The sequence below is a fragment of the Podarcis pityusensis genome, assembly GCF_964106645.2.
Source record: "Podarcis pityusensis genome assembly, chromosome: 11".
In the NCBI taxonomy this organism is placed as follows: domain Eukaryota; kingdom Metazoa; phylum Chordata; class Lepidosauria; order Squamata; family Lacertidae; genus Podarcis; species Podarcis pityusensis.
The window spans coordinates 33,594,446-33,838,238 of NC_138036.1; the positions used below are offsets into that span (position 1 = coordinate 33,594,446).

General features: G+C 42.0%; 1 protein-coding gene and 2 long non-coding RNA genes across 7 annotated transcripts; all 3 read right to left on the reverse strand.

Annotated features, from left to right (window-relative positions):
* Positions 1-13,992: 13,992 nt before the first annotated feature.
* On the reverse strand, positions 13,993-47,241 carry TMEM161B (transmembrane protein 161B). The gene is made up of 12 exons (XM_080972844.1): positions 46,418-47,241; positions 39,329-39,432; positions 37,511-37,594; positions 36,970-37,067; positions 35,353-35,509; positions 32,162-32,313; positions 30,980-31,040; positions 28,164-28,304; positions 25,563-25,676; positions 23,712-23,886; positions 22,778-22,874; positions 13,993-20,985 (listed from the first exon to the last, which is right to left on the reverse strand). The coding sequence occupies exons 1-12, from the start codon at positions 46,418-46,420 to the stop codon at positions 20,708-20,710; spliced, it is 1,464 nt and encodes a 487-aa protein (XP_080828970.1). The 5' UTR covers positions 46,421-47,241; the 3' UTR covers positions 13,993-20,707.
* Positions 47,242-104,423: 57,182 nt separating this feature from the next.
* On the reverse strand, positions 104,424-115,551 carry LOC308458434. Its single transcript, XR_013977404.1, has 2 exons — positions 115,377-115,551; positions 104,424-104,588 (listed from the first exon to the last, which is right to left on the reverse strand). It is a non-coding gene; the product is annotated as an uncharacterized lncRNA (long non-coding RNA).
* Positions 115,552-121,178: 5,627 nt separating this feature from the next.
* On the reverse strand, positions 121,179-242,439 carry LOC308458359. Of its 5 annotated transcripts, none has more exons than XR_013977273.1 (3): positions 241,937-242,439; positions 216,570-216,618; positions 121,179-121,278 (listed from the first exon to the last, which is right to left on the reverse strand). It is a non-coding gene; the product is annotated as an uncharacterized lncRNA (long non-coding RNA). The 5 variants fall into 5 exon arrangements; XR_013977274.1 differs by lacking the exon at positions 241,937-242,439 and adding an exon at positions 230,947-231,168; XR_013977275.1 differs by lacking the exon at positions 241,937-242,439 and adding an exon at positions 225,148-225,278.
* Between the last annotated feature and the right edge of the window lie 1,354 nt (positions 242,440-243,793).

Genomic DNA, 243,793 nt, shown 5'->3' on the forward strand with positions numbered 1-243,793 from the left:
AAACGAGATCAGGTTAGTCTGACATGACTTATTTTTCAGAAATCCATGCTGACTATTGGTGATCACAGCATTCCTTTCTAGGTGCTCACAGACTGTTTGCTTAATGATCTGCTCCAGAATCTTCCCTGGTATTGATGTCAGACTGACTGGGCGGTAATTATTTGGGTCCTCTCTTTTCCCCTTTTTGAAAATAGGGACAACATTTGCCCTCCTCCAGTCTGCCGGGAAGATGTTGCTTCTTCAAGGAATGGAGTCAGAAAGAGAGATGGCTGCCTCCCCTGAGGTATTTTGTTACCTGCATAGGTGAGATCACGCCCACCTCTGGTCACATGCAGAGGAAGTCTGTCCCAGCCCAGGAGGAAACAGGAAGTTCCAACTGCCTGGTCCAGACATCCCTTTTTATGTCCACTCTAGGAATGTTGTATTTGACTGCTATGTGTTTCACATCCCACATAACTAAGGCATTAATTCCAGTTTCTCTAGAGAAGGCCATCCTGGCATATCAACCAAAGCTGATAAAGCACACTCCTTGCCATTGCCACTGTCTCTTAGTATGCAGAATTACTTAGGGCATCAAAGGCATTCTTGAATTGCAAACCTGATCTTTTAAGAGGACTGCAACTCCATCCAGAATATCTGCACCCAAATTTCTGGCACCCAGAAACAACAGCCCCCTCCTCCTCCTCCTCCTCCTCCTCCTCCTCCTCCTCCTCCTTCTTCTTCTTCTTCTTCTTTTTCATCTCTATCCATTTCAGCAGTGATACCAAACACCACCACAACTAGTGATGGGTGTGATCTAGTCTTACGTGAATTTACACATGGGTGACTCTTCTGATGAAATCTGTGCAATGTAGAGTCTGATCATATTCATGACTATTCAGAAGTAGAGTCCACTCATTTCAGAGGAGCTAAGTAAGAGACAATAGAACTGAAGTCCAATATGTGCCTAACTTTGACTAGATTGCATTATTATGATTGCCCTTATTGAGCAACTTTGAATAATTCTGTTAAGGTTTGTGGGAATGTTAAAGGAAGATAGGAGAGGATATATTGTTTTGATATTATCTCTCCTCACTCATGCTAGTGAGTAAACAGCAGAGCATATTCCCTTTGCAACTTATTGGAAGCAAGTTGATGATTCGTTAGAATTCTTTAATTAAGCAATCCAGCCTGGCTTGTTCCTGGTAAGTTTCCCTTTTTATTTCCCTCTTAAAATAATAACAACACAACACAGTCTTCTTTAAAAGTAAGAATAACGTTTGACTCATATTCAGTTCACAGCAGTAATCTGAAGGCAGGCTTTATCTTGTGGTTCCAGTGAGAAGAAGTCTGAGCTACATCTCAGATTTTCTGCTTGTGCGCTCCATCCTATGTGAAGGTTGAGCTGTGGGCTGCTAAGAGCCAGGGGAGCGAGAGTCCAAGAGTAAGAGTCCAAGAGTCCATGAGAGAGATGGTTGCATGGCCAGCCATTTGATCTGGTCAGCTAGGGTCACACCCATCTACCCTGGTCACACACAGGGGGAGGAAGCTCCAGAGCAGGTATGGCAGGAAGTCCTCCCTATCTGGAGCCGCATTCCCCTGTGTGTCCATTCTAGGCAACAGGAAAATGTTGTACTTGACTGCTCTGGTAATAATACATTCCACAATGTTAGCAATAAATAAAAAAATGTGACCAATTATTAATCTAATACTTGTTTCTGGATTGTCAAAGTGCTCATTATAAAATAAAAGCTTGTACAAGGTTCGGGGGAGAAATCGACTGTGTGGGTGTATGAATTGCATACATATTTTGAACTTTGTCCCCATTTTTTATACTTGGTTCACTTTCAAGGGTGATGTTAAACCACGAAACTTGTTGGATGGATTTGGTCGCTGTAGTTCTATCCATGTGCTACATGAATGTAGAGCAATCACAGATTCAATCGGAAGCAGGGCCTCATTGCTGTGCCTGCCCTTGATATTTCATGCCCCCTTACTATGTCACCCCATATTTCTGGGTTTATTTTTCTTTTTTATCTGATGCAGATATGAAGGGTTGCTGTTATTCTTCTTTCTGGACTCGCCGTCAGAGGTGATGTCTGATGGAAATGTAGGTTTATTCTACTGAAGTCAATGGCACAACTGCCATTGATGGGTTATAGACTGCACATGGAGTGAACATATATGAACGCAGGCACCGCTGAAATCAACAGGACAACTGCAAGCAAATGGGCGTAGAAGTAGAAACTGGTTCAAATCCAGTTGCTTTTGAGTAACCCTGGAACAATTTTCACAGCACAAAGCCATTTTCAAAGCACAATTTTCACAGCACAATGTCAGAAGGTATGGATTTGAAATTCAGCCGGTCATTTAAAAAAAGGTCCAGTCACTTAGCTATGGCAAGAGACACCGATCATGTAAGAGTCTTTTCAATTTCTTTGCTTTTAATAAATACCATATCTCATTTTTTTGATATTGAATGAATTAGGATCCCAGTAGATGTGTACTTTCACCCACAGGACACTAATGAAAACTATTTCGCTTCCCTGTGTTGGCAGTCCTTACTTTCTTAAGGAAAAGAATTAGCAGGCTATTATGGGAGACAGGCTTTTCATAGCTACCCATTCTAACAGGTATGGCAACTCTAGCTTGCAGAGATGAAGCAGGTCAGAGGAGGCTACTTTGTAGGTCTACAGGCGCTGTGTGAACCGAAGGAGAGAGGAGCCGCCTTCTTCAGGCTATTGGGAAACTTTTTGTTTGGGTAAATGCAAAGGCTTGTGGAAGTTCATGGGAAAGGTCTTCAGTGCGAGAATCCTGTGCTTTTGGAAAGGGCTGGGAAGAGTTCAGTCAAAGAATACGTTGCTCTGGTATATGGAGCCCAAGTCTGAGGTAACTGTGAGAAACTCTTGGCGAGAGACACAGTTCAGAATAGCTTTCTGGGGACCCTTCGTCTCTTTCAGTGGCCATTTGCAGACTGGAGATGAACCTCAGTTAAGTGGCATTCAGTTAAGTTTTACTCCGAGAAGAGTCATTGAAATTAGTAGACCTAACTCAGTCATGTTCGTTAATTTCAGTGGGTCTGCTCTGAGTAATGCTTAATTGGAGAGCACCCTAATATTAATCTTATCATGTATTTATTTTATCACATGCAAAGAAACGTAGTTTATGAGCACAATTTATCAGACAAAATATGACCATGTCTATTACAATATGGGAGGTGTTCACTTAACAGCACTCTCCTGTGGCCCCTCGCAGGGTCAGGACACTCGATGAGAGCTTGCATGGTGTAGACTAGGATGCGAAAGACAGACACTCTGCCATGAAGCTCAGTGGGTGGTCTTGGGGTAGCCTAGCTAATAATAATAATAAATAATAATAATAACAACAACAACAACAATAATTGTACCCCACCCATCTGACTGGGTTGCCTCTGCCACTCCGGGTGGCTTCCAACATACAGTGGTACCTCAGGTTAAATACGCTTCAGGTTACAGACTCCGCTAACCCAGAAATAGTGCTTCAGGTTAAGAACTTTGCTTCAGGATAAGAACAGAAATTGTGCTCCCGTGGCGCAGCAGCAGGAGGAGGCCCCATTAGCTAAAGTGGTGCTTCAGGTTAAGAACAGTTTCAGGTTAAGTACGGACCTCCAGAACGAATTTAGTACTTAACCCGAGGTTCCACTGTATATAAAAATATAATATGCTTTCCAGGGTTGTTGTGAGAATAAATACAGACAAGGGGAGAAGCCAAGTATGCTGCCCTGAGCTATCTATCTATCTATCTATCTATCTATCTATCTATCTATCTATCATCTATCTATCTATCTATCTATCTGTCATCTGTCTATCTATCTATCTATCTATCTATCTATCTATCATCAGCCATGTAAACTGCCCTTCATCCACAAGGTGGATGAGGGTACAACATGCAGGATACAATACACAGAATCGAATCAGAAACTAAGAACAGGGTACAAGTGAATGTACCCAAGACCTGTTTTGTGCCATCATCATTATTTTATGTCATCTATCTATTGATCTAATTTTATAAATAAAGTATGCATCAATAATTCATTATGAATAAAATATTCTAAAATGTATATTACCTTATTAAAATAAAATGCTGATATTAAATTTTATAACAATTCTATTGTTATTAGAATGATTTGCAAGGAGCTTTTCACTTAGCATGACTAAACAGTTTCCAGAATAATTTAGCAACGTCATAAAAATAAAGGAAAACAAGCCATAACACAGAAAGCAAACAAACTATTCACACACACACACACAGTCATTGATCACAATCCAAGCTAATGGTCAGTAAATGTTTGGTTGAACAAGGCATAAGTATTACATTTATATCCTACCTTTAGGAGCTCAAGGCAGTGTGCCTGCTCTCCACTGTCCATTTTAGACTTTGCTTGGTTACCTTGGGCAGTCGATCTTCATAGCCGAGCAAGTGTTATGAATCTGGATTTAGGATGGCACTTGGACCAGAGAATACACTGAAACTAATTCATGAGAATTCCTGTGTTAAGATTTATCAAACAGCCTGAAAGACTGGGTGAGTTACTCAGCTTTAGTTCAGCTGAAGCTTTCTAATGGATGGTTTTTATTCTTGGGCTTCATAAAAAAATATGAAAAATCTGTAAATAATGTGCTTTTGGACTTAGAAAGCACTAGGCTGCATAAATGGCAGGTGTTTTTTGTAAAAAGCTTTCCATCTCCCTTTGGTAGACAAGTTATACAGATGGAACGCTAGCAGAGTGGTAAAAGCACTGCTAGGAAAGTGCACTAAATATAACCTGGTTACTTAGTGCTACCTTCTCCCTTGGCTACGCTGATGAATACTGTTCCTACAGACACAGGGGCTGCTGTGCATGCCTACAAGTTTCTGTGTACAAGCATATAAGGGAAACTTTTCAGCACCTTGCCCTGTCAGTGAAGGCCACACTTCCCAAGGCACGGAGAATAAGTTTGGTCACCCCATTTTGCCACAAGTATTAGACCCAGCTCTTATTGTATCTGGGTAACATTTCTGCCATTTCCCTGTTGCTGCTATAGTAACATTTGAAATGAGGAAATCGTGTGGGAAGAAGGGCAAAACTTGCAAACACTTTTGGTGCAACTGTTTTGGGGTGTTCCATTCTGGTTGCCTCAGCTCAAAAAGGATATTGTAGCTTCAGAAAAGGGCAAGCCAACTGTTTAAGGGGATGGAGCAAGATTCCCTATGAGGAAAGATTGCAGCGTTTGGGACTTTTTAGCTTAGAGAAAAGGCAGGTAGAAGCAACACAAGAGAAGTTTATAAAATAAGGCATGGCATGCAAAAAGTGGATAGAGGGGGAGTATTTAAGCTAGGCATCTATCCATACACAGCCTCTATAGTAGTAACAAAATGCAAAAACTGGAAAGCACCTATAAGCCTCCAATGATCTTCTCTCAAAGTGAACCAAACCTAGGTAAGTACCGGTAAGTGCTACACCCTTTGAAGATCTCAGTGCTTAGAGAAGCAGGATGAGTGTAACAGTATGTTACTCGAGCAAAGTGAGATGCACACAACTTGGGTTTTAGACCATAGTGAGAACAAGAATCCAGGATGTCATCATGATAGATGTCGCATTTAGCTATTCATCAACCCTTAAAAGGTAAAGGGACCCCTGACCATTAGGTCCAGTCGTGACCGACTCTGGGGTTGCGGTGTTCATCTCGCTTTATTGGCCGAGGGAGCCGGCGTACAGCTTCCGGGTTATGTGGCCAGCATGACTAAGCTGCTTCTGGTGAACCAGAGCAGCACATGGAAACACCGTTTACCTTCCTGCCAGAGCAGTACCTATTTATCTACTTGCACTTTGACATGCTTTTGAACTGCTAGGTTGGCAGGAGCAGGGACCGAGCAACGGGAGCTCACCCCGTTGTGGGGATTCAAACCACCGACCTTCTGATCGGCAAGTCCTAGGCTCTGTGGTTTAACCCACAGTGCCACCTGCTTTTGCCTGAATTCTGTTTTTCTTCGAGGGGTGGTGGAGGATAGCAGACACCTCTCCTTTGCATTTTTTAAAAGCATTCCTATTATATACTGTATAAATGAATGTGGAGAAAATTGGATAGGTGAAGCTAGCAATAAATATTGATTGGCTGATAGATATTCAGCCATGCTGCTCATAGTGCCATCCAGGCAATTTGTTTATCTTGTTGGACAAAAGAGCTTGTAGGGTAAGAAGAGGAGCAGGGGAACCAGTGTGTCTTAACCACTGATAGGGCAGACTTTGACACAAAATGCAAATTAGAACATGGAAGGTTGTTGTTTTTAATGCCCTTAACCATGTGCACTAGAAGCCTGAGCTGATATCTTGCAGATGGTTGGAAGAACAAGCAGTAGAGAGAACAATGACAAAAATGCATAAACATTAGAAAGCTTTAATCACAATGTGTTAATATTCTGGGAGAGGGTAGCTCACTACAGAAAGTAATTGTCCCTTCTTAAGTGCTCCTATTACTCCTCATGCTTTGCCAATTCATCACCAGTTGGGATCAAGGCCCCTGAGAATTGGCTTCCATGCCCTGAGGTGCAAATGGAGACTGTAGATTTGGGAGGATGCCAGTGTAACCGGGTGTGAGGTGACAGGAAAAGAGTGTCTTGAGCAAGGTGTGCTGGGAAGAAGATGGAAGAACAAAGAGAGAGGTCCCTCTTAGGCAGGCTTGCTGGAGGCAGGCTGGGAGAGATGCCTTGGACTCCATGGCCGCACTGCTGTAGGAAACAAGCACTTTTTGAGACAACCATGGTGTAAGATATGGACTCCCTCCATGCAGACTGAAGGTATAAATAGGTGAATAAATCATATTTCTTAAAACTATGGCAGTGTCTACCACATCTTGATTCTCAAAGGAACACAGATACTGGGAGAGTGCTTGGATTGCCCTGGAATTTTGCTATCGCTCAGCAGAGCATGGGAGTGGTGTCCAACTTTTGTAGCAATGCTTTTACGTCCTAACTCCTTGGTTAATTTGCCAAGAACCACTTGGAGTGTTGGAAGCTTAGGTTTGGAGAAACAGAACTTTTCGAACATTATTCAACAGAACTTCCAAGCACTTTTCTTGCCTTCCATGCCTTGAACTGGAAGGTGTTTGCTGGAAAGCAGAGCTGGCCTGCCTATGAAGCTGGGTAATGCAGCCACCTCAGGTAGCACCTCCCCAAGGAGTGCCTGCCCCATTTCACCACCCGGCTTTGCAGCTGGGCTCACTGGGCTCAAGGGGCAGAGAGGGACTGGTGGCAAAGCTCTGCCAAGGGAAGGAGTTCTCTTTCCCATCCGGCAGTGTGACAGGGATTTGCACTGGCTTCTCCTGAAGGAAGGAGCCAATGCTCAGTCCCACTGTAAGGAGACTCCTTATGGAGTTTGCTCCACCATTTTGGAAGCAGTAGAGGACCATTTTGACTCCGGCACAGGAACGCCTCTGGCTCCTCCTCCTTGGAAGATGTAAAAACAATACTCATGTTTATCAAGAAAAGTTATGTTGTTGAAAAATTAGGAGGTGAGCTATGTACTAAACTAAGATGCAGTGTGGGTTGGGTTTTTTAAATAATTACTTGGCATCTGAGTGATAGAAAGAGAAGACCACATTTTCTAAAGAGCACAGAAAATAGGCAGTCTCTTTACACTTGCAAAGATCTTGAATACAAGATAAGGTGGCAAGTGTTATTATATACTTGCTGCACAGCAGGCTGCAAAGACAAAGAATGATAACTGGAGAAAAACACATACATTCAAATGTCCCCGTTTACTTTAAAAGCATAAGCTGTGTCAGTAGTCATCTCCAAAAATCTCTTTGGAAAGATTTAAAGTAAAAGCAATGCACTTTGAATTCAAAATTTCAAAATCTCTTCCTCCTACATAGCAAATGACCAAGTATCTCTGTCTTCCTTAAAACTGCAGCAATTTTCAACATTCAGATCCAAAAAGCTTTAAAATGTGGCCCATTCAACAAGCACAAAAGATTAGTCTGTATAATGGCAACCAGCAAACATAACTAGTGGATAGTGAGATCAGCCTGGTTGAGGATATGCCCTGCAAACTTCTGGTCATGAGAGCCAAAGTCAGCCTATAATGGCTAACCTTTTTGGTTGCATTTGCCAATTCTCCAGCAGCTGCATGCCAGGGGGTGTGAGGCCAAAAGAATGGTGGTTCTTGCATGCACTCACTAGGAGACACACATACACAGAGGCGCTCAACCACCAGCAGCCAGCTGATTTGTGCAGATCAGCCATGGAAGGGGTACAGTTATCACCCCTTGCCGAATTATTCATCTGAAGACTGGGGAGGCGTGATTTGCTTCCCTATTCCACCAGGCCTTTGGTCAGGGCGCAGCCTGACTCCCTCCTTTGGCAATCTTTACAATACTTTAGTTTATGGTTGCCATCAATTTTGATTTTAATTAATTCTTTGATGTTTTTATAATGTTGCACTATTTTAGTGTTGTTAGCCGCCCTGAGCCCGGCTTCGGCTGGGGAGGGCGGGATATAAATAAAATTTATTATTATTATTATTATTATTGAGGTGCTGGGATGGGGAGAGAGATTTAAACCTCTCTGCCTACTCCAGCACTGTGTATACATTCAAAACGATATTTTTGCCACCCCCACCAAAATTGGTGGGTTTGTGGGGAGAGTGTGGGATGTAACATAAGCAGTCAAGTACAACACTTCCTGTTTGCCTAGAGTGGACACAGGCAGGGGGATGCTGATCTAGCTAGCTGAACGTCCTGTTCCACCTGGTCTGGAGCACCTTCCCCCTGCATCTGACCAGGTAGGTGGGCAGACCCCACAAAAGGTCCAATCACACAGCCACCTTCCTCTTTTGATTCCATTTACTTCTCTTGGACTGCACTGCTGGCTCTCAAACAGCAGCATGTGGGATGAGTTCCCATATGGAATGAACTCAAACTCTTTTCTATATCTCTAAGCTAAAGCCTGACTTCAGGGATCATACTGTGAACTGAATGTGAATAAATCTGATGCTGCGCTGGCACCAACAACATGTCTATCTCCATGGACACAAAGATGCCAGCGTGAACAAACCTTGCAAATCCAACCCACCTGAAGGAGTGCCTGTTTGCTTGCCCAGAGTCCCAGGACACTGTTTGCTTGCCATGCTAAGAGTTGTGCCTCCCAAAAGGAAGGTGCAGGGGGCATGTCACTTGTTGGAGCTTAGCTTGTGCTTAGCCATGTATCTATATACCTCTTGTGTCCCTACTACACCTTGAAACCTGTACCTTGCCTATGCACCCATCTGATTCATGCATTAAAGCCTTTGGCAGAAACTTGAGATGGGAGTTGGAGTTCTTCATGTGGCAGTGAGTTTTTCTGTGCACACAACTGCCAGTTCACTGGTTTCCATGCTACTTGAGTCAGCAGCAAAATGGAGCACTTTGTAAAATGTGTAGTTGTTCAACAATTTCAAAGCACTCTAAAGTACGCCGTGCTCCAAGCCAGTGTCTTTCCATACCACCACCAATGTATATAAAAAGGCACAGCATCAAAATGACAGTAATCAGCTTCCTCCATTTCAGGAATGAAATTGTTCTGTATTGCCTCAGGCACGCACATGTACACCTTGCTGTTGTTCTTGTTCACCAAGCACACAAAAAAATGGTCAAAATAAGATAGTCGCGCATGTGCATCCCACACACCATCTCCATGTTTATATCCAGAAGTCATCAGAATGCAGCAAGTTTTCAAGAGATAATGGCTTGGATTCCAACTTGGTGTCTGCAAATGGAAAGCCTCCCACCATTCACAGGCAGCAAGGGATCATACCAGCAGATTGGGGTGGGGGAGCAGGAGAAGGCAATGCCAGTATGTCCCTGAATGCCAGTTGCTGTGAATCACCAATAGAGAGAGCACTGTTGCCCTCAGCTCCTGCTTGTGGACTTTCTTGACTTCCTCTGAATTCTTGACTTGAAGGGCCATTGGCCTGGTTCTGCAGGGCTCTTCTTATGCTTTCCTCTCATCCTCCCAAGTCACCTCTCATTCAGCTCAGGTCCCACAACCCCCCAGAGCAGAGTTTCATAGAGAGCAAGGGGTAGGAAAGGGAAAGGGGAGTTGCTGAGTCCCCTCTCCCCAGTACCATCACAACCATTCCAGTGGTGGGAGTATCCCATGCGTGGAGTAGTGCTTGGGATGCTCCTGCCAGCAGAAGCCTAGTTAGGACCCAAGCTCTTGAACACCAAATTTATTCTTATTTTCTGCGACTGGCTAAGGGATTGTAAGCATCTGTCCAATAGGCAAAATACTATATGATGTTTAAGTCAGGTCCGTGAGGTGTTTTCATGGACCTATTACAACACAACACACAACACAATATGGAAGGAGGTATCTTAACAAATTCCTGTAATACAAGGGGCCATAACTCAGTGGCAGAACATCTCTTCTACATGCAAAATGGACCAGGTTCAATATCCAGCATATCTAGGTAGGGGTGGGAGAGACACCCTGTCTGAATCCTGTTGCCACTCAGTGTAGACAACACTGGGCTTGATGGACCAGTGGGTTTGACTCAGTATAAAGCAGCTTCTCAAGTTCCTAACTTCTCCTGAATGTGAAGTCGTAGATGCTGTTCAAGGTTATGTGGTTATGGCTGACATCTACCCCCAGGTCATGCTCACATCTAGGGTTGGGCAGTATCTGGTTTTTCAACATCATGATATATCACCAGCTAAACATCGCAATTTACAAATACATCACGATGCCTGAAATAAGGATGGAGCTATGTAGAGGCACTGGCTGGCTTCATGGTTTTTCCTGCATTGTGATTTTTCTCAGTGCCTGCCCTTGGGATTCACTGCTCCTTGCGTTTGGCAGGGGAGAGCTGAGCCAGCAGTTAACAGGGGCTGCAGGAATCAAGAGAAGCATTGGCTTGCTTCACAGTTTTCCCACATTCTGATTTTTGCACAGCACACACCCACACCATGATTCACAATATATTGCCGGGCCAAAAATTATGAAACCAATATCACTATATGGACATCAAACTGGTTTTGGACGTTACTGTATCTTGATATATAGCTCAGCCCTACTCACCACCACCACCCCTTCTTCTGCTTCTTTAGTTCAGCAGTGTGCAGAAATAATGCACAATACTGTCTTACAGCCCAATACCAAGTTGTACAGCCAGCAGCAATACCAGAATCTCCCAATATGCTATGCGAGCAGGCAAGTAGAAGCTGCATGTGTCATACAATGTGTATGTTGTGCATGAGTCCCTCATGTTTGCTTATATTCAAACCAAAACACATCTCATCTGTTGAATGGTTTTAAGAGCCTCTTTCATTCGACTTTTGCAAAATGTGTAAACAGGACAGACTTTCCTTCCCTGTGTTGGAAAACTCAGCCCAGTTCACCACACAGATCAGCTTCTGCCCCAAAGATGGTCCATCACAATACCGAGGAAACTGCTGAGCTGGAGGCCAGAGGGGTCCTAGGGACAAGGTCTCCCTCCTCCCACAATGCTCTCTGCCATAGCCAATGCTAGTAATCAGATAAACTAGGTCAGCACAAACCAACAAGGTGAGGCAGCTGCAGACTAAATGGGCAAAGGCAGCAACGAGCCAGATAGCTCGGAGGGCATATGCACAAGAGTTCAAATCTCTGGAGAACAGCTTCGTGCAGCACTAATCAATTTTTAAATGTGCTTACTTCCTCTCCCACCCCCCCACCCCCCGTTTTTGTGTGTGACTGAGTTGAGACGAAGTATTTCGCACTAATTTTGTAACCGTTTTTAGCATCAAAAGGCACGCTCAACCTGTCAGTTGAATTGCAAGCACTTCAATTAAAATTTCCCTTTCCTGATTATTAAAGCTAATCAAAAAAAATTCCTCTCTACCTCCCTAACCTCCCCCCCACCCACTCAAATAGTTCCACCTAGGCACCCAAGCTTGCATTGTGCTTGCCAGTTTAAGGAAGCCTGTGGGGATCCCATGGGCTTGTCAGGAAAGGAAATCCTTCATAGCTGAATAGCTGGAATGAAATATACAGAAGGTTCATTGCTGAACTGCAGAGGCAGCCCTAGGCATCAGTGGAAGATGCAATAAGCTCAGCAGTGCTTTCTGGATGGCCCTTAACAGTTCGAGGGCAGAGGAGGATTATGTAGGAAGATCATCTCTCTCATCCCCCACTGCTACCGTGGCCCATATTCCCAGCCTGCCTGCTAGGGTGAGTCAAACTTCACAGTGGGTGAGAAAAGTGCCTCCACTGCCTGCTGTGAGGTGGGTGGCGAGCAGAGAGGGGCCTTCTCAGTGGTGGTGCCCCATTTTTTGAGAGCTCTCGTCAGAGAGGCCCACCTGACAACTATATTGCTGCCTGGCCAAGATCTCTTTATTTTCCCCAGGCTTTTAGCCTGGGACAGAAATAGTTTTTAATGCTTGCTTTTCTTCTGCTTAACTTACGGTTGCTGCTGTTGTTTATTCTTTACCCTCTGGAGGGTAGGACTCGAACCAGTGGCTTCAAGTTACAAGAAGGGAAATTCCAACTAAACATCAGGAAAGACTTTTCTGACAGTAAGAGCTGTTTGACAGTGGAATGGTTTCCCTCGGGAGGCTGTGGACTCTTCTTCCTTGGAGGTTTTAAAGCACAGGTTGGATGGCCATCTGTCATGCGTCTTTGTTTATTTCAGCTGCTCAATAGATGCTAGTGGGGAGTTGTCACTTATGGGGCAGCCACTCAACTATTTCCCTGGCTTTCCTGCCCCCAAACTGGGCTCTGGAGACAATTATAGTACAGTGGTACCTTGGTACTAGAACAAATCAACTCCTGAACACCGCAAACCTGGAAGTGAGTGTTCCGGTTTGCGAATGTTTTTCAGAAGCTGAATGTCCAACATGGCTTCCAATTGAGTGCAGGAAGCTCCTGCAGCCAATCGGAAGCCGCGCCTTGGTTTTTGAAAGGTTTCGGGAGTCGAATGGATTCCCGGAACGGATTAAGTTCAAGAACCAAGGTACCACTGTACTAGAGAGATTGGGCTGGATAAGACATGAGAGAGAGTGTGGTACGGAAAAAAAAATTACCTCAGGCAATTGATCTCAGTTCTCTACACCTGCTAGCCCTGTGGGACAGTAAGGTACAGGTTTCTCTCATAAGGACAATACTGGAAAACAAAAGTGGTTGGATGAACTGAACCCCGAGTACAGTTTCTCTACTTCAAAATAAATTTCAGCTGAGGTAGAGCAGAGCATACAGATTCTTCGATGGAGGGGATGTGCAGTTATGGAGGCTGTGACTCTTTGGGGTGCTTCAGTGATCAGCACCTCATAAAACTCATGCATTTGTCCAGTTGTAACATTTATAGAACTTATATTTTCCAACCTATAACTTAAATTAGGTTCTTATATTTTGCTTTCTATATTTTTACATTAGATTTATATATACACACACCTCATCCATGAGACAAATCCTGCCCCCCCCCCCCGAGTCCATAAAAATGGCAAAGCTACTCTCATACACTGGAATAGCTTGATACTGTCTTTAAAGAAAACAAAAAAACAACTGAATATCTCAAAGGTATAGGCAGACTACTTTACCAACACCCCCCCCCCAACGACCCTCAAAGGAATATGGTTCCTTTCAAATTCCACAAAGTGTAGTACCATGAAGTTGGAAAAATAAGGAAGTGGGAAAAGCATGGGAACATATTGATAACACACAACTCTAACAAGGTTTCCTATACCTCCTCTGTGGACTCCGTTGCACTTTTGGGTCCTTTTCCTAAGTTCCCAACTCCCTCTTTAAGCATTATTTTGCCAGTCTCCAAAGAAATAAAAAGCACAACAACGACAATTGATCTCAGGATGCCAAGCAAATGATTATGTTGAGAAAATTTCTGTGAAACAGCAATGCCTTTAGTTAAGGATTTGGTCCGTAAATATTCATTGTGCATAAAATATATTTAGAAGGGCTTTGAAACAGGACAAATCAAATAATGGTACTATCCAAGCAGGTGTATCCATTCTACATGTACAAAAGAAGTCAACACCACAACATATTTATTGATCTTTGGTTTGAATAAATTGCCTTTTTCTGATCTGGGCAATTCAGTAGGAACAGATACAGTAACAGTCCACGTGTATGGTATGAACAAACGAACAGGTTAAATGGTCAAGTTACAGTGAACATTAACATTACAGTACTAAGAACATTCTATTGCCTAGTAAATTCAGCGTAATTGATATTGCTTCCCACCAGCTGAAGTGATAGCTTGCAGAGGCAAACTTATTGATGCAATTACTGCTATCCACAGTAGGCATTAACATTCATATAAATCCAGTATGGCTGGTGCTTAGCCAGCAACCCATTTCAGAGAAGACTGTAGAATCCAGCTCCTCCTAGAATATTTTGACGAATTATACAAAAAGCAAATCTTGAGCCACAGTGTTTACTACATTGGTATCAACACACACTGAATGGGATATAATTTCTATAGCACTTGCAGAGCACAGAGCAGTTTACAAGCCTTATTACAACTACCTCTTATCCTTTCCCACCATTATTAGTAAAGTGCTGCCTGACATGCAAAAATATAAAGCAGATTAATATATTGCTTTTATTTGCAGGCATAAAATATAGCAATAAGCAATACGATTTCTTTACACATGGTGTAAAAATTTGTAGGTTATAGAAGAGGTCTCCTGGCCCCCACCTTTTGCATATACCTTCTTACTTGCTGCTGGTTTTGAAGTATAGCCTACCCTATGGATACTGGAATATTACACAAACTGCATTGGGCAATGAGAGATGGACAAAGTATAGAAGAGACTTTTTTTCCCTTGAAGGGGGGGGGGGCTTCCTTCAGTACAATCTTAATTTTATGGAGTTCCAGTTACAAACACTGCACTTTGATTTGTAGACTGATCCACTAAAAATGTTTTTTATATAAATGAATAAATAAATAAATTGGGAAGCTCATTTCTCATCTGAATTCTCCAGCTGTGTGTGGGTTTTGAGAAAATAACAGTTAGCCAAGAAGATAGAGATGTCTGTTGGTTATAAGAAGCTGAAGACTTAAACATGATTACTTTCAAGTAACACTGAGAGACTTTCTTCCAGTTACTGTATTTAGGACTTAAAGCTGGACTTAAAATTAGTGATTATCCAGTCTATTGGTTTATGTGTGCAATTTGTATTCTCTTACCTGTGAACAAAAAGTTAATTCTCATATTACTTTTTGGTTTTATCACACAACAGCCCAGAAAGGCTTCTAAGAAAGTTTTCTGCCATTCAGATGTGTTTGCATTGGATCAAGATTAAGTTGAAACCATACAGTATTAAGTTGATATCACACTATGATGAACATTTCATCTGCACATTGCAGCTTGCAGCTTGCACATTGCAACTTGCCAAATTGCAGCTTGCCAAATTAAAGGATCATCCTTCTCTTCCCCTTGTCCGCTGTTCTGGGGGTGTGAGGAAGGAGGGGGGAAACTCCATTCTGCAAACAGAAGTCCTTGTTCAGGGCTTCCACTGACAAAGTTAGGTGACTCCTGCCTTAAATGTCTATCTTATCATTGCTACAATGTTCCAATTTACCACCCACTTCTAAAGAGATCACACAGCAAGGATGTCAAAGATGACATTATCCGACACACAGATGGATCAAATCTGTTTTCTAGTGCTCGAGAGGGTAGAATTCAAACCAATGGGTTCAAGTTGCAAGAAAAAAGGTTTAGGTGAAACATCACGAGAAACTTAACAGTGTTCAAAAGCAGAACACATTGCCTCGTAAGGCAATAGATTCTTCTTCCTTAGAGCATTTTAAACAAGCTGGATGGTCAGGGATGCTTAAGTAATGGGTTTCTTGTAAGGACTAGATAGTTCTTGCTCTACGGTACTGAAAAATTTAAAGTATCTTTTCTATAGGTTCTGCATTTTACTAAAAAAGAAAGTTTTTTTAAAAAGACACTGGTTTCTAATGATCTCAGGTGTATAATTTTATGCTACCCCCAACATTTTTAGAAAATGAAGTTAATCTGCCTTGCAAGCTTAGTCACAGGCAAAAGTATAGTAGTATCATGAAGCAATGAAAGATTAATTCTGTATTTCACTGTTGCCAACATCCACCTCTCCCCCAGCAAGCTCTTATGTTTAAACAAATTATATGACAAGGAGAAATTCAGCTGGTGAAGTTTCTGCAAACATGGTGGTACAGTGATGAAGAAATAGATGCACCTGTTAAAAGCCAGAAAAGTTGCCAGTTCTAATTCTACTTGAAATTGTTGTGAAGTATCATAGCTTAACAAGCATTTAAAGACAACCTAAAGGCATCAACTGCACGGAAAGGGTTATTTATATAGTGTGTCACACCAGAGATTCAAGCAAATGAAAGATCTATACCTTTAAACATAGATTATTTTTGAACCTGCATTTTTTAAAAGTATAAATCCAATTTTTATGTATTTTTATCAAGACAGACCTGGGTTTCAGCCACTGTTGATAACCCCAATTATTACAATGCTTTTCTCCATACTGTTTCCTTCCTTCGCAATCTTTTTTCCATGCTTCATGTTCTCCAGCTCACATATACATATCGGAAGTGCAATAGCACAAATGGGCACGAGATCGCTCAGTATGCTCCAATCAGCATGTGGAAATCCTATGCAAGCAAGGTGTCCCATTCACTTTGATCAAGGCACTGGTGCACATTCCTTCACATACACAGAGCTACCCCCTCTCTATGAAACCTGAGTGCGAAAGCTCTGATATGCAGGCAAGTTGCATGGTGAAATCACTTGATGAGTACATTTATGTGCAGAAAAACAACATTCTCTGGGTGAACCATATCAGCACCACTGTAACCTAGATATTTTATTTATTTAGTCACAGCTGTTTTTCAGAAGGATGGTCAATGCTGTAGAAGCCATCACAGGACACCAATATTTTTCAGGCCAAGTTTGATATAATGATTTGGATCCAAAAGTGCAGCTGTGCAAGCCAAAGTGATATCCCTCCATTTCTATTGCTGCAGTCTCCTGTACCATGATATTTGAGGATCTTGTGCCTCAAAAGTGGCTTTTCAGGCACAAGTGGTTGCAGTGGGGGTGAGAGATAAGAAAGCTCCATTGTGTGATTGTAGCTTTTCACTTGCTTGTGTTAGGATCCAAGCCATTATTTTTAAAAAATTGCTTCCTTCAGAATTCCATAAAGCCCTACTATCATTTAAACTAACTAAACTGCGTTAATTTTTTTGTTTTAAGCCCTCAGGCTGGATACCACACTTCAGAACAGAACAACTGTTTGGATTCTGATTTTTTCCTTCTCCTTAAACAAATAAACATTGCCTTTGCAATGTTCAGATGTGAGTTGTGCAAAGCTTACGTACACGTGCACTTTTCATACAAAGAGTCAAAGGGAAGTATTCTAGTAACACGGTATTCTAGTAACACAGAGTCTACACAGCATCACTGACAAAGTGTTAGCCTGCCAGGGCACTTCATAAAAAGGTTTCAAGTCTTAGTGAGAACAAGCAAATGTGTGGGATCCTGGAGAGAAGGATGCACCCATTTTGCTCCTCTTCCAGTCCTGCGGCTGTGAGCTAAGCCATAGTTAGGGTTTAGCATTACATATGAACCTGGGCTAGTGGTTTATCTCCTCCAGACAAATAATGAATGTTATACCACAGAATAAAACTCGGCTACATCTTGTGTTAAACCACAAGCCTGGATTTGGATGTGACGCTAAGCCAAACTATGTTTTAGTTCACAGCAAAATGGAAGCACCAGGACCGGAGGAGAAAAGCAGTCAGAATCTTGTCTCCAGGAACCCGCACATTTCCACTAAGTCATTGTTTGTCAAAGCATTACATGCAAGCCAGGTCTATGAATGAAACACTTGAGTACTTTACACAAATACCTTGCCTACCTATAAAAAGCTGGTCAGGTTTATAATTACTAGCAGAATGAGATGTACAAGAGATTTTTAAATCAGTTTTACTACCATTCACCGTTGTTCTGTACAGTTCTTTCTGTGGTTCTTAATCTTAAGCTTTGGTGTTTTCAGACCTGCAATCCTTTAAATGCACCCTGCTAATGGGAATGAATTCCAATTTTTGATGGTAGACATTCATCTTTCTCTTCTCTCTCTCTCTCTCTTTTAAGTACAAGTGATGAAACTACTGGTATGGCTCCCTTTAGGTCAGGGTGTGACTCTGTTATGGTCAATAAGCCACCAGTTGGACTCATTCTTTTAACTACTCTACACCAGCATAATCACCTTTGAGATACAGTATTTATAATCCTAACAGCATTCTCTGTCTGAATAAAGTGCATAAACACCAGCAGTGAAGGTGACAATGTACCGTTTTAGGCCTTAACTAAGTACTCTTCTCAAATGGTGTAATGTTACAAGTCCCTGACATTCCAGGCCAAGTTACAACAGGCTGGAGCTGAAGTAGAAAAGCAAAAGTGTGTAGAAGCTAAGGCAGAGAAATGAAACCTCCATATTATGTGATCAACCAACAAGGGACAGGTGTCTCCATCATGCCTTAATTGTGAACCTCTTGGGGGCATGTGGATGACAAGTTTGATGCCACAAGGCAATTCTCAGGTTTCTATGTGCTGTGTCTATGCGCACACGCACAGAGAGAACCAAGGCTTGTATAATGAATTAAGTTTAAGGTCCAATAAAAGCGGTACAGTGAAGAGACAATCAGTTTAGAAGGTGAGCCTGGCATTTGGGAAATACTGCCTTTTTGGTTAGGCAGAAGCATCTAAGGCAAATTGTCTAGAAGTTCCCATTTTCAAGTTTACACTAGTAGAGGGAACTGTTAAGATTATTGTGAATTGCTGTTTCTCATGCTACAGTAAGAAATCCTTCCACCTTATCTATATGAATGCCCAGTTCAGTTCCTGAAACAAAAACAAGCAAAATGCTAGAAAAATCAGTTTTACAAACAACTGCTGTTTCTATCTTTCCAACTGAACATTGTCAACCGACATAGAATATACAGACAAGTAAATGAAAAGCTTTAGCTGGAGTTTCTTCACCTGGGTTAGCAAAGTTTCTTAACATAGTCCCAACAGCTACTGCGACAGTTGAACACTTAGGACGGGGCATAGCAATTACTGCACGAGTGTGATACAGTGATCAATGGTGCTGTCATGAGCTAACTCTGCATATTGCACTTGGTACCATATTCTAGGGTGCTAATAGTCTGGTGACAGCAGCTACTGCTATACAGTATTATATGTGCCATAGCAAAAAGGTGGCCACAACAGTGCAACGTACGCTGGAACCATCTAGAATCTGCGTCCATTATAACAAGATTGTAACAGCCAGGCAGGGCAGGTGGCTCACTGAAAATTACAAAATCTGATACAATTCTAGAGCAGAGGGTAACCAACTCGGTATCCTCAATATGTTGTTGGGACTCCTAACTCCCATAGTCCCTGATCACTGGCCATGCTGCTAGGGCTGACGGGAGATGGAGTCTAATAATATCTGGAGAGCATCTCACTGGCTACTCCTGAACTACAGTGCTTTCATTGACATTGCAGCTATGATTACTTATAATTAAAGGCATTGACGAATCTTTTCACAGCATAACCCTTATTAATTCTCCCAAGCTTGTCTGTCCTGCAGTACACACTCATAGGGAAATTTCAATATTTTCACCTATTGTGATCTATTAACTATACACACATAGTAAAATAAGTTTAGGAGACTTTGATTAGTGTCAACCTTTCTTGTGAATCCAATGAAATCTGTCTTAATTTCAGAACAGTAAAACCCAAATGGATCTAAGTGGATAAATATTAGCACCAATACGTCTAAGGAGTCATATGGCCATTTATTATTTTTTAAAAGACTATTAAGACTGAAACAATATATTTACTTTTACAATATGAAAATTCTTTAGGACTTCCTGACACATTACATTATAGGATACAGTGCCTCACATATGCTGTGGAAGCCTCAGCATATTATACCACTTTGCATAGTTCTAATACATGAATGTGCAGGAGTGAGGTACACGTAGTCTCGCAGTCTTATGACTTACTGCTCTTCCATTATAACCACTAAAAGATGCGTTTCAAGTATGTGAGTGCTCAAAGAGTGAAATGCTTTTAAAGTCTGACAACTGCACACTCCTGAACATTCATACATTAAGTAACCAAGTGACACAATATTGCAATACAATACCCTTACTGTAATATGTAAACAAGTCCTTTAGCACAAATGCTTGCTGAGTCCATGCATTTTATTTACAATAAACTCTTTTGAAACAGCTTCCTTTACTGTAATATACAGTATTTCTTTGTCCTGTTGGATGACGTTGCTCTTCAGTAGAAAAGTCACCCATGTTTTTGCCAACAGGATAACTTCTCCAACCCCCTTATATGGCTCAGTTGAACGTTCCATTTTCTATGCAGTGACTATTAACCCTAGTACCTTAACACCACTAAGATCAGCCAATCAATGACTGAATAACACAGTGTTTTCAGGGCAGCACGAAGTTCACCAAAACAGAAGGTACTTCCGACATATTTCAAAGCAGTCCAAAAACAATTCAGCAGTTACCTACAACTTTAGGTAACAAAGTTACAAACTCGTTTGCGATTTCCAACATTACCCAACAATTGCCCGGAACATGGAGAAAGCATTTATGAAAAAGACTTTGTCGTGTTATTTCTTCCATTTTTTCTTCAGTCTCCTTTGGGCACATGGGCTTCCTAGCTTTGAACTTGTTAGGTCATGCCACTGTTAGGTATTGATGATAGAACAGCCCAAAAAGGCTTGTGGAAAAGAGACAAGCAGCAATCCACCAAGTGAGAAAGGACAGAAGTCCTCTGAATAAAAGTGGAGTGAAAATGTTCTTCAGGCTAGCCAGTGCCATTGTTAGCTGTATTACAGTTACCTTCACCTTTCCATCATCAGATGAAGATTCAGAGTTTACTGAATTGCTCAGTGGACTGCTCTCCACTGGTAAATCTGAAGTAGCTTCTGGATAAATGCCCCAGGAATAGTTACCTACAGGAGGAAAGTAAGACAGATGTTAAGGGTTATAGTCTCTCTGATCATTTTTAATTATATGTCCATAAGCAAGGATATGACTAGTGCTCACGGTGTAAAGAGCTGAAGCAGTTTCTAGAAGGTAATAAAATGGAAGCCACCTGAATCCCAAGATGCACAAAGCAGCTTTGCTCAATACAAACTTAATTTCCTTTTTTCGTGCTCTCAGCAACAGATGAAACAGGAATTTGCACATCTCCCCTGAAGTCAAATGTGCAAGCTCCAAAATCACAAGTTATACTTTCTTCTTGTTTTTAGTGTGCAAAGCCTGAGCTTGGAAATATAAAATTAAGTTTAGGACAGCATTCACCGATTCAGAAATTAAGAATACATGACTTGGGAAGGGGAAAACCTCTGCACTAGCTACCCATCTAATATGAAGCCACGTTCAAGGTCCTTGTATTAATTTATAAAACCCTGAACAACTTAGGTCCAAGGTACCTCAAGAGAACTGCCTAAACCCCTATATCCCAGCTCAATCACTGAGATCGTCCGCAGAAATGTTGTTGGTTGTTCCTTGAGCTGGAAAGGCTCATTTGACAAGAAACCAAGCCTTTAGTGTCATCAACTCATTATTGTGCGACACTCTACCAATAGAGGCGCCTTCTGTTTCAACTTTTAAATGCCTGCTGAAAACCTTTCTATTCAGGAAATTAAGAATTCCACAATAGTTAACTGATTTCTGATTTTAACTTTTTAGTACAGTTTTTACTGTGTGGTTTTATATACTATTATTATAAACCACTCTGATTTTTTTTATGAATAGTGACGTAAAAGTTTTTTTTAAAAAAATAAATAAATAACAGAGAGAAGACTAATAAAGAAATGCTGCTTCTCTGTCCTACAGTTTTACAAGTAATGACCAAAACATCTGCTCACCTTATTCCCAACTCTAGTTCCCAATGAAAATTATTTTGTATTGAACAAACTTTGTGTCTCTAAGAACTGATTTATACCTTCTAGCAAGAACAGCACTTATTGGTGGGAGGCAGTGGAAGTGTAATATGTTATGCCCAACAAACGCATTTTGAATCTCATGGACAGAAAGCACAAATACATGTGTGCCCTTCACAAAAATATAACTATTCTACAGTTTTATGCATATGGGACGTGGGTGGCGCTGTGGGTAAAAGCCTCAGTGCCTAGGACTTGCCGATCGCATGCTCGGCGGTTTGAATCCCCGCGGCGGGGTGCGCTCCCGTCGTTCAGTCCCAGCGCCTGCCAACCTAGCAGTTCGAAAGCACCTCCGGGTGCAAGTAGATAAATAGGGACCGCTTACCAGCGGGGAAGGTAAACGGCGTTCCGTGTGCTGCACTGGCTCGCCAGATGCAGCTTGCCACGCTGGCCACGTGACCCAGAAGTGTCTGCGGACAGTGCTGGCTCCCGGCCTATAGAGTGAGATGAGCGCACAACCCTAGAGTCTGTCAAGACTGGCCCATACGGGTAGGGGTACCTTTACCTTTACCTTACAGTTTTATGCAAAATCACTGATACATTCAGTTCTTCAGCTGTTGTTGAGGAAGAACTGCCCTAATTGCAAGCTGTCTTATATATGCACATCCTGCCAGTTATTCCTGGATTTGCAACAGAGATAAGAGCTACGTACACAGAAGCATGCAGGAATGCTTGTCAAGCAGTTGTGCCTCAACATCTTGGTTTGCCATTTCTTCCCAGAATACTTAACAAAATAATACCATTTTAGAAAACAGCATTACTTAGCAGATTCTTTTCTCTATTGGATACATCTTACCTAAAGTTTTCAGCAGCAGAGTCATGTGAAGCAGCATAACCAGAGGCGCCACATACTGAAGTGCAATTATACAAAGGTAATAAAACACTCTGGCCACCTAAGTTAACAAAAATATTGAGTAACTCAGTGCACAAGCCAATGCAGTATGACTATCACATAGCAAGCAATTAAGCACAGTTGTTGGTATTATCAAATAGTCTAGAAGCAGTTTATTTTGTACAATTTATCTATCACTTAACAGAAAAACCTTCTGAACAGTTTACAAGAAAGAATGCAGTAACAAAATCACAAGCTGAAATCTAACGCATACATAGTATCAAAATAGAGTAAAAGACTAAATCACAACACTGAACAGAACAATCTGAAAACCCATGCAATTTTAATAGTGATCCCTTTGAAATCTGTTTGCTATTTCTGTCCTAAACACTCCCTAAAAGCAAGTATATAGTTTACATTAGGATTAGATTTACCATTCAGGTACTCGTCTGGTTAAAGTAGTATTACCCCTTGATAATCAAAGGGACTCCCACTACCATAGCACTAAACTATTTCTCCAAGGCAAAAAACATAGATCTGCTGATTGCAACTTTCATTGTCTTTTAGCCTTCAATCAAAACAGCCGTTTTCATTGATAACCACTGTTTCCCTCCTACAATGTCATGAATTGCTCTATCAACTAACCATTAGAATTGCAGTAATAACCTTCAGAACTAATGAAAAGCAAGAAGTAATTATTGCCAGAAAATATTAGGTTTAAATGTCCCTAAAGTCACAGTACCATGATTCCAGATAACATTTCAGGTTGACTATAAATACAAGATGGGACAGTACTGTACTCATGAATTTAAATATATATAATATATCATGAGTCTAAATATATCATTAGTTACTTCATTTGTTTTATACACACTATTATTCTTTCAGGCAGGCTTACCATTTTCTGTAGTTCAACTGTACTTATTCTGCCAACTTCCTTTTTCATTTGATCCACACATTTCTGTGCTAAATTAAGATAGGCTTGGAGATGACTACGCATCATGGCTAACCTCAAAGCACACAGGAGAATTATAATCCACAACCTGAGAGTATCAAATGTTGCTTCTGACATTCTGTAGATTAGAGAAAAAGGAATGCAGTGATTTTCCAAAGGACATCCTACACTGTACCAAGCACATATTTTCCATTTTGTACAAGGCTGCTGGAGTGCTGAAAGAAACAATTCCACTACAGAGTGAAAACATTCAAATGTCAATGGAATATACAGAGATGTTGATGGTCACAAGCCTTTAGGAGAGGGAGTGTAGAAAATCTCTTATTATTACTACTTTATAGTTAGCATTCCTATCTCAGAGATTTTTAGATACTGGGTGCATTATGTACTCAAGTAAATAAATGAGTCTTGACACATTTGTCTTTCTTTTCCCTTGTCAAAGAGAAGGACAAAAATATGTTCAGTGTATTTTTACAGGGAGGGATGCAACAGAAGATAATTAATACTGACTTTTTAATTTATGCAGTTTACTGGACAGGATATTTGGTCTTTTTACTGCTTTGGGCTTTGTATTGCAGTCTCATTCTCATTCTATCTCATGCCACAGTTCTATTAAATGTCAAGCAATTACAAGAAATCTTCCAAATTGTTCTGTATGCTGTTCATGCTAAAAAAAATCCTATCCAAGCCCAGAACTCGTTTCATTGTTACAGAGAGCTAGACAAGCTATAAAATGGTGCCATTTATGCTCACAAGCAAGTTCTTAAGTTATTATTAAACACTTCCTCCCCACCTCTCAGTGACAGTTATGAAATTAAATATAAACATTTTTATGAAGTGGCAAAGCAAGATTTGCTTGAAGGAGCCAGGAGGACAGGCACCAAATATAGATCCTTGCCATCTGTATTTACCAAAGAATTCATAGCAGATGTGTAAGAACATTGCATATTAAAATATAACAATTTTTGTGCACGCAGTGGTTATAGCTAACTTTCAGAAGTTTCTCCCCAATGCCTAAAGATCAATAGATCCTTTGCATTACAGTTTCTTGGTGATTTACATAAGCAGCTGCCTCCTTTGCAGTTATATAGGGAATATAGTGGTATTAATAGTTGAGATCTCTGTAGACCAAGGAGTAGGTTCTGTTTGATAACATTAACCAATGCCTTTTCTTGATTCCAGTGGCCGCCTTTCTCTATGTTACTACCATCAAAGTTAAACCATTAGAAGAGAATGAATAACAAGCTACCATAATATATGTTATATTCCTTGGTACTAAAAAAGAACAAAATTCCAAGTATTAAAGCTGGGGCAATTGTTAAGTTGTCCTCTTTCCACTCAATAGAGCTATAATGGTTTAGAAAGTAAAAAAGATAAAAGTAAAGGAGCCCTGGACGGTTAAGTGTACTATGGAGTGCAGCACTTATCTCTGCTTTCAGGCTGAGGCAGATGGCATTTGTCTGCAGACAGCTTTTCCGGGTCATGTGCCCAGCATTACTAAATGGCTTCTGGACACCGTGACAAGTGCCAGAGCACATGGAAATGCTGTTTACCTTCATGCCGCAGTGGCACCTATTTACCTACTTGTGCTGGTATGCTTTTGAACTGCTAGGTTGACAGGAGCTGTAACAAAGCAATGGGAGCTCACCTTGTCACAGAGATTTGAACTGCCGACCTTACAATCAGCAAGCCCAAGAGGCTCAGTGATTTAGACCACAGCATCACCCATGTCCCTCTACAAAGTGGTACATGTACGGTAACATTTTACAAGGTAGATTTTCAAGAACAACTTACAAAGGCACATTCTCTTTTCCCAATGGGGGATTCATTATATAGTCCTTAGTAATGGGTTTTACCCACAATAAGACCATCAGGAGGGGTGCCAGGAAGTTTATATGCAGCAGAGTTCTGAAAGTTAAATAGAGAAACAAAATTAATGCACCATAATAACTGCATTTTCAAATTGCTGTGTTGAAAATAAAGTAAAATACATACAAACTAGCTCATAACCCTTCTGATACATTTGTTTTATCTGCTAGGATGGTGGTTTTCAAAATGTCACTGAAAATGCTGGAGCTCCTGTATTTAATCCTGGGTGAGGTTGTTAGTTTGCTTTTGTTCTTGTATTTAATATGAATTTTGTATATGGGGGGGATCTTGTATTTTTATGTTGTGAACCGCCCTGAGATCTACAGATGAAGGGCAGTATATAAATTTAATAAATCATCATCATTTCTTCAGGAGGAAGACCCACAATGGCTCTAGCTTGCTTGCCACTACCAAATTTTCAATTTAGATTATATTGTAAGATTCACTATCCAGTTGCACAGTGCAACAGTGAAACTCAAAAAGTCTCGATAGCACTGAATATGAGTTAGCTATGTGCTCAGGAATGCCCCCCACTCTCTGGCAGGCTCATTGGGCTTTGGGGTTCCCAAACAGATATTTCAGTCTATTACATTGACAGTCAAGCTATGTGTAGGGAATTCCAATGAATGCACAGCTTCACCCCTAATCCACACACCAAACCTGGTTCCCAAATTTATTAATGAACCAAAATATAATTCAGTTACTGTTATTCTAAAGTAGCACATTTGTTGATTAGACAGTAGAGAAGGAAACTTTGAAACAGATAAACTGTTTAGTTAGCAAACAACATCTCTGCAATTTGAAAGCACTAAGGCAATGCAAGTAGAAAGAGGTAGCTGGGATGAAACTTATGTTTTCCCTTGGGTTTTTCTGCTTGTGAATGGGGCCCAACAGAAGGCAGCAGATCAAGTATAATTTATGGGCATCATCTTTTCCCGTGACTTTTCTATGAGCATATCCAATGATCAAGTCGTCTGAGGATTCTTCACAGTGGCATAATGTCCCTAAACTACTTCCCAGGCTGACCCGCCACTGCAACCTATCTCTGGGTTAGCCACAGGACTAAATGTCTGTTAATCCTCTTATAGGGGTTTCCAACAGTGCTTCTCCATCATTCGCAGCTTGTTCAGAATGCAGCAGCAAGGTTGCTTACAGGCACAGGCAACCATGATGTTATTATTCCTGTCCAGCATTCTTGAACATTCCTGGGGTCTCAGATATCACACACAATTTGGAGCTGCCACCGCTGTGCCTTAAGACAGCACGGGCCACTATGCCAGGTTCCTCACTGAATAAATGTGCTCTATTCAGATATTCAACTGTTCCGGGTATTCACCTTTAAGACTTCTGAACACAAGTCTCGTTTTCCTCCTCTCCTCACCCCTGCCTTTTCTTCTTTTAAAATGTTTAATAGGTGGTTTAGCCATATTCTCATTAGGAAAATAGGAAGTTGCCTTATACAGAGTCAGATTATTGGTCCATTAGATCCATACTGTCAGAGCTGCTTCCAGATCCTAGCTCACAGAGGATCACGCTAGCCAGCGATCATTAAACAAAAGTCTTTATTGAGTTACAGTTTCCATTCTCAAGCTGCTGCGTGCAACTCTACGTCTCATGGTTAGATCGGCGAAGCTCCATCTGAGTCTCCGCCCCCTGTACACCAGTTTAAGATTCTAGCCTTACTCCACCTCTTCCGTCTCTCCTTTCTCCTCTGGGTCCTGCTACCCCCCGGGGTCCCTTCCTTCCTGGATTCTTCTGACGCTGACGTTGACCCCTCTGACTCCTCCCCGTCTTTTCGGCGGGCTTTGGGACCTGGCTCCCTATCCGGGCTGCCAACTGCACCGCCCTCCTGTACATTTGAACTTGGCGCGCGCGCCCAGCCTTCAACCTTCCTCTCGACCGTTTCCTCGCTCCCCGATGGAGGCGTGGCCAATCCTGACTCATGTCCTCCCACTGGCAGTGCGCCGCCTGATCCCGATGCCTGGGACTCCTCCCCCCTACTGCACTCTGGTGTGGACGCTGGTCCTGATTTCCAACTGCTGCTCTCTGAGTCCCCTCTGGCCCCTTCTTCCTGGGGTGTCCCCCTCGGCACCCCCCTTGCTCTGACCATGGGAGCCCCTTTCTGTGAATCTTCCGATTCGCTGGAAAGACTCAGAGACCTCGGACCGCTGTCATCGCTAACATTTCCTTCGGACTCCTCCCCCTCGCTCTCTATTTCCTCCCTTTCCTGTGCCTCTGCTCCTGAACCCCTGACACATACTTTCTACACCAAATTTAGCGGCTCTTCCGAGTTTCAAAAAGGAATCTTTTCAAGCTCTGCATGGAGATGCATGGGACTAAATCTGAAACCTTCTGCATGCAGAACAATTGCTACAACTTTCATTGACTTTTCCAGCCCTTCCTTGACTTTTATTGTACACTGAAAACTGGTTATGAATTGGTATTTTAGCTGAGGAAAAAAGAAAAAGTGCTGCCCAAATATTACTACTGGCAGATTTAAGCAAAGCTCTACATGACGTGGCTTACTGGGTGATTTTTTCAGTTGATAAACTCAAAGCATCCAGATGCATCTGAGCCAATCTCAATCCAGGGAATGTCAAAAAAGCACCAATAAACGAACAAAGGATAGCCAAGAAGAATTTGAAGGTTAGTTTAGAAACAGGACCCCTAAGAAAAAAGGGAAAAGGGGAAACAATTGTCAACTTTTCCAACATTTTAAGGACATGGTATATATTTTGCTCTTACATAACATGACAAAGGAAAACAAAAAAGCAAACAAAAGCCATTATTTCCCTTCCAACTGTTAAGAAATAAACTTATTACTGAAAATCAGAAATATTAAACCAATCTACTCTTGCAGGATGCATACAGTGATGCCTCTGGTTGTGAACGGGATCCGTTCCAGAGGCCCGTTCGCAACATTAGCAGAACGCAACCCGTGTCTGCGCATCCCACGATTCACCGCTTCTGCACATGCGTGAGCAGCAAAACCAGCAAGTAACCCTTTCTGGTACTTCCGGGTCGCCGCAGGACGCAACCTGAAAACACTCAACCTGAAGTAAACGTAACAAGAGGTATGACTGTAATAGTAAAAAAGTGTCTTCTGAGATATCAAGTCATTTATGCCAAAGTTCCTATGGTACTTGCTGCCCAATAATGGGTTGTTCATTGTTTTTTACAGGAGATGAATAGCAGGTACATGTGTGCATCTCTGTGTGTCAACATCAATGTATCAGTAGTAAGGAACCTCTGCCAGATATTCCAATTTGTCCTGTCAGGCCTTTTTGACCAAACCATACCTACACATAACCTCATATGAGATACAGGGAAAGATGCAACTGGGCTAAAAGTAGGTTTGCATTGTGTTTTGCTGTATATAGTGTTTTGCAAGCCACACTGTAGATAAAATAGGTCACCTGACATTCGATGATTGATGGGTGTTTGGGGTGGGGTGGCACTAGCCTGTCCATCAGATCCAGTTGCCCACTCTTGCTATATACTAATTGAAAACTCTTTCTCCATTTGTGGATACTTATATAGGCAACATGATGAATCACACCCAGAAGAGAGAGGTAACAGAAGAAAGTTTGGGGAAAACCCCAGGTTTACAAAAGTACCCCAAAAATCTGTGTGCACTTGGGCAGGGGAAGAACACAAAAAACATGATTGCTGAGGGCTTAGCATGGGAACAGAGTGGAATGGAAGAGGGAGTGGTACGGAATACCCTGTAGGAGGGCAAGGCTTGTATTCCGAATAGGAACTCTCTCCAATGCAATATTTTTGTTGAAGGTTCCGCTTGTGTGTTTCATACATAAGAGAGAGAGAGCTCAGTTGGTAGAGCATGAGACTCTTAATCTCAGGGTCATGGGCAAAAGTTCCCTGCATAGCAGGGGGTTGGACTAATTGGAATTGTGGTCCCTTCCAACTCATCATTTCTAGGATTATTTTAAGTGTATAATCTCACACACCCTTCAAATCATGATACTGATGCTGTAGCGTACCAAAGGATGGAGAACAATACCGTTTTGCCCCCTGTCACCCTTTACTGCTAGCAACTTTTAAAGAATCTGTTACATCTGTGGATGAACAAATTGGAGGTTTCACCTGATGATTATCAGAATTGAATTTCTGGCCACTACAGTGGTCAGAATTAGTTAGATATTGCTTTGTTTAGGGAAGCTTTTAATGTTTGACAGACTGCTGTATTTTAATACAGTCATACCTCAGGTTGAAGTAGCTTCGGGTTGAGGGTTTTCGGGTTGCGCTCCGCGGCGACCCGGAAGTAATGGAACGCGTTACTTCCAGGTTTTGCCGCTCACGCATGCGCAGACGCTCGAAATAACATCACGCACATGAGAACAGGGCTCTCTGTCTTTTTCTTGAGTCTTGTTGGCCTGGCCATTGAGCCAATAATAATAATAATAATAATAATAATTTTTTATTTATACCCTGCCCATCTGGCTGGGTTTCCCCAGCCACTCTGGGCGGCTTCCAACAAAATACAGTGGTACCTCTGGATGCGAACGGGGTCCGTTCCAGAGCGCTGTTTGCATCCTGAAGCCAGGCCACCAAGACTCAAGAAAAAGAGTTCCAATACAATAAGAAATTTCAGCGATTGCAGCTAGTTATGCAACTAAACTCAATAATTAAAAAGAGGACAGGAGCTCTGTTCTCACTTGCATTTCATCACCTTTCCTCTAAAAGTGTGGAGTTGCAAATTATGAACTCCCATTTCGAAAACATTTGATTCATAGGCTTTTGCAGTTTCTACTCTAAAAGTGTGGAGTTGCAAATTATGAACTCCCATTTCGAAAACATTTGATTCATAGGCTTTTGAAGTTTCTACAAACTCAAAAGGAATAACTGAAAAATAGAAAGCGTGGTCTGGTACATCAGGAATGTGGTATTCAGGAATGTGAGGTCCTACTGCAACAGGACCCATATCATGAAAGTCCACTGGAACCTTTACTTTCTGTCAAGAGCAGCTCTCACGTGCCACATCAGAAGCTGTACCCAACAGTTTCAGAAGCAGTTTGAGGTATACAAAGAATTACTGTCATGAACAGAATGTGAAAGGCTTTGCTGGGTTTGAAACCCTTGTCCTGTCTGCTCCTGTGAATTAAAGAACCTTAATACAAACAAAATTCAACTAAAAGGAGAGCATGGATAACATTTCAATGGGTTGTATTCAATTAGCCTTTACTCAGAGTAGACCCATTGAAATGAATGCCCTAAATTAATCATAGCCATTAATTTCAGGGGGTCCTTTCTGAGTAAAATTTAGTTGAATAGAACCTAGTAATAACAATACGCATCTCTACATAGTTGTTTGTTATACTTACTGGGATTCCAAGCCTTGCTTTTCAAAAAACTGCACAGCACTTTCTGAAAAATTTGAGAAGCCTGCATGTGGAAAATTTTGCACAAAGTGAAACGCAGAATCTCAAAACACTAGCAACACAAAACATTTTAGAGGTAATTTTCAAATGTTAGCCAGGTTTTTCTGCATTCGCCAGTCAGAATGCTCTAATTCAATTATGAACAGGCAAGGCCTTGGAAAATATCTCTCAGCTATCTGTATGTTCTCTTAAGGGTGAACAGACTGTGTCTTCTTTTTAAGAGTGCAATCTATATCCACCTGAAGTCAACAGTGTTGATCTTAATGGGCCTAAATTACAACCTAAGAGCATAACCAATTTCTAGAAGAGGTACTTCAGGCAACTGCAGTAATGGGGAAAGAGTTGAAGAAATGAAAACAAGCTAAGGTTAGAAGTAGGCAAAAGAGTAGTAAATATTTTGAGAAAGAATCTGTTTGTAAAACACACACTGGGCTGAACCTTGGCTCCTCAAACGTTGGTATATGGTGTGCTGTGATGTGGTGGTGCAGAGCAGAAAAAAGTTAGTGCTGGAAATTTTGTAGAACCACTTTCTATGAGAGATCTTGTACACAGAAGGTAGAGGTAATGGTAAAGGTACCGCGGACCATTAGGTCCATTCGTAGACGACTCTGGGGTTGTGGCGCTCATCTCACTCTATAGGCTGAGGGAGCAGGTGTTTGTCCGCAGACAGCTTCCGGGTCATGTGGCCAGCATGACTAAGCTGCTTCTGGCGAACCAAAGCAGCACAAGTACTTCCACCTGATTTTACATTATCCCGCCTTCCTCCTGTTCCATATCCTACCCCGTTTGGCAGGGCCCAAGGGTTGGGGGGTGGGGCTTGGGGATTGCCATATCAAAAAGTCACCTTCCACTGGTCTCCTTGACAAAGACCTTTCAATTCCAGCATGCATTTATAAAAGAAGTTGTATTATGCCCACCTAATAATTTCCCTGTGTTTATTATTGTTTTATACACCAAATTATTAAATCGGTGATTTGTTTTATGGACTCCTCTGTAAATCGTTTTGTGACCCGTGGTGAATAGCAGTCTATAAATTTTGGAAATAGATGAATATTGTATAAACATTTCTCTGGATCCAACTAAATGATATTAATGTTGCCCAAACATAACCTTTTAAGGTCTTACCTGATTCGAGTCCAAATTCTAGATAATTTTCTGTTACTATCAGAATGGTCATGGCTTTGACAAAGAAAAAGAAGCCAAAGGTTACGCAGACGGATCGCTCACCTCCCTCTTCTACTTTGAAGTAGTGTGCAGTTAATGAAAACAATATTTTGCTACATAAGAATAGTTAAGGAAAAGAACAGTTTTGTACAATCCGTAGATTAGCCAAAAATTAGCTTACGATGAAAATTATATAGAGAAAGCATAGCTGAATGGATTTGTTTAAACACAGTGCTGCCAACACATACTAAACTTATTACAAAAAAATCAGACAACTAGTTCCATATGCCCAAAGGGAATTTGGCTTATGTTTCATCATCAGCACGTAGCTCCAATATGCCACATGGTCCCCTCCTCTTCAAACAGAGGTAAGTTCAACCAAAAGAAATTAATGATATGGAATGGGGGAGGGTTGCTGATCAAAGTAAAAATAAATAAAATTCTACTACGTACATAGTGCATCTAGCTGCTCAGATCCTGGTTTGTATCTAATTGTATATTTCTCTCTGCTGATGGAAGGCTGCTTAATTCAGCAGAAGTTTCCACTGGTGGAAGGGTTTGTGAGGGGAGGGGCACCCCCTGCGTGACTCCCGGTTTTCCTAAGGGTCTCCAAACTCCCTGGAGTAGATTGGGTGGTGCAGAACGTATAAACTAAAACCAACTCCCCCCCCCCTACCACTAATGGAAGCCACTTTCGAAACAACGAGCCTCCCATCACCAGAGAAACACAATTAGATACAACTTCCAGTTTACCTATTAAAGAGATGTATTTAAAGAGAGCTAGCACCAAGGATTTATTCAGAAATGAAGTATAAAAGGAGTTGATCTTAACAAAGCTTGATTTCTCTCAAGTTACATCCAAAACCAACAATTCTGTAGAAACCAAACAAGCTTTTTGTACAGTTGAATATTAATTAAGTTTTAAGTTTTAAGTTGAATATTAATTAAGTTTTAAGTTTTCATTAAAAAAAGAAAATCAAGAACACAATACAGTACTGACTGTTAAGTCAACTAATGCAGACATATCGCTATTGAAGCAACACTTTTAAGAGCACAAACAAGCACTTATTAACTGTATCAATCCATACTGATTCTTAATATAATGTACATCAGAATTTGAACGTACATACACTCTATGGCCTGGGGATTCATTAGTCAACAATGCCCAAAGCACATTTCAGTATGCATACTTAAGAATGTCACCTCCTACTGGGCATTTATTTGATTCATAGCGTAGAGGTAAATATTATTTTAGTCATGAACTACACTGATTAAACCGCTATCCACATACAAGGAACACTGCGAATATTTTGTTTCATTTGACTTTATCAGCTCAAGAGACACCAACATCTTGCACTGAACTCTGCCTCCTCTGCTTCAATCAGTTTAGACTCATTATGAAGCTTCTCTTCAGAAAGCTGTTTGACCAGCACTTGTTATAGAAGCAGCAATGGTCTGTTTTCTTAATTATGTGACAATGTACAGAAGCTGTAGGAGTTTTCCAGATTGGAGTACAAAGAAGGCTGCCACATACAACTGGTGCCACCACCTTTTGAGCGCTGTCAGATTCTTCATATTTTTTTGCCCATATATCCATCTGGGTTTTTTGAGTGGGTAAGTTATGGTTGAGAAGACAGATTTCAGCAACAAGAGATGCAAACTAGTGCACAAAACTCTTCAATGGAGATCTCATTCCATACAATATGAGAGGTTGTGAGTGTGGGTGGGTGTAACCAGCATAGAATCATAGAGTTGGAAAGGACTCTGAGGATCATCTAATCCACCCCCCTGCAATGCAGGAATATGCAGATCTCCCTTATGGGGATCGAACCTGCAACCTTGGCATTATCAGCACCACACTCTAACCGACTGAGCTATCCAGTAGATAATGCAGTGCTATCCTTTTTCAAAGTTAGCAAATGTCTTAAGTTAAAGCATGTCTAAAGCTTCAAGAGAATGCAAAATAATAGTTTTTAGGACAATCTATGCAACTAAGAGATAGCAATCAGCAATTTGACTTTTTTTCATTCCCTACCCTAAATGCTGCAGTATTTTTGCAGGGTCTCCTCTTTGACAGCAAGCCTGCAGATAAGCAGAGGCTGGCACATGCTGAGATCTTTTTACAAAGGAGAGAAAAAGAGCTATATATAGATTGCTGCTGGTGGTACTCTTCTACAATAGCAGTCTGAACACAAGTGCTCCTTTTAGTATATGTTATTCATAACTATGACTTTTGCTGCATGCTGTGCAATATAGGCAGCTGTAGGCAGAAGCCCTAATTTTGTTGCAGCCCAATTATTTAGTACAAGTTTGTATTTAGAGTCTAACAAAATGTTACAATGTTGGATCTCTCCCTATGCAAATAATTACAAAACAAGATCTAGGCTAAGATTTTACAGCCATGAAAGAGTTCATAAGTAGGACAGTTTTATAGTGCATTGTTTAGTTAACATATCTTACAATAAAGACATTAAAACCAGCATCTTGCAGAAAATCTGAAACCTAAAACTAGAAATATGATTTATTCTACTTATGTCAGCAAACAAATCATAAAAGACTATTTATCAATACCTGAGCAGCAATGTCAATCACTAGCACTAGACAGGGGGGAAAAACATTAGAAAGCAAGGGTATTTACTCAGCAGTCTTACAAATCTTATCACTTTGAACAGAAGCCAGCCTGACAAAGAATTCTGTGTAGACCTAAAACATACAAAGTCATTTTTAAAGCCAAAAATATCCAGAACAAGACGGAGCGGAGAGGCTTGGCATGAGGCTCAACAACTTATTTGCAACTTACTCTGTCTCTGCAAAATATAGGCAGGCCATGCAAGACTGTTTCAGCATTCTTTAAACACCTCTTTGGTACTATCCAGTCACCATTGCCAGGACCAGCAAGCAGAAGCTTAGCATTGCTGCACAGTACTGTGCATGTCTTGTAGATGTTGGCTATGCTTCTGGACAAAGAAAAATTCTTTCATACAGAATAATGCACTATGTAATAATGAATTATGCATGCTTTAGATGAACACTACCGTAAGACTTCCTATGATTCAATTAAAAGCAACAAATTATCTCCTGCGTGTTTCACAGAACATTAGATCTTCTTTTAAGCAGTCATACAGAACAGTTGTGACACTGTAAAAGGATACATTGCAAAAGCCAGAACAAGCAGACACCAGACTATACTGATATTCATTTCTTGTGAGGGCTTCACCCAGCTGTAGTAGGCTTCAGTAACCAAATATACCACTGTAGCCGCAACTGTGAAGTCCACCAGCCACTGATATTCAGGAAAATAATGCAAGGCTGAAATATAAATGGTTACTTAGTAACTGAAATACAAGCAGAAAACATTTTTAGCATCTGTGGTTCCTAGAGTTTCAAATACACCCAGGATGTCCATACATGAACAGCAGTTATCAACCTTTCATTGTTGTTTTCTTAAAAATAAAAAATAAAAATAAAAAACCAACAACAACTTTCAACTATAATTAGATTACTAGAAGACCGATCACAAAATGCGGAAAATAGCTAGAATATCCAGATACACCAAACAGAAGGCACAAGCTTTCTGGCAAGGAGGACACTGCTCCTTGAATCCAGTTCAAATGGATTCACTACTTTATTATACCTAGCTACACTACTGCTCCATCCAGTCTCATACAGTCCACTCTGATTAGCAATGGCTTGCCAGGATCACAAACAGGGATGTTCCCCAGCTCTGCAACCACAGGCGTTTTATCTGACAATGCCATGGACTGATCAGGATTGCATCCATGCGAAGTGTGTGTTCTACCTGCCATCAAATACATAACTATGAGAACTACCATGACCAGTTTGATATCAGTATCATCTTGGAACAGCTTAAAAACTTTAAGTTTAGCCTACAATGTATAGTGGGTCTTCTCTCTCTAAAATGATGCTGATTGGAGCCCTTTCTGTATGCCATCAGAAAGTCCTCCTCCAACATGCACTGGTGCTCAAAGTGAAGTAAATCTTTCCAGTGTAAAACTTAAAATAGCTTCCTCCCTTCATGATTTATTTGAAATTGGCTGTAAAACAAATAATGGTTGTTACATGGAATTCATTTCTCAACTTACACAATTTACTATGCAAAGTTAAAGGTAAAGGTACCCCTGCCCGTACGGGCCAGTCGTGTCCGACTCTAGGGTTGTGCGCCCATCTCACTTAAGAGGCCGGGGGCCAGCGCTGTCCGGAGACCCTTCCAGGTCACGTGGCCAGCGTGATGAAGCTGCTCTGGCGAGCCAGCACCAGCACAGCACACGGAAACCCCATTTACCTTCCCGCTATAAAGCGGTACCTATTTATCTACTTGCACTTCGTGCTTTCGAACTGCTAGGTGGGCAGGAACTGGGACCGAAAGACGGGAGCTCACCCCGCCGTGGGGATTTGAACCGCCGACCATGCGATCGGCAAGCCCTAGGCACTGAGGTTTTACCCACAGCGCCACCCGCGTCCCTATGCAAAGTTAGGGACAGCTATAATGAGCTTACCTTTTACCTCCCAAGTTCTCCAGTAATATTGCAAGTCATTGTTTAGAAACTAGATGCTTTTAAAACAGGGGCCAGATTAGAAATTCAAAAAAGGCTAATTTGCACCTTTGAAAATGTTTGTTCTACAAGAAAGTACCTGAACAAACCTGGAATTAAGAATTATGTAGCTCTCTTTGGACAACAGCATACATTTCGGATTAAAGAATACACAATTGTGACACCATGCAGTTTATAATGGTCTCAGACCCTTACCTAATGCATCTATTTCAGTAATAGACTTTGTTTCCAAATGAAGATCAATGTCTTTAGGAATGGTTAGCGGTTTGTTTTCAATATGACCATTATATTTCCTGTAAAGAGAGACACATCATAAAAACCATTCCATATGCTGAGTGCCATCAAAGTTACCAGGTCTCCCTCTCTTTCTTTCTCTATGTGTGTGATTTATTTAGCATCAGGGTGCAGCCAAAGTTGGTGGAGTTGGAGGGAGTGGGAAAAATGGTTTGGATCAGGGCCGCAAATAAAGAGTTAGCCACTCCTACAGTAAACAAACAAAATTTATAAGCCATACTCAATATGGGGGTAATGGTGGAGAGAAGGCAGATACCTTAGAGATTCTATTATATTCTATGTGTATTGGGGGGCAGATGTGCACATCCATCCAGTTTTCCATATGTAGAACAGTATTTTTCTTCATTTTCAAAGACTAATTGGAATAGCAAACAGTCATCCCCATTTTCTAGCTAGGAGACAGAGGTTGAAAAACAATGACGGGCTCATATTGCTTACTTACCTATCTTTCTTGCTTTTTCCTTTTTGTTGTTTCCCGGCAAGAATACGTAATTCTTCTTCTGTGGGATGCAGATACCATCGCAAGCTACCAGATTTTTGAAGAAGCAGGTACCAAGAGAAATACAGGTGTTTGTCAGACTAAATATAAAAGAATTTGCTTTCTTGTTCATTCACAAAATTCCTGATTTCAAGCTGATGTTATCATATGTCACATACTGCCTTACATAAATGTTGCCCTGTAGTAGATAGCCCGTTATCAGAATGAGCTTCCAAACTGGTGTCACTTTTGTACATTGAGGTTTCAAAAGAGTAGCTTACTATGTTACAGAAACGCACATAAGGAGCTTCAAAGATATCAGTTTAAAAGTGCTGTGACTCAACTAATGAGGTTCAAAAATAGTTTTAAAAGCACACAGTGACTACCAAAAGCCTCTGGTGACTGGAGGTGGGGGGCAGAGCAATCACACTCTTCATTTCTGCCCAAACCCCACCTTTTTGCCATTTGCCTACATTTTCAACATTTTCATCCTTTCAAACAGCTTCTGAAACCAAAATCCCACATTCTGAATAACTTGGTTATTAAGAGTTCAGAACAAAACAGAAAAGGGTTGTGTTGCTATGCAAAAATAACCACTGGCAACGTGCAATATTTTCACTACTGCAGCTAAATTAATATCAGGACTTCCAATATTCTATGACAGTCCCCATGAATACCCAGGAGCAGCTGTAAAAATCTCTATAGGAGTCCGTGATGGACCAACAAAATGCTGTTGTTTTAACACCAAGCAAGGGTCAATGCAACTATATCATCCCCTCTGCCTAATTTGTGCTTCTACCTATCCTCTCTAGTGAGATGTTTAGGCAATTCTCTAGAACAAGCAGCTCCCACAATCCTTCCTTGCATTTCCCATCCAGCCACCTGGCTCATACAATCCTTACTTGAATAATCAATTCAATTTAAGGTGAATGGGAAAATCATTAGTTATTACTTGTAAAACCAATCAACTGAACACCTCGGCATCACACATTTTAAAGTGATTTTGTTTGAACTAGGTGTGGAATTATTTAATCAACATCTTTAACTGATTTCTTACTATGGGAATTTTTTTTTAAAAAAAGATTAATTCTTGCTATCTGGAATTTCAGAACATTTATATCAGAATAGTCTGCAAGCTAGGGGATTATGTTGCTAATACTTCACCATTTTTTCAGAACTATCTGTTGACAAGACAACCCACAAGGAAAAGAACACATCCAAATGGAAATTTATGACTAATCTTGAACTATTGTGATCCAGATCACTAAGAAGTGAATCACAAATAGTATACTTGCCCCTAACAACAGCTTGTTTTGTGAATAAACTATCCCGCTTCTTTCATTCATTTTCAACTTCGTATTTCAACTATAGGAGAAACTGTATTTTATTACAGGCACTTAAGGAAGAAATATGTTGCCACAGGATTAAGAGGAACTTCGATGGAACAGAATAGTCTGCAACAAGAACCCTGCCAAGAGTTATGTTCATTAAGATACACAGTAGTATAACTAAGCATACCACGTATTACTCAATTTCATCTGAAGTTACAGTACAGTGATAAATCTCCAAATGACTTTAAAAGATTGAAAGTGACTATTCTACTGAAAGACAAACTTTCAAGATCTGCACATCACTATGATTTGTTTCTAGGTAAACGCAAATGCATTACAGAATTGGGCAATTACAACAACACCTTACAGTCTTATCAGTGGTATTATGGTATAAGCTTTCATGGGATAGAACCCACTTTGTCAGACGTTCAATTTGTTGCCCTTATCTTACCTGCCACTACAGAGAAGCCACCGCGCCAGAGAGTAGTGAGGTATGATCTTCTGTATAATACTAGCCATCACCATGGTAACCACCAGCTGCACACCTATCACACCCTGTGGAGGAATAAGCCAATGTATGTTAACATGCCGGAACATTTTTTTATATTTCAAAGCCTACAGTTCTAAAATGAACCTTTATATACTGCAGGGTTGTTTTTGTAACTGTGAACTTACGACTGTTTGTCCTAATCCCTCCATAAAGGCATCGATAAAGGATTCAGAAATATGGCTTTCTAGGAAAGAAAGCACACATCTAGCTGTTTTTCCATTGTAGCACACTATTTCTGAAGAGCAAATAAATTACATAACCACCAACATTACTTTTAAAAATGTGTTTTAAAGGGGGACAGTGAACGCTCAGTTCAAATTCTTACCCTGCCTGGGCCAAGCTTGCAATTAGTCACTTGTCAGAAACAAGTCACAACTTCCAGACTTGGGTCCAATCTCTCTTTTATCTTTAAAAACTGGTTATTTAGAGCTGATTCATAATACATGCAGAAGCCCAGATACACCTGTGTCTACTATAGGAAACTCAAGAGAGTGACTGACCATTGCTCTTGGGCACATGACAAGTCTGTTCCCCACATATTTATTGCATTTATTACCATTTTTGAATCACTTCCTATAAAATATTTCAAAGCAACTGAACTATAAAAATGACAATTTCATAAATAAAACAATTTTGTAAATAAAGCTATTTTAAAAAATAAAAATAAGAAATGTTACATGCTACCATGCTGTACACCTGCATATCCAGCCTGCAGCCTAAAATAAAGAGGTTGTGAGTATAATACTTTCCAATGTGGTCTGTGAAACACTGTAGTGATGAATTTGCATAATTAGAATACATGTGGTAATTTCCATCATTATACCTATACCCCAGTCTTATACCTATAAGCCTTTAGAAATCTATGTTGGGTGAATAAGAAGTAAAGATATGGACTAAGAAATAAAAACAAAGAAAAAAACAGAGACTAAATATCTGGTGGGAAAACTCTTTTGGTTCAAGGGCTGAATTCAAAGATGGCCATCTTCCAGGGGCCACACAGTGGGTGGAGCCAGAAAGGCTCTCCAGCAAACAAAGGAAAGCGCGCACACTCAAAATGTTCCCCAAGAACCATCCCATATCACACATCAGGTTCACATTCCAGTTCTCCATTTACCAGTGCAAGACAGAGAATGCACATCCCACCCCATCCACATAAAAGTTGCATCTCAATTCTAAAGACAGCAAAACAAAAACTTCCTGCACTTAGGCAGGAAGAACCAGATGCACACATATAGGATGGGAGACACCTGTCTTACTAGAAGTACATGTGAAAATGACCCGAATATAAGCCGGGGCACCTAATTTTAGCACAAAAAACTGGGAAAACTTATTGACTCGAGTATAAGCCGGTTCACCACACCACAACCCTGGTGGTGGCAGCAGCAGCAGCGGAAGAACAAGCAGCCTGAAAGGGCTCTTTTGGGCTGCTCATTCCTCCTCCACCACCGCCGACAGCGGCAAAGGTGGAGGAGGAGGAAGGAGCAGCCCAAAAGGACTCCTTTCGGGCTGCTCATCCCTCCGCCGCTGCCTCTGCCGCTTGCAAGAGCAGGCATAGGAGCCGCAGTTGGGAGAGGCACAGCGCAGCGCAACGCTGCTTGTGAGAGGCGGGCGGCAGTGGGACAAGCAGTGAGAAAAGGCTCCTTTCGGGCTGCTTGTCCCTCTGCCACCGCCACCCGCCTCACTCGAGTATAAGCCGAGGGGGGCTTTTTCAGCATTAAAAATGTGCTGAAAAAGTCAGCTTATACTCGAGTATATATGGTATTTGGCAACCAACACCAGTCAAAATTTATTAGTTTAATGTGGCATTTGGAACCCATATTCATGTTTCTGCATATTGGAATTAAAAAAAAATGCTAGGCATGCATAGTGCACTATCTGAGAGGCAGCAGACTAACATTTTACTTCACAGTGAGAGAAGACTGCCCAAGATGTTTTTAGCATCTTATATACCCAAGTCGGCAATCCATGTTTCCCGAAAATATTGGTAAAAGCAAGGCTCACCAACTGCTAAACATCACTTTATTACTAACCGAACACATTACTATTGTGTAAATCTATAGTATACACTTTTCATCCCAGTGCTGTGATAAATCATAGTCTGAGATTTCATGGAAAAATAGTGACCATAATACAGTCAGACTATAAAAGGCCCCCAGGAAATAACTTATTCAAGGGCAAGAAAATTGTTTGCACACAATTATGCCTAATATTTACTTTTGCTGCAGCACTTTGTTTTGAATAGAATTTAGCAGCTGCATTGTAACAATATCTAGAGGTCAGACAGTTTGGAACCACATTCTGATAAGGCATTGTGATAAGTGGTAAGCATAGAGCAATTGACAAAACAGGTTAAATATGAAAGACATGATCTAGGGGGAAAACAAGGTTAACAGAGAGAAAAATGTATAAGGTGAAATGCAGAGAGGTTAACAGAGAGAAAAATGTATAAGGTGAAATGCAGAGCACAACAGCACTATTTCTCAGATTTTTATATTGCTCTTTAGATATAACATGACTACAGGGCTGATTTGGGACGCTGCTTTTGAAACTCAGTTTCAAAACTGTTTGCAATGGAGCATTAGTAGTTTCTCTAACAAAAACAACAACAGCTTCACTATAAGCACCAACCCTTTAGGAATATTAAGTACTCTTGAGTTTAACATTTCAGGGTTGATTCATACAGCTTCTCCTCATCAAGGGTAGACAACATGGTGCCCTTTACATGTTCTTGGACTACCATTTTCATCAGCTCCAGCCAGCATGGACAATGGTCATGGGAAGATGGGAATACAGAGGACGAAAGTCAACATTAGCCATACTCAGAATATACCCACTGAAATCAATTAAATTAAATCAGGCTATTGATTTCAATGAATCTACTCTGATTATGACTTACCGTATTTTTCGCTCCATAAGGCACACTTTATTCCTCCTAAAAAGCAAGGGGAAATGTTTGTGCGTCATATGGTGCAAATGTGTGGTCGATCGCTGGCTCCCTTTCCGGTCCCGCCCCCTTGCCCAGGCCTCCATTGTTGAATGTTCCGCAGGCGGAGGCTGTTTGTTTCCCCAGCGACATGTGACTGGTTGATTAGATTATCTGTCTGGAAACTGTAGAAATGGCTCCCTTTCCTTTCCTAAAGAATCTGCAGAACTGTGAGTTGAAAACCCCATAAAAACAGGATTTTTTCCCTTTGCAAAGTAAGCTCAACAACTTTGAGCTGATCCTCAAAAAAGGGGCTTTTCCCTTTTGCAAAAGAAGCTGCACAACTGTGAGCTGATCCCCCAAAAAACAGGGCTTTCCCCCTTTCCTCCTCTAAAAACTAGGTGCGTCTTATAGTCAGGTGCGTCTTATGGAGCAATAAATACGGTAGTTAGATCTCATATAAGCATTAGAGAGAGATACATTTGCAGGCAATATTTGTGTGTCAAGGTGCGTGAACAGGAGTATTTCAGTGTTAAACTTTAGGAATGTTCTGCTTCTCTTCCTAATGATGAAGCGTGACAAGTCTACCACACTCCCACTGCCCCCAAAAGGTAGAAAATGAAAATCTATTATATAAATTATATACAAATTTAACTCATAGTATGGGTAGCAACCAATGGCACTGTAGAGCTGGAAATCTGGGAGCTGCATCCTTGCTCTGCTGAAATGCAACAGATCGTCAAGTCCAGGCTGAAAACAGAAACTAAACAGGTCCTAGCAGGATTCACTAGGTTTCAGTTGTACAAGGCTGCTTCCCACAGTCTAAATCAATGGAAGATAATAAGTAGTTCAGAAGACTGCTGCTTAGTGACCTAGTTTCTCAAACACCACTGGCTAAGAGGTTCTTAAAGTACGATATAGCTCATGCAACATTTATCATGCCTACATTAAGAAGTTTTGCCCCTAAAGATAATATGTAGTATGAATTCTAAAGCTCTTTCAACAGTCTCAACAGCATGGGATTCTCTGTAGCCTGGCTCTTTCTTGCATCTCTTCTGTGGTTTCAGAAGTTTTGGGCCATGTGAAAGGGAGTTGAAAATATTGCTCCTTTCCATGCCAGGATCACCCCAGTTCCCCAACAGGGCAACACTAGCATGGAATGAGCCATGTTGAAATACAGGACCTGGTCTAAACAGCAAACTAGAAAAGAGATGTGCAGCAGTGATTTTCAAACCATAAGGTTAACATAAGACGAGAACCCCTTCCCTTTCAGATCTACATCGGTGGACATCCACTCAGTTGGTCACAATACCGTGTTTCAGGAAACATTCACCAGTGCTGGCCTAATATTAGGAGAATCCAGTTTATTGCAGGGTTTTACTCCAAAAGTACCAAAAAATACTTTTCAGTGGATAACTAAGGTCTCAGTTCTCACTTTCAAGTTGACAACTGAAGGACAATACACCTGAAATTACAATGAAGAACTCTAGAGCATACTACATGTTTTTATTTGTTTTTCATCCTGCTGCTTTGTTGATTTTTTGTTTCGGATTTTTTTTGCAATTTATTTAATTTTATTGCTTTTAACGCTATAGAACAATTTTAAGCATACTATAAAAATAATAAATAAATAAATGACTTTCATCACTAGATTGGAAGCAATACCGCATTCTTTTTCCAACAGCAAATAAACGGGTGCTTTTGGAAGGTCACAAGCAATGTGCTTAAGTGGTTGATAGCTGTCCTCTCCCAACAGTTGAGGCATCCAGTTTCAGTGGTATGGCAATTCCACTTAACTATATGACTAATGGTATTTAATGGGGTAAACTATCCCATATACACTTGGGTTCATTTTCCACTAATATTTTTAGGTGTACATGTAAAGCTTACATGGTGCGAATGTGGCAAATACGTTTGCAAAACACATATATGACACATCACACAAATACAGTTGGGAAAGAGCAGAGGTTTCATAGGACACCATGACTCAGTGTATGCTTGGTGGCAAATCTAGGTAATGGAGTGTAAGAAGTGATATTCAGGATGATTTGAAACACATATACGAAGTTGATTTTTTTTCCTTTGAAGTTTTACAGAAGGGCTTGCAGGTCACTGAAACAACATAGGCTGACCACTCATTCAGCAGTGGTTGGGTCACTGAAATCTGGAATGCATACTACCACAGGTGCCATCTGCAGGCAACCCCCCCCCCCCAAATTGTAATTGTACCAATACCACTAGTGCTCATTCTCATACTTATGTATATTTCCAAGTGAAATTATCAAGTATGGTACAAGGAGACAACTACCTTTCATCACAGAAGCAGGTGAGGTGGAATTGCTATTTCAGCACATTTATATGCCCTTTTTATCCAGCCTAACAGCTTGTGCTTATATTTAAGAACAGCAATATTAAATGGATTAGACTCAGCCAAATCAGTTCTCAACTAGCAAATATCCAACTATATTTTTTCATAGGGTATATATTAGAATAGGTGGAAATCTGGATAAATTTGTAGTTTCAGGTTGACTATATCCATTGACTTGGTGATTTCTTTGTTTTCAGTGCACACACACATTATGCATTCCATTGAGCTTGATCAATTGACTGTCCCTGAATCACAAATGAAGAGCAGGAACACCTCAACAGGAACAATGTCTTATCAGCAGGCCTGGGCCCTGTGGCTGGTCAGATGAAACTAGGCCTCACCCGCCCCACCTAGAAAGTCCACCCACACTGGAAAAAGGAGAACACATGTGGCCACGCTTCCCTAAAATAACCTAAGAAGAGCCTACTAGATTAGCACAGTTAATTTGGCCCATTTGGCCCAGCATCTTGTTCACAGTGGCCAAGCAGCTGCCTGTGGGAAGCCCACACACAGGACCTTCCCCTCTATGTTTGCCAGCAACTGGCATCCAGAAGCATTCGCTGCCTCTCCCTGTGGAGGCAAGGGCATAGCCATCAGTAAGGTAAAGGGACCCCTGACCATTAGGTCCAGTCGTGACCGACTCTGGGGTTGCGCAGCTCATCTCGCTTTATTGGCCGAGGGAGCCGGCGTACAGCTTCCGAGTCATGTGGCCAGCATGACTAAGCCGCTTCTGGCGAACCAGGGCAGCGCATGAAAACACCGTTTACCTTCCCGCCGGAACGGTACCGATTTATCTACAGTGGTACCTCGCAAGACGAATGCTTCGCCAGACGAAAAACTCGCAAGACGAAAGAGTTTTTCGGTTTCTGAGTTGCTTCGCAAGACGAATTTCCCTATGGGCTTGCTTCGCAAGACGAAAAACAGAAAAAACAAAAATGTCTTGCAAGTTTGTTTCCTTTTTCTTAAAACCATTAATACCCAGGGTGACTTCGAGGAGCAACTCATTGCACGCGGTGTGGTAGCCTTTTTTGAGGTTTTTGAAGATTTTGGTGATTTTGAAGACTTTGGGAAACCGTGCTTCGCAAGACGAAAAAACTCGCAGGACGAAAAAACTCGCAGAACGAATTAATTTCGTCTTGCGAGGCACCACTGTACTTGCACTTTGATGTGCTTTCAAACTGCTAGGTTGGCAGGAGATAGCCACGAATTTGCTTGGTCCTCTTTTAAATTCATCCCAGTTGGTGGCCACCACTGCCCTTCTGTGAGGTTGCACACGGATATCTGAAAACAGGCAACCTCACATCCCCAAGTAGGCAGTTGGGGAGAAGATGGGCTGACGTCCATAGGGTAGGGATTGTGGGAGTCCGCAGCATCCAAAGGCCTGGCCTTCGTTTCGGAACAGGGATGGGGAACCTGTGGCCCTGCAGATGTTGCTGGGCTACAGCTCCCATCACCCCTAGTCACTGGCCATCCTGGTTGGCGCGGACAGAAGGTGGTGTTCAGCAACATCCAAAGGCCCACAGCTTCCCCACCCCCGACTTCTCCCCACACACAAACACCCCTATTCCGGCTGCAGCCCTCGCCCTCAAAAACAAGATGTGTCCCGAAAGCCCTAAAAGGGTCAACCGGCTCTAGGGAGAACTTCCAACTCTCTCTGCCTCTCTTCTCCCGTCCGAGTTCTCACCCTCCAGAGACTCACCATGCTGCCCCAGGAGCCTCCGCCGCCGCCGCCTCGCGGGCTCTCCCCACACCCAGCTCATAAATCCTCCCCGCGCGAGCCGAGAAGCGCAGAATGCTCGCGGGGAGGCTCCGGTGCCGCTCGGAACCCCGCTCGCCAGCTAACGCCGGTTTCTAATGCCCGGCTCACGCCTCCCAAAGCCTGCAGAGGTCACGCAGGGACCCAGGTGAACAAGGACCCCGAGCAGGGCTGCCCTGAAGATCCGCCTGAAAAAGAAAGAGCCTCTCGGTTCGCGGCGCACCGCTTCGCCGCGTTCGTGTCGCGGTGGAGAGGCAATTGCTTCACGCCGAGACACTAAGCGGAAAGGCGATGCATTTCGCCCATAAAATGCTGTTCTTGAATTATTTGTTTTATCAGGCGCAAGGGAGGGCATCCCGATGCCGGGCAGCAAGGGCAGGAGCCCTGTCACGTGACATGGGAGGTCACCAGAGTCGCCCTTTCTGCAGTCCGAGAAAAATAGTCTGAGGTGAAGCGGGGACGCCTCTCGCTTGGGATTCTTATTTGTGTGTATTGCAGGTCGCTGTCCGTCCAACCCCACAACCCCCCTTAAGACGGCTACTCTTAGGTTGCTAAGTACAAGGATCGTTGGCAAAGGCTAGGCTTTTTAAAACGGTGCGAAGAGATGGACAAATAACGAGAGCAAGATAAGAGACCTAGTCAATGAGGGGAGAGGGAGGGAAGACTTGACTAGCGGAGTGGCGCATTCAATTAGCGCATGCGCCGCCCTGAGAAGCGCTAAGGGCGGCTGAGTGCGCACGCATCATTATAACCAACCGCCGCCTGGTATGAAAGTGCGTACACCCGGAAGTCTTGGCTGGCATGTCTCGTGCCGGGGAAGGAGGGGGAGCGGAGGGAGGCACGTCAGGAGTCTCGCGCGAGCTGCTGAGGCGAAAGGCGGTTGGGGGCGGCTCGCGCATGCCGCCTGCTACGTTTGCCGTTATTCTAAGGCCGCGGAGGAGGAGGAGGAGGAGGCTCTTTCCCGCCCGAGGAGCCTCAGCGCGCGTTGCTTCCACCCGTGCAGAACCGCGAGCCTCCCAGCTCCTTAACGCGGACACACCAAAATTATTGCACGAGCTCATCTCTGGTTGCCGAGTCGCGAATATATATATATATATATATATATATATATATATATATATTCAGTCTAAAGGAGTGTGTGTGTTTGTGTGTCAATGTGTGTCAATTCTAGCTGCTGTGACGCGAGAGAAATGTGGAAGCCCCGCATCCACTCCTCAGTAGAATTGCCTGCACCACATAAAGATAATAAAGCATTATATTCCACCTTCCTAGAAAAAATATACAAGGTGGCTTACAATCGAAATGAAAATAATGAGCAAGGATAATACTGTTGCGTTCACCCCAATCTCCGAGAGGCTCCAGCACTTACCCAGGTTTGGTTTCCTGGGAATAGAAATCAGTAGAGACTGGTGTCTTTAGGATATATGGATCCACAGGTGTGCATCCTGACTAGCATAGGGTGGAAGGAGTTACAGCATGGATGTTCCAACAGCTCTTGTTTTAATGGGAGCCCAGCCACCCACCAAACCACAGCTTTGTGGGATTTAGCCTGCAGAGAAACTCAAGCCTCCCGTTTCTTTCAGCTCGCAGCTGAAAATTCATGCATGCACAGCCCCCACTTGGCCTGTTCTCCATCCCAGGATGACATTCCTGTTTGCATAGGCATTTGGTGGCGGAAGGATGCTATGGGAGGGATTCAGTGTAGTACTTAGGAGATGGTTTCATCAGGCAAGCAGAAGTGCTTGAGCTGATGGAGCAACCTCCCCTCTTTTCCTCCCTTGAGGTGTTCTGGGGCTTCTCCCAACACCACCAGCCCCCCCAGCCAGTTTGGATGGGCGCAGGGAGAGGGGGAGAGAAAACTGGACTAAGGCAATGTGTTTTCTATGGGGCTACCTCTGAAGGCAACTCCAATGGTAGCCAGAAGGCTTAAAGATGTGGCACCACTTATTTGCACCAGTTGTGTTGGCTTTCTAGGCCTAAATCAAAGTCTGTGCACTCTGTCACGGTGTTCTGTTGTGCCAGAAGCGGTTTAGTCATGCTGGCCACATGACCTGGAAAGCTGTCTGGACAAATGCCAGCTCCTTCGGCCTGAACGCGAAATGAGCACCGCAACCCCATAGTTGCCTTTGACTGGACTTAATCATCCAGGCGTCTTTTACCTTTTTACCTTACCTTGCTGCAATTAACCATGGTCATAATCTAAGATCCAGGTCTGAGGTCTGGTTTGTGTTCTTGCTGGTGAAGTTGGTTACGTTGCCAAGTACAGAGCCTTTTTGGTGGTGGCTCTGCAATTGGGAACCTTTCTTATTTCCTCTGGGCAATCTAGCTTTTGATAATCCTGTGGTGGCAGTTGGGTAACAAAAAGTCATCTCAGCTGGAACCCTGGGAGCTAGATTTCTCCAGGCTGTTCTGTGTTCTCACTCCTCTCTCTATTTAATTTAAGTATATTGTCCACTGATACCAAAGGCCTGATCCAAAACATCTCCCTCACACGCTTGCACATATGAGTTCCCCATCCATTTCCCCCTACTCATTCCAAATTAACACTGAATGTCAAAGGCCAGCCCAGTAAAGAAGTGCCCATAAGTGTTCTGAAATATTCTCCATCTTGCACTTTGGTGGGCCAGGAGTGAAAAAAACCCTCATACTGTAATTGGAAGCTACCAAATTCCACAAACCGAAACACTTTTTTAACAATGGCAGAGGTGTAAATGTCACATTTGCAACCAAATAATTTCTGATATGGATACATTTTAAGAACCACCAACTGTCTTTAAAACAAAACAAAACCTGTTAACCAGTAAATGATGGAAATGAGGAAATACTGTACAGTGGTACCTCGCAAGACAAATGCCTCGCAAGACGGAAAACTCGCAAAACGAAAGGGTTTTTGGTTTTTTGAGTTGCTTCACAAGACGATTTTCCCTATGGGCTTGCTTCGCAAGACGGAAAGGTCTTGCAAGTTTGTTTCCTTTTTCTTAAAACCGTTAATACAGTTGCGACTTGACTTCGAGGAGCAACTCATAGCGCGCGGTGTGGTAGCCTTTTTTGAGGTTTTTGAGGACTTTGGTGATTTTTGAAGCTTTTCCAAAGCTTTTCCGACACCGTGCTTCGCAAGACGAAAAAAACCGCAAGACGAAAAAACTCGCGGAATGAATTAATTTCGTCTTGCGAGGCACCACTGTATGCTGGCTTGGAAAAAAGCAGAGTGCATACCAGGAGGGCATGTGTTAAGTCACCTGGACCAGCATTTTTAATTATATCAGTGGCAGTTCTCCAAAGCCAACACACACAATCAGCCAAAATATTCAATTAGCTGCCCTATAATAGATTTAAATTTAATAGGCTAGCTTTCTGCCATATCTCTGTTAAAATGGTTTAGCATACATCTCAGCCAATGTTACAGTTATGTGTAGCATCACTGGGATACCATAACGGTTTCTGAGATTAAAGATATGGTCATTACTTTTTTTCTTGTCTGGCAATGTACAGGTTTTCTAACCCTTGCTTTAAAGAACTAGCAGGTTTCTATCTCCAAAGCACACTGCACATAATTTCAGTACTCAGAGCTGTTTTTATCCCACAGTAGCTGTTCATGCTCCACAACATACTGCCTTTATGGGATTTATGAGTTATATTTCTCTAATACTGCACATCCCAGGAGGTTAGTTGCAGAAATATCATTAATGACAAAAATATTAAATGAAAACAATTATGAAATCTGTATTAGTATAAGAATGTGATCAGAACAATTAGAATGTGTTGGTCCTACCCATCTGTACAAACTAATGGATTCTTTTGTATAAGGATCATTTTTATTTGAGAAACAATCAGAGTTCTAGAGTTGTAGTGCATCCTGTGTAAAGATTTTGTATTCTCTTAGTGTTCAGACATAATAGCAAATGATTAAAAGTAACTTGCTCCTGCTGGACAGGTAGGGAACAGTGATTATTCAAGTCTACAGGAACTTGACCACTGCAAGGTCACACAGGTCAGAAACAGAATTTGAAAATCAATCCGTTCTTTCATGGGGAACTACTGTAATGAACAAAATAACTACAGTATGTTCTGAGGCTTGGGAGCAAGTTAACTACCTGAAAACAGTATTTTTTGAAAAATGCCATAGGCCCAGTCTGGGTTGTGAGCTCCTGAGGCAGCCATGAAGTGTGCTCCAAATATATGGATGAGTACAAAAGTACTGCCTTCTATCTGTACAGAAAAACCAAGAACGGCAGCTTAAGAATTGTTGGCAGGCCAGCTACTAGCTTATAAACCTAAGAGACAGTCCAGTCCATTATTGCTTATATGGTTTTAAAAATGTCGTCAGTTAACTTTGCAAAGGGAGTGCTTGGGAACTGCTGGGAAAAGTTTAGACTACCTTGTAAAGTTGCTCATCTCAGTGGTGTTTGAAAGCAGTGCTGGGCTGAATGAGGGCAAATAAATAATGCTTGACTCCTGGAAAGATGGGGATTCTTTGGGTGGGTAGTTCCATGTCTGAGGGGATGGGCAAATTACTGGTTCTGGATGGGGATGCTCTTCCTCTGAAGGAGCAAGTAGCTTAGGGGTACTCCTGGATACAACAGTGTTCTCTGTGGCTAGGACAGAGCTTTCCAAACTTTTCATGTTGGTGACACACTGTTTAGCCATGCATCATTTCGTGTCACAGTAATTCAGTTTTACTAGCAAACCGGAGGTTAAACTAACCCCTTTGCAGCCCCAGGAAGAGCGTGGGGAGCATTCACGCAACATACCTACACACTGCAGCTAACACACTAACATGTCGCAACACACAGTTTGCAAAGCTCTGGGCTAGGACTTGCTTTTACCAGCTTTGTCTAGTTCACCAATGACTGCTGTACAGGCATAGCCTGGCCACTGTAGTCCATGTGATGGTAACCTTGAGGCCAGTGTTTGAAACTCCCATTGTTTTAGGTGCATTTTGCGACAGGGAATTTCATTAGTGTGAGCAGTTTTTGACCTCTGGGTGCAGTACTGCACCTAAGATTAAAACTGCAGAGTGGCAGGAAAGGAGGAACTTTTTCTGCCTCCCCACTTCCAGCTACTATCTGAAGACTGGAAAATATTAGGAAGGTGGGCAGGGGAAGGACTAGACTATGTGGAAAAATGAACATAGTATTTTAGCTGCAGTTCATTAATTTTCAGCTTTGTATTCGTGTGTGTGTGTGTATAACACCTAGACATTCCGTTGTTGCACCCGTAATCTAGGTATAAGGTGCCATTTAGCTCCTAGCTTTCAAATCTCAGTTTCTAACACCTCTTGAGGCTGGTTTACTGTAATGTGTTCTGTGTGGGAATGCCCTTGGATCTGGTTTGAAAGCTCCAGCTTATGCTGAGTGTGGCAGCCAGACTGCTGATGGGGTACCTGGCTGACAACATGTGAAACCATTGTTAAAACTCCTGTACTGGCTATCCATCTACTTCCAAGACAGGTTCTTGGACCTTGCATTAATTTACAAAGCCTTGAACTGTCCAGGGTACCTTAGGGATCACCTGAGCCCTTATATGCCAGCTCAATCACTGAGATCATATTCAGAGCATCATTCGTCATTCCCCAAGTCAATGAGACTCATTTGACAGCAACAACAAACCCAAGTCTCTAGTGTCATCAGCCCAGTCCTGTGGAATACTCTGCCAATAGAGATTTCAGCAGGTTTCAGCCTTTAAACACCTGCTGAAAACTTTTCTATTCTGCCAGGCTTATGCAGGCAATTAAGAATACATCTTTCCATAACACTTAGCTGATTTCCGCTTTTTAAATGTTTATATGGCAGCCTTGAGTTCCATCATGGGAAAATATGGGGTATAAATAAATATGTAAGAAGAAGAAGAAGAAGAAGAAGAAGAAGAAGAAGAAGAAGAAGGTGGTTTTTATTGTATGGTTTTATGTATGGCTGTTGTAATCGACTCTTGTGGGTTGTTGTCTTTTAATGGAACAGTATATAAATATTTTTATAAATAAATCCACCAAGACAAATTGTTGGGAATGTCTAAAGATCCTAATTCATGAGATTCCTAGAAAGTATATGTGAAACACGTGCCCACAGATCAGGCTTTATATTATATGGTGCAAGTAGAAGAATCCCTGTGTCATATTTATAATGTGTTAAGGGCATTCAGATATGTGAAGCTTTCTGCAAACCAGAAAGAAAAAGACCTAGGCTGAATAAATGTCAGGGCATGAGCTTCAAGCAACAGCTTTTTTCTTTGCTGAAAGACCGCTGATGCTTAGAGAACAGCAAGGGTCAGGGTGGGATATCAAGGTCAGATGGCGAGTTTCCTATTCTTCTGTCTTGTCTGAAGCAAGAAGACCAGCTCATCAATTAAAGGGCCAGACTTCAGGGGTCATTCAAACATGTGGAAGTATAAAGGGTCAGTTTGTTGATTTCACCTATACTGGCTTCTGACTAAAGAATAATGCTAGAACACCAGCGCGTATGCATAATGTATTAAATTATCTCCTCCCCGTTCTCATTGAAAGTACACAGGTGGGACCCCTTTATGCTTTCAGTGCTTTAGAAACATGCAGTTGCCACTTTCAGCTGAGGACACAATTGCTACCTAATGACAGAGTTAAATAAACTGAAGTGGTAAACCAACATGTGAATTATGAAGGTCTTTCCTCACTGGTGGGAGTTGTGTGGTGTCCCATAGATGCTCATTATGTTTTGTTTATACCCAATAGTAAAGTCTGTCATTGCTTCTATAGCATTAGCTGGAAGTGATGATGTCTGATCATAGAATAAAAGCTAGTGAGGATTTTTGTTGTTTGTACTTATTACTCACTGTGTGTCTCTCTCCAAGTGCTATTATATGGCTGACTATTCACCCTGGTTCAAACAGAGGAAACCTTGGAAATATCTTGATATAGGCAGATTACAGAGAAAGCAGAGTTGTTAATACTAAGAGGAAAATAATCCCTGGTGCAGTTTCGTTGACTTCAGCAATTACACCAGAATCTGGGTCACTTTTTAAATACAGGACATGTACTTAGAATATTAAGTTCAAATTTTTAAAAACCCATAGAGAATAGTGAGGCCTGTCAAGTTTTTAGCTAGGCCCATGTGTGCCTTAATGTGAATCCAAAGTAGGCCTAAGGTAAAAATGTGAAGAACTCTGTTCTCTGCATAATAAGTGTCATTTTATGCGCTTGCTGATATGTAAAGTGATCAATGAAATTGTATGCTTCCCTTTGCTAAGTGATACTGAAAGCCTGCCTCCTTTTGGATAGATGGCAACAAAAATTGCAGGGTCCTTCCATTTTCAAATGGTTAGGCTGGGGGGGGGGGAATCATGGCATCTCACCTAGTTTAGTTCTGTGAGGATATACAAGTGAGATCTGCAACAAAATACTATACTGTGGAATATTTTTCTTCAGTATTTGAGTCACTCAGTGAAGGCCTTTCTTAGGATAATTATTATTATTATTATTATTATTATTATTATTATTTATACCCCGCCCTCCCCAGCCAAGGCCGGGCTCAGAGCGGCTTACAAGCAATAATAAAAACAAGTTGAATGATTACAACTTTAAAACAAAATTAAAATACAGCATTAAAATATTGAAACATTAAAATATTAAAATGTAGCCTCATCGCAGGAGGAGAAGGAAAAGAAAAAAGAAAGAGAGTGAGGGAATCAAATTGGCTCCAAGCCAAAGGCCAGGCGGAACAACTGTCTTACAGGCCCTGCGGAAAGAAATCAGATCCTGCAGGGCCCTGGTCTCATGAGGCAGAGCGTTCCACCAGACCGGAGCCAGAGTTGAAAAGGCCCTGGCTCTGGTTGAAGGCAATCTAACTTCCTTAGGGCCCGGGACCACTATGGTGTTGCTATTTACGGACCTTGAGGCTCTCCGTGGGGTATACTGGGAAAGGCAGTCCCGTAGGTACGAGGGTCCTAGGCCGTGAAGGGCTTCAAAGGTCAAAAGCAGCACCTTAAATCTGACCCTGTACTCCACCGGAAGCCAGTGCAGCTTGAAAAGCACTGGCTGAATATGCTCCCATGGCAGAGACCCGTGAGGAGCCTCGCTGCAGCATTCTGCACCCGCTGGAGTTTCTGGGACAGCTTCAAGGGCAGCCCTGCGTAGAGCGAATTACAGTAGTCAAGCCTGGAGATGACCGTCGCATGGATCACTGTGGCCAGGTCGGGGCGGGAAAGGTAAGGGACCAACTGCTTGATGCGGCGAAGGTGGAAAAATGTCACCTTGGCTGTTGCTGTAACTTGTGCCTCCATGGAAAGGGAGGCGTCAAGGATTACACCCAAGCTCTTAACGGAAGGCAATGGCACTAATTGGGCCCCCGCAAGAGAAGGGAGTTGGTCCCTCATCCCCATGCCATCCCGACCCAGCCATAGGACCTCTGTCTTCGAAGGATTTAGTTTCAATCGGCTCCCACGAAACCATCCAGCCACAGCTTCCAAGCATCTGGTCAGTGTGTTCGGGGCCGAGTCGGTGTGGCCATCCATCAGCAGATAGAGCTGAGTGTCATCAGCATATTGGTGACAGCCCAGCCCAAAGCTCCAGATAATCTGGGCAAGGGGGCGCGTAAAGATGTTAAAAAGCATTGTGGAGAGAATTGTGCCCTGCGGCACTCCACACACCAAGGAGTGGCGCAACAACATTTCCCTCCCTAGTGCCACCCTCTGTCCCCAACCAGAGATAAAAGAGCACAGCCAGTTACGGGCTATGCCCTGTATCCCCACGTCTGCAAGGCGGTGGTCCAGGAGATCATGATCGACCATGTCAAAGGCTGCTGACAAATCTAAAAGGATCACCAGTCCTGACCCGCCTTGATCCAGTTGTCTACGGAGATCATCTGTTAGGGCAACCAAAGCCGTCTCAGTCCCAAAACCAGGACGGAAACCGGACTGAAATGGATCTAAAGCCGATGTTTCCTCCAGAAACCTACCAATCTGTTCAGCAACCACTCTCTCAATTACCTTACCCAGATATGGAAGATTTGAAACTGGACGGTAATTGGATAGGTCTAAGGGATCTAATGAAGTTTTCTTTAAGAGTGGACATACCACTGCTTCCTTCAGTTCCCCTGGGAATGTCCCCGTGTCAAGGGACAAATTGATAATTTCAACCAGGGGGTCCGCGCAACATCTGGACACTCCCTAATCAGCCAAGACGGGCACGGATCAAGGAGACAGGTGGTGGGCCTACCAACTTGGAGGAATCTATCTACATCAGCAGGGAGTATTTGATCGAAATGGTCCAACACTGGACCTGAAGTCAGTCGAGGGGCCTCCAGTTCAGTCACTGTATCTAAATTGGCAGGGAGGTAACGGCGGAGCAACAGGACTTTCTCCGCAAAAAAGCTCGCGAATGCCTCACAGCTGTGGGTCGAATTTGTGCTTAAATTTGGTTGTCCTCCTAAGGATGTTATTGATCTAATTATTCTAAAAAGTTGCGCCGGGCGAGAGCTAGCGGATACAATGGAAGCTGCAAAGTAAGATTTTTTAGCAGCTTTCATAGCCATCTCATAGGCTTTCATAAGCGTCCTATAAGATGTTCTTGAGGCTCCGTCACGAGTCCGTCGCCATACTCGCTCTAGCCATCTGAGATCCCGCTTCATTTTCCGGAGCTCCTCAGTAAACCAAGGGGCCCGGTTTCGACGGGGTCGTAGAAGGCGCTTAGGCGCGATCTCATCAATGGCTGTGAAGAGCCGGTTATTCCAGTCCTCAACAAGGTCATCTAATGAGTTGCCAGGAGGAGCAGGGACCCGCAAGCCTTGTCAGAATCTATCAGGATCCATCAGTTTTTGCGGACGAGCCCAAATATGTTCGCCACCTGAGCAATTTCCCTCATTCTCATCTCCCAACAGTCACTCCACATTCAAGTGAGTACATTTAATTCTTATAGGGCAGTTTTAAGGGTCCCATAAAAGTCTTTTTCTGAGTATTTTTATACTTTTGCAAAACTTAGGATCTGCTGCTACCTTTCTTCCTCTTGTGCACAGAAGGTGCCATTAAGAATCCACATGAACTTCAGAAATGGAAGTACGGTAATGATTATGGTGAATTCCTACAGTCCTGGAATTCAGGGAAGGTGGTGGCTGAACAGTTCCTTGACCATCTAGAAATAGGATATTTATAGGAAATTAATAATGGGTAGGAAATCTAACACACATAAAACAATTTAAGCTACTGCAGCTTAACCATAGGTAAACTGGATAGGAAAGTAAGTGGGTGATCTAAATGATGAAATTAACAACCCTTCACACTTTCAGCCATAGGCTCAATGGCCCACCATATTCTGAACTGGCAAATATCTCATCCAATAAGAAGATGCATTTTAGAAAGTGCCAAACTTTCGAACATGGATTTTAAAGGGATTTTGGGAATGAGAACTGAACTCTACATTGACCTTGAATAAGTGGCAACTAAGGGATTGGCTATTCTGGGTAGAATCCAAAAGGTACCTGCAACTAATTAGGAACACCAACTTTCCCCCTTGGTATCCACTCCTGAGAACAAAGCATTTTATCTGACCAAACTCACCAGTCTTCTTAAGAAATGTTTTTATTGAGCTGTATTTCCAAGTGATGCCCACCACAGTCTTGGGTGGCCACTACCACATGGTCCTGTATGCAGACAGACTGTATTTGTGGTCAACTTTAAGACACTGTTCACTATCTATTAGCCTGCCCCTTATATAGAGACCTAAGGGATCACTTTCTGAAACGTTTGTGCACACAAGCAAGCAGTACAACCCGGCAGAAATGCTTTGGTTTCTTTTGAAATACAATAATAGCTTTGTAACACAGAGCGGCCCTCCATGCACTGGCTGCAAAAAACAAACAAACCCAGGAAACATAATTTGTTGGTGTCTCTGATATCTTCTCTCTCATACCATCATGGATGTTGGCTTATATGATGGATGCATGCCCTGTATTATTTTATTAATACTATTGCTATAAGTTTGTCATGGCATGAACTATTACTTACAACTGTCTGAAAATAAAAAGCCAAAGCTTACAAAAGTGAAGCTTTAATAGAGACAGACATTTAGGAAAGGAAACTCATGTTAATCCTTGTGTTGGGCCACTGCAATGCCGAGGACCAACAAGGAGTCTGTAATATTTAAGCCTCTTTTGAAACCTCAGATTTTGATTAGCAGCCTCTTGCAGCAGACCAGCAGCTGCTGTCACACTGGAATCTTATTTGGCAGGACAGAAAGCAAGGAGACCAATTGCAGGTAAAACCAAAACAAAGTCAAATCATTCTAGATTTGTCTCTGTCCTCCATGCCAAGTTCTACAAAAGCAACACTAAGACCAAAGAGCAGGCAGCTAACAGGCAGACTCATTCTCTGGATTGATTGTAAGTAAGAACGCAGGCATGACAACAATTATACCCTAAAGCAGTTCTCATAACTGCCAGGTGAATTTAATGCGAATTAAGTTCATTTTGGAATAGAACTTTTGATGATTTCTAGTTCATCTTCTAAGTTCATTCTCTTACATGTGTGTATGGGTTGTTTTTTTAACTCTTTGACTCTTTGATCCTTGAAGCTTCAAAATCTTAATTGTTGAGGGAAATAAATCACACAATTTCTATTTCACTCTGTGCATGCTTTGATGTTTTCTTAGTCTTATACTTCAGCACAGCAGTTTGCGACATTCTGAAGCTGAGGGGCAGGGAGAGTTGCCAAGGATAATTTGGATGAATGTGAACCAAGCTAATTCATTTTGTAATTGGACAAAAATGAACTGGAATTAGCTCCTCCTTGTACTAGATAGAACTAGTTCCTTTTGAAAATGAATTCCCCAGAGCCACCCCAGCCCACACAATTAATCTCTCTTGAGGGTGATCACCACCTTCATAGTTTCTCTCTCCTAAGGTGAGAGAGAATACAGTGTAAGGGGATGATGTTCTCAACTTTCCCCCCTCTCCTTGTGACTTGCATAAAATTAAGTCAAGGGCTGTGTGAAATTAGGCCTATGGCTGTGGCTCTCCTGTCTCTGTCATTGCTCATTACAATGCAGCTCATTTTAGGTGTACACCATCTTTTTATAAAGATCTACCATTTTCAGCTACTCTTTCTGGATTGCAAAAGCATTATGCCTTCTTTTTTCTACTCAACATCCTTTAAAAGTGAGAAGGGACTTAATAATTGAGTACTAATTGTTGTTATGACTCTGACAATAATCCTGGGAATTTCAACAAACTCAGTTATGAGCTCTGGGATTTTAAAACTCTTCTCTCTTCAGGTGAGGGCTGTCACCCAAGTAAAGAAATTTTAGTTGATTAATTGTATGACTATTAATTTAAGAATGAATTAAATATCCAGGCCTCTGCATAGAAGTAGCAATGGTTGTGAAGAAAAATGCATACTTTGTTTTTGGAGACTGTCAGCACATGACACAGCATGCACCATCTTGAAAGAGGCAAGAGGGATGTCTGTCATGAAAAATACAGTTTTTCAGCTTGTATTATTATTATTACCGCTAATAATAAATAAAATAATAATAATAATAACAACAACATTAATTAATAATAATTCAGTTACTATGGCTTATCGCTTCCCACAAAAGTCTTGAAGTGACTTAAAAAAAAATTAAAAGTCCAGTGCGAGTGCAAAGTTAGAAACCAATGCAATACAGATGGAGGTGGTCAAATCATAAAACAAATTCCTCTATTCCCCAGCATAGACTTGACTAGCACACACTGAAAATACATTCAAAAGTATTGAAGAATTGTTGCCAGATAAATGAGGTGCCTTCTTAGTTGAATGATTTTGAATCAATGCGTGCAAACATCTAATTGACTGGCAGTGCAATGCTGTGTGCTTTATGGGAAGAAGAAGTGAAATGTGCTCCATTGCTTGGAGCAATTTTCTCCCTTCTTGGCTCACTTCCAGTATCAGAGCCAAACTTGGGGGGGGGGGGGAGAGAATAAAAGAGCAAGGCACAGTGAGGTGAGGGAGGAGCAGGTTCCTTCTCTCCTCCCCCATGGACTCCTTTGGGTGAAAGAGCTCTATTTGCGAAGGAAGCAGACAGGTGCGCATCTACCCCATCACCCTTGGTGATGAACGACATGTTTCTGATGAAGCGGAAGTTCAACAGGTGAAGCTTTAGCTAACCTGAAATTACAGCATGCTTCGTGTCTCACAGGAGCCTAGCCAGAAAAGGCAGGCAACACTGCACCACTTTCCCTTGTATTTTATGCAGAAATGTGTGAAGGAATGTGTAGTCAGCCTAACAGGGATTGCAGAATGTAAATTTAAGGATTCCCACTGCAGAACAGAAGAGTGAACCTTAACTATTTCCTGTGCTGTAAGCATATTAGGCAGGGGTCAGCAAACTTTTTCAGCAGGGGGCCCGTCCACTGACCCTCAGACCTTATGGGGGCCAGATTATATTTTTGGGGGGGGAAATGAATGAATTCCTATGCCCCACAAATAACCCAGAGGTGCATTTTAAAGAAAAAGACATATTCTACTCATGTAAAAACACGCTCATTCCTGCACCATCCGCGGGCCGGATTTAGAAAGCGATTGGGCCGGATCCGGGCCCCGGGCCTTAGTTAGCCTACCTGTGATATTAGGCATTAGACACGGAGCAAAGAATTGTGGATTGCCTCTTGGGTATGAATCACATCTCTCTCTCCTCCCCACCTCCACCCAGTCTGAACAAAGGACAAATACAGAAAAGGGAAGTGTGCAAACATGGCCTTGTTTCCTCTTTAGTCTCTCAGGAGGCACCCCCGTTTCTGAAGAGCCATGAATATGTAAAGTCAGAACTGTAAGCCTGCCACTGTTACACTGTTTAGCGCTATACAATTGCTAAATAGAAGAAGCGGGAATCCAGGCACTTTCTCTTAGAGTGGCATATACACATTCTCCTCCCCCTGTTTCTTTCTTGAGAAATATAAGGGAATACTTGAGAGGACCGTTAAGATCTGAAGATATGTGGAACAGGAACACAGAAAGCCTTGTGACATTTTCTCTCAGTAAGAAACATTAATCATACAGAGTTGAGAGCTAAGGCTCCTGAAAGCTGATGGACTGACATAAAAATAGGTAGGAGGTGTTTCGGTCCTGGGTAGCCAAGTATCCTACTTTACAGAGGGCAGTCCTCTAATTAAAGGGCCTTCTCTGTGGTGGCACCCCATTTGTGGAATGCCCTTCTCCTTGGAAGCTTGGTGCAAACACATTTATCATTCTGCTGCCAAGTAAAGACTTACCATGCTTTGCAGTATTTAGTGCAGGTTCTTCGTTGTTTTAAGGCAAGTACTGTAGCTTAAAGCAAGTTTGAAATGCTCTGATTATGTTGATTTTCTAGTTCATGATTGTTTTTACAGTGGTACCTCAGGTTACAGACGCTTCAGGTTACAGACTTTGCTAGCCCAGAAATATTACCTTGGGTTAAGAACTTTGCTTCAGGATGAGAACAGAAATCATGCTCCAGCAGCACGGGGGCAGCAGAAGGCCCCATTAGCTTAAGTGGTGCTTCAGGTTAAGAACAGTTTCAGGTTAAGAACGGACCTCCAGAACAAATTAAGTTCTTAACCCGAGGTACCACTGTACTGTATATGATTTGTGTAACTTGTAGCCTGTACCCAACCCTATCTTTAGCAGGACCAACTGAAACATGACAAAGTAGCAAGCTTGTCCAAACTTGAAACCTCACTCACAGCTTTGTGTCATTTTAGTTGGTCCTAAGTTGCACTACTTTTGAGTTTTAAATGCACAAGTTTATCGTCCATCTTTCTGGGGCTGAGAAGTATAGCTTATCTCTGTATAAGTCTGCTCTTCCAAGCTCACCCCCCCCCCCCCAGTTCATCTCATTGCTGTGTGGTCTGTTGTCAAAGTGCAACATTGCAAGTTGCCGATGCAGCAAAACAGAAGCTCTGGCTAATGCAACAGTATTTATTTTGTGTCACTGTCCTACTGAATACGTTGTGCGTGGACAGAACAGAGATGTGGTGGTGGTTAAGTGCAGAAGTCACAACACACTCACTGCAACCCAGTCTATGTCAAAAACATCAGGATTGCCCTTTGGGCATTGCAGAGTTGTGAGTCAAATGAAGGCTCAGACAGCAGAATGAAGTCAACAAATCCAACAGGTGTCATAGAATCATATATTTGGAAGGGACCCAAGGGTCATCTAGTCTAATCCCCTGCAATGCAGGAACTCAGCTAAAGCATCCATGGAAGATGGCTATCCAACCTCTGCTTTAAAAACCTCCAAGGAAGGAGAGTCCACAACCTTCCAAGGGAGACCCTTGCCCTGCCAAACAGCTCTTACTGTCAGAACAGTTCTTCCTAATATTTAGTCAAAATTGCCCTTCTTGTAACCTGAAGCCCTTGGTTCGAGTCTGACCCTCCAGAGCAGGAGAAAACAAATTTGTTCTCTCTTCCATGTGACAGCCCTTGAGATATTTGAAGATGGCTATCATATCTCCTCTCAGTCTCCTATTTTCCAGCCTAAACCTACCCAGCTTCTTCAACTGTTCCTCGTAAGGCTTGGTTTCCAGACAGGTTTTTGTGAAATAATGAAGTCTACTACCAAATGCAGACCTAGAGACAAATATGGGTCTTCAGACTGCCAAGACAAGTGTCATTCAGTTTGTTGGCTCAAGATGCTTCCCTGTTCTGACCAACACACTTGTCAGCTGGTCTCTCTTGCCTCCTCCTCTCTCTCCCCCCTCTTATTCAACTTCAGTCCTAATGTGACATGAATAGTAAAGCCCACAAACAAAGCAGATTCTAAACTATAATGAATGGACAGTAGAAATCATCATTCACCTACAATTCAATGAAGGAAGAGTTTTCTGCCATTTAAATGTCGTCCCTTCGTTATTATGCACAAACTTTCTGTTTTAAAAAGTAAGGCTTTTGTGTCCTAGCACATAGAGGGGGAAAAGGTGTTTTTGTACCAGTTGGCACTTCAGATCAGTATACATTATAATGTTTTCATTTCCCAATTTAATAAATTGCTACATCCATTTAATTTATGTAAAATCCTCACCTAGCCAATTTAAAACTTACTAATTGCAATCACTGAAAACACTTTTAAAATGAGGATGAAGCAAAAACCAGCACAGTTCAATTTAATCAGCACAGGAAATGGTCAACATGTCCCTTTGCTATAAAAATAATCCCCAAAAAATTAAAGAGCAAAAAGGGAGAAAAAGGGAGAAAAAAATTAAAAATGTTGTAGAATATTAATTAGGTTTGAAACAGCTGCAATTAGCATTTCAGAGAGCTTCTTAAAATTCAAGTACATTGTGATCCAGATATTAGATATATTATCTAGACTGTGCACGTTGCTAGATAGACAGCCAGATACAGTTTTTGCTAATTCCAGAGGTGCAGCTAGCCATGTTAATCTGTTACTGTTGCCAACAGCAGGAAGTTGAAGGAAAAAGCTTGGACAGGTTTCACACCTGCCGCTTCCAGCACTTTTGAATCTCTTTGCTGCTGTTGAATTCTGCAAATGATAGAAATGCAGTTTTAAATACTGTTGTAGCAGGCTTGAAACCAATTAACACACATGCAAGAAGATGGATTTGCAAACACATATCAACCTCCTAGCAGTTATTATGACATCACTGAAGAGTTTTATCTCAAGCACATTTTAATTTATTGTTATTATTATTATTATTATTATTATTATTATTATTATTGCCATTTGCTACTTTCCAGCTCAAGGGCCCCCAGAGTGGTGAACAGCATATTAAAACAACAAAATATGCATCAAACTACAGTGCAATTCCATAAATCTATCAATCAGAACAATGTAAGCCTGCGTACTCACAAAACAGTGAAGGTTTTCTTCTACGTCTCCTAACCAGGGAATTAAAGAGTGCTCTCATCAAACCTATACCCCACACTTTTAGGGGCTAGAAACCTGAAATGATAATGACAAATGGTTTTTGAAGGACTTTTAATGCTTCACTCAGTTCTTCCTCGACACTTTTGAGCTTTTTCACATTTTAGCATCTCTTCCCTGTGTAGAAGGGAGACTTTGATCATTTTACTGTGTAGTTCTGTGTAGTGTGAATGCATACTGTAGGTGAATGGTTTGATGGTTGTATTATGTATGGTGTATATGTAATATTTATGAGATTTTTGTGATATATTATAATTATGTTGCATTTTCATGTATTTAGATACGTTTTGGAGGAGGTGAATACAAAATTTGTTTTACTTACATGCATCATTTGGAGATACAGTATTTTTCAAATTATGTTACATAAACCATGGAATTTTTATTAATTAGTAGTAATAATTTTGGTTTTGAATGGGATTTGTATTGTATTTCTTACATTAATTCGCTTTTTGTTGGGATTTGTAAATCGCTTATAGATTTCTGCTGAAATATGAAATAGATAATAGATGATAGATAAATGCATAGATGAGAGGGAGAGCAACTCCCTCATCCAGTGATCCATCGGTTTCCATTAATTTCATTGGTTTCCATTAATATCATGCCAATTCATCACTGGCTTCCAGTGAAATTGATAATATTATGGGGAAATCTTGTTAGTTTCACTGCTTTTAACTTCCCTTTCTATGCTCTAGTAAAATTGCTGGAATTGGGGGGGCGGGTAGTGAATTCTTCCAACACATGTATGTTTTCTTCAAAAGGGCATCACGGATATGCACCAGTGATAGGCTAATTTTTTGTTTGAACCTTGAAATGAAGAGTTTTGTCTTAAAGCAGAAGTGTGCTACTCTGATCACTCTAAGAACCGGTTTTATATTCAATTTGAAGGCTATGTCACCATCTTGAAGGTGGAATGTTTGTCACAATTTAAACTGAGTACAGTGGTACCTCGGATTAAGAACTTACCATAATTTGTTCTGGAGGTCCTGAAACTGTTCTTAACCTGAGGTACCACTTTAGCTAATGGGGCCTCCTGCTGCCACCACGGCACGATTTCTGTTCTCATCTTGAAGCAAAGTTCTTAACCCGAGGTACTATTTCTGGGTTAGCGGAGTCTGTAACCTGAAGCGTATGTAACCTGAAGCGTATGTAACCCGAGGTACCACTGTATGTTTTTAGCTCATCCTACCCTTTACCTTTACCTTTTACTCTTTTCTTCTCTAAACCCTGTAGAGATCTCTCTTCTCTCTTTCTGTTGCCACTGTTTGTCTCTTACCTCTCTGTACCTTTTAAAAACATAAGAGAGCCTGCTGGATCAGCCCAATGACACATCTAGTCCACTATCCTGTTCTCACAATGGCCAGCCTGTGGGAAGCCCACAAGCAGGGCCTGAGCACAAAAGCACTATGCCCTCCTAAGATTTCCAGCAAGTGGTATTCAGAAGCATACTCCTTCCAACCCTGGGGAGAGAACAGAGCCATTGAATTATTGTATTTTAATGTTTTGTTGCAAGCCGCCCAGAGTGGCTAGGGAAACCCAGCCACATGGGTGGGGTATTAATAATAATAATAATAATAATAATAATAATAATAATAATAATAATAATTTTTATTTATACCCCGCCCTCCCAGGCCAGAGCTGGGCTCAGGGCGGCTAACACCAGTAAAATTACAATAAAAACATAATGGGAGGGAGGAGAACCAATTTAAAACACAGGTTAAAAATACAATTTAAAATGCAGCCTCATTTTAATAGTAGCCCATAGATCAAAACCAGAAGGGGAGGGAAACATAAGGGTCAGACTGAGTCCAAACCAAAGGCCAGGTGGAACTGCTCTGTCTTGCAGGCCCTGCAGAAAGATGTCAAGTTCCGCAGGGCCCTAGTCGCCGCCGCCGCCTCCTCCTCCTCCTCCTCCTCTTCTTCTTCTTCGTCCTACTCATCTACTAATAGACAAATTCATGGAAGATAAACTGTTTCCTACTCCCCCCCCCCCAATTCCTTTTGCACAATCACATTTCAGCTATCCTATTTTCTTTTACCTCTTTCTTCCTCCCCGCCTCTCAGTTCATTCCTCCCTTTCCTACATCTATATTTATGTTATCCCACCTCCATTCCTCACTGAGTTAAGCAGCAACAGCCCACAAGGCTCTCACTCTCCCAGCAGCTCCTATGCCGAGGAAATCTGGGTAATGTTACGTGACTGCAAAAAAAGAGACACTGATGCCCAAATCCCAGAAGTGAGAAAGCAGCGCAGATGTGGAAGGCTTTTGGTGGGCTGGGGCAAATCTTAGTCAGGGGAGAGGAACCCATTGCTGAACTATAAATCCCATCTTCCCATCTTTCTTCGTATTGAAAGAAAGGGGCACAACAGTCTTGTTATGCAATGCCTGTCCTAAATATATTAGAAAGTTTCTTTTGATGTCTCAGTGCTCAAAAGGCATACCACATTAAGATCTGTTTGATACCTTGACTGGCCCCCTCGAAAAAGGATACAGGGCTTAAGCTGGTGGTTAAACTTGAAAACTAGAATAGGATCCTGAATGTGCACACTGCCTTCTATTCTGGTATACAGAACCAACTCCAGATTTTATTTTTATTTTATTTTTTAGGTGGGGGAGTCTTAGCAAAGCATTCTCTGGTTAGTTCCCCTCAATGAGCCCTGCTGGGCTTACCATACGTGGTGCTAGAACTTCTAGCACTGGGTGGGTAGAAGCCACCACTTCAGTTTCCTACAATGCCCCCATTGTAACATCATTCCAGCGCATTGGGAGACATTTAAATGGCAGCTACCTGACCCAGCTGCTTTTTCAAGAAGGGCTTGGGGACATGCGTCAGCAGTGGGCTCTGCTGGGCTTCAGCAGCTGCCCCAGGATGTTGTATGGTGAGCTTGGGCCTGAGGATACCTCCATATCTTCAGGGGAGATATTATGTTCCAAAGAAAGAAATGCAGAAGACAAGTGCCAGTTCATCACATGAAGCCAAGAAGCCTCACTCATCCAATGGTAAAAGATTCTAGCCCAGCCCTTTTACTATGCTGGCAGGGGAACATGCATCCACCTGGTTCTCCACCTGTAGCCTGAAGTACAGTTTGCTCTGTCACCTTATTTCCATCTCACTGTGCTGCATATGTAGGCCAGTCCTTAGTTATAGCACTTAGGACAAGATGTGCTGGATGCAATATATCTGGATGCACTTAAAAAAAGAAAAAGTGTCCCCAATTACTCAGATTCTTAAAAGCTTAACCTTGTTTTTAATACATATAAAAATTAAATATGACAACCCCCCACCCAAAGGGGCATTCACTCCAGAGTGTGAGCCTCTTCTGAGAAGCCTGATGTGGCATTTTAGGACAGCGGAATTAAGCACCCCCCCCCTTTAAAATAAACGAATTTGTTTCCCATATGCATATATATGCAGTTATAATCAATTAGCCAATCGATTGAGCCACCCAAAAAATTGCAGTTAATCGACTAACATTCCTTACATCAGATGATGGCCTTCGTAAGTGCGTGTATGCAAAATAATTAGCAATTTAAAAGCCTCTACTGCCTGATTAATTGGAGGCACTTTGATCAAAAATAGTTTTAATCAATTAATCTAACTGATTCACTGACTAAACGCTGCAGCCCCAGTCATTTGGCAGATACCGCTTCTTCTTTTTAGAGAAATGCCTGTTAAATCTATCACATAGGAAAAGTAAGTGTGCGTGTAAAAGGAAGAGCGGTGGGGGGAATATTGCTGGGAGCAGCGATGACATTAGGATCACAGATGGATCTTATTTGTTCTCTCGCTTCTGTTTTTGTTCTTTAAATACCATGAGTGAGAGTTTGCATAACTTCAAGCATGGAGCGGAAATGGCTGGTTTAGCAGCGCAGAACTTGCAACCTCGTGGGTTTGTCAACCACTTCGAACATAGCCAGAGAAATGGAGGAGCAAAGTTTATTTTTCCCCTTTTCTGAGCCTGGAAAGCGGGACCGTTATTTTCACTTTTTCCTCCAGTGGTTTGCGATTGCCAAGGATGAATTTAGAGAGTAAGGGAGACAAAATCAGCAGATTCTAACCGTGCGACTTTCAGCACCCAAATATTGCCACTAACCCTCACTGCTAATTCCCTTCTCACTATATAGAAGGATCTGGCAACTTCTGTTTCAGTGTATCTGAAGAAGTGTGCTTGCACACGAAAGCTCATACCAAGAACTAACTTAGTTGGTCTTAAAGGTGCTACTAGAAGGATTTTTTTTTATTTTGACTATGGCAGACCAACACGGCTACCTATCTGTAACTGCTAATTCCCAATTATTTAATTTTTGGTGCATGAGATATGAACTCCGTCCCCCCGTACAGACACCTGCACTTGCTCCCCGTACAGACACCTGCCAGATAGGATAAAAAGAAACGGCCCCAAATAGAACTTTGCGAACTTCTGTCAGAAATAGTTGCCTCTGTTGAATTACTGCCCGTCCTGTAGCCGCCAAAAAATACAAAATCTCTCTGGTGGGAGTGAAGCTGCGCCACAGGTCTTGTCCCGTATGCCCATTCAGACGTAGCGATCTAAGATCAAACCAACACGGGCACCCCAATATAAGAGGTGAACGAATATGCTTTTGTATTACCACGGCAATGGGTCCGTTCTTCCCAAGGAACAGTCCAAGTTTAGCTTGCAGAATTCCGGTCGCTACACTGTGGGTTGCTTAATGCAAGCGGTGAACTACTCTAAGCTTTTGGAACTAGGAAATTAGAATTGGGGCGGGGGGGGGGGCTGGTCCGACTGGGAAACTTAAAAGAGAGGGCATCGATCGCTGAAAGTAAGCCCCCAGGGTGGGGGAACCTAATGCCTCTCGGAGACTATATCGACAATAATAGCAGCCCCAGCTTGGCCTTCTTTCTCTACAGAAATAACTCCGTTCGGCAGCCTTTCCTCGCTGGAGAAATCAAGACAGGGTGTTGCGGGCCTTTCTTTCGCGTGTGTCGTCTTGCCTCTTTAACAGAGCAACGCCCTCCGAGAAGCTGCTGCAAGGGGTGCCGTCGGAGTCAAGTTGAATCACCTGTGAAAACAGCAGGCGTTTATTTCCACCCGCGCGCCCCTGGAGAGAGAACACGGAGGGAGGGAGGGACACTTAGAGACCCACCAGACGCTTCCCTTTGAAAACACCATTCTCTACCCAGAACGGACTAGCTGCTTGGGTGTGCGTGTCTGTGTGTGTTTGACAAGGGCACTCCAAAGTCTCTAACCGTAGGGACTTGATTCAAGGCTCTTTGGCCACATCCAGGAAAAGATCAAGCTCTGCGTTTCCAGAAATAGATGCGCACACATCTTCACAAGAGTAAACCAGAGGCCGCTTCCTTTGTTTTGGTTAATTTTGAACTGGCGGGACATTGCAGTTGTCTTGTCAGTTAGCCTGATTTGAGAGCCTGTGTGTGTGTGTGTGTGTGTGTGTGTGTGTTCGTGCTTTCGCCTGCCCTCAGCAATCAGGCTTTCGACTCACGAGGCTTTGATTGTAGGAGTTGCCTTATTTGCATTGATGAGGATGAGCCAGCTGCTGGAGCAGACAGAACTGCACCTGACACAATCAGGGAGTTCAAGATTAGCGCAGGGAATCAGGAATCCACCCCGCTTCATGGCAATCTCAGCCCCTCTATTAGAGTCACTCATGCAAAATGACCCAAATTTTGCAGCGAGCACAATTAGCAAGCCCAAATGCATGTTAATTTGGGAGCTGACATTTCATTGCCTTTTACTTATTAAATATAATCATTATGTGTAGTTTACTAGACAAGGCTGGTGCGGGGGGGGGGGGAGGGGAGAGAGAATGTGGAGGCCCCTCCTCCTCCTCCTCCTCCGCCCACCCCCACCCCCAGCCTCCGGACATATGAACTAAATTCCCCACTCAGGTTGAGCAAGGTAGTAAGTTGACTCCTTTCGCACACTGGCTGTCTATGAGCAATTTGCAAAGGGGGGGGGGAGGATCCTCAGTTTGCACAGAAAAAAGGAGGGGGAAGGATCCTTGCAGGATTTACAGCTGCAGTTGAAGTGGGGAGGGACCCCTGCCTGGGATAGGGACCCACCTTGTCAAATCATTAATCCACGATCAACCCCTGCCCACTTTTCACAGCCCTCACCTTGCCACAATCTCAGGTGAGGGAGTCTCTTAACAGCAAAGCATCGCCTTGGTTCTTTGCACCGTTTCTCCAGTAAAATCACGAATATATTTGGATCAGGGGCAAAGCTGCGCGGATCATCCTTTTTATGTGTTTAGCAGCTATAGGTTTTGAAACGTTCACTTATGATTTGGGATGTGGGGGGGCTGAAATATTGCGAAAATTGAATAAGTGATAATTCCGAGCCAAAGCATGCAGTTGGAAAGGGAAAGCTCCCATTGGAGAACAGAAAATTTAATGAGCTTTTAATGGAATGCAATGCTCGGAGTAGTAAATTATTTGTTAGTTGACGATGCAATCAGCATGCTGATTAAGGTTGCCGAGGGTTTCCCCCTCCCTCCCTAAACATTAACTGAATGGAGACGGGTTGTCCTCTTTGTTGTGCTTGGGGGGCTTTCGGGAAGCAAATGGACTTTCAGAACAGAGATTGTCAATAAAGGTGAGTGCACTTCAGGTGTCATTTGAAATCTGGCGATAAAATGCTTCTGATAAATATTTAAAAGCATTTGCAATCCACAATGTGCTTCGTCTATATAGTGCCTTGTGCAAACCCTGGTTACAGAAGCAGCAGGCCTGAAAAGGCCTTGCAACCTGATTGCCCCCCCCCCCTTCTCGCTAGATGAATTGATTTGTATATTTTATCTTCATTTCGGTTAAACGGGGCCTCCAAAATGCTCGTTTAAGCGTAGATTTGTCAGTCACAATGGACTTGCAATAGTAAATATATAAGAGGACAAAATAATAATAATAATAATAATAATAATTGGAAAGTTTCTCCCCCCATTAGGAACAAGTGTGTTATTAAGCAGCGTTAAATATTCTGGAATCGTGCATGCATGAAAAAAGAATTTTAGAAATAATGTGGCAAAAGTTGGCCATTCTTTTCTCTAGCAAGATTCGATTTTATCTTGTTTTCTGAGAACTTCGTCGGGGGTCATCTGTACAGAAGATCCCCTCCTACTAACGTCCCATCTTCGCCTGCTTGCTTGTCAAATCGTTCACGAGGATTTTAAGGAGATTCAGAGCATTGCTTTGCGTGGGGTGTCTCTCTGTGATCCTGTTTAAAACAAATCTTAACGTTTTGGTCATTGATCTGCCTGCTTGGATGACAAGATTTATGACTGCCAGAAGGGAACATTTCCCCCTTTTTCTGTCTTTCTTTTTTTAAGACGAATGAGAGGCATGGAGGGGTGTATATATGTGTGTGTGTGTGTTAGTGTTAGACTTAATGTTAACGACCACAACGTCCTCCTTATATAAATCCTCATTAGCTGAATCATCCCGTTAAGCCTCCCTCAATGATCAGGTACCTTCAAAATCCGATAAATAACCATCTATGTGTTTTAACTATTCCTACTGATGACCCAAGAGGTTAAATGCCTTTGACTGGCATTTGACTTCTGACCTCATATAAATGTTATCTTATCAGTTCCTGCTTGTTAACTCGCATTGGGTGCTTGTCCCTGATGGCTTTTAGATAAAGGAGGTTTTATTATATTTCCTATTGGAACTGAACTGTTGCCTTTGTTTTCGTCGCCAGTGTCAGCTCCCGGAGTAACCTTTTCACCTCTGTTTTAGTGAAAGGGGGTCTTTTAAAAGCACACACACACAACGCAACTATTTACAGTGGTCCCCCCCCCCAATATCTTTCTTTCTTTCTTTTTCTTTTTAATTGCTTAACTCGCTGGTTGGCATCGACGTTGGATTTAGTCCTTAACCCTACCTCCGAAACCGTGCTGCAGAAAGAGTTGCCAATAATTATAATAAAAAACCCAGCACGTTTTAAAAGGGGGGAGACGTTTCATAATTGTAGGTTTAAGCAAAGGGGCGATGAGTTCGTCAGATCAGATATGCAAATGTATATCTAAGGAAAGAAGCACGCTGTTTAACCCTCTTCTTTCTCTCCTTTTTAAAAAGAGAGGGGGGTGATGTCATCTCTGCCTCTCTCCGCTATATTCCTTTATTCCAGCTTCTTCCTTTTTTGCAAAAGCCCTGATTTCTCCTGCGCGCGCACGCTCGCTCACTCTTCCCCTGCGTTGGAGTGTTTGCCATTATCAACCCCATACAGAGGCGTGGAGAGAGCCTAGCATAATGAGAGATGTGTACAGTACTACACCTTTTAGTGTACCTTTCTGGTAAATGCAAAGGGAAAATGTCAATACACGAGATATTATATGCAGGGAGCGATCCAGATCTTTCAGGGCAGTCGGCCTCCTCCTTTTCGGATTGCTTAATGCACTGCTAAACAATACCTTCAAATTAATTTGTGGGTAGAAATTAGGCTACCATCAGAGAGACAGAGATAGAGAGAATGAGAAGGCAGCCATCTTGTGGGTGTCATTTTGTCTTCGTCGTCTTCCCGTCCCTTTTTTTTTTTACCCCCCCCCCATGACTTTTTCTATCTGCTTAATTAGCCCGGAAGATACTAATGTGTATGAGGTCTTATCTTCCCGCCCTTTCATAGTCCATACCAAACCTGCCTTTTCCCTTTCCTACTGGAGAGGGAATCCTTGCAGTTGCTACAACAGCTGTAATGTAGCTGCTTTCATTTAGAGATCTGCATACAATGGCGCAAGTGTGAGCTGAGGTTTATTTACCAAATATATGTAACGAGAATACCCCAAAGCTGATGAGCCATTTTGATTTTTCTGCAGACTTTCAGATGCTTCTTCTCCAAGTCGAGAGTGAGGAAGAGGGTGAAACGCTTCACTCTTTCAGATTAACTTTTGCGCTGCATGATGTGTCGTCGAAGGATTTATTTTATAGTTAAGCTAATAGTTTCCCACGTTGGGGAGGGGAGGGGGGAAGAAGGAGGAAGAGAGAAGAACACGAAGAGTTAATAATGCTTATTTTACGCAGGCAGTGTTTGGGAGATGCGTGTTTACTCAGAAGGAAGTCTGTAGAACTTGCACTCCCGAGTTAAAGAGTTAAGGACTGCAAGCTGGGTGTCGATCCATGCACCTTGGATCATTAATCTTCCAGTGACTTAAAAGTATTGGAAATGGTTAGTGGGAACATCTGCAAAAGCAGCCATCCTAAAGGAATTCTGGCCTCCTAATTGTATTAAGGAACAATCATGGTATTAAACTAACGCTGTCGTCTGCACACATATGCCAGAATTCTCGTTTCATAATCCTTAAGTTGATTTAAAAATGAAGTCTCGAAAGTCTCACCGGTAATATTATTAACCATTATTATGTGGAGGTATTTATCAATGAAAAAACAGTCCCTGAAAGAGCCGCTGACGTTCAGCTGCTGATAAGGACATCATTGACAGCAACTTGTAAATTAACCTAAAAGAGCAGGTTATGGAAGAACTCTAGCTATATGGAGACAATCGCCGATTATTTTCTCCCCCTCTTTTCCTGAAGAATACTACTACGTACTACTAAATAATAATAATAAATAAATACTTTGTTCAGAATTTTCCCTCTGTAAAATATGCCCGCAAGTGACCCTGTGCGGGGTGGGGGGGAGTGATATTTTTATGGTGAAATGGTTGGTATATGCAACTTAAGAAATCTACCTTAGAGGGGGAAATACACAGAGAAAGCTTTTTGAAAACTATTGATTCTTAACATTCTCCAAAGGACTCCCTTCCCCTAAGATTTTTAACTATCCGGTAAAAGAGCAGACAACAACTTTTGGGAAAGAACGAGTTGCAGAAGTAAAACTGCTGCTTGTGCCTATAGATTTAAAAACAATAACACAGGAGTGGTGGCAACTGACCCTGAGCAGGGACCTGATCCTTAGAGACTTAACCACGCATGTAAACTTTCCTTGGACGTCTCAGAGCAGGTGGCGAGTACTAAAACCAAAAGTGAGCTGAGGTTTCGAGAACGATAGGAAAGAGTACAACTCCTCCAGCGCGCCTTCTCTTCCTCCCCTTTTTGTGTGTGTACAAGACACAATTTGTATAGGTTCTCCGCTCCTGTAAACGTGGCTCTAGATTTAAACACCTCAGGTTTCGGCCACACCCGTCTGCGCCAGGCGCTCCTTCGCCCAACCCGGGTCTCCCAATTTCCGCGTCGCGCTTTCTGCAGCCTCCATCCTTCGCTTGAGACGAGATCCCACCCCGGCGCGGATTAATTTTCTCCCTGTTTATAAAGATAATTAACTCGCTCTCTGTCTCTTTCTTCCAGGGTTTCCCACCAACTTGTCCATCAGTTGGTGGCAAAACGTTGTAGAAGGAGACAGAGAAAAGGGGCATAGCCGCATAGAAGCCTAGAATTGGAGATGATATAGAACAGGGAGAAAATTATATATAATTTCTGCTGGGTTCCGGGCTGATCCCGAAGGAAGGAAATAAAATCCCTAGAGCCAGACTCAAGTTGAGACTTCTGGGGTTGCGTTAACTGCACAAACTGAACCCGCAGACGTATGCAGCTGGCTTGTTGGACGGTGGCTGCTTCAGATCGGGTGGCCACGGTGCGCCCTTGGGGAACAAGGTGACCCTAAATCAGATCGCAGTGGATTATCAGGTGGGGGTGGCGGGGAGCAGTTTCAGACCCCGTAAATCTTCGCCTGGGCTTTGTCTGGGTTCAGGGTGAGGAGGTTGAAGGGTCTAGTTCGCAGGCACTCCAGGGTTCAAGCTGTCGCTAATGGGTTTGGGCCGCCTGCCGTGCCTGGAAACTTTTATTATCCAGCTCCGTATGTGTGTCTCCCCGCCTTCAGAGAATTTAAAAGGAGGCGGGGAAGGAGAGTCACCCCAGGCAAAATTTCTCGCGATCCCCCCCCCCCCAGTTTCCACGGACTGGTCCAAACCCAAGTGCCCCTGAGGATCTTCTCGTGCTAGTAGGCCACGCAGCCTTGGCGGGGCCCGTTCAGCAATGTTCCCTGGGAAAACTACAAAGGCCTTCATTCATCGCTGCGCGTTGGCTGGCCCGTCCGGGACGTGGCTGAAAAGGGGCCGGCTAGGAAATGTGCAGCCTGTCCTGGTATTTGGCGAGAGCAAGAGTGACAACTTATTGGAAGTTCTCAAGGAATCATTTATATTTCACACTCCACTAGGCAGCTGATTTGAGATTGTCTGTTAGCATAACAAAAGCGCTGAGCCTGTGAACTTCAGAACCCTTTCGACCTCTGAGCTGTTGCCATGAATAGCCCTCAGCCCTGCCTATAGAGCTCTCCCAAAGCTCCCCTGTTCGTGGTTAAATTGTTAATCAGGGTAATTTAATATAGTTTTCAATATGCCTCATCTCTTATTGGGGAGAGGTATTCACGGATTTTCTCTCCTCCCTCTCCGATTTTTTTTTAAAGTTCTTTTTGAATTCAAGTGTGAGAGGGGCAGCTGCAGACAGGGCGACCCCCTCCTCTCTCCTCCCCTCCCCGCCTTAACTCCCCCCCCCCCTTGAACTGCAGCACCCAGAGTGGCGATCAGCAAAATGCATTCACACAGAGCAACAATCCCTTTCCTTGCACTCCAACCTGAACCTGAAATTCCAGACTGTTTACCCTCCCTCCTCTCTCTCTCTCTGCCCCCCCCTCAACTCTCACTCCCAGGCAGACAAAAACAAAACAAAAAAACCAGGAGCCCAGCAATTTCTGAGTCAACAGCATCAGATGCCACTCCTCTCTCTGCCACAAGAACCAGCAGCCGGGAAGCAGGCCCATGCGCAACACACCTCCCTTTCCTCTGTTCTACCACATTGTGCCAATCTAGAATGACATTTGCTAACTGAAAAGAACTCTATCCCAAACATTGGTTTTCTTCCTGCTTTTTTTCTTTCTCTCACTCTCCCCCCTTAAAGGAAAAATAAAATAAAATTAACATTCCTCTAAGGATTTACCTCTCACAGAAATCACACAGAAAAGGGCATTTTTTTAAAAAGAAAGCAAAACCACAACAACCCACCACCCACCCACCTCCGCCCCAATAGATCTCAAGGAAATCTTGCATTGTTTTTCCATACAGACATCCAATTGCAAGATCTTGTAAAGGGGCAGAGTAAAGGAGGAGAGAGTCAGCAGCAGGCAGCTCCTAATAGTCCAGCTCTTTTAAATACAATTCAAGCATCTCATTTTCATAGAGCTTAATTGTAAACAGCTTCTGGGAGAGAGGTACCTGGAAGGTACTGGGTTGCAGGCTTTTATCCCACCCGCCAGAGCTGGAAGACTGTGGAAAGGGCCATGGTGCATGATGCAGCAACTGCTTGCTTTCACAAGTTTAAGTAATTTGTACTTTTAAGAATAAAGAAATAAACAATTTATTTATTTTAAGACTAAATAAATAAACAAATGCAGATCTGGATATTTTTAAAAGCTTCTTTCCCCCCTTCAGATAGTGGCTCACCTCCCAACCACACCTTTTTTCTTCTCTTTTCCTGTGTTTGTCGGTAAAGGTGTCATTTAGCAAGTATGCGTATTTTGATGTGTGTCTAGACATTAAGGGAATGACTTGGGCTGCTTATGAGAATATGGATTGTGTAGTCCCTGTATAGTATTAGAAAATGGGTGGGAGAGAAGGACTATGTTCCTTACAAAGTTTCAATTGGTTTGTTTTAAGTTGCAAGATCATTCAGAATAAGGGGTGAGATTTAAACATCCGCCCCAAATATGATGAATCAGATCCCTAAAGCAATTTGCCCTATTCTCATAAACTGTGAGGTAGCTTAGGTTGAGAGAATGAGTTTCATCTGGCCATAGCAAGTTTTGTAACAGAGCAGGGATTTGAACCTAGGTCTCTCTGGGCCAATACTTCATCTACTCTGCCTCTTTATTCAGTGTTTTGGATTTAATACTGGGGAACATGTATAATCCAATAAGATTTAGGCCTTCCACCGGGCAATAGTTCTCCATATCAGATAAATCTATGGTCTACAGTGCTCTTATGAGCCTTCCTGTTCTTTAGGAACTAATGGGGAGGGGCTTGCCTGTGGGTGTCTTTTTCTTGAGAGGTAAGATCTAGAGTTGCGCAAGGTAGGACTTTCTCTATGGACCAGCCTCCCCAAAGAGCCCCACTAAGCTGCTTTGCTACTGCATGCAGTGCTCAAATTATAGGTGGCAGGATTTGCTTAGCTCCTTTCATAACAGCCCCCTTAGCCACTCTTTTTGAAGGGTACAGGATAACCATGCTTTGGTTTTTAAAAATGGGGTGGTGGATTAAGGGGCCCTTGTGGATTTCGTTAAGGACCCCTGGCCTTACCCCACATAATTCAAGCCCTTGGTATGCTATGAGATGTATCTATTCTCTCCAGAATTTGAGTCTGGATCTTTGTGGATAGTGGTGTATTTTGATACATCTTTCGATACCAGTCCTATCATGAACTTTGCTGGTTTCACCCTGGCTGTGTCTTTATTGTTCTTTTCTTCATATTGCAAATCACATTGGGCTGGGTTTTTCTTTTCCTTTTTTGTTAAAAAATAAATAAATAGACAAAATGCATATTTAAAGAAATATATAATTAATGGTTGTATGTAAGTTATTTTGGAAATAAAGGCTGTAGTTGAATTTATGTCTTCCAGATAGGATTGGTGTTTCAATAATCTCCAGGGGGAAAATATTGCCAGTCCATCTCTCTTTTCCTTGGACTGGCATCCCCCCCCCCCCCGAGGCTGGTGGAACATCACACTTTGACTGTAGTCTTCTTGTATGATAGGAACAGGGAAAAGAGAGAGACTGGTTGCCAATATTTTTTTCTGGAGTTTGGTGGATCTCCATTATTTGGGGTTCAATTCTGCTATTTGTCTTCTGTTCCAAGTGAAGAGGTTTAGTACAACATTGCTGCTGTTTTCGGATCTTTTCCAATGAATAGTCACAATCACATCAGAAGCCATGTAGGAGAGCCAGTGATGTCATGTCCCATTATTTTTGAACTGTATGGATTTCAAACCAAAGAATGTATGTTTCTAATCTAAATAATTAAAGGATACAGCATGCCTTACATGCTGAAAATTGGTAAACAGTATTTTGAAAATGGTTTTTTAAATGTATACAGGTCGGCTTCTGCGCCGATGGAAAGCAGTGTGATCAGAAGCAGAATTTTAAAATTTTGTGATCTTAAGGAATTCCTTGGTTCCTAGATTCAGGCAGCACGCATATACTAAGCATGCTTAGACTGCAAATTTATCTACCTACCTAGGTGGCAAGACCCACTGAACTCAGTTGAACTTAATTGCTGAGTAGGATTTTACTGTACTTAGAAGTTTCCTTAAACCAGCAGAATCCACTTTTAAGATTAGGACTGTCATCCTTACTTTTGTTTTAGAAAGAGGAAGAGTCATCCCAAAGCAACCACTTTTTAATATATTTATATTATTACTTTTTTGCAGAAATTGTTGTGAAGTATTGTAACATGCGACAATCTCCTTAATTTGGTTTTTCTTGTTTTTAAGTATCCAGGAATAGTCACATTCCAGTGTAATGCTATTGTCCAAAAATATATTAAATTATCCCCATCTTCTGTTTTCAGAGATTGCATCTTTAACATTTTACATAAGACTGTATGCCTTTAAAGAAATTCAGGAAAGGTGGAGAGCCTATTTTTAACTATGAAATGACATTTATATTTTTCTGCGCTTTTGCTTATTATCACTTTTTCCTTTTCATTAGATTTTTTTTTCCATTAGAATTTATGATCCATGTCCATCATTACACTTTCACATCTCTGAGTTTGTGTTAAATTTTCTTTGGGAGGTTAATAAACGTTGTGAGGGGGGGACATAGAGTAGAGATTTTTATGTAGTCTAAAAGGATCCTTTTAAGTAGTTTACAATTTCAGTAGGTCAATTAAGCAATTTCCTTGGGTATTAATATTATTTATTTCATAAACAGTGTGACATTTCTCCCAGAAATGGCAAAACTTGCTTAGCTTTTATTTGTTTTGTTTTAAATGCTGCTTTTGTAGCAGCATTCTCCCTATCAGCTGTACAGTTGGGGCCTGTTGTTATATGAAAGAGAATGTATATTTATTGTTTGTGATGGTGTTTGACAGGGGGAATGGATTCAGACACAGAACAATTATATTACAGTCCCTTTGGGAATGCCAACACCAAATTTAGCCAGACTGATGGGGTACTGTCTAGACGGCCCCTTTTGTGTATCAGCTGTTCTCCCCCCCCTTATTGTAATGCTTGAATGTATGACATAAAACCTGCATATGGAATCTGAACATAAACATCCCTGCAACCATGCTGCTTTTATAAATCTTCATTGGCATTAAGCATATAAAAGCCCAGCCCATCCATATAGTGTCGCATGTTCTGATATTATACATGCAGCATACACATAATACACAAAAAAACATGTTACGATTTTTATTTCCCCTGTAATTAAAATGTGATTTGCTAGAATTAGAAGATAAAGCCACATGGATTATAAATGAGTCTTGGATGATTTCTTAGAAGTAGGAATGCTTTTTTCCTTCTTGGCCAAATAAGATCATAGCATGGAAATGGAGAGAGGTGTGACATACAGTGTAGTTTTGCATTTTGACAGACCAAACAATACCTCCAAATAAGGAAATCTTTTAAGGTGTCTATGTGGTCATTATTTTTTAAAATAAATAAATAAATAAAAATAAATGGTTCACAGCATGCACCTATAAAACCCCAGCACAGATCTTCTGTAGCCAGGGAATAAAGGAGGTATGTTCATTTTTTTAAAAAAAACCCACACAACACCCACAAATTAATTAAAAAAATGAAAAAGCAAATGTGCTCCTTTTGCTGAGCAGAAAGGATCTTATTTATATGTTTTACTTTTCCATGCTGCAATCAATGATCAGCTCAGCCAAGGGCTTCAGCAGTTCAGGCTCAGGTCAGTTTCCTTTTGAAAGAGAGAGCACATTAAAAACTAATCATGTTTGTAATAATCTCTTCACTTACAAATGTAAAAGCTGAGCAGATCTCTTACAGGGGTGTAGCAAGCAAAGCCAGAGCTATATCAGCTCAGACACCCCTAAATCCAGACAGTTCTTGGCTCAGGAAAAGACAAATAACTGTCCTCCATTCTCTTCAGCCCCTTGAGATAGAAGATTAACAAATGGCACCAGCAAGGCATTCATGGCTTTCAGTTTCATGTTATCTTTGCAAGACTCGTCTGAAGTATGTTAGGTTGAGGGAGAGTTATTGGGCCAAGGCCATCCAATGTGCCTTGTGACTGTTGTGGGATTTGAACCCAGGCCTTTTTGGCACACTGTTCAGAGGACCACATTGGTTCTCATCAGCAAGTGTGGCATGCATCAAGGATGGGCAACCAGTGACCCTCAAAATGTTTAAGGCCTCCAACTCAATCTGTCCTAGCTGGCATGACCACTAGTCAGAGACAGTGGGACCTGTAGCCACAGTCCCGCCACCCGTGGCAGTGCCAGAACTCTACACTAGTTGATATATTTTTGGGATAGGACCATAGCTCAGTAGTTCAATTCCAGCATCTTCATGCTGGGCTGAGGAGAAAACCTTGCTTGAACCCTTGGAGAACCACTGCCAATCTGTGTAGTCAGTCCTGAGCTGGATGGACCATCAGTCTGACTTTGTACAAGGCAGCTTCCTATGTTCCTATTGTTGGCTAGGATGCTGCCATTTTTTTACTGCAATGGACATTCTGAAAAATGGACATTCTTTGTGGCCACCAGTCTTGTTCACCCTATAGGGCGATGGACTCCAAAAGCATGAACAGCAAATAATCATCATGAGTAGTGATTTCCCCCATCATCTGATTACAGAAGCTTTTTAAAATCTAACTTAAGAACTGTCATATGCCTTCCGTTCTCATTTTTAAGAGAAGAGATTGTAAATTCTTATTCCAACTCTTCTGGTCGGGTCAGTGGGTAGGAGGTCCACCAGAGATGGGGAAAACTGTGTCCTTCCTTGATCGTGATGGATGCCAAGTGCCACTGGCTCCAGCTGGCAAAAAGACATGGGAATGCCCAATCCCTAACCTTCATGATTGGTCCTGTCGATGCGGATTTGAAATTCAGTGGCTTATCACGGTGGCAGAGGTTATGCAATGGGAAAGCATGATGCTAGTACAGCTTTGAAAGGGGTCAGGGGCCTCTGAGATTAAGCTCAGTTGGTAGAGCATGAGACTCCTAATCTCAGGGTTGTGGGTTTGAGCCCCACATTGGGTGAAAGATTCTTGCATTGCAGGGGTTCGACGTGATGACTCTTGTGGTCCCTCCCAACTCTATGATTCTCTGAGTAAAGTATTGTAAGTTCTGTTGAGTTCTCACAAAAAAGCAGTAACAGCAAAGCATGTAGACTTGGAATTAATCTAGTGTGGATTAGCTCCTAGTGAACTGCAGTTCAGAACTCAGGCAGCATCATACCACGATTACCTTCCTCCTTCACACCTTTATCTGACATAAATTTCAGTTTCTACCTTCTGAGGAGTGCAAGAACCAACTCTACTTTTTTCAGTTGAAAGAGACTGCATCTTGGAGGTCACAGTAGAGGTTACCAGTGGGGAAGGAAATTCCAATGTATAAAGAAGCATGCATTTTTGGCTTTGACCCGTGGGCAAATGCAGGACTCCGTGTTGTTTCAAAAGTTATGGTTCTTCATCCTGCCATTTCCTTCAGGGGTTAGCACAATCGCCCCCTGCTGTGGACAATTAGGATCTGAGCCATTTTTGTGCAGTGGGGGAGAAAACCCAGATTATTTCACTCATTGTACCGAGCTGGATAGGATACATGAGTGAGAAGAATGATTTACAACATATTGTGGCATGTTGGGCAACTTAACTGGGAGCAGAATTATGGCTGCAGTTTGAGGGCTGAAAATAATAACTGAAATACAGAAATGGCTCGGAACAGTAAGGTGGTGAGTCCAAAGGAAAGCAGCCATAGAAAACTCAGCCCGTGCAAAGTGAAGGAGGTGAACCCACAAAGTCCAAACATGCCTATATTTGTTTTTCCCAAATAGAAACTGGGCATTGGCAGAGAAGTTTCCATTATTTTATTTATTTATCTATCAAATTTATATCCTGCCGTTTCTGTCAAACGAGCCCAGAGTGGCAAACATATATGTAATAAATAATACTATTAAAAATAAAATAAGAACATATTTAGTATAATTAAAAACTGCTTAAAATGCTTCAAAACAATGAAACACAATGAAATGTAATAAAACTGGTAACCCAGGGTGCCTGAATAGCCTTGACAAAACATATCAACAGGCAGCTAAAATAATACAATGATGGCGCCTGCCTAAGGTCAATAGGCAGGGAGTTCCAAAGATACACTTCTTGCACTAAAATGTGGATGTACATCCAAATGTGGCGCATCCAATTGAAGTGAAGGAGTACTGCAATCCAAATGGGTATTCTTATGTACATGTGCATCCTAATGCACATTTATATATGTGGTCATAGTTCTCATAGTGTGTGCGCATGTGTGTGTGTGTGTGTGTGTGCGCGTGCGTGTGCATGCACATGTGTGTGTGTATTTTCACATGTATCTCCTTATGTGGATTTTTATTGCTCGCTTCCATGCTCTTCCACCTTTGGGGATTTAAAAAAATTGTAATGACCATAGAATCATAGAATTGTAGAGTTAGAAGGGACCCAGAACACAATAAATAAACAGTTTGGCACCTATATGGAAGTCCCATTTATCCCTTCCAAAGAATTTAACTGATTTTTCAAAATATTTCCCTTTCTTTGTCACCACAAACAGCACAATGTTATGTATAGTTAAGCTGAAATGTTTCACATTGCATCTTATGTTTCACTGTTTATTGCTTTGTTTGTTTGGTCATTCTAGTTTTTGTGTCTTAAAAAAAATCAGTGGGGATTTGGGCATTAGTATAGTATTATTATTATTATTATTATTATTATTATATTAAAATTATCATTTATTAAATTTGTATACTGTCCTTTATCCATAGATCTCAGGGCAGTTCACAACATAAAATTACAATGTAAAAAAACACAAAATATTTTTTAAAATGCAAAAGAAGAATAAGCATTCCGCCTTATTGCTGTAATTGTAGCTGTTATTATATGTTCATCCAAGATTTAAGATTCTGTGTTTTATGTATGTTATATTTATTGTACAGGTCAAGTTTTTATCTTTTTGTATGATTCTTATGTATAATTTATATCCATGTGTTTTTGTTTGGCTGCAATCTTTATTTGGTTGCCTTATTAATAAATTCAAAATGTAACATTATATGTATAAGTAGAGCTGGCGTATTTTGTTGGTGTACAAACCAGCGGCATGGTTCAAACTGCTTTACTGTGGGATCATTGCCATGCTACCTCTGTGAGCAATATGGTCGGGCACCTGAGCACAGCAGTATCCTTCCACTTCACAACTTGCATGTAAGACAGGTCTCTGCTGAGAGGACCACGCCATGCTGATAGTAAAGTGAATACACGATGTTCCAGCAGAGATTAAATGAGATTTGAATGACATGCATGCCATGGTGGATGGGGAAAGAACTGTACTGTCCATGTAGGCCCATCAAGCAATGCACTTCCTTTGGATATGTGGTGCTATCTTAGCAGAAACTGGTTGCTGGAATCCACAGCAGATTTCTTTCTATGGGGAACTGTGACTTGAACTCTGATGGGTACCAGCACCCCTGCTTGATACAGCATCAATAATAATAATAATAATAATAATAATAATAATAATGTGGGATGTGAACCATGAGAGGCAGCCAAGTACAACATTCCTTGTAATGCTAGAGGAAACATGTGAGGGAATGTTTGGTCCAGCCAGTTGAAACTTCCTCTTCCTCCTGGCTGGAGCATCCTTCTATCTGCATGTGATAGAAGGTGGGCGTGACCTAACCTGTCCAGGTAACAAAAGGACGAGTCACGCAGCACACCTTTCTCTTTTACATATTTGTAACTAAGTCTGCCTTCAGGAAGCCAACTGTGAACTGAACTGTGAGTAAACTTCTTTTATTGATTTTAAATAAGATTGTTGTGTCTTTATTCTTTTAAGAGGGATAAAAGGGAATTTACCAGGAATGTACAATTCAATCTGAGACAGATTGAATTGTATAATAGCTGGTTGCAGGCTCGTGTGAGCCTCTCACTATCTGCTGTGCATATAAAAAGGGGAATGTAACTCTGCTACATAAAGGAACTTGCTAGCGCAAGTTAGGAAGGATATTAAAAAAGAATATATCCTCTCCTTGAACATTCCCACAAATAAGTCCCAGCATAACAAGCCTTAACAAAACGAGATCCTTTGCTGAGATCATGTACAGACTGAGTAATCGCCAAGATCAGTCCAGGTTTCCCCTAATCATATGATATGTACAAAGTAATGGTTTCTTTTTCAGTAAATGCAGCTAAGATTAGGCCTAGCCTCATTGAATTCAGAAGCATTAAGAGCCTGTTTAAATGCAGTCCTTTTCTAGACAGCATCTGTTTGGACTCTGTCATAATACCTTTTAAATATTTTCCCATTTTTAGAATGTGGTCTTTGCCAAAAATCTCCTTGCATGTTAGAAAGACAGCTAGTCTAAAATGATGTGGATGCACCGTGTTATGCAGGGCAGAGCTTACCTGCCCCCCCCCCATATATTTTGCTCAAGTTGGCATCCCTGCTGGGAGGTGTGGCTGGCACACATTGGTATCTTTGGGGGGGGGGGATAGGAAGACCCCACATTCTAAAGAGCCCCTTCACTTTTTCTGTACCTATGAGCAGGGCTGGCCCACTCATGAGGCAAGGTGAGGTGGTCAGCAGGATCCACAACAGCAGCAGATCCCAGTGTACTCACCTGCCTTGCTTCACCCTCCAGCTTTTCCCAGACTATGATTTTGAGAACAGTGGTACCTCGGGTTACATATGCTTCAGGTTACAGACTCCACTAACCCAGAAATAGTACCTCAGGTTAAGAACTTTGCTTCAGGATGAGAACAGAAATCGGGCTCCAGCGGCGCGGCAGCAGCAGGAGGCCCCATTAGCTAAAGTGGTGCTTCAGGTTAAGAACAGTTTCAGGTTAAGAATGGACCTCTGGAACGAATTACGTCCTTAACCTGAGGTACCACAGTGCAGCAGAAGCAGCTGGGAAGAGAGGACTTCAGGGATAATTAAAAAATAAATAAATTACAAGTTGTGTGTCTTTGTTTCTCAATTTGATCCTTTTACATGTTTATATAGATTCTGTGGAATATTATGCATTGTGATTTGGTATTATTTTTTATTGATTATAGATTTGTAATTCTTTATCATAACTGATAAGTGTAAACTATCATTTGCTGATGTTTAATTTTACTGTTTACTATAGATTTTAATGGGTTGTTGAATATTGCTTTGTTTGATGTAAGTTGTTTATTTTAAAGTTATTGTGATCCAATTATATTGGATCAGATTGTTACTATTAATGTTTGATGTTTGATTATGTTTTTATATGTATTGGAAGCCACCCAGAGTGGCTTTGGCAACCCAGCAGATGGGCAGGGTATAAATAATAATAATAATTATTAATAATAATTAATAATAATAATAAATCAATTATTCTCCCCCTTGTTCCTGACGTAAATCTTCACTCACCCCTTCTTCCCTGGCAGAGAAGGAGGCACCATTTTGTGGTTTGTCTCAGGTGCCAAATGTCTTGAGCAGCCTAGCTCATGGGTATCAAATGCCCAACTTCCATTAACTCTTTTTTAAGAATCCTGCTTGTTTAAGTTAACCAAAACTGTCTTTACCTGATTTATTGGAATCTTGAGTTATTTATAGATAAAACGATTTACATGTTTGTGAGCTATCAGATGTGAGTAAAGCATTACTGAAGAGTTTTCTTTGGGGATTACACTTCCATTTAAGTTTATTTTCCTGTGTTTCTTTCCCCCGCCCCAGCCCCACTACATGTTGTGATTTCCTAAAGGAAATGACTTACTCTTCTTTTTATCTCTTTCTTTCTCGTCGTGATAAAACACACATTTTGGGGCTACATTTCTAGAGAGAGAGTAATGTAGTTTATCAGTTGGCATCAATTGAGCTATGTCTAGAGCTTGCTTGGAAAGTGGATGAGGAAATTCCACTTTTAAAAAAGAAAAAGAGGCAAGGTGGAGAGAGTTTGGAGCTGTTCTGGGCCCCAAAGAACAAGGGGGTGGAGCAGATTAAACAATTTCTTTTTGAACAATTGGCTGGACCAATAAAATCTGGAAAACATTCAGACTTGTGCATTTTTCATCACAGTTAAAAGTCGGAAGAGCATGAAATGCAACAGATTCACTTGTATGTTTAGGCTAACAGTTACCTGATAGGATTTGCTGCTTTGCCAAGATTCAGATGCACAAAAGAAACTGGATTCCACCACGCAGCACTGGCTTAAGTTGGGAAATGCTGTTAAACAGTCCTGGCTCTCCAACCCCAGAAGGAGGCTTCTTAATAACAATAGTCAGACAGAGCAAGTAATGTGGCCCTCTCTGAACCCTTTAAGAGCTTCCAAGGTGAGGCTTGTTCAGCAATCAGACTAACCAATGTGGAAGAAATATCAACAACCTCAGATATGCAGATGACACAACCTTGATGGCAGAAAGTGAGGAGGAATTAAAGAACCTTCTAATGAGGGTGAAAGAGGAGAGCGCAAAATATGGTCTGAAGCTCAACATCAAAAAACTGAAGATCATGGCCACTGGTCCCATCACCTCCTGGCAAAGAGACGGGGAAGAAATGGAGGCAGTGAGAGATTTTACTTTCTTGGGCTCCATGATCACTGCAGATGGTGACAGCAGTCACGAAATTAAAAGACGCCTGCTTCTTGGGAGAAAAGCAATGACAAACCTAGACAGTATCTTAAAAAGCAGAGACATCACCTTGCCGACAAAGGTCCGTATAGTTAAAGCTATGGTTTTCCCAGCAGTGATGTATGGAAGTGAGAGCTGGACCATAAAGAAGGCTGATCGCCGAAGAATTGATGCTTTTGAATTATGGTGCTGGAGGAGACTCTTGAGAGTCCCATGGATTGCAAGAAGATCAAACCTCTCCATTCTGAAGGAAATCAGCCCTGAGTGCTCACTGGAAGGACAGGTCGTGAAGCTGAGACTCCAATACTTTGGCCACATCATGAGAAGACTTCCTGGAAAAGACCCTGATGTTGGGAAAGATGGAGGGCACAAGGAGAAGGGGACGACAGAGGACGAGATGGTTGGACAGCATTGTTAAAGCTACCAGCATGAGTTTGACCAAACTGCGGGAGGCAGTGGAAGACAGGAGTGCCTGGCATGCTCTCGTCCATGGGGTCACGAAGAGTCAGACATGACTAAACAACAACAACAAATGTGACTCTGCCTCTCTATTTCCTGCAATAGACCATTCTTGCCTCATCTTGTCCCCACCACATGACAGAAATTTGGTCTTAAGCGCAAGACAGATCTGAATGTCACCAAGTGCTTGCTGATGTAAGCATTCCTCACATGCCTCATCATATATAACTGTGCTTACCACATGGAATCAATGTGCCAGACTGGTGCACTGAGGCTGCACACATACAGAACTTTATTCCATTTTCGCAATTTTTTTTTTACTGGATAATTTCTACATTTTATGCCATATTTCACACAACGAGGCACTTCTGGAAATCTAGTGGAATCTAGCCGAAGTTTAGCACTTATTTCCATGTTAATTGCATGCAGGAAAAGGCCAACTTGCTGTCCTGGTAAGCTGGAAAACCACAGGGTAGTATGCCATTGTACAATTATTTCCCACCATTTTTGTGGGGGATGAAAAGTGCCCAGGTACATAAAGGGTGGCATGGTGGTGACATATATGCCAGCAAGTGCTGTTGTGTCATACCATGCCCACTGGTGTGAATGAAATGTAATGCAGCACGGAATAGTGATTTAAAAATCTGCAGTTCCATAATGCAACAGGTAAAAGGAGAATTAGAAAGCTGGGCAGAACCAGGAAAGCTAGTGCAACAATCCCCACATTTGAATGCACCCTAATTCTTCACAAAAATGAACCAACTTGCTGGCAAGTGCATTGATATGTGATGGTTAACATGCAGAATGTTTACCTGAGAAAGGACACTGTCTGTGAATGTAGAAATGGGACCAGGTACCTTCCTCAGATAGACGTAGGTTGCAGATCATGCAATTTGTGATGGACCATTGCATGCAATCAAATTATGACATGATAAACTGGGTTTCTGTCTAAGAGCTGTGAGTATGCTATTAAGGTGTGTGAATGTTCTTTCTGCTTGTTTGAAATGACTCCCCAGTTCAGCTAGTTTGTGAGATGAGAAGTTGCTAATGAATATGCAAGGGATGGGAACAGCAGCTGCTCGTGAAGTCATAATGTACAGAATATCTTTTTATATTTGTCCAATGTGCAATAATGTGCACCAGCACTGCTATTTACAAAAGCCAAATCTAAACAATTTATATGTATCTTATTGAAATTATGGAATATTACTATATATTTTACCCATTTCCAAATGAAGACGAAAGCTTTGACTTCCAGGTTTTTGTGACATCATATCAAATTAGCCAATGACTAAGAGTCTTGGCTACTGGTAGATAATAGCCAAACTGTATGTTAACTCAGGTTGTGCGTTCCTGAAAGATTTGTTTATAGGTGCATGCGTAGTTTCCCCCCATTTTTGGGGTACATTACAAATTACTATTTCATAGAATGACAGAATCATAGAATTGAAGAGCTGGAAGGTAAAACCATGGATCATAGAATTGAACCTGCTGCAATGCAAGAATGTTTCTTCTTGCCAAAGCTGCAAACTCTCTTTTAAAATTTGAAACCAGATATCGTATTTTTCACTCCATAAGATGCACCTAGCTTTTAGAGGGGGAATGCAAGGGAAAAAAATATTCTTTAAAGGGAGCGCTGAGCAGAGCCTGTATGCATCCCAGGCTCTGCTCAGTGCTCCCTTTCACGAGCCACGTGGAGCGTGTGTGCGGCGCTTGCGGGCTTTTCCCCGAGGAGCACGGCTCTTGGGGGCTTTTGCGGGAGTTGAAGGCTCCCCGTGCCCTGAAGAGGCTTCGCGCGGCTAAGCCAGAAGCTAGAACAGCAAGAGGGAGCACTGTGCAGCGATCCCTCTCACTGTTCTGGCTTCTGGGATATGCGCGCAGCCTGCATTCACTACATAAGATGCACACACATTTCCCCTTACTTTTTAGGAGGGAAAACGTGTGTCTTATAGAGCGAAAAATACGGTATATATTTCCAGGACAGGGCCTTAGCTCAGTAGCAGAGCTAAGGTCCTGGGTTCAGTTCCTGACATCTCTAGATAGTTCGGGAGGGACCCCTATCTGAAACCCTGGGAGCTGCTGCCAGTCATTGTAGAAAGTAGATAGCACTCAGATAGATAGGGCAATGGTCTGACTCTGTATAAGACAACTTCCTATATACCTATTCTATGTAATATGCTCCTATATATCTTTCTTTACAGCCCCCACTTGACATCTACATTGTGGGTAGCGGAGAGATCAAAACTAGGTTTTTCATGTCATTACCGTAATTACTGTGGATTCCCCCCCCCCTTACTGTTCTTAAATATTGTACAGTACAAACCTATACATGTCCACTAAGTTCAGTGGGATTTACTTCCAGGTAAGTGTGTCTAGGATTTTAGCCTTGTTGTAGACTAACGCAGTGCCGAAATGTTATCCTGATATTTTTTTTCTCATCAAAAGAAATTGCATTCTAAAATTATCAAAGGGGAGAGAAATTCCTGTGAAATTTTCATGAGTGGGATTTTCATAACACTTTTGATATTTCTGAGGTGGTGGTGGCTGTTTGTAAGTGTCCTTTATTTTGTTCTGCTCATCATCTCAAAAGTGGTCTGTGCTCTTCAGCCTTCCTAGATGCCTACACTTCAATTATAGCCTAGGAGAAGACACCATGAGTTAACTCCTACTAATGGGGCATTTCCCCCCAGTTCAGGATGTGTGGGCAGCCAGGGAGTCTGCAGAGAACTTTAAAAAACACACATCGTGCCCCCAAAGATCTCATGTCACATTCATGGAAATACTAAAGTGCTCTGGGAATGAGGCAGAAAAATGGAAACCTCTTTTGCAGGGTAAGAAAACTTTCATGAAATTGGAGAGCAGATCTCAGCACAGCACCAGTGTAGGCATGTAATGAATATCTAGCTCTGTGGAATTCTCTGAGTCAGAATTTTTGTATTTCTCTTTCATGTTCTGCTAGGGTGTAATTTTTCACTTCTCTGTCATCAACAGCTTCAGATATATTCCTAAATGTTGCCTTACGTCTTTTAGTTTTTCCAGTTTTGCTGCCTTTCAGTTATGAAGGATGTTGTTTTTATTGTACTAGTATTGTATGAGTGTTTATTATCATTCTTGTACACTGCCCTGAAATCCATTGGCTGAAGGGTGACTTAGAAATATTTTAAGTAAATAAATGCAGTTGAAGCAGAACTTTCCTATTTCTTTGTGCCGTCATATTATTGCATAGTTTGTATCCTTAAGTGGCAAAACTCTGTATTCATGTGAAATGAAAAGATCCATCACATGTGACACAAAAGTAAATAAGTGGTTAGGAAATAGGGATAAATGTGGTTCTTTCTTCTTCTTCTTTTTTGCAGTTCTTAAATGATGTAGTGTGATTCTCCTGGTGGATTGGTGATAAATGGATACATGTTTTTCAGGAGCTAGATTTCGTTATTATTTCTCTTTTTCCCACAGGATCATGATGGCTTTTTGCTGAATTTTTAAGATGGGCTTCCCCTTTGAAGAGCTTATCCAAATTGCCCCAAGGGCATGTGTGTCTGAAATATGCTTTAACATATGTTTGATCTCTCTAGTCATCAGAAACATTTTCTAGATACAGTAGCAAAGAGATGGGTGTAGATTTGGAGGAGAGCATCCATAGTAGGATCAGGCAGGCCTGAAATATAACACTAACACTCAGTAGGGATGGGGGACTCCAGATGGAGTCAAGCTCAATGACCAGCTGCTTGTATAGGCTGATGTGGGTTCATGTTTAAGCCATGGTTATACCCACAGATTCAGGAGTGCCAATTTGAATAAAATATTGGTGGGCAGGTAAGGCCTGCCCCACATAATCATTCACATGTCGCAGCACACACACACCATTTGAATTGCAATGCCCATTTACTTGGGGGCCCCCTCAGATATTTTATTGAGGAGGGGCTGAAGGGACCTCATCCCCTATACACAGATTTGAAATGATACACTAAGGTAAGGTAAAGGACCCCTGGAGGGTTAAGTCCAGTCAAAGGTGACTATGGGGTTGTGACGCTCATCTCATTTTCAGGCTGAGGGAGCCCGCATTTGTCCACAGACAGCTTTCCGGGTCATGTGGCCAGCATGACTAAACCGCTTCTGGCACAACAGAACACGGTGATGGAAACCAGAGCGCACGGAAACGTCGTTTACCTTCCCACCACAGCAGTACCTATTTATCTACTTGCACCGGTGTGCTTTCGAACTGCTACGTTGGCGGGAGCTGGGACAGAGCAATGGGAGCTTACCCCATCACGGGGATTCGAACCACGAACCTTCCAATTGGCAAGGTCAAGAGGCTCAGTGGTTTAGACCACAGTGCCACCACCTGTGGGATACACTACTATATCCATAGCTGGAGATCTATTATAGATCTGTTTTAATTCAAAATGGTAGGTAACAGGTTGGCAGAATACCATTAGCCCAATAATTGAGAACACCTGTATACAAAGTTGAGGAGATGCAGCTACACAGAAGGAATTTATGGAGAATAAAGGTAGTGTGGTATTGCTGGGAAGGACAGCATAGGTCATGCAATGTATCTGTGAATGCATCCTTAGGGGAAATGCTGAGCTAGTCACCCTGACTCCTGCCCCCACTTGAACATTTGTGTTGAACTGCAAGTGGGGGAGAATACTGTTGCGCTCCTGTCATGCTTCCCATAGGAATCTGGTTGGCCACAAGAAGAACAGGAAGCTGGGTAAGGTGGGCCGTTCATCCTATCCAGCAGGGATCTTTTCATGACTTTCTGCCTCACCAGGGACCTGTTTGCTTGATTCAGATCTGTTTCATGAAGTAATAAATATTATCAGGAAAGCTGTCAATGAATTGGATCTCATACTCCCCTTCCTCTGTTAGAGGAAGCTTCTTCTGTCAGAGGAAGAGAAGCTTTGGATCCAGCCCACTGCTTCCCTCACAGTGTGCTTGGTTGCAGCCTGTGCTTTTGTCGCACTTGACACAAACTGTGATCATCTAATTATTTGTTACAGGATTTGTGCTCTGCCTTTTAAGGCCTGCACCTCCAGTGTGGATTAGGGTAGTTGGCAAAAGCAATATAATGCAGACAACTTCCCCTCTCCCTTTGCAAGGAAACAACAACAATAAAAGTTAAAAGCTTTAAAAAATAACAAACTGCTCTGCTTTAGCTAAAAAAACCAAACAGATCCAGAAGTCTTCAGAACACCACAGGCTACATTTTGGACAGTTTAATGTTGCAAATCCTGTCAGAGGATACAAGTATCAGAAAGGAAAGGCTGATAGGAAGTTGAAAAGTTTTTTTTTTTAAGGTACATGCAAAAATACACACCACTAAGACAACTAAGAGGTGAGGTGAGCAAGAGACAGTCCCAGCTTTCCCCCCTCACAAGGGATTATGGGGAAATGCAAATCACTTTTCTTGGACCACAAAAACTGTGGACCCAGTTGTCTGCAATTTGGCAAGTTCACTCCATTCAGGAGTGGCTCTTCTAAATTTCATTCACATTGGCCTAAACAGGGATTAACTACTGTCATTTTTAGATTTCTCGTCACAGTGAATGGGGTCCACAGAAATTCATTTTATTCCAAGCTGCTCAGAACATGGCTCTATAATACACACACACATCCATTTGAGATACAGAGGAGCTCTGTACTGGACTTCTAGTGTTTTAAAAGTTCACCTTTGCCCCTATCATAAATGGATGGATTAGCTAGTGAGAGCTGATTAATGCTCTGTGTTGTCCATTTTGCAGAGAAAGAACTGGCTGTCGGTATTGGCTGTCAGAAGGGAAACTGCATTCTGACACTGTTTTGATTAGTTATTATTGAATTGTTTTTTCTAGATCGTTCTGGTGAGACTCATGTCTTTGAGTCTTCCCTTTCTCGTTGCTGTACCTTCTAGAAAACATGACTAAAATAAAACATTGGAGATCTAGATTACCAGTGCGATTCTATGCATGTCTGCTGAGAAGGAGTCCAGTTTGGACTTGCTTCCAGGTAAATCATAGAATCACAAAGTTGGAAGGGACCACAAGGGTCATCTAGTCCAAACCCCTGCAATGTAGAAATCTTTCACCCAACGTGGGGTTGGAATCCACAACCCTGAGATTACGAGTCTCATGCTCCAGGATTGCAATCTCTCTACCTCCTCTTTGATTATAGGTATGTTTGGATTTTTTTGCGGTGGTAGGAGGTTATGTTACAGAAATCATGGAATTCATTTGAACTTGTTTCTTTGGCAGCCAAAAATAAACCTAAAATGGAAGCAAAATCAATCTCATTGAAACATTTGCATTTTTACTGTTGAAGGTGTTTACCTGAATTATCATCTTGTTGCAGGCAACACTGCTTTCCTTTGCTCTCACGCCACCAAAGGTATTTTACACAAAAGTCATTAAAAAACCCCGCACGCAATTATGACAATTTCTGGAAAGCTCATCAGTTAATACAAGGTGCCAATGCTTTTCATTTTAATGTGCTGTGGTGTAGAATTAAAATATAATGAAGTGTTGTTTGGTGTTGGGCTTTTTTCTTTTCTTTTAAAAAGAATTGTTAAGGGTTGGTTTCCCTCCCACCCTCTTTCCTGAAAAGCAGCTGCAGATTGTATGTAATGCAAAGAAAGGTAGAAAAATGGAGTAGATTTTGTATCTAGCTGGAAGACGTATCATGCTGGCTGAGGAACCAATAGGACTCTGCATGCAACCGAGTTAAGGGTGGGGGTTCTCAAAGACCTAGAGAGCCATTATTTCAAATGCTTGCATAAATGTTTTATTTCTTTATCATTTAAATATGATTTCGTTTATCATTGCCTCATCAAATTATGCTTAATGTGGATCTTCCAAGGACTTCCTCTGCTGCCTTGCTTGAAATGTCAGTGACTATACAGGTGTTTCATTTAGACAAACACTTTTTATCTGTCAGAAGGAAGACAGAAAAAAAATCACCCAAACAAACAAGCAAACAAACAAATGTATAAGCAAACCCCTCTTGTTAGAATACAGATCATGACAGAGAAGCTACAGGGCCCATTGGTTTGAGGTTAGCTTTGTAAACCAGTGCATTCTGTAATTAAATCATTTCCTGACTTCTGATACTCCTGTAGGTGGGGGTTTTTTTATGATGACAATAGTAAAATCATAATTTCATAATTGCACAACTTGGACCCCATAAATTAGCATGAGACCTGACATATAAGCACCTTTCACTCATAATATTTTTACACTTCCCATTAAATGTACCGTATGTATGAATACAGATGGGCTAATCAGAATTTGTTTAGCCTTAAATACTCTGTGATTTCTCTGACCCTCTAAAAAAGTTACTGTCTTGTTTCAAGCAATCATATCATTGCCAGTTGTATGAAGTGGAGTTTTCCAAATCAGGTCATAAGTCATTTAAAGACAGGGTTCACACAAACACTGTTATTTGTGTATTTGCTCCTTCTTCTTTTAACTGAATTTGAAACAAAGCTTTGGGTAACTTCACCACATCTGAGATGCCACGTAAAACCATGTAGGAATTGCAGATTTGATGTTGATTATTCTCCACAACATTTTAAAGTAACGCATTCTTCTCTCAGTTGCAAAGCAATCTTTTCAGATCCCTATTTTACTGTTGGTAGAATGTTGGGCTTCCTCTCTCACCTCCATTGTATCTTGGTGGCTTATCAAGTAGTGGCCTTGTGGAAAGCAGTGGCAGTGCCAATGCTTTGAGGTGTGCTCCTAGCAGAGCCAGGGAGCTAGGCTAGCTTCTGTTTGAATCTCCCACAATGCTCATGAGGTAGCATCACTCCAGGAGATTGTGAGAAATTATAATGGTGGCCATACTTGGCTGCCAAACCAAGGAAGTCAAAACTTTTTTTTTGTAGTTTTCTTTGTGGACTAGCCCCAGGCAACTAGTATGGCTCAGAGCAGCAGGCCTAATAATAAATTAAAATAAAGAAAGTTAAAGGAGGTTCCAGGGCAGGCATCAGTAGTTGGCATCAGTGGTTATGAGACCCCTTGCAGCTACTGACGGATGCCAGGTGCTGACCTCAGCCCTGATGATGCCCTTTCCTCAGGATCAGAAAAGGATGAAGCATATGAGAAGGAAAGCAGATGAACTAACTGGATTCAATAGAAATGGCTTCTTCTTCTTTTAACACCACTCTCTACAGAATTAACTAAAACCAAGACATTATTATCTTCATAATTATGAGGCTACATAGAGAAGCCAGAGTTAAAAACAAGGATATCAGGTTTGTTTAAAATGGGGTGAATATTTTGTGAACATTTCTTCCTAGTATATTTTACACTATGAATGGATCTAGCCAACACTTTCAGTTATACTAACCCTGGCTTCATCTCTCTCTGGCACTCATTTGTGAGGTAAGGACTGAATCATATTTGGCTGACTTCGTGCAATGCAGGTCTTTTTCATGCCAGCCTTTGATCCTAGGAGGCCACGTTTTCGTTGGCCTGCGCTGACTTTCACTCAGGTTGCATCTACACTAAAGACCTTTAGCACTGCTGAGGCATTGATTTTCTGTAATTAGATAGAAGTGAGATTAAAAAGGAGGTTCTGAAATGCACTTACTATGTTATCTTCTGCCTTCTCCATGGCCAAGGTGCTTCTGTATTGTCTACCCCTAAGTAAGTCCTGTTCAGCAGGGGTTCACTCAATTGACTGAAAGGGTCCTGACTATTTTGTTGTTTCCTGTTGATTGTGACTGGGGGATCAACAATGACCAGTCCCTTAACTAAAAATAGCATTATTTCACCCAGTGCTATTTTTTCTAGAAAAAGAGGTACTGGAACTCACCTTGTTCTCTTATAATGGCAATGGCGCCCACCTGAGAGGTGCCGGAACTGAGTTCCAGCTGAAAAAAGCCCTGATTTCACCATAAGAAATTATTAAGGAAAGAAATATACAAAGCAAGGAATGCCCTTCCTCCTTGGGATCAGACATATATGCTGGGGCAAGTCAGAAGCTATACTAATCCAGCTGCAATGATAAACAGAAACAATAAATCATGTCGAACCTGCAAACAAGAAACTTTAATGTAAAAGGCACAGGAAAACCCTGAAAAGTCTCAGAAGTTATTTACCAGTATAAGGATATAAATTGACAGGGTTTAGTGGAATTATAAATGATGTAGAAACTTGTTTTAAGGTAAAAGATCATAGCTCAATGATGAAACACTTGTTCTGCATGCAAAAGGTCCCAGGTTTATCCCTGGCATCTCAAAGCATAGTTGGCAAAGAGTCCTACCTGCAAATTTGGAGAGTTGTTGTCAGAGTGCACTAGGTATGGCTAACCCAGATGTGAGTAGACAATGCTGAGCTAGATGAACCAGCAGCCTGACATGGTGTGAGGTGGCTTCCTATGTGTTATAAGCCCTGAAATGAACTTTCCCAGAAAGGATTCCTGGCAACAGAAAAAGTGATTCCTCCAGCTTTGTTTCTGAATGTAGCACTAGAGACAGCAGGATCAACAGGCTTGGAAATTTGGCTTTATAGATGTGGCTTTATTGTTCTGCTCCTTGATATGGGACAATCATTTAGTATAGTGTAGATTTCCTATAGTATCTCTTCAGTTTTATTGACCTTGTGGTGGATATCTGCGTGAAATATGATGTTTGAAAATGTTCAAGCACAGTTTTGGGCTGCCATATCCTGGCAACTCACTCCTTTTTCCAAGGGTGTGATAATGAAGTAGGATGCAATCTTAAGCACACTTGCTTGGGAGTAAGCCATGGGACGTGCTTCTAAATATACATGTTAGACTTGATGGACAAGGTTTGATTTTGTGTTTAGGGTTGTGGTTCCCCACTGAGTGCATGTGCTGTCATGATGTGTGAATGTACAACTCGATGTGTATCTCCATCATCAGGATAAGAGGTGTGCAAGGATTATATGAAACCACCTTTCCAACTGAACTTCTGTCTGTCCACCTCTCTTTTTAACATGGGAAGATATGGAGTAGCCTGTTTTGCACACCCTCCTCCAAGCAAATATTTAGCAATAAATTTACAAAACACAATGGAAGGCATTGCACTGTATCTCACTGCATGAGCAGACAAAACAGGGAGTGGGTTCTGTCAGGATAAATGTCTGCTCTTAAATGTCTCCTCTTAAATGCAAATTATAACTGCATTTATGTCCTGTGTGCATAGATGAAGGCATTTTATACGCCTCTGATTCAATAGGTTTTGAAATATTTCCTTTTTAAGCCACCCTCTGGGTTCTCGAACAGTGCATTGATATTCCTCAGACACCAGAGAATCAATGTTTTTCTTAGCTGGCTTTCACCTTCATTCCACATTGGTGGACAAAGCGAATGGAAACCGATCCCAATCAGCCTGCGGGCAAGGGCTATGGCTTGGTGGTAAAGCACAATCCCTGGCATCTCCAGATAGGACTGTCATTAAGCACTGACAAATACTCCCTAATCCATAATCCGCTCATTGTGGCATAAACAGCTATTGCCCATACACCTGGGTGCTCACTTTCAATTTCCAGACCCTGGGCTCTTTCTGGTCAGCTCAGTGTAGTTCTTTCTCAAGACCACCACTGAACAATTTCTAAATGTTTACTGTTTGACAAATGGAAACTGTGCTGGGCTTTCTGCTGTGTTCAGACTTGAAATAGTCCTATGCCTCCATCTGCTCAAGTTCCAGAATAACATTGGTGCTGTGACATGGCCCAGTGATGCAGTGGCAATGTAGCAAAGAAACGAAGGTGAGCACTAGTGGATGTGCTGGTTGCGCAGACTTGAAAGATTGTGACTCATTATACTTGCACAATCTGTGGCCGTCTGGCCCGTCCAAATTGTCAGAGAAGTAGGGGTGAACAGTGTACACCTGGAGGCAGAACGGCTGTACTGAGATGGACTATTTCTCAACCATTTTGTGCACCCTCAAAACTGACTGCATTGTTCTGGTGATATTTTTGGAACAAGTTGAAATTGTTTGGCAGGAAGGCAATTGTACTGACCACAATAAAATGAATGGGGTGGTGGTAGTACTATGGCTAAAATTATGTTTCTTTGCAAAGTGGGTGAACTCCTCTCCAAATTGTGGGGCACTATCCATTACAAATTCATTGGGATACCCCAACTGGCAAATACAGTATTTGAACAATTGATGGTGGTAGATCAATCATGTGTGCTACTTCCAGATATCTGGAATAATAGTCTCTAGCAACCAGGTACATATGCCCATATAATTCACAAATGTCTACACCAGCCACCATTCTGTTTTGCTAGATAATTCTGTTCTCATGTTTGGATTTTGAGAAATTCAAAATGGCTCCCTTAATTAAAAAGGTGCCTCATTTGTCTATCACTGGTAGCACCTAGCTGAGTATCTATAGAGAAACATATTAACAGAACTCAGCTATACAGCTGCAAATAAAATGTTTTAAGTGTGTTTTAAGTGCAGTATACAATGTGACACTAGATGGTGATGGTGAGCCTTATGGAAAATTCGATGTATTTTTTAAAAAATGCTTTAAAAAAACATTTTGAGAACAGTTTTTATATGTGTGTAGATTCCACCATAGATAGGCTAAATCCTTCCCTAGCAGCTCATCTTATTTATGAGGTGTAGTGCTAAATATTACCCATCCAAAGAAAAGATAGGGAGTAAACCAGTAGGGAAAACATTTTTTAATGTCTCAAAGTCTTTACATATGGGAACATCTTGCATAAAAGCAAAATCTAGATATGGTTTTTTTCTAAGATCTAAAAGATGTACCATGCTTTTCTTTTCTTTCCTTTTTTGGAGGGGTGGATTTAGAGAATAACTCAGCCCTGTATAGGAGCATCTCCACCCCCATTGTTCCCCCACATCATATGCCAAGGAAATAAACAACTATCTGACTTTTAGAAGACATCGGAAGGCAGCCCTGTTTAGGGAAGCTTTTTAAAAAATGTTTAATGCTTTACTATGTTTTTATATATGTTGGAAGCTGCCCAGAGTGGCTGGGGCAACCCAGTCAGATGGGCGGGGTAATAATAATAATAATAATAACAATAATAACAATAATAACAACAATAACAATAATAATAATAATAATAATAATAATAATAATAATTCCTGTGCATATCTATTCAGAAGTTTGTCCGATGAATTCACTAGAACTTATTCCCAAGTAAGCATGCTAAATGATTGAGAGAAACAATATCAGGGCAATTTAATGACACTGTTTTTTCCTCAAATTACTTGATCAGTTTCATAGCTGTTATTGTTGAATCACTGTTTCTTTGCAGTCCAAGAGGCAACTGTCAGGGCTTGAGCAAGTGAGCCATGCATGTTCCAGGGAAAGGATTCTTATTAATTCACTACGCTACAACTGGGCCTGCCTCCATAATCCTCTGCATCTAACCCACAATGCCTAGTGTGTGATGTGTGTGAAACGCATCACGCTGCATTTTCCTGTTCACTCACCTCACATAAGCTCATAAGAAATGCAGTATGTGCTCGCAGCAAGCTCCATCAATTGTAGCGGGAGCTGATTTTTGGTTCAGACTTCAGGGAAGCAGCATATTGTGGGATAATAGTATCGTGAGAATGTACCCTAAGAAGTATGCTTAATGCTATTTAAATAGATGTGTAATGTTCAACATGAATAGGCAGGTTAATTGTATTTGAGTATTTAAGCCACAAAATAAATTCTCTCCCCCCTCCCCCCAACTATTCTGCTATGCAGAATATGTGGTGAAATTTCTACCATATGAGATAATTCAGCCTCGGCTGTACTTATAATTCCAAGTACTTTGGCAGCTTTTCAGCAAAATGTAACCATCAGAGACCCTGTTAGCGCTGTGTAGGTTTATTGTTTCCTGTGTACTCTACGGCAATCAAACAATTCCACAAATGTTCTTGAAAGGATACAGCTCCAATGTTACTTCATTAAACATCTCCTTGGCACACATTCCATTTCCCACTTTGAATTGCTGCATTTAGTTTGGAAATGACCTTTCAGAGCAGGGAGGTTTGGTTAACTCTTTGATCTACTTGCAGTGTGACAAAAATAACAGAAAGCACCCACAGCAAGTGCTTTGTAGACTGGCTCACACCCAAGAATGGCACAAAAGGGAAATGAGTGCAGTCATTAAACAGATTAGATACTGTTTGATGCTTCTGAAATTCCCTTCGTCCTCTTACTAAACTGAAAATCAATATTATATATACACCATCCAAGAGATGTTTGGTGGGTTTTTTTGCTGATTTTTGTGCTATACTTTGCTTTGGCAGCCAGGTCTTATATTGAGGCATCCTATGGCTTTTGCAAATTGTCATACCCATACAAAACATCTTCCATTAAGAAAAGGCATAAACAGTCTTATCAATCTAGGTGCTTGAAAGGCCTTCAACAGCCTGATCCTATATGTCTATTGAGAAGTAAGTCCTTTTGACTTTAACGGGGCTTTCTCCTAGGTAAATGGGGTTAGGATTACAGCCTAAAATACTAGAAGAGGAATGGACAGATGTAGTCTTGAGCTCATGACAAGACTACAGCCCATTCTGGCCTCCAGTGAATGTTATCTACAGTGGTACCTCGGGTTAAGTACTTAATTCGTTCCGGAGGTCCGTACTTAACCTGAAACTGTTCTTAACCTGAAGCACCACTTTAGCTAATGGGGCCTCCTGCTGCCACCGCGCTGCCGGAGCCCGATTTCTGTTCTTATCCTGAAGCAAAGTTCTTAACCTGAAGCACTATTTCTGGGTTAGCGGAGTCTGTAACCTGAAGCGTATGTAACCTGAAGCGTATGTAACCCAAGGTACCACTGTATTCCCATGTTGTAGTGGTGAAAATACTATGTATCCAAATTGGGGCATGCTATGGATGACAAATTTGATGCATCACACTTCCCATTAACTGAATCCATGTACATAGTACAGGATTAAACCCTGTGGAGGCCCCTAGCATGTTGAAATCTTGGCGGGGGTGGGGGTGGGGCGGGGAGCTCGCAAAACATCACCTAATACGTTTTCGATTCTATCAACCAATAATTTTAATAAACCAATTTTATTACACAAAATGAACCGTACTTATTTCAATCCATTGTCGCAGGGACCCTAAAAGGTGTGCTGCCTTCTCTGCCTCTTTGGTAATCCAGCTTTGATTGGAGCAAGAAAACCCTGTCAGCCCACAACAAAATACCACGTGACAAACTACCATCAAAATGTCCCTATTTTCCAGGGTTAGTCCTGGAATTATAAAAGCCATCCTGGCTTCTGATTTGATCCCAGAATGTCCCTATTTTCCCCACCAGCACTGTTCCTGCCAAACTCAGGAAGACAGATGAGCCAACGCTTGTCTTGCGCTGCGGCAGCATCAGTGGCAGCTGCAAGGGAGCACTCTGTTGCCTCTCCGTGGCCACTGCTGACAGCCTCCTCCCTTGGGCAGCGGTGAACTGCATGCTGTCACAAATGCTCCAGTGGCTGAATGTGAACCAGTGTTTGCACATGTGCATTGTTTTGTCCATGGGTTCGTTCTTCACCTAGCATATTAAATGTTTAGTGTAGTGCGAGCAATAATAACAGCAAGATATACTTGCAGCATGGAGCCAAGCCTATTTTGGCAGGGCGCTTTGCTGCCTGCCTGCCTGCTGAAGAGCCCATTGGGGTCCAGAGGTGTTATAACTATAGCTTTGGGCTGGCCCATGAGTGACAAACACACAGTGTACCTGTTGTTGAAAATTGCCATGTTGTGGGGGATGCAGAATGGGAACTATGGCGCTTATAAGTAGTTCATTTCCAGTACTGCTGTGCTATCCTGAGTACATGTGCTCCACACGTGTGAAGCCCTTATTGCTAAAGGAAACCATTTTCTTTATAATGGAACTTGATAATTTATGACAATATATTTCTCTGTGGCAAAACACAACCCACAGTTTAAAGAACAAATTTGCCCATGCAAATACACAGTGTGGCCCCCAGTAGTTTAGAACAGTGTTTCCCAACCTCAGAACTTCAGCTGTTTTCTGACTACAACTCCCATCATCTCTAGCTAGCAAGACCCAGGGGTCAGCGATGATGGGATTTGTAGTCTGAAAACAGCTGGAGACTCAAGGTTGGAAAACCCTGGTTTAGAAGACCTAAATGCCAGCAGCTGGCTTTGTGCTCCTATAGTCAGACCATAGGCCATCCCTTGATTGCCTATGGATTAATGTTATTATATTTCTATCCTATCTTTCCTCTACCATATAGCTCAATGAACTGAAAATAGGATCCCCAGCATGTAGCACCGTCAGGTCAGCTGCCAGGGCACTAGCACCTTTGGAGGAACTCCAGCTTTGCTGACACAACCCACAAGGGATCATTTAGGGCCTGACTGAGTAGATGGCAACTACCTGTGTTCCTAATTAGCAATCCCAATGGTCCAGTTTTCTTTAATCAAATATGCACTCACCAAGTTCATGTGTTTTGTAATCAAAGTTTCTTTAATATAACTCTACATCTTCACTGGAATCTGTACAGTTATTGCTACAGTATGAAGTTTGTTTCAGAAAGAAAATAAAAGAATGGGCAACCACAGACAAATAATCTAATAAACTAATTATATTTGAAATTTGATTTATTTAATTAAAAAACCCAGCTTTTCTCTAATTTTTCAAATGTAGCCTTACATTTTAACAAAAAGATTATAGCACATAAAAATAAGGCAAGGAGATATTATATAATGACTCCTAGAAATAATAATAAAGCATAACAAAAATATGAAGATCACTACAAGCAGAAGGCAGAAAGAATATTTGGGATGAAGTGCATTGCAATGGCATTTTCTAAAAAAAGTTCTCAAATTAATAAAGCACTGCACAACAATATTAATTATCATGATCTTTCACTCCCTTATATGATACAAGGTTATAACCCACATTGGTCTTACTCAGAATAGAGCCCATTGCAATTAATGGACTAATTGCAGCCTATTTATTTCAATGGGCTTACTCTGAGTGAAACTTAGTTGACCACAACCCGTATTTGGTGAGCTGTTTCTCTCCCAAGCATGGCATACTATGGATGGTTGTAACTGATGTCTTCCTTTCTTCATTTTGTGATCCTCTTATATTGTCTTGTGTGTGAATCTGTTTTTGCTGACTGTATTTTTCACTCCATTTCAGAATAAAATTTAGTCCATTATTTTATTTTACTTTTTTAAAAAATGCTGCATAACAAAATATGAAAAGTAGCTTTCCGGTTGGTTGACAATTTCCACGTGTTCCAGGCAGTTTTCTTTTTTAAAAAACAGGGATGCCAATATTGCAAATGACTCCTCTTGCTAAAATTTAATTTAATGTAAACATTGCTAATGAAACAAATTCCATCTCCTCGAAACATATTTGTTCATTCCCTCTAAGTTATTGCTTTGAGCAGTGGGATTGGCTGCAATGGGTGCAGAATAAGGCACATTTCTCAATCGCGCTCTCATCTGTGGATGCTCGTGCAATGGGCAAGCACTCCCCCCACGCCTCCCCAAGTGTTTTGTTTGAATATGAAAATATGGTGAGATATCAGGCATCAGCATAGGGGACGGCTGGGAGGCTGCATAATGAGGACAATTGTGCTTGCCTTCAGATGCTTATGTCGTTCGCAAACATGGATGCAGTCTTGTATTTTGATCCTCAGCACGTTGACATAGGAGTCAAGCCTGGTTCTCATGTGATGCTGTCTTTATAAGATGATTTCCACTCCTTTATTTTGAGCAGAGGGAGGGCTTTCTTTGAACATGATTATAGCTAGTGTTTCAAGTTCAAAAAGGAGCCCAATCTAAACAGGGCAGAAAAGATGCACAATATGTTTGTTGCAACCCACACCAAAACAGTTCTATTTGTAGTTTGAGCATGTGTGCATGTGAGAAGGCATGCAGACCAAATGCCCTACGAATAGTATCTGGAAATACTGATTGAAATGAAAACAATTAAGTCAAGACCCCCAGCAGCAGGCCGGGTAGGATGGGGATTCCTGCGTGGGGGCACCTGGTTCGCGCCCCCTCAAAATTGTGCTCCCGGGTCTACGGTCCCCTGTCCCCCATTCTATGCACCTGGAAGCTGGAGCCTTTTGTATCTGTTTAGAGTTGTATCAGTTTAAATTTGGATAGTAGTAAGCTAGATGGACCAATGGGCTGACTTGGTAACAAGACAGCTTCCTGATCAGTTCTTGTTTAATAATAATAATAATAGTAGTAGTAATAATAATAATAATAATAATAATAATAATAATAATATAATATATACCCCACCCAACTGGCTGGGCAGCTCCCAACAGAATATTATTAATAATAATAAAGCAGCAATAAAACATCAAACATTAAAAACTTCCCTAAACAGGGCTGCCTTCAGATGTCTTCTAAAAGTTAGGTAATTGTTTATTTCCTTGACATCTGATGGGAGGGTGTTCTACAGGGCGGGCACCACTACTGAGAAGGCCCTCTGCCTGGTTCCCTGTAAACTCTCAGGGAGGGAACCGCCAGAAGGCCCTCGGAGCTGGACCTCAGTATCTGGGCTGAACGATGGGAATGGAGATACTTCTTCAGGTATACTGTGCTGAGGCCATTGAGGGCTTTAAAGGTCAGCACCAACACTTTGAATAAGGGCTGTGAAATAGTCCCAGGGAGATGGTTGGACCCATATACTTTGAAAGCACCAACTATCTTTTTTTTTGAGGGGGGGAGGCTTATGGGAGACTAGATGCAATATTCTCTCCCCCTCTTAAGTAGGCCACTGATGCTGGTGCCCGATCTCGCCCTGGGCCATCTGCTTGTCAGGAAGGTGAAGACAGATATTTTCACACAGTACTACACATACAAGTTCCTGGATTAAAGCATATTTTGTTTTGACTGCCATCCAGATTTATTTGTTTGCTTTCCCAATGAATATCTAAATCCACACAAACACTGGTTTGCTTGTTGTTTTTTTCCAGTATACTTGAACCAAAATCTAGCCCCAGCAGCAGAAAATGTTGTTCCATTCAGTAGAGTCAAACTTCTGCAGACCTGAAGAAGCTCCATCTGTTAAAAAAAAAAAAGTAGTTAGAACTTAACCTTTTGTTTAAGACAAATGTCCATGAAACATACAATTCGTTTTCCACATAGGTCTAAGATATGATCCATGCACAAGGTGTTATCTTTGGTTCTGCTTACCTACTTTGTATATTGAAGAAAACAAAACAAAACAAATCCAATATCTGTTCTATTTATTTTTTTCAGGTAGGTGTGAAGAACTCCACTGATCTTTCTGATAAAGCTAGGTACTACATTGAATAGCAAGTAAACTATCAACTCAGCACTGGTATCAAAGATGGCAACCTTCTGAATACTGAGCAAACTAAGACAAAATCTGTGCAAGTTTATTCGTTGTTTGGAAATTTAGTCGAATACAAATATGCCATCACATTTGAAGTGGTTTGTGTGCACAATGTGGCCAACACTCATGAAGGTCAGAGGTGTTATTCAGTTATTTTATGGATAGTGATGCATAAATGAAATAAATAAAAGTAGTCAACTTGTCCTTTTATCTAGCAGTGTATCTTTAAATTTTATTTTATTTTTCAACCTTGTCAGTCAATAAAATTAGTTTAACCAACTTATCATGTCCATATTATTTTATTCTCATTTAATTTGTCAGCGTTTCCCTTTCCCCTTTGCTTCACAACCATTGTAATTTCAATACCTCCCTAAATGTTTATTGCCGTAAAAGTTTTGGATTTTCATGAGCCCTTTACATGTCCAACCAGGATTCAGATTTGGATTCATATTTTTAAATCACAACACCATACAGAGAGAGGCTCAAATAAGCAGGGAGGCCAAAAGTGGGGGTAGAGAGAACAAGGAGAGGACAAAGTCGAAGAGAGGAGGAATGAGAGAGGCAGAAAGACAGAGAGAGAAGAAAACAGAAAAAGGCAAGGGAAAAAACACACACCATCAGACAATCCTTCTAATTAAGCATTGGAAAATGAATAAGAAAATAAAGAACCAGTTATTGTAATATTGTATTGATCTTCTTGTGCTGTTTGCCAGGATAAACGCTCATGTTAATGCAGTGAGTGAAAGGGGTAGTCTGAGGTGAGGAGGAGAATAATAATAATAATAATAATAATAATAATAATAATAATAATTCTCACCCCATAGCAAAGCCAAGTAAACAATATTGTGTTAGGAAGAATAAGATACTCTGTGTGTGTGTGTGTGTGTGTGTGTGCATAAAAACATGCCCATATTATATTACATATGCATATGATTTGCTGCAATCTGTAGTATGTGCCAAGTCTTCTTCCTTTGGACCTCTTGTGTTGACTAGACTGCTGTTAGATCTGGTGCAAGGTTGAGCAGAAACCTCTGCACCCGCCATCATAGAAAATCAAGCTGACAATTGGTAATGTGATTTCTGGCTCTTGGGAGAGATGTTTGTGGATGAGAAGTACGCCAGTTCATGCAACACAATGCTTGTGACACCCCACCCCACTACATAAGGCTATGGGGTGCAAGCCTTCACACCATCATTAACATGATCATCTGAACCTGAAATAACCTGGTGCCAGACAGTCTGTGCCCCACCACAAATAAATACTATGTGGTTAACCTAGTTTTGAAGGCTGTTCCTCATGCAAAACCAAATAATGTGTGAACCAAAACATAGCTTTCCTTTGAAATTTACACTTTCTGTGTTACAGGTCTCCATTCTGTGTTACTGGGAAAGTTTGCATAAAAATGCACAAATTCATGAAAATAACATGTACAAATGCATTATGACTAGCTGGAAAGTGTATATTAAGAGAAATGTGCACAGAAATGCTGGTGATTTTTTCCTGAGGACTTAAAAAAAACATCACAAACTGATGTGGAAATGTGGTGAAGTTAACTTAATATTTCAAAAAATGAGACAAAATGAAATTGATGGATCTGTCCATCCCTATCTTGTGGTGTGTCTCAGGGAGCTAAATGTATTGAGCTGGCTATGTGTGTATGTGTGTGTCAGGGGTTCAGGGACAGAGGCACAGGGTAGGGAGGAGATGGAGAGCGATGGGGATGAATCCCAGGACAGCGAGGAAGAGGATGACAATGACTCTAGAGATTCCATGAGTCTTTCCAGCGAATCAGAGGATTCCCAGAAGGGGGCGCCAGTGGTCAAGGCCAGGGGAGCCCCAGGGGGGACGTGTCAGGAACAGGGGGCCAGCGGGGGATCCCAAAGTGGCAGCTGGGCGTCAGGGCCAGCCTCCCCGCCAGAGTGCAGCGAAGGGGGTGAAGGTTCCAGTGTATCAGGGGAAGCAGCTCCGGCAGCAGAGAAGGGAGGGAGGTCGGAGCAAGCCACCCTCCCGGAAGGGGAGGGGAGTAGTGAAGGGAGTAGTGTAACTGTCAAAAGGAAAGTTAGAGGTTGGGCGCGCGCGCCAAGTTCAAATGTAGAGGCGCGCGGAAGTACAGGGAGCCCGCAAGAAGAGCCAGGTCCTAAAGCCCGCAGGAGGGGGGAAGAGCAGTCGGGGGATAGCGCGTCAGGGGAATCCAGGAGGGGCGAAACCCCAGCGGGCAGGAAGACCCTGAGGAAAAGGAAAGAGAGAAAGAGGTGGAGCAGCGCAAGGCTCTTAAACTGGTGCAGGGGAGGGACTGACTCAGAGGGGACTTCAACGGTCTAAGCGTACAGACGTGGGGCTGCGCGCCTCGGATATGAAGCAAACAATGAACTGCAATAAACACTTTTGTATATAAGAAGAGATTGGCGTTGGTCTTTTGTGAGCTGAGACCTGAGGCAGCCTTGACAGTGTGTTATAAAGTTCACTCTGTTTTATGTTGGGGGAGATAACTCTAGTAAAATATGTGTTATAATTGAGAATGAATCTTCAATGATGTTCCAGTCTTAAAGAGACGTGTGTTGTTGTTTTTTTAATCACCATAAAATTGTAATTCCTAAACTGGGCTCCTCTAGGTTTCAGTTACCCTTCAAATAATTATATATATATATATATAGATAGAGAGAGAGAGAGAGAGAGAGTTTGGAAGGAAAACTGTATTGTCTCTCCACTTATTATTATCCATCTTTGGACAACATATGTATGGGTGGACAACACGTATGTATTTCAACACTCATGTATTTGCTGCATCTAGAGACTGTGGCCAGTTTTCACTGCAGAGTTGTGACATATATGATAGATTAGGTAAGGGTAAAGGTACCCTTGCCCGTACGGGCCAGTCTTGCCAGACTCTAGGGTGCACTCATCTCACTCTATAGTGCGCTCATCTCACTCTATAGGCCGGGAGCCAGCACTGTCCGCAGACACTTCTGGGTCACGTGGCCAGCGTGACAAGCTGCATCTGGCGAGCCAGAGCAGCACCCGGAACGCTGTTTACCTTCCCGCTGGTAAGCGGTCCCTATTTATCTACTTGCACCCGAAGGTGCTTTCAAACTGCTAGGTTGGCAGGCGCTGGGACCGAACGATGGGAGCGCACCCCGCCGCGGGGATTCGAACCGCCGACCATGCGATCGGCAAGTCCTAGGCGCTGAGGTTTTACCCACAGCGCCACCCGCGTCCCTATATGATAGATTAGATGACATGAAAACAAACGTGCATCTATCTAAAGATGTTGGAGAAGCAATGCATTAAATACGAGTGTCTTTTAGTTGACTGGATTACCTCATCTTTTTTCCTTTTTTTTTAAAATTCCCAACCAATATGAAGCATTATGCAACATACAAAAATTATATTGTAATTTAAGCCCCCAATGTAAGTTGAAAATAAGGAGAAAAGTGTGAAGCTTCTACTTAGCCAAGCATACCACAAAGCACAAGAGATCCCTGGATCATGGTTTGATAGCCATTATAATTAAGATAAGCCATCCGTTAAATAAAATATAATGTGGAGGTTTTTTTGAGCTGGTAGTTCTGATTGAAAGTTTAGAAAGTGACAGAGCGGCAACATCAATAAACAAATGTTCTTCAGTAGAAATAATGAAAAGTTTCCAAACTGCTCCAGTTTCTGAATTTCTAAAGAGTGCTTTTTTTTTGTCATCTGTGCTGTTGCTGCAGCCAGGCCTGCTCCAGGGACCCTAGGTAGAGTATATTGTGGTATTTATAATACAGAGCAATTTAAATAAATAAAAGAATGCAGGGCTGGCCCAATACACTCTACCACCTAGGGCAAAAAATAAAAAAAATAAAAAAAGATGGCACTTCTCCCCATTTCATGTACAAAAGCCAACTGGACGAATAGCTGAATCTTATTTCAACACTGTAAATAGGGCAGTATACTTGAGATCAGTGACTAGCTTAGGGCAGGGCACATATGCCCCACACAACTCTGCCCTCTAACACCGCCCACTGTTCCTGTCTGAGGCAGCTGCCTCCCTCTGTCTAATGGTAGGGCTGGTCCTGAAAGCAAGGAGACTTAAATGCATACAACAATCCATATCATGTTTATAAGCAGGAGAGTACCATGGGGAATATTAATTTCTGTTCTAATGATAATATGACACAAAGATGTATTAAAGTCGAAGAGCATGTTATCTATTCATTTGCTCATTCACACACTATCCATATCAAAACAATAAATTAAGTGAGATGTTTCCTGTTCTGGAATGTTTTGTTATGTGTTATAGTTAAGTTATTTCTCACTTTTTAAAACCTTTTTTTTTTTTTGCCAGTTGATGTGTTTCATCTGCTGTTCTGCATCTCTGCATTATTTCACTAACTGCTCTCTTACTGCTATTCTGTTAAGTGCTGATTGTGAGTTGCCACAGAGGTCCCATATGTGAACAGAAAAGCATGGTGCAAATATTTCAATAAATACATAATGCAAAGTGCCGGAAGTGGAGCTCCACTGTTTAAAATGCTTAAAAATTTCTCCCTTCAGACAGAGCTATATGCCATCTCCTCAGATGTGTGTTTCTGCAAGCTGACTTAAGAACCAACTTTGGAGCTGACTTTGTGAATGTGGAAGCAGATTTACTGCTAGCTTTGCAAGAAAAGTGAGGCATCTGAAACGAGGGACTGGAGTAAGGCTACCTTCTTAAGCTGAGAATGAGAGCAGAGGTATAACTTTTTACTGTCTGAATATGTACATGTGATGTAATGAGAAGATGTCCCAAGTTTCTGCTTTAACTTTTAACCTTAGGAACAAAACTCTGGTAAACTAATGACTAAAGAATCCAGAATGATGTGACACAGAGGAAAAACACCCCTGCCTTTTGTGACCTCACTGTGCTTGCTTTCGGTGCCTACAAGCAGGGGAACAGTGGCTGTATGGGAGTCTAATTCCCCCTCAATGACCCATACAGATACTAGTGGGGAGGTAGCAGCTCCAATACTGCATAAAACTGAGAGTAATCACACACACAAGTACACACACACACACTATCTTGATGCTGTGTTTTTCTCTTTCTCCTTTCTCAAAATATTTGGTACAGTAATTTCTCATCTTAATGACTTGAAATAAGACTAAGCCGTTTCGTACATTCTCTGTACCTATTTAGCTCTAACTTTAATTAACAATTTTACAATTGAGTTGCTCTGAAGAATGAACACTTTTTTAAAAAACAAACAAACCCCCAAATCTGGAAATGGAAGGTTATACATTAATGGTGGCTAGAGAAACAGAATCATAGGAGTTCAGTCTCTGATGTCAAAGGAGTCTAAGTGTACCCTACATTTATGTGGGAAAGAACTCCAACAAATTTGCCCCAGACCATCCACTGTAACTTAAATATCTGGTTCTGACATAACAATACTGAAGTCTAACTATCATTAAGACTTCAGGAGCAAGTCACAGAACACGGGTTTCCAAATCTGGCTACAGTAGGGACTCTGGTTAATATAAAGCAGTGGTGGCCAAACTTGGCCCTCCAGCTGTTTTTGGACTACAACTCCCATCATCCCTAGCTAACAGGACCAGTGGTCAGGGATGATGGGAATTGTAGTCCCAAAACAGCTAGAGGGCCAAATTTGGCCACCAGTGGTATAAAGCATGGTTGCAGACATATAAGCCATAGCTGTTTCTGGAAGGGCAAGAGAATATGGCACCTTATTGACCATTCTCAATTTTCAGCGCTAGCTATTGGAAGCATCCTGTCTACAGTGAATTGGGCTGAGGTATTAGCTTCAAGATATATCACCAAAAATTTATAATCTACCAGTGTGGAAATAAGAGTTGTTTACAGCAGAGGTAGTGTCAGCAGGACGCTGATGAGTGTGCACCGGGGGAAGTGGGGTTGGAGTCTGAAGTGGGGCAGTGGTTTGTGGGGATCTGCAGCAGCCAGAAGTCAAGAATCAGAGGCAGGGGAAGCTTCAGAGCTGCAGGGTGGAGCACAGGATGAATCAGAAGAAGCAGGTCAGGCAGGTGAAGTGCCACCCTCTCTTGCACCACTGTCCCCCAGAACCTGGATGGAATTGAAAAGGAGGAAGGAAGTTTCTGCACAGGCACAGTCTCTGGCTGCATGCACACAGCCCATCGGGGGAAGGTATATAAACTGCTGGCAGGGGAACGGTCACCTGTTGCTGCAAGTGCTCCATAGGATGCAGACTTGGGAATAGCTGCCAAGCCATTAGATTGATGTACGTAGATATCCAGAGCTGTACAAGCAACTGTTTGAAAATAAATACTTAACTATCTGCCGTGTGCATTCCTTTGGCTGGGAAGCACCCCTGACAGGTAATAATAATAATAATAATAATAATAATAATAATAATAATAATAATAATTTATTATTTATACCCCGCCCATTTTGCTGAGTTTCCCCAGGCACTCTGGGTGGTTTCCAATCAAGTGTTAAAAACAATACAGCATCAAATATTAAAAACTTCCCTAAACAAGGCTGCCTTCAGATGTCTTTTAAAGAGAAGATAGCTGCTTATTTCCTTCACATCTGAAGGGAGGGCATTCCACAGGGCAGGCGCCACTACCGAGAAGGCCCTCTGTCTGGTTCCCTGTAACCTCACTCCTCGCAATGAGGGAACCACCAGAAGGCCCTCGGTGCTGGATCTCAGTGTCCCGGCTGAACGATGGGGGTGGAGACGCTTCTTCAGGTATACAGGACCGAGGCTGTTTAGGACTTTAAAGGTCAGCACCAACACTTTAAATTGTGCTTGGAAACGTACTGGGAGCCAATGCAGATCTCTCAGGACCGATGTTATGTGGTCCCGGCGGCCACTCCCAGTCACCAGTCTAGCTGCCGCATTCTGGATTAATTGCAGTTTCCGGGTCACCTTCAAAGGTAGTCAACATGGTGCCTTCTAGATTCGACTCCAGCTCCCATCAAATCCACCAATATTTGCAATGGCCAAGAAGGATTGGAATGATAATCCAGAAATATCTGGAGGGCCTCATGCTGTTTATTCCTGCTTTAGAGTAATGTAGTGAAAATAATTAAATTTTCTAAAGCCATGTTACTAAATCTTGAGACTTCATTCATGATGAATTTTCTATTTCATTTAAACGCATTTTGCCACATATACCTTCATATGGTGAACTCAAGTTGTATGTATATCACTTAATATCAGTGACACAGCCAAGACAAATTTGTAGACAGCACAAAAGAATTTATAAATAGAGCAAGGCAAAAATATGGACTAATCCATTGGCTCAAAAACAACTTTTAATCAAAGTATTTGGTACGATAATGAAATAAACTTTGGCCTGGATAAAGCCTTTCAACAACAGCAACAAACTGCAGAATGATCCCAGTTAATACTCTTTCAAACCTGTATTGTAAACAATTCACCTTTAACTTTGTGAAACTACCTTTTCCTGCTGCAAAAATCTAAGGTAGGAATTGCTAAATTGTATCTTTGCTGGCATGCATTGCACACACTATTCAGTGCTGTTTACGATCAATGGGCCAGACCTAACAGAAGAAAGAAAATGGCACAAATATATTATGATGAACAACTATCATATGCTCCCATAAACTTTATGTTTTATCTTTTGAAAAGCTTCTGCTATTTAATAAGATTTAGCCTCTTACTTTTAATCTCATATTGCAGTTGCAAGGAAAACTCTAGTATTGCTCTGGCATGTTACACTGTTGTCATGGATACACAAGTAAGGTACATTACTTCCACTAGTAAATAAAGATTCTGAAAGAGTGCCTGGTAGGATTTGCTAGGCTTGTAGTATTGTTAGCTGCTAAGAGCTTTAAATAAGCAAATGGCTGTGGGTTTAAACTAATATGCAGTGTTGAGAGGATGTGCATTTGATGTGTGTGTGTATAATTGCATTGTTCTTGCTTAGATTTGATATATATTTTAATTAAAGCTAATCTTTGCATATATTATTTCATTTATTAATGTGTACATCTGCAAACAGACTGAAAATGGTGAGATGTACTCCAATGAGATCAGTGTCAGTATATATAATTATTAAACAATATTTAATAATGCAAGTTGAGAGAGCATGTATGGTCCATTAGGTCAGTCAAGTTCAGATCTTGCTAAGCGAATTAATAGGTCCAGAATCTAGGTGCCAAGCACATTGTAAATTGAAAGTGGCAATTAACCTTTTTTCTATGGATGCAGTCCACTGGGGAGTTCTCCTGTACGAGACCCAATGAAATGAATGGGATACAAGCCCCCTTCATTTCCATAGGGCATCCTTGTGAGAACTTCCCAGTGGATTGCCCCTCCCCTTGTTATTACCAAAGGCAAGAAAAAGGATTGTTACAGCCAACATCTCATAGCAGCCCTAAATAAATGACTTACAAGTAACTCCAGATGAAGGAAATGTGTTTGGAATTTAGCTACCTTGAATTAAAATTATGTGGCCTTTTTTGAAACAAAGATTAGACAAAATGCAAAATTTAGGTCACTCTTGATTGTGTCAACTCTTATAACAGGTTTCATTTGTTTCTGATAAAGCTTCATCTAAATATGAAGAAGGACTGCATACTAAAATATAGGAGATGCTAGATATTTGATTTATATGAATAAAGCTGTAAATAAAGATCATAGAGCTTTCTCATTAGAACACAGTTCTAAACATATAAAGCAGTAGTTTCTCAAATCAAAACTGTGGTAGGGGCAAAGGTTTGCATTAATCTCTCCCCATGCTGTAGTCCCAATCCAGATTTTGCCCTTAGAGCGACAATTTAGTAAATGAAAGCCTCATTAAACAGCCAGCCTCCTGTTTAATGTCACTTCCATTTTGACCCTATGTAGGTCCATTCGAACACTAGTCCAACACTAAGTGGCAGCGGCTCTCCAGAGATTCAGGCAGAAATCTTTCTCCAGCCCTACCAAGAGACACCAAGGGTGGAACCAGGCAGGGGATTTTTTAGCCGGAACTCACTGGAACTCAGTTCTGGCACCTCTCAGGTGGGCCCCATTGCCATTAGAGGAGAACAAGGGAGGTGTTCATGGTGAGTTCCAGCACCTCTCTTTCTAGAAAAATAGCACTGGAACCAGTAACCTTCTGCATGTAAAGCATGGACTTCCCTGTTGATATCCATCAGGACAGCCAGTTGAAATCCATAGAAATGTTCATTATCATTCCGTTGCTTCCAGTCTGAGTAGTGACTAGTTTTTCCCAAGATTGTGCTTATCTTTTGTGAAGGAACATGTATAACTTTCTTCAGGTAAAGGACCCCTGACCATTAGGTCCAGTTGTGGCCGACTGGGGTTGCGGCGCTCATCTCGCTTTATTGGCCAAGGAAGCCGGTGTACAGCTTCCGGGTCATGTGGCCAGCATGACTAAGCCGCTTCTGGCGAACCAGAGCAGCGCACGGAAACGCCGTTTACCTTCCCACCAGAGTGGTACCTATTTATCTACTTGCACTTTGACATGCTTTCAAACTGCTAGGTTGGCAGGAGCAGGGACCGAGCAACGGGAGCTCATCTCGTCGCGGGGATTCGAACCACCGACCTTCTGATCGGCAAGTCCTAGGCTCTGTGGTTTAACCCACAGCGCCACCCACATCCCGTTCTTCAGGTAAGGATACACAAAAAACACACACATAATACTGTTAAGAATTTTAATATCTATGTCTCTAGAGCACCATGTAACTTATCTGACCATTTTATTGCATAATCAGCAATTTAGAAAAAAATATTTTTAATGAACTTCAGGTAGCATTGGGAGGTAAAACCCAGTGGAACTCAGTGGGAACTATAGCTATGTTTGAGGTGTTTAGGGCTGAGTGGTCAATTACTCATAGATTTTGATTTAGTTAAATGGAACACTAAAGAAGCATGGACACCTTACAAGGAATACTTTCAGAGTGCATATGTATGTATGTATGTATGTATGTATGTATGGGCTTTGCATATGTGACAGTTTTCAGATCTGACACTGATGACTGAAGTCTGAGTAGATGGGTTCAGATCTCGGTTGTGGAAATGACTTGCTGCCTTAAGCCCCTTCTCATGAGCCTTTTTCTCTTGGGTGCTGATCCTAATCTTTCAGCTCTTTCTTCAGGAATAGCTCAGTGAGCTTACTGTCTCCCAAGGACTCTTGAAGGCTTCCCATGTGACAAAGACAGCTAACCCATGCTGGCACTCTATCATTGAAAATGTACTGTACCCATTTTGTAGCATTGGCAAAGTTAAGACCCTGTTCACAGTTGTTGGGTGCATATAAATATCAGAGTCTGCTTTTGTAGCACATTTGAATGCTTGCGTCCTGGGACTGAATTTGAGCTTAGTTGATGCCACATGCATATTTGCATACTTATGAGTAAGTGTGAACACGTGATTTTATGGTTCTATGCATCTCTTGATTCTTTTAAACCTTTTATATTCTGTAATAATAATCAATTGTTGAAATATTCAAAACTTTTCCGTCCTTACCTATGCCGACACATGTGCCATGGCATGCAATTTCTTACCTATGTCTACATCCAGTGTTCTAAACCACAATCCTATACATGCCCATTCAGAAGAAAAATCAGGATGTACTTCCAGATAGCAGTGTATAAGATGTATAAGACTACAGCCTCAGGCTATGGTTCAAAAGACATATCCTAGAATTTATTAGAATGAACACAACTTATCATCAAGAATCTACTACTTTTGTATAACAGGTAAGTTCAATATGGGCATCTATGTAAACAAAGACAAATAATATAAAAGAATTCTCCAAGGTTAAAACCACAGATTGCTGTGCATGAGGTTCCTTTTTCTAAAATGAATAAAAGTAGCCCATACACAGTGGAAAAAAATCATTTGGTGAATGCAACAGACTTCACAGTCACAGAAGAGGACAGGACTTCCTTAACCCCCCCACCCCCAAGCCATTTTATGTCCTTCTTGCAACATTGGTGGTGCTTGGAAATGGTGTAGGGGTGTTTCAGATGCTGGAAGAACGGGCAGAAATCACCCTCCTCATGTGAAGAGAGGAGCAACTGGCTATACATGTCTACTTAGAAGTAAGTCTCATTGAGTTCAATAAACTTACCTCTAGGTATGTAAGCAGCCTAAGAGAACAACCCTAAGCTCCCAAGGAGGGCAGCTGAGGGGCTGCTGGGTGCTGTGAAGCTCGCTCTCCCTAGTGGTCCACAGGTGGAAAAGGAGGCCCAGCAAAGGGCTCTCCCCTGAAAGGATCCATTATCATCACTGTACTGCTCATGGTACTCAGTGGGTGCTGGGGTGCAAAGTGGTGCTCTAGGGATGTGTTGTGGGGAGCCTTGGTTCCATAGGATCCAAAGCTCCTTTGATATGGTCCTGAAAATGGTGATGAGCCACACTGGCCTTAGAGCTACAGCAGCCATCCCTACCCCATCGGTGTCACTGGAAGGGGGTGGGAGCTAGACAAAGACTTCCATTGCTACCTTCTGTGGCTGGAGTAAGTCAGGAGGGCTGAAGAAGTGGCAGATTCCTCTGTCATGAAATCTCATCAACCTGAGCATCATATTAGAATCGCTCTGTTAGCATCCTAGCCTTTGTGAATGTTCTCTTTCACACTCTCTTTATATACCTGTGGAATAATATACAGCTAACACGTTTAATTCAGAGACAATCACAGCACCTTGAGATATTTATACTTTGCGAAGGCTAAGTTGTTAATCCTGTTTTACCTGGTTAAATTAGATTGGAATTTAAATGTGATGAACTGTCTCCAAGTGACATCAGAATCATGCTACCAGAAATCAATATTCTTAGATTGTTGTTTTTAAAGTCCAATTAAGGGCATCACCTGTTATTGGAATAGGGGTGCTGGTTGTGGGGGAGAATTATTTACTGCTCACAGTCTCTCTCCAGGTTTTCTTTTAATAAAAAAAAGGCTGCTTTCAGCTTCAGTGTGAAGAGAGTTAATTTAAATTTGATAACAAATGGCTCTGCTTTTTAAATGAATGTAGCCTGGCAACTTTCACTGAGAACCCGTCATCGGGCCTCAATTATGTATGCAGCTTCTTTGAGAAATAGTTTCACACATCTGACCCAAGGACCACAATGTTGTTGTCATGAAATAAAAAGTGTGTGCAGGCAGGGCAATGTTTCATTCCTGGACACTCTCCACATGAGCTGACTTTGCCCTCCTCTCCACACTTGGGAGTTGGGAGGTACAGAAATGCAAATGCACAGATGCAGTTATATAGAGCTTTCTCTTCTCCTTTCTCACATTTCCTCCCCCCCCCCCTTTATATGTGGAGAAATAATGCAGCAGTTTGCCTTTTCGTCTTGTTTTTTTACTTAAGCTGTGTGTGTATTTGTATGTGTAGATAGAAAGATACACACATATATTCCCAGTGTTTTGATGCCTTCTCCAAGGCTATCCTTATCAAAGCAATAGTGTGAAACCAGACAGACAGGCAAAGAGTTAACCCCAACACCATTTCCCCCCCAAAATGGCTGCTTTGTCTATGTGCACACACCAACGGCAAATGTCCTTCTGTTATTGTACAACCAATTTCATGTGTCAACTATTCATATGCTAATAGCGGTACAGTTTCTCACTTTTTTCCCTTCAGCGGATACATTGTAAAGATTTTTTAGAGACAGTGGAACACAGGAATAAACAGCTTTTTATTTCAGAAGTGATAAATTAGTTTTCATTCAAAGAACATGCAACAAATGCAGCTGACCAGTATTGTTTGTATTCATTGTTACTTTGCCTTTGGGATTCCTGCCCCCCCCCCCTCGCACTTCAGTTTTAGGGCAGTTAGCAAATATTTAGCAGATACAGTTAGAGTTTAGATAAAGGATTTCGCTCCCCTCCACCCCTGCTACTTTTATGGACCAAGTTAGCGATGGGAACTGGCACTGTTTCAACATACAGAACATTTTCATTTTATGTTTTTAAACAAAGCAGAAGAACTAAATAGAAAACGTATGCTACTGTCCTGTTCGTATTACCCAAATATTGCAATGTACCATGTAAATCATTTTTTAAAACAACAACAACTAATCTAACCAAAGAGAGCAGGGCTACTGTAGATTCTGGGATTTATATATACTATTGATGTACTGTTTATTTTGGGTCTATGGACTGTAATAAAGCTATGTGCGTTATTTATTTATTGAAAAATACCATATAAGTTGGATATAGTATAGAATTACTGTTTTAGAACAAAAGCATTCACATAATTTTGAATAAAAAGAAGGAACAACATTAACATCAAAGGGCTGACCTACAGCAGTTTATGACATTTCTGATAAAATACAAGATTTTCCCATTTTAATAAATATTTTTAAAAAATAACATACCCCTTTGGTTTAAAGTGAGCACTACAAAATTTAATAAGAAACTTGGATTTCTATATTAATATGATGAAAAACCTAAGTGTAATGATATTAAACATAGAAGCCAAGAAACCAAATTATTTAAACGATTATGTTACATTGCAAAATTTGTGTTACAGTCCTGGCCTAAAAACTGCTGCAGTTTACCTGGTAGCAGGAACCTCAAAAGTCTGTGGTGCTAGGTTTTGAGTAGACATATACACAATTGCACTGCATGCCTTTATTCAGCTGAATTTTATTAAAAATTGTTTTAAAATTCAATATATTAAAAATTTTAGTGGGTTTAATTTAAACATTATGATTGCCATTGAACAATGAACTAGTGTCACTTGGTTCTGCACTGGATTATGGCCAAATAATTTTCTTATATCCAGCTCAGACAGAAAGGATATAGCAAAAACTTTAAAAAATAAACCAAACTTTATTACAGTATAGTTCAATATAGGCCTATTCCCACAGACTTTAATAGGGCTTACTCCCAGGTAAGTAAATATAGGATTGCAGCTTAAAGGAAAAATTTAAAGATCCTGCATTATATTAATTCACAATCAAATAGCAATTCTATTAATAATTTCTCAGAAGTAAACCCTTCAGTGTCCTATGGGGTTTATTACTGAGTGTGTTTAGAATTGTAGCCTAAAGGATATAATTGCTTATCTATAGACACATATTAAAAGAGCTGTAGTTGAAAATTGTTATTGGGGGGCACTGGTTGTTCTAGCAAAATGAGCATATATTAGGGAAATTGGTAGAATAGAGGGCTAAATTTTCTGTCAATCAAAAGGATCAGAAAATGGCTTTTAACCAATACAGTAAAATTTCTGAGACAGACTTACTAGATCAGTTATGGAAACAGATAACCTTGTTTTTCTAATAAATTACAGGAAATCGTATGGTTTTAAAATACTGGGCCACAATCCAGCACACATTCAAGTCTACTTTGTGGTGGCCCTTGTGTATTGGCTGCTAAAACCAGTAAGATTGGGCTTCATTCATTGTCTCAGGCAAAATCAAGTGGCCTTAGAGACTCAGTCATTTTTCTCTTGAGGAAACTGGATATATGCTGCTTTGCACTGAAATTTGGGAGGGATAAGGCACTTTCTCCCAATCATATTATTTGCCTTTCCAAATTATTTTCTCACCAAGTTTCTCCTTAGTCATGGCAGGTTGCCTGTTCCACTTCTACTAAATTTGGATCTTGTGGGCTGTTTGGTCAAGATATCCAGGTTTCCATGTTAGGAAGCTGGAGGAAATGGTCACCAGGGACCTTTCTAGCCCAACATCTCTGCTCTTTCTCTGGCTTGGAGGAATGAGCAGTCTCCAGCTTTAAAGTCCTCCGTTTCTTTGGGTGCATTGTGGGAAGACATTATATCCGTGGCCTACTTCACAACAGAGGATGGCCCCATCCAACTATAATCATCTCACAGAGCAATTAGAGAATTATCTTAGCAAATGAAATGACATGAGTATTTCATCCCCTTTACTTCCTTCCTTGGGGGTTTCTCTCAGGAAAGGGTTATTGGCCCCATAATTATGGCAATTTAAATTTTTTAATTTCTTTTGAAGCTTTAAGGTCTATGGAGCTTACTTAGAGACTTCTAAATTTGTAGATAATAGATGTTAATGACTTAAAAGAGGGGAACATCAAGAAGACTGTATTCGGTATTAAATCATCTTCTTTTCATTTGAAAGCCTCATCAGAAATGATCAGTTAGTAATCTTAAATGGCAGAATCATTTATATTTCATATTTATTACTCAGACGTAATAGTTCATAGTATTAACTAATCTGTTACTCACTGCTTACACTTGGGCAGGTAAGGAAGGTCTTGTTTAAACTAAATTATACACCACTGCTCCAGGTCATAGCTATAAGTAGCTACTGTCAGATTCCTATAAATTCCAAAAATACAATATATGTCCCTTGTTCATGGTCAGCTACACAAACCAAGGACACTTCCACAACTCATGGAAAGAGTAGCTGTAGCAAATCAGTTTATACCACAATTCCAAACACTCCTACTCGGAAGCCACTTTTACTGGAATTAATGGCACTATATTCAACACTGGATCCAACATGTAGTTTGTGTTCTGGACACTCCCTGCCTACCTGAATGGAAACCATTGACCAGAATGGTAACATTACATTGCAGGAAAATATAAAATTCCAAGAACATTCCTGTGAAAATAGCGGCAGCCACAGCTCTCAATCTGCCTGCCAATATAGAGGTATTTCTGTACGCTGGTACAACATTTTGAAGGTTGAAATACATTAAAACATCAGCAACCTAGGATTTGAGATAGAAATGAAAAGAGTTGTCTATTTTCTGAAACTCACATCAGAAATGAACTTAAATTATTCAGTAAATCCAAACCAGAGCAGAATATACAAAGCCCTGTTGCAAGAATCCTTCATAGTTAATTCAAAATAAAGCATTTGCTATAACTTCTTCTCTGTTCCTCAATGAATGTTATTAATTTAAACATTTTCCAGGTAATTATGAAAGATGAAATGAATACCTTTATTTTTTAACATTTATTGTCTCATTATCTATGTAAATATAATCACATGTCATTCAGGATTCTGTGTCTCCAACATTCTGTTTTGTGTGTGTTTAATTCCTGTTCCTTAGCACAATTAGCTAAGCATTCAAGAATGCACGAGTCAACTATTATATGTGTTTACCTCTGTCAGCGAGCCTATTATCTTCACTATTATTCTCCTCAAGCACAATTTTAGTTTACTTTTGTTTGTATCTCTTTTGGTAATAATAATAATTTATATATCATTTTAGAGTGCTCAGGACCTGCACACGCACAATTTCAATACACCTTACAATAGCGCTGTTAGATACTTCACTATTATTACAATGATATTGCACAGAGGTGACTGAGGCACAGGGCGTTGCCTAAACCATCTAATCTCAGTCATTAAGGCTGCAATCTGATACACAATTCAATGGGACTTACTTCTGAGCAGACATGCATGGGATTACATCGTTGGTCACCGTGGAACACCAGCTTTCTCTAGAATGGAAGTTTCATACACCTGAAAGAGTAAAGGATTTAGGTTATTTACTATTTACTATGTTCATATGCTTCCCTTTCTCCCAGAGGAGCCCAGGGTGGTTCCAACATGGTAAAATATGATGAATCTCAAAGCAACAATTAGAATACTTCAACAAACAAAACAGCATAGGCAAGAAAACAACATTGTTCAGCTCCCAGAAAGTATTTATCTCCCCAAAATCCAAGCAAATTTTAATTCTGTATGTAGGTCTATTATGGTGGCAAATTATAATTCCCTAAAGGACGTTTTACTTCTGTTAGCCAATGGCATTACAGACAACAACAACTAAACTAAGAACAAATAAAGGAACATCCAATAGATTGAGGAGAGCAGCAAACAATTCTTTTTTTCTCCATTTGTCAAGAGATTGTCACAGGTACAAAATGTTAATTAAAACTGCTGTATTTTTTCATAACTGGCAAGTATGATTTCAAATTTCCAACTCCTTTCAACACTGAGAGGTGAAAAATTGAAGGACTGTGGATTTATGAGGCCAGATTTTAATTTGGCTGAGACTGGATTTGAGCTGAAATTCATGGGAGGCCCTTTCCCTCCCGACAAATTTCTGATACTTCCGTTTTCTCACCACCCTAGAAAAAGAAGACCACTTTGCAGAATTTTCTCCAAATATTCTCCACCATTTCCCCCTCACAATACCACAGAATAATGGTAGGCCACAGGCATTGTGGATAATGGAAAATGGTTGCCAGGCTACCAGCTTGGCAGTGCCAACAAACAAACAAACCTCTCAGGAGGAAAACCAAAACTAAGAAGCTATGCTTCTACACTGTTACTGGTAAGCCTCACCCACTCCCATCCCTGCCAAAATTTGAATATTTATCTTCTTAATGATTTCTCCAGTTCCTCTTCTCATGAATAGGGTGAATAATCTGAAAGGTCTTTTACACACGGCTCTATAAACCAGGTTTTATAGCAAAAAAGCGGGTTTTGTGTCTCTTTTTTCAAGAAATGGGGAATTTCAGTTGTGAAAGGAAACAGAGCAGAAAACAGTTTAGCAAACATTCTGATGAGAAATCGCTTTTCTTTCAATACGATCAACATACCTGCGTATATACTGCTCTAGAGTGAAGGTGGTCTTCTTTATGGTCCAGCTCTCACTTCCATAAAGAAGCTGACCATAAAGAAGGCAATAAAGAAGGCTGATCACCGAAGAATTGATGCTTTTGAATTATGGTGCTGGAGGAGACTCTTGAGAGTCCCATGGACTGCAAGAAGATCAAACCTATCCATTCTGAAGGAAATCAGCCCTGAGTTCTCACTGGAAGGACAGATCCTGAAGCTGAGGCTCCAATACTTTGGCTACCTCATGAGAAGAGAAGACTCACTGGAAAAGACCCTGATGTTGGGAAAGATGGAGGGCACAAGGAGAAGGGGACGACAGAGGACAAGTTGTTTGGACAGTGTTCTCGAAGCTACCAGAATGAGTTTGACCAAACTGCGGGAGGCAGTGGAAGACAGGAGTGCCTGGTGTGCTCTGGTCCATGGGGTCACGAAGAGTCTGACACGACTAAATGACTAAATAACAACAACAAGAGTGAAGGTGTGATACCTGGATGATACACTTCTACTGCTTCTTTCCTGTGGGTTAGTACCAATCCGAGATGCTGTCCCATTCTAAAAGTGACCTGAATCATTTATACTGCCAGAAATCTCACCATCCTCTGGTTTCCGAAGGTCTTCTGTTGCCCTCTCTTGATTGCTTCATCTTCAAGTTTGAACCCACAAATACAGATTACACACACACACACACACACACACACACACACTTTCATATAGAGATGGGGCAAGGGATGGATCTCTTCATCTCAGCGCTGAGCTGAGAGGACAGATTAATTCTTTCCTCTCTGCTCAGCGCTGAGATGGGACAATTTCTCCACCTCAACACTGTAATGACAGGAGAGGTTTATGAAATCGAATTTAGCGATTCAAACATATAAGAACCTAGGTAAACAGCAATTAAAATTGTTTAGTTAACAGAAAGATCAGAACTGGGTGTTTGTCTTTTTATTTTCTTTCCACCTTTTATCTATGAGAGAAGAAAAGGGGAGGTTTCAGATATAGTACTGTACTTAAGTTCTACCCCCTTCCTGGAAGTAATATTTAAAAAGCATTGTCTGAAACAGAAAGTGTTTTTAACATTAAAAACCCAGAATTCCTTATTATTTTATTTCCAGTTAAAAATTCAGATTGGATGCTCAATAACCCGTGTTCATGATTAACTGACAGGTGGAATTATCTAGAGAAATTGAACACTTTGCTGTCTCAACAAGTAGCAGCTTTTCAATCTCTGACATATGTTTGCCTTGTGCTATCTGTATTATATTTTCTGAAGAAGGTCGGCTCCTCTGATCTAAGCAATGTAGCAGTTAAGGGGGTATATATAGTATCTTAGCAGCAGTTGCAATGATAGTAGTATGTAGCAGAAGAATCTTATTCTTTGACATAGACTTTTCTGTTAATAACTGTATTTTGAGAGAAATAAATGAAATTCCTATATTCCCGTTATTGTTTGCTTTTTCCTAGAACTTTTTTAAGGCTTTAAGAATGGTGATGTCTGATTGACACAATATTTGGTTGCAATCTATTAAAATTTCTACCTGCATGGTCTCCTTGCTAGGGCTTTGCTAGGTACTTAAAGGACTTGGTAGCCATCCTGGGTGGAAAAGAATCCAAACTGGTGCAATGGTTAAGATTGTGTTGTTACTCATCGTAAGATTTTAAATGCTTACCATTTACAGTGGTATAGTTGCAGGGTGGTTCTGATTTGGATTTTTTGGGCATGCTGCCACAGATGTGGCATCCCATAAGCTCCAGCCAGCATAGACAATTGTCAGGATGATGAGAGTTGTAGTCTGACAACATCTGGAGGGCCATAGGTTCTCCATTCCTGGCCTTGGCCAAAGATGTTGCATTATATTACACTTGCATTTTTGTACCTCAAAGAAGGGCCTCTCAGTACATTCTGCAAAAATGGATATACAGTGGTACCTTGGGTTACATACACTTCAGGTTACATACGCTTCAGGTTACAGACTCCGCTAACCCAGAAATATTGCTTCAGGTTAAGAACTTTGCTTCAGGGTGAGAACAGAAATTGTGCTCTGGCAGCGCAGCAGCAGCTAAAGTGGTGCTTCAGGTTAAGAACAGTTTCAGGTTAAGTACAGACCTCCGGAACGAATTAAGTACTTAACCCGAGGTACCACTGTATTTGGCAAAATTGTGCACAGAATAAGCAGATTAAGAGGAAAGGGCATGCAAATGCACTGAATTTTTTGTATGGATTTTAAGGAAAGGATGTGCAACTTGACACAGAAACAGTGCAATTTCAGATTGCAGAACTAAGAAATACAGTGGTACCTCGGGTTATATACACTTCAGGTAATAATACCTCGGGTTAAGAACTTTGCTTCAGGTTGAGAACAGAAATCGCACGGCGGCAGCGGAAGGCCCCATTAGCTAAAGTGGTACCTCAGGTTAAGAACAGTTTCAGGTTAAGAACGGATCTCCGGAATGAATTAAGTACCTAACCCAAGGTACCACTGTACCAGCATTGACTAATTTGTCAATACCTAGTATTTCCAGAAACACCACAAGGGATAGAGCAAGTTTTTGGTGTTGCTCTGTGTTTATGTCCATTTATTACTTTATGAATCCATTGACATCACAACCCTTCCTATTCACCAGGCATAAAGCCTTGATCTGACCTGCTCACCTATCTGGAACCTAAACATTTCTTTGGAAGCCTGTTTCTGTATGCCCTCACCAAATGATGTATGGTCAGTGGCATATCAATTGTGGAATTCCCTCCTCCTAAAAGCTCACCTTGCACTGACATTATAGTCTTTTCAGCTCCAGGGTAAGAGCTTTTTATCTACCTGTGTTTGAAGATCATTTTAAGATCTTCAGTTTTCTTGGCTCTTCTGTGTTAAGTTATAGTTTGCTGTTGCTGGCTATATTTAGTTACCTAATTTTGTACTTTGGTTGGCTTCATTTTGTTTATTTTTAGAGTTCTTATTGTCTTTTATTGTTAACTGCCCAGAGTGATAAATAAATGAAGTAAATAAATACCTTTGATTTCTTCCTTTCTGTTATCCTCCTTATTCAATCTGCCACCAAATTATATCTCTTCTCCCAACCCAAAGTGTAAAAAGCAGGGTGTGTGCATCAGGTTCAGTATCAAAGTAGGGGTACCTTAGAGAGTTTGGGGGCCTTTCAGAGGTAAAGCAGGATCTGATGAGGTGGCATGAGTTGAAACAGAGACCTCTGAAGTACCTTGTGGTGCAAACAAGCATCTACTAAAAGTGAAAGTAGTGTCTCTAAGCTTACCATATATGAAGTAATGGAGTGATGGAAGAAGGGAGAGCAAATAACACAATAGGAAGAAGGTAGAGGAAAAGTTCTTTGTGACTGACAGGATATGCCTGTAATCAGAGAGAGTGGTTTTACTCAGAAAGCAAATCCATTTTAGTTTTCCTCATCCCCAAATCAACTTAAAAGTGCCTAGCACAAATGCCCCTGGACCTTTTCCTAGCAAGTTACCAGGGGAACCTCTCTTGTATTTGCAATTTTCAGACAAATTATCCAGAAAACACTGACTAGGAGAGAAAAAGTTATTTCTTTTTTACCCACTCTAAACCTGTAACAGCTATCCCTTTTTTGGGGGGGAGTCACCACTGCAACTATCCTGGCATGATTAATTCTTTCAGAAGGCGTAAGAATGCCTGCAAATTTCATCCAGTTCTGCCTCCCTTTTTGTTTTGTTTTTATAAAAACATTATATATACAGTGGTACCTCGGGTTACAGACGCTTCAGGTTACAGACGCTTCAGGTTACAGACTCTGCTAACCCAGAAATAGTACCTCGGGTTAAGAACTTTGCTTCAGGATGAGAACAGAAATTGTTCTCTGGCGGTGTGGCAGCAGCAGGAGGCCCCATTAGCTAAAGTGGTGCTTCAGGTTAAGAACAGTTTCAGATTAAGAACGGACCTCCGGAACAAATTAAGTTCTTAACCCGAGGTACCACTATATATATATATGGAGAGAGAGAGAGAGAGAGAGAGAGAGAGAGAGAGAGAGAGAGAGACTCTTTAAAGGTGTTCAGCCCTTGGACCTATTTGCCTGTAGTTTATTAGGCTTTATCCCTAATGTCTGCAAATTTAATCCACTTATATAAAAAAGGCAAAATTAAAACTTTTAAAATATACTGAATAGTGAAGCAGCTTACAAAGCACTTCAGCCTTGTTGATTCCTGTATCCTTCTGGTCAGGACTAGAGCTGGAGGTAGCGATAGTCTTCAATGATTAAACCTGCCTCCTCAGTATTGACATGGTCTGGCCCTAGTGTAACTCCTCTTATTACCCATGATCATTGAGATTGGGTGTCCCAGTGCATCGCCCCTAGTGGAACCTGCCCCAACCAATCTGTTGGCTGGGGCCCACTCCCAGACAGCCCTGCCCTCCCCCCTTAAAACAAAATAGCTTAACTAAAAAAAGAGCTAAAAACACAAGTTAAAACAACTACAGATTAATGCAGGGGGGCTATCCCACACCCTCATCCTGCCCTCAAAAGGTCACCTGAAAGGGATGACCCCCTTTGGTGTCACCCCTTCGGGGGCAGCCCTGCCCCCAGGGCAGGCAAACTGGCTTTATAATGCTGCCCCAGGAGCTGTTCCCAATGTGCCTGCTTGCCCAGGGACCTGGTCCCTGCAGAACTCTCTGCCATCATCTTCGCTGCTGTAGCCCCAACTTTTTCTACATGCCACCTCATATTTCTGGGATAACAACTGGAAGGCTGCTACTCAGTTGTGGTTGGTGCCCAAAAGGGCTGGAAAGACAGACTGAAGGGAGACCAACAGTAAGTGGAGCCAGAGCCAATGACAGGCAGAGCCAACTGATTCTAGTTTTGTCCCCGTCTTCCTCTCTGCTGAGTTATTAGCAGAAGGAAGCTGCTGACCAGTGCTGTCTTCTGAATTGATTGTAAGAAGGCAGACGGGCAGGGATTGGCAGACTGAAGTTAGTGGGGCAGTGCCCCATTCACTCTAATCCTACTTATTCTATCCAACTCACAGCAAGGGGGAAATATAGATGTAGTACACCAGAGTTAATTAAAAACTAATCAGAACTGGAGAGGAAAATACAACTGCATCAAATTTGACTAGGGCTGAGAAGTGTGACAGAAGTAATCTGAAATGAGACTGGAGGGGTATCTAAACATTGTACCAGAGATTTAACATAAGACCAAACACTCACCTTAGGAAAAAAATAATGCCACGGAAGCCCAACAGCAATACCTGAATTACAATCTTACTATACCATTTATATCCATTACTGTCAGACTTTCCTAGAAAGGGTGCTCAAGTTCCTTCTTAATTGGTATAAATCACATTAAGGGAAGAAAAGTTAATGTTTGGCACACTGAAACCTATATACCAGGCTTTAAACCTAGATCAGGTATTCCGAAACATGTGACAGTAGCTTATATCATGTGCAAAGGCACAAGTCAAGTGGAAAAGATGTATATGAGCTTATCCAGACTTGAGCTAAGAAATGCAATTAATCCTTACAATAAAAAAAAAAATCCCACCTTGTGAGTTCTACCTTGCATTGGATTTCAAAAGACCCAGATTTCAATGAAAGATATTAAATTTGAAACCAGCTCTAGCTTGGGCTTTATTTCTGTGCTCGGAGTGAGATTTTTCTAAAACATACATCCAGATTACTTCTTCTGCTGACAAAGTAAAGGAACGCTGTAGCTTTGACCTTACCCACCCACCTACCTTCCCTTTAAATAAGAGAGAGAGAAAGAAAGAGCTTTCCACTGAGTGACCCTAACATTTTAGCAGAGCATCTGGTTACATCCTTAACAATAAAGACTATTGAAGGTTGCATCTTGGAAGAAACCGTATCTCTAAAATTTCACAAAAGCAAAAAAATCAAACACTTGGAAAGTACACCAAAATTAGTCAGGAAAAGTTGAAGCTTTTCTTCTACTTAGAGCCTCAAATAGCAACAGCTCTTTAATAATAACTTTTTTTTTTCATTTATCACAAATGATAACAAAAGAAGTCTGAGGCAAGATATTAACTTGCAAGTATGAGTCTTAAAGGTCAAAAAATAAAAAATATTATGTCCAAGCATCTTAAAAGAACAAAAGGGCAAAAAACTGCCATGAGTATATGAAAGTGGAAAAGGGTTGTGATTGAAATCAGATGAATAGCTACCTATTTCAAAAGGAAATAGATCTATGAGTCCTATACAGTGTGGTCCCACTGAATTCTATGGGGCTTACTTCCAGGTAAGTAGTGTGGGATTACTGCCTTATTCAACCTGCTTTGCTGGAAGGGGATTGCCAGGTGAACAGGGGCATCTCCAAACAGAAAAGCAAAATGTGTTGACTACTATCCAGGTGAGACTTCAATTGCTTTCTTTTGTAACTGAGAGTGGAAAAAGAAGAGGAGAAATACAGTACTGAATGAGCTCTGTAGGTTGTTTTTTCAAGGTCTGGAATGTAGGTGTGATTGGAAGGAACTACCTGATATAAGACATTTCAAGAGGAGGTTCCCCACTTAACGTTGTTTTCCTTTCATCCTGAACTTATGAGTTGCTCTACAATCATATTCCAGAGAGTTAGCTGTGCAAGCAAAGCAGTAAATATTCCTGTGACACTTTGTGCACTAAGGTTTCATGGAGTAGAGTCCACTTCATGTGATGAAGATGGTGACACTTGCTTGTCCATAAAAGCTGATGTCACACTAACCCTCATCCCTCTCCCACCTATTAGTCTTTAAGGTGTCATTAGACTGTCATTAGGATATAGTTTGTAACCAATAAAGTTGTGGCCTAATTTATCCCATTAACCCAAAATATTGGTGTCCGTGTGTTTATTATCTTAGGGAATTGCGGGGGACCTGGAGCCTTGCCACGCAACTTGCAGAGGCAGGGAGTTAGTATTAACCAGCCAGTTTCTCTTATCTGTCCCCAATCCCTTCAGGCCAATTTTGGCAGGTGGGCGAGGCAACTCACCTGTCCATCACCTGGCATAATTAGCTGGCCAAACATGAAGCACAAGACAGGCAAAGCACCTTGCTCAGTGGTTCTCAAATGCTTGATTGATGTCAGGTGCAAAGCAAGTGGGCATGGCTTTCCCCAAATGGCCTCACAGGCCAAATGAGAAGGCATTCAAACATGCGTCCCATTGAAAGGAATGCTGTGTGAGAAAATGGCATCTGTGCTAGTATTGAGCATTCCTGTGTGCACTGGATATCCACCCACAGTTCTTGGGTTCAGCAAGTGATAAGTGCCCAGAAACTTAGTTATGTGAGCGGATCATTTTAGCAGCTTAGCTCTAGCTGCATAAAGGTACCAGTGTTTTTGTTGGAAGTGTAACAGCAGAGATCATTCTACGTGCAACTAGAGTGTCAATTAAGTTAGCATTAAAATCAACTAGCGAAGTGGGAGAGGTGGAGGTGTTGCTTAGCAACCAGACAGACTGGCATGATGTTTGCTGAGGTAGCATGTGTCATGATCAGCTGTGTGGTTCTCATTTTATATATTTATTTATTGGATTTATTCAGACCAAGATATGCAAAAATAATGCTATGTCATAGATACAGCACAAATAAGATGATATGTATCAGAGGCAGGATGAAGAAATCAAACCCTGGATCCCGAGGTTCCTAAAGAGTTAGGTCATTTAATGTGTTGCCTTGCTAACAGGAAAGGTGAAAGGTAAGGTAAAGGACATCTGGACCACTCAAAGGTGACTATTGGTTTCTGACACTCATCTCGCTTTCAAGCCAAGGGAGCCAGAGTTTGTCCACAGACAGCTTTCCAGGTCAAGTGGCCAGCATGACTAAACCGCTTCTGGCGCAATGGAACACTGTGACAGTAACCAGAATGCACAGAAACACCGTTTACTTTCCCGCCACAGCGGTACCTATTTATCTACTTGCACTGGGGTGCTTTTGAACTGTTAGGTTGGCAGGAGCTGGGGCAGAGCAACGGGAGCTCACCCCGTCGCAGAGATTCGAACTGCCGACCTTCTGATCGGCAAGCCCAAGAGGCTCAGTGCTAATATACAGTCTCCACAGCATTGTCCTATGTTGCCCCCACAATAATCCCCAAATAGAGAATACATGCATTGACCATTTAATATACATTATCCCAAATGGATGTTGTCCACTTGTATACATCATCAGGATAGTATGCATGTTGAGCATGTAGCATAAGGAATCATTTTTATGCTGTGCATTTGTGTGTGTGTTCCTTGCACATTCATGTGAAAGTGCACTGAATATGAAAATTGTGTATTTTCTGACTATGCATGCACCAGTCAAAGTAGTAGCAGGATTGGTTTATTCTCCCTCAGAAGGTACATCAGGCAACAAGAATGTGTTGGGTGCGCTTGCGTTGAGATTTTGAGCCCCGTATGTCAGTTATTCATCTACACCTCAGGAGGCATCAAGAGTGCATGCATGCATGCTACACATTTTCTTGCTTAGTGTGTATTCAGTTCAGAGTTTTCTGGCTACATAAGATTTTTGCATACTTTACAGCTACTACAGAAACCTGAATGCAATACTTGGTACCCAGGGACATCATTTAAATTTGTTACTCTGTCTGAAAACTTTGGGTCCATAAACCAATGAAGAGATTACCTTCATCTATATGCAGTTTCAGGATTTTGCTTCTGTCAGGCAGGTAATATTTTGTGTTCAACGACTAATGTAAGCATTATCAGCATACCTTTGCACAGTACATATTAGGAGGAAAATATATGTTTAACCAATTCTGAGCAACTTAAATGGGGAGAGAAAAAATGATGAACTAAAAATTCTCATATGAGCCATGAGAGATCTCTCTGCAAGATATAACCGTGTAGCTTGGTTCCCAGTGAAGTAAAAGCCACGACACACTCTGGTTGCAGCTAAAAAGCCAGCTTTGCACTATTATTTCCACTTCATTGAGAGTTTATACCACATGACAAAAACCCCACAGGCCTGTTTCCCTTCATATATAGATACACATGAATCAGGAGGAGCTCTACTAAACTCAGCTGAGTAACACTGTTGGAGATTTGTGTGAGAGAAGCAAATCAGGTACTACAAATCTAATTACAAGGAAAGTTGCTCAAATAGAGAGTGGTTGCTAAATTTATGCATCTCAAATGTGGCCTGCAGTGTACTGGTAGGGTATGTGATATTGTATACTATGGACAGTAGTGGTAGAATGCATGCTTTGCCTGTAAAAGGACCCAGGTTCAATCCGAAGTGACGCTGGGAAAAACTCCTGCTTGGAATCCTGGAGAGGTGTGTAGACAGTACTGAACAAGATGGGCCAATTGTCTGACTCAGTATAAGACAGCTTCCTGTGTTCTTATGACTCTATGGATGCAATACAGGGAAATGTAGGCATGCTTAAATCATCAGTGGGACTCAGGCATGTCTGTTTCTGGGTTGCATCCCACAGTGCTGCATTCCCAGTTACAATTGTCTGGATTGGGCCGTGTATGCTGTCCTTATCACTCATACTGCATCAGATACATGGTGAATACAACTGCAGCGCAGCATCTGACTGGGCGGGTTCCTTGTTGTATGCTAATTACCTGACAAGACACCCTTCTTGTCTAGACTAGCCAGATGTCCCTAAATGGCCCATAGAGATTCATGGCCAGACAAATTATCTGTATCTGAACCTTAGTGGCTCATCTTTTAGATGCATCAGCAGGGGGAAAATGGCTATTAAAATCTTCCTGGATTGTGTTTCTATCTAGAATGTAATTCATAATCATAAATATAAATAAAAACACTGACCACATATAGAGTTCTTAGGTACGTTAATTCTGTTTTTCACATCATGGACCTTGCTCATAAACAGTGTTGCATTAACAGTGTAAACTGAAGATGGTCAGATTCCAGCTAATTTATGCCTAAAACCATTTTCTCAGAAGTAATACCCAGTGATTTAAACAGAACTTGCTTCCAGATCACTGTGCTTATGATCATAGCCTTCAGTCCCACAGACCTTAAGCAGGAAGAAACTGATTTAAATTCAAGCACTCTAGCCAATCCCTTTTGTTATGTGTTTAAAATAAAGTACTGTAACAGATTTAGTATTTGGACCACACTGTACAGCAGATACACTGGAAGAAATCTAAAAGATGGGCTGGTGTCTAAAATCTGTTTGCTACTTTAATATTAATAAGGTGTATCCACACTTGGATTAGAAAAAGATAGAGTAATCCTCAAACCACTTTATTTCAAAATGCCTCTGTTAAATGAAACTATCCTGTGAGGAAGAGACAGAAAATCATAACCTTAAAAGGCTATAATTTCATGTTTGTACAGAAGTAAATAGGAAGTAAGTCCCAGAAGTGAGCTGTATACAAGTGTAAAAACCATTGAAATGTGAGTGCAAAATTTAGCCTTTAGCAGTAGCACGCATCATTTCTGTGATAACTGGAAGATAGCTGTAGTGTAGAAGATCAAGTAATTCTGAAATACTCAAGCAGCCTTTTTAAAAAAATAAAAATAAAAATAAACTTACAAAACTGAAATACCTTCAAAGTTGCTTTTGTCTATTAAATAATTCCCTCCCCCTTCAAAGGTCTATGTTCCACAGTTTCAGCTATAAGTCTCTCATGGGAATAAGGGCTGGCACAATAAATAGAGCCAATGCATTTTTGTTGCACTCAAGTCTTTGACTTATCTTTGCCAGAGTTTTACTCTGAGCTGCTACCTCAGAGTTCTAAGGTAACGCATTTCAAAGAACTCAGAAAGTGAAGAGGTATTACTCTACTTTTAAAAAATAATGATAATCTCAAACTAATCGAAGAAAAATCTATTCAGCAGATTATTATTATTATTATTTTTAAAAAGAATAAAACAAATTATTGCTTAAATGATTCTGCTTACCAGAAAAGTACACAGAAAAGGAGAAAAATAGCTCAGGCTTGGTTGAAAGACTAAAAATGCACATGAATCAATTATGAAAAAGAGAAGGTCTCTTTGAATGAGGAAAAGCTGATTGGAATTAAGATAGGCTTTGTTCATATCTGCAAGGTACAAGGAGAGGACTTTTCAGTGGAACAGAAAAGGGGGATTTGGGAGTGTTTGGCTGCTTAGTGCTATAGTGCTTTAGAGCCCATGTGAAAATTTGCTGCTAGCTATTAATCATCATTGTGCCCCTGCAAAGAAGCTGTTACAATGATGACTATATGTCATTATATTCCCACTGTATGTAACGAATCAGAGAGCTGGGAAAGTTGGCTAAGAGCGGCTGGCAAACTTTTTAGCAGCGGAATCTATTTAAATAAATTTACATCACATTTGCTACTTTCTCTGGTATGGGAATCATACTTTAAAATGAAACAATATGCTGTGTTCATGGGCCCTGATCTTTTATTCTCCTGTCTCTGAGCCTCCTTTCCAGGTCAGCCTTTGCCAGCACTGACAGCATGCTTTTCTCATAGCGTCTCCTTCTCATAGCCTTTGGTTGCTTTCAAGTTCAATTTAGCACAATAAAGTTGTTATGCATGACAGTTTGGAGAGCAGAATAGGTGGTGTCTGAGCCCGCTGTGTCGCTACAAAGTGGGTTCATTCTCTGCAGGCCAGCTCAGTTACTGAAGCCTTGCTGGTGGGACACTGCACTGGACTTCCAGACGTTTCCATCCTGACCAAAACAATTAGCTTCAAATGGCAAGAAGCCGCAGGGTCGTCCTCTCTTTCAGTGAGACTCCACCATTTAATGTGCTGCAGTGGATTTCAAATTCATGTTGATTTATCCAGTTGCACCCCTCTTTTTGATAGTCTTCATGTATATATATACCGTATATACACAGATGTGTAAAAGGAACAGGGGGGAAAGTTTGAGGCTTGCCCGGCTCAAGAGTTTCGTTAGAAAGCTCGAGCCCTTGTTTTATGTTTGTTTTCACAAAGGAATAGACTCGAAACATGTCAGCCTTAATTCTGTTAGGCTGGAGTGGCTAAAAGAGAGCCCTGAGGTTCTAAGGACTGGACCTGAAAGGAAGTGTCTCCTTTGGTAAACATCAACAAGCCAAACAATAAACAAGCCTTAAGATGCTAAAGTTGTCAAGCTGGTTATCTGTTATAAAAGATTCACCGTGAGAATTTTTGTAAACAAACAACAAACAAGGAATGCACCTACTTTTGGCTTAATCGTGACCAATTTAAAATAAAAGAGATCTCATTTTTTTTGGTAGTAAATTCAAGATGGCAACAAACCATTGATCTAATGTAAGAGTACACCAGCACTGCAGCATCATGTGGATCCCTCAAAAGACTTTGGCAGAACAAGTTCCATCAATGCAAGTGATGCTTCTGTGGGCGGCTGGAGTCTACGCACTGAGAAAAGCCTCCTCCTTAACAATACCTGCCTGAAATTTAAATAACAAAGCAAATTTCAAGCTGCAGTCCATCACCCGCTCATTCCAGATCTGATGTAAACCAATGGGATTGTTCTTCAGCAAGTGGGTTTCAGATCCGATTCTTTTTCCAGTGCCACCTGGATTGAACCTGGGACCTTTCGCACACAAAGCCTGCATTTTTTCCTTGAGCTGCAACCCTTTCCAACCTCCTCTATCCTTGCAAAAAGTGCTGCATTGTAAAATCTATCTTCACAGACTTGAAGCAGCCTCAGATTGGCAGGGGTGTTGCCAGGATTTCTTTTGGAGGGGTGTAAACGTAAAATAAACAATAAATCAATGTTAAAATGCTACACAGCATCTTAACGACCCATGCATCATCAGCTACATTTCCATTCTTCTGGATGTGTAGTTCAGTATATGCTTAGTTGATTGTTACCTGGAAGCTTGCTAACCCCTTTCTCAATATAAATTCACCCAATTAAAGATGTCACTTCAACCAGTTTGGTCTCTTGTATATTGTTACACATTTAATCATCACACTGACAGACAACTTGTCCTCAGTCAGATGCCAGTGAAAGAATGTCTATGTGCAAACTTTGTCTTTGACTGTGAAAAAAACAAAACATTATGCACTTGACAACAATATTTGGATACATTTCCCAAGCTGTTATATTCAACCACTTCAGACATTTCAAAGTGAACTCATGCACAGGTAAGATATGTGTGACTATGAGTTTGATGTGTTGCAGTCATTCATTAACCAGGTGGAGAACAGATTGCAAAGATCATTTCACTTGCTTTATACATTCTGGACTGTAGTCACAGGTTTTTCTTGATGTCCAAATAATCATGTGGATATTCTGATATTTTCCAAAACAAGAGCTTTATTCTATTTCCCCCTATTTAAAAAGACTTTCGCATGTTTGGGGTGATACCTTGCATTTTCCACAATTATAAATAAAAGACTTAAGGTTTAAACAAAACAAAACACACACAAAAAAGAAAGACAGGAATCAAGTGAGACACAGGTAAGGGAGGCTATAAACAACCAGACAGTGAGACTACAGTCTATCCTCATATCCCTCCATGAGAATTTCAGCAACACCATTCTGAATAAATGGCTGTGGATTGTACCAAACATTCACTTCTAGGATGCTGGATCAAGTGGTCAAAATGTGATCAAGGAGAGGTATTCATTGACTCCCAAACACCATAATAATTGACACTAATTGGCCCCCTTGTTGTGTCTCTCAGCAACCTTATAACCTTTGGAGAGGTGGTCCACCCATCAAAACTGAGACATGTTGTAAGGACAGTGCATAACACGTTTGCTCTGCCCCTGTTTCTGCTATACCTCTTCTGTGGTAATAGAGCTTCATTTTATAGTATCTTCTAGTGCATTTCACATCCACTAAAATCTGATACAGATAACAATGGAATATTACACACACACACACACATCTCACCAGGTAAAATAATTAACTGTGAAATCCTAAGCATGTTTCTTAGCAGTCCCATGGAACGCAAGAGACTTAACTCACTATCAGGTGTATGCAGATTTGCACCCCCAATGTGACTTTTGATGTGCAGACTCATATTGCGACTTAAAGTGAAGAGCTCTGCATTCTTTTTTGCCTGGAGGTATTTGTTAATAATCAGGCTGATTTGGAAAAATAAACAACTAACACTGAAAATTCATAAAAGGAAACTAGCCTCAATGTTAATTGCATTAAACAATCATCCTGTAGCTGTGAATAGGAAAGCTGACCCAACAAACATTTGGTGTTATATATATATATATATATATATATATACACATATACATATATATATACATGTATCTGGTGTTTTATATATATATATTTCCCTTCTTGCACTGATTAGCATCTGGATTGTGGATCTGAACTTATGTTTACTAGTTTTCATGCTTTCCTTAAAAAAAAAAAAGGCTTTAGTAGGTTATTGCTCATTTTCTTTCTTATTATAAGGAGAAGTGCCTAGGAACATAGCATATGTGTAAAATAAAAAAAGCCTTAAAGTTGTTTCTGGGTTCTGTGCACAAGTGTTGAATAAAGACACATGCTCTGTTTTCCATATCAACATGCTGTACTACCACGTCTTAGGGAAGCACCATAACTTAACTTGTCCTCCACACAAAGTTCTGGCAAGCCTCAATAGATTCATTAGTGATTTTTTTTTTCTTTAGAACCAAGGAAGCTCAAAGAGCCCCTAACAATGGAGCTAATCACTGCCTCTTCCCTGACCCAAGCTTATGTTTTCCTCCTTTTCACTCCAGACTCTTATTTCATTTCTGAGCAATTGGCTTTCTATGGCACTCTCCAACTAAATAAGTACCCCTTCTTTCCCTGCGCATATGCATCTTATCTAATGTATCTATACAATCTCTCTTTACCTGCATGCATTTAATATAGAGTCACAAACAGTTGAAATCTTCTAAGGTGATTCTCTGTCTCTCTCTCTCTCTCTCTCTCTCTCTCTCTCTCTCTCTCTCTCTCTCTCTTTCTCTCTCTCTCCATAGGCCACAAACAGCCTGGCATTAAAATGCAGATTATGTTCTTTCAATTAGGGAAGGCTGTGCAAAATCTGAAGGGAAAAAAGACAAAGCTAAATGTTTACGCTAAACAAGTACATCTACGTTGTTAGAAGTGAGGTTTGGCAAGTTGCAATTTCAATGGTGCTGCTAATGAATAAATGTTAGACTGTATCAACAGTTCTGAACAGGCTTGTGGCTTATGTGTGCATGAAGTGTAATGGTATCAATTGACTGGTTCTTTGTGGTTGCTATAAAGTACTCTTGAATGTTTCGATGGCGAGAAGGCATGCAGACAATAAAGCCATGACAGCTGAATGTCAGCAGCGACCTTGAACCTAAACTGGTTTTGCCATTCCAGTGATTCCATATACAGTAGACGCAGGCGCTGCAGCTGGGCCTGTGGCACCACCTTTCATTACCACTGTTCAATCCCCAGGCTTAGCTTCAATTGACATTTTTGCCATATCCTGAAACCCTGCATCACTTATTAGTAATGGTACGGCCGAGATGCTTTGCATTTTAATTGGGCTTGCGGTGGCATTTACAAAACAGAAAACACAAAACAAAACAAAGCCAGTCACCGCTGATCAAATGGTTAGCGTCAACATGTGCAGCCATAGAGGCACAAGCTGCTCTGCTATGTGACAGGCTTTCTGTCGCCTGATTTCTGCCTTGCATCACATACCAGGTGCTGATTACTGCTCAAAATAATTTAGGATCTGTTAAAATGTTCTTGGGAAAATTAATTATATTAGCAATGCAGCGTTTGTTTTCCCTACCCCCTCAATAAAACCGCCAAAGATTTCTCCTTAAGGACACCTATAGTGTGTCTTTAATATTTTCGGTTATATTATGAAGCAAGAATTGGTTGGAGAAAGATTGACCTAAGAATGTAAGCATTGCCTTACAGTCAACTGAGCTGAGACAGACATTTTGCCAGCAAGTGTCATTTCACACTTTGCAGTACATTTCCCATCACTTTCCATACAGCAAAAAAGTCTGATCTTTGGGGGAAATGGGTTTGCTGTGCAAGACCTCCAAGTCAACAATAATTTCATGGCCTGATTTCAACATGATTGAATCCCACCTGAAAATGTTGACAGTCTGGATGCACCCTGCAATTAACAACCCAATGCTGTTTTGCTACTGATCCCCTTTCAGAAAAAGAACCATAACGTCTCACTGTTACTGCTGTTGGCACAAGGCTGCGCTAGCCTTCATGATCACATAATACTAGAAGTTGGAGGACAAAGCTAACAACTAGTCATGATGGCTATGTTCTACCTCCACTGTCAGAGAAATGTTGCCTTTGTATACCAGTTGCTGAGAATCACAGGTGGGCCGAGTGCTATTCAGCTCATGTCCAACTTGCAGACTTCCCCCAGACATCTGGCTGGCCATTGTGGGAACAGGATGCTGGTCTAGAAGATGAGCCATTGTCCTGATCCAGCAGATTCATCTTTATGTACAAGGAACAAGCAAGATTTGTAGGTCACAGGCATGGCTTCTCCCTGTTCCAAGGTGGGGAATTTGTGGTCCTCCAGACTCCAGTCCAAACTAGTCTGGCCAATGCAAGGGATGATGGGAGTTATAGTCTAACAGAATCTGGAGAGCCAGCTATTGTTGATCTCCTGCCCCCCTCCCTACATTATGCTACTGGTTGGTGGGTGGTTGCCAGGATGTATTTGACAGCACACTCACATGTAGAACCGGGCTGCTTTCTAACATTAATCAGAAAGTTTAACTAAACTAACTTGTGGAATGGTCTGCATGCACAATGGAGTAAGTTCCACTGATCTCAACGGCACTTAAAACTGAATAAATGTGTGGATGATTAAACTAGGGGTCAGCAAACTTTCTGCAGGGGGCCAGTCTACTGTCCCCCTCAGACATTGTGGGGAGCCAGACTATATTGGGGGGGGGGGGAATGAACGAATTCCTATGTCCCACAAATAACCCAGAGGTGCATTTTAAATAAAAGACACATTCTACAGTGGAACCTCGGGTTGTGGACGTAATCTGTGATGGAGGCACGTCCGCAACCCACAGCATTCACATCCTGAAGTGCTGCATTTGCGCAGGTGCCAGCGTGATTTGGTGCTTCTGCACATGCATAAAGTGTGATTTAGTGCTTCTGCGCATGTGCGAGCAGCAAAACCCGGAAGTAACCCATTTCGTTACTTCCGGGTTTCCTGCAGTCTGCAACCCAAAAACACGTAAACTGAAGTGTCCGTAACATGAGGTATGACTGTAATGTAAAAATATGCTGATTCCCGGACCGTCCGCGGGCCGGATTTAGAAGGCGATTGGCCGGATTCAGCCCCTGGGCCTTAGTTTGCCTACTCATGGATTAAACAAGCGATGGCTTTTTAAATGTGTTTGTGTGGGAAGAGGGAATTAGTTTCTGTTTGTTATTGTTTTATTATGTATTTTGTGTTCTAATTTTGTATTTTTGTGTTGCGAATCACGCTGTGATCTTTGGATGAAAAGCGGTATGCAAATTTAATAAATAATGATGATGATGATGATGATGACAGAAACAAAGCTTGATCCAAAAAGCATGGCTTTGCCATGAAGTGATGATGTGAAGCTATTGTGTCAAGCAGCACATTCTGCTTCTCTAGCTGCAAATCCCTGTGTGTTATTTGAAAATGGTCCAGACAAGATAGTGATTATTTGAAAATGGTCCAGACAATAATCATTTAGATTATTCTCAGCTCACAATGGTGTTGGACTGGGGAGGCCTCTGGTTATGTGGTTCCCAGTAGTCTCACTGGAAGAGAAGAGATCTGAAGCTCAGAATAGGCCTGACCTTAAAACAAGCTGATTCTGGGTATATCTAAATCAAACCCAAACATGAATCCATTCTGAATCAAATTTGGGGGTGCTCACCCATCTTTGTGGGTGTTCTGTTCATTTTTGCCAAATGAACTAGGTATTCCACACAGACAAAACAAAGCAGCTAAATAAGTGCACGAAATAAAACATCATTCTAATCAGTTGCCTACCCTGGCTCTCAACCATATTGGCGTGAGCTGGAACGCCTGGAAATTAACAAACTATTTCTGAAATTAGGGTGGTGGTTAACTGGAACCCATAGTACATTTTTAAATGATGATTGCATCACAGTAATGAAAAAAAATCTATATCTGTTCCTTTGAGAGCTAGGAAGTTTCTAGGTCAACTCTCACCTCAACTATGGCCTAGGGGGCCTTAAGCAAATCACTATTTTCTCATCCTCTGATCTCCTACAATGCAAAGGCAATAAAAGCCCTTTTAATCACCAGCTTCAGTTTATTTATATGGTATCTTTCCATAAGAGGTTATGCCCAAGGCGGCTTACTATCCATAAGACACAACAATTGAAACAATATATACTTCTCAGAATACAAATCATAATTGCATCAACATTTCTAAAACTAATAAGATATTATAATGATAATCATTTAACACAACTATTTTGAAATTGGCTTCGATCTCTCTTTCTCTGCATAGAACTTTGCCAGTTTTTGTCCCCCCCCCCAACTGAAAAATGGAAAGAATATTAGTCTACCCCAGGGGTTCTCCAGATCCCACTTGAAATGATTGAAAATTACAGAGGCACACTAGTCACAAAATAGTTGTTCAGAACCAGATCCAGTCGCAATATGGTAACAGATGGAGGCATGATTTGACATAATCAGTAGGCAGTTACTGACATTATTTTCTATTGCCATCCAGTCACTCTTTGGAGATAACTAAATTCTTTGCCACAGTGTTTTCCTTGCAGCAAGGAGTTCCATAGTTCAGCTTTCCTCACAATGAGCTCAGACATATTTGCTCTGGAGGTATTGAGACTCAGCCTCCCCATTTTAGGCAGGAAATGCCTAAATCTCTAAGTGGAGAAGGCAGTTTTCAAAGAATTGTAGAGTTGGAAGGGACTGTGAGAATCATCTAGTAGTCCAAGCCCCTGCAGTGCAGGAATCTTTTGCCCAACATGGGGCTTGAACTCACAACCTTGAGATCAAGATCTCATGCTCTGCTAGCTGAGCTCCATATGAATTTCTTTAATATTTTTCCTTCCACATGCCTCTCAAAGTATTTTTATGCCTCTCCTGTAATTGGTTATCTCATTTTCCTTTCACATGCAACTTGTACCTTATCCACAGATGCACACAGGTACTCACCACCATCCTACTCCACCCCCACCCCACCGTGGCAGACTTTGGATTTTAAAATTTCAGCAACTCCAAGATTCAGCACACACACACCTGCCTCTCACCTTCCATTCTAAGTCATTGTTGTAGTGAGCAAACTGGTTGCGCTTCCCTAATCCACCTGTGCCATCCCAGCCCTGTCGAGCTAAGCAGAAACTAAGCCAGACTACCATGTGGACTACTACTGATGTGAAACCTGCAATGATTCCAAATATTCTGGAGCCCTTACATTTCAATATATGTGGCGATCTTTGTAGAAAACTACATTTACAATGGCATTTGATTGTCGCTGTTTGTCTGTGCACTTGCATCCACCTGTTAATGTATGTTTTCAACAAACAAATTATGCTTTGTAAACTGCTTAGTGGAATAAGGACTCAAATGCCCCTTTCACAAATCTTATTAGTAAATACCCTTGCAAATATAAATGTTTTATATTGAGATTGTTTACATAAATTGTGCAAATATGTGTATTGAAAGAACTCGAAGACATCATGTGATGTGCAGCAGTGCCTATTCTGCTGCATCATCCGTTTCAGGACTAACTTCATTAAGCTTTGTGACAAAGAAATGCCTTTTCCTCTATCAATCTGCCATACTTTGAGATCACTGGCCAATGCCCTTCCCTGAGTACTTCCACCATAAGAACTGAGACAAGTGTTACCAGGGAGAGAGTGTGTTCATCTGTGGAACTCCTCCTAAGGAAGCCAGCCTGGTCTTATTGCCACCTAGGTGCCAAGCAACTGCCCTCTGAAGAAAGATTGCAATGCATGCAAACACACGAGAGAGAGAGAGAGAGAGAGAGAGAGAGAGAGAGAGAGAGAGAGAGAGAGGCGGGGGAGGGGAATTGAGATTTCCACTTTGTGGAGATGTTTCTTCGAAAGTTGTGTATAAATAAATAAGCTTCCATTTTAAATCAGTGGTGTAACTAATTGCAGTTACATAACAGTAGCCAAGGGCTCGTTTTTTACACACACACACACACACACACACACACACACACAAAAACACTCATTTCTGGAAATGCAGTTTGGACAAAAGTTAAATTCTTTTCCCTTCCCTTCCACCAGGGACAGACTTTGGTAATATGGTGCCGTGAGCAATGACAAAATATGGGACATGCTCCTAAATATTTCTTCTTTTCACAATAATTCCTTTTGGTATAGTTGCTTTTTATGGATCTTTGAAAGTTGTGTATAAATAAATAAGCTTCCATTTTAAATCAGTGGTGTAAAAGAAAAAGAAAAAGTTCCCCTACAATGCTTGTCTGATCTCAGTTGTTTCTTCCAGAAGCAGCTTTTCCTGTGCAAAAAGGGCAGCGTCACCACCTTTTCACATGTTACATATAATGTGCAGTTTGGCCTTAGACGCAAACTTGATCTGACACAGATTCACATGTATCTTTCCCCTAAAATTGTCATTTGTTTGTTTCTAACCCAAGAACAGTCCTGCTGGATCAGACCAAATGCACATGTAGCCCAGCACCCTGTTCTCACATTGGCCAACCGGATGTCTATAAGAAGACCACAAGCAGGTCCTGAGCACAACACCATCCTGCCCACCTGCTATTCCCAGCAGCTGGTATTTAGAGACATACAGCCTCTGATAGTGAAGCTGGAACATAGCCCTGGTGGCCAGAACCATTACTAGCTTTATCCTCCTTGTCTTATCCTCTTTTTAAGCCATCCAGTCGGTGGCCATCACTGTCTCTCGTGGGAGCAAGTTCCAAAGTTTAGGCATGTGCCCTGTGAAGAAGTACCTAAAGCAACCTCAAGCTATTACGGTACTTTTGAGTGGAGCAATGGCAGGGAGAGGGAATACCTCACTGATTTCCCTCCAACCATTTCTCCACTCAAACTCTGTGAGCAGGCGGGGTGTGTGTGTGTCTTGAATATATATATATATTTTTTTAAAAAAATAATATTTATTGAGAATTTTAAGATTACAAAGAAACAAAGAAAAAAGAAGAAGGAAAAAACAAGTAACATTTAAACAATACGAATTAATAAAAAAAAAACAAGATCAAAAAGAGAAAAAAACAAAACACATAATACATCAAAATCAAAAAACAAAAATAGACAAAAAATTTAAAAACAAATCCAATATTCCCAAATCATTAACTGTCATTACCTTGTTTCATCAACCTCCTCATACCTCCCTTTTTTGTATTCTAGTTGTTAATTATCTCAGCAAATCCTTTCCATCTTTCATAATATTCTATCATTAAATTACCTTAATCTATTTTAACCTTATCTTACCATAAAAGGCCCTAAAACTTAAAACTTAAATCTTATTTATACCAAATTCTCTTAACCATGACATATTCTTACATAATTCTTTTTAACATTTCTGCTAAAGCCAAATAATTTCATTCCAACATTTTTCTAATACTCTTTACTTTTACAAAATTTCCCTAAATAAATTGTTTAAAACTTTCTTCCAATCTTCATCCAACGTTTCTTTCTCCTGGTCTCGGGTTTTGTCAGTCCTTTCTATCCCATCCATCTAGTCCATCAACCTGGTAACCTTATATCCGAGGCTCTTGGATCTCTTCCATGTCCCATCCGCAGATCTTCTTCATATTTATACCTGTGCTTTACTTTGTCTTCTGCTCCTTTCACTCGGGGAGACCAGCTTGACAATGTTTTTGTCCCTTCTCGACAGATCAGCCCCTTTTCCAAAGTCAACACTGAACTCCATATGGTATTTAAAAACATGTTTCAAAGTCCCTCCAAAGTTAAGGGCCCGCACAACCCCGGATGCCTCCCAGCCCAAAGCCAGACTTGAAAGGTCAAAACATCCCTGCATAGGGGGGTCTATCCAGCCCCCCATCTCCAAACCAAACAGAACTCTGTCTCTCCAAATCTGGCTTTCTCCAGGTTCATTCATCAAGTCCAACAACTCATGGGCCACAGTTCCCTCCATCTCTGCCTCACTAGGTCCAGCAACAGCCTCCTCCCTCATCTGATCTGTCAAAGCACACTCCTGAGTTAACTCCTGAGTGGGTTCTATATAAATACCCACTGCCTGTCCAAACTTTCCGATCCCAACAGTCATCAAATCCATCTTCTCATGTAACTGTTCCAATAAAGCACTTGTCTTACAAAAGACCAACACCAGAGCCTCCGAATACATTGTTGTTGAAGGTCAGAGTCTGTTCCCACGATCTTAATCTATTGCAGCTGCAAAGCTCCCCAGTTCGAATTTAAAAACAGTTTCACAAGCTCCCTCTAGGGGAAAAAACTTCTACTTGTATCCATCTCTCTCCTTTTTTTTAAAAAAAGCAAATCTAACAACAAAGTTTCCTTTTTCAGATATTTTGTCAATATTTTGTTCCTTTTAGATGCGAAGGGGAACAATGGAATCAATATGCTTCTCTTCTTTTAACTATCTGTCAAAAATGTTTGTCTATAGTCAATGAACTTCCCAAACACGTCTGTCCTGACACCCCACTCCCAGGTTCAGGACGGTGGAGAATTGCTTTTCTTTACTTGTCTTCTGCAAGTTTAATCAGTTCAGAAAAAGTTCTGCCCTCTTCTCCTGCTTCCAAGGGGGGTTCAGTAATTTTAAATGATGAAAATTGATCCTTTACAACGATTTTCTAAGCTCTAGCTTGCCGTGTCTTTGCTTCAATCTATTTACAAAAAGCGGAAGGCAGACTTCCTGTTTAGACCTTCCCGCTTCAGTGCCAAATTAAAAGAAATTTCTTATTCCAATTTTCCGTTCTACTCACGAACAGTTATTTAAGCTCCAATTGTCCACAGGAAAAAGTCAGCGCTCTCCGGCAACAGCAATGCGGCTTCACTCCGTGAAAGAAGCAGTCGATTCAAGGCACCGCGCCACTCACCCCACGTCGCTCCGGAACCCCGAAATCGGGTTTCCCTGCAAGTAGGGGGGGCGCAAAGGTGCCGGCCAAAGCCCACGTCCACAGGCTTCTCCCGCCTGTGGTTTTTGATGGGTCTCCGCCTCGCCATGGCGGTTCAGACCCTGTTTTCCACGGAGCGGATTCCTCCCGATTGGAGGAAATCCGCCATTGCCAGAGGCGCCAACCCGGAAGTCTCCTCTTGAATATATTTATCAAGCGCCAAGGGGTTATGTGACCAGCAAACAAGGTGGGTACGGTTGCCATACGTCCGGAACCTCCCAGACATAACTCAAAAACTGTAGCAGTGTCTGGGCAGAAATTGGAATAATGTCTGGGAAATTCTGGACGTATGGCAAGCCATGTCAGCAGTGTTATTTTTGCCAATTGTCAAAAAAAGAGAGAGCTAAAAAAACTGCATTTTTCTGCGGTCAACAACTTTGGCCAAAACACACACCCCACCTTTTGTGTCCGGATTTTCACTTTTTTAAATACGGCAACCCTAAAGGTTGGCGGGAAGATGCAGAAAAGCCTCCAGCCAGATTGTCTTAAAGAACAGCTTCGCTTTAGAGAACCCAATCTGTGCATGGATCAAGTTGTTGTATGTGGTTTGATCCCAATGCCAGGATGAAATTAGAAAACCCCTATATTCAGCATGCTAGGCTGCATTCAGTTCCCCTGTACAGCACCCCTGGTCTAAAATGAGCACTAAATTTAGCTCAGTCCAGAGACCCCTCCCCCCCCCCCAGCTGAGGGGAAGAGCTGTAGTTCAGTGGCAGAGCATTTGCTTTGCATGCAGAAGGTCCCAGGTTCATTCCTCAGCATCTCCAGGTGGGGCTGGGAGAGTTCCATGTCTGGAATGTCACTGCCAGGCAACTAAGCTAGACAGACCAGTGGTCACTCAGAATAAGTCTGCTTTTTATATTTACATACAGTGGTACCTCTGGTTAAGAACTTAATTTGTTCTGGAGTTCCGTTCTTAACCTGAAACTGTTCTTAACCTGAAGCACCACTTTAGCTAATGGGGCCTCCTGCTGCTGCCACGCCGCTGGAGCACAATTTCTGTTCTCATCCTGAAGCAAAGTTCTTAACCCGAGGTACTATTTCTGGGTTAGCGGAGTCTGTAACCTGAAGTGTCTGTAACCCGAGGTACCACTGTATTCATGCAGATGATAGATAGATAGACAGACAGACTGGTGGAGGAAGAGGGGGTGGGGGAACTGCACCGCCCCCAGCAGTGCGATCCCGGTGGGGTGCCATCGCAGCTGCCCCCCTGCCTGCGCTGGGTGCCACGCCCCAGGGCGTGCACCACACCACCAGGACGCGTGCCAGCCACGCCCCCATCTGATCTCCGCCCCCCAGTGCCGGAGCATGAAGCTCTGCCACTAGATAGATAGATAGATAGATAGATAGATAGATAGATAGATAGACAGAGGGCTTTTTCCCCGCCAGAATTCAGTTCCGGCACCTCTCAGGTGGGCTCTATTGCCATTATAAGAGAACAAGGGAGGCATTCGTGGTGAGTTCTGGCATCTCTTTTTCTAGAAAAATAGCACTAGATAGATAGATAGATAGATAGATAGATAGATAGATAGATAGATCGACACATACATACATACACCCTTAATGGTGACAGGGCTGTGTTTGAGCAAATGCAGCATCAGCTCATCTTCAAGTCTCCTTGATTGGGAGCTCTTGTTGTTGTTTTTTGTCTCCTAACAGACAAAGTTCCCCATAACCATTTCCAGGAAGGTGTTATTGCAACAGTACAGCATGCAAGGAAATCATAAAGAAAAAAACAACACTTACAATGGAAGAGTAAACGATATTTTTTTGTTTGGCTGACTCAACTATGTTAACATATATCTTTATGGCCAGTTGTCACTGGTGGAACCGCTTTAAATGTCATTTTTGGCAAAAGCAATTTACTGCCTAATATTTGCACAGCCACAGCGAGAACCGACGAGGAAATTAAGAAAACAAGAAAACAAGAGAGCATTTATGAAAATAAGGCCTCGCCAATACTGCTGATCTTTTAGAAGAAAAACAAGGACCAGATCTCCCAAGGAAAACCCTTCGGTGTGGGTTTTTATAAGGACAAATGAATGCAAGTGTTAACAAGGCCTAATCTTGCCTTTTGTATTTGTTTCTTCATTAAGCTCTAACTATGCTTTTGCCCTGTATATTGAGGATTTGATGAGAAGATGGTATGACAGGCTTGGCTTCTCCCAATGCAGCTGGCACTGCTGATGCCAAAAGCCAGAGACTGTTGTAGTGGGATCATGAGAGATTCGTTCAGAGTACAGTTTCCCTGTCAGTTTCCCATCCGCTTCAGAGTGCTCAGCTCCATCTTTGAATCCCCTTAATGAGAAGGGGAGGACAATGCCAGCATTGTTGTTTCCATTCGGAATTTTGTGGAAAGAACAATCGCTGTTTACCCAAGCATTTGTACTACCCAAACTCTTCCGATAATTACTTCTCGAGCCCCTGATTAACTCTGCTCTCTGCCTCAGCACAAAAAGCTATTGAGCCACAAACAGGACAACACGGCTATCACTCCAAGGGCACAATCCACCCAGAGCTGCTTCTGCACCAGCCCCGCTGAAATGAGGGGTTTCAGCAGTGCCCTTGCACAGCTGACATTCCTTTCAATGGGGCTCGCTCCTAGCAACCTCCCTGGTGGATTGTGCCCATAGTCTTTCGGCAACTTACGGGATCATTAGGACAGGCTTCATAGTCATTGCAGGAACAACGGAGGGCCTAATATAATTTGCACTCAGCTTGTCTGTATCATGTAAGAACTCACTGTGTCTATCTTCTGCTGGAAATGCTGCATAACAGATTATATTAGGGAGAAAATATTCTTTTACTTTTCCATTTCTAGTGTCTAAATTTTCCCGTAATAAAGAAGCACATTCAAACTTTCGCTGACATTTCTTAGCATTTTATCTTTGTTAACATTCTATGGCACAATATGTAGCAGAACATTTCCATTTATATAATTACTACTAGGGCTTTTCTTTTTCTCTGATAAACCAAACAAAATTGAGCAGTTGCTGCGTCTTTTTCTAGGATGCTGGTAATAATTTCAGTCTGTCAAATCACTGGGTTATTCTCCCCCTCCTCCCCACCTAAGTACAGGCAGCTAGCGACTAGTCCTATGCAAAACAGCATCATGAATATGGGTAAATATGGAGATCTATGGTAATTTTCCAGGGTTATCTAATGTGACGTTTATAGGACAGCAGCACACATCAATTTAAACAAGAGTGACAAATATCTTATGGTTTTATTTCCATAGTATTTTAAAATATTATCTTGCTCTTTGAAATAATCAAAAACTAGAAAGAAATTCAGGGGTGTCCCCCCCCCCACAAAAAATTCCTTCCAACAAAGCTCTCTACTAGCATATTACTGTTTTAAATGCCATTAGTTAAAAGTCAGATTTTAACTTAAAAAAATCATAGGCTGTCATGATTTAAGAAGGATGATTTACTGCCTTAGGGAAAAAATTAAGCCTCTGTTGTTCTATGTATGTTGTCTGATGTCACAATAGGCTACAAAGACAAAGTAGAAAAGTGGGCATGTTAAGTGTAGATTTTTGAAGAGAATCAGATCTATCCAATCAGTTTGAAATTCTCACTGGTTTTATGGTGGAATTCATTGCTTGAAACTTCATTTACATGTGGCATAAAATCTGTAACATTTCTACCTGGAATTGAGACATAATGTAATTCCTTTTGAGCCTTAATCCTTTTGATTAGCATTTGTTGAGCCTTTGTAGAACTTTTAAAGGATTTGCCCTTTAAAACCTGCATGGAACAGGATGGACTCAGTCCAGTCCCCATGCAGAACTGAGCTGGGCTGGACTTTAATAGTTCTGTCCTCCTTGGCAACAAATCACCTGCACTTGGCTGACACTCTTCCTCACAACAAATCTATCAGCCTAATTTTGCCCTACCAGCTTGGCCTTCTGTGATCGCAGTCATGGTCACAAGATTGGGAGAGGCCCTAACATTCCATTTAGTCCAAGCTGAGTCTGAAAGTAACTACACAACCTTTAGGAAACATCTGAAGGCAGTCCTGTATAGGGAAGTTTTTTTAATGTTCAATGTTTTATATGTTTTTATATATGTTGGAAGTCGCACAGAGTGGAGAAGGTCCGCCCATGGCACCATTCACATAACAAAAACCAGAGGTATCAACATTTTCAATAACAGGGGATCCATGGCTTGGCTTTTGAAAAACAGGGGGTCTGCAGTATTTAGCTAATTGGGAACCACTGGAATAGGGGATAAAATTGAACCCTGAAGAACCCCACACTGAAGGCTCCACAGGGCTGAAGAGCATTCTCCAAGCATTAACCTTTGGGTCAAGCCCTCCAAGTAGGACTGGAACCACCTCCACCTCCAACTCAGCCACTCCAGAAGGATACTAAGGTTTGTCAGTATCGAAAGCCACTGAGAGGTCGAGGAGAATTAGCAGAGACACGTTTCCCCTGTCTCTCTCCTGACAGACTAAAGACATAATTAGGAAGCAATCCTTACTCCACCATGTTGATGGCTGGGGTGTGTATTGTGTTGGAGTGTAGCCCCCCCCCCCACTGGCCTCCACTGGTGGAGAGGAGCTCTGCTGGTGGTAGGGTGGGGGGCCTCCACTGCAGCAGATGTCCAACCTTCACCCAAGCAAACAGGAGGCTACTTCCAGTGGTCCTTCTGCTGGTGGTAGCTGGTGTAGGGTTTTATTTTAACACTGCATATACAGTTATTTGCTTATCTGTTTACCTTCTTATTAATTTGAAAATCTGACTTTTTTTAGAAGTGCAAAACTGGTCCAACAATTGTGGGGGAGGCATTTGGTCAACTCACAGGCATCAGCCAGTCAGATCTATATCCAGCCAGTTTCTGGGGAAAACCTGCAAAACCAACTTTTAGAACTCACTCTTGGAAAGGAATCACTATTTTTTTTAAAAAAAAAAAAAGAATGCAATGAGGCGGCTTCCATCCTGTACCTGCTGATCTAACTATGTTGCACCTGTCTTCACCCTTAGAAATCTATTTAGTAGAATATCCATGCAGGTGCTAAATACTCCGATGAGGCAAGATGGTGAGAAAGGGCAATGTAACCGTTAAGAGAAATATGTGAGCACACATACATTTACACTTCGGTAGTACAAGTCCAAGCAGCAAATCAGCCCTCCTATCACATTTTACAAAGTATTATTGTACCCTAAAGATAAGCACATTTATTGTGGCAAAAACTTTTATGGATGAGAAACCACCTTGTCAGATGCATGAAGTGATCAGCTAGGACAGGACTGAGCATAAAGGAAATCTGGATTTATGGGCAGGTCTATAGATGATATAAAATAGATTGGCAAGGGACACTGAGGGTCATCTAGTTCAACCCCCTGCAAAGCAGGTAATGCAACTGAACTGCAGGGATGCTTGGGTTAATCGGGAGTGAACTTCAGCATGAAAAGAGTGTGAGCTCAGTTCTGTTCTCATATTGAGAACATTTAAAACACATCCTATGCACATTCCAAGCACTTGACTTTGCCCAAAGGATCCTAGGAACTGTAGTTTGATACGGGTGCTGGGAACTGTAGCTCTGCGAAGGAAAACTGCAGTCCCCAGAATTCTTTGGGGGAAGTTGTATGCTTTAAATGGGCACTGGGTATGCTTTAAATGCACAATGTGATCAGAAGCACCCTGTTCTTTCATTCTGCCTGTCTTATGCACCTAGTTGTGGCTAGTAAACCTTGAGGAGACAAACACTACATCCAGCAAAACCTGAAAATTGCCCACCTTGTCCTAGGAGCACAGGACTAGCTCAGTATTGCAAGTGATCCTCCAGCATTTCAGGAATTGAACCCAGAGTCCTTTATATGCAAAACATGTACTCTACCACTGATCTATGGCTTGTCTAAGACAGGGAGGGAGGGAAAGGGAGGGGTATGTTTTAAAAGTTGGGTTTGCAATGTTTGGGGTTTTTCACAACGAGGGACCAAAATGCAATAGATAGTTTGTACGTGTGTCACAGAACTATGCAGATTCTAATCAAACAAATAAGATCCAGTTAGCTCACTCCAGACCAGCAGACATTGATGATGAATAGGCACAGCTAGATCAATAGTGTAAATAAACACCTAAGGAGGCAGCAATACTTTCTGTAGCAAGCAAGCCAACAGAAAGGATTTGTTGAGACCAAATTTCCAAGTGTCAGGTTGGCTAATAAATTTTGCCTTGGCAGCTTCACCTTGGAGTCTGCTTCTGAAACTTTATTTAGTTGGCATGTGGCCACCTTAAGATCTGCTACAGAATATGTTGGTCTTTCAAATTTCAGCGGTGTGCTGTACGAGTCCAAAGTTTGAGGCCCCCCGCCTCCCTACATCCAGTCTGTGTGTGCACTACGTCATAGTTGTGGCACCATGCAGTGCCCCTCTTAGCTCAATGCCCAGGGCAGGGTACCAATTGTGCTGCCCTAAATCCATCTCTGACTGCTGGACACTCCGGAACTTTGCAATATGCTATACTAGCCTATCACTCACAGTAGAATTGGTCCTGCATTCAGTAGTGTCCTGATTAATGGGCCCCAATGACAGCTGGCTCCTCCAAGCTCCTGCAGCATCTGGAATCATAGAATCTTGGGATTGTAGAATTGGAAGGGACCTGAGGATCATTTGATCCAACTCCCTGCAATGAAGGAATATGCAGGGATCGAACCTGTGACCTTGGCATTATGAGCACCACTCTCTAACCAACTGAGCTATCTGGAATGAGAGACTAAAAGAGCAACCCTAGGCTTTGATTTGATGGAAGTTTTGAATTTGACTAGAGAAAAAGAAAAAGGGTGCCTAGGTTTTTGGAAATGGTTAACTGTAGCACTTCTAGAGCTTCAGAGATGCTGCCTTTTCTTGAGGTTGATGTTCCTCTAATTCCTGGAAGTAGCCTCTTGTCTTATATAGGGATTGCTTTAACTGTACTTTTAATATTTTCCCCAAATTCCCCCTCCCCTAAAATGTGTTCATGTTTAGGAGTACAGGAAGCTGCCATATACTGAGTCTGACCACTGGTCCATTTAGCTCAGTATTGTCTCCACTGACTGCTGTTGCTCGCTAAGACAGGGAGGGCGAGGCAGCAGGGAGGTTAGCATGTTGCAAACACATGAGCAGGAGTGCCCCATTCGCTCCATTGGTGCATTTGTAGCACACCGACTGCCCCACTGCCTTGCCCCTCGCCCTCCCAGTGACCCACCAATGAGAAAACCAACAATGACTATCTTTGTTGATGTATTAATTGTGCTCATTATCTTTCACTGAGGATGCAGCTGAATGCATGGCGCTAGTACTCTACAGGGGGAGTGATGTATGCACAATATGCAAGGTGAAAGGCATGTGCCATCATGGGCATAGCCGGGGGTGGGAGGCTGCCCCCCCATCAAGTAAAGAAATAAAAATACCTAACTAACTGACCAATTGCGTTGCAGGTAATTTGCTCATGTGTGCCAGCTAGCTCCACAGAACCCTGGGCATCTCCATCCTAGAGAATAGTATCATATGTCCAAAGGGGAATCCATATATATATGGAGCTGAAGAGATTCGTTGCACAAAGAAACAAGCACACCCCTTTATGTGGTAATTAAAAGTAAAGTTTTGCTTCACTGAACCTCAGTAAAACACTTTAAATCACTTTTCACGTTTTGCACTACCAAAATATTTTTTATCTAAAAAACAATGACAAACAAACTAGAAATATCTTGTATACTCAGTTTATAAGGGTGAAACCCAATAATTCATAGATTGTGTAATAAAAATACTAATGTACAGTTAGCTGGAAAAATTAATGAAACCACACAAAAGATTCGAGAACGAGGCAAATTAGGTATAAAATGAAATACTTTCAGACATTTAATTTATCACTCCCGTTCAAACTCTTGTTTTAATTTGCTGTTAAAAATCCTATTGCCATTTTTATTTACAGGAAATAAGCTTCTCACGTTAAATGGCCACATATTACAAATGACAGAGACTGGATGCGGTAGGTAGTTTTCTTTTGGATGCTAAGGAGCAAAATGTAATAATTTAATGGCAAGCATCTGTCTTGCGATCATGTAAGATAAATTCCTAAGAATTACCAAGGAGATATTTATTTACTGCTACTTCTAAGCCAACCTTTATTTATCTTTTGAAGGAAAAAAGAGACAGAGAGAGAGAGAATCATCTCTAAGTGGAAAACAAACTTTCCTTCAAGAGGTCTGCGAACCGAATAATAAATGTCAGATCTAAATCCCGTATGAAAATAAGTTCCATTTAATCCTGGACATTCTTCAGGATGCAAATGAAGTCTGGAGGTTTCTTTGGCCTGCTGTCAAAATAGAGGCAGACCTGCTTATAGACGCTGGCTGGCACACCAGTGTGGCGGCGGGTTCTCCTCCTGCCCCTCCCCCCTCCCCATCCTAAGGCTTGGTCTCAGCTGCCTGCCTTTTGCAGAAAATCACGAACCAAAGGAAAATATCAGTAATAGCACCCTGTAAATTAATTTGACGTTTGATGCAGGGGAAGGGTGAAAAAAGAAGAAGAAAGGATGGAAGGAAGGAAGGAAGGAAAAGGGCGCTCTCCAAAAAGCTTACAAAAGACACTGGAAATAAAAGCTACTCAGGACTCCCTTGTACATATACTTGTGGCTTGAAGAGATCTGGGAGGTGGCTACTCTATTGTATGCAACACATAGTGCCTTCATCTTCTTTGTTAAGACAATCCGATCATTCTTTGTTAAAGGCAGAGTCTCTGCCCAATCAACATACTGGCAAACAAACAACCGCCTCACCTTCCACTTCCATAGAAAAACCCATATGTTCTAGCAATATCTGGAGAGAAACATGGCAGCTAATAGCTGCATTTTCCACTGGAAATATATAGCCATGTATTTTGGGGGGGATAATGCTGAAGCCATCTGCATTCATTTGCCTAATATCTGAGACACGTGAGCACACACACACACACACGCCTGGCATTGCCACATATACATAATAAAAAGGCAGTGTTTATGATTGGCATAAATGTGCGAGTTATACAGAGAGCTTTGCTTGCACTTGAGGGATATTGTTAACTCTAATCATTTCATTTCTCTCACTCAAAACTACTAATATCCCTTTTTGTAAAAGTATTTAATTCAAAAGTAAACTATTGATGAAATATTAACTGATTCTTTGACATTACTCACAATGTGTGGATATAGTGAGGCATGGCATATTTAAGCTATTAGACATGCAGGAATGCCATTATGCTTCATTGTGTCTGGCTGTCCCTCCCCCCATTCCCCTCCTTCCTTCCCTCCCTCCCAATCTCTCTCTGGCAGCTCTGCATCTTACAAATGTCTGGCCTTATGGGTTACAAGCACAGAAGTGTAGTGGTAAAATGCATAATCTTAGCATCTCTGCTTCTTGATATTCATGGATTTATTTACAAGTCCCTGTGTTCTACTTCTCTCCCCTCCTCCGCTGTTTCTGTAGTTTATATTACTGTCATGCCCATGTTCCTGTGGAAATTTCAAATAAGAATAAAAATGCAACTAGCAAATACTCTGCAATATTGTCTACATTCTCATAATTTATCAGGGCTTCCGGGTTGGTTTGTTTTTACCTCCCCTTTTCTTTCTTCTCCCTCTTTTTTTTTTTTTTTAGAAGAGAGGATTTTAAGAGGTTTCTGGACTTGCAGATATATGAAGAGTAGTTTGATTGGCTTTTTTAGTACTTCGGCTACTTAAGGTTCAGTTTGTATAAAATGGCTGTAATAAAATGGATTTATGTACATGTGTATGCCTGGGTATATGCAGATGCATTTGGAAGGGAAAAGTTCATAAATCCAGTCAATTTTGTTGATTAAGCTCAGTACTCACATACTAACAGCATTTAAATATTTCACAAAAGGGTTAACATGCTGAAGAAAGACTTATTCATTTCAGCATTTCTTTTGGTTTCCACTGAAGAAAGGGTTTATCAGTTCAAAAGAAACCATTCATAGTTAATTTTCAGAGAGCTTTTCAGTCAACATTACAAGCATGAAATGGATATTTGCATAGTGGTTTCACTGTCAAATTGGCATGGGGGGGTTGTTTCATAAATTTCACCAATGATTTATTTGCTTAATATTTACAGGCTAGGGGCTTGATATTACAAATATGTATGTACTTACCCATTTATACACTAACAGTGATCTTAATATGACTTGCAATACCAAAGATTCTGCAAAGTACTAAAGGTCTTGCAATCACATCGCAGGCTTAATATACATCCCGCTAACTGACTCTCCCCCCCCCCATCTCTCTGCAATTTACATTTGTATATTAATGAGGCATTTTGTCAAGACTGTGCATTAATTTATTTGACCCAGTAGCACTAATTTGGAAAAGCAGTTCGATTTATGCATACAGAACATGCATTCTTTTTGATGCAAGATGCCAAAGCGTCATACATTCAGGATGAATAAAATACTCACACAGATAGCAAAGGCAGTTGCATTGCAACATATGCTGGGCACAGAGCTTATTAAATGACATTTATAACATTTACAAAATGTTCATTTATAGAGTGGAGCAGGCACTGGGCACTAAATATATGTTAAATAGGAGGAGGAGGAGGAGCTAAGCAATCCAGCTTTGGCATGATTGTATCATTTGGGTGAATATTTTCTCTCTCTCTCTCTCTCTCTCTCTCTCTCTCTCTCTGTGTGTGTGTGTATGTGTGTGTGTAAAATATACCAATTACAGTAGGTAGCTATTTTTAGAAGACACTCATTTGAGAGCTGTGGGAGAAAAGATAGCACAGTAAGATATGCGTGCATTTTTGTAATTCACATTTTTGCAGCGATTCTATTGTGTACTCGAAGTTTCCATCATGGCTGGGAAATAGGAAGCTGGCATTCAGTCAGTGCATTAGCAAATAAATAAATAAATAAATAAATAAATAAATAAATAAATGCAGGATTTGCATTTGGCAGAGGCTTCTTTTTCCTTGCTTTCCCAAGCTGCTAATTATTGCATCGATCTCTATTCAGATTCAGAGATACACAAGATACATATTTGCAAACTGTGCATACAAATATATACAGTATATACACCAACATGTATCCAAATGACAATGTTTTCTTCCTGTCCTTCCAGGAATCTCAGTCTGTTCAAAAGGATTGCAGAAAAAATGAGTCTGAATGTGCAGCATTAAACATTTAAATTCCATACACCCTGGTCATTATACTGACTATCGTATTCTACATCTCTCCCCCCCCCCCACTGTAATTTTGCTGATTTCTGCTTCCATGTGGTAGTTATGCAGATAGCCTTTGTTCTATAGAAATGGAATACGGCACACGCGCAAAGCAAGTGGTACACTGAAGAATGGAATTTTTCTGAGTGTTTAAAGGATGGTTCGTCTATCTGGCATATGTGGGTGCACTATAAAGCAATCTTAATTAGGCCAGATACATCCTCTTCAAATACTATTGGCAACAATTATACACGCAATTTAAAATGCATATGTTTAACGTTTTCTAGAAAAATCAAACTTGGTGTCTGTGGGTACAATCTAGAGAAAATTAGGGTGCTTCAAGTCCCGTTGATATCAATGGTATTTAGATGCCCAGTTAACCATTTAAATTCCACAATCTCAACTGATGGCAATTGCCAAATTTCTCCCAATGTGTTTTATGCATTAGCACATTTTAATCGGTAATGTAGTGCTAATGTTAGATAGCCCAATCGGTTATACCTATTAGGATCTTGAAAAAGTAGTCCCTTGAAATGTGCAGTGTAACTTTATGATGGTTGAATAGAAGGAGAAATAGAATGGGTTTATCTTTTAATCTGAGCTCTTTCTTTTCTTTGACCTTAAAGCAGAAAAGGACCGCTCTCAATGGTGGGATGCCATAACCTGTTCAGAGGTGAAAGTATTCTGAAAGGGCAACACTGAAGATCCTCTGGTCAGGACATGTGATCCACTGCCCATGTCTGTAGACTCTAAAGGAACAGGTTGTATAGAGTGTATGTCTAAGCTGGACACACCACAACCCTGTTGGCACTTTCTGTTAACCACAGATTTAGAGGATGAACAATGTCCGATTCTGAGCATTCTAGGCTCACTCTCAAGCCCCAGGGAATACAACAGAAAATGGGCCCAATCACAAGAGGCTAATCACAAGAGATGAAGTTTGTCGTATTCTGTGCATGCAGTCCTGACAGCTTTTTGCTTTGCATATCAAGGTTGCTAGACTCAGATTGCTTTGATCTAAAACATCAATTTAAAATTTTCAAAAACATGTCAGCTATATGCAACCCTCCAGAGCTCCAGGTCCCATCATCCCTGAGCATTGGCTGTACTGACGTGAGCTGATGGGTGTTAAAAGCCCAATAAAATCTGGAGGGCCACAGGCTCCCTAGTTCTTTTCTAAAGGCTTTCTGCATTTCAGATTGATGCATCTGCCATAAAAAAAGAAGCTTCTTTGTCTCTAGAGTTGAAAAAGAATGGGGGCACTTAATAAAATCAAACAATTCTATTAATAATCCCAGCAAAAGGAAGCTGAAATACAGATACAGTTTTAAAAGACACCTCCCTACCTGCTGTCTTGAGCGGGAAGAGGTAAGTTCAGAACTCTTGTCTCTCTCATGGGCAACTTGGCACACTGAGATCTGGCACCTGGAGCCTGTCCCTTTCTCTTAAACCTCTGAGTCAATGTAACTGTTAAATTGACTGGCATCTACATCTACATTTATTTCAATGAGGCACATCAGCAAACATTAGAAAAACCCTGAGTTATGTGCTTCCTGAAATATTACAACTTACACTGCAAGTAAGTTGGCTCCATCTGTGAAGAGTTCCATCTGCAGGTCTCTTTGTGGTTAAGGTACTACATTCTCAAAAGGGTTCTGCTTACAAGACTCCCATATTCATGCATCTGAGTAGTGGATTGCTCACATGCTCGATGAACTGTGGGGTCAGTTTTGACAATGCCAGCCACCTATTTGGAGACCATGTGAGTATCAATAGTCTTCTAAGAAACCATGTGCATATGGGATTAAAAATGATTTGATGAATTTCTGGTCTTTTAACAGCTGTTAGCTGTGGAAGCTAAATGGAACCACCACATATTGTGAGAAGGGAAGCCTGTGGCACTCCAGTTGAAAAAAATATTCTGCATTATGTGTATTTTTCCAAGCTTGCATAGAATCATGACTGCACACAAATATACACAGAATTGCTGTTTAGATTCCAGACTACAGTTTTCACTTTCAGTTATGGTAACTGCACATCATTTTTTAACACATACTTCCACGCAGGTTTGCCTCATATAGCTTCAAAACTTGGACTCCCAGAGTCACAGAAATTTAAGGTGAGACTTTCAACACTGCTGATAACAACTGTAGGTGTTCTCAAGAATTATACTATTGAACAGTTGGCAAATGAGTTTCTGCTATCTGCAGAGGGCCTTGAAACGTTGTGAAAATGTCTAGTCACACAGTGCTCAGCAGCATATTCTGGCTAAGCTTTCCTTGTGAACTTTCTTTTTTTGTCCTGTCTTGTAGTTGATCCTGAAAACTACCTAGATCCAATTTCCATTTATTCTGAGGAAGTTCAGAAGCTGCAAGATATGTTCATGGCTCAATACTGAGCTTCAGTCAAGAAGACATCCAGTGTCTGCAGTGTCTAGGGGTTATTCTAAGCTTTGCCTATTACACAAGCAACTGGGCCCCTGCCTACCTCTTAAAGAAAGAGAACAGGAAGAGATAGGCAGGAAAGAAGGGGAAAATAAGAGAAAGAAGGAAAGAGAAGAGAATATTGGTAAAATGAGGGAGGGAAAGGAAAAATATAGAGGGGGGAATGTAGTTATCTTGCTTCAACTATGGAGCTTCTCATCAGAGGAGGACCAGGAGGACCCAACCTTACACCAAATTGTAAGAGGATAAGGACCCAGGATCCTATGATGAGGCCAAGGACAGGCTGTCTGCAAGCAGGGTGAGTTCAGCCTCTGACATCAAGGCCAATGACGTAGCCTCCAAAATTTCTCTGATGAAAGTAGAGATGTCCTATTCAGTAGTAGCAGTAGCAGGGCCATAGCTAGGGGGTGGGAAAGTGGGCCTCTACCAGAAGCATAAGCGAGGGGGGCACAAAATCGGCTTAAAAATATGTACATAAATATGTCTATAAATAAAAATATTGATTATTGCCTCATAAGAAAATGTCTTAAATAGAGGGTGAATTGAATGGGGGGTGGGTTGGAGGAGAGGCGGAAAGAAGAGCTACCGTATTTTTCGCTCTATAAGACGCACCAGACCACAAGACGCACCTAGTTTTTGGAGGAGGAAAACAAGGAAAAAAATATTCTGAATCTCAAAAGCCAGAACAGCTAGAGGGATCGCTGCGCAGTGAAAGCAGCAATCCCTCTTGCTGTTCTGGCTTCTGGGATAGCTGCGCAGCCTGCATTCGCTCCATAAGACACATACACATTTCCCCCTACTTTTTAGGAGGGAAAAAGTGAGTCTTATAGAGCAAAAAATACGGTAATTTGTCCGTGGCTAGGGGGCACAATCTAGACAGTTCTGCCAGGGGCGCAAGATCATCTAGCTATGGCTCTGAGTAGTAGTAGTAGTAATTTTATTATTTATACCTCGCAGATCTGACTGGGTTTTCCCAAGCCACTCTGGGTGGTTTGGGGAGGAAGATGGGCCAGCTCTTGCAGTGGTGCCATGTTCTCCTGGGAGCCAGCTGACTCGTGCAAGAACACGGCACCACTGCAAGCACCAGCACTGGTTGTGAGTGCCATCTCATCCTCCTTGTTGAGCACAGCACCAAAAGACTCGCTTCCCGATTTTCATAAGAGGAATGTTGGAGGGTATAGAATATGTCCTATCAGATGTAACCAGGCAGGAAATAGCCTGGCCAAGATCATGAACAAAAGGGCCATTTTGTCTTGAAGTACAGCTAAAGAGAGGGACACGGGTGGCGCTGTGGGTTAAACCACAGAGCCTAGGACTTGCCGATCAGAAGGTCGATGGTTCAAATCCCCGTGACGGGGTGAGCTCCTGTTGCTCGGTCCCTCTCCTGCCCACCTAGCAGTTCGAAAGCACAAAGTGCAAGTATTTAAATAGGTACTGCTCCAGCAGGAAGGTAAACGGCATTTCTGTGTGCTGCTTTGGTTCGCCAGAAGCAGCTTAGTCATGCTGGCCACATGACCTGGAAGCTGTCTGCAGACAAACGCCGGCTCCCTCGGCCAATAAAGCGAGATGCGCGCCGCAACCCTAGAGTCGGTCACGACTGGAACTAATGGTCAGGGGTCCCTTTACCTTTACCTTACAGCTAAAGAAGCTACCACTTGTTGCTAAAACCATCTGTGATAGTTTGTTTTTTCCTTTTTTCCTATTCTTTTAGGTAGCTTTGGACAGGACCTGGATCACAGAAAATAAAGCAGCTTTGAGTCTTGGATCTAAGGACCCAAGGCTCCAGGCTAGATTTGTTAATGTGGCTTGATGGGCTAAGGGGTGCTTAGCAGGCAGCAGTATTTTTCGTTTGAAGTTTGAAGTTGAACTAATACTAACTGATGTCAGACACCCAACACTTTTGTCTTCTGTAGAACACTGTGTTAGCTGGGAAGCAATCCTGCTTTGGAATTACTAGTTATGTGTACAGCTTAGTTGATTAGCAAGTTAATTAACTTTTTTTCTGGAGAGTTGGTAAATTACTGTATTTTTTGCACCATAACACTCACTTTTTTCCTCCTAGAAAGTAAGGGGAAATGTCTGTGCGTGTTATGGAGGGAATGCCTACGGGTGGCATGCCTACGGATTTTCCTCCTCTAAAAACTACGTGCGTGTTATGGTCGGGTGCGTGTTATAGAGCAAGAAATACGGTAAGCCTGTTTCTGCTTGGCAGAAAAGCCAAGGTTTAGCAGAACAAACAGGGCACAGAACTGTGTGTGAGAAGTGAAGAATTAATGAAAATTCTACTGGGATGGGAACTGGCCTTGGAAAGAGCTGTGCAGCAGAAAACTGATAAAGATAATATCCTTGGAAAGCATGTGTCTTGTTAGAATCATAGAATCATAGAATCATAGAGTTGGAAGAGACCACAAGGGCCATCGAGTCCAACCCCCTGCCAAGCAGGAAACACCATCAGAGCACTCCTGACATATGGTTGTCAAGCCTCTGCTTAAAGACCTCCAAAGAAGGGGACTCCACCACACTCCTTGGCAGCAAATTCCACTGTCGAACAGCTCTTACTGTCAGGAAGTTCTTCCTAATGTTTAGGTGGAATCTTCTTTCTTGTAGTTTGGATCCATTGCTCCGTGTCCGCTTCTCTGGAGCAGCAGAAAACAACCTTTCTCCCTCCTCTATGTGACATCCTTTTATATATTTGAACATGGCTATCATATCACCCCTTAACCTCCTCTTCTCCAGGCTAAACATGCCCAGCTCCCTTAGTCATTCCTCATAAGGCATCGTTTCCAGGCCTTTGACCATTTTGGTTGCCCTCCTCTGGACACGTTCCAGTTTGTCAGTGTCCTTCTTGAACTGTGGTGCCCAGAACTGGACACAGTACTCCAGGTGAGGTCTGACCAGAGCAGAATACAGTGGCACTATTACTTCCCTTGATCTAGATGCTATACTCCTATTGATGCAGCCCAGAAATGCATTGGCTTTTTTAGCTGCCGCATCACACTGTTGGCTCATGTCAAGTTTGTGGTCAACCAAGACTCCTAGATCCTTTTCACATGTACTGCTCTCAAGCCAGGTGTCCCCCATCTTGTATTTGTGCCTCTCATTTTTTTTGCCCAAGTGCAATACTTTACATTTCTCCCTGTTAAAATTCATCTTGTTTGTTTTTGCCCAGTTCTCTAATCTGTCAAGGTCGTTTTGAAGTGTGATCCTGTCCTCTGGGGTGTTAGCCACCCCTCCCAGTTTGGTGTCATCTGCAAATTTGATCAGGATGCCCTTGAGTCCATCATCCAAGTCGTTGATAAAGATGTTGAATAAGACCGGGCCCAAGACAGAACCCTGTGGCACCCCACTAGTCACTCTTCTCCAGGATGAAGAGGAACCATTGATGAGCACCCTTTGGGTTCGGTCAGTCAGCCAGTTACAAATCCACTGAGTGGTAGCATAGTCAAGACCGCATTTTACCAGCTTCTTTACAAGAATATCATGGGGCACCTTGTCAAATGCCTTCCTGAAATCAAGGTAGACTACATCCACTGCGTTCCCTTCATCTACCAGGCTTGTAATTCTGTCAAAAAACGAGATCAGGTTAGTCTGACATGACTTATTTTTCAGAAATCCATGCTGACTGTTGGTGATCACAGCATTCCTTTCTAGGTGCTCACAGACTGTTTGCTTAATGATCTGCTCCAGAATCTTCCCTGGTATTGATGTCAGACTGACTGGGCGGTAATTATTTGGGTCCTCTCTTTTCCCCTTTTTGAAAATAGGGACAACATTTGCCCTCCTCCAGTCATTTGCCCTCCTCCAGTCTGCCGGGACTTCGTCTGTTCTCCAGGAATTCTCAAAGATGACTGCCAGTGGTTCTGAGATCACATCTGCCAGTTCTTTTAATACTCTTGGATGCAGTTCATCTGGCCCTGGAGACTTGAATACATCTAAACTAGCCAAGTATTCTTGTACTATCTCCTTAGTTATTCTGGGCTGTGTTTCCTTTGCTGAATCATTTGCTTCAAATTCTTCAGGTCGGGCATTGTTTTCTTTATCGGAGAAGACTGAGCCAGTATGGTGTAGTGGTTAAGAGCGGTAGTCTCGTAATCTGGGGAACCGGGTTCGAGTCTCCACTCCTCCACATGCAGCTGCTGGGTGACCTTGGGCCAGTCACACTTCTTTGAAGTCTCTCAGCCCCACTCACCTCACAGAGTGTTTGTTGTGGGGGAGGAAGGGAAAGGAGAATGTTAGCCGCTTTGAGACTCCTTTGGGTAGTGAAAGGCGGGATATCAAATCCAAACTCTTCTTCTCTTCTGAGGCAAAGAAGGCATTGAGGAGTTCAGCCCTTTCTGTGTCCCCTGTTTGCATTTCACCATCTTCTCCTCTGAGTGACCCCACTGTTTCTTTGTTCTTCCTTTTGCTACGAACATAGCAAAATGTTATCTGTAGGTGATCTGACTACCTAAAAATATGCTATTGGTTTCAACTTGAGTTAAAACATTTTTAATTGAAGGTGGCTTAGAAGCTTTTCCAACAGCTGTAGTTTGCATTCTCTTCCAAACTGTCAAACTAGCAGAGCCATCCATGATATAACTCCTCTTTTGTTCCTTAAACAAACCCACACAACTAAAAGCATAACACTGGTCAACAACAAATTTGTTGTCTGTGTTTTTTCAGTTGATTTAGGATGAATCTGATGCGCTGAATCCAAAAATCACATTGGTTTTGCTCAATCAGGTCAAGTTTTTGAGCTATGGCCACATGTCGTTTTGTTACGTTTTTGTTCACATGTACGCTTGTGTGGAGCATTTTAGAAGAAGTTGGTGGGGGTAAAATGCCATGTCGAATAATTATTTTGATTGGAAATGATTATTTTAATGACAAGAAGTATTCAGGTCCGATAGTTCTGGGTGATTATGTCGAAAAGGGATCAGTTTGAAGTCATAAAACCTCGAAATCTTCCATAAATTGGTGCGGCAAAGCATAAAGTTGGGGGATCAAAACTAAGTTAATGGGGCAGCCGCCCCATGAAGTATCCTGATCTTCAATCAGCACGTCGTCCTGTAGCTCATTGTGATGAAATTCCAGTGCCTATCTTCGGAGAACTTCCTGACATTAGTGACAAAGATGCCTCCAGTGTTGAAGGACATGAAGAAGAAGAAGTGGTTCTTGAAGATGATGCTCCACATCCATTTTCCCAAAAGGAGTTGAATGATCTAGTTCGCGACCTCAGCTTGTCAAAGGACTCTGCCAAACTGTTGGCATCCAGATTGAAGGAAAAAAACCTCCTCTCTGACAGTGCTCGCATCAGCTTCCTCTGCAACAGGCATCAAGAGTACCTCTGTTTTTTCTCAGAAGAGAAGGACTTGGTGTACTGTGCAGATATTGTGCAGCTTCTGCTCAAGCTTGGAGTGCCACAGTACTCCAAAGATTGGAGACTGTTCATTGACAGCTGCAAGCAATCACTGAAATGTGTTCTGCTACACAACAGCAACCAGTTTGCCTCTATACCCCTGGCTCACTCGAGTACACTGAAGGAGAACTATGAAGCGGTGAAGTATGTGCTGGAGAAAATTGGTTATGATCAGCATAAGTGGTTTATTTGTGTTGACCTGAAGATGGTGAACTTTTTGTTGGGACAACAGTCTGGCTTCACCAAGTACCCATGTTTTCTGTGCATGTGGGATAGTAGGGACCGTGCTCAGCATTACACGAAGAAGGACTGGCCTGTGCGGGAGGAATTGGTGCCTCGCAAAGAAAGGAACGTCATCAACGACCCTCTGGTGGACAGAGACAGAATACTCTTCCCACCGCTGCACATCAAGCTTGGCTTAATCAAACAGTTCACCAAGGCTCTGGACAAGGATAGTGACTGCTTCACTTACTTGAGCCAGGCTTTTCCAGGATTGACCATGGAGAAGTTGAAAGCTGGCATCTTTGACGGTCCTCAGATCCGTCAGCTCATCAGAGATCCAGAGTTTGGAAAGTCAATGAATGAAGTGGAACTGGAAGCGTGGAAGGCATTTGTTCTGGTAGTGAAGAACTTTCTGGCAACAATAAGGCCAGAAACTACGCAGAACTTGTCAACAACATGCTGACTGCTTTCAGAAACCTGGGCTGCAACATGAGCGTCAAGATGCACTACCTATTTTCACATATGGACCGGTTTCCTGAGAACCTGGGTTCAATGAGTGACGAGCAGGGGGAGAGATTCCATCAGGACATGAAAGAGATGGAGAGCAGGTATGAGGGTCGCTGGGACACAGTCATGATGGCTGACTACTGTTGGACTCTGAAGAGAGACCTCCCTGCCGCTGAGCATTCCAGGAGTTCCAAGAAACAGAAGTTCAAGCCCTGAAGTTTGAAAAATGGTGAAGCAACATGCAATTTACGTGTACTTACCTTTATCAATGCCCACCATTCAGTTTACAGTAAACCTGACCTGATGGAGAGAAACGGATGCCATTTCCTGATTCAGCAGTGCAAGAATACCCTAAATCAGTTGTAGAAATCTAGACAACATTCAAAAAGTAAAAAATTGTTGCCCAGTGTAATCATATAATGAGGTCCCATCTGAAGCTGTTCTTTGGGGATACACCACAATTTAGCATCAGGTCCTACAAATTCTCAAGAAATTATTGAGCTTAGCTGATTGGCAGAGAAGTCTGCACAGGCATTACCGTACATTGCTCTTTGCAGCCATTTAAGCACAATCTCCCTGTGGAATCTCCCTTGACATTCTGTATATTTTCTTCTGCCCCTTAAAATAAATGCATCTTTTTATTTTACCTAGCCAGAGAAGAATTGGATGGATATGCTTGTGGAAATACTGATTCATTACTTTGCAGAGTGAGTTATTTAAGTCTCTTCAGTTCCAGAAAAAAATGTAATAAGGAAAAAAGGAACTAACTGTTGATTTGATGGTTTGGCAAAAATGAGATGTTAGACTGGGGAGAACCAAGCTCACAGAAATTACTCTTCCTCAACGTAGGGACATACTGTGAACTATAATATTATCTCTGGGCTATGACAGATAATTTGTGGAATTCTGACCAAAAACATTATGAGTCTCCTTATAGGTTTAAAAGGCACAAGGCAGAGGAGAATCATAGTGAAGTGAGGTGGTCACAGTAGTGAAGTAATGTGGGAGTCTTCAGCACCTTGATTGTGAAAGTTGCTGACTGTTTATTTAGAATCTATGAGGATTAGAGTTGATTTTAACTGGTGTGTTTTAATGTTGTAGTATGTATTATGGATATTTCTTGTTTTGTTTTGCAACTTATTTGCTTTGTTATCATTGGTTTTAGTATTATTAGAGTAAATATCAGTGCTTTTTTTCTTAAAAAAATGTTTAGGGGTACTCTCATTCTGTCTGAGACTCAGAAAACACTGTGACAGAAAATGAGGCTGCCATCGGGGGTAGCAATGGAACTGACAATTTACCATGCTAGAGAAGAAACTATTTTTAAAAAAAAAATTCTCCCATTAGATTCACAAAATGTTTAGGATATGCGTACCCCTGCTTCCCCAGCCCCGAAAAAAACACTGGTAAATATATTGTTTGTGGTTCAGTCTAATTGAAGATGAAAATTCTAACATCTAGAATTTCATCTTCAGAGAAAAGAAGGATGTCATGAAGTAGTGATCCTGCGAGCAAGAACTGCTGGGTGGGGCCCCTCAGGCAGGTGATAAGAATTAGCCTCCTCAGGTGGGAGCATGTGATGGGGCTGTCTAGTTGCCAACATCCCCCAGCCCCTATAAATCTACGAGTTAACCTCCCGGGGGAGAAAGAGAACATGCCGTGTTTTAGACTTGCTCTTTGATGTTCTGTAGCTGGTGCCAGAAAAGAAGCCAATAAAACCTGGTAACCCATTCAGTGCCTGCATGTGATTGATTAGCAGAATGGAAGGAGGACTTGGGAAAGCGACTCCCTCCTTGACAGCTGTGTCCACATTGTTCCCCTTAACCCATTTAATTACCTTTTTTATTTTGACACCCCTTGTTCCTTTTTCTTCTTGTGCTAGTTTTTACACAGCTGCAGTATACACATGCAAACATCAGTAAAGGCTAAAATGAGCAAGGGCACTTCCTTGTGAGTGCATCCACTTGCCTGAGTGTACAGTTGTCACAGAGCGAGCCAGTCAGTAAATCACACAGTTCAAAGTTGGCAGTAACTCTTTATTAGCAAAAACACGATCTTCACAGACTTGGCTGAGTGTCAGGCCTAATGAGCACAGAAGCTCATTTCCTGTAGGTCTTTGTCCATGCAATTAGTTGCCGACAGTAAAGGTCCCCACCTTCCCACAGCCATCTATGTCTCCTCGCAACTGGAAACTGTGCCTGCATGCAGACTGCCTTTGCTCCTCCCATTTCATGCCTCTCCTGGTTCTGGAAGTCGGTAGGGAGGGGAAGTCAGTGGGGAGCTTGTCACAACAGGAGGAGAAGACACTAGTGACTCTTCACCAGACGGACTCATCTCTGCCTCTTGACCTCCCTCCTCCCCCTCTTCAGCTTCAGTTTCTGCCTCTGATTCTTGACTTCTCTCTGCCACAGACTCTCCCAGCTCACTAAACTGTTACCACTTCAGCTTCTGACACATCCCAGTCTTCTCCCTCTTCTCCCTCTGACCAATCATCATTGCTCCATCACCATTCCCTGGGCTCTGAGCCTTCTTCCCTTGGTGGTTCCCCAGCTAGTTCCTCCCACCATTTCTCTGCTTCCAACCAGTCCATGACATCTAATTCCATCCTGTTACAATCTTGCTGGTGCTCAATCACTGGTCTGTTCTCTCCCTTTTGTGTGTGCGTGCATGAAATTGAAAGTGTTTGTATACCACTTTTTACATGAAATATGTGTTACGTACATTTTAAATTTTAAACCCACAGCTTTCAATTCTTTCCACTCAATTCATGCTTCAAATACACATTTTCTATGTGTCTTTTATGTAAACTATGTATTTTTGTGATCCCTCTTTGAGCCCCCAAACTGTGTTCTGATCTGCAATCAAGTTTGGGGGTTCTGAATCAGGTTGATCCACTGTAAACAGTGAGCCAAACAAATTTCTCACCCATTGCTACACGAGCATTTGCCAGACCTATTTATGTTACCCCATCAGGTTTAGGCATCATAAATACTATGCAGGAAATTTGCACCTCTGGTGAGGAACTGGCTCCATATTGTTCCCCATTCTTTCTAGCATGTATATGAAATTGCTGGGGGAAGTCCAGTATGTTGATGACATTCAGCTCTACCTTTCTTTTCCATATTCTGTTAAAACCCTGCATGGAGATCATTCTAGGACAGATATGGGCAAAGAAGCTGAACTCTTGCTGTTGTCATTAACAGTCCTGATTTTTTCTTTCATGCCTATTTTGTCTTTTATTTTTTCTTGTGTCCATGAACACACACACACACACACACACACACACATCTATAGCAGTGGCCCAGCTTTTCAGTCCTGTAGTTACATATTTCCAATTAACACTCGGGTGTGCATGGAATTGTACTAAGATCTATAATGTGCTAATGTATTATTTTCCCGGCACCTTAGTGAAGCTGTGTTTATAAATAATCTAATGATAACTCCTTACTCATTATCACTGTCAAACTTACAGTTTCCCCTTATAAAAAGACCCCCCCCCCAAAAAAATATCACTAAAATACTTCTGGCTTTCCCTCTCAAGAATTATAAGCAGAGACCAAGTATTTTATTTTGCATCGCTGACAACTTAGCAGCCATTAATTATCTTTTACTCCTTCACACTATTGTCAATACAACTGTTTTTGGTTTTTTTAATACTCAAAGGGGAGAAACAATTAGAGGAAGTTATTACATAATAATTAATATCTTTCAGGGACTAGGCCGTTATATAAAGTGAAGGGAGTATACATAATTTATGTAACCCCAAGGAAGCTGCCTCAGACAGAGCAGGATAAACCTCAGACCTCACTGCATGTTCTGCTGTTATGTGGTTAAAGCAATTCAGAGAATATGTTGAAAGCACATTTTTAAGGAAGCAGCTAGATTTTAATAGCCACGGTGTGCAATTGTACATTTCTGAAATGAGAGTTGTTGTCCCGGTGGACCAGATTCTACTGTTCTATTACACAAGTGCAGTTCTGAAGGAAAAGACCATAATTGATGTACACTCCAATGTGCACCAATGTTCTGGTGAAACAGATTGAGCCATGTGTTGGCAAGAGCAGCTTCTTTCTGCAGGCATGTATGTTATCAAATCTTTTTTTTTTAAAAAAGAAGTAAATAAATCAGCCTTTTGTAGTAGGGTGGTTTTTTTGTTTTTTTTTAAAGGATAATTAGCTTGAAAGGTTTTTCATTCAAATTTAAACAGAGCTCTAGCATTTGATTGTACTTTCTTTTTACTCCTTGATTTTGTTTACTGGCCAGATTTATTGCACTAGATGAGTAGCTTAGCATGACTAACTACACACTTGATTTCCCAGTAACTTCTGTACATTATCAGAAGACATGATGAGGGTTTATCTGCTACGTCTAGTCCTCCAACTGAAAACCTGTAAAAAAGAAGCTTGCATTTATTGTGCCTTGCAGTGATGGAGTCTGTAGGTTTATCCATTCTCCCTGTTCTTTTGGCTTCAGGCAGGCGGGACTTTTGCCAGGCCTGCCACTGTCAACACACAACCAGCTAGACATACATCACTTTGGATTTCTTGCCTTTCATCTGAATTACCTTAGACTGGCAGAGAAGGGCTCACCCTGGGCTTACGCTAAGAATCATCCCAAGGAGCCATTTCAGTTGTCCCTCCCCAGAAAAGAGCTTACTAGTCATCTTCTGATCTGAAATTCCAAATCACTATTTTTTAAATAAAAAAACAAAACACTTCTATCATTTTCTAATTTTTTAACTTTCTGCATTATGTCTTTGTTATCTCCTGGGGAGGAAATAGTGGTATAGAACAATTTACCTTTGTGTGTGCGTGTGTGTTTATTTACTTACTGTATGCATATGCCACCTTTTTCTCCCAGGAGCTTCGGGTGACGTACATGGATTGCTCCTTCTCAAGAAATCCCCACAGCAACCCTGTGAGGTAGCTTAAACTGAGAAGCAGTGACTGAGAAGCAAATCACCCAGTGATCTTCAGGGCCAAGTGGGGATTTGAACGCTAGTCTCCCAGGTCCTTGTCTAACACTCTAACCATTGCACCACATTGTCTCTCACGATGAATGAATTTCCCATTCTTAACTATGCATACTTAAACAAGTGGGGGGGAGGGTGCTACAGTGGTACCTCGGGATGCGAACGGGTTCTGTTCCGGAGCCCCATTCACATCCTGAATAGAATGTAAGATACAACGGCGCATCTGTGCGTGTGCGGATCGTGTTTTGCCGCTTCCACACATGCGTGTGACACCATTTTGAGCGTCTGCGCATGCGCGAGCTGCGAAACCCAAAAGTAAAGCACTCCATTACTTCCGGGTTGCCGCGGAGCGCAACCTGAAAGCGCTCAACCTGAAGCACATTCAACCCAAGGTATGACTGTATTGGGTTGTTGTTTTTATTTTGATCTTATATATTGTGATCTTTTCTGTGAACCGCCCTGAGACCTCTGGGTATAGGGTGGTATATAAATTAATTAAATAAATAAATAAATAGTAAGTCCCATTGATCTCAGTTGGTCTTACTTCTGAATAGAACCTCAGTTGTTGAACGTAATCTGTTCCAGAAGCCTGTTTAGCTTCCGAAACGTTCGGCAACCAAGGTGCGGCTTCTGATTGGTTGTGAGAGCTTCCTGCACTCAAGTGGAGGCCGCATTGGATGTTCAGCTTCCGAAAAACGTTTGAAAACTGGAGCATTTATTTCCGAGTTTTTGGTGTTCAGGAGCTGAAACATTTGAAAACGGAGCCGTTTGGGAACCAAGGTTTGACTGTATAGAACTGTACTATTACTTTAATTTACTGTATTTTAAAACCACACTTTCTAATAAATTTGGGATATGTGCATACAGTGCAGTTTATCTCTTCCCTTCATAATAAACATTCCCACAGGCACAGATATGTCTTCCTGGTAGCAACCTCCAAATTTGAGGATGAACATCTGTCTGCTGCTGCAACCAGTGAAACTGTTCCCAAGAACCTGTGGCTGTATTCAGGTTGGATCTAGACACATCAAAGAAGTGCTTCAGTTAAATGTGTTACAAACTTTGTATGAGAAATCGGGTAGGCAAAAACAGAACTCCACAGCACCCTCTGGTGTCACATTGTTAGAATACATAAACAATGCATATAAAGCATTTTTTCTCTGCCAAAGTAGCTGAGTCCTCAGTGAGGGCTCAGTGCACACATTGCAAGTTTCCAAGTGATGCACCCATGTGGATGTCAGGGAGTACCATGTGGAGTCCTTTTGTAATGTTTATTTTGGACCTTGTCATCAGACTGATGTATTTCACTGCACCTCTTCTTATGCATCAGGGCAGACACAGAACAGCTTGTTTAAACTGGAAGAGAAACAATGATATGCTAGAAAACAAGGTTTGCCTGCTCTCAAAGCAAAGCTACCTACCCATGCCAGCAAATTTCAGCAACAGTGCCCAGATCACCAACAATTTGACTATTTATGCATGTCTACTCAGAAGGAAGCCCGTGTGGAGTTCCTGAAGGGCTTACTTGCAGATAAATGGGTTCAGGGTGCAGCTTAAATCTGTTTTGTGGGTGTTCGAGCAATGTGTCAAGATGAAGCCAAAATCAACTTGAATTCAAGTATTTTGGTTTAACTTTATATGATGAAGGGGACTGTAGGCACAAAAGCTTATGGCATAATACAGGTAGTTGATCATCTTTAAAGTACCACGAGGTTTTCGGGTTGATTTTGCTGCAACAGACTAACATGAATACCCCCTCTGGAAATTGCTATATGAATACATTTCCTATTCACAAGAACTATATCAGATTGAAGAATAAATGTGTTTTTTATAACAAAATGCAAAATAGCATCTTTTTGGTGTTAGCAGTCCACAACACACATTATATAAAGATTCAATAACAGCTCTATTTAACAAGCCCCCAAATGTACACTATAATACAGTACTACACACCGTATGTTTTATACACCTACCTTTAAAATAGTGCATAAGCTGCAGAGTATTTGCTTGCATTTTAATCTGAATTCTCCCTTCCACCCCCCAAAACAAGAACCTTTACTCAAGCTCATAGGATCGTAAGGCCAAGAGGGACCAATAAAGTCATTATGTCCTGCTCTGCCCCAGTATGTCTAGCCCAACCCAGGTGATGCCAGTTTTCAGCTTTGAGGGCTACTGTGAATAGTCGTGGTAACACAATGTGACCTTGAACAGACTCCAGCAAAAGAGCTTTAGCTTACTTTAGGTCAAACAGTAGGACCTCTTATTTAAATCTAGCTGAATACAGAATATTTCCTAAACAAGGATGAAAGATTTCTGAAAATGTGGAGGATTCAGATGAATGGTATATTACTGAGTCTATAGGTTCTCTTATAATTGAGTAATCATTTCATAGATTAATGCTGGGAGTATAACAGTGGGATGAAACCAGTAGGGTTCAGTACAAAGGTTACTAGGTGAACAGAATGTCAAAATATGTGGCGCAATGGAGCTATAACTGTCTGCTGCTGGATAAGTCATAATACATTGGCCACCAATGAACCAAGTATGTCAATACAAACTTAGCTCATTGATATAATGAAACATCTTTGCTATAAAGGGATTAAAATCAACAGGCAACACACTGACTCCCTGTTGTTCCCTCAGTGGGATGCTTCTGTAGCTAAGGTAACAGAAAACATAGCAGTTATGCCAGTCCCTAAGATCAGAATGTAAAGCAGAACAAATATTCCCTAAAAACAAAGATAATGTAGGTTCCCTCTGGCAATGTTCACTTTGCTTTATTTTTATTTTGCTCAGGGATTTCAGTAATCAATATTGTTAACAATAATATACAAGTGCAAAAGTTCTGAGTCACAATCCACAATAGATATCATGCAAGATAACCCACTTGCAAGAACAATGGATAAAGGTTGCAATTCATCTGCAGGAAATTATTTTCTCTCTGAACTTCAGCGCTTATGAAATGCTGCCCATAGATAACTCAGACATGTTTACCCAGTCACTTATCTCAAAATAACAGTTTCTTGTCTCACTTCAATATCATATTTATGTGGTCAATGGCTATGAGGTTAAGGGCAATGAAGAGAGACCCTTGAAAGCAACGGTTGCTTCCTTACCTCTGTTTTCATTTTGAGATACCGTGTTGGCAATTCCCCTAATTTGGTATCCTAGACTATGTGAATTAGAAAAGATTTAGAATACTCGGGAAGACTACCATTCTCTGCAATATGGATTACTTACACTGTCAACATCCAGAGATCACTGCTCCAAAACTGCCTTGAGGTAACACTCCTATCTACAAAAAAAATGAATTTCAATGCCTGTGTGATAGGTACACGTCTTGCTAATTAAGGTCATTTAAAGGCACAGTGTTTATCCATAGAACAGTCATTTCCACCCACAAATCTAATATTGGTTTATGTGACCACGTATCCTGGGATAAAAGGAATGAGCCGACTTGTCAGTGGCTGCCAGCAAGGCTTCATTCCACTTTATCCTTGAGTGTGTAAGCAAATCAGAAGCTGAAGTGAGTTCTAGGGTAGTTATTCCAGGATACAATAATAACAATGGGCCCAGAGCAACCAAGCAAGTTAAAGTGATCCCAAATTAACAGTGTTAAAACAAATAGAGTCCTAGAATTGTAAAGTTGGAAGAGCCCACAAGGGTTATATAGTCCAATACCCTGCAATTCAGGAATCTTTTGCCCAACATGGGGCTCAAACCCACGACCCTGACTGAGATTAAGATTTTCATGCCTTACTGATGGACCCATTAACACTTGATTTCAGCAAAATATACTTCACTGAAATTAAGAGCCATGTGTCATTCTGCATTTACACTTAACCTTTGTTTGCTTCTTGATTCTTCAGTTGCTATACTCCCTAAGCGTTCAGACAGGTATGGATGAACAGAGGTGATTTTTGAGACATCATTGATTTCCCTCTATTTAAGATGTTAAAGATCAAGACAAAGGCTTTCAGCTGAGCCCAGAAGCATATTGGTAACCAGTGAGGTGATACAATACTGGATTGATATGCTCTGAATGTCTCCCCTCAGTTGGCTGTATTTTGAACTAATGGCCTACTTATTGAGCATTCATGCTGGTTTGTTTACACAAAGTAATATATATGTAGTTTACGCAGAAGCTAGATTATATCTGGTTACATCAAGTTTTTGTTCTGATTTGTTTGTGGGTAGGTTATATTTCAATGAGCATTCATCCTGATCTTTTTGTGGGTTCTTTACACATTTCCCCGTGGATCATTCATTCATCCTACACTCCAGTGCATTTCTCTGTCACTTTACTTACCCACATTTCCCAGTATGTGCTTGAATCTTTCCTGCAAAATACCGATGGACTAAAGGCACCATAATTTAAGTTTCCAAAAGCTTTTCAGAGGTAGCATTGTGTAGATCATATTGCAGCAGTCCAATCTGTTTGTTGCTAAAACATGAATGGCAGGTGCCCATCATCTCTAAGAAACAGTGCAGCTGGCATAATATCCCAAGATGGTAAAAGACAGCCCTGGCCACTGCCGCCATCTGAACATACAGTTGAGCTGACAATTCTAGGAGCACATTGAAAATATGTGAATATGATTCCTTATCGAAACATGAGAGAGAGAGAGAGAGAGAGAGAGAGAGAGAGAGAGAGAGAGAGAGAGAGAACCAAATTGAAAGAGTAACATTAATCAACAATGGGTGCCTTCCATGGTTCCAGTATCTGAAGAAGTGTGCATGCACACGAAAGCTTATACCAAGAACTAACTTAGTTGGTCTTTAAGGTGCTACAGGAAGGAATTTTTTCATTTCAATTAATCAACAAAATAAATTAAAACAATTCTTTAACAAGATAGTTAAAAAGACACTTCTTAAAAACCTAGAAACTCCCTTAAAAGAATCAAGCCTTCAAAAAAGTTATATGATCTAAGAAAGTCTTTAAAAGAATCCTTCCAAAATAATTTAAAAATTATAATGTAGCACCTTAGAGACCAACTGAGTACAGTATAAGCTTTCGTGTGCATACACCAGACCCTTATATATAATGAGAGGGAGGGGAGGGAATGGATGAATACTACTTGAATCTAGTATTAATCAACAAAATATTGTGCTATGACAATTAGGGCTGGTGTTTAAGGTAAGTCAAGAGGTGCAGCAGTCTGCACAGGCAAGAGAAAGGCAACTCAGCAGTGAATTCAGGAGATCGCTGCATATCTCATTTATCTATTCCCCCAGTGAGAAAGCCCCCTGCAGCACTTTAGCTTCTTTGGATCCTGCTCTTTCCTGACAGAAGCCCAGGGCCTTCATCAAGCCTCCATTCCTGTGCTTTTGTGCCTACTTGCTGCCTTGCCACGAGAGCAAAAACAGCTAGTGCCAACTAAAACTGATTATTCAGAAGGAGAGGGCATCACAAAAAGAACACACAGCCATTTTTGCAGTGCCTAACAGATGCTGTTCCTATCCTTTGCTCTCTTATCTTTGCTGGTTTCTTTTGCTTTACAAATTGGCATTGCCTGAATTTTTGTCTCGATTTGAGAGTGGCCTTAGTATGCGGTGCTATCAAACACTGTTGGATGTTCCCCTCGTTGGTTTCAAAGCAACCACTCAAAAAACAATCTGGACCAACATGTGGTGGCCAAATAGGTCAAAATTCTTTACAAATGAAGTCTTCAGTATACTGTGGCTACAGTTCATGTTAAAACGAACTCAATGAAGTCTCATATTCTATACTCATTTACTATGTTCTATATACTGTATGCAATAAAATGTATATCATTTGATCTATGGATACCACACTTGTCTACCCAAATGGTTCTTGGGATGCACGCATGCACAGAAACACACAACCTGTGGAAGCAGACATATGGGGAAACATATTGAGATGGGTTGCAGATCTTACAAGATTGCAAATGTTACAAAATTCTGGCACATAGTTATCTTTTTGTAGACTGGGTGAATTCTGGGTGCTGATGCTACATTGCTGCATATGCCTGCACATATGTGAACACTTCTTCAGACTGCTGCCTTTTGTACGCTTAGGTCTACACATCTTTATAGCACTTTTGAGTACAGTTGTACCTTGGATTCCGAACGCCCTGGAACTCGGACATTTTGGCTCCCAAACGCCGCAAACCCGGAAGTGATTGTTCTGGTTTACAAACATTCTTTTTGAACCCGAACATTCGATGGGGCTTCCGCGGCTTCTGATTGGCTGCAGGAGCTTCCTGCAGCCAATTGGAAGCCACGATTCAGTTTTCGAATGTTTTGGAAGTCGAATGGACTTCCAGAACAGATTCTGTTCGACTTCCAAGGTACAACTGTATTGAAAACACTCTTATATTAAGGCAGACAGGTATTATTATCCCCATATTACAGATAGGGGAGTGAGGTTGAGAGACTGTGGCTTACCTCAGGCCACCTTGTGAGATCAATGCTGGAGATTTCCTGATTCACACCTTAGTCTCTTTGCCACTATGCTACAGTTTGTACCTGTGTCCAGGCTGCATCACTTCAGCTACACATGTGGGCTCACAACTGAGCCTCTTGTGCTTGCCGATCAGAAGGTCGGCGGTTCGAATCCGCTTGATGGGGTGAGCTCCCATTGCTCTGTCCCAGCTCCTGCCAACCTAGCAGTTTGAAAGCATGCCAGTGCAAGTAGATGAATTGGTACTGCTGCAGGAGGAAGGTAAATGGCATTTCCGTGCGCTCTGGTTTCTGTCACGGTGTTCCGTTGTGCCAGAAGTGGTTTAGTTATACTGGCCACATGACCTGGAAAGCTGTCTGTGGACAAACACCATCTCCCTCGACCTGAAAGCAAGATGACCCCTTTGACTGGACTTAACCGTCCAGGGGTCCTTTACCTTTTACCTTTACACAACTGACACACAAGTGGCAGTTAAATTTCAGGCTGGCAGTTGGAAAGAATAGTGGAGTCAGATAAAAGGATTGTTCTTCTATACTGATATTGTGGATGGTGACAGTGAACTTGAGTCAAGAACAAATAAAGTGGATTCTAAAGCAATATACTTACCGGTACTTTTGGGCCACCTTGTATATCCCAAAGGAGTTACAGACTATAAAAAACATAAAACCTAGACAAGAAGTGTTGAACTGGGAGGATACTCTCCAGATCATTTTTCCAGCTAGATGAGAAAGCTCATGTAAACTAGAGCATATTCCTAAACAAAAAAATTTAAACTGAATGGATCCCTTCCCTTCTTCATGTCCAGTCATTAAATGCCATGAATGTCATAGGGTGGAGGCATGGGAAGGACCTCCTGAAACTTGTAGATTAGCAAATTACTTGTTCAACATTGCTTCTCCCTATACACTAAAGTAAAATGCAAAATGCAGCCTGTTCATTCGTCTGAAAAAGTGTATATGTATCTATTTAGAGAATAGGGAAGAAAACATGTTATGCCACTTAACCTGTCTAAGATTAGAGTGAAACAATCCTTTCCTTAACACTTTGTTCTGTGGGTTACAAAAAAAAAACCAGAGTGTTTCCAGCAATGTCCAAAGATATGGAACAACCCAGTAACTCTGGTTATGAAATTAATTACCTCTCAGTTCAATAACAGTTGGAGTGAGCAATGCACTGCTGCACATTGAGGTGGGAATTCTACTGAAAACTGTACTTTTGGCCAAAATATTATTATGCGTGTTTGGCTTTTCAGTGAGCATATTAGGACAAAAATACAAAATTATTTTGGGTACCATTGCAACTAACCAGTCCCAGACTTTCTGGTGAACAGACAATGGACTAGTGTGTCGATCTGTGCCTTGGTTACGCTACTACTTCACTTTGGGCCTCCCACTTTTGGATGTACCTCCACACAGAAAAATCTTCTCACACAGAAAACCAGGGAGTGGGCTTCTAACCTCCTTTTCTCCATCAAATCTAGTGTTCTGTGTGTAGATGATTTCTTATTTAATGAAGGGGCATTGTTTCACATTTGCAGTACATCTCACCTCAGGTTTACCATCTCTCTGAGAGCTAGACTATGTCTTGACCATGCAACCAAATTAGATTTGTTTTGGAAATAGAAATTATTCCAAAGTAAGAGTGGACAATATAGATTCATAGGTCCCTGCTCCTACTCTTTCCTACTCAAATGTAAAACAGAGCCATATCTGATCTTCTTTTTTTCCAAGTTCACAGTGGAGGATTAAACCATATCTCTTGACTTGGAGGAGCTTGAAATACCATGGCCAAGTCTGCAAACATCAGACCTAGGTTGAAGAATGCACCTTACCTTTTACACATGATAAAACAGATTACAGCAATGAACTTCTCAATAGCTCCTGGAATAGAACGTTAAATAGATAAATAGATACATAGCACACAGAAAATTATAAATTGTGTGGTCTCACGATTTTAGGTCTAACTGGATCTTAGTGCTTTCATTTAAGTATATGATGATGAGTGAAATATTATTGTGTGTGCTGCTCTCCATTTATGAAGGCATTGATTGACCTGAGGTTGAAGATGTGGGGCACTTCTCAAATGCCCATACTTTTTAAAAAAAACACACCATATTGCTGAATATGTATGTGGAGATCAAATGATCCTTCAGATGATTTATAATATTCAAGGCTACAAATTTGGTTCACATTTTACTGCTTTTTATGACGATTAAGAATACATAAAATGCACTATAATACCGGTTCTGTGATTCCTGTCACAATTGGAAAATACTTTAAATAATGTATCTTGCAACGTACACTCTTTTCTCCCTGCTTATGGACTGGATAACATGGCTTTCGCATATTTATGTTGGCCTGTGTTTGCTGCTTTTATTGAATTAATCTGAACGAGGAGGTTTTGGAAACAGGGGACATAATTACAGAAAAAGAGGTAAACAAAGAAAGCCTCTCGGACTGGGTACAAACAAAACAAAGGGAGAAAGGCCAAAGAAGAGCGAAAAATACGAATGTCTATTTCAGCATTGATGGATAGACATGATACAGTAGCTTCACTTTCAAATCCTAAGAAGCCATTATTTAACACTGAGAAGGTACATAGGAAGCTGCCATATACTGAGTGATTGGACCATCTAGCTCATTACTGTCTACACTGATGGACAACAGCCCTACAAGCAGGGGACATTCCCAGCCCTACAGGGAGGCACTAGGGATTGAACCTCTGACCTTCTGCACACAAGGTAAATGATCTACCACTGTGCTGCAGCCCTTCACATGTTACACAGAAATCTGCATCTTGAGCTGCATAGACAAGGAAGAGGATGGTAGTGAGTTCACAAGTAAGTTCATAGTCAATACTTTGGAATTGCATTCCATACTTCATCCAGCTCTCTCTTATTTCCATCAGACCCTAGAGAGGTACAGGGAACCCTCAACTGTTGCTTCTCAGCTGTGAGGGACTGGATGGAGGAGAACAAATTGAATCTTAATCCTGATGAGATGGACTCAAATAAATAAAGTACTGTTGGCCAGGGTAGCATCAGATATGGGAATAAGAGTGCAGGCTGTCTTAGACTCTTGCACTGGGGTGTTGAGTGGTAGGATTTGTTGAGCGTTTCTGTTGGTCTTTTGTACCTTTACTTGAGATTTTGTTGTGATTTGTGTGGAAATGGTTCAGTTTGGTTGTGTGAGCCTCTTGGGCTTGCCGATCAGAAGGCTGGCGGTTCAAATCCCCATGATGGAGTGAGCTCCCGTTGCTTCGTCCCAGCTCCTGCCAACCTAGCAGTTTGAAAGCACACCAAAAAGTGCAAGTAGATAAATAGGTGCCACTCTGGTGGGAAGGTAAACAGTGTTTCCGTGTGCTGCTCTGGTTTCGTCAGAAGCGACTTAGTCATGCTGGCCACATGACCCGGAAAAACTGTCTGCGGACAAACGCCAGCTCCCTCGGCCTGTAAAGTGAGATGAGCGCCGCAACCCCAGAGTCGTCTGTGACTGGGCTTAACTGTCAGAGGTCCTTCACCTTTACCTTTTTATTTATTGTTTACGACTACTTTTGTTATGCTGTACTTATAGACATAGATATTGTGTTGTAAGCTGCCTTGAGCATGGTTTGAACTGTGGAAATGCAGCATACAAATAAACTTATGTGTGCATGTGGTCCTAGTCCTTAAGTTCACAGCATGGGCATTGTCCTGAACCTGATGTACCTAGACTGCTGGATTGTGATGATGACCAGGAATGCATTCACCATTTTTTGCCCAAGCACTGGCTTCACCTTTTCCTGAGATTATTCATGATAGAAGATCCTTCAGACTTGACTACTGTAATGGGACTGCCTCTGAAAAGTGTTTGAAAAGTTCAGCTGTTGCAAACAACAACTGTTAGGATATTTCCGTTCCACCTTAAAAGGGAGCAGGCTTTTGTGAGTCAGAGTCTGCGTATTTCCTGTTCACAGGATGTTTATGTTTTCTGTTGCTTTCGTTTTCTCTCTGTGTCGCAGACACTAAAGCAGTCAGTCATGTTTTTCTGTGTTCTGATCAACGCTGAATAAACTTGTAAATAATGCTCTCCTGAGTGCAACTTTTGGCTGTGCATTATCTGCTGATAGAGTGTGCATGAGCTCTGGAATGTGTACAAGATATTTTCTAGAAACTCATGTCGCTGCGTGCCTATGGGAGGTCGATGGATCGTCCGGCAGACGGCTTGGGGGCCTTGATGGACTTTATCTCCCTGGCAGTATCCCAACAACAACAACCCCACTCTACCTGCCAGATTATTGAGCTGAAAGCTTTCAATCAGAATGCATAATTCCAATTTTGTAAAAACAATGCCAATTCCCTAATTGCTTCCAGACTAATTCAAGGTGCTGGTTTTGACTTTTAAACATAGAAATGGCCTATGTTCTGAAAACCATGATGACAACTTGCTCCCACATATGTCCCCCAGGGAGAGGGGTCTTTAACTTCTAATGTCCTTCTCCACGAGTCCCTACAGACCAAGTTCTGGTGGTATCTGCCAGAAGCAGTGCCTAGCGAAATGTGTCACCTCCCTAGGGTGACCCATGAGGTTTCAACACATTGTGGACTTTCACATGCCAGAGCAAAGCTTGGCTCATCCAGTTGGCCTTTCAGACAGTATGATTTGAGGCCCCTGTTTCCAGATCGGTCTGTTTGTATTGTGCTCTTTTTGTTCTTATGAATTATCGCTGGAATTGTTTAATATATTTCATATTTATTTTGCTCATTTTTTCCTGGTTTATTTTGTTTTATTGTGTGATATTTTGATGTAAATGCATTTGGGCTGCGTTTTATGAAAAACAGAATAAGCAACTAATAAAGAAATGTTTCTAATTTCTGCCTGTTAATGAGAAACTGCCTATATTCTAAATCTCCTTAATACCCTATATTAAGGTCTCACATTTTGCTAATTTTTTTTAGAGGTGGGTTTTGTAATTAGCCAAACTGATGATAACAATTCTTAGTATACAGAAATTTACAGTGCAATCCAAGCCTCTGATCTGTGCTGCCAGTGGGGGTTAGGATTCAATGGCAGTGTGTCCCTCTGCTGATGTCTGATGGCAGGGTGGGCTCCACCACTGTGGAAACCCGCATTACATCTGCCAAAAGTGCAGCAAAGCACATGCTACTGTCAACATGCTCCTGGCCTCAAAACAGGTAATGGATTCTCTGGATCCAAAGCTGGTCCATCACCTGATGAACCTACAATGCTAGTCCGGAGCTGGTGCAGCAGAAGAGGTGGAATAACTGCCCCGTCTCTGCCACACTGGCTAGCTGGATCCAGCAGGACTGCAAATGCAGCAGAGAATCTTCCACACTGTGCTCCCTCAGCCGAGGCACTGCTATTCTGTTAGACCAGTCCAGTTAGTTAATAATGCTTACAACAACCCTGTAAGATAGGTTGGAATTATTATCTTCATGTTGCTGCTGGAGAGCAGAGACTGAAATAGAATGGCTTGTTTCAGGCCACCTTGCAAATTCATGGTTTACAGCTTGCCCTTTTAGACTACACTGCTATTCACACTTACTTGGGAGTTAGCTTTATTGATTCAATGGGCCTTTCTTCCAAGTAAGCATGCATAGGACTGAGCTGTTGGCCACTCCCACACTCCACTTAAACTAGGGGAAGAGCACTATGCATCATCTGGCAAAACAGGCAGGCGTTATTCCCATAGGTGCCTATTGGAATGAAACAATAACCGTCTCAGAGCCATGCCTGAGAGTTTATTGCTGTGCAATATCAAAGATAAATTGGCAAGTGGGTGGGCCAGGTTGCTGCTTTCTAGCACGTTTGTGTGAGGTTTGAATTTTGTAAAAGGCTAAGGAGGAAAAACCATGAAAGGAAGATGTGCTCTCAGTCTGCTGTATCTGTTTCTTCCTTTAATACTTTTGAATTAAGTTCTTAAAATAATATAAAAATGCTCTTCCTATGCCTTTTGAGTGGTTGAGTCTTCCTTGGGCGCCTAGCCTTGTATTATCTTGATTATCCCCTTTTCATCTTAAAAGGAACAAGCAGCAACTGAGCTTTAAAGAGTATCACACCCTACAAATAATACATACTAGATGGTTCCTAGATATGAAGGGCAGGGAATCATACAATCCATTTAACTCAGGTTATCAGGACTTGAGGCATTTTTGTCCTGTTGAAGTCTGTTGAACTAAAACAGCCTAAATCCATATTCTGCTTTAACTAGGTTGAGGATCAAGTTTCACATGGGTTTTAAAGAACAATCTTAGAACAATTTAGGTAACTGTCTTAGTACATTTTATTGTATCCCCTTGTTATTACTTTATACAAAAGCTTCCACTTTGAGGAGCCTTTAGCTATTGTCAGCAAATTTTGTCTGGGGATGCCTGTACCAAATTTCCAATGACTTCAGTGAGAATAGTCTAAAAGAGCATTTAAAAAGCTACAGCAACATAAGGGAACTTCAAAGCTCTGTGTATCTGATGGTTGGTATTGATGCCATATACTTAGAATGAGAGGTAAGAGGTATTCCATGATGGATTATTGTACATGACCCAGAGAAGTGAAAAAGTTTCTGTTTCGTTCATCTAAACTTTATATATATATCATGTCATGTACAGCACAATGGGACACTGTGACAGAAGCCAAAGCACACAGAAACACTATTTACCTTCCCACCGCAGTGGTACCTATTTTATCTACTCACGCTGGTATGCTTTCGAATGGCTAGGTTGGCAGGAGCAGTGGTAGAGTAGCTTCAATCCCTAGTATTTCCAGATAGGGCTGGAAATGACCCCATCTGAAATCTTGGATGAGCCACTGCCAGTGTCAATATGATTGAACAATATGTGCCAACTTGGTATAAACCTTCTGTGTCTCTAAATTACATATTTTTGTTACAAGATCCAAAATTTCACATCTGAGTTCTTTAAGAACTCTTAAATGTATACCATCCCAATCCACTGATTTTGTGGGGTGGGGAATCTATCAGTAAGGCCTAGAACATCTTCTCTTATCACCGCAATTTGCCTCAGTCCTTCAGGCTCCCTTTCTGAAAATTTCAGTTCAGACACAGATATGTACCCTACATCTTCTGCAGTGAATAAAGATGCAAAGAATTGATTCTGCCTCTCTGGGATCAACTAATCCTCCTTTAGAGTACCTTTAGCAATCTTACCATCTGAAAGTACAACCACAACCTTAGCATTGTTCATGATGTACTTCAACAAAGTTTATTGTTTGTCTTAATATTTTTAGAAATGCCATTCACATTATTTTCTTTATTTTGCATTCCTTATTGCCTGCTGGCATTTCTTTACTTTCACCAATCCCCTCATTTTTCAGAACTCTTCTCTTCTGAAGCCAAACGTGGTTGTGTTGAACTTCCCTAGCAATTGTCCACTTAGATATAAACTGAACTTGATAGCCCTGTGGTCACTGTTTCCAGTCTGTTCAACAGATACATCTGGTCTAGGGCAGTATTTAGGATTAAATTTAGGGCTCCCCCTCTCGTCAGTTGCATGGTCTATTATTCTAAGCACTACCTAAAAATTGTACGCCTTCTTTGTCACGACCAGTCAATATGAGGACAATTCAATAATCATTTACTGCAATACTTAACTGCAATACTTATTATTTGGCTGCCTCTCTTATTTCATTCGCCACCTCAAGATCACCCTGAGCACTTTGGTGAAAGGGGTGATAGTATTTCCCAAGTAACAAATTATTTGGTATTGCCAGCCACAGCAGTTTTGTGGAGAACACTGACCCTTTTAAAATTTCTAGGGTTTTGTTTCCTTTCATTTCTTTCTGTTTACTTCCTTACTGAAAATTTTCAATATAATGGTGATGATGAAGATGATTTCTATGATATTATTATCATTATCGCCATCATTATTATTCAATGCCCTCTTGAACCTACAGAGCAACCATGCCTGCAGTACACCCTTCCCTGTCCTTCCTCATTAATCAAAAATGAACCCTTAAGCAAAAGAAGAAAAGTAAGAAAAGAGAGCTACCAGTAAGTGATGTTTTCCACTAATCTATTTCAGGACAACAGCTTATATCCTACTGAGAAAAGAGGTGGAAAGATGACATGGGGCAAAGTGTTTTTTACACACATATAAAACCCCCTCCACATTTTGGGTTATTGTAGTGGTAATGCCAGGTGTTTGTATATTTTGGCCTGAGCATTATTTGATATTTTGTATTCATTTCACTGGAGCCACAGGTATTTTAATACACCCTAATCAGACTACTGATTTCTTTGGTCACTATTGTGTTTTGATATTGCATGAGTGGGATGACAAAGTGGTCATTGTGTTGGGGTTAGCGCCTACTCAAGCCATTAGGGAGCCTTTTGTTCAGCTTCGGCTTGTGCTGTAATTCTCCACCCACAACATCCAGCTAAACTGAAATATATTTTGGCAAAACATGCTGCATAGGCCATGATCCAAGGACACTGTGTGTTCCTGGGCAAGAAACCAAAAGTGCAGTTTGCCCGTACAGCTCGCTTAACCAACGAGGCACACAACTTCTGAAACAAAACATTAGCTTGAGCTCTTTGTCTCAGGGATCTGTGGCAAGAAAATGAACGGAAACATTCCAAGTGTGAATGCATTCACAGATTCGTCTAGATCATCACAATGGCCTCTACCATCACACAGAACACCAGCAACAAAACTGTACTATTCAAAACAGTGATTCTCTTGCCAAAACAAGGAAAATTTATATGGCTTCTGAGCAAGCACAATTCCATCTGGAAATGAAAATGGATTCCCTGGTAAAAATAGTAATAATCAGTAACTATGTGAATGACATGAATGACCACAAGGAATTAGCAGAGTGCACATTCAAAATGTGTTTATACTTCATTTAAGGACAGGTAGCTGCCATTCTAACAAAAACAAACAGAGCTCTTCTTAAGCTTACCTAGAAATACCAGACTACGGAATGATCCCATTGTTAAACAATGAGATGCTCCCAACAGCAAGTCAAAAGGAAAGTATATTATTTCAGGGGAGAGATTGGGAATAAGCAATGGCAGCTGAAGGAGAAAGAAAAATGCATTAAGGCTGCTATTCCATGGCACTCAGGAATAAGTCCCACTGAATACATGCATAAGATTGGGCTGTTAACACTTAAAAGTGTGTCTGTTCTTTTTCCACTAAATGCCTAATAGCTACCGGCTTCAACTAGAAAGAGATATGGCATGCTAGGGACTAACAGCTCAAACCACTATGTAGCAGCTGACAAGTTGTGCTAGATAGTAGCAACCTTCCCTCAAGAAGGTAGAGAAGATGCTAACATTTCAGATGCAATTTTAGAAGGGTAGCCCTAAGATCCTCTATGATATACCTGGGGAAATACAAAGCAGAATCTAAAGCAGATTTATGTATGTATGTATGTATCTAAATTATATTTTAGGTCCCTTTTCTGGGCAAGTAACCATTCAAAGCAACTTGCAAGCAAAACAAAAGATTAAAAACAGTACGAAATTCAGAGCAGATCTGAGAGCAATCTTGGAGTCATTTTACAGGTAGATTAATGCACCAAGGGACTGAGTGACAAAAAAAGACATGGAACAACCAGTTTAAACATGAAAGAGAAGAATTTAACTTAGCAACCTTCAGCCTAAGAAAAACGTCCTTTTCTCTAGAAATGTATGTTGTAAGTAGCTTATAGAATGTGCCAGGTCACTAAGCAGTTACAGTTCTAAGGTTTGCTATTAGGTGATCATGGGCATGTAGAAACAGAGATCAACTGTAATCTCATCAAAAGAATCCAAAGGCTGTACAAAATGGACAGATTATAATACATTGCTTCTCTGTTCATCTACATAGAGCCATCTAGAACTTTATTCTTCTCCTTACTGAGTGGAAAGACTGGGGCAACTTCCAAAGCAGAGAGATTCAAGCAGGCATGGGAATAATAACTGAACATCAAAGCTGAAATTTCTAAAGACTTCACTAAATTCAATAGGATGGCAGGAAGTAGTCTGTCCTGCCACATATTTAATAGATATTAAGAAACTGGATGCCCAGTTCTTCTCAAAGGAGAGGTCCATTCAAGATCCCAATTCCAGCATCTTCTTTTTGTCTTTTGGGAAGTTTTGTTTTCATTATTTACCTATTGGAGACTTCTACACTCTTTCAAGATGGTGATACTGTGAATGTTAGATGGTGCAAGGAGGTATTTTTGTCATCAGAAAATCAGCTTTCTTGAGCTATATTCCTAAAAAAATACTGGGATCAATATCCTCATTCATAACACTTATTGAAGTAAAGGTAGGTACTAAAGAAGAAAAGAAGAAGAAATAATTATGAGGTTTCACTGTTTTGCTTATCTTCTAATTCTTTCAAGTATGCAAAAGATAAAGGACTATATTGAGAGAGGTATGGTCCAGCCAAAGTTAAACACTTCTGAATCCTATTGGATCTCCTTTCTGACACTGGACCCATTAGGACTTCAAAATGTTTAACTTTTGGCTGGATCATGATCTTAATCAGCAATCCTATACACAATTACCTGGGAATAAGCTGAATTTGACTCAATGAGGTTTACTTCTGAATAGTTATGTGCAGGATTGTGCTGTTTTGTCCATAGTGACTAATTGGATTGTGTTTTCAGCATTAAATGCAATATGTAAATAGTTTTGCATTAGTCTCTATCTCAGAATATAGTCTGCATATCCAGAAACTGGAAGCCATTCACTTGCTGTAGTATGTCCTGAGGCTTCTCCCCTAATATATATCCTTGCCAAACCTGTGCAGCATAAATACAGCATGGGGCGAATTAGTGTATCTTCCCCTGAAGGCTCCAGAGAAGGAATTATTCTAACCTGAGGTAGAATTCTTTCCTCCCTGAATGCTACAGGTCTTATACCTCACCCAGGGTTCAGTCTCCTGGACAGTGAGGAGCCTTCCAACATTTAATGGCCTAAATAGAAAGGGGGATACTTTTATTCCAATTGAACTTGCCTGGAGCAAGTCCAGTTTCTCATGCATGGTAATGGAGAATGGGATTCCTAACCACTTGCCAATGTCTTGTTTACAAACATGCTACTAACTGCATTTTGCTCTGCATTTTCAGAACAAAAACATAGCCATCAATTCTCCAGTCTTTCATTCCATACTCCTCAGTCAACATACTACTCTGTTTATTGTCACAGGCAAAGATAAAGTAATTATATTAGGTGCAAAGGCATTCTCTCTAATCAGCTTCCTTAGTGATCAATTATCAAATCCTTTTGTACTGCACTGAACAAAAATACAATTTAAGTGCTTAGAAGGAAGAGGCTTTGCTCTTAGTATGATGCTGAACACTACTACTTGCCGTTGTGAGGAAGTTCACTTATATTCCAAGCTCACAATTTATGAATCTGTCACTTCATTCTCAGAAGCCGGGCAAGAAGCAGCCTCTGTGTTTAAGACTTTCATACATTACACTCTGAATGTCACACTCTGTGCATGCCTAAGGCCATATCTGTCAATAGCAAGCCCATTTTTAGCAGAACTTTTTAGTGTGTATGTTACGTAACAGGACTTATATGAAGAGTTCACTAATAGAAATATACTTATCTCAGGGTATAAGTGAAATAAACTATATTGGTTCTTTAACTATTATAACCCACCCAAATACATCAGAGCAGTTGGTGTTTATAATGCAACATCTGAAAATCAAAATTGAAAAAGAAATCTAATTAAGATATGTATTGCATTGCATTGCATTGCATTGCATGGTGCTGTGCAACCCACATTTCAATTTAAATCATGCCCAGCTTCCATGCAAGGTCTATTAAAAGGACTGGAGACCCTATAAAGTCCACATGGTAGACTGTATGCAAAGTAACCTGCTTGAGTTTTACTTTGATGACAGTTTGAGGCTGCATTTCTATACACACTTCTGAGTAGGTATGTATAAGATTGTGCAATAAATATATGCTATTTACAACAGTGAAATTACTCCATACGTACATCACCTGCCATTGTCAGTTTGGGCTGTCTTGTTCCATGGGTCTCCTACTTGATAGACTTAGTCTTTGCAATATGACATTCATCAGTGCTGGTGGAGGGAACCGCAAGTTCAGTAGTCTGAACTGGGAGAATCAGGGACAGAAAGTTGGGAGTTGGCTTAAGTCATGGGCTGCAGGGACTTTCTTTGGAAAGCAGCTTTGCTGCCTGCTTATCAGTCTGCATTTCCTTTCACTATTCTCAGCTTGTATAGTGGTAAATAAAGCAAATATCGGGGGGCGGGGGAACCCTCCTAAGTCTCCAGCCCTCTTACATCCATAGGAAACTCAATCCTATGGTGCTACCCCAAGACTTCTGACTATTCAAGAGAGAAAGAGGGCATGTAACAATAAAAATAGATATAATGCTTACATTCAGAACTTAGCTTTGTGAAGTCAGCTGCTGCCTGACTTATTTTCTCATGGAATCACTAGACAGAATACTGAATTTAGAATATCTCTGTGGGTGAGGCTCTCAGAGCTTCTTTAGGTGAGGAAAATAATGATGGTTTTCTTCTGATCTTTCAGTACCTCATTTCTTTTGCCCCAGCAACACCCTTCTAGTCTTTAAAATACATACTGAAATACTGAAAAGGGTTAAAGGCAACACTTTGTCTTTTGGGTCTTCTGTAGGCTGAAGAAAAACAGAAAACTATCAATTTTTAGTTCATAGCTTGAAGAAGGCCTAGCAGCCAAAACATCACCTTTAACTTGGTGACTATTTCTGAGTATCATTTGCTATTTAATATTGTAGTTTACATGCTGGTGCTGCACTATTAGGACCACCAGCTTCTTTCTTTTTTCTTCAGTTCATCTCCTTAGGAAGATTAGTCCTATGATACACGCCATGCTACATTTTCAGAAAAAAGTTCTTGGGCAACACTTAACTAAGTTCTGCTTGACCTTGATTGTAGCTCCCTCAGCTTAAAGCTGCTTCTCTGCCCCACAAGAGCTCTAGGGCATGCTTATTTTTTGAAATACATCTGGAAACCTGCAGCAGGAAAAGCAGTTGCAGGGCTGGGGTGGCGTTATAGTGGAAAAGCTGGGAAATGTTAAACATCACCTCCCAACTACCATTTCTTTGCTGGAAACTGCCCCCATCTGAAGCTGCCTTCTCCTAAAGAATGAACCATTGCATTTGAGTGTAACATTTAGTTTGGTCCTAAGATGCAGTCAAATGTAAAATCAATCCACACAGTCTTCCGTGTGTGCTGACCTGTGACAACTTAGCCGAGAGCCAATGCAATTGACTCAAAACACTGGCTGCTATGAGTTTAGGTGGTCATACAACTGCCCTAAATTTGATATACAGTGTGTGCCATGCATCTCAATGCTGCTGAATGTAGCCTGAAAGTCATATGGTATGTTCTAACTCTAGAATGGGAAAAAGTTGGTCCTCCAGTTGTTTTTGGACTACAATTTGCATGACCTGGCCATTGGCCATTGGCCATGCCAGCTAGGGCTGATGGGAGCTGTGCAGTTGGATTGGCACAGGTTCTCCATCCCTGGTCAAAGTGATGCATCTAACCTTTATTTTCTCCTGATGAAAATAATACTATACATGTTGGGTAAGCTGTCTTGAATAAAGCATAACACCCCATTTCAATTTTCAACAACTGGAAATGCCACATTGAAACAAGTTTGTGCGCATCTTGTTTCAAATTTTGTTCCTAAATACTTTCTCATTGGAATTCCAATGAAAAGTAAGAATTCACATATCTGTCATTTTCCATCCTGTGATACCTCCATCAATTGAAGCTGATATCTGTTTAGAAACATGTGAACATCCGTATGAAACACCCCTGTGAATTTGGCTTGTAGCCCACAAACAGCAGCACATATTTGGAAGGTCAAAATGTGCATGGAGGCTGCAGAACTAAATTGCTGTCCACGGCCCCAGTCCTTTCAGAAGCCTGCACATCTGCTAATGAGAAGCAGCAAGGAATATGAGGCAAGAAAGGATGAGGCATCAGGGAAAGAATTGCAGGAAGGAAACAGTCAGATGGAAATGAGAAGTAGGTGGACAGTCAACAGCTTGATGAGACCTAGCAGTCTGGGATCAGCTAGATATGCAGAAATAAGTGAAGATACTGTTACATGCCACCCCAATCTCCACTGTGCAGTGTGAGAGACTTCAGGGCTTCCAGGTGCTTACCCAGGGTTTGTGTTTCCTTTTGGGAATAAGGCACAGCAGAGACTGTGGTGTCTCTATGATATATGGTTGGTATCTGACTCAATTAACTGGGACGTCTACACTAGGGCAGCAGGCAGGAGGTAGATCAGTTTCTCCTGGTAGATCACTAAATGATTTGCAGGGACTTCTGCAAATAGCAGGGACATCTGATTCTCTGTTGTTTAATAATGGCAACATAACAAAGGCTTTAGTCTTCCCTTTTCTCCAAATCAGGCTGCTATAATATCCCTCATCATTAGTAACGCAGATGCAAATGGGTTCATATATAGGGAGGTCATGCCCAAGTGTGATTCTGCCCCATTCTAACTTTTGCTTTTATCTGACTCTGATTGGTGGATCTTAGGATTTTAGCAAAAATTAAATGCCAGATAACTATGAGCAAGAGTGCAGCCTTTATATTATTACATATTCCAATAATACCCAGCCCTTCCTCCAAGGAACTCAGGGCAACACACGTGGAGGTGATCTTATTTTATCATTTTAACAACCTTGCAAGGTAGCTTTGACTAAGAGATTCACCAAAAGTGAACTTCATGGATGAGTGAAAATTTGAACCACAGTGTCCCTGGCTCAAATTTACTATACCACCCTAGCTTTTTAATTCTTTACAGTTTCATGCCAGAATTAATAATGTCTGGTTTCTAAGTTTCTAAATCAATAATATATTACATAGTACTGAAGCTGTTTGTAACTATCAAGGGGGTACAGTTTCTGTGAAAAACCCATTAAAGTGAAGGTGTAAGGAAACAGTTTTTGGTCAGTTGCACCCATACAGGTCTTTGTCTTTTCTCCTTAAATGCTGTGCAGTTTTGCTGTGTTCTTCTATTAAAAAATAAGAATAGGAGCAAATGCTTGGAACCTATGGCTCCAGAAAAGTGTGTGTTTAAATGTGTTTAATTTATTAATATGACTTCCTTATGCTATGTTTGGAATTCACCTTTTCTTGTAAAAAGAAAGTTTTAATGTGCTGCTTTGTATGATACAGTCGAAACAGCATAGACAATTCTTATCTATCTGTGTCAAATAAAGGGGAATAATGTACCTGTGTCAAATATAATTACACCCTTGGGATATACAGCGTAAGCCTGTGCATCTTAAACCAGTCATTTTCATTTCTGATTTTTAAATTTATACTTCAAACCTATGTTTGTATTTCCATTACTCCCCTGATGGTACCTGGGCAGGAATACTGCCACGCAAGGCATTCATCAGTGCTGTTTCTCAAACCACTATGCAAATTAGCCCTGAAGGATGCTCTTAAAACATCAAGGCTTTATCTGAAAAGCAAGCTCAAAGTGTATTTTCATTTCTTTTCCATTTTTTTATTTTTAAAAACAAAGATCCATTTAAAAAATGGAATAAAATTGTGATCTGTTCCATCTTTTTCTATGCAGCATTGTATCATAGATTATTTTCTGTTGGATTCTCTTACAATTCTAGATTTTAATGATGCAAGAACAGAGCTTCTGCTGCTCCCTTTGAGAAGCCATTTCAATGACGTACTTTGTCATTAGGAAATATGTGGTGATAGTCTGCCTGTGTTTTCCAGTGCTCAGCTGCACCTCATTCACTGCTTCAAGGTATTCCCCCTTGCACCAATCAAACTCACACCTTTTTCCATGTAAGGCCAAATGCTGCTTTCAAAGGCAAGCTTTGGGCATCTCCTGCTATTAATGGTAGCTTTGTGCTACCACTGCACCCTAAGTAAGGGTGCAATCAGTGCCCTGAACAAACTAAGACTTAACACATTCCCATCCATTCCATTTGTTTATCGGTAAAGTAAGGGCATATTCATAAGGGAGCTCTATGAACATCTGTTAGGCTCCCATGTGTAGCTTCAGAATGTTATTATAAAAAGCAGAAGAGAGCCATATTTAAATTGTATTATGTTCTGGTCAATGTAGCTCTTTTACTGATTTACAAATTAGGAATGCCTTCTTAGAATTGCCAGTGGGAACACCCTAAGGCTGTGATCTTAAAGGAATTTACTTTACAAAAAAGCCTCTGCAACACACGTGGGGTTGTTCCTAATTAAACGTTCATACGATCAGAGTTGTAGGGCAAGGCTTCTGTGCCTTCAATTGTTATGTAAAATAGTGAATTTCCACAGGTGTAACATGTCATGCAAGCTATATCTGCTGAAATTCCTTTTGCTGTACAACCATGATACAGGAGCATACAACCACCCTCAGACCTGAAGGTCATCCTAGCATTGGACTCCTACCTGCAACTCCCAGTCATATCAGAGGAACATGCTTACAAGGAAGTATACTTAGGACTGGAGCCTTCACGGTGTTGCGGACCACAGCTATACAACATACATTCTGAAGCATTTGCACCTGCATACTGGCAGTTATTTGCACTGATGGACAATGCAAGAATTAGACCATACCCTTAGGGGGTTGTAAGTATCCTTTGGCATTTGTACCCAGCAAAGTCTTCTAACCACATCATCACCAAAAGAAACCTACATCATTAAGCATATAAATATTTGTTCTTATCTTGCCTGTATACACTATCATAACATAGCATCTTAAGAAGTGTCTGCTGGATCAGACCAATGGCCTATCTACTCCAATATCCTGTTCTCACACTGGTGGAACAGTTGCCTGTGGGAAACCAGCAAGCAGGATTTGAGCACAAGAGCACTCTCCCCTCCTGTGTTTTCCAGCAACTGGTATCATTATTTATCATTTATACTGCCATGTGCTTTACAATGTTTATTATTGTTACCCACACAGCAATGCTATGAGGTGGGTCCACCACTATGGTTCCCACTATTATTGCCAGTGGGGGAAGTGAACATCAATTCCAAGCTCAGCTCTCTACCAAGGAAGTTATTTATTATTATTCTTTGGTGCAAGGGTTCACCCCTGGCCAGCTCTCTGAGGTCCACATGCTAGCAATGGTTGGCCCATGGATGCTTGTTCACATGACATGAAGGCTGGCAGCATCAACCCTGCTGTGTGGAGGAAATCCCTTGTAGATAACCACAGTGCCTGGAGACACAGACTGTCAGGTTGTGCATCCATAGCAGTGACCAGAGGAGAAATGACTGCAGGAGGATGCAGAGAGAAGAAACGCCATGGTGCACCTGTAGCAGCAAAACTGGAAACCTTCATCTGCCCCAAATGCAACAAAAAATCTCTCTCTCTCTCTCTCTTAGTGGTCTCTACAGCCACAGCAGGTGCTGTAACCTTCCAACAGTTTGACTTCACCCTCAAAGCACACTCCTCCATTGTCTCCTCAGACAGACAGATGCCAAGAAAATAAAGGTAAATAGGGCACTGCCCCATCAAACACAGTCTACTCTAAGCCAGCCCCCACCTGTCTGCCTTCTTCCTTGCATCTGGTCAGGGCATTGGCATTATCTGCTGCCAGCTTCCTCCTTTTTAGTCTTATTGTTACCTCTGCAGACCTCAGTAGAGAGGAGGATGGGGACAAAAATAGAATGACTGTGGCTCTTCCTGTCATTGACTCTGACTCAGCCAACCATGGGTCTCCTAGCTTCCCACTCTGGCAGTCCCAATTGACATCAGGCCACACTGGGTCTAGCTATCCCACACTCTTGCATGCACACATACAAATGTACATTGAACAAACACGTACAACTGTGAGTCATTCAGCAAACACATGGCACACAGTCTCCTACCTCAGCTGATCCATGCAGATAATTTGAGGAGCAGGTTATCCCTTCCCCATTCATCAAATGATTGATCTGATAATCAGGATTTGCATTCCCAACAAGACTCTGGGTGGAGAAGCCCATCCCATCGTTTCCTTTTGAAAGGATTTTGTTTTGCTTTTCTGCTGCTTCTGCTGCCCTAAAATCAGTGAGTTCTTGTAGACACAGGAAAACGTACAGGGGTGGGGGGTGCTGGATCAGGCCCTTGTGCTGGGGTTTAGCCACCCCTGCTCTACACATTGAATTTCACAGTCCCACTCACCTCTATATGCTATACAGAATATGTGCTGTTTACCTGCTTGCCACAGTATTGGGGGGGGGGGGGATATTTGGAAAAAATATGAATTCTAAACATGTTTATACCAATATGAGGTATTATTCAAATGTCTGTTTAAGGCTGCTTCACATATGACATTATCTGCACCTATGTACATTTTCACATCTGGTGATCGAATTTTGATAAATGTATTTTCATTGGAAGTGCTAAAATATACTACATAATCTTCACATCTAAGAGTATACACCCATGTAGGAAAAACACAGAGTGTGGAATGATCCTTATAAATTGGCTATTCTTATGAATTAGGGGACATTCCCAAGAGTCATGGAATGTAATCCTTTGTTATTTTGGGTCAAAAAACTCTCACTGTGTATATTTAGATCATATGATGTTTTCTCTAGATTAAAAATTCATCCCAACACTCTTTAAAAATTCCTTTTGGTCTTTTGCAATGAATAAGCAAGACAGCATTTATGAAAACAGTGTTCTATGATTTCTTTCATTATTTTTCCTCTGAAATTTCTGGTAAATCTCTCATATAAACTGCTTGCTGCTTTATTTAATTATCAAAAGAAAGCCAAGTATTTCAGCTATTCTAACTCCATATACCTGCAAATTCTTAATGCTGCATTTAATTAAGCAACATTTAACTACAGAACTGGGCAATTGCAATATAAAGATTTCATATGTGTCATGTATCAGAATAATCTATTGGTGGATTATGAAAGTCTGCATACTTAATGCAAAGGAAAGTGATAAACTGTTATGATTCTATGCATTCTAGGCCCAATGGAAACAAACCATTATGTGAACCCTATCTAAATACATGTACAGCCCCATGTTACACATTTCTACTCAGACGTAAGCCCTAATGAGTTCAGTGATACTCTAAATTAAGAGTGTATTGCATCTTTATAATATAAAATTTAAGCTTATAGAAACAAGGCCCACTAGCACAAAATAAATACCCTAAAGTGTGTTATTTGCCAGCAATAATGCACATACTGTTTTTTGTCAATCGGTTTTCTCTGAATTTTATCTTTGTAAAGTGAATTGTTTACAATTGCAATCTCTTTTGACAGGGTCAACATGCCAGATTATATATACTGAAGCAGTTGTATTTACCAATGCCTTGTTTTGTTATGTATCAAATAAGTATTGATATATATGTTTACATGGGCTAGCATCATGCAACAGTAACTCCCCTGTCTTACTGAATGCACCTGAAGAAACAATTTAAGCAGAATAATTCAAAATTTCAAAGACATGGAAATATGTAAGTCTTCCCACCCTCTCCAAATTATCAAGCGTAATATTTTTGCTAGATTAATTTACACTTTGCAGCAGTTTCTCCCAATATTTACAATAAGAAATTCGTATCACCACTTGTCATTCAATATAACTGTACATCCAAGAGGCTTATAATAATAGCCTTTAATTAAACTGGCGATTGTTACAGGGTTTTCTGTTGCCCTTTGAAGGTCTTAATTATTAGTTGTATCCAGCCTTTTATGGCACATAGATGGTTATATTAAATAATTGAACTGTATCGCCCATGGAAATATTGTGATTTTTGTCTGTTTTAATCAGATCCTTGCATTCTGAGGTTTTAAAACGAATAACGCTCCCCCTCCCCTTCCATGCGGTGTTACATTAGCATGCTAGGATATATATAAAAAAGGTGGCTTTTATGGGAATAATTGTTAAGCATGATGCATGTAAATGAGCTGTTTTTCTATGCATGGCTAGCAAAAGTGCTAATTAAATAGTTGGTATTCGAGGCTATGTTCGTTCATTGTTTAGTGACACACAAATCCAGCGATGTGTGCCAGCAGACATTTTAAGTTGAATGTTTTCTCTTCTGCGGTCTTTGTCATGAGATGGTGGCACCATGATGAGAACACTAGTGTAAGCAAAATACTGAAATATGCTTTAATAATGTTTTAACCATGTAGCAACACCAGCCTAGTTCCGTAATGAATTTTTAATTTCTTCATATAAGGATGTTCCGAGTTATCGCTGATGCATATTAAATCATATACATGAGTCATTTTCTCACTAAATTTGCATAAAATGGCTAAATGCTAATGCACCAAATGGGGTTTACTATATATGGTACAGTAAATATGCCCTTGCAAGCTCGCTGCAATCAATCTCCAGTATTTCATTAGCAGCTTACGCAGGGTGGGGTCAGAAAGGGGGGGAGAAATAGGAAGGGAGGGAAATGTTGTGTTGCTTCCTAGAATATGATTACATGATACAATGGTGACAATATATGTGAAGATTCGGATTTATGTAAGTTTTCCAAACGAGAAATGTAGAGAAATTAGCTTTCTGAAAGCATTGGTCCTATTCATATACAGTATGTCAGCAAAGCTGTTTGTGCATTTTTTGCATTTGATTTTGAATGGCAAATTAAAATTATATATATATTTAATTATTTTACTTGTTCTATGCACATTTGGTCCAAATTCTGGCAGCATTTTGATATTTCCCATGTGCCAGTTAAACAGATGATGATGATGAGAGAATCAGTTCTCTTCCACTGTCTATTAATTGTGCCTACCTCATATTCATGCATTATATCCCACTCCTCTTTAATTCACACATAAGAAGCTAGTATGAAGGCTATGGCATTGGCATGCCTAGCAATATTATTAGGCCAAACAACTGGGTCACGTTAAAAAAAAACAAAAGACTTCCTCTTTTCTCTCTGCTGCACCCCACCCCAATCATTTTGCCATCCAAAACATCTTTGTACCTGGTGTTGCATGTGTGTGTGTGTGTTTGGGGCATGCAATTCAAAAATAAATGTATGATTTGCCCTACAGTTATTTTAAATTAGTCCTGATAAATAATTAAGTAATGCATAATATATTATTTAGATGCAATGGTCTTAAGAATTTGAGTGGTATTTCAACTACAATTAGAGTAATTTATTTATCAGTAAAAAAAAAAAAAATTTACATAATCACAGTTCAAAATCCGGTGGACTGGAGAGATATCAGAAAGACATCCATGAGTGTGATAATGACTTAAGCATTAGATTGACTTAATAATGTAGCAATATCATATACAAGATTCTGGAATCTCTAATATCCCTTGTATTTGATGAATCATTTTTAAATGATGAAGGTGCCCGTATTGTTTTCTGCTTCTTATGCAGAACTATTAGGGAGAGAACTAGCAGAGGCAATGTTTTTCTACTATCTTTTTTTGTTTTTGTTTTTTTAAATACTAGAAGAGATCTGAGCTGTAGTCAATAACTAGGGTACTCTGAAAAACACTTTGCTTTTTTTCCAGATGATTCGGGCAAACAGCCCAATCCACAAACCAGTTAAGCCAAAGACATAAATATTTATAACTCAAACCACGAATCAATCAAGCCACAACCACCGGATTTAAGCCAGTTTAGGTGCTACTGAAATACATCAGCTCCTTTTTAATCAAGAATCAAAGTTAAAAGCAAAAGCAAAGGCCCAAAGCTCATTATAGTTGGAGACTGGGCTAACATGCCTCATATTAGTATGTCACATTATGGAATGTTCCTCGGGAGTAAATAGTTGTTTGTTTGTTTGTTTGTTTGTTTGTTTACCATATTTATAGAGTAATCCTAAATGGGATAGAGAGTGGTTATATGCCACTATTTCCAAAGTTCTGCTAGACTGCTGTAGTCAAGGCAGAAGCTAGCTGTGATTTTTGTTCCTTCTGATTTAAATGGGAGGTAAATTAACCAACCCACTTCAGGATTTACAGTGTTACGGAGCCTGATCTGAAAGACTTTTGGGGCATGAGAGAGCTCTGAGGAGAACCAAGCAATCCCTTAACGTGCCTTTTGAATCCTCTGAACTGCTCTGGATTGAACCCTACCCCTCAGTGGTATATTTACACCCGTAGAGCTTTCTATAGGTATACCAGAGCTGCTTCTGGGGTGGGTGGACCAGCCAGGAAGAAGAAGAAGAAGAAGAAGAAGAAGAAGAAGAAGAAGAAGAAGAAGAAGAAGAAGAAGAAGAAGAAGAAGAGAAGGAGGAGGAGGAGAAGGAGTTTGGATTTGATATCCCGCTTTATCACTACCCTAAGGAGTCTCAAAGCAGCTAACAATCTCTTTTCCTTTCCTCCCCCACAACAAACACTCTGTGAGGTGAGTGAGGCTGAGAGACTTCAGAAAAGTGTGACTGGCCCAAGGTCACCCAGCAGCTGCATGTGGAGGAGCAGGGAAGCGAACCTGGTTCACCAGATTACAACTCTACCGCTTTTAACCACTGCACCACACTGGTGCCTCTGGGGTGGTGCAGAATCATCCAAACAGCCCTCAACTGGCCTTTGGCCAGAGTTAGCTTTGCTCTATTTTTACTATATTTAATATAATGCCACAAATATTTTCCAGCGGACAACACAAACTGATAAAAACGCAATTAAAAGACACAATAGCCTAAAATAACCACTTCCAGCACATTTCTAGCTTTAAAATTCCCCAGCAAAGTGAAGGATAAAGGCAGATTATTAATATATGCAGATAATTAATATATGCAATGATTTGAAACACTATGTTTTTTAGTTTTGTTTTTTAAAAAAGAAAAAACCCTGGGAGAGTTTAAAAAAAACCTTTTTCATTTGGTGCCAAAGTGACCAAAAAGAAGGTGACAGGAGAAGCTTCCACGCCTATAAATGAGGAAGGTCTCTCTCTGGTAGTCACGCATTTCATTTTAGTTGGCAAAGGCTCCTGGAATGGGGCCTCTGAAGAAGATTTCATTGTTTGGGTTGATGTATCTGAGAGACAGTGATCTTTCAGGCATGGCGGTCTCAAACCATTAGGAACATACAAGGATAAAACCAACACTTTGAACTGAGCAGGAAACAGACTGGGAGCCAGTGCAACTAACAAAGCAGTGCCTTGGTATGATCAAATCACCAGACCAGCTAACAACCTGGTAGCCCTACTTTACACCAACTGCAGTCTCTAGCCCACTGTACAACACATTGCAATAATTGCAATAATCTGCATCATTTGTACTATGTATGTATTTATTGTAGGTCATTGAAGTTTAACATATTTTTTTCCAGGAACAATGCATTTTCAATACGATATAGATGTTAATGGCATAAATTTTTATATTTCTGCCATTCTAAAGCTATTGTGTTCGATCTGGTTCATTCATTGACCTAAAACCAACAAAACAAAACAACGCTGGGCATGATGCTGTTGAAGTCCCATTGAGCACATGGTTAATTCTGCCAGTAGCATCTGTTAGACTTCAAAATGCTTGACTCTGACTGAATATATACCTCCATAAACATCTTAGAGATGCTCCATCCCCAAGCATGCAAAAATTAATCCTTTTAAAATCAATGGGATTTGTTTCCAGATAATGTGTTTAGGATGGCGTTCCATCTGTTTAATATTCAGTGTGTACATCAAAATAGTTGCTAGCTCTCTGTTCTGTAGCACCTGCCAACCTGGACTCATTTGGAAGGTAAGGTAAAGGTAAAGGGACCCCTGACCATTAGGTCCAGTCGTGACCGACTCTGGGGTTGTGGCGCTCATCTCGCTTTATTGGCCAAGGGAGGCGGCGTACAGCTTCCGGGTCATGTGGCCAGCATGACTAAGCCATTTCTGGTGAACCAGAGCAGCGCACGGAAACGCCGTTTACCTTCCTGCCGGAGCGGTACCTCTTTATCTACTTGCACTTTGACGTGCTTTCGAACTGCTAGGTTGGCAGGAGTGGGGACCGAGCAACGGGAGCTCACCCCATCACGGGGATTCAAACCACCAACCTTCTGATTGGCAAGTCCTAGGCTCTGTGGTTTAACCCACAGCACCACCCGCGTCCCCAATTTGGAAGGTAGGGCAGGATAAAAATTTAATAAACAAATAAAATGTGAAATATAACAAACAATACCAAAACATTTGATCTATAATAAATGCAGGCTTTCTCTTCCCTGACCTGTCCAACCTTTTCTCATAAAACTGCAGGACTCTTCCAGATGCCTGCTCACTCTCCCAGAGCCCAACCTCAGGATGACCAAATCACAGAAGAAACACAGTGCAATCCTATCAAGGTCTATTCAGAATTACATCTAATTGAGTTTAGTGGGGCTTACTTGCAGGTATATAGAATTAACCCTTAACCAAATAAATAAATAGGTAGAAAGAATGGAATGAGAGAAACAATGGGTGGAAGGAGAGGGAGAGAATATTTTTCTGAGTATCTCCTTTAACATACCCTAATAATTCATTTCTAGTCACATACATCTATTGAGTCACATAAATTGAGACAAGAGAAGACTTTTTGATCAGATATTCTTGAAGAATGTAGTTCTATATCCATTCCTACAAGGAAGTAGTTTCGTACCTATAGATGGAGGAACCTAAATGGTCCAATAATTCCTACCTTCCAAAGTGGCTCAGATTACAGGTGGCATTTTTGAAAAGTACTCCCCCCCTTTTTTCACCCCCCCCCCCCGTAAGTTCACAATTGTTCCTGAACATTGAGTTATTTGTGCAGATACATTCCATCCTCCCTCCAAGAATCTCATGGATAGATGGTGCATTTCAGATCTGAATTACAGGAAACCATAGGACCATGTCTTCTCTTGCTAACAATATTTCTTTATAACCCGAATTATTTTATTCTTGAATATTGTGCTGCCCTGGACAATCATAAGAAAGTGTGTTTTGCTTTAAAATTCATGACACTATACTTGCTGTAAACCATCTTTCTGTAAGCCATGCTAGAAATGCTTTACCAATGGATGGATGTGGATTTAGAACAATAAAATAAACTAGCTTTTTCTATGCCATTTTTCGGAAGTTGCCTTAGACTGAGTCAAACCTTCAGTCTATTTAGCTCAGCATTGCCCACATGAACTAACAGTAGCTCTGCGGAGTTTCTTATGTGTAGATGCCAGGAACTGAACTTTCTACATGCGAATAAGAAGAAGAGTTTGGATTTGATATCCCGCTTTATCACTACCCGAAGGAGTCTCAAAGCGGCTAACATTCTCCTTTCCCTTCCTCCCCCACCACAAACACTCTGTGAGGTGAGTGAGGCTGAGAGACTTCAAAGAAGTGTGACTAGCCCAAGGTCACCCAGCAGCTGCATGTGGAGGAGCGGGGACGCGAACCCGGTTCACCAGATTACAAGTCCACCTCTCTTAACCACTACACCACATTGGCTCTCTGTGTTCTGCCACTGAGTTATGGCCTTTTTATATTTTAGGAAATGCTTTCTTGTTATTTACATGTGGTGTCTTCATGACATATATTATCTTCTGTTTTAAAAGGTTCAATAGTATAAGCAAGCATGTTCTATTAATACAATACACTTATGATGGTAGAAGAGATCAATGATACTGAAGAGGATCTACCACCTCCTTCTTTCTAGCTAACACCGCACTGAAACAATATTGGCATAATGAAAATTGCTAGTCCTTAAGGAATTGCAAGATTCCTTGTTGTTTTTGGCTTGTGCTTAAACAAGTATTATGGGACAGTTGCCAACACGGCCAATAATACCTGGCAATCGTCCCATAGCTAAACCTATGTGCCGCCCTCCAGGCATATTTTCAATATGTACATAGAATGGATGCTATTGTCATAAAGTACACAAAGTGATCTAATACATTGCATTAGATTAATCTCCAGATACATGGGATTCAGTCTGCAACTATTCCAATCAGTGGGATCTTTGCTGCTGAATTCAGGGTGATATGGATTGTCTTCTTAACATCCCAGCCTGAAATACATTTAGTGGAAGCAAATGTCCTCCCAATAAATATGTATTTGTGGATTGAGGACTCTGGTTGTTGTTGCTGATAAGCAACTTGTTTGCCTGTCTTTGGCTTGCAGAGCAGTTGTGGGGTCCTAATGTGCAAATTGCTCCCCAAACTTTTTTTTTAAAAAAATGAAGCAATTGATGTGTTTTCCAGTTGTAATGTGAAATGAAATACTTACGTAGTTGGTTCCTGTTATAGCGTTTGCTTACTTCTTAACAAAATAGGCCTCTAATTTTAGCAACAGCTGCATGTCTTTCTATTTACCAGAATACACATTTGGACATATTTATGCACACAGGCATTCACTCACACACGCATACATTAGTCAAGACTAAAAATAACTGTCTTCTCTCTAAGCATGGACCATTGTGAATAGATGCAATGTTGCTTGTAAGTATAAAAAATTTCACAAGATGGAGGAATTGAGAATGTATGAACTATTCCAGCATGCAGCGTGTACAGATGCCCATATACTGGTAATTTTGTATGTGATCTGTACAATATATGGGTGTGGCCACATAAACACCTGTTGTAGAACCATTTCCGGAGCTTCTACCTATTTTGCAAACAGAATCTCTTAACATTTTGGAAGCCAACCAGCCACTATAATTAAAAACAAATAACACTGAGCAATAGAGCTGGATACCAGCAGGTATTAGAATGCTACTTTTTTAAAAGAAGTATGTTTCCAGAGTGTCCATTTTTCAATAAAATAAACTCAAGCTCACAAAAGCACACTGTACAAACAGAGTATATACACAATAACAGACCCTGCTGATGTCAACAGTTCCTTAAATAACAGTATTATTTCCATATTCTGGACCTTGGCTAATTAAGGATACACAGACACATACAACTCTGGCTTCTTCATCAGCTTATTAGAAGGCCCATTAAGGTAGTTTTCCAAGTTATAGCTCATCAGCTGCCTCTAGAATAAGAAATTTAGCATTGCCCATATCCTGGGCACTCAACATCAGTCAATTAGTCATTAGAAACAAACCATTGTTGCCAGTGTAAGTAAAACATTTGCTTTGACAAATTCAGCAGGTGTATGACTTATTGTAACAGACCAACATCCATTGAAGGCTGCAATCTGCCAGCCCTATTGAAACCAGAAGGAAATGTGTACTTGTCCTCTTAGGCTCTTTGACTGGTTTTCTCTTTAAACTCAAGTCAAGTTCTTTCTTCCCTTCCTCTTTGGCCTATTGGCATGGGAGAAAGCAGTCTCCGTGCCACACTGAGGTGGGTGGATTTAACTCCCAGTTGAAGAGTTAAGATGGTATCATTAGTTGCGCACAGCATGATTTCCCTCTAATCCTCTCTGGAACTTACAACAAGTTTAAATGTCCATGCATGATGTTATTAACTGGCTTTAGTGAGTACTTAAGACACGGAATTTTTTTAAGCCACCTCTAGACATGTTTTACTGTACCTAGCAACAAAGGTGCAGCTAGCCAGTGCAGACTACATTTTGTAAAGACTGGAGGAGGGAAAGAGAACTACATATGTAGGTGTTATTCCCTCCATGAGTGGAACAAATTGTAAATGTTACAGCTTGCTGGGAAACGGGTACAGTCCTAGGGACTAGAAACTTCAATTTTAAAAACCTATCTGACATTTCATTGTTATTAAGAATGTGTTAGATTGTCATGCAAGCAGAAGGACTGAAGGCTTGCATTCTGAAAAACATGACTACAAAGCCAAAACACCTGTGTACATCCCTATATAGCATCAGAAATGTTTTACTTGTCTATGCCAAAGCTTCAGCTGGCTGGAAAAAAAGAAGAATCTCTGAAGAGGAATTTAACCAATGAAGCGGTGTTAAAAACTGACAATCTAACAAAACAACATCACTACCATTAAAGCCAGTTTGCTTCCACGGTGCTATTAAAGACTCCACATTGCAATGATTCCTTGATGCCACTAAAAGAAAGGTGTCACTCTGTGGCTACTGGATGAAAAAAATGTAGATGAGAAGTGCCAAGTTCTCCCCACCACCACCACCAAACCCAGCCACCCCATCTAACTATGGAGGCAATTTTCACAGAGTCAGAGTAACAAATCAAAAGGAGCAATAACTGCCAGTAACTTTGCAGGGATATCTAATGGGAAGAGGTACAGCTTTTGTAAGATCTTCATCAGAGGACTAGATCAGGGGTCAGCAAACTTTTTCAGCAGGGGGCCGGTCCACTGTCCCTCAGACCTTGTGGGGGGGCTGGACTATATTTTTTTGGGGGGGGATAATTAAAGAATTCCTATGCCCCACAAATAACCCAGAGATGCATTTTAAATAAAAACACACATTCTACTCATGTAAAAACACACTGATTCCCAGACCATCCGCTGGCTGGATTTAGAAGGCGATTGGGCCGGATCCGGCCCCCGGGCCTTAGTTTGCCTACCCATGGACTAGATTGTTGCGTGTTTAAAATGAAGGTGGTGGTGGTGATGGAGCAACTAAAGATGAAAGTAATACATTCAGTGCAAAACGGGTGCCTTTGCAAAGGGAAGTGGCTGGTAAAAGGAAGGCCAGCAACCTAAGGGCATAAAGAGAGAGGGAGAGTACAGGGTGGGGGTGGGAAACTTTGACATGCCTAACCTGACAAGGCAGAGGACAGGGAAGACGCTGCATTGCACTAGCAGAGGCAGAGCCTGCACCAGAGGGAGGAGAGAGCACGCGCCAGCCTAGGAGATCAGCCATCCCGTCTCCCGGGAAACACCAATCACTGTTCGCGCCTGAGAGGCAACTGGTGCTTGTCACACAGCAGCCTGGTACTGCCCAGTGGCCCGCTCGCTGCCATTGCTACGCCAGTCCTCGCAGCAGCAGCAGCAGCATCCGTCCTCAAACGGTTGAGTCAAGTGCACCTTCTTTTGAACTAGCCTAGCCTTCTCCCCAGAAAAACGCACACAAGCATCAGAATACAGTAATCTGATATTCTCAGCTCACGAGAAGGATTTAAAAAACAAACAAAGCAGTAACAATAATACAAAAAAAACAGCAAAAAAAAACTTTCCTTCTTCTTTTGTCTGGTGCTGGTTTGGTTTGGTTTTGAGCATCTTTGCAGGTAACTCTCCCCCCCCCTCCTTTCTCTTCTTGTAGCCTCAGGTCATTAAGCAACAAGCGGCAGGAATTCAGCAGGCCAGCTGCCTGTCTGTCCACCTCCTCCCTGCCCTCAATGATCTTCAGCATCTTTCATAAAGGGCTGCACTAAGATCACATTGCACGGTGCTAGGGAACGACCAGCATGGAGTCAGGCTCAGCAGCAACAACAGCAACACGGCTCTCTGTTCCAGCCGGAGCCCTCACTCCTCTGGGCTATCCAGGAGAGCAGCTAGCTTTGGAAAGGGGAACCAGAGCCACGAACCAACAAAGGCTTCTGCTTATACCCGCCTAGGATAATAGCAGAACCATAACATGAAAACCAATAATATTAATAACACAATTGTCACTGCCTGGATTATCTGCATTCCATTTTCATTTGACCTCACTACTTACAGTTCCACCCCACAAAGTGTTTGTGTGTGTATCAGAATAACACTTAATGCAACTGATGAAGTAGTCTGCAGTCCACAAAAGCTTATGCCATGACAAAAGAATTAGTCTGTAAGGTGCCACAAGGTTGTATGCTGTTGTCTTTGGGGTAACAGACTAGAAGGGTTACTGCTCTGGGAACTTCCCAAGCTAAGGTGTCCCTCCTGTGATCTGTGGATCTCTCCATAGGGCCTGAAACAGATCAGACCCTTGGCTCACTAAAATCTGTGACTAAAGAAGGTCTTCCTGATTTAAACATACTGTGCATAAAAAAACAGATTTGCAGCCTAAACTACAAAGCTGGAAGACTTGGATGTAATCTTGTGTAATTCCACTGCAGCTAATGGGACTAAGGCCTTGCACCTGCTCACTTGGGAATAAGCTCTATCTTACTTATGAGTAAGCATGCATAAGATTGTACTGCACATCAACTTCCACACAGGTACTTCAGACAAAGAACTGGACAGAGTCAGATAGAGTACTGGATAGAGTCATAACCTTGTTTACATTGAGGTTAACAGTAAATTGCTGCTGGAAGCAATTTATGAGTCTTGGATTAAACTTCAGTCTTGGCAAAGTCCATGAAAGAAACTCTTACTGGTATATTTCACTAGAAAATTAATTCCCACACAATTGAAATGTATTAAGATGTCAAAAATCCATCATCATTATCAAAAGGTAAATCATATACATGTGTTGGTATTGTGAAATGCACTCCCAGTCAGTTTAGATAATAATTTAAAAAATAATGTGCATTTTCAAAATGTGAATGCCCTTTTCTTCTTAGGGTTACTTTCTGTCTGCTACCTCCTTCACAACCTCCCTCTTGCCCCACCCTAATTAAATGAGGAACAGGCAAGAAATCCCAGTAAATCCACCATTTCCTTGACAGAGAAACACTGATTAAGCAACAGAGTAAAATTAAAAATGTTTATGAAATGTTTGTTTAAAAGAACCCAAAATGCACAGATGACAACTATTATTTTAGCCAATGGAGAGGCTCTTATGACACCCTATGAACCCCCTAGTTCTATGTTCCTTTATATGGAAATAAACTCCACTGGTTCCATGGATCATACTTCCAAATAAACATTTAGAAACACAAACTTTATGGGCCAGTATAATATTGCAACCTTAGTGAATTGAGGACTCTGGCCAGTGCCATGTACTCTTGGAAGTTCAATAACTGAATTATGTTCAAAACCTTTAAAAATCATTATTACCCAAGTAGAGTAGACCCACACTGAAATGACTATACCAAAGTTAGCCATGCCCATTAATTCCAGTGGGTGTACTTTGAGTATGGCTAACCCATAATTGTTAAGGGTTGTATTCAATATAAATCATACTCATAGCATACCCATGGAAATGAATGTACCCAAGTTAGTCATGTCAATTAATTTCAATGGGTCAACCCAAGTAGAGCATAGTTGGATACAACCCTAAGAAAAGAAAACATTTTACCATTTTGGTAAACCATTTTCATACTGCCACCCCTTCCTCTCAACCAACAGTATTTTGTAATCCATTATGATCACATTTTACTATTCATCTAGTTAATTAGTCCTTTATAATTCATGGTGTTGATAGCTGGAATACTCAACAAAAGCATTTTAATTTTTTTTGGAAAAAAATACAATAAAACTTAATGGCGAACAAAATAGTGGAGAGAGTAAGAATTAAAACAAAAGCAGCATAATAATGTAAAACATCAGAAACTGCTGATTTATTTTTTAAAATTTCACCAATTGCCCCTTTTAAATGCTAAATCAAAGGCTGAACTGGTTAGGTCCATTATAAGTTATCATTATCAATTTTCTTAAAGCGATGAAAGCAAAGTATTTCATTGTGAAGCACTATTGTGGCACCCAATCCTGTATGGGCAAGCCCCTGTAATTCCTCATTAAAGCTCCTCTCACATACACTGTGTTGTTTGTCAAGCTCAAACTGATTAATATTCAAAGAGAAGTCCTAAATATAGTAAACTGGAGAGCTAACCACAGCAAACTTTCTAGGCTATCATTACTATGAAACCAGCCAGCTGAAACATTTTTTAAGAATACAGACTGTATATGCTGTTTATTTTCTAGATTACTTGAGAAGCAGTTTTGCAACTTGAACTTCTAGAGAAAGGATTACTCAGGCTCTGCCTCAGCAATTCAAACTCCCAAAGTGGGAAGAAAGAAAGGGGGGGGGAGTTTGCTTGCCTGAAATAACTTTTAAATGAAGACCCCTTTTTTTAGTTGCTTTTTTGTTATGTTGTGCATTGTACAGCCTAGCAATGATATTAGTTCTAGTGTGGGAAAATATTATAATTGAGATCTGGTAAGTTATTTGCAGACTTCAAGTTTTTCTTTACACTGTGCTGACATTTAGCATAGCCCTAGTGAGGAAAACAATACTGCCATTCATGGCTCTAGACGTAGGTTTCAATCGACTTAAGCGGGCACAATGAAACTTGGTCATTCACTGGTTACCCATATTGTGTTCTCAAATTTTCTCTCAGCAAAAGTATAATGACTCAGTATTGTATGGCTGCATAGACAAGGGCTCAGAACAAGAGACACTAGTTTTGTCTGACGGTGTGAGAAAGTCGTGAAGGGATCTTTTCTTCCAGATGGTGTTAAATTCAGCTGCCTTTTTAACATTGGCCTTGCAGAGCAATCTGGTGCTCTCTTTTCAAAAAAGAATGAGGCTGGTTCCCACTAGTTAACATGCATACTCACGCAAGCCTGCAACTTCACTCCCAACTGTTTTACAATGCAATGGTATGCTAAATAAATTTGATCTGGGCTCTTCCAGTGTTAAAGCTAGCCATCAAAGGCCTGCTCAGATTATATTTATACTTCTGTGGACTAAGCTTTATGTTTGCAGGCTATTTCAAGCTCTCAAAAGAAATATCACCTTACTGCCACAAAATCATTTTGACTGAAATATTGTAAATCACAAACCAAACTGAACTTTTCTCACAATTGTTATAGGTTGACAGTATGTGGAGTAAAAATAATAATGAATAAATGAACTTAACCTACTTGGTGTCAAATTGGTGGAAGAGAAATAATAAATAATAATAAAATAACATTAAAATGTATTTTATTGATTGATACTCATGTAACATTAGCAGGGTACAAAACAATTCTGATGTGACAATGGCTAACACAGAATTATATCATAAAGGGGGGGGGGGAATCCTTAGGTGCTTTCCTTAACAAATGTACAGAAAAGACCAAGAGGTAAATAAGATCTCATTTCACAAAGTAAAAGTAATTTCACTCCACTAGGTTTTTTGTTTTGTTTTGTTTGTTTTTGCTAATCAAAAGATTTCCCCAGACAACATCTTGTTACCTTAATTGAACCTCTTTAAGAAAACTACACACTTTGTAATGTAAATGTTAATTGTAGTAGACAATGACCCTAGGTAAACAGCACCCCTGGACATGCAGTAAAGAAGAGGGGGGAAGGCAGCAAGGCACTTAACAATGAGAGGCTGGTCACACAAACAGAACTTCCAAAGTAAATAAACAAGGGGACTGTTCATTGGTCACTAGAGTAGTAAACTCTGGCACGTGCACAGCAGCCAAAACGGCCCTTTTGTAAACAGTCTCGCCATCCAAAATTCAGTGCAAAGTACTGTAACAAGCTAAGCTCCTTAAAACTAAGCTCTTGCAAAATCATTTATGTCTGCAGGCCACACTGCCTTACTTTAAAGCCACATCCTTGCTTTTATTTTATTTTCAAATGCCAAGTGCATGTCATTACTGGCTGCAAGTTTATATGCTGGGGCTTACTGCTGATTAAAAACACATAGGAATTTGCTATCACATGTGTTACACATGTACACACATATGCACAGGGTGTATTCTGGCCTAGGGTGGCTCTGAAGTTTATCAGAAATAAAGCGTCTGCTTTCCTATCTTGGGAGCATCCCAGGGGCAAAGACTGCACTTCCAAAACAAGCTGATTTAAATATAATTTCTTTTTTTAAAAAAACCAACAAAAATTGCAAAGTACAGTAATTAATATTAAAATTAAATATTGGGGAGGGGGGTGTTTGGTAGAGAGGGAGAGGATTTGCCCAGGAAATATATAAACACCTTGCTTCCCACCACTTTTGTTTTGTGAGCTTCACTGTAGAAAATTTCCATCTCAGAAGCAAAGCTACATTTGATTATGAGTAGCTGAAACAGTGGTTATAGAATTAACAGAAACAGACAGTCTGCAGCTACAGAACAGTTGGGGTCCCCACTTGGGAGCCTGCAGATGGCTGTGGGTGGGAAATGCCTCCACTTTCTTAAGGGATGGAGATGAGTCTGGTGTGGTGCACTTGATGTTTTTTTCATAGGCAACCCCCACAGGGCTGTCTGTCATAGGCTGCCGGGCCCATAGCTTTGCCACTTGCCCCCGAGCGTGGGAATGGGAGCGTCCAGCCGTTCACATCTCAGGCATTCCGTTTAACGGAATCAATTAGGCAAGACCAGACCCCTCAGATTCCCCACCCCCTCTCTCTCTCTCTCTTTTGGTCAGGTCTATATACGTCCTAATTATTTCAGTTTGAGATGCCTGAGCAGTTTCCTGGATAGATCTGATCATCCTTAAACAAGAAGAGAGCAGGCGCACACGTGGGTTTTGGCGTAAATGTCACTTTCATTTCTAATACTAGACGCAGAATAAGACACAGACTACTTTTTAAGACTTTGACAAGGGCGGAGGCAGTCTCGTCTCCATCACGTTTTTCTGCTTCAGTAGCTTCCTCAAGGAAACCCTTTTGGAACAGAGAAGCATCTGTGCTTGCATTTTGAATAGAAGACTGGTCGGCTGGTGGATTCCCCCCCCCCCCCCCAATTTTTTAAAATAATAATAGTAATGGTAATAGTAATCAACCTTCAGCTTCCTCCTCCCCCCTCCCAGTTTTGTGGAACTCTACCAGATCCTTGGTAGACCGAAATGATTAACCTAGCCTTATTCTTCAATCCAAATGTTTATTTTTTATTTTAGGCTTTGGCTTTCGTCTCTTGGAATAACAACATACCCAGCAACACTACACAACTTTTAAAAGTCTCACAGGCAGAGTTTGGCCCTACACACACACGCACACCCCCTCACACACCCCTTAAAAATAAATTATAAATACTTTAAAAGCACACAGGCCACAACATTATGCTTCCAAACACATGCTAATGGTTTCTCAATGTTTAGCAAAAGACTGCAGTCTTGTACACACTTACCCAGGAGTAAGTTTCATTGAACTCAATGGAACTTGCTTCTGAAGAAGCATGCAACCGCTGGAAAACAATTACATCAGAACTTAAAGTATTAACTTAATCATCCCCCACCTCCCAGAACAGCAAAAACTTGCACATGCATTTGTTTACCATGAGCACCATATCCTCTTTGCAGCGTATGGTTTACTCTTCATCATCCTGTGCCTGTCATCTTGTACATGTATACATGTACAGATAGATTTGGCACTCCTATGTCACTGAATTTCGTCCCCTCTCTCTCGCCTTGAGCTGTAGAAAAGGTGCCATTCAATAAGAATTCCTGACATGGCTGGGTCTGTCTCTTGCTGGAGTTTCTCGTCTCCTTGTGCAGCACGAAGATCATGAAGGAGTTTTTACTTTCGGTTATCTAGCTTTATGAAGACCAACACACTCATACAGCTAGATAACCAAAGATAACAACTCGCTTCCCTCATATGCTCTGAGGTCGACTGGAGGGTCTTTTCCGCCCCTCCTTCTCTAGAATCCAGATTGTTTCTGCAAATAGACTTCTCCAAGAACACCAGCCGTGCCTTAAAATATTCATCCTTTCAGCGCAATTGTCACCTGCTTCACAGTGTCTGGACTTGTGTGTGCTTCTAATACCACATCCCAAGTAGATCCGTCGCCTTCAAAGTTTTATTCCGAACTTTTCTTGTCTCTTTCTCTTTTACCCCCATCCTCTCTCTTTCTCCCTCCTTTAAAGCCAGCGATTTCCGGCAGCGATGGACCAACTATTCATCTGTTTAATATCAGAAAGTAAAACCAGCTATTAAGGTGCATCAAGCTATTAAGAGTGCGGAGCATCCATCCCTCCACAGGCCTCTATTTGCATTGTAAATTGCTTCATTTTCGCGAAAAGTCTTTAGCCTCTATAAAGATGTAAAGCCATCAGCAATTTCCAGCGCAGAGCAAGGAGGAAGCAGGGGGGTGGGGTGGGAGTGTCTCCCATTTCAGAAGAAATTGACAAAATGATGGTGGTGGTGGTGCGAGGATCCAGCTCTCCCTCCTGATCCCTTTTGCGGATTATGCATCAGAGCGCTCTTAAAAATTCTTATTTTAACCAAATGGTGGCAGCAAATATCTTGCGGGTTTTGAAGGGGAGGTGGGGGAGGAAGCAACCTGGCAGATCCACGATTTCTCAGGATTCCCAGAGCTGCTGCGCATGAGGAGCTCCAGGTCTTGCTGGCTGGCTGGCTGGCTGGCTGGCTGGCTTGCTGCTGCTGCTGCCCCCGGTCTGAAAGAAGGAGAAAAGGGCTATCATTGGAGGGCTTGCAGTGCCTAATGATGATGTCACGAGGAAGCTCAAGTACACCCGGAGCACGCGGGAGACCAAGGTAATGATGATGTCACGAGGAAGCTCAAGTACACCCGGTTATTGCCATGCATGAGCGATCAGCGATCTGCCCCCTCCGCGCCACGGGGAAGAGCGGCGGCGGCAGCAGCAGCGGCAGCAGCACCCTCGGAACACCATTCCTACTCTCCCAACCAGCACAGGATCGCCTTCTCTAGCGCTACCGGGAGGAGAGAGGGGGGGCGGGAAATATATATATATATTTATATATATATCGCGGCCTTTTACCTTCCCCGTTGCTAGCGCAGATCTCTCTAATATCCAAAGACTGGGAGGAATCTCTCTCTAAGGACAGATAAAAGCGTTTCAGGTCGGGGGAGGCGGGGAGCGGCATGGAAATAGGGCGGGGTGGGGAAAGGAGAGGAGAGGCGCCTTTGCCTGCATCTCTCTCTCTATCTCTCTCTCTTCTGGCAGACTCTGCATGTGCTGTGCAGGGAGATGTGTGTGACTGAGCCAGGCACTCGCGGCTCGCTGCTGCTGCTGCTGCTGCTGCGATGACTGCTTAAAGCAGGGCCTGCTTTCTGGGACTGGGAATCTACGCGCGTCTTTACGCAGCGCGAGCGGAGGTGCCATTGCATTGCTAATTCGCTCTGCCCGTCTGGCGCTTTGGAAATGGCTTCACTTCTCACTCCCTGCTCGGGGGCTACAAGCCCCTCTCCGCCAGTGCTACTTGCACCGTGGAGGTTGCACAACGCAGTTTACGCGCGCGGGGAGGGGGGGGGGCGAATGCTGCAAAGAGCAGGCTGCTCAAGCCTCGCTCCCTCTCTTCCTTTCCGAGCTGCTCTCTGTTTCCAGCAAATCCCCCTCTCCAACCGACGCGCGCTCCCGCTCGCCCTTTTCACACATAGCGCATTTCTCCCGTCTTTCCCTTGACCCTTCCCAGCTCTGGACAGCGCAGCGCAAGCGAACATGCGGCTTTCCTTTCCAATTTTAATGCACCCGTTTCATTTGAAGATGTGTCCAAACACAGCGAAAATGTACTCTGGGTTGTTTTTCAAACTTCCTACCGCTGCTGATGGCAATGGCAATGGCAAGCAATATGCCCAGGGAAGCCCTCCATCCTGAAAGGTTCATAAACACCCTGTTCAGCTTCTCCCCATTCCCCTAACCTCCCAGCAGGCATTCAGAAAGGGGCATAAGGGGCATTACCCTGTGAATTCCTGCTATAGAATTTGGACAGGGAGATTTTATATATTCTTCCCAGTGTAAAGTGCAAACATTACAGGCCCTCGTGATTATATGGGAAACAATGAATCTCACGGCAGAGAGCTGCGCTGTTTACTGATCAAATTAATAAATGCACTTCAACCGCTTGGCAGTTTATATTTAAACATTCAGCAGAGCTATGTCTGCCCCCACACTCCAAAAGGAACCAGGAGTCCTGCTGTTGCATAGTATGTTAAGGGCAAAAGGAAACAATATATACTATACTGTTCAATATAGTCCAGGATTGTTTAGAGGACAGTCTTCAGAGTGCATTTTAAAAAGGCATATTTCCTACAATGTGCCATACCTGCATGAGTTAGCATTTATTTTCTCCTTCACATATAAAAAAGGCAACATTTGTGTATTTGTGTGTGCTGGCGCGCCTGTGTGCGATACCTACGTGTATGTGCACTCCACACCCACACACCAACCACAACCAGCCATCATCACCATATTAACGTGTTTGCATTATACTTGTGTGTTTTCCAGGGTATCTAACCTGCATGCCTGTCACTACCCTGAAGGGCGAAATCTGTGGGGTTTTGTGGAGCGAGACATGTCTACTTTCCCAATGTCTACTTTCAATACTCGAAATTAGACTTGTCAACGGCTAAAGATGAATGCTGCCATATATACAGGCAAAAGGAAAGCAAAATAAAGTAATGGCAAGGCAAAGTCCCCGATTAATTGATTGAAATGATTCCTAGGTTGATGCTACCTATAAATGTTCCAAAAACAAAGCACCTTCACAACTGACGATGCACTCAAGCCACAACTGTTTTCATTCAGTGTTCTCCCTGTATTGTTAATTATGCATCGTGAAATGCCATAGTCAGGTAAACCATGCTTACGGCGTCAGTGTCATGTTATATAAGACGACACGAGAAGGCCATGCCTCTGTTTTTCCACAGACAGAACAAAATGGTGAGGATTCCTATGTACAGTGCAGCGAGCTGCGCTTTTTTTTTAACCAAATGAGGCTGCATAGGTACCAGCGGCATTAGTGAGTTGAGCAGCAATATGTATAAAGACACACGTTTATTCTGATGGTCTGTAGAAGTCTAATGAGCTTCTTTGAATTGGCAGCTACACAGAACAAAGCCCTGCCCCCCCCCCCACTTTATTTCGCAGTAGCTAGAGGCAGCAGTGCGAGTGATCGGGCATGTGCTATAACAGACCAGGCTTATGAGCTGATGCATTAAAATCAGAGACAAGAACATTCAGATAACGTGAGGTCTCTCTGGGCATGCTATACACATTGGCATATATACACGTGTGTACACGCGCCTGAATGCGTTTAAAATGAAGTTGGCTAAGGAGGCAAGCCTTGGCTCTTATTTATTTTGACGCTGCCTTCAGGATCCATTGAATTCAGTGGGACTTTTGCTACTATTCACCTCCTGCACTTAAAAGGAGAATGACTTGTTTTCCTCTATCAGTTACCACGTAGATCAAGAAACACACCTGTGTCGTTTTGCAGATCGATAGCCTTTGGAGCCCTCATGACGTGAAAACAGCCAACGTCACAAGGATGACCTTGCTGATCATTAAACACAGAAAGGATCGCCCTCCCTGCTTCTCCTTTGCTTTGCAGGTGTCTAGGAAATCCACACGTTATTCTAAATATCTTCACATGGAAGAATTATCAGTTGCTTTCAATGGGATTTCCAATTACGTGTGTTTAAGACTAAGGTGTTGTTAAGGCAGCGTAGAAAACCCCTGACGTCTCTGAATGTCTACAGTGCCTATGAATCAATTGTTCTCTCCAGGTATTCTTTACAATTCCGTATGTCCGTAAAATAAACCGCATTTGGTTAAGCAGGAGATGCAGCCTTTGGCAATGCTAAACTGCCCACACCGCCATGTTGCTGGGTTTTGTTTTGTTTTTCATTATAGGCATTTCCAGTAAGTGGGTTAGCCTTATTTTAAAATAAAAATTCACCGAGAACGATGGAATCGCCATTTTAAAGCAATCTGCGTTATTTGAAAGATCCTGAACTCTAACTAGGCTCTCTAATAAATGGCCTGTAGATTTGGATGTGATTGCCATGCTTGTTTTCTAATCTCTTTATGGGTCTCCAGATGGTTGTGACGTAAAGGCGGAGAATCCTGCAAGGGGTTCCTTTGGAATAAACAAGCGCTGTTAACCTGAGAGTGGATCTTATCTGTTGCACCTCCTACGAACCAAAATTCTGCTTTCGGGACAAGTCCTCCGGTTTCATGGTAGGGAAGGGGGTGTCTATATAGGAAGCCCACTAGGCTCCCATGAAAGGATGCCCATAATCCCGAGACTGAAGAGCACACACTCCAATCCCTGATTCTTCGATAATTCACTTACAGCTCAGTTCTGCACATGGCTACTAAAAAGTAAGTCCAATTGAATTCAATGGAACTTACTCCCAGGAAACTGGATTGCAGCCTTAAACGTAAACTGCAATCCTCTCTTTGGAGCCCCGTGTAAAGTCATTTTATTCCTCGAATCTGCATGCCCCAAGAAGTCTCGTTGTACCTGCTTGGCTTTTTATTGCAATCCTGATATTGGTTTCTGTACCTACTGTACCTTCCACAAACAATATATTTACGACCATATGTCTGCGGTATTGCCACACCTAATATCCAGGGCGCGAAAGGTAAAGGGTCTGAAAATGTCTCTCAGAGGCAAATGTTTTGCTATTTTTTTGTGCTGTTGCTTATTCGGCAGCCACGTACATTTCTTAATTTAATCATTAGGTTTAAAAGGGATTACCTTTATGTGCTGATTGTCACTCCATTTGATGGTCGCTTTCTGTCTGGCTCTGAAAAATAGACAAAAAGAGAGAGAGGCGAACGATCATTTAAAAATAAATATTTATGTTTATTCATGGATTGTGCTAGTGCATTCTGATTCAAGGCCTGTATAGCAGCAGCAGCAGCAGATCAGCCAATCCACTGAATCCTAGAGGCAAAATCCTCCAGGAAGTTCTCCTGCGCAACCCCCATGAAAATTAATGTGTTGGGGTAGGGCATTATCCTGCTGCCTGCACCAGCTCTGGTCATGAGGGCTGCTCAGGAGAACTTCTTGATGGACTGTGACCCGTGGCTCCAAACTGCATTTTCCAAAGAGCTGCTAATATTATTTTCTTAAGATGAATCTATATACTGAACAGGAAAAGAAAACCAGGGGTGTATGTTCTCTTCTGGTGTCAGAAGACTTAAATATTTCATTTTAGATATATATGTATATATCCTCAGTGGTAAACTGGGATAGAAAGCCCAGAATATGAGAGAAGGGAGGCTGAATTTCTAAACTGAGATTATAAGAATAGCTTGATTTGTGGGGTGGGAGGCAGGGAAGGCAGAGGCGTCTGTATTTACATGCTGTAGGCTGCCAGTTGCTTAATAAAGGTCGGAGGCTCCACCTAGCCTCCACTTTCAAAATATGCAAAACGCTCTCTCTCTCTCTGGGTTTTCAAGCCTCGCAGGTTCAGATCGCGGCTGGCTTCATGGAGCTGCTTGGCTCTAAACAGACTCAGGCTGCTTACAGATTTACTCAAAGAAGAGCAGTGCTCGTGTATGTATTCCTTCTCGCCACCGCCACCCCCACTCCACCCCTCTTCTTTGCATCACAGGATGGTGTTAATCACCTCAGCCAAAAAGGGAGGGGGGAGAGAAAGGGGGTGTCTTAATGCTACTCCCAATCAATCACGTGTGTTTAAAAAATAAAAAAGGACGAGGAGAAGCACTATTTGCTCTTTTCCCTGAATATACTGGGTATCCTTCTTCAGTCTCCTCTGCCACCTTTTTTTTTTTTTTAAATGAGCCCTCTTGCATAAATACATGGTTCTCGACTTTGTTCCGCGCTGGAGCTGGCGAACTGGGTGTGCTTAGAGTGAGTAGCATTCAAGGTGGATGGGAGGAGAGAGCGTGAAGGCGAAACTCCACCGGCTTAATAGCAACCTGTGCTTTGGATGCTCCAAGACTCCGGCAGCTCAGCGAAGCCAGGCAATCTGGGAGTTAGGCCGATCTAGAACCCAACGCTAGCTGAACCGGCTCAAATCCAAGGGCGACATCGACTCCAAAACCTATCACCTAAGTCGGTCTACGACGCAAACCTGTGTGTGTGTCTGCTTAAGGCAAGCCCCATTGATTTACTCCCAAGTAAGCTTGTACAGGATTTGGGCCTTAAATGACTTGTGCATGGAGCTGTTCGCAACTCTCCCAAGCTATCACACTCCTCGCAGACGCTCTCGAACCCACAACCTGAGCGTCTCATTCAGAACTAGCAAAACCAATGAAAACGTTGCCAAGACTTCTAATCTACACCTCGAAAGCTCCTTGCAAACAATGCCAAGGTAAATAAATCCACACACACTTGCGAGGCAAATTCACGTTGCCATAAATTTAATTACACTACTTTCTTTATAAATTTGGCAGTCCAAGTAGGGAATGAGTTTCAAATTAGGAATTCATTAGACATATTATTTCACCAGTCATGCCTATTTGAAGTTACAGAAAGAACTGCTTCTCTAGATGTAAGACACGACAACAACAGCTCTCCTCACTCTTTTCAACCCTCATGCAAGTAAATAGTATACCTTTCAATTGGTATAGCCACAAAAGTCCAAGTTGAGGGGATCAAAGGGAGGTGCTAGGTCGGGAAGTTTGGATCTAAATACATTGTGAGAAAACGCCTCCCTTGCACCCTTCTCTAAAATAAGCAAATGTGCAGCCAGAGTTACCAATTTCACCGAACACTTTCTCTTCCCATTTTTCACTGTTCTCTCTCTCTTCCTCCCCCCTCCTTCGCTGTCAATCTGTGTGCTAATTAATAGTCCCCTCGTCCCGAGGAAGTGCCTGCAACGCCAACAGGTTTCATATCACACGTCCAAAATCATCAGAAGCTCTCCGGTTAACCCATAAAGCTCTCCACTTCTGTTGATCTTCCTCCTAGGTTCCAGGGAAAGTCAATGGGAGCTCTAACAATGCAACCTGTTCAATGAAGCAACTATCTAACTCTTCCTCATTCTAGCCCTGAACCTGACACAGACACCGATAGAGTTCACGTTCAGAGTAACACACACACACACACACACACACACACACAGAGCTCATGAATCAGATGAACAACTGTAGCATAAAGTTCTCGCATAGTCCACACTTTCTCTCCCTTCCCAGTTTCCCCACATTTAGTTTATAAAGAAGGCTAGTCGTGAGAAGTCGGCAGATATACTTACTTTTTCTCGTTTCTTCTCGTTCCAACAGATTGGGGGGGGGAGGGAGGGGGGAAGGACAGTCTGATCCTAGATCTTAGGTGAATGTGGTGGAATCTTCGGCAAGCAACAAGGATTCCTTAGCCAAAACTTTTAAATCGCAGAAAGCAGTTTCAAAGTCTCCCAAGATTCGGATCATCCCTTTCGTCATCTCTATTTATAACTGGCTTTTTAAAGTTCCATCGTAGAACACTTGCTCGACTGGATTCTAAAATGGGTCCTTTTCCATCCAGAGGGGGGTGAGAATGAAGAGGGGATTTAAACAAACAGTTTTCTTTTCCCAATACAGCTTGCACAAAGCGCCAGAGTAGAAAGTGAAGTATTGTATGTGTGAGCCACTCTGCAAGTTTTTTTAAAAAAAACGGGGGCGGGGGGGTTGGCGAGGTCTAGCCCAGCCCTCTCTGGAAAGGAGGACGTGCTCTGAAATTCAACCAGTTTCCCCAACGCTTTTGTTTCTCGCGAACTGAAGCCCTATTGTTCGTCCATTGCCACGGTCTTTTTCAATCCCTGCTATACGTTATGCGTTGCCAGAGATAATGAATTTGCACCAAACCCTCTCCCAGCCCTTTTCTGACAGACGGAACAAATTAGAAATGTCTAGCCTAAACGGGAGCAATGGCTACATTTCCCTGTGGTGGAAGAGCAGGGAAATATGCATTTCTGCGTGGAATTCTTCTTTTCTTTTTTAAAAACTGCCTTTGCATCAAGAGCCCGCCTTTAAAAGCAAAACAAAAAACTTTTCACTTTCACAATTTTTCTTTTTAATGTTTCCTTCCGAAGAATAGAGTTGCTCTCTATGCCTTCCTTCCTGCCTTCCTTCCCTTCTCACTCCTTTTCTTTCTTTCTTCAATTCTTGAGGCAACCGAGCTATTGTGAGTTTAAGCTGTTGCCTTCTTCTCTGCAAAACACTCATGGCCATCTGAGTTTTTTGTAAACTTGCTCCGTGCTCTTCCGCGGTAGGTCAGGACTCTGTCGAACACTTGGGCTGCCTGGGCTGCCGGTACTTCAACATCGGCTTTCTTTTCCTTTTCTTAAACGCTTTTTAGGTAAAAGCCAACGGCACCAGGCTGCTCGAGTTGATGTCTTCGGCGCAGAAGGATCTGAAAGGGCACCCGTCCTCCTTGCTCACAGAGGCTGGCAAGAGAATGAGCCCTAGTTCGGTTCATTTGGAAGAACGCGGGTGCAGGTTGCGCCCTATACACGCGTTTCAGTGCAATAGGATGCGAGCGAGCGCGTGTGCGTCTGTGTCCTAGGACACGGGTGTAGGGCTGCGCAACGGAGAAGGCTAGCCCCTTGTGTGATTTCGGGTGCTCAGAGTGCATACAGGAATACTGACTTGTGAGTATGGCCAGGGTGTGCTGGGGCGTTGCTAAGGATTCCGCGCCTTGGGAGAGAAGCGCTTCGGTTGGTGCGTCTCCTTCCCGACGAGGTTTGCATGTGGACACGTTTCCCCAGCAGCAGGGCTGCGTCTGAGAGGCCGTTGGGTGTCGCTTGTAGGTGTGTCGCGAGATGTCCACAGCTGCGTGTTGGAGACATGTGTCTGGGATAGAGAGGGGGGAAGCTTGCAGGGGTGGAGCCAGGCGAAGGGAGGGGGCACAGATTCAAATGAGCATCTCGTATGGAAATATGGGCTGCCGGGAGGTGGGGGGGGGGGGGGACGGGGAAGCCGTTAATGAGAAACCCAAGGAGGGAGAGGCGCCGTCTGAAAGCACAGACCTTTCTGCTCTGGCAGCAACTTTCCCGCCAAATGTAGCCTAAGGAGAGGCTGTCACTCGTGTTCTCGTCAATGGCTGCCATTGCCTCCTCTTTACACACCCACCACGGCAGGAGTATTCTGGCTGTTGCTTAGCTGCCTGCCCCAGCCTAATAAAGAGCGGAGAAAGAACACATTATTCGGGGGATAGATATATCTGTATCTCACACAGGGGCACCTCTCTCTGTAGCAAGCAGAGACAGAATGTTCCATGGGCTACGTATTGCTCTCCTGCACAATACGGAGCCCAAATAGCTTCTAACTGTCAAGGCTGCCTCGATATTTTAATACAGGTGAATCACTGGATGGAGGATTAAGGGGAAGGTGCTCGTTTGCCTCTTCGGCTGTCTTATACCTTTCCAAAAGGCCCTGGCAGAATCGGAAGCAATGCCATGGTGGACCACGTCGAAAGGATGGTTTGCGGGTTGGATGGTGGAAAGGGAGCCAGGTGACGCTGACTGAAGAGGGTCTTCATCCCCTCTCTCAAAAAAACCCAAAGCTGGATAGGCTCCAAGTATAGGGCCATCCTCGAGAAAACTCGACCTAGCGCTTGCGAATCAAATAATACTATTGTTGTGTTTAACAAGAACGAGAAGGGATGACAGGCGAGGGGACGGGGAAAGCAAGATTTCCAGACATCCTTCTCACCTCCACCACGCCGCACACCACTTCTTTAGCTCCTTTTTCTTCCAAAAATAAAAAAGTCCAGTGCAGAATTGACTGCAGGAATCCGGGTTATCCTTACATTCAGTCTCTGGCTGCAAACCAGAATACAGTAAAGCCAAAAGAAGACCATGTTCAAGGTTGACTTCGGCATCTGAGCCCGCAGAAAAACTGTATGATGATCAGGTTGAATTGCCAAAGGTTACAAGTTCACAGGTGATCTAGCTACACCCTTGTGCTTTTCTTAGTCGTCCTCGCCTTTCTCTTTTTCTTCCTTCATACATATAGGGGCCATGAATGTCTCCTCTCTCCCTCTTCTCTTTCACACTCTTTCTTCCTCCTCCTCCTCTTTGTGTACATACGTGCCATCGGCATTCCCTTCACACTGCAAAACAACACCACTGTACTACGCAACACACGTAAGCTGGCGTGGTGAGTGGCACATACATAGCTGGCTATGGTCCTTCTCTGAAGCCCCTGATCTTCTGGAGAGGAGAAGCAGTCGCTGCACCCCCACTTTTGTATCACCACTTCAGAGAGCTGTGCATTGGGAGGATGAGGAGAGAAAAATAGGTCTACTGGGGACATCTCCCCTACATGCATGCACACACACACACACACACACACACACACACACACACGTTGCATTTGCTTTCTTGTTATCAAGAGAGGGAATATATTGGGAGGCGGAGGGGTTATGCAAATGTTTATTTTGTTAGAGGGAGATGCTGCCAGGCTCGCACAGTGCTGTACAAGGAGGCAGAGAGAGCTGGCGATATCTGACTAGGAGTCTTCGCCGGGTCTTCGGCTGTCTCTTTGCATCTTCCGGTCGTCTCCGCCGTTTCTGTTTGCACAGAAACGCATCTCGCATCTCCCTCTCCCCCCCCCCTCTCTCTCTCCCTCCTCCTCCTCCTCTCTCCCCCGTTTCTGTCGCTCTCCTCCCTCCTTCTCCGCTTTCCCTCATCCCAGCTTCACGTTCAAGGTTTAGCAGCGAGGTCACGTCCATTGACGTCAGCTCGAGTCTTACTGTACGTCCGGCTACATTTACATACATCAAGGAAATTAGGGCATTAAAAAAATATGCAAATCCTGCCGCTTGAAGAAGAGACTGTAGATTCCCGGAGCGATCGCCTCCTTTCATTGAAGATTTTAATTAAAGGAACGCAAAAAAAGAAGAAGATGATGAAGAAGGGCGGGGGTGGGAGAGAGAAAAAGCTGAGCTCACCAAAGCAAGCCTTTCGTCCTAAAACAACAGCAGCAGCAGCAGCAACTGCCCCCCTCTCCAAAAAAACCAAACCAAACCAAACAAGCAAAAGCCCAAATGGCCAAGATCTGCTAAAACATGGGGGGATGAGATTCCTGCCGATCGGCTCCTGGCGCCAACCGAGGGAGCCGGCCTGCGCGCAGCGCTGCTGGGAGAAGAAGCCGCAGAAGCCGAGCAGGTTACCCGGAGGCTCCGGCACAGCCCAGACGTCTCTCTCTCTCTGCATAATCAACGCTGCGCCATTCTGCTCTCCTCCTCCTCCTGCTGCTGCTCCGGTTGGCTCCAGCGGGTATTATTTTTCATACTGATGCATATGTAAAGGTAGATTTGCATTTTTTAAACATTTACTGGAAGTTACGGTCTTTGGATTGCCTTTCTCTCTCTTTTCTTTTCTTTATAGAAACAAAACATTTTTTAAAAATAATATTTTTTGTTTGTTTATGGTTTGGCAATACCTCTGTTCTGCCGTGTCGCTGCTCTATAGATGCAATTTTGCTCCCTGATTCTTCCTTTTCCGTAGGGCTTACAAAATATGTACCGACATTGTTCCTAACGCAATTTTTTTCAAGCGTCAGGAGCCTCTTTAAAAAATAAAAAAGAGGAGAGGTCGGTTGGTTGGATTTCTATATTAAAAAATATAATATATACTTGCATGTTATGTTGATCGACGATAATGGCAGCAACCGGAGATTCAAAAGTTTGATTAGTAACCTCATCATGAGCAATATAATAAAATAGAGGGCGGAGCAAAACCGAAGCTTGCATAATAGGGACAGTTTAAAGTGCTGTAGGCTGCCTTGTATGAACATTTATTTCTGCTTTGGCTCCGGGAACCTTTAATTTTCAAATACGCTCTTTAAAAATGTGCCCAGACCCAGGTGAGGGAGAGCTTTATCTAAGGAAGACATTTTCAACCATGTTGTATGTTCTATCTTAGCTGCGGTACATTAGTAATGTATTGCATTTCGTTTAAAACTTGCTTGGCTTAAAGCCAAGCACCGCTTTACTGAGCGACAATGCATTTGATATGCTGTTTCAAATCAGTGTCTATTATGCGAATGCTTTTCTGTTTGCTCGAAAGCCGAGGGGCCTAGATCTACCTTAAAATATTAGGTTATTTGAGAGACATTTTATTTGGAGTTCGGTGTTTTTTGTTTTTAAATAGTTCGATCCTGTTTACAAATAAAACATTTCCTTCACCCTCTCCCTGTAATCTATATACGTCTTTAAAATAACGCAGGGTTCACACCCAAAAGAACAATGAACGCACACTTACATCACATACCTATTTAAAGCCAAGTAAGCCAAAGCACATGCATAGGTAATTAGGCACAGCATGAATGACTTACCTGCACACAGGCATAGGGTGAAAGTTAACTCTCCTCAAAGCCAGCCATGCATATGTTTTGAGAAAGGCTCAGGAGAGCAATTTTTCGTTTTTGTGGTATGCAGCATCTATTTCCCCGAGCTGCTCACTTTAGTTCTTTGAGCAGTCTTATGGCATGTTCAGCCCTACCTCCATCTCCAGTTTTACGTGCCCTACACTAAAGTGCTCATATGATATGTCACCCAATAAAAAGTGGTCAGATGGCGACACGTAAAACATTAAAGGGGGGCACCAGACACTCTTCCTCCATTAGGTTAGTTCTTACCTATATATATACATAGAGAGAGCGCGCAACAATACATTTAGGTGAGTATGCTCGCCACATGCCATATATATATGCCATATATATATATATATATATACTCAGCTATATATAGAGACAGCCTATATATATATGGCTCCAGCAACAGCACCGACTGCCAGTCGACTTGGCCATTTACATAGAACATTGGGGACACCTCGCTGATTGAGACAATCCCAACCTCCTCGAGTGACTAATTAAACCACGTGAACCATCTGAGCTGGCTATAGCTCTAGTCCTGCAGAGATCTAAAGAGGATCGCCGCACACGAAGGATACATACGGGGGAGTAAAATATGTGTCCATTCAAGGAGCAGATCTGTTATCGCAGGCATCTGCTTGGGCGTCTACCCCATGCCTACAAGTGCTCTCTCTCTCTCTCTCTCTCTCGCACACACACACACCTCGATCTAGGTGTCTTTATCATGCTTAAGTCCCTACCGAGGTCCGTGCGATGTCTTGCTTCCTGCTAACCCCAGCTCTCTCCCGTTCCCGCTGGCTCCTGCTACCCTGGGGTCGACGGCTCCGTGGATGCTGTCGCTGCAAGAAAGGTGCAGAGTGGCGTCCGCTGCCTTCGGTGCCCGTGCTCTGTCCGAGCTTAGCTACTAGCTGCTAGTCGGGAACCCACTCCAACACACAAGCACACACACACACAGGCACACACGCGCGCGCCCCACACACCTCCGCCCCCTGCCCTGCTAAAATTACCATATGGAGGCCGAGTCCCTGCGAATCGCAGCACCAGCGGGCGGCGTTTGAATGAGCCTCGCAATCTGCACAAATCCCAACTCCTTCGCACGCTGCTCTCGCTGTGAAGGCCACTTCCACGGCCCTCCTGCATCTCGCAGCCCCTCCCCTCTTCTCCTCGTCTCCCTCTTCGCCCCCACCCACCCCATCCCACCCCACCCACAGCACCTCAAGTGCCTGGGCCCCAGGGAGATCAAGGGACAGCTGCCTCGTCTTGTGCCACATGCCACGAAAACGCGAACCATGACGGCGCGAACAATAAGTAGCGAGTCGCCCACGACCACCATTATATCGTATCGCACATTGCTCTGGTTTAGGATTGCACCCCAAATACACTGCGATGCCCATGGGTAAACGTTAGATAACGACCGCCCCATTCATAATAACCCCTCGTGCCAAGTCTTATATAGCCAAGGACCACTGTTTTCATAATTTAAGCACTGGGTCAGAAAAACAGAAAATGCTCCAAATAATATTTTCTCCGTTTCAATTTAGTGAGATCTCTAAAACCAAAAAGCAAATTCATTGCTTTTATCTTTCTCGAGGTCCTCCGCCCTTTAAACCTGCAATACGTATTCGCAAGACACGTTCGATATGATGAGACACGTATAGAAACACTTCACGTATGAAAACGTGCAATTTTTAGGATTCTTTAGATTTTGCAGAGTGGGAGGGTGTGGTATATAGATCTGGAAGCAGAACTTTAAAAACAACAACAACAACCACAACCACAGCACATTCGTAGCTCACAGCGATGTTTGCATGCTTTTAAGAACAATTTCCACTGAAATGAGATACATTCCGAATGAAAATGCACTATGCCAATCATCTCCAATTTAGCTTAACATTTCTCTCACGAATCCTCCCCCACCCCCCTTTTCAATTCATAAATTGAGATCGAGTCTTGTGTAAAAGGCACGGTTAAAACACCTCGTGGGGGGATAAGAATTCTTCCTGAAAGATTACAAAATAAATAAAATCCCAGTCCAGCCTCCTGTTTATTAATAATCTCGTGCATGACATCTCAAGGCAGGAGGCAAGAGGAGATGGGGGTAGAGCTTTTAATAGTCTGGAAATGAATATGGATTTCAGATAATTGAGAACTAGTTTTCCGTAGAGGATGAGGACTGGGGAAAGGTGTGTGTGGGTGTGTGGGTGTAGATGTGGGCAAAGCTCTTTGTTATAAAAGCATTTAGATGAGTCAATAACACTGAGAGCATTCAACACGGTTAAGGTCAGGCTCACATGCGTAAAGTAGCCAACGCGGATTTGATTGCAGCCCAACATTTCCAGAAGAAGCGTCAGCCCACATATTCCCCCAGTAGCAGAGTAGTTTTATTATCTGAATCTGGGTAGGGTTTTTTAATTATGGTTACTTCTCCCTAATTCAGCACCGGGTTTTTTAATTTAAAAAATTCTAAAATCTGATGTGATCTGTTATTTCCTTGGTTTCTCATAAGGCCCTTTTCTCTCTCTTACCAATTGGCTGGTTGGCTGGAAGGAGGCAGCGATTATATTGTGCAGAGACCAAGTTAAAATCTGGATGTAGATGGCGCACGGGGTGGGGGCGGACGGTGATCCCCGACACTGGATTTCTCTCGCTCGGCCCATCCATTGCTTGTGCCCATTTAAGTAGAGGAAGAGGCCTTCCAGAAAATGCCTCAGCTAAACGGACACAACTTTCGCGCGCCCCGTCCTGGTAGGATGGTCAAGTGCGAGAGGTGAGCCAGTGCTGTCTGTCACTTTGAGGCTATTTGCAGCCTTAATGGATCCCTGGAGGGAAAGGACCAGGCAGAGCATTCCTTGCCCCTGAATGGCTCTTGGCTACCCTATTCTGGCCAGCGGGGGGACAGCGACACCTACTGGCTGCCCACACAAATCCAAAGGGTGGTGGGAAGGATGGAGGGGGCGAGTGTATTTGAATAAAAGAAGCGTTTAAACAGCTAAGATCGCGCTAGTCTCCCTGATATAACATCTTCAACAAAGAGGGGGGAAAGTGGGGGTGGGGAACCCAGCACTTGTATTTAACACCTTCGCAACTAGATTTCAGCCACTCTTAAAATTCCAGGAAACACAGCCCTAGCACAATCATCCAAATAGATAGCATAGATAGAGAGATATAACCACAAATAACCACCAACGCTCAGGGAGACTCAATGGACTGTAATCGTGCAATACTGGGTCTTCCAGAACTAGTCTTCCCTGGGGAAGCAAGTAAACGAATCAAAACTCCAAGCTAGACCACTGAACGCTGACAATCCTCTTCTTTAAACGATAATCATAAAGGATTAGGTTAATCCGAAATTAGAAAGCAATTAGAAATCCTTAACTGGGCTCTCTTACGAAGGCAGGAAAGGACGCCGTGGATGCGCAGAGCCGGGAGCACTGACTGCCCACAGAGCTCGCCTGCCTCGCTCCTTCCCCGTCGCCAGGCCCGCGATCTGGCCAGGTAGACCCTCTGCCGCTGCTCCAGATGGCTGGGGAAGGGGGGGGGGGAGGGAGGAGCGACTTTCCCCTTTAAAAATATATTTCCCCTGAGGGCTTTTTGAATGTATGATGACTTCTTAGCTCGCTGACAGAGGCGGCACTGTTTCACTAGGCCGAGGAAGGTAGCATTAAGGGACAGTATCTTCCCGCTCTCTGCTAGGAGGCAACTTCGAGGTTCCCTCGTTGGATCTTTTTGAGCGCCCCACCACCACCCCGAAAAAAAAGGGTCGAGCTCGTCTTTGAAAGGGGAATCCTTAATTTTAGGGACAGAAAGAGCAGCGAAGTAATTGGGTAGACAAAAGGAGGCTTATAATAATACACAGGACTTGCAGCAGGTAGCTGAGTACCTATGCTTGGAACAAGAAGCCATTTCGCTCGTATCTTTATTTCAGCAGTTAATTAAGCGTGTGCGTGTGTTTAAGAGAGAGCGAGAAAGTATATATTATGTCTTGGACACCTATTCATAAATAAATCTTTTTCATTTATTCTTTCCTTTTTTACACCTAGGGCCATTAAAATAAATAAATAAAAGAAACAGGTATAGGAGAAAATTAAGTTTTCTTGCAGCCGCAGCGAGCTGGGTGGGTCAATTTTTATTTTTATTTTTATTTGCGGTTCTTCTTGTTGTTTGTTCTTGCATGTCAAAGGCTGGAGTCCTCGGCAGTCTTACTAGGAAGTAAGTACCACTGAAAGCGGTCCAATGTACTTCCGAGGAAACACGCGCAGCGTTGCGGCACATGTATTTAAACGTGGATTTCTCCACCCGTTATAGGACACTGAATTTCCTAGAATAAGGCTAGGGCGTCATTTAACCGCAATTCTCCAAGGCAGATGTAGTGCCAATACGTGCTTTTACTCCCTTCTGGACATACCTAAACATACTGACTTGGCCCGCGGGGGGGGGGGGGGGAGAAATGAAAACGGTTGCAGTTGTTCTCGGCCTGGTCCACAACACAGTCCCAAGCAATCCTATGCACTGGAGCTGATCAAGTCTGGTGTCTGCCATAGAGCGCAAACTGATTTAAATGCAACAATTTCGGCTTAGCTTGGTTGTGTGGATCAGACTGACTCAGTCCTTTCCTTCCCCTCCTTTCTAGTAAGTGTAGAAAACTGCTGTTGCTATGCTTGCTTTTAAAACAAAATAACAATGGCAATGGCAATATCATTCGGGAATTAGCGAATGCAGTTATTGTAATATGCTATACACACATTAAATTAAAAACCCACTTGCGAATGTTTAAAATAAAAGACTGGTCTTTCCCTCACATTTTAGGTATTTTAGCACTACCAGATTGCAACTCCTTTCTTAATTGCTTGCACGAATCCTTAAACGGAGAGAACGGTTTCCAGACAATTTATACATTTCCTCTCTTGTTTTTAAGATACAGATTGAACAAGGAAACGCAGGTTAGTCAGTGGCACTACGAATCGGCCTGACCTTTTGTCCTAAAATGTCATCTTCAAAATCCACTCCCCCCGCCCCGACCCCAATCTGGTCGTCTTCTGTCCACGCTTTTTGAGTGCTAATCAATGAAAGGAAACAAGCCGATTAGCCCAGAGCTGACAGTGTGCAGAGCTCTCTCTGCTGGCGCTAGTTCTGGAGATGCGGTGGGCCTATTGCATAACTCCCTGGGAGTGGCCGGCTCTGCAGCCATTTTCAAAAGGTTCCCCCTCCCCTCCCCATCCTCATTAAAACATCTTTGCACAGTCCGCCCCAGAAAAAAAAAGTCAATTCCCAGGCTAAATTCTGCCAACAAAATTTGGCACACCAATCTACTTATCAGCTAATCCAGAATACTTGAGGCTGCATCCCGATCGCAAGCACGCCCATTTGGAAGTAAATTCCCTTAAAGGTCAACCGGGCCTCTGATTGGTATTACAGCATTATAGTAACTATTAAATTTGTTTGGCCTGGCATCTGGGAGCACATTTTCTGACAAGTTCAGCTGGAAGTGTATCAGCCACTGCCGAATATGTTTGGAGCTGCACTTAAACGAAAATAAAGACAGAACTCCTAAACTGATGCCTTTGGTTAACTGGCCTGTGGATCGCAGTCTTCCACAGCCCAGTTAAGACAAAACAATTTGATTTCTCAGCCAATCATCATCCCTTAGGAGATCCACAGGTCTATCAACAAAGCAGAAAACAGAAAAGAATTAATATTTAGAATTAATATGGAGCAGAGAGATCAGTCCGGCTTAAAGCTAATATCTGAACTGAGGATAGATTTATAATAGTATATTTTATGCAAGAGCTAATGCGGGGTGGTTCAATGGAACCCGCTTGGCGGCCAGCTCTCTTTGCTCAAGAGTTTCCAAGAGCTGGATGAAGCTGGAGGCCTTTGGTAATGGTTTGTCTGCTTGCTCCCAGTGCCAGGCCCCGCTGGTGGGGAAGCCAGGACCCAAACCAGGCGAGAACTGGTCTCCTTTTCCAGGAAGCCAATTGTCTTCACACCTGTGAGCCAACAAGTGCCAACCTTTCCAGCGTCACAGCAAACGACATTCCCCCCGCAAACAACACGCCCTGAGAAATAGCCTCCTCCTCCTCCTGTTTCTTTCTTTTTAAAATAAAGAAAGAAATTGGTCTCGAACACCGCCTGGCCTTTTCGAAGGGCTGTCATGCCACCTCAGATCCCCCTGCCTCGGGGGTAAGTGCGTCACTTCCATCCCTGACCCCAGAAATGGCAATAAATGCCCACAGAAATTCCCAAAAGGCCACGGGAGTTCAGTTTGGTAGAGTTTTTTTGTTTTAACCCTATAGGTAGGTTGCCACCTGATGATCGAACTTCGGGATCTATTTGTATTCGCGTTAGCACGAGTATTTATCCCCTCCCTCTTCTGCAGAAACAGCTTCGTTAACAGCAAAGAAATGGAAAGGCGCTCACATTCGCTCGGGAAGAAGCGAATAATAATAGTACAGTAATGGTAAAATAATGTCAGCCAGCTAGTCCTCAGCGTTCTAAAGTCCCCGCCCCCTCGGGGATTCTAGAGCGGCTGAGCGGAGCTCTTGCCTCAAGGGTGCAAAGCGCAGGAAGGAAAGGAGCGGGAGATGGCGACCCGCCGCTACTCCGCTTCGCCCCTCTTCTCCGGCGCTGCTGAAATAGTAGGCGTCCCGTCGCCGCCGCTCCCTCTCTCCCTTCTATCTCACCCTCACGAGTTTCCCCTCAGGAGCCTGGAGAAGGACGCCGAGTCTTGCTCGGGCTGGCGCCACAGCAGGGCGAAAGGGTTCGCTTCCCGCCTCCGCTCGCTCTCCCTCCAGCTCCCCGTAACTCACCTCAGCAGCGGCCCTATGAGCGGCGCAGGCGTCGGCCAAGGCGCTCTCCCGAGCTGGCGGCCTTCGCAGGCGTCTCCTCAGCGCCTCTCTCGACGGCACCCCGCCCCCCTGCGCTTATACTTGTGACTGACTTTTGCGAACCGAGCGCTGTTCATTCAGCTCGAGCCAAGAGCCCGTGTGCGTGTGTGTGTGTGTGCGCGCGCGCCTGAAAGAGAGCGATGTGGAGCGGCTAGGGGAGGTGGCTTTGGGGCTGCCCCTTAACTGGGCTGCTGGGACGCGACGCCCCCTCCGTAGCTCCCCTCCCCTCCAGGACCAAATAGCTCTTGCGGAAGGGCGGGGCGGGGTGGGGGAGAGAGGGGAAACCGGGCAAGGCGCCTCAGCCGGCCAATTTTAACGCAGGCGCGAGGATTCGGGAAGCCACTGGAAGCATCCGGTCCTGTTTGACGAAACCTCAAAGCACCAGCGCCTAGTGCCAGAAGGGGCTGTGACACATGTCCTTCGTGGAAGTCGGCTGCTCAAGTCCCACTGAAATAACGGGACTTACTGTCAAGTCAACGTATTTGGGATTGGGGGCCTTTAAAATGGAGGTCAGGCTGGCAGCAGGCAGTGGCGGGCTCTTCCCGCCAACAGCTCGCCTTCCGGCCCTTGTTTTTCCCACGATGCGTCCTGCGTTCTCAGGCAGCTTTCCTCAGTGAGGCGCGCCAAGAAACCCTTCGGACAGATTCGATTCCTTTTTCTCCCTACACCACAGCTTCCTATTTCAGTCTCTACCTTGTTTTTCTTTTTCAGGAAGTTTTTTTTTATAAGAACAACCCCCCTCCATCTTTTTAGACTCGGTCTCTTCCCTCAGGCCAAATTGCCTAAAACTCTCCCTGTTAGTCTGTGTGAGCGAAACCAACGGGAATCCGCCTCAGGGACCAAACCAGCCTGGCGTCGCGTTTCTCATTCCCTCAGGGTTTTTTCTCCACTACAGGCGAGGCTGCTTCGAATCTGAGGGCGGCGTCGCGCAGCTCCTGCCTAGACTCGCGTCTCCCGCCTTCTCCACACACACCTTCGCCTCCATATCCTGCCCATGCCGACATTTCCCCTGGGCGAGCTCTCTCTTTCTCTCAGCCTGGGGATCTTTATCGCCTGAAGAACTGGGTTCGAGAGAAGGGATCCTCGCCTGAGTAGCGAACGTGTAGTAATAATATGCGTAATAGCACAGTCGTGTTGCGGGAGATAGCCTAGTCGTCCCCCACTCCTAGCTCATTTCAGCCCCGGATTTATTTTGCGCATAAACTAGATTCCTTTCTCGTTCCAGAGCAGACAACCTGCCGAGAGACATTCCCCGAGCCGCCTGCTTCAAGGAGCGCGCGTTTTTCAGACTCCCCCCCCCCCCCGTGTCCCCCAGACTTGCTCTGGACCTGTTTTAGGTAGGAGGGTCTTCGGGCGAGTCTGTGAGCCCTGAGAAGACCCATTCGCCACCTTTCTTCTCTATCCTGGAGGGAACCAAATGGGTGGCGGGGGAGGGGGGAGAGAGATGAATGGGTCTCTCCCAATTTTAACCCGGGAACAGCCTCAGAAGCGGGAGACTGGTTTCTCGCGGATGTGGCCAGTTCAGCTTGAGGGCCGGATCGGAGCCTGAAGGATGAAGGAAACCATCGCTTCGAAGGCTGGCGTTGTGCTCCTAACACGTCCGCTTAGTAGCGCCCTTCTCCTTCCCATGGATGTAGCCAATCAAATAAATCAATTAAAAATAATAATTAACTAACTAACTAACTAACTGAGGTTCTCCCCCCCCCCCCAACAAAGGACCTAGCTACGCCTATGCTCCTTCCACTGCCTCGACTGCTGCATCCTTGAAAGAGGAATGTGGCATTAAACTCGAGAAGTTCACCTAGGATCGCAGAATTAGCCGTTTCCCTGAAAGGAAAGGTGTGTACGCAAGACAAATGTCAAAGATTCGCACTGTATCCTAAGGATTTCTTGTGCGCACAGGTTGATCTCTGAATGGAATTTCGTTTTCTCTCTTCCTCTCTCTCTCTCACTTTTAGAAAGCAGGCACAAAAGCCTCGCCATTGTAGACACGCTAATTGCCTTTTTGATTTTCTGCATGAACTGAAAGTGAGCGGTGCTTCTACAGAAGACTAATAGGCATTAAAAAAAAAAAAAAAATACCTGCGCGCGCGCACACACACAACACGGTACAGCTTACATTAGTTGACTCAGGCCTCCTTGAAAATAACCCCCTTTCTGCAGTTGTAATTGTTACATCTACAGCAGTCTGTCCACAGTTTACACAAGATCCGATGCAGCGGGATAATCCTCTCCTCTTTTAATGCAAACTCTGCCCCAGTATGATTGGGCAGATAATATTTAACTGGTGCGCCGAGCACAAGGGGGAGACGGTGGCTGGCATGAAGTTATGTAAGCGGTATTATGTGCCGGAGCGAGGGCTGCGTAAATAGAGATGTGAACACGTGCATGATGGGAGATATGACGATGTGCTTTACATTCAAATTCTAAACATATTTACACGGGTGGGGTGGGGTTTAAATGGATTTTACTTTCAGGCAAACGTGCGTAGAATTGCAGCTTTAGTATTTCCGTCGTCTTGGATTGAGTTAGTGAATTCGCCTGCCTCAAATTATAGAGTGGCATTTACAAGACACTGTATTGAAGAACTTCGTCCCTGGTCCTAAACGCAAGGCTTGGAAGTAAGTGTTAAATCAATGCGACTTCCAAGTTGTGTGTATAAAGACAGAATTGTTAAAGTCGAGAGAAATAAAATGTGTTTTCTTTTTATAAATGCCGTGAAACAAAATGGCTTTTTACTAGGAAGTCTCACAGACATATTTTAACAGAGACCATTTATAACAAACACGTGATTGGCACTTCCATCCTAAACACAGCTGGAAGTAATTCCTATTGATCTCAAGTACGTAGTTGTAATATAATATTATTTATTATGCCTATGAAATCTATTATTTATAAGCCCTCAAGGCACTTCATTTATTTTATCTGGTCAGTTAATCACATTTTAAGTCCCATTGATTTCAATGGGATGGATGTTCAGCCCGATCCTATGGTTGCTTACTCTGAAGTAAGTTCTATTGTCTTCACTGAGGCTTATTCCTAAATGTACACAGGATTCCCGTTTATTGGGAATAAGTTCCATTGAACTGAATGGGACTTCAGAGCAGACATCCAGCCATAGGATCTCTCTATCAGGCATATGTTGTAATAACTCAATAATCTTTTACTAAAACATAAAGCTCCCCTATAACCTTATACAGTTGTTTCTTAGTGCCGTGGTCCTAACACGTTCCAGATATCCCCCTACCCTATTTTATTCGTTTTATACCACTGATATGTCAAACTTGCGCTGCAGTTCTATTACCTGTGAGTAAACCCACTGGCTACAATGGCACTCGTTGCATTGTGCAGTAATCCAAAAGCCAACTAGCTCTTTTTTAAAGGAAGCTGCAGCTGCATTATTTCTCCAACATTGCCTGGGAGCCGGCTGAGCTTAACAAATGCAATCTGATTCTATCTATGGATATCTGATGCCAGCCCCAAGTAAATTGTCCATCGCCATATTGGCTTACCTAGGGCTGCTCCAAATGAGTTAATGCCTGAATGAAAACCGGGAACCAACACGCCCCGCTTTAACCAGCAGGTTAAAACTACCGCGTAAGCGCTATTCAAACGATGACTAATCAGAACGCCTTCCAGGTAATGGCGCTTGAAGGATGGCGCGCTTTCGGTGCGCTATCTAGAGTGCATCCTGCAAATCCGAATTCTTGTTGTTACTCAGCTACAGAATAGAGTGGTTCGCCTCATTCAATCCGATATACAGCAAACCAGTTAAACCTAACCCTTCCTTTTAATCAGATTAGCACCTTAATCCTAGATGTATTTATTTAGTGGAGAGTTAGGCGGATTTGAGAAGCAGTTACTTGCAGGTAATCATATTTAGGACTCTGGAACGTGGTTGGGGCAGGAGGCGGAATTTAAAACCAGATTTGGGAGAGGGTGTAAAGTTCTAGTCCTCAATGCATTACTTGGAAATTAATCCAGTGTCAAGACAATCTCCTTTTAAATACAGTGGTACCTCAGGTTACATACGCTTCAGGTTACATACCCTTCAGGTTACAGACTCCGCTAACCCAGAAATATTACCTCGGGTTAAGAACTTTGCTTCAGGATGAGAACAGAAATCACGTGGCGGCGGCGCAGCAGCAGCGGGAGGCCCCATTAGCTAAAGTGGTGCTTCAGGTTAAGAACAGTTTCAGGTTAGGAATGGACCTCCGGAACGAATTAAGTACGTAACCAGAGGTACCACTGTAATGTATTTAGGATCAAGGTACACATGTGGTTCTTTGGTGGAGGCTCGAAACATGCTTAAGCCCGCCCATTCCCCAGTCATATTTACTCAGATTTAAGTCCATTTCAGTCTCGCTTAGAAAGCAAGTCCTATGAGGTTAGTGGGGTTTCTAACAAGCGAACGAATTTCCAGTTGACCAGTACACCCTTCTTAAATTACTCGCTTTGCCGATCTGCCCCTCTCAGTAACTTTGACTTCTGTGCACTCTTGATGGTACTATTTATTATCTTGCGTGGGTCTAGTATCCCAATTACTACTCTTATTGATCCTTACTATTATTGCGAATCATTGCGGTTGCAAATCGTCACTGTGTCCTTATTTAGCATAGATTTCAGTCTTGCAGGGGGGAAAATGACTTACGTGCATTTCTTTGGCTTTGCCCCACGGTTTACTGTATCTACACACAAATAGGGCTATTGCATTCATGCCCTATTGGTCATCCCAGATACACCTAATTGGCCACGGGGGTGGGAAGCAGATGTTGGACTAGACAGACCATAGGTCTGATCCAGCAAGGGCTTTCAATGTACATGCTTTCAATGTACATTTCTCTCTTTCCCTCCCTCTCCCTCTCCCTCCCTCCCTCCCTCTCTCTCTCTCTCTCTCTCTCTCTCTGTGTGTGTGTGTGTGCCAGTCACCTGGAAAAGTATACTTTAGTCCAGGAAAGTTTGTGCCACAATAAATTCTTCAGGGTGCCACAACCCCCTCCCCGCCCTCTCTTTTAGAGAGATTCTGAACTCATTATACAATTGGTTTCATAAGAGGAGAAACTGCTTTGTTTGAAGATCGACCCACTGAGAAGTTCTCCTGCACAAGCCCTATTCATTTCTATGAGGCTTGCGATGAGAACATCCCAGTGGATTGTGTCTTAGGCCCTTAGTCTTCCACATAATCTGGTTAAGTTTAAATAGAATATGTATAATAAATGTGGCTTTATGCAAAGTGCAATTAATTATGTTTTTTAAATGTAGTGATATATTTTCTGCAGTAATATAATTTAAACATGTTCTCCAAAACATAAAGTTTTTAATGTCAAAACAAAACTGGGAACATCGTTTAAATTATATTTTGTAGCCAGATTTCACTAAATGAAAAGAAAATCAACTTAATGCGACTATGAGAAACTTCTGGAGAACAATCGTCTGCATATTGTTTTATAATGTGCCATAATCTGAAGCATGTAAAATTTCGGTCCATTATTATTCAAACCAGGAATTAGCAGAGTAATTTTTCCTTCTATTGTCCATAAAATTGCCAAATGACTAAATTAACTGACTTCATACTGTGGACCATCAATTACATGGTATATTTCATTCGGATGGAGTTCGAAATTACCTTTGTACTTTTTTATTTTTTAAAAAAATCCTTTTCTTTTCTTTTTCTTTTAGTATGAAACATTTCCCCAGTCTAAACGTTTGTTGTCAACTGTCAAAATAAAGCACAACCCGCTCCCCAAACCCACCCATTGTCAAAAGCTCGGGTACAGTCTTGTCAGGACTAAACTGCCTTAAATGAAACTGGAAGCAACCTGGTCTGTCAACTGCAGACTGCATCCTCAGTGATCTATGGGGGTACCATTATTAGTGCTTTAGGGACTCTCATAAACTATTTCTGATAAACCTCACTAATTCTCATACAGCTTTGTTTAAAGTTAATAGATCTGAGTTACAGCTGGGCTTTATGATATTATTATTAGTATTAGTATTAGTAGTAGTAGTAGTAGTAGTAGTAGTAGTATACCGCCCTCAGTCCATAGATCTCAGGCGGTTTATATGTAAATAAACCAAATACCAGACAAACTGGAATCTGACATGAGGTCTTTATTTTAGAAACCTTGGTGTAACTTTGCAGTATGTAACAGACACTAAGTCTGATCCCAGACCTCAGGGCTACAAGATCCTGCCCAATCTGCGTGTCGTGTTTCGTATTGTCCTTCCTCGTCGCCCCGCCCTCCCATTGCTTTGTGTAACTCGAAACTCGTGCGGAGAACTCGAAGGTTTGCTCATCATTTTTGTGACATTTCGGTTGATCCTAATAAATATATTGCCCAGCTCTGGATTTTGAGGTTTTTTGTTTTTCTTATGGACCAACACCTTAGTTGTTTACGTCCCCCACCCTTCGTTCCTAAACAGTTTCACTAAAATAAGTAGCTGGCTTCTTCTGGGCTACAGTTGCATCCACGAACCAGTCTAGGAGGAACATCTTGGTCACGGTGCAGAGATGGAGAAAACATCTCACTGATTTCACTTGAACTGAAAACAAACTGCTTACATAGCTACCCGCGACAACCTTAACCCGATTTATCAGTTAAACCGAAGAATTAGGATTAACATCGATCAGGTCCCATTGTAGCAGAATGATTATACCCAACCACACAGGCAATCATCGGCTTCAATGCATATGCTTCTGCCTAATGAGATTTTTGAGGTTCCTTGCCCCGCTGACTTCACATGCTACATTTATGTGATTATCTGGGGCTGTGTTTCTGGGGCTAGTCAGCTTAAACTCCCTAGGACTTTCTCAGAAGTAAATGGGTGCGAGCATCAAGGTGCAGGTCACACAACTTCTGTTGGTATCTCCTGCCTGCTTGGACGTCAGAGTTATTTGCTCAGAAGCAGAGGAGGTAGAGATGATGACCCAAACCTAATTGCTGATCAGATTTTTTAAAACCATTAACAAGGGTACACAATACTCAAAATTCTTTTTAAAATGGGGAAAACAAAAAAATATATATATTTGGTTACATCGGAGTAGAGAGCAGTAGAAAGATCTCCTGCGCAAGTCCCATTGGAATGAACGGAAGCTGCACAGGAAACTCCGCTCTTGAGTATTCACCGTATTTCAATGGGGAGACCTTATTATTCCATTCTCTTTCATTACTTCCTTCGAATGGTCCAGCAACAGCAACACAGGACAATATCAAGTTCAAATTTAATATTTAAGTCCAGTTTAGTTTAATGGGGAAAATGTTAAACATGTAATGATATATTGTTTTATGTTATCAAAAGGATTTTTATACCGCTTTTCATTTACCCAGAACAAACTGAAAAAACACCAAAGCGGTTCACACCATAATAAAAACATAAACAATATCCAACTCAGTGGGGTTGAACTCAGGGGGACGTTAAGGCTGCAGTCATGTGCCCACTTACCTGAAATAAGGTCGATTGAACTCAATGGGACTTTTGGAAGGATATGTATGGGAACAGGCCATACAAACTTTGCCTTTCTCTGTATTGTGTATCAGTGATACTTACAGTATCTAGGAGGGGTTTGGGGAGCTGGTGTTTTTTTAAATAAAAAAAATGGAGGCTAAAATTAGCATAAGTCATTTTAAAAACCTTTGCATAGTTTCATTTCCCCCTTATTTCTAGATTAGTGGAAACTTTTATGACCCTCTCTACCTTGGGAAAAACGTTTTGCCACTTTCTTGGGGTGACTACTCTCTTTTGAGGATTCTGTGTACGCTCCACTTTTAGTTCAAAAATTTTCCATAAGGAACAATCTGCTTCGAAAATAATTCATTAATAAAAACAAACAAACAAATAAATGTCATGTTTTTATTAACTTTTTTTTTAAAAAAAGCTTTTCAAGCTACATCCACCCGCGCGCTTACTACTAGAGATGGTGCTCCCATTGATCCATTGGGACATATTCCAGGATGAAAATGCACAGGACTTACCTGGCTGCGCCTTGCTCAGTTATCACAAAAGAAAACATGAGATCCATAATAACTCTAAAGCAAGGCCACTCCTGGTTTATGCAAAGCTGCCGAAATTGGGGTTTTGTTTTGTTTTCCCCTAGTGACAGTGGAAGTATCACAAACTCTGGGGGCTACAAAACGCTACCTAGAAAATCCCTTCAGAAGTTTCCAATGGATATTGACTAGCCAATAAAGAACCAGCGTCTTATTAGTCTATGGCTGAACGCTTTTGATTGTTTTAAGATCGTGAAGACACCCCCACCCCCCCGCGGCTTGTTTCATTTTAGTGACATATTTGCCACTATCGTCCTCTAGTAAGAATTCTATATAAAGATTCCCTCTGATTTTTTGGAGCTCAATACCTAAACGGGCTAAGCCCCTATCTTAAACCACATACATCTATCCCACCCACCAGGAGCGAAAATGCAACTGAAACGAGCCTAACTCTGAGGAAATAAGAGGTGCAAGATGAACCCACTTGGATCGGGACCGTGCAAAGGCTTAAAAACGAAACGAAACGATTCCGTTGAACTTTGGAGAGGTTAAAAGCGTGCCATTAAAATTGCGGCTCGCTAAGCGCTTCCCCTTAGACGTGAGATCTGTTGAAGTCAGCGGGGCTTCATAAACTGCATTTAGGATCGAGGCATAAGTCGTTTCCAAACGCAAGCGCTCTCGCGCGAGAGATGTTTGTGGATGGCATCCTTTTGGACCTCCGCGTTAAGGACTCAGTGCGCCTATCCCCTGGGTAGCTCGGATCATGGGAAAGTTCTCGAAAGGGACCCCATGGCATCCTGAATTCTACCGGGGGGAAGGGGAAAGCCCTCCAGTCGGGAGTGTTTTCAAAGAGTGGAAAAAAAGAAGGAGCAATCAACACAAACAAAAGCGCTTTCAATCGTGCTGAAGGACGCAAGCCGACAGGCGCTTGGTTTGCGCGCTCCAGCGAAGGGAAACGCTTTGGATTGTGTTGGAGGGAGTATTCCCAGCTGCCTTGTCGGTGCCAAGTAAGTGTCTGTCTTTGGGCGGGATAGGAGGATCGCTTCCCTGTTTCTTTCCTTTCTCCATCCCTGCCACTGACGCGTGACCTCCCACCGCGCTCACACGGCCAAGAAGCACTCCCCACCCTCACACGGCTGAGCTGCAGGTAACCCCGTCGTGGGGAGAAGTCTCCTGCATCCCTATTGGTAGGGATCGCAGTGCCAAACCTGTTACATAACGCTCTGATTTGCGGGCTCAGTTTTATTTTTCCTTTCAAGAGCAGCAGCCGGGATGGAAGCGAGTGAGGTGTGTATGTGTGGCACAATGTAGGTCTTGCTCCCCTAGGCTGTTGAGTAGCTTGCCCGCGATCCTATGCCCACTAAGCCCTGCGGGCGGTGTTCCAGCTGACTGCCGCGTTCACACCCACCCACACCCACCCCGCTCCACAGCGCGGCCATTGCAACGTGGAACAGGTTCTTGTAAGCAAGAAATCTGTGGCTGAGAAATCGACGGGGAGCACCTTCAAGGAAATGCACTGGGCTTCAAGAGGAAAGTGGAATGACTCGGGCCGATGTGGAAGGTGGTGGGATGGCCGAAGGCTGTTTCCACGGCCCCGGGAGCACAGGATCGGCCAGCTAGCCTGAAAGGTGCGCGCCTCTCTGATCATCGGAGCACCTCCAGGCCAGCCCGGAGCTTCCGACGAGGGCGCAGAGCCAGGCGGGCGCCTAAAATGCCCAGCCCGGCTGAGGAGAGCGCTGGGGGCGGGGTGGCGGCGGAGGGGGAAGCAGGATGACATTTGACCCTGGGCCTTTCTCCCCAACAAAGGACCACCAAAGCCCTGCCCGTCCCCTCGGACTGCTTGACATCCGGATGTCTTTGCTCCCCTATGGAAATGGAATGAACTTACGAGGGACCAGTCATTGACCCCAGTCACCCGCCGCCCCACCCTGGGGACCGCCGCCCGCCGCTCAGGCAGCTCGGCCCCTGGCGCAGCGATGATGGATCCCCACTTAATCGCTTCCGCCACTGAATGGCTTCCCTCCTCCCGAAATCTCCCGGCCTATAGGAAGGGAGAGCTGGAGAGAGAGAGACAGAGAGAGGGGGGGGGAAGCGACCGGTGCTTCAAAACACATCTCCTAGCAGACAGGTAAAATTGGTCCTGGGAGAGGAAAGGGAGAAAAGAAGAAATCTATTCGCTTCCGAATAGAACCCCTTTCCATCAGGGCTGGTGTGGTGGGAGATCTGGTTTAGACACTGGGCGTTTGTCTAAACAGGAACAAGCTGGCAAATACAAACCGACCGGGCCTTTTCAGAGCGGACGAAAAGACGTACAAAACCCCCAGAAAATAAAAGGAAACCTGGCAAGGTCATAGCGTCGGGAGGGTTCCTGAGTACAGTATAATGTCTATGTTGAAAAAAATGCGTACTCCCCCCCACAAAAAAACCTTCACTTCCTACTTCCATTACAGTATCTTTGTTCTGTTTATCTCTGCTCCTTAAAAACAAACCCCTCTTCATTCATGCAATTGAAGAGATTGCCAGTTATCAGCCGAAATATCTGGGACAAAAATCTAGTCTCCCAGAAGACTTTACTCTCTTCCCTCTTCTTCATACATGCTGCTCTAAAACTGAAACATGAAGCCCATCTTGGGGAAGGGGGGATGAAAGCCTAACACTGAGATAATTGAAGTATTCTTATTCATTCCAATGTAGATTATTAAATAGGAAACGAGATTATTATTATTATTATTATTATTATTATTATTATTATTATCTCAGGCTGGTTAGAGGAAGAGAATTATATTCCGGCACAAGAGAGAATTCAAGGGGGAAATTTCCGTTCTCCTTCTGCCCCCTCCCACCTTGGAAACATGCACGCGGAGAAGAGAGTTCATCGCAAGGAAATTAAGACCCCAAGTTATAAAAGACAGAAGGAACTGTACCTTGGAAACTCGAACGCTCGCCTCCAGTTTTGTGAATGACGATGGGGCTTTTTGGTGTCATTTGAAAATAAATCAAGAATTAGTTTTTTTCTTTGTTCTACACATACCCTGCGTTTGCACTGTGCTGTGGAAAGCCGGTTGATAGACTACAGCGTTAATTAATACTGTGCTAATTTGAGTTTAAGAGTGAAGGGAGGTGGAACTGGGGAGAGCGAGCGAGAGCGAGACTGTGATGGGACAGTGACCTCTAGTGGCGAATTGAGGCCATGCACGCCTGAAGAACAGAGGCAAGGAAACTGGCTGAACAAAACGCTCAGGTCGTCTCAACTGCGCGTTGAGAGAGAAAGTTTTCAGCTGGAACTCGAGCTGATGCGATGTTGCACCAAAGAGTCCTGCAACGATTCGAATTGTGGATAGGGCATCTTCACAAGCTCAGAGCCACTGACGGGGAGGAAACGGGGTGATGCGGGCATTTTGGGTCAACAGAGGCAAGCTTAGCAATAACTCTTTGAAACTCCACACCGGATTGAACAAACATAGCAATTCGGTTATTCCGACACATTTCCCACCCAGACATAGGAGCCAACTCCTAGGGGCCAAGGGGTCTTCGCACCCCCAATATCTGAGGGGCCCCCTCCCAAGTTGATGGGCATTGATTGCCATTCAAATAGTGTGCGTGCAGCGTGTCATGTGATCTATTATGTGGAGCGGGGCTTACCTGGGTCTTCCCCCCAATACACAAAATTTTGTTCAGGTTGGCACGCTTGTGCCCAGATACCCTGAAGTTGCGATTCTGCCATAAGGAAATTTATTTAGGAGGAAGTCCCGCTGAGGTTAGCAGGACGTGCCAATTCACAGCGCAATCCTGCGCCTCTCCAATATCATAGGGAAAGGTCAACGAACCATCTAGCCCAGCGTCCTGTTCTCACAGATGCCCATGGAAAGCCTGCAAGCAGGACCCCAGCACAGGAACCCTCTCCCCAGCGGCCATTCCCAGCAACTTTGCGCTCAGAAGCATCGCTGCTGCTTCTGACCCTATGGAACCATTAATGGCATCCTCCTCCATGGATTTGTCTAACCCTCTTTAAAAGCCACCCAGGTTGGGTGTCATCACTACATCTTGCCATAGAAATCCTAACTCATTTCCTTGGGTATCCTATACACCCACGTACCTTAAAATCAGTGGATATCTGAATAGACAGGATTGCGCTGTAAATGTGTTTTAAATGTAAGGTGCTGGCCAGGGTGACAGACTTAAGGAGGGACTTACACAGATCTCTCTTCTCGTTTTCTTTGTTTCGTCTTGTTTTAATACATTTGCTTCTGCGATTGATTTTATGGGCGTGTTGCGGAATAACGACACAATGATTTTAGTGTTGCCAAGCACGCTGAAATAAAAGAAACAAAACAAGAAAGCAAAATAAAACAACCTCAGAAGTTCTAAACGGGCGCGTTGCAGATACAGTAGTTCAACTGAATGAATCCAGCGGGGATGGCCGAGACCCGCGCAGTCCGATCCTATGCCCGTTTCTTGGGAAGCAAATCTCCATGTTTACTCCCAGCCAAGCGCGTTCAAAACTGAAGCCTAAAAAAAATAGCTGGATTTTGAAAGAAGCCCCCATGGAAACAGTGGCGTAGCATGGGGGGTGCAGGGGAGGCCGGCCGCACCGGGCGCAACATCTGGGGGGGGGGCGCTAGCACTCGCAGCTCTCTGCCCCTACCTGGCTCGAGTGCTGAAATCCACGGGTTAGGGGGCACAAATTACTTGCCTTGCCCCGGGTGCTGACAACCCACGCTACACCACTGCATGGAAAGTACTTCCACGAGTCTTCATATGAAGAAATTCTGGCCGTAGCA

Excerpts from the sequence above, each read along its gene's own strand:
- TMEM161B (XM_080972844.1), bottom strand. Across the intron at positions 37,068-37,510 it reads GGAAAAAGCAAGAAAGATAG|GAAATATAATGGTCATATTG; the intron begins GTAAGTAAGCAA and ends CTCTCTTTACAG. Across the intron at positions 22,875-23,711 it reads CAGTTGAACTACAGAAAATG|GTGGCCAGAGTGTTTTATTA; the intron begins GTAAGCCTGCCT and ends TTGTTAACTTAG.